The sequence below is a fragment of the Muscardinus avellanarius genome (assembly GCF_963383645.1).
Source record: "Muscardinus avellanarius genome assembly, chromosome: 3".
In the NCBI taxonomy this organism is placed as follows: Eukaryota; Metazoa; Chordata; class Mammalia; order Rodentia; family Gliridae; genus Muscardinus; species Muscardinus avellanarius.
Window position 1 is genome coordinate 39,344,202 of NC_137788.1, and position 234,370 is coordinate 39,578,571.

The 234,370-nt window shown below is 44.4% G+C and overlaps 6 protein-coding genes across 13 annotated transcripts in view; 3 read left to right on the forward strand and 3 right to left on the reverse strand.

Moving 5' to 3' along the window:
• Window positions 1–1,951: 1,951 nt before the first annotated feature.
• Window positions 1,952–132,003, reverse strand: LOC308260444 (phosphatidylinositol 3-kinase regulatory subunit gamma; the record flags this gene model as incomplete). 6 transcript variants are annotated; one of them, XM_080691753.1, is made up of 10 exons in its annotated part: window positions 1,952–2,206; window positions 6,531–6,696; window positions 7,949–8,023; window positions 15,240–15,416; window positions 19,720–19,862; window positions 30,331–30,456; window positions 34,304–34,484; window positions 36,346–36,444; window positions 39,442–39,550; window positions 82,146–82,251. In XM_080691753.1, 10 exons carry the CDS (start codon window positions 82,249–82,251, stop codon window positions 1,952–1,954), a joined length of 1,437 nt encoding a protein of 478 aa, XP_080547879.1. The 6 variants fall into 6 exon arrangements, with proteins under 6 accessions (XP_080547879.1, XP_080547881.1, XP_080547878.1 ...); XM_080691752.1 differs by lacking the exon at window positions 82,146–82,251 and adding an exon at window positions 131,772–132,003 and having other exon boundaries at window positions 2,008–2,206; window positions 6,526–6,696; XM_080691754.1 differs by having other exon boundaries at window positions 2,008–2,206; window positions 6,526–6,696.
• A 6,885-nt stretch (window positions 132,004–138,888) lies between these two features.
• Window positions 138,889–144,300, forward strand: TSPAN1 (tetraspanin 1; the record flags this gene model as incomplete). Its single annotated transcript, XM_080692662.1, has 7 exons — window positions 138,889–138,945; window positions 142,870–143,076; window positions 143,287–143,361; window positions 143,442–143,540; window positions 143,617–143,772; window positions 143,877–143,960; window positions 144,253–144,300. 7 exons carry the CDS (start codon window positions 138,889–138,891, stop codon window positions 144,298–144,300), a joined length of 726 nt encoding a protein of 241 aa, XP_080548788.1.
• A 5,213-nt stretch (window positions 144,301–149,513) lies between these two features.
• On the reverse strand, window positions 149,514–161,030 carry POMGNT1 (protein O-linked mannose N-acetylglucosaminyltransferase 1 (beta 1,2-); the record flags this gene model as incomplete). 3 transcript variants are annotated; one of them, XM_080690425.1, is made up of 22 exons in its annotated part: window positions 149,514–149,601; window positions 149,699–149,808; window positions 150,013–150,148; window positions 151,695–151,739; window positions 151,949–152,013; window positions 152,986–153,111; window positions 153,196–153,324; window positions 153,408–153,480; window positions 154,021–154,079; window positions 154,287–154,328; window positions 154,418–154,501; window positions 154,696–154,771; window positions 155,194–155,264; window positions 155,585–155,712; window positions 155,852–155,950; window positions 156,133–156,250; window positions 157,219–157,332; window positions 157,422–157,487; window positions 159,979–160,097; window positions 160,204–160,318; window positions 160,533–160,586; window positions 160,905–161,030. In XM_080690425.1, the coding sequence occupies 22 exons, from the start codon at window positions 161,022–161,024 to the stop codon at window positions 149,514–149,516; spliced, it is 2,037 nt and encodes a 678-aa protein (XP_080546551.1). The 3 variants fall into 3 exon arrangements, with proteins under 3 accessions (XP_080546551.1, XP_080546549.1, XP_080546550.1); XM_080690423.1 differs by lacking the exon at window positions 160,533–160,586 and having other exon boundaries at window positions 160,905–161,024; XM_080690424.1 differs by lacking the exons at window positions 155,852–155,950; window positions 160,533–160,586 and having other exon boundaries at window positions 160,905–161,024.
• A 7,510-nt stretch (window positions 161,031–168,540) lies between these two features.
• LURAP1 (leucine rich adaptor protein 1) lies at window positions 168,541–176,669 on the forward strand (the record flags this gene model as incomplete). The annotated part of the gene is made up of 2 exons (XM_080690421.1): window positions 168,541–168,738; window positions 176,148–176,669. 2 exons carry the CDS (start codon window positions 168,541–168,543, stop codon window positions 176,667–176,669), a joined length of 720 nt encoding a protein of 239 aa, XP_080546547.1.
• A 12,518-nt stretch (window positions 176,670–189,187) lies between these two features.
• RAD54L (RAD54 like) lies at window positions 189,188–221,185 on the forward strand (the record flags this gene model as incomplete). Its single annotated transcript, XM_080691405.1, has 18 exons — window positions 189,188–189,196; window positions 189,291–189,377; window positions 192,956–193,075; window positions 199,734–199,794; window positions 200,662–200,797; window positions 201,342–201,411; window positions 201,525–201,813; window positions 203,158–203,282; window positions 208,899–209,049; window positions 212,001–212,127; window positions 213,778–213,852; window positions 213,988–214,118; window positions 214,642–214,752; window positions 215,041–215,164; window positions 216,146–216,224; window positions 216,550–216,729; window positions 220,720–220,883; window positions 220,975–221,185. The coding sequence occupies 18 exons, from the start codon at window positions 189,188–189,190 to the stop codon at window positions 221,183–221,185; spliced, it is 2,250 nt and encodes a 749-aa protein (XP_080547531.1).
• Window positions 221,186–221,765: 580 nt separating this feature from the next.
• LRRC41 (leucine rich repeat containing 41) overlaps window positions 221,766–234,370 on the reverse strand; it is a gene marked incomplete at both ends in the record, with an annotated part of 25,805 nt that continues 13,200 nt past the window's right edge. The window contains 7 exons of the mRNA XM_080692557.1: window positions 221,766–221,985; window positions 222,084–222,159; window positions 222,388–222,510; window positions 223,108–223,206; window positions 223,311–223,475; window positions 224,024–224,284; window positions 230,666–231,815. Of these exons, the coding sequence (XP_080548683.1) occupies window positions 221,766–221,985; window positions 222,084–222,159; window positions 222,388–222,510; window positions 223,108–223,206; window positions 223,311–223,475; window positions 224,024–224,284; window positions 230,666–231,815 (2,094 nt within the window). The remainder of the gene's footprint in view (window positions 221,986–222,083; window positions 222,160–222,387; window positions 222,511–223,107; window positions 223,207–223,310; window positions 223,476–224,023; window positions 224,285–230,665; window positions 231,816–234,370) is intronic.

Here is a 234,370-nt window from a genome sequence, read left to right on the forward strand (position 1 = left end):
TACCCAATTTTGGGCATCCAAGTGCTTAAGCAGGTTCAGTACCAGATGCAAAGCCACCTGAGTGTGCCCAGCAGCAATTAGCTTGGCATTACTAGTATAACTTCAGAAGATTTTGATGTGGCAGCTCGGAGGAAGGATGTGCTGCCTGTCAATGGAGGGCTTAAGTCAGAACAGTGACTTGAGGGGGTTCATCTGTCTTACCCAGTCCTGAAACTTTAACATAGACAAGGACAAGCCAAAGATATGGCCTTTCCTTCCTGTTCTCACTGCTAGTAACTCTGGAAGTTTTTTTCCAAAATAACAATCTGTTTATACCATGGTCCATTCTAGACACTATCACCAAGATAGTGCTCAGGAAAAGTAGTATTTTTCTTTCAGCCCCCAAAACTAGAGCTATCAGCCTGGTGAATCAAGACCCAGGTACTGGCTGCTGCTCTAGCTCAGCCAGGATGCCTGACTGCACAGCTTGAGCTCAACCAGCTGACTCACACTGAGCCCATGGTTCCAGGCCTGGCTCAGAGGCAGCTGGACTTTGTCAAATGAGTATTGACTGGTGAGCATGGGGCATAATGGAGGCAGAAGTCGGTTCACCTAGCTTTACTCAGCTGGAAGGCTTAAACCACATGGAGCAGAAGATTTCTGGCCTAAGATCACAGCCACTGGAGCATGACAGCAGACTGCTCATTGCCTTAATGGCAGTATCACAAAAAAGGCAAAGACAAAAAAGCTTCCAGATGGCTTCTACTAACAGTCTCAACTCCAAGGCATCTTCTCCCTGCAAAATTTTGAGAAACCACTGTATGGAAGCATGAGTGTACTGTGGTATGACCGTAGCCCTGGACACCAGGGCTCTTGGGTCTATGATTTACTAAGGCCCCTGACCACAGTCCGCTCCTTAGCCACCTATGACTCCCCAGCCCTACCCCACAAAAAAAAAGGGAGATGAAGAGAAGCCATGTGTATTATTTTTTCAGGGCATTAAACTCGGGGAAGCACGTAAAAGAAGGTTGTTCTATATCAATATTTGGTATATCAAGCCATCTAAAAGCACTGGATTGCACCTTTTCTTTACTCATACAAACAAGTCACAAAAGTTTTAAACAACAGGTCATTCTTTAGGCTAAAGAAACACCACACAAGCACCAACTTCATTTTATGAATCAAAGCTCACTATCCCCACAAAAAGAATGCTATTCCTCATCTCTGAGAAACAAGGATAGGGCAGAGAGAAATACACTGACCAATGTTAGTATTTACTAAAACTCACATTTCTAGTTTTCTTACTTTCAAGTTTTGGTACAGAAATATGCATTCAGCTACTGATGCCACTTTCTCCCTTAGCCCTGGCCTGGCAGCAAACATTGTTTTGTTGATTTCTGAACATAAAGTTTCTTTAGAGGGAAGAGATATTGAGAGGCTGAAACCTATTATATGGGTAAGAAATAAAGTACCTTCAGTTGCAACCTCCTTGGTTTAGATACTTTAAATGAAATCCCAAGCTTCCCTGTTTTCCTTTGGTTGTTTTTTTGTTTTTAACCAAATCCTGTTTACCACAGAAAAATGGTCTTTTTGTTTGGGGGGGGGCAGCCAGAGCAAAACAGTATGCCCAGCAGAGTTATGCCACTGCTATATTCTCAGAGTTGAAGACCAAAGGAGGACATGAACTCTTCAGAGGCTTCCAAATATAATTCCCACCCTATCCCATCCAGCCTACTGTGTTCTGTTGAGGGTGCCTGGCTGAACAAAAACAAAACCCAATGAAACAGACTTTCCAAACAACATTTGCTTTCAGCTCAGTATGTCAGTGTAGCGGCACGGCCAAGTCCCAGAGACCCTGGGGCCCTATTCCCCGTCCTGGCCGGCTCCTGCTCGGCCTCTCCACTTCACATTCACAGAATCACTTCTTGTGCAAAACAAGCAGTCTACGTAGAAAGAATGCCCTCATCATAGTCTAATAAAAACTGTAGGAAAAAATGTGAGAGAGCCCTCTCTCCTCCCACTCCCTCTTTATCTGCAGAGGGAGGGCATCTGTGCGTGGACAGGGTAGGCAAGCCTGACGTTGAGGGAGTCGTTGTGCTGAACCAGGGACGTCTGCTGGTAATGGAGCACCAGCTCCTTGAGGGAGCCGTACAGGTTGTAGGGCTCTGCGAAGCCATAGCCCCGAGCCGTGCTGTAGATGACACAGTGCTTCACTTCCCCGTCGGCACTGCAACGACACGCCACAGGGAAAATCAATAAAAGGACAGTAAGTTGCCAGAAGTCCAAGAACAATTGTTACGTGAAGGAGTTGTCCCAGAAGTGTTCCACTGATGAAAGCTTGTAAAACTGTGTTCCCCTCACATCTGATGGGCTAACAGTTACAAGTACATTGGAACAACCAAAAATATAGAAAGTTTCTCAACTCTCAATCTCATTCACTCTATATCTGTCCTTATGTCAGTACCTTACAGTCTTGATTTCAACAGCTTCCTAGTAAGCTTTGAAATAAAATTTTAAAACCTTGTTTCTATTTTTTCAAAATTATTTGGGCTACTCTGGATCCCTTGCATTTTCACGTCAATTTTAGGGAAATTTTTTCATTTTCTGCAAATATCCAGCTGAGATTTTGACAGGATTGTGATTAATATATAGATCAATTTGGGGAGTATTAAGTATTCTTTTTTGGTACTAGGTCTTGAACCCAAGGATATTCTACCTCTGAGTTACACCTCCAACCCTTTTTATGTTTTGTTTTTGAAATAGGTTTTCACTAATTTGCTGAGGCTGGCCTTGAACCTGTGATCCTCTTGTCTTAGCCTCCCAAATACTGGGATTATAGGTGTGCACTTCCATGTGTGACTTTAAGTATTCTTAGTACACAGGATTTCTTTTCACCTTTTTTGGCACTGAGGATTTAACCCAGGGGCATTCCACCTCCGAGCTATACCCTCAACCCAATTTTATTTTATTTTGAAACAGGGTCTTGCTAAGGTTGATGAGTTTCACTAGTTGCTGAGGATAGCCTCGAACATGCAATCCTCCTGTCTCAGCCTCCCAAGTACTGGGATTATAGGCATATGCCTATAATTATCCATACCACTATGCTTGGTATTCTTTTCACTTATTAAAGTCTCTCTTTTTTATTTTTTATTTTTTTGTGGTACTGGGGATGGAACCCAGGGGCTTTCTACCTCCGGGCTATACTCCCAGACCTATTTTATATTTTATTTGGAAACAGGGTCTCACTAAGTTGCTGAGAGCCTCACTAAGTAGCCGAGGCTGGCTTTGAACCTGCGCGATCCTCCTGTCTCAGCCTCCCAAGCGTGGGGATTACAAGCGTGCGCCACCACACCCGGCTTTTAAAGTCTCTTTTAACTACCTTTATTATGCTTTGTACTTTAACTATACAAACCATAGTTATTTTAATCATCATTTGTGTGTGGTGGCACTGGGGGTTGAACTGAGGGGTACTCCCTGTTTATTTTGAAATAGGGTCTCGCTAGGTTGATGAGGGTCTCACTACTTGCTGAGGTTGTCCTCAAACCTGCACTCCTGTCTCAGACTCCTAAATAAAAGGATTACAGGCACTGGGCCACTGTACCTGGCACTAATCATCATTTTGATGCTACTATAAATGATGTCATCTCTTTTTTTTTTTTTTGGTGGTACTGGGTTCCTTGGAAACCCTGCTACCTCCAGGCTATACTCCCAGACCTATTTTTATATATATATTTTATTTGGAAACAGTGTCTCTTAAGCTAGCATGGCTGGCTTCGAACTGGTGTGATCCTCCTGTCTTCGCCTCCCAAGCATGGGGATTACAAGCATGCGCCACCACACCCGGCTCATCTCATTTTTTAAATTACTCATTGTTAGTATATAGAAATAAACCTTTGTATGTATAACCTACAGCCTACCTGAACTCCTAATAGTTTACTTCTTTTCCAATCTGAAAGTCTTTTTTCTCGCTTAATGGCCTTGACTAGAACCACTTGTACCTCCTGTACATTTTTTTTTTTTGCTCAATCATAGGGAAAGATGTTCAGTCTTTCATCATTAAGTATGATATTAGAAGTGGGTTCTTCATTGATACCCTTTATCAAGTAGTAGAAATTCCCTTCCCTCCTATTCCGAGCTTTTAAAGTTTTTTTTTTAATATAAAAGAATATTGAATTCTACAAATGCTTTTGAGAGTCTATTGAGATTTTTATGACTTTTTTTCCTTATCCTATTAATATAGGTTATTACATTAATTGAGTTTTCTATGTTGAACCATCCTTGCATTCCTGGGATGAATCCTATTTAGTCATGGTACATAATTCTTTTTATATGCTGGTAGAACTGCCTTTCTAGTATTTTTTTTTTGAGGATTTTTTGATGTAGGGCTGTGAAAAGCCATATCCAAGCATTATAGTAGATAAGGCCCCAAGCTTTCTTTTCTTGTGATGTCTGTATCTGCTTTTGGTATTAAAGTAATACTGTCCTCATTGAATTAGTTGGAGAGTATGCTATCCTTGTCTATTTTTTATTAAAGAGTCTGACTGGCATTTTCTTGTGATGTCTGTATCTGCTTTTGGTATTAAGGTAATACTGTCCTCATTGAATTAGTTGGAGAGTATGCTATCCTTGTCTATTTTTTATTAAAGAGTCTGACTGGCATTTTCTTGTGATGTCTGTATCTGCTTTTGGTATTAAGGTAATACTGTCCTCATTGAATTAGTTGGAGAGTATGCTATCCTTGTCTATTTTTTATTAAAGAGTCTGACTGGCATTATTTTCAAATGTGTGGTAGAATTCACCAGTAAAGCCACCTGGACCTGGGCATTCTGCTATAGTTTTTGACTAGTAATTCAGTTTCTTTACTCGTTATAGTTCTATTCAATCCTCCTCCTCCCTCCTCCTACTCCCTTCTCCTCCTCCTCCTCTTCCTACTGAATTCCTCTTCAGTTCAGTAGGATTTGAACCAGAAATGTTCAACTCTACATCTCCAACAATATTTTTAAAATCTGGGCATTCTGTTACAGTTTTTGACTAGTAATTCCATTTTTTTACTTGTTATAGTTCTATTCATTCCTTCTCTTCCCTCCCCCTCCCCCGCTTCTTCAGTAGAACTAGAAATTGAACCAGAAATGTTCAACTCTACATCCTCAACCATATTTTAAAAAATATTTTTATCCAGGTGTGGTGGTACACACTTGTAATCTCAGCATTTGGGATGCTAAGATAGGAGGATCGCAGTTTGTGGAAAGCCTCAGCAACTTAGGCCCTTTGCAACTCAGTGAGACCCTATTTCAAAATAAAGAATAAAAAATAGGGCTGGGGTGTCACTCGGGGGTAGAATGCCCCTAGGTTCCATCCCCAGTACCTCAAAAAAGAAAATTAAATAGGGTATCACTAAATTCCTGAGGGTCTAAGTGACTGACGCTGGAATTGAACCTGCGATCCTCCTGCCTCATACTACTGAGTCACTGGGATTACAGAGGCATGCACCAACCATGCCTGGTTTACATTCACATTATTTTCTGTGGCTACCTCAACAAACTACTATTTAATTAGAAATTAAATTACAGCTGGGCATGTTGGTGCATACTTGTAATCCTAGTATTTAGGAAGCCTAGACAGGAGAATCACGGGTTCTCAAACAGCCTCAGCTACTTAGTAAGACCCTCTGCAACTTAGACCCTGTTTCAAAATAAGGAATAAAAAAAAATAGAGCTGGGACTGTAGCTTAGAGGTAGAACACCTCTGGGTTTCATCCCCAATATTTAAAAAAAAAAAAAAAAATGAGTCGGGCATAGTGGCGCCTGCTTGTAATCCCAGCATTCAGGAAGCAGAGACCAGAGGATCGCAGTTCGCAGACAGCCTCAGCAACTCAGTGAGACCCTGTTTCAGAAAATAAAGAAGCTGAAAAAATAGGGCTGGGGGTGTAGCTAGGATGTAAATTTCCCCTGGGGTCCATCCCCAGTACCACAAAAAAAATTTTTTTTTAATTAAATTAGGCATATAGAAGACTACTGAAGAATTAGGTGATGTTTTTCCCATTCAAGATTTCTCAGACACTTAAAATTCAAAAAAAAACACTGTAAGCCAGGTGTGGTGGCACACACTTGTAATCCCAGCGCTTGGGAGGCTGAGACAGGAGGATCGCGCAGGTTCAAAGCCAGCCTCAGCTACTTAGTGAGGCTCTCAGCAACTTAGTGAGACCCTGTTTCCAAATAAAATATAAAATAGGTCTGGGAGTAGAGCCCGGGGGTTAAAAAAAAAAAAAAAAGAGCCCCTGGGTTCAACTCCCAGTACCACACACACAAAAAAAAAGTACTGTAGGGCCTAATCTGTTCACCATGTAAATAAATTAAAATCTCTAAGATAATTTTAGTCATCATTTTTCTTAAAACCATTTTCTTTATACAAATATTAATGGTCTAAGGAAGCCACAGGTCCTCATTACTGCACTTTAACTAATTTCATCTGAATTTTATGAGGGGTTGATTTTCCATTAATCAATGCAGCAGATTTCAAAAGGTCATATCCCCAGAGAAGACTTACACCACGGAACAGGCATAACATCCTTTCTTGCTACTCTCGCGAATTAAAAATGCACCATCAGGTTTCCCATAAAGCAGGTCCTCTGCTTGTACACGATTGATGTCTTCAACAAACCAGGTTTTCTCATCATAATGTGGCAGGTTTTCATCTTCCTCATTGATAAAATAGGTCCTTAAAATTAAGTATTTAAAATATTATTCTAGCAATCAGTTTATATCTAAAAGCAAATTCATAAATAAAATTCTATCCTAAATTTTTGTGGGGGTTTTGGTAATGGGAATTGAACTCAGGGGCATCCTATCTCCAAGCTATACCACCAGAACTTTTTATTTTTTGTTTTAAAACAGGGTCTTCCTCGGTTGTTGAAGGCCTCACTAAATTGCTGAGGCTGTTCTCAAATCTGAAATCTTGGGCTTACAGGCATGTGCCACCACACCCAGCCTATTAAAAAAAAAAACAACTTTATTTTTTTTGGTACTGGGAATCAAACCCAGGGGCATTCTACCTTTGAGCTATACCTCCAGCCTTTTTTATTTTATTTTGAAACAAGGTCTCACTAATTTGTGCAGGGCCCCTCTAATTTGCTGAGGCTGGCTACCAATCTGTGATCCTCCTGTTTTAGACTCTCAAGTACTGTGATTACCTTGCCTGGCTCTATCCTAAATATTTAAACTTAAAATGATAAAATAGAAATTACTTGGGTGTTCTTTTGTTTTTGCCGACTTGAAGATTTGAACTTGGGTTCTCTACCACTGAGCTATATCCCCAACCCTTTTTTATTTTTGTTTTGAGACAAAGTCTTGCTATATTGCCCTGGCTAGTCCCAAACTAAAACTCCTCCTGACTCAGCCTTCTGAGTCTCTGGGGATACAAGTGTACACCACCACACCCAACTAGTTGAACTGTATGGGGGGAGGGACAGAACCACTGGGGATTGAACCCAGAGGCATTCCACCTCTGAAATACACCACTAGCCCTTATTATTTTGAAACAGGATCACACTAGGTTGCTGAGGGTCTCATTAAGTTGCTAAGGATGGCCTCAAATCTGCAATATTCCTGCCTCAACATTCCAAATACTAGGATTAGCAGTGTACACTACCACATCCAGATGGATTTTTTTTTAACAACTTTATTACTTGCTTATGGTACAGAAAGCATAGAATTCATTTTTCATCCAATAAGCTAAATATGAACATATGAATAGCACTGTTTACTGTTTATGCATCTAGGTTTCATGAGCCTGGGCAGTTTCTGAATTCAATGTGCCATTAAAGTACTCTCCTAAGGCAATAAAAGAGAAACAAAGTTCTTGATTCAAAGTCCTCAAATGACAATGAGAACCAACTTTTAGTATGTATAAAGAGAACCCCTGTCTTAGACTTGGAACAAAGCCCTTGGACAGAAAAGTTTAGAGAACTTACTCATCAGCCTCCTCATTCTTGATTCCCAGCCAGGCATTCAGACGCTTCTGTCTCACTCCTTTGTGATTGAGCCATCTGCAGAGGGAGGACACAAGAGTCAGAATCTATGCAAACTGCCTAGTCAAAGGAGATCTGTCCTAGCTGGGCGTGGTGGCGCACACTTGTAATCCCAGTACTTGAGAGGCTGAGACAGGAGGATCGCGCAGGTTCGAATCCAGCTTCAGGTACTCAGTGAGGCTCTCAGCAACTTAGTGAGACCCTGTTTCTAAATAAAATATAAAATAGGTTGGAGGTGTAGCCTGGAGGCAGAAGGCCCCTGGATTCCATCCCCAGTACCACACACACACAAAAAGGAGATCTGTCCAAAATGTCATGAGGCCAGGAACCTCTTATTCTCCCCAGTGTCATAAAGAGTGGCCAAAAGTTTCCCTAAGTTAGTCTCTCCATTACTTTTCCTCAACTAATATCATGATGAATTGATCTTTGTTGTAAAAAGGCAGAAATACAGAAAACTACTTGAAACTAGGTATATCTCTCTCTTTTTTTGGGTGGTACTGGGGTTCCTGGAAGCCCTTGAACCTCCGGGCTACACTCCCAGACCTATTTTATATTTTTATTTGGAAACAGGGTCTCCTAAGCCAGCGCGCGCAGCTGGCTTCGAACCTGCGCGATCTTCCTGTCTCCGCCTCCCAAGTACTGGGATTATAAGCATGGGCCACTATGCCTGACTTTGTTTCTGAAATTATTAGTGTCAGATTTGCAATCTCCACTAAGCCAGAGAACACACTTCCTGTGTGGCTTACTGAATTGAGTTTAACATTCTAACCAGAAATTTCAAGATCCATTTTTGCCCAATAAGCCACAAAAAATTCAGTGTGGCAATCCAAGTTAACTAACGAGTTCACCTCACCAATAAGCAAATCATGGTATCTTAAAATTCCATCCCCTGTACCCAAAAAAAAAAAAAAAACCTGATATAAACCACCACATTTGGTTCCTTTCAGATGAACAATACAGTCTAAAACTGGAGTGAAGTATAAAAACCCTGCATATGTTACAACCCCCCAGGCTTTTTGTCATTCAGGTCTCACAGTGGAGGATGTCATGGACGTCTACCCTAACTGTCCCAACTAAGGCAGACCCCAGTCATCCTACAACTTCATTATCTCTATACCACTTGGCTAAAATTTATAATTTGATGTTAGTAGTCTCCCTTGTTAAAATGTAAGATGCATCAGCTAAGTGTGGTGGCACACACACACGTAATCTCAGTACTTGGGAGGCTGAGACAAGAGGATCACAGGTTCAAAGTCAGCCTCAGGACGGGCGTGGTGGCGCACGCTTGTAATCCCCGCGCTTGGGAGGCAGAGACAGGAGGATCGCGCAGGTTCGAAGCCAGCCGCGCGCGCTGGCTTAGGAGACCCTGTTTCCAAAAATGAAAATGTAAAAATAGGTCTGGGAGTGTAGCCTGGAGGTAGAAGGGCTTCCAGGAACCCCAGTACCACCAAAAAAAAAAAAAAAAAAAAAACAAAGTCAGCCTCAGCAATTTAGTGAGGCGCTCAGCAACAGTGAAACACTGTTTTCAAATAAAAAATAAAATCGGGCTGGGGGTGTAACTCAAAGGTAGAATGCTTCTGGGTTCAATCCCCAGTAACAACAACAAAAAAAAAGTATGCCCCATCAAAGAAAGATGTCTGTCCTGTTCATAGCTATATTCCCAATGCTTAAAACAGTACAAGGACAAGTACATCAAATTAAAATGGTAACTATTTGCTAATGGGCTCCCCAGGGGCATTGTACATTGTACCTCTGAGCTACACCCCCAGTTCTATTTTTGGTGGTACTGAGGATGGAATCCTTCTACCCCTGGGCTACATTCCCAGACCCATTTTATATTTTTATTTGGTAACAGGGTCTCTTAAGCCAGAGAGGCTGACTTCAAACCTGGGCGATCCTCCTGTATCTGCCTCCCCAGCGCTGGGATTATAAGCATGCACAATGCCCGGCTAGTCTTTTCATTTTTAAACAGGGTCTCAGTGAGTTGTGAAGGGCCTCACTAAGTAGTTGAGGCTATCCATCCATGAACCAGGATCCTCCAAGTCCGTTTTCCTTTTTTTTTTTTTGGGGGGGGTGCGGTATTGGGAATTGAACCCAGAGGCATTCTGCCTTCAAGCTACACCACCATTCTTATTTCTTGTTTGTTCTATTTATTTATTTATTTATTTATTTATTTATTTATTTATTTATTTATTTATTTATTTTTGCAGTGCTGGAGATGTCCTCAAACCGCAATCCTCCTATCTCAGATTACAATCCTCCTGTCTCCTGTCTGGGATTACAAGCCTGCGCCACCACACCTGGCTTTGTTCTTTATTTTGATACGGTCTCACTAAATTGTGGGGGGCCTCATTAAGTAGCTGCTGGTCATGAACCTGTGATACTCCTGTTTCAGCCTTCCATTTACTGGTATTACAAGAATGTGCTCTCCTCTAGTAGCTTCAAAGTCTCTAATTTCCTGGTCTTTGATCCATCTCTAGTTGACTCCTCTTGCAACTTAACAAGACTCTGTTTCCAAATAAGAAATAAAATAGGTCTCAGGGTGTAGCCCGGAGGTAGAAGGCCACTGAGTTCCAGCTCCAGTACGACAAAAAAAAAAAAAAAAAAAAAATTGATTTTTTTTATCCAACTACTCTTTGCTGAATTTGTTAAATATCTCTAGTAGTTTTTGGTTGAGTTTTTTGGGTCTTCTGAATATAAGATCATATCATCTGCAAATAGATAATTTTAATTCTTCTTTTCCTATTTGAATTCCTTTGATATCATTCTCTTGTCTTATTGTTCTGGCAAGAGTCGGGAAGACTACACTGAAAAGGAGTGGTGACAGTTGGCATCCTCTTGTTCCTGATTTTTTTTTTTTTTTTTTTTTTTTTTTTTTGTGGTACTGGGGTTCCTGGAAACCCTTCTACCTCCAGGCTACACTCCCAGACTTATTTTTATACTTTTTTTTTTTTTTTGGGTGGTACTGGAGATGGAACCCAGGGGCCTTCTACCTCCAGGCTACACTCCCAGACCTATTTTATATTTTATTTTGAAACAGGGTCTCTTAAGCCAGCAGAGGCTGGCTTCGAACCTGCGTGATCCTCCTGTCTCAGCCTCCCAAGCGCAGGGATTACAAGCGTGCACCACCACGCCCGGCTTCTATTTTTATACTTTATTTGGAAACAGGGTCTCTTAAGCCAGTGTGGCTGGCTTGGAACCTGCGGGATCCTCCTGTCTCCGCCTCCCATGCATGGGGATTACAAGCGTGCGCCACCACGCCCGGCTTGTTCCTGATTTTAAAGTGGACTTTTTTTTATTTGGTGCATTGTATTCATACATCATATTGGAGTAAAAAACTTGTGTGGACATATATGTACACATCGCCCATTTAGCCCCCTACCCAAATCCCATTCCATTCCCTCCCCAACCCTCATTCCCATGCTTGGCTTAGTGGTTGACTTCAATAAGGGAATTCTTTTTTTAAACAAGGTCTCACTAAAATATTGGTTTTCCTGGGACTTCCGGGAAAATGGCGACCGAGAAAAGCAGGGCTTAAGAGCCCCGCTAACAACAAATCTCCATTACCACAAAATCAGCGCCTTTCAAAGCCAGAAAACGACATCACCAGAGAAACAAAAAAAATCACCAGGCTCCAGAGAGAAAGTGGACTGAGAACAGAGCCACAGAGGAGATCCTCACGCCCGAGGACGCGGCTTCAGGCCCGAGGACGCGGCAGCAGCGCCATACTGCCGGCGGCACTGGCGAATTCACGGGACGGCCACAGCAAGCCGAGGGGAGCCGCTGCGGAACAGCCAGGCGGGATTTCTCGGCGCAGAGGGCATCTAAAGCTTCCAGTGGCTGAGCTCAGCACACACTGCAGGGATTCAGAGTGGAAATCAAAACCAAGAAAAAAAAACGCCAGCCCCATAGCCGAGGGCGTAGCAGCGGCGCCATATTGCCACTGGCAGCAACAGCACCGAATTCACCGAATTCAGTAGAGCTACATCTGCGTACTCAAGAACAGTGAGTCAAATTGTGGGCCACAGTGGAGAAATCCCAGTACTGTACTCACTGGGACTTGACCCAGTGGGGGAGGGGCGGTGGCAGTGATATCACACCATAGGAGAACGTGCAACCTGGCACCCCCCACAGTCTAAAGCAGCTTCTATCGACTCTCTGGGTCGGAGACTCTGTGATACAACCCAGTAAAGGAGTAGTGGGGTCTGAGATACTACTGACTCGAGATCCAGAGCACCTTAAGTGAAGTCATAGTGACCCAAGGGAAGAACCCAGAGAAGGCACAAACTTCCGAAATCATGGGAAAGAGGAATAATACTGGAGCAATGAATGCTCACAACCCCACAACATCAGAACCCGATAAAACAGAAAATCAGAGATTTCTAGAAGATCAAATCAGGAAAATAACTGTAGAAATAATAGAGGTGCTTCGAAAAGAACTCAGAGAGAGCCAAAAACAGATAAAAGATGCAATTAATGAAGTAAAGGCCTCAATTCAAAGCACAAACAACCATTTAGAACACATGGAGAACAGAATCTCGCTCTTAGAAGATGATCATTCCAAAAATGAACGCATAGTTTCTAATCTAGAAAAAAATATCCGACAGCAGGAATCTGATATTGAAGAAATATGGGCCCATTTTAAGAGAGCTAACCTAAGAATAATTGGAATAGAGGAGGGAAAAGAAAGTGAAACCAAAGGGATCAACAATCTCTTCAAGGAAGTAATAGCAGAAAATTTTCCAGACATAGAGCAAGAGGTCGATACGCAGGTCCAGGAAACGTATAGAACTCCCTTTAGACAGGATCAGAGAAGAGGATCCCCACGCCACATAATTGTCAAAATGACCAATGTGGAAGCCAAGCAGAGAATCTTAAAGGCAACAAAAACAAAGGGCCAAGTGACATTCAGAGGCAAGCCAATTAGAATCACTCCAGACTTCCCAAACCAAGTCATGAGAGCCAGAAGGGCTTGGAGTAACATATTCCAAACTCTGAAAGAAAACAACTTCCAGCCAAAAATTTCCTACCCAGCAAAACTTTCTATCAAATTAGATGGAGAAATAAGAAGCTTCCCTGACAAAGAGAAACTGAAGGAATTTATGTCTTCAAAACCAGCACTAGAGAAAATACTCAAAGAGATTAACTACAAAGAAGAAATAGGTAACACACATCAGAACTAGAGAAATAAGATTTTCCATCCAACAGACAACTAAGATTGGTTATCTGTGGAGATTCATTATTTATGTTAGTCTTTTGCCTATCTCTAAAGGGTATTGTTTGCCTTTATTGTTGTTAATTTTTAGGATTTCTAGTTGGAATATTAATATACCTTCAGATATAGCATTTGGAAATATTTTATCCCATTCTATTAGTAACTGTTAACTCTGTTTACATTGTTTTTGGATATACAATATGTTTTTTATTTTTTAGGGAGTTTGTATACTCTTCTGTTGCCTGTGCCATTGAAATCATAACCAAGAAATCACTGCCAATTTCAATGTTGTGAGGTTTAATGACCCAGATTTTCTCCTAAAAGTTTATAGTCTTAAGATTTATATTTAGGTCTTTTATCTATTTTGAGTTAATATTTGTATATGGGATTAGGTAAGGGTCCAATTTTATTCTTTTCCATGTAATTATTATTTTTCAATAATATTTAGTTAAAAGATTATTATTCCCACCACCAAATGTTCGTGGAAACCTTGTCAAAAATAACTTGACAATATAGGGAAGAATTTATCTCTAGGCTTTTATTTAACTCCAATGGTTTATATATCTGCCTTTAGAATAGTACTACACTGTTCCAATTATTGTAGCTTTATATGGTTTGAAATCAGAAAATATACATCTTCTAGCTTTGTTCTTTTTCAAGATCGTTGTGGGTACCTAGAGTCCATATTCCATATTAGGATAGATTTTTTTTTCTGAAAAATAAATATATAAATATATGATAGTTTCACCTAAAAAATAGAAAAAATAGATTCTCTGGTAAGAAAGAAAGCAAAAAGAAATATTGAAATGTTATCTTTAAGTCATCAAAAGCTTGGTATCAGACAAATGAAACTGTTATGTGAGATTATCATTTTTAATTTTTGATAAATTGCTATAATACTAGATGTCAATCACTAAGCCAAGCACTGGAGGGAGGGATAGGGAGAGAATGGGGTGGGGATCGGATGGGGGCTCACTGGGCAATGTGTGCATGTATGTCTACAAAAGTATGTATCCCACTATGATGTATGAATACAGTGCACCAATTAAAAATTAAAAAAAAATAAAAAAATAAAATAAAATATTGAGGCTGGTCAACAAAACTGTAATCCTCCTGTTTCAGACTCCCAAACTACAGAAATTACAGGAATGTGCCACCAAATCTGACCACAGTCATTTATCCTTCTAGAAATCTAATCACATAGAGTATTGAGATAATATGTCTTTTAGTTTATATTTGGCTAATATCCCTGTTATGTCTATACTTGACTAAATCATATGTTTTTCCCTAATATTAAAGAGTTGGGTTTTACTATTCAAATTATCTCAAGACACATTTTTGTAATTTCAATACAGGAGCCTGGCATGTGGTGCAATACCTGTAATCCCAGTACTTGGGAAGCTAAGACAAGAACATTGCAGGTTCAAGGCCAGCCTCAGCAATTAGCAAGACCTTGCTTTTAAATAAAAAATAAAATAGGGTTGAGGTGTAGCCTGGAGGCAGAAGGCCCCTGGGTTCCGATCCTACTAGTACTGCAAAACAAAAAACAAAAAAAATAGTTTTTGTGTTTTAATCTAGATCACGTTGCTCCTGTCATAGCCACCCTCTGAGGTGTGTGTGTGTGTGTGTGTGTGTGTGTGTGTGTGTGTGTGTGTGTTACTCAGGGTGGAACCCAGGGCCTACTATATTCAGGCTACACCCTCAGGCCTATTTTATTTTCTATACAGGCTGAGAGCCTCAACAAGTTGCCAGGATGGCTTTGAACCTCCAATCCTCCTGTCCATCCTCCCAAGTACTGGGATTATAAACATGTGCCACCATGCCCAGCCTTTCCCTCTGAGATTTTTAAGGCATTTGTACCCCATATGGTACCCCCTACTACTAATAGGACTGTTTCTAGATTCTTACAATTTTACTAGCCAGCTCTCAATTATAAATCTCTTCTTCCACCTATAATATCTCTAGTTACAGTAGTAATCTGATGCTGTTTTCCTCCCCATACAGCCCCCAGATACTTACACAAGATGCTGATCTCGGATCTTGCGCAGCTGTATCAGGTCAGGTTTGATACTGTTCATTTTTTTATCTATTTCCCGGTTGTCCAAAGCTTGTTTCTTCAAATCCTGCTCTAGACGCATTTTGCTATCATGAATCTCACCAAGACGTGATTTCAATTTATCATAATTCATCATAATTCTGTGAAAATATGTGACATAAAAAAGCTAAATAACCAAGCAGAAGAATCCAATGTATGAACATGGTCCTAATATCTTTTTTTTTTTAGAAAAAGCACTACATTGCCTAAACTGGCCTTGAACTCAAAGTGATTCTCCTGACTCAGCTTTCTGAGTAGCTGAAACTTCAGGTGCACACCACCATGCCTAAGTACTATCCTAATACCCTAAATGTGGTAGACATTTGTTGTTCTTGCCTGGTTCATTCTTAGTCTTCTGACACATCACCCTGCTATTCCCAGTTAGTAAGGGTTCTCTGCCACCATCTAGACCCAGGGGTAGATATACACACAGCCCACACTAGCCAATAAGAGCATTCTATTTCATCACATCCCTACCCTCAGGCCACAGTAACTGGTTCAGTAATGAGAATATAACTCCAATTGTCCCAGTGAGAATCAATTCCAGGATTTTTTCTAGAATTATTGTAAAAAGATATTCTGTCTTTCCATTGGGGTTGCTGAATTATGAATATATGACTATAGGATTCCCAGAAGCTAAGTTATCATCTCGTAAAGAAAACCTGCTTAAAGATGAAGTCAAGCCAGGTGTGGTGGCGCATGCTTGTAATCCCAGAATTCAGAAGGCTGAGACTGTAGGATCGCAGTTCACGGACAGCCTCAGCTACTAATTAGTGAAGCCCTCTACAACTTAGTGAGACCCTGTTTCAAAATAAAGAATTAAAAAAAGGCAGGGGGGTGTAGCTTGGAGGTTGAATGCCCCTGGGTTCCATCCCCAGACCAACAACAACAACAACAAAATGAAGTCAACCCAGGAAAAATTAAGCCAAAACATAATGTAAAAAAGAATCTCAGAGTCAGGCATGGTGGTGCACGCTTGTAATCCCTGCTCTTGGGAGTCTGAGACAGGAGGATTGCACAGGTTCAAAGCCAGCCTCAGCTACTTAGTGAGGCTCTCAGCAACTCAGTGAGACCCTGTTTCCAAATAAAATATAAAATAGGTCTGGGAGTATAGCCCAGAGGTAGAAAGCCCCTGGGTTCCAACCTCAGTACCACCACAAAAAAAAAAAAAAAAAGAATCTCAGTGACCTTGTTTTGGGTCTTGGATCCAGCCATGACTGACCTAGTAAAGCCACGTGTAAGATATATAAGGAAGTACCACAGCAAAGCAGTTCAGAACAAAGGCTTTGCAATTAGTCTCCCTAAGTTTAATCTCTGCCTTACTACTTCCTCTGAGGTTGTGGGCAAGTTATTTAACTTCTCTGTGCCATCACTTCCTTGTCTCTTTAAAAATGGGTTCCAGCCAGACATGGTGGCATACACTTACAATCTCAGTACTTAGGAAGCTGAAACAGGAGGATCACAATTGGAGGACAGCCTCAGCAAGTAGTAAGACTCTCATCAACCTAATGAGACCCTGTTTCAAAATAAAAATAAAATAGAGCTGGGGGTGTAGCTTGGAGGTAGGACATCCCTGGGGTCAATCTCCAGTACCACAACAAATGAAACAAATAAAACAAAATTAAGAATGGGTTCCTGGTCAGGCATGGTGGTGCACGCTTGTAATCCCAGCATTGGGAGGCTGAAACAGGAAGACTGCATAGGTTTTAAGCCAGCCTCAGCTACCTAGAGTGAGGTTCTCAGCAACTTAGTGAGACCCTGTTTCTAAATAAAGTATAAAATAGGTCTCGGAGTATAGCCCAGAGGTAGAAAGCCCTGGGTTCCATCCCGAGTACCTCAAAAAAATAAAATAAAATAAAAAAGAGTTCCTACAATAGTACCTACCTTCATTAAATTATTGTGTTAATTAAATATGATAGTACAGCCAGGTGTGATGGCACACACTTGTAATCCCAGTATTTGGGAGGCTGAGACAGGAGGATCATGATTTGAGGACAACCTCAACTACTTAGTGAGGCTCTTTGCAACTCAGTGAGACCCTGTTTCAAAATAAAAAATGAAAAATAGGGCTGGTGGGTATAGCTTGGAGGTAGAATGCCCCTAGGTTCCATTCCCAGTACCACACATACACACACAAAATATGATAATACATGTAACAGAATGGAGCACTGCCTAGCACATCTTGGTAAATACTCAATATATAATGGCTATAAATTTTTCCAGCATACAAAGTTTTGCTATTTTTTGAGCCATTATGGTAACAATTATTAACATTATTCGTTTGTCACTAATAATGTGTGGCTTAATTCTCATGCATTCTAAGCCATTATCCACAGTTTAGGAAGGAGGAAACAGTCTCAGAGAGGGTAAGTAATTTACCCAAGTTACAAACTGGTAAAATAGCCAATACTGAACGCAAGTCTCTGATTTTAACCAGTAAGCTAAGATTGCCTCCCAGCACGTAGCTCTATACTTCTGCACAAAGAAGGTTCACCAACAATGTAGTGCTAATATGAAAATAGTTTTGCTTTGCCACTGCAAATTATTTATTTGTATTTATTCCTGCTTCTCCACACCTTTTCATGCCTTGAGCTATTATTTAGTCTTCCAATATTCCTCTAAATTTGTTTTAATAAAGGCTTCTAACATCCTTTTAATTGCCAAATCCAACAATTTCCATGCTGTTCCCTCTGTCTATGTAATCTATCATCATTTATACACTTGTGCCTCCAAATCCTTCTTGTACCGAGTTCCAAATCCAAATAACTGGCTGCCTGCCTCTCAGAATCATATGGCTCTCACAGGAACCACACTCATTAGCTCTAACCCTAAACTTTCTTCATATTTTGGTGAGCAACATCATCTCCCAGGTGCTCATATAAAAAATCTAGAAATCTCTGACTTTTCCCACATCTACCATATCAAATCAGGTTTATCAAATCCTGCCTATAGTCTTATTATACTCCAATTTATTCTTTTTCTTTTTTTTTTTTTTTTTTTTTTTTTTTTTGCAGTACTGGGGATGGAACCCAGGGGCATTCTACTTCGGAGCTACACCACCAGTCCTATTTGTTATTCTTTATCTTGAAACAGGGTCTCACTAAGTAGCTGAAGCTGGCCGTGAACCTGCAATCCTCCTGTCTCAGCCTCCCTAGTACTGGGATTACAAGCACCACACTGGCCAAAGTTGATTTTCAATTTAAAAAAAATATTCAGTGAGTACCCATTATGTACTCCCAGGTACCACACAGGTGCTGGGGCTGTAACAGGGAAACCAACTACCATGCCTGCTTTCAGTGAGTCTGCAATTGCATGAGCATGGCATTCAATAAAGGTAATAGGCTGGAAGAAATGCAGTCACCTAGTAAATGTCACACTAGGGATCAGGACCAGACACAGTAGGAACACCAACAAAAAGACCCTGAAATGGTTTGGTGAATCAGGGAAGATTTTCTATAAGTCACATCTAAACCTGAGTCCTAAAGGATAAGTAGAAGTTAAGAATTTTGGAAAGCCGAGGGTGGTGGCACACGCTTGTAATCCCAGCATTCAGGAGTCTGAGACAGGAGAATCGTGGTTCGGAGACAACCTCAGCTACTTAGTGAGGCCCTCTGCAACTCAATGAGATCCTGTTTCAAAAAAAAAAAAAATGAACCAGGCATGGTGGTGCACACTTGTAATCCCAACATTTGGGAGGCTGTGACTGGAAGATCACTGTTCGCGGACAACCTCAGCTACTTACCAAGGCCCTTCACAGTGAGACCCTGTTTCAAAAAAGTAAGAAGACAAAATAAAAAAAAGTAAGAAGACTATAATCCCCATGCTTGCAAGGCTGAGACAGGAGGATTGCACAGGTTCGAAGCCAGCCTCAGCTACTTAGTGAGGCTCTCAGCAACTTAGTGAGACCGTTTCCAAATAAAATATAAAATAGGTCTGGGAGTATAGCCCAGAGGTAGAAAGCCCCTGGGTTCTACCCACAGTACCACCAAAAAAAGAAAAAAAGAAGACAAAAACTAGGGCTGGGGGTATAAGCTTGGAGGTAGAATGCCCCTGGGTTCCATCCCCAAAACTGCAAAATAAATAAATAAATATAAAAATAAAATTTAAAACTCATATTAAAAAAAATAGGGCTGGGGTGTAGCTCTGAGGTAGAATGCCCCTGGGGCCAGCCCCAGTACTGGGGGGGGGAAAAAAAGAATTTTGGAGGACGGAGAAAAAATATAGAAGAAAGCAGGTTCTATATGGTATCCTTCATATGAATAGCAAGTAGTTCCATATAATCAGGACTGTACAGTTCACGGTGATAAAAACAGCTAAGATATCAATTATTATGGAAGAAGAGAAATCTTGTCTTACGATGTACTTGTAGGTATCATGTACTTGATGGACTTAGAAGCGACCTACCGTTCAATTTCCTTTTCATTCCCCTCTCTGCGAAACCGCTCGATATATTCTTTGCTGTGCTGTTCCTGTGTGTGACACTGCTCTTCAAATATTTTAATTGTTTCATTAAAGGCTTCAATGGCAGTCCTCTTCATCTGTATTTCCTACAGGAAAGAAAAAGAAATGACATAAATTTAATGATCTTTATTTTTTATTGTAACCTTGGTCTTAAATCTTGTAATAATTGTAGTCTAGATATAATCCCATATATGACCCAATTAAAAACAGCTAAAACAACACTCTTTATTCAACCCCAACCCTATTATTTATGTACAAAATATAACATTCAAACTAAATTTAAAAAATCATTTCCTGAAATTTGGCAAAGAACCACAGAAAGACCTCTGCCCTGTTGAGAAAACCTGATCTGTACACCTTGACAAACCGCCTGGGCACCTACTATTGTAACACTGGTTCCCCAAAGGTACTGAAGTGAGTGGAGAGTGCTAGAGAATTCATGTGTCAAAATGCAAAGCTTTACTCACTAAAAAACCTTATACAGTCTATTTTTTCTTGCTTTCATTTCTAAAGTACATACTTAGTTTTCCAAACAGGTTAATTAGATTAATATGAGTAGCAGCAAAAAGAAAATAGAAAAGGGGAGAGAATAGGTGCTAAAGTCAGATGTAGTAAGAAGAATAAGAATAAAAACTAAAAACTACACAAAACAGACTTAACTCCAAAAGTACTACAGGTTAAGTCATTCAGCATCAGGGTAAATAAGTCCTAATCATTTCAGTGAGCTCTGAAAACACTAACTTTTTTTTTTTTTTTTTCCAGTTACCAGGGATGGAACCCAGGGACATTCTACCTCCGAGCTATATCCCCAGACCTATTTTTTATTCTTTATTCTGAAACAGGGTCTCACTGAGTTGGAAAGGGCTTCATGAGTAGCTGAGGCTGTCCATGAACCGCGATCCTTGGTCTCAGCCTCCCAAATGATGAGATTACAAGCGTGCACCACCACGCCCAGCTTTGAGAACACTAACGTTAGCAACTGAATCTTTTTTTTTTTTTTCTGGTGTGTGTGTGGAGAGGGTGGGTACTGGGGATTGAACCCATGAGCATTCTATCTCCAAGCTACACCCTCAGCTGTTTTATTTTTTATCCGGAAACAGGGTCTCATTAAGTTGCTGACAGCCTTACTAAATTGCTAAGGCTGGCTCGAAAGTTACAATCCTCCTAGTTTAGCCTCCCAAGTACTAGGATTACTGGCATATGCCACACCACAACCAGCTAGCTAGTTAGCATATGAATCTTGATTCATTTAAAATCTTCAAAAAGGGCTAAATGTGCCAGGAATGGTGGTGCACACTTGTAATCCCAACATTTGGGAGGCTGAAACAGGAGGATCGAGGTTCGCAGACAGTCTCAGCTATTTAGTGAGGTTCTTTACAAGTCAGTGAGACCCTGTTTAAAAATAAAGAATAAAAAATACGACTGGCGTGTAGCTCAGAGGTAAAATGGCCCTGGCTTCCAAACCCAGTGCTGCCAAAAAAAAAAAAAAAAAAAAAAGGAGGGGGGGAGGTTGGGGGGGCTAAATTTTGTTTGGTTTACTTTTTAGAAAGGCAATAAATCTTCATAAATGTCTAGGCAGATTGAGCAAAGTCAAAGAATTTAAAAAACTAAAAAAGAAAATCCTGTACTGCCATATAGAAGGCATGATGTGAAATATATATAAATGGCAGGGCATGTACCAGGATCAATAATTTTGCTAACTAGAACTAAACTATAAGAGAATTGGCTAATGAAGGAAGTTAGATATGGTTAAGGTTATATCATACCTCAAGTATCATATCTCTGATAAGACTGAACACTGACTATAATGCCCATATATCCAAACATCTAGCTATAAATTCTACAACTCTCTAAATTATAGTTAACACTCTTGTGTTATGTGTATATGTGTACTGGGTGTATATGTGGTACTGGGGATTAAATCCAGGTGAGTCTTAACACTGAGCTACACCCTCCAACCTTTTTTGTTTGTTTTTGTGGTGCAAGGGGATCGAACTCAGGGGCATTCTGCCACTAAGCTACATCCTCAGCCCATTTTATTTTATTTATTTTTGTGGTTCTGGGAATAGAACCCAGGGGCTTTCTACCTCTGAGCTACACCCCCAGCCCTATTTTTTATTCTTTGTTTTGAAACAGGGTCTCATTGAGTTGCAAAGGGCTTCACTAAGTAGTAGCTTAGAGGTTGTCCACGAGCAATCCTCCTGTCTCAGCCTCCAGAATGCTGGGATTACAAGCGTGTACCACCACGCCCAGAGCCCATTTTATTTTTTCATTTGGAAATAGTGTTTGACCAAATTGCTGAGAGCCTCACGAAGATGCTGGGGCTAGCCACAAACCTGTGATCCTCCTATCTCAACCTTCCAAGTACTGGGGTAATATGCATGTACCAACACTCTTGGGTTTTTTATTTTGAAACAAGGTCAACTAAGTTACCACATACTGGCCTTGAACCTGTGACCCTCCTGTCTTAGCCTCCAAATTACTGAGATAACAAAGGCAAACACCACTATGCCTGGCTTAAATCGTAGTTAACTCTTTTGGTCTTGGCTCCCTTGCAAGATTAGAAGTTACTATCAAAATCTGGCCCTGGATCAAAGAAAATACCAAAACTTTTAGCTCTACTAATACTGGTATATGTATTATAGGTAGGGAGGCAAAAAGAAAAGTATTTGATATCACTACCAAATCAGCAATTCACCTATAAACAATGTCACTACATCTTTCAACAAAACCGTAAGCCTGAGACTTCCGGGAAGATGGCGACGGAGAAAAGCGGGGCTTACGAGCCCTGCTAACAACCAATCTCTATTACCACAAAATCAGCGCCTTTCATAGCCAGAAAACACCATCAGCAGAGAAACAAAAAATGTAATTTCAAGGGACAGAGAAAAAGAGGGCTGGAAAAACGAGACACCAGAAACCAGACCGCAGTGCTGCAGCCGGAGCCACGGCGCGAAGCGGTGGGCGCCATTTTCCCTTGCAGCACCAGGCTCCAAAGAAGAGGGGAACTCATAATGGAGCTCAGAACCAGAGAGGAGATAAGCCAGCCTCACACCTGAGGATGGCAGCAGTGCTTTACTGCCGGTGGCAGCGGCGATTTCACCGGATGGCACCAGACCAATGCATTCAACAGCCCACCAGGCTCCAGAGAGGAGTGGCGGACAGCGAGTCGAGGTGAGTCGCTGCGGATCAGCTGGGAGGAATTTGGCAGATTTCTCGACGCAGGGAGCATCTAAAGCTCCCAGAGGCTGGGCTCAGCACACCCTGCAGGGACTCAGAGGAGAGCTCAAAAACAGAAAAGAAATACGCCAGCCTCACGGCCGAGGGCATGACAGCAGCGCCATATTGCCACCGGCGACAGCAGCAGCGAATTCACCAAGTCCACGACAGCTCCATCTGCACACTCAACAACAGTGAGTCAAATTGCAGCCCCTAGAGGAGAAATCCCAGTACTGCACGCACAGGGACTTGACCCAGTGGGGGAGTGGCGGTGGCAGAAATATCACACCATAGGAGAACGCCCAACCTGGCACCCTCCATGGTCTAAAGCAGCCTCGATTGACTGCCAGGGTCTGAGACTCTGCGATACAACCCAGTAAAGTAGTGGTGACTGAGATACCACAGACTCGAGATCCAGAGCACCTTAAGTGAAGTCGTAATGACCCAGGGAAGAACCCAGAGAAGGCAAAACTTCCAAAATCATGGGAAAGAGGAATAACAATGAAGCAATGAATGCCCACAACCCCACAACATCAGAACCTGATAAAACAGAAATTCAGAGATTTCTAGAAGATCAAATCAGGAAAATAACTGTAGAAATAATAGAGGTATTTTGAAAAGAATTCACAGAGAGTCAAAGAGAGATAAAGGATGCAATTAATGAAGTAAAGGCCTCGATTCAAAGTACAAACAACCAATTAGACCACATGGAGAATAGAATCTCGCTCCTAGAAGATGATTATTCAAAAAATGAACGCATAGTTTCTAATCTAGAAAAAAAAATCTGACAGCAGGAAACTGACATTGAAGAAATATGGGCCCATTTTAAGAGAGCTAACCTAAGAATAATTGGAATAGAGGAGGGAAAAGAAGGTGAAACCAAAGGGATCAACAATCTTTTCAAGGAAGTAATAGCAGAAAATTTTCCAAACGTAGAGCAAGAGGTCAATACACAGGTCCAGGAAACTTATAGAACTCCCTTTAGACAGGATCAGAGAAGAGGATCCCCACGCCACATAATTGTCAAAATGACCAATGTGGAAGCCAAGCAGAGAATCTTAAAGGCAACAAAAACAAAGGGCCAAGTGACATTCAGAGGCAAACCAATTAGAATCACTCCAGACTTCCCAAACCAAGTCATGAGAGCCAGAAGGGCTTGGAGTAACATATTCCAAACTCTGAAAGAAAACAACTTCCAGCCAAAAATTTCCTACCCAGCAAAACTTTCTATCAAATTAGATGGGAAATAAGAAGCTTCCACGACAAACAGAAACTGAAGGAATTTATGTCTTCAAAACCAGCGCTACAGAAAATACTCAGAGATTAACTATAAAGAAGAAATAGGTAACACACACCAGAACCAGAGAAACAAGATTTTCCATCCAACAGACAACTAAGATTGGTTATCTGTGGAGATTCATTATTTATGTTAGCCTTTTACCTATCTCTAAATTGTATTGTTTGCTTTTATTGTTGCTAATTTTTAGGATTTCTATTTGGAATATTAATATACCTTCAGATATAGCATTTGGAAATATTTTATCCCATTCTATCAGTAACTTTTAACTCTGTTAGGGAGTTTGTATACTCTTCTGTTGCCTGTGCCATTGAAATCATATCCAAGAACTCACTGCCAATTTCAATGTTGTGAGGTTTTATGACCCAGATTTTCTTCTAAAAGTTTATAGTCTTAAGATTTATATTTAGGTCTTTTATCTATTTTGAGTTAATATTTGTATATGTGTTAGGTAAGGGTCCAATATTATTCATTTTCATGTAATTATTATTTTTCAACAATATTTAGTTAAAAGATAATTATTTCCTCCACCAAATGTTCGTGGAAACCTTGTCAAAAATAACTTGACAATATAGGGAAGAATTTATCTCTAGGCTTTTATTTAACTCCAATGGTTTATATATCTGCCTTTAGAACAGTACTACACTGTTTCAATTATTGTAGCTTTATATGGTTTGAAATCAGAAAATATACATCTTCTAGCTTTGTTCTTCTTCGAGAAAAAAAAAAACTGTAAGCCCAACATGTCTCTGCCCCCTTTATCTGTCTTCACCTCCTTTACCCACAGGGGCTCTGGGTCTCACTTCTTCCTTTCTCAGGCACTAACCTGCCCTTCCTATTCCATCATCTCTTCCAGTCTAATGGTTCCTTCTCATCACATACAGTCAAGTTCTAATAACACCCCTTTGGGAGAAAAAAATTTTCATACTAAGTTCTCCTGGAGTCACAGTTAAGCTCCGCTCCTTTCCTTTTCTCTCTCTTCCTTTCTTTCTTTCTTTCTTTCTTTCTTTCTTTCTTTCTTTTCTTTCTTTCTTTCTTTCTTTCTTTCTTTCTTTCTTTTTTGTGATACTGGAGATGGAACCCAGAGAGGCATTCAACCGAGCTACACCTCCTGCCCAATTTTTTATTCTTTATTTTGACACAGAGTCTCACTGAGTTGCAGAGGGCCTCACTAAGTAGCTGAGGCTGTCCCCAAACCAGGATACTCCGGTCTCACCTCCCGAATGCTGGGATTACAAGCGTGCGCCACTACGCCCGACTAACAGTTAAGCTTCTTAAAGCAGTTGTTTGTATGAGCTCTTTCCTCACTTTCCATTCACACTAACTCATTTCACTTAGATTTTACACTTAACCATTACAACAAACCAAATTCCCCTCTGTTATCCCAATCTAGCATTATTCTTCCTAGTTATGAGTAATCTAGATGACAAATATCCCCACATGTAGTCTATTCCCACTCTGTGCCAACTCTGACTCAGAGCACACCTTTTCTTCCTGTTCTCTGGGAAGAATTCACAATCTAGATTACTTCACAGGAGAAACAGAGGAAGCCTACAACATATATCTCAACATCAACTCTTTAACCTCCCTTTAACCTTAATATATCACATCTCCTGTACTGCTAATCACTAGAACACTATTTCTCTTCCCCTCACCTCCACTGTCCACGAACCGTGATGCTCCTGTCTCAGGTTCACAAATGCTGGGATTACAAGGGTGCACCACCATGTACTTTTTTTTTTTATTAGTGCATTATAGCCTCACATCATAAAAATGTTTGACCCAAAAAAAGACAATGAAGAACTACAGAGGAACAAAAATTCAGATGGAGCAAATAAAACGTAAATGACAAAATACTAAGTATAAGCCAGCCATATCAATAATTATAAAAAAATAAAAATAGATCATATATTCAACTAAAAGGCAAAGACTGGTCTGATTTTTTTTTCTTTAGGTACTGGGGATTGAACACAGGTATGCTTTATCAATGAGCTATATCTCAGCCCTTTTTATTTTTTATTTTGATACAGGGTCTCACTAAGTTGCCAAGTTGAGTCTCAAACTTGCAATTTTCTTGCCTCAGCCTTTCAGGTTACTGGGCTTATGCCACTGTGCCTGGCCAGGTTGGAATTTTCAAAAAGCTAACCCCAACTATAAACTGTATACAAGAGATGCATCCTAAAGATAAAGATACAATAGACTTAAAAAGAAAAGCTAGGTAGGGCAGCACACAATTGTAATCCTAATATTTGGGAGGATGAGACAAGAGAATCACAGGTTCAAGGCCAGCCTTAGCAACTTAGGGAGGCCAACAGCAACTTATGAGAACCTTTGTCAAAACAAAAAAATAAAATGGGGCTGGAGGTATAGCTTAGTGGCAGAACACTCTTGAATTCAATCCCTAGTGCCAAAAATAAAAATAAAAGACACATCATGAAAATAATCAGCATAAAAAAGCTGGTAAATATTTAACAATAGAGCTGACCCCAAGAAGGCAGGATTATCAGAGAGTGATATTTTATATTAATAAGTGAATAAGCTTATTATAAATATGCAGGCATCTACTTTTTTTATTTTTTGCAGTAATGGGTTCCAAACCCAGGGACATTCTACCTCCAAGCTACACCCCCAGCCCTATTTTGTGTGTGTGTGTGTGTGTGTGTGTGTGTGTGTGTGTGTGTGTGTGTGCAGAACTGAGGATGGAACCCAGGGGCATTCTACTTCCAGGCGACACCCCCAGACCTATTTTTTAGTCTTTATTTTGAAACAGGGTCTCACTGAGTTGCAAAGGGCCTCACTAAGTAGCTGAGGCTGTCTTCAAACTGCGATCCTCCTGTCTCAGTCTCCCAAATGCTGGGAATACAAGGATGCGCCACTACACCTGGCTACAAGCATCTAATATTGACAGTTTCAGTATATATAAACCAAAAGCTGACAGAACTAAATAGAGTAAAAGACAAATCTACAACCATAATTAGAAATTTTAAGACTGCTTCTCAATAACAGATAAATCATTAGCAAAAAATATCTGTCATCTTAAAAAGATCTGAATGATACTATCAACCACCCTGACCTAACTGATATCTGTAGCATTAGTATACCAACAACTACAGAAAACTTAGTCTGTGTCAGAACACAAAGTTTACCAAGATATGCATATGCTAGGTTATACATCAATAACTTTAAAAAGACTATAACTTTAATAAATAAGTATGTTCACAGCAGAAAATTAAATTGGAAATAAATAATAATTTTTAAAAGTCCCAGCTGGGCATGGTGGTGCATACTTGTAATCCCAGCATTTGGGAGGCTGAGACAAGAGGATTTCATAGGTTCAAAGTCAGCCTTAGCTACTTAATGAGGCCCTTTGCAACTCAGTGAGACCCTGTTTCAAAATAAAGAATTAAAAAATAGGCCTGGGGGTGTATCTCAGAGGTAGAATGCCCCTTGGTTCCATCCCTAGTACTGCAAAAAAAAAAAAAAAAAAAGTCCCTAATATATTTTTTGTGTATGGTACTGGGATTGGAACTCAGGAGCCTTCTACCTCTGAGCTACACCCCCAGACCTATTTTATTTCTTATTTGGACACACGGTCTTATTAAATTGCTGAGAGCCTCACTAAGTTACTGAGGTTGGCTTTGAATCTGCGAGCCTCTTGTCTCAGCCTCCCAAGTACTAGGATTACAAGTGTGTGCCACAACGCCGAGCCCAAATATTTAGAAGTTAAATAACACATGAGCCACTGGACATGGTGGTACACGCCTGTAATCCCAATACTTGGGAGTCTGAGACAGAAAGATCACAGGTACAAGGATAGTCTCAGCAACATAGTGAGAGTCTCACAGCAACCTAGGGAGACTCTATTACAAAACAAAAAATAAAATAGGGCTGAGGGTGTAGGTCACAGGGAGAATACCTCTGGGTTCAATCCTCAGTACCTCATGTGCACACATATGCATGCACACACACAAACATGCACACACACACACAAACACACACACACACACACACCTGAATTAAAAACACTGTAGCAAAACTGCTAAGATACTCCTACAACACAGCTCAAAGAACACTAATAGTTTTAAATGCTCATTTTAGAAAATAAGAAAGCTTTAGGATCCGGGTATGGTGGCGTACACTTGTAATCCCAGCATTCGGGAGGCTGAGACCTGAGGATCATGGTTTGCAGACAGCCTCAGCTACTTAGTGAGGCCCTCTGTAACTTAGTGAGACCCTGTTTCAAATTAAAGAATAAAAACAAGGGTAGGGGGTGTAGTTCAAAGGTCAAATGCCCCCAGGTTCTTTCCCCAGACCCACAAAAAAATAAATAAATAAATAAGAAAGCTTTAAAACCCATGAACAAAATTCCCATCTTAACAAACTAAAAGAAAGGTCAGGCATGGTAGCACATGCTTGTAATCCCTGCACTTGGGAGGTTGAGACAGGAGGATCGTGCAGGTTTGAAGCCAGCCTCAGCTACTTAGTGAGGCTCTTAGGAACTTAGTGAGACCCTGTTTCCAAATAAAATATAAAACAGACACCGAGCGTGGTGGCACACGCTTGTAATCCCCGTGCTTGGGAGGCGGAGACAGGAGGATTGCACAGGTTCGAAGCCAGCCTCGCTAATTTAAGAGACCCTGTTTCCAAATAAAAAATATAAAATAGGTCTGGGAGTGTAGTCTGGAGGTAGAAGGGTTCCATCCCCAGTACCACCAAAAAATAAATAAATAGATAAATTAAATATAAAACAGGTCCCAGGTGTATAGCCCAGAGGTAGAAAAGCCCCTAGGTTCTACCCTCAGTACCACAAAAAAAAAAAAAAAAAAAAAAAAAGCCAGTCAGGCATAGTAACGCATGTCTATAATCCCAGTACTTGCAAAACTGAGAGAGGAAGATGACAGGTTCAAGACCACTTTGTGGTAACTTAAGACCCTATTTGAAAATAAAAATAAATAAAAATAAAAAGGGCTGGGAGTACAACTTAGTGATAGAATGCCAATGGGTTCAAGCCCTATGGGGAAAAAAGGAAGGGAGGGAGGAAGTAAATCAAGGAGACAAGGAAGAAAGAACTTCTTTCTCCTTTTTCTTCCTTTCTTTTTACTAGAATATGGTTGTGATGGCTAATGACTGTGGAATTGCCATTAACACCCCTCCACTGCCTACATATACATGAAAAAACAATAAATTACTACTTTAAGTCTTTATTATTCCATTATATTTTGTTACAACCAGTTGTTACTAAGTATTTTCCCAACTACTCTGGAGGCTCAAGCAGGAGGATCACAAGTGCAAAGCCAGCCTTGTTAATTTAGCAACATAATCCTGTCTCAAAAAAATTTAAAAGGGCTGAGTGGGCAGAGGCCTTCTGTGTTCAATCCACAGTGCTGTAAAAAAAAAGAGGGGGGGAGATGGACGTGGTGGTGCACACTTATAATCCCAGTGCCTGGGAGGCTGAAACAGGAGTATCCCACAGGTTCAAAGCTACTTAGTGAGGCTCTCAGCAACTTAGTGAGACCCTGTTTCCAAATAAAGTATAAAAAAGGTCTGGAAGTATAGCCCGGAGGTAGAAAAGCCCCTGGGTTCTACCCTCAGTACCACAAAGGGCGGGGGGCTCTAAGTAGTTAATATTGATAGAAAATTATATGCTTAACCAATAAAAAACTGATTTTATAAAAATCTCAAAAAGGCTATTTAATATATTAAGACAGCTGGAGGTTATCAAGTGAATTATAGAAAATCTGATGTAGATGCCGGGCGTGGTGGCGCACACTTGTAATCCCCACGCTTGGGAGGCGGAGGCAGGAGGATCACACAAGTTCGAAGCCAGCCGCTCTGCTTAAGAGACCCTGTTTACAAATAAAAATATAAAATAGGTCTGGGAGTGTAGCCCAGGGGTAGAAGGGCTCCATCCCCAGTACCACCAAAAAAAAAAAAAAAGAAAAAAAAAAGAAAGAAAATCTGATGTATTTGTAATATTATAAACCTTTTAACTAAAAAAAAAATTAAAAATTAACCTATTAACTCAAAGATATACTGACCTGGGATGTTCTGGTATATTCTTCATAGAGCCTATCATACTCTTTGCTCTTTTCCTGATACTGAGAGTGATACTCTTGAAGGTTTTTACCTACTGCATCAATGTTATCTTCTTTCACCAATTGATCCTACACAGGCAAAGAAAAGGAATAAAGAATGTTAAGAATTCAAACATGTTTTTCCATGTCTATTTATTATTAAATTATATTTCAGCTTTAGAATATCAACACACTGTATTAATATCAAGCATGCAAAAGCATTAAATCCTTTCATTAACACTAAGATCAGCTTTTTTTCACAAGTAGGACTTTTTATTTGTCACTATTAAAAATCTGGACTTTTAAACAGATTCTTGAACTGGTGGTTCATATCCATCAGTCGCTCGACTTTAGAGCCTGTCTCATCCCCAGTAGCTTTTCCAGAACTGCTACCTTTCCCATGAAGCTCCATGAGTTTTCCCAATTCAAACTTGGGCTTCTTCAGCATTTTTACTTTTTCTAATGAAGACATCATAGAGAATAAATAGAGTGGCAAGCTTTTTCTATGTCCTTCCCAATGCCATATAGAATCCTTAGAGTATGTATAAACCTCAATCAGATCGACAGCAAGAGCAGATCATCAGAGCGACACAGCTAGCTACTGGCAAAGTTAGTATCAGCTTTCTGGTAAGATCAGCTTTTATTATTTATTTATTTATTTATTTATTTATTTATTTATTTATTTTGGTGGTGCTGGGGCTCCTGGAAACCCTTCTATCTCCGGGCTACACTCCCAGACAGGGTCTCTTAAGCCAGCACGGCTGGCTTCGAACCAGCGCGATCCTCCTGTCTCCACCTCCCAAGCGTGGGGATTGCAAGTGTGCGCCACCACGCCCGGATAAGAAAAGCTTTTTTTTTTTTTTAATTTTTTTCCCATTCATAATTTTTTTTTATTTTTTTGTAATCATACATCACTTTGGAATACAAGACTTGAGAGGATATACAAGCACATATCATCCAATAAGCCCTCATCCAATCCCCATCCCATTCCCTCCTCCTCCCTCGATCCCATGCTTAATTGGTGATTATCTTTGATATAATTGTTTATGCACCTAATGAGTTTTAAAGAGATTCCATCCTCCCCCATCCCCTCCCCTCTGATTGGTCACCTTAATTGCTTCTCAATAGGGCCCTTTCTACTACTCGACCTCCTCCTGTACCCCCTTTCCTCCTAGTTCTGGCTAATTAGGGGAAGCATCTGCATTTTATTTTCTGTGCTATTTCTCTGTGCATGCCGCTTTGCAAGTTCCAATCCCACTCTTGGCGGCCCCAGTAGTGGCCTGGCCACCTGGAGGACTCTGATCCCGACCTCACTGGCTCCAGCACCGGCCTTGCCTCATGAGAGGCCCCAATCCTGGCCTTGCTGGCCCCCGTACCGAACTAACCCCTCGGCTGGCTCCGCTCCCAGCCTCAGAGGCCCCAGCACCAACCTAGCCACTTGACAGGCTCCGATCCCAGCCTCGCTGACCCTGGCACCGGCCTAACCCCTTGGCAGGCTCCTATCCTGGTCTTCCAAGTCCCAGCTCTGTCCTTGCCTCACAGCAGTTTCCGATCCCGGCCTCGCTGGCCCCGGCACCAGCCTTACCCCTCGGCGGAGTCCGATCCCGGCCTCATAGGTCCCAGCACCGGTCTTGCCACACGGCAGGCTCCGATCCCGACCTTGCTGGCCCTGGCACCGGCCTAACCCCTCGGCTGGAGCCAATTCCTGCCTCGGAGGCCTCAGTAGCAGCCTTGCCTCACGGCAGGCTCCAATCCCAGCCTCGTTGGCCCCGGCACTGACCTCACCCCTCGGCAGGCTCCAATCCTGTCCTCGGAGGCCCCAGTACCGGCCATACCTCAAGGCAGGCTCCGATCCTGGCTTCACTGGCCCTGGCACCGGCCTAACCCCTTGGCAGGCTCCTATCCAGGCTTTGGAGGCCCCAGTACCGGCCTTGCCTCACAGCAGGCTCTGATCCCGGACTCGATGGCCTCGGCACTGGCCTAACCCCTCGGCAGGCTCTGATCCTGGCCTCAAGAGACCTCAGCACCGGCCTTGCCTCACAGCAGGCTCTGATCCCAGCCTCGCTGGCTCCGGCACTGGCCTAACGCATCAGCTGGCTCCGATCCCGGCCTCGGAGGCCCCAGCACCGGCCTTGCCTCATGGCTGGCTCCGTTCCCGGTCTTGCTGACCCCGGCACCGGCCTAACCCCTCGGCAGGCTCCAATTCTGGCCTTGGAGGCCCCAGCGCCGGCCTTGCCTCACGGCAGGCTCCGATCCCAACCGTGTTGGCCCCGGCACTGGCCTAACCCCTTGGCAGGCTCCAATCCCGGCCTCGGAGGCCCCAGCACTGGCCTTGCCTCATGGCAGGCTCCAATCCCGGCCTCACTGACCCCAAGACCGGCCTAACCCCTTGGCAGGCTCCAATCCGAGCACCCTCTTCACCCAGCAGGTTGTCCCACGTTCCCAAGGGTGCGTGGTGGTAGTATTCTGCCTCTGAGGTAATTTCTTCAAAAGTTCCAGGTGTATTACATCAGATCTCTGCCTCCCCTGAGTACTTATCGCTGCAAATGTGACAGCCTCCACCATTTCAAATCTTTCCCAAGCTCTTTTCCCATACCGCATAATGTCCAGTGTTCCTAAGCATATGCGACAGTAGCATTCGAACTTTGGTGTAATTTCTTCAGAGGATCAGGGTGGGTTGGATCAGATGTCTGCCTCTCCCAAATACAAGTCTCCACCGACATCTCGGCCACTGCTGCCGCCACCGCCTTCCTCCTAGGTCTCCCTTAGACTCTCTCCTTACAGGTGATGTACAGGATTCTTAACGATGTAGAGAAGCAGCAGTCCTCCTTCACGGGGAATTTTTCCAAAAGTTCCAGTTCAGATGGATATGTTTTGTCTGCATCTCCAATATTCTAGCTGCTGCCGCGGCCATCTTAACCCCTCTCAGATATTTTTTTTTTCTTTTCCCTTTTTTTTTTTAATAGGGGAAGAGAGTATTGTGGTTTCGGGAGGATGTGGGATCAGGCACTGGTAGTGCTGAAAAAAAATTTTTTTTCTTTCTGGGTGGGAGGGGGTCGCCTAATGGTGCCCTGCCCGCGCCTGCCCACCTGCCAAGAGTCGGGGCCATGTGGCCCGGACCTCTAAGCCCTTCCGGGTGGGGGGGGGTCACCTAAGGGTGCCCCGTCCATGTCCGCCCACCCGCCCAGGGTCGGGGCCATGCGGCCCAGACCTCCAGGCCCTTCCGGGTGAGGGGGGGTTGTCTAAGGGTGCCCCACCCACCCCCGCCCACTCGCCCCCAAAGATCAGCTTTTAAATCACAAAAATAAGCCAAGCGTGGTAGCACATGCCTATAATCCCAGTACTTGGGAGACTAAAACAGAAGGATGGTAAGTTTGAGGACAAGCCTCAGCAAGTAGTGAGAGTCTCATTAACCTAGAGAGACCCTGTTTCCAAACAAAAAATAAAACAGGGCTGGGGTGTAGTCCAGAGGTAGAATGTCTCTGGGTTCCATCACCTCTACCAAAAAAAAAAAAGGTAATATTTTAAAAATTAAGAAATTAGGTATAAGTGGGAAGCACAAACAGAAATATTTTATATAGAAATAAATACATGCTCAAACCAGGCATGGTGGTACATGCCTATAATCCCAGTACTTGGGAAGCTGAGACAGGAGGATCTTGGGTTCAAGAACAGCCTCAGTAAGTAGTGAGACTCTCATCAACCTAGCGAGACCCTGTTTCAAAATAAAAATAAAATAGGGCTGGGAGTGTAGCTCAGAGGTAGAATGCCCCTGAGTTCAATCCCCAGTACCAATATATAAATATATATATAAATACATTTAAAAATAAATACATGCTCAGATATAGAATGCCCATTGGTTCAATCTCTAGTAACACACACACACACACACACACACACACACACACACACACACAAAGAACTTCTAAAATCATACCTGTTGGTATCTGGACACTGGATACATAAGTTTCACGTCAAGCTTGGGATTGTACTGAGCAAGAGATTCATGATGATAGTGGTTAATGAGCTCCACCACAGAATTAAATGTCAGAGGATCAGAAAAGCCATATTTACCATCCCGATGATAGATCTTTATTAACTTATTATTGCCTCCCTTCCTGTGAACAAGACAACAACATAAGTTTTTTCCCCAAAAAATTATATTGAAGTACTACTTTCATACATATGAAAGTTTGGTTTACATAATAAACAACTCTTACTGTCTTATAAGGCTGGAGGCAGTGAAAAGGCATATAGAATGATGCTGGTGAAAGACTTTATATAAGCAGGGCATGGTGGTACACACCTGTAATACTAATACTTTGGAAGCTGAGATAGGATGATCACAGGATCAAAGCCTGTCTCAGCAATTTAGCAAGGCTCCCAGCAACTTAGAGACTGTTTCCAAATAAAAAATAAAATAAAATAGGGCTAGTGGCGTAACTCAGAGGTAAAATGTACCTGTGTTCAATACACACACACACACACACACACACACACACACACACACACACACGCACAGTATATATACCATCATATTTTCACACCTATTTCTTTTGCCCATAAAATACCTTGGTCATTAAAGATCAACATATCTACACAGCATTCAGCATCAACAGATTTAGCCCACAAAGTCATTTAAGAAAAATAAGTAAATTTTATCTTTTATTTTCTGACTAAATTTTCTTTTCTTTTTTTTTTTTTTTTTTTTTGGCGGTACTAGGGATGGAAACCAGGGGCATTCTATATCCAAGCTACCCCCACATCTGTATTTTTTAATCTTTATTTTGAAACAAGTTTTCACTGAGTTGCAAAGAGCCTCATTAAGTAGCAGAGGCTGTAGGTGAACCCCAATCCTCCTGTCTCAGCCTCCCAAATGCTGGGATTACAAGCATGTGCCACCATGCCTGGCTGAATGAATTTTCTAATTTAAATTCTGTCAGAGACCTCACACACACACACACACACACACACACACACACACAGAATAAATATGTGACAAATACCTATAATCCCAATACTTGAGAGACTGAGACAGAAGGATCACAGGTTCAAGGCCAGCCTTGGCAACTTAGTGAGACACTCAGCAAATTAGCAAGACCCTGTTTCAATACTTATTTATTTGAACTGAGGATTTAACCCAGAGGCACACTTGTATTGAACTCCAAACCATACTCCCAGTCTCACTTTATTTCTTATTTAGAAACAGGGTCTCACTAGGTTGCTCAAAGCCTTACTAAATTGCTGAGGTTGGCTTGGAACTTGTAATCCTCCTGTCTCAGCCTCCCAAGTACTGGGATTTTAAGTGTGTACCATCACTCTCAACTCCTATTTCAACATTTAAAAAATATAAAGAGCTAAGGGTGCAACTTGAAGGTAAAATGTCCCTGGGTTCAATCCCCAGGTACCACATACACATACAAAATCTGATGAACAAAAATGATATATATATTTTTTTGCAGTATTGGGGATGAAACCCAGGGACATTCGACCTCCAAGCTACACCCCCTGTCCTATATTTTATTCTTTATTTTGAAACAGAGTCTCACTAAGTTGTGGAGGGCCCAAATAAGTAGCTGAGGCTGTCCACAAACCGCGATCCTCTGGTCTCAGCCTCCCAAATGCTGGGATTACAAGCGTGCACCACCACTCCTAATTAGAAATGGTATTTTCAAAAAAGAAAAAAGCCAAACAATTAAAAATTATGTATCTAAATTAAGTAAAAAGCCAGATGTGGTGGCACACGCCAGTAATCCTAGTACTTGGGAGGCTGGGACAGGAGGATATCAAATTTGAGAACAGCCTCAGCAAGTAGGGAAATTCTTAGCAACCTAATGAGGTCCTGTTCCAAAACAAAAAATAAACAGGGCTGGGGGTATAGCTTGGAGGTAGAATATCCCTGGATTCAATTCCCAGTAAATAAAAATATAAAAAAATAACACTGGGAGGGCAGTAACCAAAAGGCTAAAAAATACTTACCTCAAAGTCAAAGTATAATCTCCCTGCATTTTTGTTGAGGCATCTCGGACCAAGAAGGTACCATCTGGCATATCCCGTAATTTGTCATTTACCTCCTCCCTAAAAAACAGAATTATAAGAAAAATGAAGGAAAAAAAACCCACTGTTGCCTTCACATGTTATTACTAAAACTAGCTGGAAGGTGTATATGTCTAAGGTTACAGAACCACGGAGGCCTTCTGAAAACATTCAGTTTCTCTCCCTAGATATGACCTGGCTGTTTCGTTATGTAATCTAAGAAATCCATATATCAGTTATCCAGAGAGGTTAATGCTTCCATTAAGCCTTTAGGGCTTTCATAGGCAGGTCTGAACTTGTAGAGTTTCAAGGAAAACCAGCAGCTGTTTAAAAAGAAGGTCATATTTAAGCAAGAGTGGCAGCTGTTGCTGAACAGAGAAGGGCACATTCACTTAAGTTCACAGTCTTTCAATATGACATTCTCTAATTTGAATGTATACTGAAAACAAATTCCTTCTGTAGAGTTAGTTTATGACTTTAAGGAACAACATCATTACACTCAAAGGCAAGACATAAAAGACTTGAATTACAGTCGAGCCATGTGATCTTAAAAACATATATATAAATGGCATTCATATTTAATAGATACCTTTTTTGTCCAATACAAAAATTAAAATGTGCCAGGTGTGGTGGCGCACGCTTGTAATCCCCGCGCTTGGGAGGTGGAGACAGGAGGATCGCGCAGGTTTGAAGCCAGCCGCGCTGACTTAAAAGACCCTGTTTCCAAATAAAAAAGTATAAAAAATAGGTCTGGGAGTGTAGCCTGGAGGTAGAAGGGTTTCCAGGAACCCCAGTACCACCAAAAAAAATAAATAAATAAAATGTTTTGGTCAATTTTAATGTAAAATACACTAAATCCCCTTCAAAAAATTAAACGACCCATCAAGTCTACTTATACCCAAAATAACTGAAAAGACTCAGATATTTATATATCAATGTTTGTAGCAGCATTATTCACAATAGCCAAAAGCTAAAAACAATCCAAATGTTCATCAAAACCACATGTCCAGATGAATGGAAAAACAAAGATGTGATATATAGATATAATAGGATATTAGTCCACCTTTGAAAGGAATCAAATACTGTCAATAACATGAGTAAATGTTTAAAATGTAATATAAGTAAAATAACCCAGCCATAAGTGGACAAATATTATTGGATTCCACTTATATGCAGTACATAAAGTAGTTGAATTCATAGAAACAGAAAACAGACTAGTGGTTGCTAAGGACTGAGGGAGGGGAGAAACCGGAGTTAACATTCAAAATGTACAGAATTCCTTTTGGAAAAAATGACAAAGATATGTAGATAGATGGTAGTGATAGTTGCACAATTATATATATGTACTTGATGCCAATAAAATGAACTTACAAATAGATAAACTGGTAAGGGTTTAAAAAAAATGAACTAAATACCACGTCATTATCCCACAGTAAGTGGGAGAGAATAGAGAGAGGAAAGGCCAAGGAATACAGCATTAACCTGGAACCTGATTTGGCAGAAATGAACAGGAATTTATTTATTTATTTATTTACTTATTTATTTATTCATTAATTCATTCCTTCTTTCCTTTCTTTCTTCCCTCTCTTCTTCCTTCTTTCATTTCTCCCTTCCCTTCCCTTTCTTTCTTCTTTTATGTGGTACTAGATATTGAAATAAGGTCATTGTACCTCTGAGCTACATCCCCAACCCTATTTATTATTTTTTATTTATAAACAGGATCTCAGCTGGGCGTGGTGGCACACGCTTGTAATCCCCGTGCTTGGGAGGCTGAGACAGGAGGATCGCGCAGGTTCGAAGCTAGCCTCAGCTGGTTTAAGAGACCCTGTTTCGAAATAAAATATAAAATAGGTCTGGGAGTGGGAGTGTAGCCCGGAGGTAGAAGGCCCCTGGGTTCCATTCCCAGTACCACCAAAAATAAATAAATAAATAAATAAATAAATAAATAAATAAATAAAATAATAAAAAAATAAACAGGGTCTCACTAAATTGCAGAGGACTTCACTAAATTGCTGAGGCTGGCTGCAAACCTGTGATCCTCCTCTCTCATCTCCCATGTACTGGAAATTACAAAGGAATTTCTAAAAATAAATAAATAAATAAAACAAGCCGGGCGTGGTGGCACACGCTTGTAATCTCCGCGCTTGGGAGGCTGTGACAGGAGGATCGCACAGGTTCGAAGCCAACCTCAGCTACTTAGTGAGGCTCTCAGCAACTTAGTGAGACTCTGTTTCCAAATAAAGTATAAAATAGGTCTGAGAGTATAGCCCGGAGGTAGAAAAGCCCCTGGGTTCTGCCCTCAGTACCACCAGAAAAGAAAGAAAGGAAGGAAGGAAGGGAGGGAGGGAGGAAGGGAGGGAGAGAAAGAAAAAGAAAAAGAGAAAGAAAGAAAGAAAGCCAGCCTCTGGGCTCAATCCTTAGTACTAAAAAAATAATAATAATACATAGAAATCATTAAAGTTTATGAGAGAAAAATAAAATTAAATAAAATGTAATATTCAAATTAAGAAATATATGTGTGAGTATATATACAAACACATGTATATTCCCCTTGATTCAAATTATCCAAAATCATATTTTAACCCAAAAAATAAATCTGACCTAGAGTCCTGTTTCTCAAAGTGAAGTATGTGAAATATCTACATCAAAAGCTCCTAAGGAAGCCAGGTGTGGTGGCTCACACTTGTAATCCCAGCATTCAGGAGGCTGAGACAGGAGGACTGAGGTTCGTGGCTAGCCTCAATTACTCAGTGAGACTCCATTTCAAAATAAAGAATAAGGCCAGGCATGGTGGCACACGCTTGTAATCCCCGCACTTGGGAGGCTGAGACAGGAGGATCGCACAGATTCGAAGCGAGCATCACCTACTTGGTGAGGCTCTCAGCAACTTAGTGCAACCCTGTTTCCAAATAAAGTATAAAATAGGTCTGGGAGTATAGCCCAGAAGTAGAAAGCCCCTGGGTTCCACCCCCAGTACCAAAATAAATACATAAAATTAAATTAAATTAAAAACTGCAATTGTAGTCATACTCTAGTTACCTGGAAATATCTCCCCAGTACCATTCTGCATCCTGAAGAGAAATGGAACTGTCCTTCATTCCATTCGTAACTGCTGAAGTCATTGGTTTGGGTGGCTTTGGTGGAAGAGCTAAAAAAAAAAAAAAAAAAAAAAAAATGAATGTTATTTTTCATATGTAAATTGTTGTTTCCTAATTTCCTCAGTTAGGAGCAGCTCATTATCCAAGGTACATTAAAATTCAAATAAAAGAGCCAGGAATATGGCGCACGCTTGTAATCCCAGCATTTGGGAGGCTGAAACTGGAGGATTGCTGTTCGCAGACAGCCTCAGCTACTTAGTGAGGCCCTCTGCAAATCAGTGAGACCCAGTTTCAAAATAAAAAATAAAAAATAGGACAGGGGGTATAGCTCAGAGGTCAAATGCCCCTGGGTTCCATCCCCAGACCCGCATAAAAAAAAAAAAAAAAAAAAGATTCAAACAAAAATCAATCAAATGAAGTATTTTAATGTTTAATGTTGGCCAAAGGAGTCCTTTTGGAACTCTACCAATAATTCTATAAAATGTAAGCTTTTAGACAATTTAGGGTTTTTCCTTCTTATAAAATACTTTTTTTTTTTTTTTTTGGTATTGGTGATTGAGTACAGGAGCATTCTACCTCTGAGCTACAACTCCAGCCCTATTTTATTTATTTATTTATTTATTTATTTATTTATTTATTTAGGTACTGGGGGTGGAACCCAGAGGCTTTTCTACCTCTGAGCTTTACTCCGAGACCTTTCTCATACTTTATTTGGAAACAGAGTCTCACTAAGTTGCTGTGAGCTTCACTAAGTAGCGGAGGATGGCTTTGAAACTGCATAATCCTCCTGTCTCAGCCTCCCAAGCACTGGGATTGCAAGTGTGCACCACCACAACTGGCTTTTATTTTTATTTTGAAACCTAGTTAGTCTCACTAAGTTGCTGAGGGCTTCACCAATCTGCCAAAACTAACCTCAAACTTGAGATTACAGGTGAGTGCCACCATACCTGGCAAATACTGACTCCTACTTCAACAAAAATTCACTGCCTTACAAAATAAAATGTGAAGTCCCTTCCTACACAAGTCATTCCAAAAGCTATTAAGTAATATATGACAGGAGAATTATATTAATATTATTGTATTGTATATTGGTAATTTGCTAAGAAACTATTTTTAAAATACCATACAAAAAAAGAAAAGTAACTGTATGAGATGGAGATGTAAATTTGCTTGTCTGTAGCAATTACTTAATTATATATCTGTGAATCAAAACCTCCTTTTGTACATCTTACATATGTACAAAAAGGAAGGCAGAGAGGGAAGAAAAGAACTCATTAAACAGGACTGAGAACACAGGATGGGATCACCAAGGGCTGGGCATCAGAGTATGAGTACATGAGGGTTCCACGCTTGTGAACAGTACAGCACAAGATGTCAGAACTTGAGCAGAAAAGAAAGGGGCCTCGCCAGGACAGCCTGGTGTGGTACTGAAGCAAGTAAAGGCAGGCGGGCTGTGGCCCAGGGCAGAGGCTTGACGCAGCATGTTGGAGGCCAAGGGGACAAACATACAATACTCAGGGCTAAAAGTAAAGGTCAGCGGTAGAGTTCACACTTAGCATGTCCAAGGCCTTGGGTTCAAACCCAAGCACATACACACCATGTGCACGTGCACACACACGCACACACACAAACAACAGTCACAATACTCAAGAGGTAGGCAATCTGATGCTGAGTGGGATAGGAATGAAGAGTTTCTACTTGGGTAGGGGGTAGGGAGTAGCAGAGGGAAGGAAGCAAGAGCCTGGCAAATACAACCTTTACCAAGCAATCAAAGTTAATATCCCAAGCAATGGTGAAATTGTGGCCCCTAATAGGATGCACTGCTAGGGATACAACAATACAGTGACTAATAATGAGGAAATACCAAACTGCAGTTGACATTCTACAACATAATTCATCTACAATCTTTATAAAATGTGAAGGTCATTAAAGTCAAGGAAAGACCAGGGAAACATTTCAGATTAAAGAAGACTAAAGAACCATAATAACTAATTGCAATGTGTAATTCTGGGATGAATCTTTTTGCTATAAAACTTGAATGAGATGAACAAAACTTGAATGAGATGTGAGGATGACAGATAATATTGATGATGTGGTAATCAGTGTTAATTTTCTGATTTTGCTGGCTATATTGTGGTTGTGTAAGAAAATATTTTTGTTTGTGGGAAATATGCACAAAAATGGTCATCATGTGGCCAGGTGTGGTGGCGCACGCTTGTAATCCCCGTGCTTGGGAGGCGGAGACAGGAGGATCACGCAGGTTTGAAGCCAGCCACGCTGGCTTAAGAGACCCTGTTTCCAAAAAATAAAAAAGGTATAAAATAGGTCTGGGAGTGTAGCCCAGAGGTAGAAGGGCTTCCAGGAACCCCAGTACCACCAAAAAAAAAAAAAAAAAAAAGTTATCATGTTGGCAACTTACTCTTAAATGGTACAAGAAAACAATTACTTAAACAGTACTTATAACTGTGATTGTTTCTGTTTGGGAGTATTGGAGACTGAACCAGGGATGTTCTACCTCTGAGCTACACCCCCAGCCCTATTTTATTTTTTTTATTTTGAAACAGGGTCTTACTAAGTTGCTAAGGTCCTAGCTAAATTATTGAGGCTGGCCTCAAACCTGCAATACTCCAATCTCCACCTCCCAAGTAAAGTACTAAAACTATATAGCTCTGAGAAGAAAACATAGTCTTAAATATTTGTGAATTTAAATTAGGTAGCGAGCCAGGCGTGGTGGCGCACACTTAAAATCCCAGCATTTGGGAGGCTGAGACCGGAGGATCGTGGTTGGCGGACAGCCTCAGCTACTTAGTGAGGCCCTGTTTCAAAATAAAGAATAAATATTGGGCAGAGGGTGTAGCTTGGAGGTCAAATGCCTCTGGGTTCCATCCCCAGATCCGCCAAAAATATAAATAAATAAATAAATTAGGTAGCGATTTTTAAAATATGACACTGGAAGTACAAACAGCAAATGAAAAGAATGGTGAAAAAGGCCAAATTGCCTCAAAATTTAAAACTTGCACCAAGAGCAGTGGCTGACACCTGTAATGGCAGGACTTGGCAGGAGGATCACAAGTTTGAGGCCAGCCTCAGTAATTTAGTGAGAATCTCAGCAATTTATGGAGATCCTATTTCAAAATAAAACATAAAAAGTGCAAGGGTTAGAAAACAGGAGGATGGCAGTTTCAAGGACAGCATCAGCAAAGTAATAAGACTCTCAGCAACCTAGCAAGACCCTTTTCAAAACAAAAAATTTAAAGAAGGTTGTGTGCATAGTTTGGAGGTAAAATGACTCTGGGTTCAATCCCAGTTATACATACAAAAAAAACAAACAAAAATGAAAAAAAAAAGCCAGGCATGGTAGCACATGCGTGTAATTCTAGTACTTGAGAGGCTGAGACAGAAGAAGGGCAGGTTAAAGGCCAGCCTCAGCAATTTAGGGAGGGCTTGTTTCTTCCTTCCTTCTTTCTTCTTTTTTTCTTTCTCTCTCTTTCCCTCCCACCCCCCCCCCCCACACTCTTTGTACTACGGATAAACCCAGAGACATTCTACCTCTATATTATATCCCCCAGCACGATATTTTTTTGTTTTTTGCCAGTCTGGGGATGGAACCCAGGGGCATTCAACCTCCGAGCTACACCCCCTGCCCCGTTTTTTATTCTTTATTTTGAAACAGGGCCTCACTAAGTTGCGGAGAGCCTCACTAAGTAGCTGAGGTTGTCCGCGAACTGCGATCCTCCGGTCTCAGCCTTCTGAATGCTGGGATTATAAGCATGAGCCACCACGCCTGGCTCCCCAACCCGATTTTTATTTTTTAGGATCTCACTAAATTGTGAAGGGCCTCACTTCAAACCTACGATCCTCCTATCTCAGCCTCCCAAGTTCTGGGATTTCAATCATGCACCACAATAACCAGCTTGGGAGGCCATTTCAAAATAAAAAATAAAAGAGAGCTGGGGTTGTAGCTTGAAGATAGAATATCTCTGGGTTCAACTTTCAGTACCAAAGAAGAAAGAAAAAAAAAAGACACAATCAAGCCACGCATTGGTGGCCAGTGCCTATAATCTCAGTACTTAGGAGGCTGAAACAGGAAAATTGCAGGTTTGAGGCCAGCCTCAGCAACTTTGTTTCAAATGAAAAATAAAATAAGTTTGGAGATATAGTTCAGAGGTAGAATCCCCGTGGTTTCAATCCCTAGTACCCCCACTCTGCCACACACACACAAAAGCAAACACCATCAAGAAAGTGATAAGAGCTGTGCATGGTAGTGCACACTGTAATTCCAGTGTTGGAAGGCTGAGACAGGAGGATCGCAGGTTTGTGGCCAGCTTCAGCTACTTAGTGAGGCTCTCCAAAACTTAGTGTGACCCTGTTTCAAAATAAAGAATAAAAAATAGGGCTAGGGGTGTAGCTCAGATGTAGAGTGCCCCTAGGTTCAATCCTCAGTACCACCAAAAAAAAAAAAAAAAGTGAAAACAACCCCACAGAATGGGAGTTTTTTTTGTTGTTTTTTTTTGTTTTTTTTTGGGGGGGTGGTACTGGGGTTTCTGGAAACCCTTCTACCTCTGGGCTACACTCCCAGACCTACTTTATATTTTTTTATTTGGAAATGGTCTCTTAAGCCAGAGAGACTGGCTTTGAACCAGTGCAATCCTCCTGTCTCTGCCTCCCAAGCACGGGGATTACGAGCATGTGCCACCATGCCCGACTGGGAGGAAAATTTTGAAACTAGATCTGATATGATAGTTTTATAAATTTTTCTAACTATATATACAAATATATTTTATATTAATATAGATAAGAAAAATATTTAGAGATATCCCAGAGTTTTCTGCAGTGCTGGCCCTTCTGCCACATCAGCTATGGAATAGTAGTAGCCAGGGCTCTGACTACACCATAACCAGGGACCTCAGTTAGGGCCACCAACAAACAAGAGCACGAGCAAGCCAAGGCACAATGGGCACCTCGCCATGCAAACTAAGTTTATACAGGACATGACCTAAGAGGTGGGTGGCATTGCATGATAGTGCTTGGTGCCATGGAGCTGCTCAAGGTCACCAAGGTCAAATGAACCTTCACATTCATCAAGAAAAGGGTGGGAGCCAGGCATGGTGGCACATACCTGTCATCCCAGTACTTAGGAGGCCAAGACAGGAGGATAGCAGGTACAAGGCCAGCCTCTGCAATTTAGTGAGAGCTTGTTTCTCACGTGTGTGTGTGTTTGTATATGTGTGTGTGTGTTTATGTGTGTGTGTTATTAGGGATTGAATCCAGGGACATTCTACTTCCAAACTATACCTCCAGAATTGGTTATTTCTTTCTTTTCTTTTTTCTTTTTCTTTTTCCGTGTGTGTGTGTGCGTGTGTGTGTGTGTGTGTGTGTGTGTGTGTGTGTGTGTGTGTGTGTTTGCTGTACTGGGAATTGAACCTTGGGACATTCTACCTCCAAGCTACACCCCCATCCTGGCCCTATTTTATTTTTTCATTTTGAAATAGGGTTTCTCTAGGTTGATGAGAGTCTCACTACTTGTTGAGGCTGTCTTTGAATCTGCAATCCTGTCTCAGCCTCTCAAGTTACTGGGATTACAGGCATGTTCTGCCATGCCTGGCAACTGGATGTGTTTCTTATTTGGAAACACGGTCTTTCTAGGTTGCTAAGAGCCTCACTAAATTACTGAGTCTGGCTTCGAACCTTCAATCCTTCTGCCTCAGCCTCCCAAGTACTGGGATAGCAGGCATGCACCACCACACTCTGCTGATTGTTTCAAAGTAAAAAAATATAAAGGACTGGGGGTGAAACTCAGAGGTAGAATGCCCCTGGGTTCAACCCCCAGTATAAATGAACGGACGGACGGACGGACAGACAAACAGAAGGCAGGCAGGCAGGCAGGCAGGCAGGCTAGCTGGGTAGGTCAGTGGTAGAATGCCCCTGGGGTTCATTCCCTAGTACCACCAAAAAAGAAAAATAAGTTGGGGCTAGGCCAGGTGTGGGAGTACACACTTAAAATCCCAGTACTTTAAAGGCTGAGACAAGAAGATTGCAGGTTTAAAGCCAGCCCAACAACTCAGCGAGGCCCTCCACAACTTAGCGAGATCCTGTTTCCAAATAAGAAATAAAATCAAGATGGGCATTGGTGGCACACACTTGTCATCCCAGCATTCAAAAAGCTGAGACAGTAGGACCACGGTTCACAGACAGCCTCGGATACTTAGTGAGGTCCTTTGCAACTCAGTGAGACCCTGTTCAAAATAAAGAATAAAAAATAGGACAGGGGGGTAACTCAAAGGTTGAATGCCCCTGGGTTCCATCCTCATACCCTCAAAAAAAAAAAAAAAAAGAGAAAGAAAGAAAGAAAGAAAGAAAGAAAGAAGGAAGGAAAGAAAAGGAAGAAAGAAAATCAGGCTAGGGGTTTAACTCAGAGGTAGAATGCCTCTGGGTTCAATTCTCAATGCCACCAAAAAAAAAAAAGAAGTTGGGGCTTTAACTCAATAAATAAAGCATTTGCCTAGCGTGTGTCAGAGTTTCAGTGTTTCACAAATAAAAATAAATAATTTTTAAAATAAATAGATTATTTAGCCAGGCATGATGGTACATGCTTGTAATCCCAGCATTTGGAAGGCTGAGACAGGAGGATTGTGGTGGTTTGTGGACAGCCTGAACTACTTGGTGAGGCCCTTTGCAACCAGTGATACCCTGTTTCAAAATCAAGAATAATAAATAGGGCTGGGAGCTGGGCATGGTGGTGAATGCTTGTAATCCCAGAGGGCCTCTAAATTGCTGAGGCCCGGGAACCTGCAATCCTACTGTCTCAGCCTCCCAAATACTGAAATTAGAAATGTGTCACTAGTCCTGGCTAACCTTTATCATTAATCTAAATGTTTTACCTTCTCTAGTAGTTCTTCTTCACCCATTATGTGGACTGTAGAACAAACTGGACAAAATGTAATAAAAACGTATCTTTTAGAAAAGCACAGTAGTGCTTATCTATAATTTCAGCAACTCGGGGAGGCTGAGGCAAAAGAGATCCTATCTCAAAATTAAAAAAAAAAAAGGTATGGAATGTAATTCATTGGTAGAGCACCCCTGGCTTCAATCTCTAGTGCTGCAGAAAGAGTAACAGTGAAACAAAATAAAAAGGGCTAAGGTAGAGTTATGTGATAAAGAACCCCTAGGTTCAAAACCTAGTACCAGGCATGGTGGCACATACTTGCGATCTCAGTACTTAGGAGGCCAAGGCAGGAGGATTATAGGTTTGAGACCAGGCTCAGCAACTTAGTAAGACCCTAAGCAATTTAGCAAGACCCTGCTTCAGAATAAGAAGTAAAATAGTACTGGGAGTGTACCTCAAAGGTAGAATGCCTTTCAAACCCTAGTAGCAAAAAAAAAAAAAAAAAAAAAAAAAAAAAATATATATATATATATATATATATATATATAGCATAAAGTCATATGACCCAGCAATTTCATTCCTAATAACTTCCTAATCACAAAGAAAGAAGCAGATTAGTATCTACACATCTCACAAGATTATATTATAAATACATGTAAAGAAATTACAAATTACATTTACAATTACTTTTTTTGGTACTAGGGATGGAATCCAGGGGCTTTCTACCTCTGGGTTATACTCCCAGACTTATTTTATATTTTATTTGGAAATAAACTGCTGAGAGCCGCACTAAGTAGCTGAGGCTGGCTACGAACCTGCATGATCCTCCTGTCTCAGCCTCCCAAGTACTGGGATTACAAGCATGCGCCACCATACCACATTTTAAGAGAACTATCTTGAGAAAAAAGCTGGTTACAAGACTAAGATATCTCTTGAACCCTTGTCAAAATAGTTCTTACATTGTGTGCACACTGTAAGCTGAGTGATGAGTTAAATGAATGAGTATATATAAAGCCCACAGCACTTTGTTTCTATTTAGGAGACAATGGAAAATATTTTCAGAAATTACATTACAAATCTTTAACTATTAACAATACAAAAATATTTTAAATTCCATTTAATTCATATGGAGACACAAGAACAGGCGCACATGCACACACACACATATGCATAATTTGCGTTTTTACATACATATTTAAACATAAAAACATGAAAGAATAAAGAAAACAATTGGGATAAAGAGAAAAGCAGAGGAAAACACTATTATACACATACATATGTTTTCTTAAATTTTTTTTTTTTTTTGCAGAACTGGGGATGGAGCCCCGAGTCATTCTATCTCCGAGTTACATCCCCAGCCCCATTTTTTATTCTTTCTTTTGAAACAGGGTCTCACTGAGTCGCAGAGGGCCTCTCTAAGTTTTGCCCTTCTAATACAATACTAAGATTAGAAACATGCACCACCATGCCTGGCTTACTTTGATATGTTTTTATTCAAAAAAGGATTCACGGCTGATAGTGTAGCTTAGTGGTAGAGCACTTGCCTAGTGTGCACCAGGCCCTGGCACAATAAAAATAAATAAAACACACAATAAGATGGGGAAAAAAACTACTCATAACCACTAATTTTTGTTTTTGTTAAAACATATTAAGAAAGCTAGGCATGGTGGTGCAGGCTTATAATCCCAGCATTCGGGAGGCTGAGACCAGAGAATTGCTGTTCGCGGACAACCTCAACTACTTAGTGAGGCCCTCTGCAACTCAGTGAGACCCTGTTTCAAACTAAAGAATAAAAAATAGGGCCGGAGGGTGTAGCTCAGAGGTAGAATGCCCCTGGGTTCTATCCCAATACCACACCAAAAAATAAATAAATCAAAATAAATTATTTGAAAGTTTTTTAAGAAAGAAAATAATAATGATAATGTTGGGAATTATATATATATATATATATATATATATATATATATATATATAATCAGTGGTAGAGTGCTTGCCTAGCATGCATGAGGCCCTGGGTTTGAACTCCAGCACAGAGAAAAAGAGAAGTATTCAGAGGCTGCATCACTATAAAATGAGTTTTTCTTTGATCATAACCTATTACTAATCTATAAATGGTAGAATAAAGCGTTATATCAATGTTATAAATGTACTTACATTGATAACTGTAGTGTAATGTGATTATATAAGGTAATACTCCTGTTAGAAAATAGAAATTGAGGTATTGCAGGATTAAGGGGCCAAGATGAATATAACTTATTCTGAAGTAGTTGAACAAAAAGCAATATTGGCGCGGGGGGGGCACTCTTGTAATCCCAGCTCTTGGGAGAACTGCGACAGGAAGATCTCACATATTACCAAAATAATAATAATAATAATAATAATAATAATAATAATAATAAAGACTAGGGTAGTTCAGAGGTAGAATGCCCCTGGATTTAATCCCTAGTACAAAGAAGAAGAAGAAAGGAAAAAAAAAAACCCAGTGTGTCAGGCATGGTGGCACATACCTGTACACACCTATAATCCCTGTAATTTGGGGAACTGAGACATAAGGTTCACAGGTTAGGGGCAAGTCTCAGCAATTTAGCAAAAATCTCAGCAACTTGGCAAGACCCTGTTTCAAAATAAAATATAAAATAAGGCTGAGGAGTATAACTTAGAGGTATAACACACGTGAGTTCAATTCCTAGTACCATGAAAAAAAATCAATATTGTTTTATATAAAGATAAAGAATACAAATGATAAAGCCAAAGGGGTAAAATGTTAATGAGTGAACCTAGTTAAAGGACAGATGTGTGTTTTTGTATTTTTTGTAACTTTTCTACCAATCCCAGCCCTATTTTTTATTCTTTTTTAAATTTTTTTTTTTTTTTTTTGTGGGTCTGGGGATGGAACCCAGGGGCATTTGACCTCTGACCTACACCCCTGCCCTATTTTTTATTCTTTATTTTGAAACCGGGTCTCACTGAGTTGCAGAGGGCCTCACTAAGTAGCTGAGGCTGTCCGCGAACCGCGATCCTCCAGGTCTCAGCCTCCCGAATGCTGGGATTACAAGCGTGCGCCACCACACCCGGCTCTATTTATTTATTTATTTATTTATTCATTCATTCATTTTTATTTTTGCGGGTCTGGGGATGGAATCCAGGGACATTCTGCCTTTGAGCTACATCCCCAGCCGTATCATTTATTCTTTATTTTGAAACAGGGTCTCATTGAGTTGCAAAGGACCTAGGTAGCTAAGGCTGTCTGCAAACCACAATCCTCCTGTCTCAGCCCGAAGGTAGAAAGCCTCTGGGTTTCATCCCCAGCACCACACACACAAAAATGTATAGTCCAAGAGGCATTTTGAGTAAGTAAAATACACAGTAAGTAATACCAGTAAGAGAGAACGTGTATTTAAAGTATGTTTAAGCCAGGCGTGGTGGCACATACTTGTAATCCCAGCATTTGGGAGGCTGAGACAGGAGGATCATGGTTCATGGCCAGCCTCAGCTATTTAGGCCCTTTGCAACTCAGTGAGACCCTGTTTCAAAATAAAGAATAAATGCTTGGAAGGCTGAGACAGGAGGATTGCACAGGTTCGAAGCCAGCCTTAGCTACTTAGTGAGGCTCTTAAAAACTTAGTGAGCCCCTGTTTCCAAATAAAATATAAAATAGGTCTGGGAGTATAGCCTGGCGGTAGAAAGCCTCTGGGTTCCACCCCCAGTACCACCAAAAAAAAAAAAAAGAAGGAATAAAAAACAGAGCTACGGGGTATTGTTAAAAGGTAAATGCCCATGGGTTTCATCCCCAAAACACAAATAATAAATAAATAAATAAATAAATAAATAAATAAATAAGCAAATAAGTAAATGTTTAAAAGGTAAATAGGTAAAACTGGCATAGTGGTGCATGCCTGCAATCCCAGGACTTAGAAGGCTGAGAATCTAGAATCACAGGTTCATGGACAGCCTCAGCAAATAGTGACACTCTCATCAACATAGGGAGACCCTGGTTTCAAATAAAAATAAAATAGAGTTGGGAGTATAACTCACAGGTAAAAGCCCCCTGGGTTTAATCCTCAGTAACAAATACACACAAAGTGAACAGTATTTGACATATCTTTCTTAAAAATAGAGAAAAGAAGTGGGCATGGAGGCGCATGTTTGTAATCCCAGTACTTGGGAGGCTGAGACAGGAGGATTGTGCAGGTTCAAAGCCATCCTCAGCTACTTAGTGAGGCTCTCAGCAACTTAGCAAGACCCTGTTTCCAAATAAAATAGAAAATAGGTCTCGGGAGTGTAGCCTGAAGGTAGAAAGCCTCTGGGTTCCATCCCCAGAACCACAAAAAAAGAGAGAGAGAGAAAAGGCTAGGTGTGGTAGAGCATTCCTGTAATCCCAGTACTTAGGAGACTGAGACAGAAGTTATCACAAGTTCAAAGCCAGCTTCAGCAACTTAGTGAGGCTATCAGTAGTTTAGTGAGACCTTGTTTTCAAATAAATAAAATAGAACCCGGCATGGTGATATACACTTGTAATCCCAGTACTTGGGAGGCTGAGATGAGGATTGGAGGTTCATGGCCAGCTTCAGCTACTTAGTGAGGCCCTCCACAACACAGTGAGATACTGTCTCAAAAATAAATAATAAAAAATTGAGCTGGGGATATAGCTCAGATGTAGACTCCAAATAAATAAATAAACAAACAAACAAACAGAACTGGGAGTATAGCCCAGAAGTAGAAGGCCTGTGTTCCATTTCCAGTACTACAAAAAAAGAGAAGGAGAGAAAGGGTAAGGTGTCATGAAGTACAAAATAAGGGCACTGCATCTAGAGTCAAGGAAGACAAGATACAGTATTCCAGACTAAAGAACACACACACACACACACACACACACACACACACACACAACTTCAAAATGGCACATGGGAAGCAGAAGGCAAAGAAGAGGGGATGTTCCTCCAGCTACCTGCATTTCCTGTTATTCCAATACTGCTCTAAGTTGCCTCTCCAACAACCCATCTTCTCACTCCTCTACATTCTAATTAAATAAACTACTTTATAGCTTCAATCTCTTCCTAGAAAATGTTTTTTCTGCTTAGCGCTCCTGTGACTGGCTCTCCCTGAAGCAGCCCCACTTCACAGGCCTCTCTTTGTATCTCATTTCCCACAGCTCACATGCTCTGGCCTCTGTCCCTCCTGAGCTCTCAGTCTTCCTAGATGGCCCTCTCTTCCTTCATCCACCCCTTAAAAGTGGTATTTCCTTGGCTCTCTCTTTATTCTATACTCTCATCCACTCCCATAGCTTAAATAGTAACTATATCTTGATCCCGAAGCAATATTTCTAATTACTCAATCTTTTCTAAATTACTGATTGTTAAAAAGAAAAGATCCATTCAGCATTTACCCAATAAAATATATTTGGGGCACTTAATCTGTATCAAGCACCATGCTACAATGGATCAGACCAGTGCTTCTCATACTTTAATATGCATTTAAATCACATGGTGGGAGTCTGTAAAATGGAGAATATGATTTGCTAGCTAGTATGGGTTAGGGACTGGGAACATGCATTTCTTTTACTCCCCCACCCACACTTTTTTTGGGGGGAGGGTAATACTGGGGATTGAATCCAGGAGCATTCCACCTCTGAGCTATACTGTAGCCTTTTTTTTATTTATATTTATTTTGTGATGCTGGGAGTTGAACCCAGAGGTACCTCCAGGCCTACTCTTTTATTTGGAAACAGGTTCTAAGTTGCTGAAAATCTCACTAATTGCGAAGACTGGTTTTGTTTTTTGTTTTTGTTTTTGCAGAACAAGGCATTTGTGAACAAGGGCATTTTGAGCTACACCCTCTGTTGCAGCTGTAAATGATGTTGTGGGCTCTTTTTCCTTTATTCAACTAAAGTTTGTTGAATAGGAAAATTAAAACTAATACGCAGCTTGGTGCAGCTTTAACAAATCTTCATTACAAAATCAGTAGGGAAAAGAAAGAAGAGAAGAAAAAGCAGCGTGCTGACATGCACACTGGAGAGCCTGAAAATGAAATTCTCCCCCTTCTGGGACCTCAGGTCTTACTTTTTTTTTTTTTTTTGTACTAGGGATTGAACCCAGGGGCATTTAACCTCCAAGCCACACCCCCAGCACTGCTTTTTATTCTTTATTTTGAAACAGGGTCTCACTGAGTTGCAAAGGGCCTCACTAAGTAGTAGCTGAGGCTGTCTGCAAACTATGATCCTCTTGTCTCGGCCTCCCAAGTGCTGGGATTACAAGTGTGCGCCACCACACCCGGCTGTATTTACTTATCAGTGTTACCAAGGCAATGGGCTAGAAACTTATTTCTTAGCAAGGTGGTACCTCTTCATCTCCGGACAGTGCCCTTACTACGTGCAGGGGTCAATAATCTACCTGGCCTTTGCCTCTATTGTATTGGGCAGTATTGGTTGCTCATCAACTATGGGTACTTCAAAGCAGCACACGGAGTTTACCTTTCCTATACCCAGGGCGGGTGACAAAGGAGAGGAGGTAAACAGAGGCACTGATTGCCTCTATTTCTAGGGCTATAGGTTTTGTCTCTAAGGCTTTTACTATAGGTTAATCATTAGAAAGAAGGGCAAAGAGAGAGGAATTCTGCATTGTAACCACTGCTGCCCCTCCCTGCCTGAGTGCCTGTGCAGCACCCAAGCTCTGACTGCTTTTTACATCTTGGAAATTAATACCAAAGCAATTTTCCAATACTGGCACAGCTCAGCCCTGTTTTTCTTTTCTTTTTGGCATTGGGGATGGAACCCAGGGACGTTCTACCTTTGAGCTATACCACCAGCCCTATTTTTTATTCTTTATTTTGAACAAGTCTCACTGACTTGCAAATGGCATCACTAAGTTGCTGAGGCTGTCCCTGAACCACAATCCTCCTGTTTCAGCCTCCCAAATGCTGAAATTACCAAAAAACCACGCCCAGCTCTATTTTTTATTTTTGAAACAGGGTCTCACTAAGTTACAGACGGCCTCACTTAAGTAGCTGAGGCTGGGCAGGAACCCACAATCCTCCTGTCTCAGCCTCCCAAGTACTGGGATTACAAGCATGCATCATACCTGGCTCTGTTTTTGTTTTGTGGCTTTTCTGTTTGTGTGTGTGTGTGTTGTTGTTGTTGTTTGTAATATTGAGGATTGAACCCAGGGGTATTCTACCTCTGAGCTACACTCCCAGCCCTATTTTGAAGCAGAGGGCCTCACTTAACTGCTATGGGTGGCCACAAACCTATAACCCTCCTGTCTCGGTCTCCCAGGGAGTCTACATTTCTAACAACCTCCCAGATCTGCCACTGTTGCTGGTCCAAACATTACAGAAATCTCTTTTATTTTTATTTATTTATTTATTTTTGATGGTACTGGGGATGGAACCCAGAGGCTTTCTATCTCCGGTCTAAACTCTCAGACCCTTTTTATATTTTATTTGGAAACAGGGTCTCACTAAGTTGCTGAGAGCCTCACTAAGTAGCTGAGGCTGGCTTCGAACCCGTGTGATCCTCCTGTCTCAGCCTCCCAAGCACGGGGATTACAAGCGTGCACCACCACACCTGGCCAGAAATCTCTTTTAGAAAAAAGATTCTATGAGGGAGGGGGAAGGCAGGTGGAGTACAGTAACTACAATACAGTAGATTAAATACATGTAGTTCTTCACGCTCTCTAGAAATAATTCCCAAAAGCAATAAATACATGTTTTTTTTGTACTGGAGGTTGAACCCAGAGGCATTTTACCTCCAAGTTACACTCTTAGCCCTATTTTATTTTTTAATTTATTTACTTATTTATTTTTTGGTATTGAGGATTGGACCTAGAGGCATTCTACCTCCAAGCTACATCCCCAACCTGATTTTATTTCTTTAATTGGAAACAGGGTCTCACTAGGTTTCTGAGTCTTGCTACAATTCTGCTTCAAACCCACGATCTTCCTGTCTCAGCCTCCTAAGTATTGGGATTACAGGCATGTACCACCAAGCCCAACTTATTTTTTATTTTCATCACAGATTTTGAAACAAGGTCTTGCTAAGCTGCTGAGGGTCTTGTTAAGTTGTGGAAGATGGCCTTAAATACATGATCCTACTGTCTCAGCCTTCCTAGTTCTGGGATATTTTTGTGGGGGGGGGTACTGAGAATTGAACTCAGGGGCATTCCACCTCCCTATATATCCCCAGCCCCATTTTTTTATTCTTTATTATGAAATAAGGTCTCACTAAGTTACAGAGGGCCTCACTAAATAACTGAAACTGGCTGTGAACTTACAATCCTCCTATATCAGCCTTCTAAGTACTATGATTATAGGCATGTACCACCACACCAGATCATTCTGGGATATTTTTAAAGGTATAAACACAGCCAGATGTGGTGGTGCATGACTAATCCCAGTATGCCTGTTTCAAAATTAAAAAAACAGGGCTGGAATGGGGTGTTGCTCAGAAGTAGAACACCCCTGGGTTCAATCCCCAGTGCCACAAAAAATAAAATAAATTTCCTAAAACTCACAAATCTGCTTCATTTTAGAAAAATAAAAAAAATACAAGCCAGGAGTGGTGGCGCATGCTTGTAATCCCAGCATTCGGGAGACTGAGACTGGAGGATTACGGTTCGGGAACAGCCTCAGCTACTTAGTGAGGCCCTCTGCAACTCAGTGAGACTGGGTTTAAAAATAAAGAATAATAGCCAGGCGTGGTGGCACACGCCTGTAATCCCCGTGCTTGGGAGGCAGAGACAGGAGGATCACGCAGGTTCGAAGCCAGCAGCGCAGGCTGGTTTAGGAGACCCTGTTTCCAAATAAAATATAAAATAGGTCTCGGAGTATAGCCTGGAGGTAGAAGGGCTCCCAGGAACCCCAGTACCACCAAAAATAAAAAATAAAAAAGAATAAAAAATAGGGCAGGGGGTGTAGCTTGGAGGTCAAATGGCCTGGATTCCATCCCCAGACCAGCAAAAAAAAAAAAAAAAAAAAAAAAAAATAGCAGGTTTGAGGCCACCCTCAGCAATTTAAAAAGCATGTTTTTAAAAAAGGGTTAGGGGAAGCCAGGCATGGTGGTGCACATTTGTAATCCCAGTACTTGGAAAACTGAGACAGGAGGATGGCAAGTACGCAGCCAGCCTCAGCTATTTAGTGAGGCCCTCTGCAACTTAGTGAGACCCTATTTCAAAGTAAACAATAAAAAATGGGACTGGAGTATAGGTGGGAGGTAGAATACCCCTGGGTTCACTCCCCAGTACCTCAAAAAACAAACAAACAAAAAAACAAAAAGGGTTAGAGAAGCCAGGTATAATGATTCAGGAGTATAATCTCAGTACTGCAGGCTATAACAGGAAGATAACAAGTTCAAGGCCAGCCTCTGTCACTTAGCAAGACCCTGTTTAAAAAAAAAAGGAGGGGGAGGGCTGGGGGTGTAGCTCAGTGGTAGAATGCCCTTGGGTTTAATTTCTACCAGTTACTGGGGAAAAAATTATCAAAGATATTATGATATAATTGTAGATAATAAGAAAATACTTAGAAAAAATGGCTGGTAGATCAAGCTGTCCATGATGAAAGAAACAATCTTCAAAGGAAAATAATACATATTATTTTAATTAAATCCTCAACTTCTTCAAACCCTAAAAAGAAATTATGGAAATTAAAAAAATTTCATCATTCTAAAAAGCAAAAACTTAACAGATTTAACCAACTTCTTTTAAAAAGACAATGATTAAACAAAATTTCTTCTCAGCATCAGTGAGCTGCCACATTGAAATCCAAATTCACTGACTATTTGGCACACAACCCTGAAGAGCAGAACAATTTTGCTCATGCATGGACAAACGCGATTTTTCCCCACTGGAATGATTTCTCTGTAGCATGCTCATTAGGAACACTAACCCTTTCCTATGCCCTAACAACCAATCTGCTTTGTGAGCTAAATCCCAATCCCAAATCAAATGTTGGCAAAATTAATCTCCAAATGAAAACAGTACAACAGCCAATCACTACACAGAATCTAGATCGTATGTTACTTACGTTGAGACAGAAAACTGTGCAGTTTCCAGCAGGTCATTTTAATTGAGCTTCCTTGTTTCAGCAAAATTGAAAGTATAATTTTATCTTTGGAGACAAATATATTTTCTTTAAATTATACTGCTAACTTTTTCCCTTTGAAAATAATGATCTTCTAAAAGACTATTTCACAATTCAAATGAATAAATGAACAATTTCAACAACTAGAAAGAAAACCTTTAAATTAAACGAAAGCTAAAACAGGCTGAGTATATAACTCAGCGATGGAGCGTTGGCCTAGTATGCATGAAGTCCTGCATTTGATCCCTGACACTACCAAAAAAAAAAAAAAAAAGGAGAAGTTAAAATATTTAGGTAGGTAGATAGATAGATATAGTTTTTGTTGTTGTTGTTGTTGGTTTTTGTTTTGTTTTGTTTTGCTGTTTGCCGTCCGGGTATGGAACCCAGGAGCATTCTACCTCTGAGCTATACTCCCAGCCCTATTTTTTATTCTTTATTATGAAACAGGGTCTCACTGCGTTGCAAATGGACTCACTAAGTATCTGAGGCTGTCTGTGAACCTGATCCTCCTGTCTCAGCCTCCAAAATGCTGGGATTACAACTGTGCACCACCACACCTGGCCATTAGGTTGATATATTAATGTGATTTTTCTCTCCCTTTGTAACTCTTCCCAAGCTAGTTTCTTCAGATTTCAATTCATTTTGGCACTGCTTTTTTGTTCCATTCATATGATGATTATAATCCGGGTAAAATTTCTTCAGTGAAAGTTAATTGCCTGGGAAACTCCAAAAATATCACTACGAATAATTTCCTCCTAATAGCAATGAATTATGTATTAATTAATTTTAATTATATGTTAAAGGACTTTTCCAGTTGGGGTACAGAATACATTTTAGACCTACTCCATCTAAATAAACAGAATATTGTTTTTTAGCATTGTTCACAGACATGAATGGAATTAAAACTATTTATTTACTTATTTGGTCCTGGGGCTTGAACTCAGGTGCATTACCTCCAAGCTATGCTATATCCCAAGCCATTTCTATTTTTATGGGGTTTTTTGGTTGTTGTTTTGTGGTACTGAGGATTGAGCCTAGGAGTGTCCTAAACCACCTCAGAAAAGTCTTACTAGGTTGCTAAAAACCTCCCTACTTTGCTGAGGCTATCCTTCAACCTGGGACCCTCCTGTCTCAGCCTCTCAAGTACTGAGAATACAGGCATGTGCCACAATGCTTATTTTTGTTGTTTTTTGTTTTGTTTGTTTGTTTGTTTGGTGGTACTGGGGATGTAACCCAGGGGCCTTCTACCTCTGGGCTACACTCCCAGACCTATTTTATATTTTATTTGGAAACAGTCTCTTAGGCCAGCAGAGGCTGGCTTCGAACCTGCGTGATCCTCCTGTCTCAGCCTCCCAAGTGCGGGGATTACAAGCATGGGCTGCCATACCTCACTTAAAACTTTTTATTAATGTATCCTTTTCACAAATTACTTATCATTGGCAAATGAAAACTACTGATCTAAAAGTAGAATCTCCAGGCTCAGCCATGACTTAGCAATATAACTTTAAACAATTCTCCTAGATTCTCTTGTCTATTTATCTACCTAACCTTTGATTGTATCTCCAGTCTCCCCCATCTATAGTTTTTATTTGAATTTCGCCATCCTAGATAGTAACCTAGACAGATTTCACTGGAAAACCAGAAATTTCATTAATACTTTGTTGGGATACCAAGAGTCATTCTCTAAGAGAAATGAAAACATGGTTACACAAAAACTTACACATAAAGCCAGGCGTGGTGGTACACACTCATCATCTCAGAACTTGGGAGGCAGAGACAAGAGGATAACAAATCTAGAGCCAAACTCGGCAACTTAGCAAGACCCTATTTCAAAATAAAATAGGGCTGGGGTATAGCTCAGAGATAGAATGCTCGTGGGTTCAACCTCCAGGACACCCCCTAAAAAAATCTGTATACAAGTGTTCAGAGAAGCATTATTCAAAATAGCTGCTAATGAATGGAGGTATAGTTCAGTACAGTCCTGGGTTTGATACCTAGCATCCCCCCAAAAAGGAAAGAAAGTCTGATATATGCTATGACTACTGATTTTGATTTTTTTGGGGGGAGGAGCAGTCCTAGAGATAAAACTCAGGACGTTGCACATGCTGAGCAAGCATTCAATCACTAAGCTACACCACCAGGCCCTGGCTGAATGCAACCTGAAAAACTTATGCTAAGTCAAAGAAGGGAAACACAAAGGGCCATATCCATGTGACTCCATTTATATAAAATGTCTAAGAACAGACAAACCCATAAAAACAAAAAGTACATTAATTATTGTTATGGCCTGGGGGAGAAAGAGGAATTATGCTACAGGACTTCTTTTGGGATTAAAAATATCTTCTGGAGTTAGTGCCTGAAACCCACAATTCTCTTGTCTCAGCCTCCAAGTACTGAGATTACTCTCCTGTTTCAGCCTCCTAAGAACTGAGATTATTAGACATGGACTGTATCTTTTTTTTTCTTCTTTTTTTTTTTTTTTTTTTTTGGTATTGAAGGTTGAACCCAGAGGCATTCTAACTCAAAGCTATACCCCAGCCCTACTTTATTTTTTATTTTGAAACAGGGTATTGCTGAGTTGCTGAGGCTGGTCTTTAATCTGTGATCCTCCTTTCTCAGCCTTCCAAGTATTGAGATTACAAGCATGTGTCACCACATCTAGCTTCAGAACTTGTTTTCAACCCAGTATAACAATTTTATTTATTGCAGAAAAACTATTAGTTACTGGCTCTACTTTTTTAGGCTCCCTGGAATGCAAGGCTGGGTTTTCCTCAGGCTTTTCTTCTGCCAAGGCTTTTCAACCATCCTCCATTTTCCCCAAGGGTTCCATCTCCTAATAAATGTCTTGCTTTTATGATCTCTATTATTGAAGGAATCATCCCATAGTATTTCACTCTGCATTATGCTTTTAAGATTCACTTATATTGGTATGCTTTTTTCTTTTTTTCTCTTTTTTCAGTACTAGGGTTTGAACGCAGGGGCATTCTGCCTCCGACATACACACCCAGCCCAATTTTATTCTTTATTTTGCAAGAGTCTCACTAGGTTGAAAAAGGCTCACTAAGTAACTAAGGCTGGATGAGAACCTTCAATCCTCCTGTCTCAGCCTCCTAAGTACTGGGATTACAAATGTGGGCCACCAGGCCTGGGTAATATGCTTTCTCACTGCTCTCTATATTATGTGAATATTCTACAATTTCTTCGTTTTGCTGTTGCTGGCAATTTGAGTTGCTTCTGGGTTTTTGCTTCTATAATGTTACCATGACTTTAACTGTACTTATACCAGGTACAAACTCAGGACCATCTTTAAGAGTTTTCCTAGCCAGGTACAGTGGCACTCGCTTGTAATTCCAGCATCTGGGAGCCTGAGACAGGAGGATTGCAGTTTGAGGACAGCCCCAGCTACTTAGTGAGGCCCTTTGCAACGCAGTGAGATCCTATTTCAAAATAAAGAAAAAAAAATAGGGCTGGGTATATAGCTCCGAGGTAGAATGCCCCTGGGTTCCATCCCAGTACTGCAAAGAAAAGAAGAAGAAAAATAGAATAGTACTGGGTTCCATCCCAGTACTGCAAAGAAAAATAGAAGAGAAGAAGAAAAAGGAAGGAAGGAAGGAAGGAAGGAAGGAAGGAAGGAAGGAAGGAAGGAAAGAAAGAAAGAAAGAAAGAAAGAAAGAAAGAAAGAAAGAAAGAAAGAAAGTTAGTTAGTTTGTTTCCTGGACCAAGTGTGGTGACACATGCTTGTAATCCCAGCATTCAGGAGGCTGAGACCGAAGGATCATAGTTCATGGCCAGCTACTTAGTGAGGCCCTTTGCAACTCAGCGAGACCCTGTTTCAAAATAATAAAAAATAGGGCTGGGGAGCTGGGCATGGTGGCACATGCTTGTAATCCCAGAATTCAGGAGGCTTAGACCAGAGGATAGCAGTTCACAGACAGCCTCAGCTAATAGTGAGGCCCTTGGAAACTCAGTGAGACCCTGTTTCAAAAAATAAAAAGACTAAAAAATAGTACTGGAGGAAGCTGGGCGTGAAGGTGCACGCTTGTAATCCCAACATTTGGGAGGCTGAGAGAGGAGGATCGCGGTTTGCAGACAGCCTCAGCTACTTACTTAGTGAGGCCCTTTGCAACTCAGCAAGACCCTGTTTCAAAATAAAGACTAAAAATAGGGCTAGGGGTGTAGCTCGGAGGTAGAATACCCCTGGGTTTCATCCCCAGTACCACAAAAAAAAAAAAAAAGGACTGAGGGTTTAACTTGAGATTAGAATGCCCCCCCCGGGGGGGGGGGTTCCATCCCCATACCACACACACAAAAGTTTTCCTGGGCCAGGTGTGTGGTAATGCATGCTTGTAATTCCAGAATTCAGGAGGCTGAGACCAGAGGACAGTTCATGGACAGCCTCAGCTAATACTTAGTGAGGCCCTTTGCAACTCAGTGAGACCCTATTCCAAAATAAAGAATAAAAAAATAGGGCTGGGGTGTAGTTTGGAGGTAGAATGCCCCTGGGTTCCATCCCCAGTACTGTAAAAGAAGACAGACAGACAGACAGACAAAGGGAAGTACTACATGCATTTGTTTATACTTGGATCTTCATTTATTATAGTCTGAGCTCCCTAAAAACAGAAACAGTTGTTGGGCGTGGTGGCGCATGCTTGTAATCCCCGTGCTTGGGAGGCAGAGACAGGAAGGATCTCTGAGGTTCGAAGCCAGTGTGCTGGCTTAAGAGACCCTGTTTCCAAATAAAAAGTATAAAATAGGTCTGGGAGTGTAGCCCGGAGGTAGAAGGGTTTCCAGGAACCCCAGTACCACCAAAAAAAAAAAAAAAAAAAACCAGGAACTGTCATCTTCATATCACTAGCCAGAGTCAGTGGCCAGGCGTGGTGGTGCACACTTGTAATCCCCGCGCTTGGGAGGCGGAGACAGGAGGATCGCACAGGTTTGAAGCCAGCCTCGCTGGCTTAAGAGACCCTGTTTCCAAATAAAAAAGTATAAAAAATAGGTCTGGGAGTGTAGCCCAGAGGTAGAAGGGTTTCCAGGAACCCCAGTACCACCAAAAAAAAAAAAAGAGTCAGTTGTCTAGTGAGAGAAAGCTACTCAGATTTTAAGACAGTAATCCCTTGGAACAAAGACATGGTCTAATTAGTGTCAAACGCAGGACTTCTGAAATCATCATCTTTTTCTCAGGAATAAGGAATCATGGAATCCCTGGAGTCAAAGGTAGCCATCTTGTACTACCAGGAAAGCCAGCCTAAGAAAAAAGCTGATCTAGGGTAAATCTCAGAGAATTACAGAAGAACAAGGCCAAAGCCTAACAGCCTTGATGAAACCATGCCAGAGGCCCTCACTCTTCAGTCTTTTCAATTACATAATCCTATAGATTCTCTTTGTTTTAACCAATTTGAGTTGGATTTTCTGTTATTGAAAACATAAGTAGCCTAGAGTTGGGCGTAGTGGCACTTGCCTATAATTTCACTACTTGAAAGATTGAGATAGGAGGATTACATTTTCAAGACCACCCTCAACAACTTAGCAAGAATTTAAGCAAGCTAGTGAGACCCTGTTTCAAAACATATCTCAGATATAGACTCCCTGGGTTCAATTCCCAGTATCACACACACACACACACACACACACACACACACACACACACACACACTATCCTGATCTCTATTACAAGTTACACATATATTCCTAAATATCATAGAATTTACTACAAAATACTGTCTAACTAAAAGCATCTCCATAAGCCAGGGGTGGTAACACACACTTGTAATCCCAGTACTTGGGAGGCTTAGACAGGAGGATCAGAGGTTCAAGGTTATCCTCAACTGCTTAGTGAGGCCCTCTGCAACTTAGTGAGACCCTGTTTCAAAATAAAAAATGAAAAATAGGGCTGGGAGCCGGGCGTGGTGGCACACGCTTGTAATCCCAGCATTCGGGATGCTGAAACTGGAGGATCGCGGACAACCTCAGCTACTTAGTGAGGCCCTCTGCAACTCAGTGAGACCCAGTTTCAAAATAAAGAATAAAAAATAGGGCAGGGGATGTAGCTCGGAGGTCGAATTCCCCTGGGTTTCATCCCCAGACCCACAAAAAAAAAAAAAAATAGGGCTGGGGATGTAGCTCAGAGGTAGACTATCCCTGGGTTCGATCCCCAGTACCATGCACACACAAAAAAAGCCTCTCCCTCAATTAGGGTTGACAGATTGCCAAATACAAATATAGAACACACCATTAAACTTGAATTTCAAATAAATGTTAAATTTTTTGTGTGGTAACTATGTCTCAAATATTGTATAAGACATACTGTATGTATTTTATTTGGCAACTCTATTCCATGGCTGAGCTCTAGAAATCAGAGTCCCAGATCAGTCCCAGACAGATGTGATAACTGCTCTTATATTTAATGATTATTTGGAGAAAGACTAAATCCCCAAGTTCTGAACTAATATCCTATAAGTCTAAACCACATGATTGTCCTCTTAAAATTAAGTCTATTTCTTTCTTAAGTGTGCTTGAGAAGGAGAAAGGATACTTGGGATAGAACCCAGGGCATTCTACCTCTGAGCTACACCCCGAGCCCTATTTTTTTTTTTTTTTTTTTTTTTTGGACTGTTGATGGAACTCAGGGACATTCTTCCTCCACAACTTAGTGAGACCCTGTTTCAAAATAAAGAATTAAGCTGGGTGTAGTGTGGCACACTTGTAATCCCAGTACTTGGGAGGCTGAGATAGGAGGACTGCAGGTTTGTAGCCAGGCTCAGCTACTTACTGAGGCCCTCTGCATCTTAGTGAGACCCTGTTTCAAAATAAAGAGTAAAAAATAGGGCTAAGAGTGTAGCTTGGAGGTAGAATGCCTCTGGGTTCCATCCCCAATACCCCCCCCCAAAAAAAAAGCAAAAGGAAGAAAGGAAGAAAGAAAGAAAGAAAAATAGGGCTGGGGAGAGCCAGGTGTGGTGGCACAGGCATGCAATCCCAGCATTTGGGAAACTGAAACAGGAGGATCGCAGTTTGCAAGCAGCCTCAGCTACTTAGCAAGGCCCTGTTTCAAAATAAAGAATAAAAAATAGAGCCGGGCATGGTGATGCACGCTTGTAATCCCAACATTTGGGAGACTGAGACTGGAGGATCATGGTTCACGGAGTCTCAGCTATCTAATAAGGCTCTCTGCAACTTAGTGAGACCCTGTTTCAAAATAAAGAATAAAAAAAAATAGGGCAGGGGGTGTAGCTCGGAGGTAGAATGCCCCTGGGTTCCATCCCCAGACCCATAAAAACTTTTTAAAAATTAAAAAAAATTAAAAATAGGGCTGAGATGTAGCTTTGAGGTAGGAACCCCTGGGCTCCTTCCCCAATATCTAAATAAATAAATAAAATAACAGGGCTGGAAGTGCAGCTAGAATGCCCCTGCGTTCAATCCCCAGTGCCTCAAAAAAAAAAAAAAAAGTTATTGTGTATAGATATGTCTGGAATTGCTGCAGCCATTTTGCTACTAGCTTAAGAATGAAGCCAATTCCATAGATGGCAGATTAAGCAATATATGACTGAACAAAATATAGAGATTTTACTGACATTCTGAGAGTTGAACTGTTGAAATCAACCAACCCTGAAGCTTATTTTATGAGAAAATTTCTCTAAAGCCATTTTGAATTAGGTTCTGCCACTTGCAGTTAAAAGCATACTAAATAATTTATCCTAACACATGTCCCAGAACTAATACCAGAATAACGTCTGTAGTTAATTCTATAAATACTTATTAAAACATCAACAGTTGTTATACTATACTGAGTGGCCCTGTTAGAGTTGAAAGTCAAAGACTAATATACATATAAGAACACTCTAAGCAGCCGGGCGTGGTGGCGCATGTTTATAATCCCTGCACTTAGGAGGCAGAGACAGGAGGATGTGCTGGCTTAGGAGACCCTGTTTCCAAATAAAAATGTAAAAATAGGTCTGGGAGTGTACCCTGGAGATAGAAGGGCTTCCAGGAACCCCAGTACCACAAAAAAAAAAAAAAACCACTCTAAGCAATATATTTCTAGCACCAACAATTCCTTTCAGTAAAACCTTTTTCAAAATAACGTGCTCAGCTGGGTATGGTGCCCCATGCTTGTAATCCTAGCATCTGGGAGGCTGAGACAGGAGTATTGTGGTTCACAGACAGCCTCAGCTACTTAGTGAGGCCCTTTGCAACTCAGTAAGCCCTTGTTCCAAAATTAATAATAATTAAAAAATAGGGCTGGGGGTGTAAATTGGAGGTAGATTGCCCCTGGGTTTTATCCCCAGTACCTCAAAATAAAATAACATGTTCAGATTTCAAATTTTGATTCATGATTGTATTTATTTATTCATTTGATGGTGGCTCTGGTGATTGAACCCAGAGGCATTCTACCTTCCAGCTACACTCCCAGCCCCAATTTTTTTTTTTTTTAATTCGGAAACAGGGTGCTGCTAAGTTGCTGAAATTGGATTCAAACCTGCTATCCTGTCTCAGCCTCCCAAGTACTAATATTACAAAGGCCTGTGTCACCATGCCCTGCTGTATTTATCTTTTCTCAAGTTTAAAAATAGAAACTACAATAAGTATTTAAGATTACATAGCTACATGCTCTGGATTTGGTGCCCTGTTTATCTCACAAACAGACAAGATATTAGACAAGATACCCAAGGCTGTATGTAATGGTGCATGGTATCAACTTTGGCTTTATGTTGGCTCATCCATATCATCAGGTCACAGGGTAGTTTTCATACTGACATGGAACATTAGAAATTATATGACTTAGCAGGTAGGACCTAGACGACTACTTCTTTAAGAAAAATAAGCCCCGGGCCGAACTGCGCATAGCACGCCAGACCCCTGGAGAAACCGGGCCCAGTAAGACGCTGGGTTCTGGGCGGGGGTCGCGCGTGGGGCACGCCAGATGGGGCCCGGGTCGCGGGACTCTGGGCCCCAGGCAGAACTGAGAGTAGCACGCCAGACCCCTGGAGAAACCGGGCCCAGTAAGACGCTGGGTTCTGGGCGGGGGTCGCGCGCGGGGCACGCCAGCTGGGGCCCGGGTCGCGGGACTCTGGGCCCCTGCCGAACTGCGAGTAGCACGCCAGACCCCTGGAGAAACCGGGCCCAGAACAGAAAGATAAAGAAAAATATCAGAGAGGAGGTAAGAAAGCCGTTATGGATGCCAGGACACTGGAGATGCAGACAAAACTTATCTAAATGCACTGGAACTTATGAAAAAATTCGCCGTGAAAGAGGACTGCTATTTCTCTATATTGTTAAGAATCTCAGACATCACCTGTAAGGAGAGAGTTTAGCGGAGACCAAGGAGAAATGCGGTGTTGAAAGAGTTCTCCGCGATGGTGGTGGAGACTTGTATTCAGGAGAAGCAGAAACCGGATCTTATCAACTTTATTTTTTTGGAGAAATTACACCAAATGTCGAATGCTACCATCATGCATGCTTAGGAACACTGGACAACATTCAGAGTGGAAAAAGAGCCTGGGAAGGATTTGAAATGGTGGAGGCAGTGGCAATGCCAGTGGCCAATACTCAGGGGAGGCAGAGATCTGATACATTACACCTGGAACCTTTGAAATAATAACCACAAAGACAGTGATCGGAACCTGCTGAGGGGTTAGGCAGGCGCCGGAGCCAGTGGCCGACATCGAAGCTTGCTGTGAGGCAAGGCCACTACTGAGGCCTCCGTGGCCGGGATTGGAACCTGCCGAGGGGTTAGACCGATGCTGGGGCCAGTGAGGCCGGCATTGGAGCCTGCCATGAGGCAAGGCTTGTGCTGGGGCCTCCGAGGTTGGGTCCGGAACCTGCTGAGGGGTTAGGCCGGTGCTGGGGCCAGCAAGGCCGGCATCGGAGCCTGCCGTGAGGCAAGGCCGGTACTGGGGCCTCCGAGGCCAGGATAATAGCCTGCCGAGGGGTTAGGCTAGTGCTGGGGTCAGTGAGGCCAGCATCAGAGCCTGCCGTGAGGCAAGGCCAGTGCTGGGGCCTCCGAGGACGGGACCGGAGCCTGCTGAGGGGTTAGGCCAGTGCTGGGGCCAGCGAGGCCGGCATCAGAGCCTGCCATGAGGCAAGGCGGGTACTGGAGCCTCCAAGGTCAGGATAAGAGCCTGCCGAGGGGTTAGGCCGGTGCTGGGGCCAGTGAGGCCGGCATCAGAGCCTGCCATGAGACAAGACCGGTACTGGGGCCTCTGAGGCCGGGATAAGAGCCTGCCGAGGGTTAGGCCGGTGCTGGGGACAGCGAGGCCGGCATCGGAGCCTGCCGTGAGGCAAGGCCAGTGCTGAGGCCTCCGAGGCCGGGATAAGAGCCTGCCGGGGGGTTAGGCCAATGCTGGGGCCAGCGAGGCTGGCATCGGAGCCTGCAGTGAGGCAAGGCCGGTACTGGGGCCTCCTAGGCCGGGATCGGAGCCTGCCTTGAGGCAAGGCCGGTACTGGGGCCTCCGAGGCCAGGATAAGAGCCTGCCAAAGGGTTAGGCCGGTGCTGGGGCCAGAGAGGCCGGCATCGGAGCCTGCCGTAAGGCAAGGCTGGTGCTGGGGCCTCCGAGCCCGGGATTGGAGCCTGCCTTGAGGAAAGGCCGGTACTGGGGCCTCCGAGGCCAGGATAAGAGCCTGCCGAGGGGTTAGGCTGGTGCTGGGGCCAGCGAGGCCGGCATCGGAGCCTGCCATGAGGCATGACCAGTGCTGGGGCCTCCAAGGCCGGGATCGGAGCCTGCCAAGGGGTTAGGCCGGTGTTGGGGCCAGCGAGGCCGGCATCAGAGCCTGCCGTGAGGCATGGCCAGTGCTGGGGCCTCCGAGGCCAGGATAAGAGCCTGCCGTGAGGCAAGGCCGATACTGGGGCCTCCGAGGCCAGGATAAGAGCCTGCTGAGGGGTTAGGTCAGTGCTGGAGCCAGTGAGGTCAGCATCGCAGCCTGCCGTGAGGCATGGCCGGTGCTGGGACCTCCGAGGCCAGTATCGGAGCCGGCCGAGGGGTTCGGCCAGTGCTGGGGCCAGCAAGGCCGGCACCGGAGTCTGCCATGAGGCAAGGCCGGTACTGGGGCCTCCAAGGCCGGGATTGGAGCCTGCCTTGAGGCAAGGCCGGTACTGGGGCCACCGAGGCCAGGATAAGAGCCTGCCGAGGGGTTAGGCCGGTGCTGGGGTCAGTGAGGCCGGCATCGGAGCCTGCCGTGAGGCAAGGCCGGTACTGGGACCTCCGAGGCCGGGATAAGAGCCTGTCGAGGGGTTAGGCTGGTGCTGGGGCCAGCGAGGCCGGCATCGGAGCCTGCCGTGAGGCAAGGCCGGTACTGGGGCCTCCGAGGCCAGGATAACAACCTGCCGAAGGGCTAGACCGGTGCTGGGGCCAGCAAGGCCAGCATCGGAGCCTGCCGTGAGGCGAGGCCAGCATCGGAATCTGCCGTGAGACATGGCCAGTGCTGGGGCCTCCTAACCCGGGAACGGAACCTGCCGAGGGGTTAGGCCGGTGCTGGGGCCAATGAGGCCGGCATTGGAGCCTGCCGTGAGGCTAGGCCAGTGCCGGGGCCTCCGAGGCCGGGATTGGAATCCTGCCAAGGGGTTAGGCCGGTGCAGGGGCCAATGGCCAGCATCGGAGCATGGCGTGAGGCAAGTTCACTCCTGCGGCCTCCAAGGCCGGGACCAAAGCCAGTTTAGGGGTTAGACCGGTGCAGGGGCCAGCGAGACCAGAACTGGGTCCTCCCATGAGGCAAGGCCGCTGCTTGAGCCAGCGAGGTCTGGATCAGTCCACTGAGTAGCCAGGCCACTACTGGGACCATCAAGAGTGGGATCGGTACTTGCAACGCAGCATGCACAGAGAAATATCGCAGAAAATATAAATCAGACGCTTCTCTTAATCAGCAATAACTAGGAGGAAAAGGGCAACAGGAAGAGGTTGAGCTATAGAAAGGGCCCTATAGTGAAGCAACTAATGTGACCAATCAGAGGGTATGTAATACTGGAGGACGGAGCCTCTTTAAAACGCAGGAGGTACAAAAATAAATGTATCAAAGTAAATCACCAAAGAAGCATGGGATGGAGGGAGGGGGAGGGAATGGGATGGGGGCTGGAAGAGGGCTAATTGGATGATGTGTGCTTGTATATCCTCTCAAGTCTTGTACTCCAATGTGATTGATATATGACTACAATGCACCAATTTAAAAAATAAATTAATAAAATAAAAAATAAAATAAAATAAAATAAAAATAAGATAACCTTGTTTCTTTATACATACTTATATTTATGAACAAACAATTTTATTTTGTTGTTATGGTACTGAGGATGGAACCCAGGGGCCTTCTACCTCCGGGCTACACTCCCAGACCTATTTTATGTTTTTTATTTGGAAACAGGGTCTCTTAAAAGCCAGCAGAGGCTGGCTTTGAACCTGCTTGATCCTCCTGTCTCAGCCTCCCAAGCGCAGGGATTACAAGCCTGCGCCACCACGCCAGCTATTTATTTATTTATTTATTTATTTATTTATATTTATTTTTAGGTCTGGGGATGGAACCCAGAGGCATTTGACCTCCAAGCCACACCCCCTGTCCAATTTTTATTATTTTGAAACAGGGTCTCACTGAGTTGTGGAGGGCCTCACTAAGTAGCTGAGGCTGTCCGCGAACCGCGATCCTCCAGTCTCAGCCTCCCAAATGCTGGGATAACAAGCGTGCGCCACCACGCCCAGCTCAGCTCTTTATTTTTTTTAAATAGGGTCTCACTGAGTTACAAAGAGCCTCACTAAGTAGCTGACGCTGTCCATGAACTGTGATCCCCCGCTCTCAGCCTCCCAAATGCTGGAATTACAAGCGTGCACCACCATGCTTGGCATGAACAAACAATTGAAAAACGTTTTTTTTTTCTTGTACTGGGGATTGAACCCATGGGTATTCTGCCTCTGAGTTATATTTTTTAAACAGTCTTACTAAGGTGCTGAGAGTCTTGCCAAATTGCTGAGTCTGGCCTTGAACTTGTGACCCTCCTATTTCAGCCTCCCAAGTACTGGGATTACAGGTGTGCACCACCATGCCTGGCTTGGAAACTGATCTTTAATAAGGCTTGATGGCTAACCTTACTTTGTAATCACACATCAAGCCCTATCCTCTAAAGCTAGCTGGTATAGTAACATACTGGATAACAAATCTTCATTTGGCTCTGTGCTGTATAAAACTAACCGAACAACTTTGAAAAACTTCTACTCGTGTGTGTGTGTGTGTGTGTGTGTGTGTGTGTGTGTGTGTGTGTTATGAGGGATCAAACTCAGGGGTATTCTACCTCCAAGCTACACCCAGCCCTATTTTATTTTTATTTTGAAACAAGGTCTTGCTAGGTTGCTGAGAGTCTCACTACTTGCTGAGGCTGTCCTCAAACCTGTGATTCTTCTATCTCATCCTGCCAAGTACTAGGATCACCACACCTGTGATCTTACTAGTCATTTCTAATTTTTCAAAGTTTCAATATGACTTTTACTCCAAACTATAAATTTTTTTTCTTTTTTGATGGTACTAGCGGTGGAACCCAGAGGCTTTCTACCTCCGGGCTATACTCCCAGACCTATTTTATATTTTATTTGGAAACAGGGTCTCACTAAGTAGCCAAGACTGGCTTCGAACCTGTGCGATCCTTCTGTCTCAGCCTCCCAAGCGCAGGGATTATAAGCGTGCGCCACCATGCCCAGCTCTAAACTATAAAATTTTGCTAATAACAATATTAAGTACTGCTTGTGTAACTAGGCATAGTATCACACATCTGTAATCCAGGTACTTGGGAGGCTGAAATAGAAGGATCACAGGTTTGAGGCCAGCCTCAGCAATTTAGTGACATTCTCAGCAAGTTAGCAAGACCATTTCAAAATTTTTAAAATCCAGATGTGGTGGCACACACCTGTAACACCAGTGCTTAGAAAGCTGAGACAGGTGAACTGAAGGTTTGAGGACATCATCATCAACATAGCAAGACTTTCAACAACCTAACAAGACCCTGTTTCAAAATTAAAAGGGTTGGGAGAAAGATAGAAGGTAGAAAGTAGAATGCCTCTGAATTCAATTCCCAGTACCAAAAAAATATTTTTTTTGCATTTGTTTCATTATCTCCTTTATTAAAATAAAGTCTCAAGCCAGGCATGCTAGTGCACACTTGTAATCCTAGTGCATGGGAGGCTGAGACAAGAGGATCACAGGTTCACAGCCAGCCTCTGCAACTTAATGAGCCCCTGTTTCAAAATAAAGAATAAAAAAATAAAAAATTGGGGGTGTAGCTCGGAGGTAGAATGTCCTTAGGTTCAATCTCCAGTACCAAAAAATAAAATAAATTTTTTAAAATTCTCAGAAGCAGGGCATGGTGGTACATACCTGTAATCCCAGTACTTGGGAAGGTGAGACTGGAGGATTTGCAGGTTTGCGGCCAGCCTCAGCTACTTAGTGAGGCCTTCCACAACTTAGTGAGACCCTGTTTCAAAATAAAGAGTTAAAAAAAGGGCTAGGAGTGTAGCTTGGAGGTAAAATATCCTGGGTTCAATTCCCAGTACCAAAAACAAAACAAAACAAAGCAAAAAAAAAAAAATTATCAGCAGGACGTGGTAACACATGCTTGAACTTGAGAAACATAAGACTGCAGATTTGAAGCCAGTCTCAGCAACTTAATGAGGCTCTCAGCAACTTAGGAGACCCTGTTTCTTATAAGAAATAAAATAGGCCTAGGGAAGCTGGGTGTAGTGGCACACGCTTATAATCCCAATACTTGGTAAGCTAATATACAAGATCGCAGGTTCATGGCCAGCCTCAGCTACTTAGTGAGGGCCTCCACACTTAGTGAGACCCTGTTTCAAAATAAAGAAAAAATAGGGCTGGTGGTATAGCTCAGTGGTAGAATGCCTCTGGGCTCAATCCCTAGTACCACAAAAAAAAAACCCAAAAAATATTCCTAGGGGTATAGCCAGAAGGTAGAATGTCCCTGGGTTCCATCCCCAGTACCAAAAAAAAAAAAAAAAAGTAAATTCTCTTTGTAAGTTTAATGGTCACATTCTGAATTTAAGTTACAAAATGGAACCGAGTCCACAGACCTAAGATTTGACAAAATACTTTAGCACTAGATATTTAGAGAAAATAAGATGCAAAAGAAATATGGTAGCCAGCTGGACATGGTGGCGCACGCTTGTAATCCCCGTGCTTGGGAGATGAAGACAGGAGGATCGCGCAGGTTCGAAGCCAGCCTCGCTGGCTTAAGAGACCCTGTTTCCAAATAAAAATATAAAATAGGTGTCTGAGAGTGTAGACCGGAGGGAGAAGGGTTTCCAGGAACCCCAATACCACCAAATATGTGTGTGTGTGTGTGTGTGTTAGCCAGACCTCAAGAAGAATATCTTGTTGGAGAGGTAAATTATACTCTTACAATAAGTAGCAAAACATATTGTAACACATGATTCCATGTCAAAATAATAGACCATAGCCCTAGATATAAAGGAGCAAACGATAACAATTTATGGAGTAAGTTTTAAGAAGCAAGGGGGATTAAGACAGGATCCTAATTTGAAGATAAGGTAGGATAGAGGGGTATATTCTGCATAGGAAAGAGCATAAGCAAAAGGAATAAGCAAGGTATATTCAAGTTACAGGGCTTGAAGGAATGGGCTAGAAGAAAAAGTGAATGGAGAATTAGTAATAAAGTTATAAATATAGTCAGGCATGGCAGCATACACTTGTAATCCCAGTACTTGGGAGACAGGACTGCAGGTGTGAGGACAGCCTCAGCATATAGTGAACCTCTCATTAACCTAGCGAGACCCTGTCTCAAAATAAAAAATAAAATAGGAATAGTGGTGTGACTCAGAGGTAGAATGTTCCTGGGTTCAATCCCCAGTGCCACAAAACAAATATAATAAAAATAAAGTTATAAATGTAAGTTGGTGCCATACTACTGAAGCTCATATATGTCAGGTTTAAGAGTATGTCCTCTGCTTAAAAAAAAATAGAAGTCAGGTGTGGTGGTGCACACTTGTAATTCCAGTACTTGGGAGGTGAGACTGAAGGATGGCAGGTTTGCAACCAGCCTCAGCTACTTAGTGAGGCCCTCCACAACTTAGAGAGACCCTGTTTCAAAATAAAGAACAAAAATAGGGCTGGGGGTGTAGCTCAGAGGTCGAATAACCCAGGGCTCAATCTCCAGTACAAAATTAAAAAAAAAAAAAAGAAGAGGAAAAGGAAAAGGAAATAAAGAGGACTGGGAATGTAGTTAAGTGGCAGACCACTTACCACCTAGGTGGCCCTGGGTTTGATCCTCAGTACCACAAAACAAAAGAAAAAAGAAAAGAAGCACTGTTGAATTTTTTTTTTTTTAAGTAGGATAGAAACACCATAGAAATAGCATTTTTAGTAAGATCAGTCTGGCTAATGAATTTGGAATAAACTTAGGGAGGTGAAGAAGAAATCAGAAACAGAAGAACCAGTGAGGAGATACTAGTTAAGAGCCTAGGATTTAGAGTTAAAACAGACAGACCTATGTTGCCACTTAATAGCTGGGAGCCATTAATAATTTACCCAACCTATCTAAGTCTTAGTTTCCTGTCTGAATAGTGAGAAAATCATCATGTCTATTTGTTAAGGATGTTGTGGGCTAAAAGAAATAAAACATATGAAAGTATAACATAGTGTTTGGTTTATAATAATTTCTCAACAAAACAGTAGTAACCATTACATAACTTCACTACAAATCATTTAAATTGAGAGGCAATAAGGACTAGACAAGGGCAAAAGAAACTAAAAAGAAAAGAGGACTTGAACAACTAAATAAAAAACACCCTTGACAATATAAAATGGATAAAACATGGCCTCAGATGTTGAGTGTAAAGAAAAGAATGGGGCAAAATAGCTCAAAAGTTTTCTGTTTGTTCACTTGTTTTTGTGGTACTGAGGATTGAACCCAGGGGCCTTCTACCTCTAAGCTATACCCATCCTATTTAATTTTCCTTATTTTTGAAAGAGGGTCTCACTAAGCTACAGAAGGCCTCATTATTTGTTGAACTGATGGCGAACCTGCCATCAGGTTCCTCCTGTCTCAGCCTCCTAAGTACTGAGATTACAAGCATGCATTACCATGCCCAACCACTCAAAGATTTTGATTGCAAAAGTCCCCAAAGGTTAGACTTGGATTTTATTTTTTTGTTTATATGTACTAGGGACTAAACTCAGCAGTGCTTTACTACTGAACTTCACTCCCCAGCTCTTTTTTTTTTATTTTGAGACAGGATCTTAGTAAATTGCCCAGGCTGGCCTCCAACTTTCAATTCTCCTGCCTCAGCCTACCAAGAAGCTAGAATTACATCTGTGCACCACCACATCTGGTATACTTTGGATAATTACATATTATCAATAAGCTTTAAAATATAAAGCTACAGTTTACTAGATATATATCACATGCCTAACACTATGTTAGATATTGACATAGTACATCTAATCTATAACTCTGCAAGATAGGTATTAATTTTTCATAAGAAAAAAACAAATGCTCAGAGAAGTTTAGTACTAGTGTTGGAGACAGGCATGGTGGCACATGCTTATAATCCCACCATTTGGGAGGCTGAGACAGAAGTGCAGTTCCAGGACAGCCTTGGCTACTTAGTGAAGCCCTTTGCAACTCAGTGAGACCATTTTTCAAAAACTAAAGAATAAAATAATAGAGCTGAAGGTGTAGCTTGGAGGTAGAATGCCCCTGGATTCCATCCCTGGTAAGAAAAAAAAAAAAAAGTACTAGCCTTGGCCAAGTAAGAAGCAAAACTAGTTATGGAGCAATAAGAGTAAGTTTAAAAGTATTATCAAGCTGGGCATGGTGGCACACGCTTGTAATCCCAGTGCTTGTGAGGCTGAGACAGTAGGATCACACAGGTTCGAAGCCAGCCTCAGCTACTTAGGCTTTCAGCAATTTAATGAGACCCTGTTTCCAAATAAAATATAAAATAGGTCTGGGAGTATAGCCCAGAGGTAGAAAGCCTCTGGGTTCCACTCCCAGTACCACCAAAAAAGAAAAAAAAAAGTATTATCAAGCAGGGCATGGTGGTACATGCTTGTAATCCCAGTACTTGGGAGGCTGAGACAAGATCACAGGTTCACAGCCAGCCACAGCTACTTAATGAGACCCCTGTTTCCAAAAAAAAAAAAAGTTAAAAATAGGGCTGAGGTGTAGGGCTGAGGATGTAGCTCAGAGGTAGGTAGAATTGCCTCTGGGTTTAATCCCCAGTTGAGAAAGAAAAAAAATTTTTGAGTTTTATCAAATGAGAGAATCATAGTTGGGTGATAAACTGTAATATATTAAATAAAAGCAGAGCCGGGCGTGGTGGCGCACGCTTGTAATCCCAGCATTCGGGAGGCTGAGACCTGGAGGATCGCGGTTTGCGGATAGCCTCAGCTACTTAGTGAGGCCCTTTGCAACTCAGTGAGACCCGGTTTCAAAATAAAGAATAAAAAATAGGGCAGGGGGTGTAGCTCGGAGGTCAAATGCCCCTGGGTTCCATCCCCAGACCCTCAAAAAATAAAAAATAAAAAAATAAAAGCAATGACTTAATCTTTTTAAATAAGATATAACAAGGGTATCATTTTTACATCATTTGCTATTAACATTCTAGCCACAAAAATATCATTAAAAAATGACAACCAGGACTGAGGGGTGGTGATGCACACTTGTAATCCCCACGCTTGGGAGGCAGAGACAGGAGGATCACGCAGGTTCAAAGCCAGCTTTGCTGGCTTAAGGGGCCCTGTTTCCAAATAAAATATAAAAAAAATAGATCTGGGAGTGTAGCCCGGAGGTAGAAGGGTTCCATCTCCAGTACCACCAAAAAAAAAATAAAATAAAATGACAACTAGATCATAAAAGAAGTGCCTAGCTGGGCATAGTGGCACAAGCTTGTTATCCAAGCATTTTGGAGGCTGAGACCAGAGGATCGTGGTTCGCAGACAGCCTCAGCTACTTAGTGAGGCCCTCTGCAACTTAGTGAGAACCTATTTCAAAATAAAGAATATAAAATAGGGCAGGGGGTGTAGCTTAGAGGTTGAATGCCCCTGGGTTCCATCCCCAGACCCACAAAAAAATAAAAATAAAAAAATAGAAAATAAAAGAAGTGCCTTACAAAACATAGGAGAAACATTTATATAAAATGAGTATCATACGTTCCAGTTAAGAAGAAAAATTCAACCATAGAAACAGATGCCCAACTTGCTAACAGTAAGTACCACAGAGCAGCAAATAATCTATTTCTTCAATATGGGTCTTAACATATATTTTCCCTAACCAAAATAGCCAGTGTACCAGTTCTCCACCAAAATGTTACTTAATCTAAATTTTACCATGTTGAAATTATCAAGCATGCCAGAGTAAAAAAATATATATATATATATGTGTATATATATGTATATATATGTATATATATATATATATATATATATATTTCTATGCCGAGCGTGGTGGCACACGCTTGTAATCCCTGCACTTGGGAGGCAGAGACAGGAGGATTGAGCAGGTTCGAAGCCAGCCTCACTGGCTTAAGAGACCCTGTTTCCAAATAAAAATATAAAAAAATAGGTCTGGGAGTGTAGCCCGGAGGTAGAAGGGCTTCCAGGAACCCCAGTACCACCAATAAACAAACAAACAAACAAACAAACATTTCTTTGAAATAACCTTTTCATCTGGCTTCAAAATCAAAGATATTTTACCAGGTTGGTCACAACACTATGTAGTCAAATAACTTCTGAACTAGCACTTCTCAAAGTGTGGTCCAGAGTTCACAAGTTTAAGAGAGTCCAGAAGCTCAAAATATTTTCATAGTACTGCGTTACTAAAATATTACTTGCCTTTTTTATTGTCATTCTTTTACAACTGCCCAGGAGAGTTTTGTTGTTGTTGTTGTTTGTTTTGTTTTGTTTTTTGCAGCACTAGGGGCATTCTACCCCCAACCCTATATTTTATTCTTTAATTTTTTTTTTTTATGGTACAGGGGATGAAACCCAGGGGCTTTCTACCTCTAGGCTACCCTCTCAGACCTATTTTATATTTAACTGAAACAGAGTCTTACTAAGTTGCTGAGAGCCTCACTAAGTAGCTGAGGCTGGCTTTGAACCTATGTGATCCTCCTGTCTCAGTCTCCCAAAAACAGGGATTACAAGTGTGTGCTGCCACTGCGCCACCACCACCACCACCACCCCCTGCTATTCTTTATTTTGAAACAAGTCTCACTGAGTTGTAGCAAACTGATCCTCCTGTCTCAGCCTCCTAAATACTGGGATTACAAATGTGTGTCACTATGCCTGGTTCAGTAGTTTTCCATTGGCAGTTACATGGTATCTCAATAGACTGAATACAGGAGCAGACATGAGAATTTAAATGTCTTCTATGAAGCCAGATATTAAAAAAATTTTTCAAAAACAAAACCAGCCAGGCATGGTGGTGCACACTTGTAATCCCAGCACTTGGGAGGCTGAGACAGGAGGATCGCAGGTTTGAAGCCAGCCTCAGAAGCTTAGTGAGGCTCTCAGCAACCTAGTGAGACCCTGTTTCCAAATAAAATATAAAATAGGTCTGAAGGTATAGCATAGAGGTAGAAGGCCCCTGGATTCCATCCCCAGTACCATACATACACACACACACACACACACACACACACACACACACACGCCAATCTTCATGAAATTTTTTTGAAAACGTGTGTGTGTGTGTGTGTGTGTGTGTGTGTGTGTGTGTGTGTTTCTAGGGATGGAACCCAGGGGCTATACTCTCAGACCTATTTTATTTTTTGTTGGAAACAGGGTCTAAGTTTCTGAGAGCCTCACCAAGGCTGCTGAGACTGGCTTCGAACCTGAGCAATCCTCCTGTCTCAGCCTCCCAAGTACTGGGATTACAAGTGTGCGCCACCACACCCTGCTAAAACACAAATAATTTTTATTTTTAAAAGTTATGTTAAGCCAGGCATGGTAGTGAACACTTGTAATCCCAGCATTCGAGAGGCAGAGACAGGAGGATCATGGTTCACAGACAGCCTCAGCTACTTAGTGTGGCTTTCTGCAACTTAGTGAGACCCTGATTCAAAATAAAGAGTTAAAAATGGGGCTGAGGGTATAGCTCAGAGGTAGAATGTCCCCGGGTTCAGTCCCCAGGACTGCAAAAAAAAAAAAAAAAAGAGTTGTGTCCACTGATTGTGTGTGTGTGTGTGTGTGTAGTACTGGGGATGGAACCCAGAGATATTCTACCTCTTGACTATATCCAGCTCTGTTGTTTTGTTACTTTTTGGAAACCGGATCTCAATAAATTGATGAGTGTCTCACTACTTGCTGAGGCTGTCCTTGAACCACAATCCTCCAGTCTCAGACTCCCAAATGCTGTGATTACAAGCATGTGCCACATGCCCAGCTTAATCTTAACATTTTTAAAATAAAGTTTTGTTTCATCTTAACAGTTCAGTAATTTCTACAGCTGCCAGAAAATACAGAAGACTTTAATCACTCTCCCCATTTGAGCCCAATTCTTATATTATCAGTAAATAAGAGTAAACCTAGAAATCTATGCAGTTATTAGAAACCTTCAGGATGCATGATAATGATAGTTGTTGAAAAGATAGGCTGGAGGGAAACACTTTTAAAAAATAGTTTCTAAGGCAACTAGAGGCAATAATAGACAAGAATTTTACCTTTATTATTGTCCATTCTAAAATTCTAAAATTAAGATAAAAACATACAAAAAATATTGGCACTATTAACAATTAAGGGCCCTAACTAAACAAATGTCTAACTGAGAAGTTATTTAACCCTAGGCTATTGCAATAGCCAAGGAATGAGATGACCAAGAGCCTTAGAAAAACACCTGAAAACTAAAAAGAAACAGTGCTCTTTAGTTATTTATTAATTCAACATGTATTGATTAAAATGTCTGCTACTTGCAAGACCCCAAGCAAGCTAAGAAGCTTCTAACCAGGTGGGAGGATAATTCTGTAGGGAAAAGTACACATAAATAAATGCAGCAGCTACTCAACAAAACATAAGAAATTCTATCTGAGAAGTGCTAGAAGAAGGGAGGAAAAAGGACTTACTTCTAAACAGAAGAGATTAGAGAACATATACCCTAGCAAAGAAGCCCTGGATTCTGAATATGTGTATGTGTGTGTGTGTGTGTGTGTGTGTGTGTGTGTGTGTGTGTGTATATATATATATATATAGTCTTCAACAAGTGACCACAGGGAGTGAAAGACATCCCACGAAGATACATTCATGGAACAGCAAATAAAAATAGCTTCTACCAAAGTTATGATGAACTCTAGGAGGACAAAAGACTGAAAAATAAGGTTGAAAGCAAAAGTAGAGGGACCTCTATGACAACTATCTGGCATTTCATTGTAATGAGGCCACTGGATTTTTTTTCTTTTTTTTTTTTTTTTTCAGTAGTGGGAATTGAACCCAGGGGCATTCTAACTTCAAGCTACACCCCCAGCCCTTTTTTGTTTTTTATTTTGAAACAGGGTCTCACTAAGTTGCTGAGGGCCTTGCTAAATTGCTACGGTTGGCCTCGAATCTGCGATCCTCCTATCTCAGCCTCCCAAATACTGGGATTACAGGTATGTGTCACCATACCTGGCTCACTGGAAGGTTTCTAAATCAATTAGAAAATTTATCATTGGAAGGTAAACCATCAGATGATAGTTTAACATTACCGTAGACTGAACAGAGTAGAAATGGTTTAGTGTGTTATCATGCCAGTCTAGGCAGGAAATAATAAGAGCTTGAGCTGAAGTAGGAGCAAGGAAAAAGGAAGATATATTGTGGAGGTGTGGTGGCCCAAGCTTGTAATCCCCGCACTTGGGAGGCAGAGACAGGAGGATCGCGCAGGTTCAAAGCCAGCCATGCTGGCTTAAGAGAACCTGTTTCCAAAAAATAAAAAGGTATAAAATAGGTATGGGAGTGTAGCCCAGAGATAGAAGGGCTTCCAGGAACCCCAGTACCACAAAAAAAAAGAAAAGAAAAGAAAAGAAAAGAAAAGAAAAGAAAAGAAAGGGCAGATATAAAACATACTGTACCCACTTCACTGGTGGGCAGATATAAAACATACTGTACCCACTTCACTGGTGATTTATTTATAATTTTAAATGTCCCAAGGCTTAATTTATCACACAAAACAAGGCTGGCATTCACATTATTTCCACTAAAAGCATTTATTTCAGCCAGGTGTGGTGACACACACTTGTAATACCAGCATTTGGGAGGCTGAGACAAGAGGATCACGGTTCATGGACAGCCTCAGCTACTTAGTGAGGCCTTCCACAACTTAGTGAGACCCTATTTCAAAATAAAGACTAAAAAATAGGGCAGGAGGTGTAGCTCGGAGGTGGAATGCTCCTGGGTTCCATCCCCAGACCCACACATACAAAAAAAAAAAAAAAAAGAATAAAAGCATTCATTTTATAAGCAATGTTTCAGCATACTAAAATGTGGTTCCTTTTAAAAAATCTATTAGGAATAACTAACCATATTCTACATTAAGGACACAAAAAGATTAATAAAAAGTAGCAGGTACATATTTTCAACATTCTGAATAGAATCTCAGTATGCACAATTTTATTCAAGAATGAAATTTTAGCCGGGCGTGGTGGCGCACACTTGTATTCCCCGCGCTTGGGAAGCAGAGACAGGAGGATCACACAGGTTCGAGGCTTAAGAGACCCTGTTCCCAAATTTTTAAAAAAAAGTATAAAAATAGGCCTGGGAGTGTAGCTGGAGGTAAAAGGGTTTCCAGGAACCCCAGTACCACCAAAAAAAAAAAAAAAAAAGAAATTTTACTCAAAACTTTATTTATATGGAAAATAAAGTTTGGATCACAATTTTCTACACAACCTTATAAGACTAACATCTTTACATTAATTTATAATAGTGAAATTTTCTTAAAATTATTTCTAAATAATTCACCTCTACTTGGACATTATTTCTCTACTAGGCCACTATTTTTCAACCATTAGTGTCTTCATTTTCTCCTATCCTCCCTATTCACCTCCCCACCCAACAAATTCCCTTTGTATGTCTTCAAGGCAAGATACTATATGACACAGTTTGATTCTAAAGCAGTTTGAATATATAATTTTTACAATAAGGAAAATCTAAAATTATTAGCCTTTTTACAAGAAAGGTTTCAGTAATGAATGAAATTTTTGAGCACATGAATGACAAATATATCTAAGAGAAGTGATGCTTTACCATTAGGGGGAAACAAAGGGGAAAATACACACAATAGATGGGTGGCAAACCTTACAAACTTTACAAAACACTGAGAAGCTGCATCTGGATGGCAGCCACAACTATAAAAGCAAATAAAGAATGCTCAAAAATTAAAGAAAAAAATTCTCAGTAATCAAGAGTGAAAAAGATTTAATAATAGTTTTCGGTATAGCATCATTAACACTATTACTAACTGAAAAAAAAAGGATAATTCACTATTCACAAGGACACAAGAAATAATTTCTACATGCCTTCTATAAGACATTTTTACTTCATTATACTTGCATAGGCTAAGATCCTTTCCAAAAATATATAGTCTTATAATAAGACAGGTTCCCCAATAACACAATTTATTCTGTAGGCTTAGCTATAATACATTTTAAAGACATAAATTCATCCTCAACAAAAAAAGGAATTACAAAGGGCCTCTACTTATTCAAAATCATTACATAAAGCACTATCTGTAATTGCAAACAGGATTTAAAAATCTGACAGCTAATAAGCATAAAATGAGGTAGACTTCAAAGAAAAAAAAACAAATTTTTCATTTTCTCTTCCTTTTCCTTACCTAAAGATACACAAAATGTCTGTAATGGCCTCAGACAAAGCTTTAAAATAAAAATACAGTATGCGTATACTTTTCATGTGTATAGGAACCTATCATATATAGAGAGATATCACATTCACAAGAAAGAGTAAAGTTATTTTTTAACTCTAAGAGTTGATATTATATTAAATTCTATCCTACAAATTAAGTTAAATCACCATAAACTAAAAAGTAATAAAATTTGCACGTAGACCTCGCCGAATGGCTCTATTCTGAGAAGGAAAACCTTAGACTAAGGCCATGAATGAATAAGAACGAACGCCCAATCCCTAAAAATCTCTAACTGGCACTGGTTTCTGTAAGAGGAAAAGAGAGTCTTAAAATGAATAATCACATAGGCAACTCAGTTTCCAAAGTTAACCAAGATAAAATACAACGAACCAAATGAGACTAATATATGAAATAATGTTTAAAGAATTCCCCTAAAGGGAAAGAATGACTTCAAGAGTGGGATGTAAAACATCTCTAGCAGGTAAAAGAGTCTTTAATTGAAAAAGAAAAAAGAAAGTGGAGGGCCTCCAAAAAAAAAAAAAAACTGAACGATAAGCTAAGGCAAAAACAAAACCGGGTTTCTTCCCACCCCCACTCCAAGCCCCCACCCCCACCCTTACAGGACAATAGGATCAGGGTCCTAACTGCAAACTTTAAACGTGTAAAGCAGAAGCAGTTTTACTGCAGCTCTGACTGTAAATCTGCACTTCATCCCGAATCAAGCGCACTCAGCCCTGAGAACCTCACCAAGGTCTTGTAAAACACAAATCAAACCCGTCACAAGTCAGTCTCTCTCTCTCTCTCTCTCTCTCTCTCTCTCTCTCTCTCTCTCTCTCTCTCTCTCTCTTCTCCCATGTACCTGGAGGATCCATTTCAATATAAAATATCAGTTCTGTCGAATAGGGCATCATCACCTCCCTCCAGTCTGCGTCATCGCGGTCCATACTCCACACGGTATTGTACATCGCGCTGTCAGGGGCAGGCCGTCAGGAAATGTATAGAAAGCATATATATATATATATATATATATATATATATATATATATATATATATATATATATATATATATTTCTTTTTTGGTCTGATACTTAAAAATCTAAAAATAGACTTATCTATAAAAGTTCAGCACGGAAATGTATTTGGGGGTTTCCAACGGTTGGTAAAAGTCCAGCCAACTACCAGGACGAGGACAGGGTCCTCCTGCCTCTCTCCTCTCCTCCAGCACCTAAAAAAATGCCTCCCGAACTTTCAAGCTGCGAGTTTTCCTCTCAGAGGGTTACGGAGAGGCTTGGGGAGCGGAGGGCAGAGGTGTTAAAAAGCGGCTTCCAAAAAATCCCTTTTACACAACCGCTCTCCAAATAGAAAAGCTCTCAGCGCTTCAAATCTTTCCGCGGAAGCCACTTTTGTGTCCTTCGGGAAGGGAAGATGGAAAGGGGGGAGGAACGAAAGGGGAAAAAAGGGGGAAAAACGCGTTTCGATAAAGCTGGGGAAGTGACAAAGGAAAGCATAAAAGCGGGGTTGGGGACTGCGTTCAAGTTTCGGGGTCCCACTGGTCCGCAGAGCGCGATCCCCTCAGGGGCCGGGACTCGGGCTCCGTTCCGGCGGGGCTCGGATCCGAAGCGGCCGCGGCCTCGGGCCGGGAGCCGGCCGGTGCGTGCAGTCAGCCGGGCTCGGCGGGCGCTGTCGCCGGGGTGCGCGCGAGCCCGCCGGCGCCGGCTCCCCTCGCGCTCTGCCCTCACTCCAGCCACTAGAGTTTCATTTTAACAGCGCGGAGGGGACAGCTCCCCCGCCCCCACGCCCCCCTGCTGAGGCGCCACCCAACCGCGCAGGACGGGGGGGACCGGCAGCCACACCGCCGCCCTGCCACTCCAGCCTGCCTCAGCGTACGGAGACCGTCAGGTGCCGGGGAAAATACGTAGGCATCTTTTCTTCACCTTGGCTCTCAACTCTCCCCGCCGCTGTCTAGGGCTCGGCTCCTCAATCAGTTACCCTCTCCCCCCCCCAGCCTCACTCAGAATGGCACGGTCCGGGCGCTGGCCGCTCGCCAGGAGCCGGTGCCGGGAGCACGCGAGCCAGAGGCGGAGGGAGAGGGACCGGGCGGGGGTGGGGGCTAGGAAAGAAGGGCGCTGATTGGCTGATCCCGGTTGCCGGAGCCTGGAGCTTGCGTCTTTTGTCTGCCTCGCTCCGGCGGAGGAGCGGGAGACGGCTGCGCGCCCCAAGCGGACCAATCAGCAGGCAGCCGGCGCCGGCCGGTGAGGCAGCGATTGGTCAGACCCCAGTTACTAAGCGGGACAAAGGCAGAAGGGGGGGGGGAGAAGAGACGGAAGAAAAAAAAAAAAGAAAGAAAGAAAGCGCAAACGGCGGTTACTGACAGGCTGGGCGAGCGCTCGGGGGCTCGAGCTGCCCGGAGACAGGCGGCTCCCGCTGAGGCTCGATCGGCCAGGACCAGTGAGGAGGGGGAGGACCGACGGCGCGAGTCACCTCTGCCTGGAGACCCGCCGCCGGGTAGCGGAGGTAGAGGGGATCGCGCTGTCACTTGGCGGGGCGCACGCGCGCTTCTGGTCCTTTAGGAGGTCTCCAGGCGGAGTCCTTCCCCACAGACCCCTTCTTCGTGCTGAGATTGCCCTTTCCACCCCTCTGGGGAAAGTTGTCAAGTAAAGCAAAGGTCGCCAAACCGACTTGCAGAACCGTTCCCGCGCAGTAAAAGGCTGTGCCCACGACCCCTCCCCCGGGCGCCACTTGAGGCCGATCTCTGCTTCTCTCCTTAAGCAGTTGGGTATTTTTTAGGGTGTCACTTCGCAGCCCATTTGCGCTTCCCACCTAACTCCCCACACCTGAAATAAATAGTGGGGCCCGCCCGCGCCGGTGCTCAAGCCAGGAGAGAAAAAAATGTCTTGGAATTACAGTGAGTATGTGATTTCTGAGATAAATCACAGGTGTTGGAATCTCTTGCCAAAAGGACTCTATTCTGTTTCCCTTGGCAGCCCCCCTTCTTCACACACTCAATCCCTCCCCCAAAGTTTAATGCTGTGAGATCGGCTGCAATATGAAAATACTGAATATTTCCATGCATTTCAGAAACAGTTAATTAACTTGCTGGGGAACACTGAATAGCTAAAAGTAGATTTGTGCCTGGAATTGCCATCCTACCCTACAATACAGTCTGATGAGGCCAAAAACTGCTCCATTTCCTCTTTGTACTGGAGTAACAAAGCCCATTGTGTTTGAATTGACAACCTGATTTAAGTCCTAGCAAAACCTACCCCAAGCGGCTCTGCTATATTGATTCGCCTGTGAAAAAGTTGCCACGTTTCACCCTCTACCTCTAAGGTGGTTCTGTCTTAAAGGTGCCCTGAGTTGAGACAGCTCTTGGAATCACACAGTCAAAAGGTTTAGTAAGAGACCGGGTTTAGAATAAAGGGATTTAAAAAAAGGGTAAGTATGGATGGATGAACAGGATTAAGTTAAAAAAAAAAAAAACCACCAGGATTCTTCCTTATATTTCTGAAATCCAAAGGCTATTCAGAAAGCCAAATCAACTTTGGGGTAGGGCTCATTAATTTTAATCTCCTGAACCATTCCTTCTGGTAGAAGATGCTAGAAGAGCAACTGTAATATGTAACTGGTTTCAGGGCAGTCTCTACACTTCACCATATCTGGGAGCCAGAAGTACATTTGTGGGACTTAATGGTGCATTCCTGTAATCTATTCAATTCAGGAATCTAACCTAGGAGGATTGCAAGTTAGAGGGCAGCCTGGGAAACTAAGTGAGATGCTGTTTTTTGTTTGTTTGTTTTTGTTTTTTGGTTTGGTTTGTTTTGATTTGTACTAGAAATTGAACCCAGGGGCATTCTACCTCTCAGCTACACCCCCCCCAGCCCTTTTTATTTTCTGATTTGCTTGTGTGTGTGTGTGTGTGTGTGTGTGTGTGTGTGTGTGGTTGTTGTTCATTTCTGGGAATCAAACTCAGGGTCTTGAACCCAGGACAGTGTATGCTAGGCAAGTGCTCTACCAATGAGCTAGCCTGTCAGACCCCCTTTTTATTTTCGATTTTGAAACAGGGTCTCACTAAGTTCTTGAGGTTGTGCATGAACCTATGACCCTCCTGTCTCAGCCTCCCAAGTACTGGGATTACAGGTGTGTGCCATCACACCCAGCTTTAAAAAAAAATTTAAAGGACTAAGGATCTAGCACCCTGGGTTCAATTCCCAATACTAGAGGGGTGAGAAGAGAAGTATTCACATTTGATAACTCAAAAGGCAGAACAATCAGTCCAGGGCAGGTTTTTATTTTTGTTCACAGGTGTTCCTGTGCATTCCCAAACAAAAGGAGGTTGACAAGATGAAGTGTGGAAAAGATAATGGCTTTCAGATTTCCACAGCAGCTTTTGCCTAGACCACTTTTCATCAGTTAGGGGTGAGGTCTCAACTTCTAATGCAAAGAGCAATCTCCCAGGATTTTTCCACCCATAAGGCTTTGGGAGATAGAGTTAAGGAGTAGCCTACTATATACTCAGATGTTCAAGATTGACATATGGAATAAAGCTATGATCCCACCTTGCCACCAAAAGCCGTATGACCCAATTTTCCAAACTTAAATAGATCTTTGAATAGAAGCCATCCAAGAAGCCAGGAGGAATCAAGGGATAGCACACTCCAGATAACCTTGAATCAGCGCTCTGCCATGGTGGAAATCACCTGTCAGCTGATGCTGGCCTTTCTTTCAGTTGAGAAGCAGAAGTGAGATTTTGATTGCTTGTCAACAAACTGCCTCAGGCTCTTTGGCAAAAGTAGAAAATACTAGCTATGGTGTCCTGGACCGCTTCCATAATGGAGAATTATATTTGGCCAGGGTGTGGATTAAATTCAGCTCTATGAGCTCAAACTCCTAGGTTATAACCTGCTACTTTGAAAGTTGCTTCCCCCCTACCTCTTTGCCTCCCTCCTTTTTTTTATTTTAGTTTTAGGAAAACCACAAGATCTATCTGCCTTCATTTATGTAGCTGTGAAATAGGAGATTGCCTTTGAATTTATGCAAGCTATTTTTTGAACATTCTAAAAATGAAAAAATAATTATTTAGAATAGTACCTTTTTGTAACTCCAACTGGATAAGATGTTCTTCATTTTTCACCCTGGTATGATTTTGTTATGAAACTGTTGAAATGTGCTCCATTTCCCCTTTATTTCAGAGATGGGTGAAATATTTCTTCTGTGTTCCGATTATAGGGTATGATCTCAGAGTTCTCTGTGCCAGCAGAATCAGCCTGGAACTCAGCCAAAAGTTCTTCATGATTAAAGGTGCCATCTGAGCACACAATATTTTTTTTAAATACTTGCAAAATGGAAACGTACATTTTTCTCACATAAGGTCACTAGCTTTAACACCAGGCAGCCCTTTTACCTTTAGGAAGGAATTCTGTTGACCTCAATCCCCTTTTGCTTTTTCCCCCCTCCTCATCTTTCCTTGACCACTTGTCTTGTGATAAAGCTCAATCTATGTAGTTAAATAAACTCGATAAATAGGACTCCCAGAAAGTACTACAATTTGTCATTTGCAGATTTAAGGACCTCCCCAATCACATACCCTGTAAATCATGAATATATCAAGCTTTGATGGAAAATTTTGTTTGTATAGTATAAAAAGAGCAATGTTAGTTAATCTAGAAAATCGTTTCACTTGGGGGTTAATGGTCATCTCTTGAGATAGCAGTAGCAATGTCTAAATTCATGACTTTCAGCCAGGCATGGTGGTATACACTTGTAATCCTAGTACATGGAAGGCTGAGACAGGAGGATCACAGGTTCACGGCCAACCTCAGCTACTTAGTGAGTCCCTCCACAACTTATTAAGACCGTGCTTCAAAATAAAAAATAGGGCTGGGGTGTAGCTCAGAGGTAGAATGCTCCTGGGTTCAATCCCCAGTACTGCAAAAAATTTAAAAAATAAAATAATGACTATTTTTTCTGAATAGCATTCTTTCTATTTGGCATTTGCAATTTTTTTTAACCTCTCCTCTCCCTCCCCCTCCTCCCAGGGCTAGGGGTCAAATTCAGAGCCTTGGGATGCCACACACACTCTCTACCTCAGAGGTACATCCTGGCTCTACTTTTTCTTCCTTCCTTTTTCTTTATTTTATTTATTTATTTATTTATTTATTTATTTATTTATTTATTTTGGTGTGTGTGTGGTACTAGGGATTGAACCCAGGGGCATTCCACCTCTGAGCTATAGACCTATTTTTAATTTTGAAACAAGGTCTCATAAGTTACAGAGAGCCTCACTGGTTTGCTGAGGTTGGCTGCAAATCTGCAGTCCTCCTGTCTCAGCCTCCAAAGTGCTGGGATTACAAGTGTGTGCCACCATGCCTGCTTCCTAATCTTTCTTAACACTTGGATATTCATAATCAAATAGTTCACAATCATATCAGCCCAAAGCACTGAGAAATAATGACATTAAATCAATGAGTGGGCTTCATAGAAGTGATATTCCTCCAGATGCTGCTAAATTTCTGGGTTTAGGGGGTGATATCTAAGGGCTTCCATAGGCCTCTCAACACATGGTGTAGAGTTGTTCTGCATCACTCACCCCACTTTGGGTCCTCCTTCAGTTTGGTTGACAAAAGCATGTCCTCTCTAGCCTGATATGCCCCCCCTCTTTTGATATCTGCCCTTCCAGCAACATAGGGGCCACCTGGATGATGCGTATGTTACTGCTGCAAACTTGACCTCTAACAACACAACAGATTTCAGCTTGGCTCTCATCAGGAGAGAGAGCAAATGAGATCCAAATGACAGGAACAATAGTCCAGGCTGTTTAGCGAGGGCAAGGCACAAACAGGGCAGGCAGCTGGTGAGCTCTGTTACCTCGTTTAATCTCCATAACCTGAGGAGGCGGGTGTATTTTTATTCTCATTTTACAGATGAGGAAATTGAGACCCAGAGCAGTGAAGAGACTTGTTCAAAGTCATGCAACCACTTAGTAACAGAGCCAAGACTAGAGCCCCATGTCCCCACTGCAGGTTCACTGCCTTTTCTACACCAGTTTCCCTCTCCTTTTCATTCACTTGACAAATGTTTGCTAATGCTTTCACACACTGAGGATACAAAAAAATGAGTAAGACAGACTCTCTGACATTGACCCTGGGAACACAAAAGTGCCTAAGACAAAATCGAGGAGAGGCCAACAAAGAAATAAATAATTATAGACATGTAACAGGAAAGTTGGCAAAGTGTTCTAGACACCCCAAGGATGGTGATGATATAGGCCTACATGCAGGTAAGTTGAGGCTTCCTAGAGGAGGTGCATTTGGGCTTCCCCAAACTTGTAAACACCTACTTTAAGCCCAGTGTGGTTATTCACACTTGTAATCCCATTGGTTGGGAGGCTGAGACAGAAAGATTATAGATTCAAAGCCAGCCTTAGCTATTTATTTATTTATTTATTTATTTATTTATTTCTATTTTTTTGCGGGTCTGGGGATGGAACCCAGGGGCATTCGACCTCTGAGTTACACCCCCTGCCCTATTTTTTATTCTTTATTTTGAAACCGGGTCTCACTGAGTTGCAGAGAGCCTCACTAAGTAGCTGAGGCTGTTTGTGAACCATGATCCTCTGGTCTCAGTCTCCCAAATGCTGGAATTACAAGCGTGTGTCACCACGCCCGGCTCAGCCTTAGCAATTTAGAGAGGCTCTCAACAACTTAAACGAGAGCCTGTGTCCAAATAAAAAGTAAAACAGGGCTGGATGTGTAGCTCAGAAGTAGAATGCTCATAGGTTCAATCTCCAGCACCACACACATTAAAAAAACACCTGCTTTAAGCATGTGGGGTCTTTTTGTTGTTTGTTTTTTGGTACTGGGGAACTTCCAATTACACCCCCAAACCTATTTTATATTATTTTTATTTTGAAACAGGGTCTCGCTAGGTTGAGAGTCTCACTAGCTGAGGCTGTCCTTGAACCCATGATCCTCCTGTCTCACCTTCCCAAATACTGGGATTCACAGTCACATACCACCAAGCCTGGACAGCATGTGGCCTCTTTATTTCTCTTTCCCCAATCCTCATTATTAACTCCAAGCCTGAGAAAGTTTCACTGAAAGATAGCCCAAAGATCAGATCATAGAAGACTCTCATCTTCTTAAATCAGGCTGCAACAGCCTCCTCCTCCTAATCTTGCTCTGCCTTTTCCAGTTCATACCCCCACACAGCTACACTGATGGCTCTAAAAAAAATCTTATGTCACATCCTTGCTTAAATCCTGAAATAATAATTCTTGCCTTCAGGATAAGGTTTAAGTCTCTTAACCAGCATTCAGGGCTTTAATAATCTAGTCCCTGCCTACCTACCTCTCTAATCTTATCTCACACAGTTCTTCCTGTCACTGCTGAAAACTACCTCTAATGAAGTACTTGGAGTTCTCAGAACAGTAGAAAATTTCTTCACACAACAGGCTATAGCATAAAGTGGCAAACTTCCGTGTGTGTGTGTGTGTGTGTGTGTGTGTGTGTGTGTGTGTGTGTGTCTGGGCTATACTCCCAGACCTATTTTATACTTTATTTGGAAACAGGGTCTCACTAAGTTGCTGAGAGCCTCACTCAGTAGCTGAGGCTGGCTTCGGACCTGTACGATCCTCCTGTCTCAGCCTCCCAAGCACGGGGATTACAAACTTGTGCCACCACGTCCAGCTAAAGTGGCAAACTTTTACTTCTCTGTATCTGATCTCAAAGACACAGGGCCCCGTGTGCCACCCCCTATACAGCCCTTGACACACTATGTGTCAAAGTATCTGTTCCAGGTCTTCCTCCCACCACTCAGAGTTCCTTATGGGTGGAAAGCATGTCCTCGAATCATCAGTGCCCAGCATAGCACCTGGCACAGAGTGGGTGACCAGAGAACATCCTGTGAATAAGCAAAAGTTGCAAGTAAATACTCCAAGAAGGCTCTTGAGCAGCCTAAGTTCAGGATACCCTAGAAATCTTTTCTATAGGTCCTTAGCTGACTTCTTATTTATTTAAAAGGACAAAATGAAAACCCCAAAATTGTTCAGTTCTTTGATTACAGGAACCAGGAGGGGCAGACAATGACATCCTCCTCCTGCTGGCTGCCTCTCGGGTCTTCACCACAGACACTCAGTTCCGCTGCCCTTTTATTTTATCAGCTGTGAATTGTTTGCAAAATTCCAAGCATTTTGTAGGAAATTCAGGAAAACTCAGCAGCTAGAAGAAAAACTGGTTTCGTTTTCCAGCCTAGCTCATTTCTGAAATGTAACACCATGTAGGGCTTTAAAGTATGCTCACTTCCTGTGGTCATTATTTCAATAGTTCTGAGCAATTTGTAGTCTGTGTCTCCTTTTCAGAATGTACAATAATTGCCCTGTAATTCCATGGGTCTTAGATCTAAAATCCATTTTATAAATCAGTCTAGTTCCCTTACTGGGCAATTTTTATTTCAAAATGAAAAGAAAAAAGTAATACCATCTTTCTTTGCAATGAACAATAAAATCTCAAGCATTAGCCAGGTGTCAGGGCATATGCTTGTAATCCTAGTACTTAGGAGGCTGAGACAGGAGGATCAAAAAAGGTTCAAGGCCAGCCTCAGCAACTTAACGAAAGCCTGTTTCAAACTAAGAAGTAAAATAGGGCTGGGGATAGAACACTCCTGGGTTCAACCCCCAGTACCACCAAAATAAAATCTTAAGCATCCTTTAGAAATGGTCTATATACACCAGCCTTGGTGGCGCACACTTGTAATCCTCAAGCTTGGGAGGTGGAGACAGGAGGATCACGCAGGTTCGAAGCCAGCCGCGCTGGTTTAAGAGACCCTGTTTCCAAGTAAAAAAATATAAAATAGGTCTGGGAGTATAGCCCGAAGATAGAAGGGTTTCCAGGAACCTCAGTACCACCAAAAAAGAAAGAAGGAAGGAAAGAAATGGTGTGTATAATCCATATATTAAAACAAAGGCCACCCAACAATTCTGCAGGGGCATCATCCTTGAAATCCAGGGACATCACCAACTTCTAGGCCTAGACTTAAAGATCACCATTCAAGTAAAAAAAATACAAGCGTGCAATTTTTATTTTGCAGTACTGGGGATGGAACCCAGGGGCGTTCTACCTCCAAGCTACACCCCCAGCCCTATTTTTTTTCTTTATTTTGAAACAGGGTCTCACTGAGTTGCAAAGGGCCTCACTAAGTAGTTGAGGCTGTCCTTGAACTGCGATCCTCTTGTCAGCCTCCCAGTGCTGGGATTACAAGTTTGTGCCACCATGCCCAGCTCACTCATTTATGATTTTAGTGCTGAGTATTTACTTAAAAAATTATATGCCCAGGCCGGGCGTGGTGGCGCACTCTTGTAATCCCAGCATTCGGGAGGCTGAGACCTGGAGGATCGCGGTTCGCGGACAGCCTCAGCTACTTAGTGAGGCCCTCTGCAACTCAGTGAGACCCGATTTCAAAATAAAGAATAAAAAATAGGGCAGGGGGTGTAGCTCGGAGGTAGAATGCCCCTGGGTTCCATCCCCAGACCTGCAAAATAAAAAAAGTATATGCCCACTGTGAATTTCTTTTAATTTAAGGCTAAGATACTTCTGGCAAAAGAAGCACTTAGTAAAGATCACCATTATTTCTCAAACTTTGTTCATGATCCTATTTCTTCTAGTGTTATGTGTGGAATTCTAAATTATGTCTTTTGTGTGTGTGTATGTCTGGCGATAGAACCCAGGGGTATTCAACCTTCGAGCTACACCCTCTGCCCTATTTTTTATTCTTTATTTTGAAACAGGGCCTCACTAAGTATCTGAGGCTGTCCACGAACAGCGATCCTCTGGTCTCAGCCTCTCAAATGCTGGGATTACAAACACGCGCCACCACGCCCAGTTTATGTCATATTTAGAGGGAAGGTACCAGTAGCATATGTTCAAAAGTAATATATTTTCATATTGTAAACAAAAAATGCATTTGATCATCACATATATCAAATATGTATAATGATACTTGCATTTACAGTAGATTTATTAAATGTTAATGGTATCAAAATGCAAAAGAAATTAAGGCTGGAAGCTGGATGTGGGTGTGATGGTGCATGCCTGTAATCCCAATACTTTTTTTTTTTTTTTTTTGGTGGTACTGGGGGTGGAACCCAGAGGCTTTCTGCCTCCAGGCTATACTCCCAGACCTATTTTATATTTTATTTGGAAACAGGGTCTCACTAAGTTGCTGAGAGCCTCACTAAGTAGCTGAGGCTGGCTTGGAAACTGCGCGATCCTCCTGTCTCAGCCTCCCAATCTCGGTGATTACAAGCATGGGACACCATGCCCGACTTGAAACAGTGTCTCACTAAGTTGCGAAGGCCTCACTGTGTAGTTGAGGCTGTCCAGGAATCTGGATCCTTCTGTCTCAGCCTCCTGGATGCTGGGGATTACAAGCATGCTGGCTCAGAATCCCAGTACTTGGAAGGTTGAGACAGGAAGATTGCAAACTTGAGGCCAGCCTCACCAATTTAGTAAGACTCCCAACAACCTAGTAAAACCCTGTTTCAAAACAAAAAGGGCTGGGAATGTAGTTCAGAGGCAGAATGCCCCTGGGTTCAATTCCCAGTATCACACACACACACACACACACACACACACACACACACACACACACACTATTTCTGCCCTGGTTAAGAACCACCATCTTGTAAGAAAGACTTAAGAGAAAGTTTCATTGGCCCTGTGCTTTCAGACTCACTAGCTCACTAGCTCTGCCTGAGGCACCATTTGTTTACCCTCTCCATCTTTCCTCTCCAACAGCCTGTCTGGAAGCCTCTTCATGACCTCCTGGACTGCTGAGTCCTCACACTCCTCATGGATTCATTCTTGCAGCCTTGATTTCTGGCTGAGTTCCCTAACCACAAATGAAGCCTGTCCCTTGGGTCATGTTTCTTTTTCCAAGACAATGGAGGAATCCAGTCCATATTCTACTCTGATATAGGGCTTTGTGCTTAATGTTTCTTCTGGGTTCTCTCAGAACCCTGCAAATAAGAACCAGACATGGCCATGAGCTGCTGAAATCTTAACTATCATAGACCACTCTCCCAGATTTTTCCTTCTTTTCTTTTTCTTTTTTTTTCTCTCTTTTGGCCAAGCATAGACATGCTTGAGGAAAAAGGATTGCCATCTAAGACCACCTAGTACCACTTAAGTGGGTTGAGTAGTGGTTCTCCCTCAAAATATGTCCAAACCATAAGCCCTGAATCTGCAAGTGACCTTATTTGGAAAAAAGTGTTTCTGATATAAGTAATTAAAGATCTTGAGTTGAGATCGTTCTAGTTTTAAGGTGTGCTTGAGATCAAGTAACAGGTGTCCTTATAAGAAAAACAGAGGGAGGTTTGAGACAGATAGAAGGCGATTTGAAGACAGTGGCAGAGATTGGAGCCTTGCATCTACAATCCAGGAAAGAGCACAAATTACATGCAACTGGCAGAAGCTAGAAGGAGGATAGAACAGACTCTTCCTCAGAGCCCCTAAAAGCCAACATCTTTGGGGGTTTTTGTTTTATTTTTTGTTTTGTGGAGCGTTTTTGTTACTGGGGCTTAAACCCAAGGGGTGTTTTATCTCTGAGATACACTTCCAGCCCTTTCGTGTGTGTGTGTGTGTGTGTGTGTGTGTGTGTGTGTGTGTGTGTGTGTGTGTAACTAGGGATTAAGACCAGGGATATAATATCTCTGAGCTGCGGCTCCAGCCCTATTTTTATTTTGAAACAGGGTCTCACTAGGTTGATGAGAGTCTCACTACTTGCTGTGGTTGTCCTCAAACCTGTCCTTCTGTCTCAGCTCCCAAGTACTAAAATTACAGGCATAAGCCACCATGCTGGCTCTATTTTCTGTTTTTACTTATTTATTTACTTTGCAGTACTGGGGATAGAACCCAGGGGCATTCTACCTCTGAGCGACACCTCCAGCCCTATATTTGACTCTTTATTTTGAAACAGGGTATCACTGAGTTGTAAAGGGCCTCACTAAGTAGCTGAGGCTGGCTTTGAATCTGCACAATCCTCCTGTCTCAGCCTCCCAAATGCTGGGATTACAAGCATGCACCACCATGCCCAGCTTAAGACCCTGTTTCATAATAAGAAAAATAGGAGCCCTCTAGTCTAGGAACCACAGGTCTAACTCCAAGGTAGATTTTTTATTTTACATTTATTTATTTATTTATTTATTTATTTATTTATTTTGGTGCTGGGGCTTGAACCCAGGGGCATTCTACCTCTGAGCTACACCCCAGTCTGAATTTTTATTCTTTATTTTGAAACAGGGTCTCACTAAGTTGTAGAGGCCTCACTAAATAGCTGAGGCTGGCCTCAAACCTGCCTTCCTCCTGTCTCAGCCTCTCAAGTACTGGGATTACAAGCATGTGCCACCACGCATGGCAAGGTAGATCTTTTTAGTCATTTTCTCCCAATACCTGCAACTGTTTCCCTCTCTCATCTCCTTCTAAAAAAACGTCACCCTGACAAAGCCAAATCCCAGACCAAAACAACACTCTCCTTTTTTTCCCCCTGACACTGGGGATGGGACCCAGAGGTACTCTACCACTGAGCTATATCTTAGTCTTTTTAATTTTTTTGTTTTGAGACAGGGTCTTGCTAAGTTGTTCAGGCTGGCTTTCAACTTGTGATCCTCCTATCTCAGCCTCTGGAGCTGCTGGGATTACAGGTGTGCACCACCACAATGGGCTCTTTCTGCTCTTATAGCCAGGCAGCTGGGTTTATTTAAAGAAAAACCAGTTTACTATCTTAGCTCTACACTGGTCTCTTGTCATGACTGAAATTACTTAGGTTCATCCTAGACCTGCTTCCCCTGGCACTCCATACCTTCACTGCTCATGTCAAGTGACTGTTTCCCACCTTCTGATCAGTACATGCAATCTCACCTTTTACTTCACAGAGCCCAATAGACGTAATGTCCTTGTCCTCCCCTCCAGAGCCTGTAAACCTGTACCCATCCTTGCTTCCTTGCCTCTCTCTCAGAGGAAGCAGGTCTTTCTCCCAGGCAAAAGCTAATCATAGCCAGGCGTGGTGGCGCACACCTGTAATTTTAGTACTTGAGAGACTGAGACAGGAGAGTCATAGGTTCACAGCCAGCCTCAGCTTCTTAGTGAGGCCCTCTACAACTTAATGAGAGCCTGTTTCAAAATAAAGAATAAAAATTACAGCTGGAGCCGGGTGTGGTGGTGCACGCTTGTAATCCCCGTGCTTGGGAGGCTGAGACAGGAGGATTGCACAGGTTCAAAGCCAGCCTCAGCTACCTAGTGAGGCTCTCAGCAACTTAGTGAGACCCTGTTTCCAAATAAAATATAAAAATGGGTCTGGGAGTATAGCCCAGAGGTAGAAAGCCTCTGGGTTCCACCCCCAGTACCACCAAAAAAAAAAAAAAATTACTGGGGTGTAGCTCAAAGGTAGAATAGCCCTGGGTTCCATCTCCAAGCTAATCATCAGCTCTGACCTTGGATAGCACCCACTTCAGCCTCCTTAAACACCAGTCCTAGCTCATCTCCTATCCATCTATATGCCTACTGGATGCCCCATAAAATACTTCAAATTCACCATAGGTAAGTGAGGAAGGTCCTTTTCTAGGTAGGTAACAGGCCAGATGAAAATAATAGGTCAGACAGAGAGAAAGCGTACGCAAAGGTCCAGGGGAGAACTTGGGCCTCTTGTGGGGCATAATGCAGGCTGGCCTAATGTCGAAGGAGGCAAAAGGTAGTGAGGAATGAAGCTGCAGAGTAAGCATGAAGTGCTTTGTAAACCAAGAGGAAGATTGTGTACTTTATGCTCAAGCAAGGGTGGGAGTCAGGAGAGAGCTTAAAAGAGGTGTGGAGGGATCAGGTTTGCATTTGAGAATCCTCACAAATTGCAGAGTAGATTAAAAGGGAATGCTTTGAAGACTTGAAAAACATTTTTTGCAACAATATAGATGGAAATTTTTGCAACAAAAAGATATAGAGTCCTACATAGATTTGAGAGATGTTTAAGAGGTAGAAAATGTTACACTTGGTGAATGATTGGGTAACCAATACACCTTCACCCTAGACAATAGGTCACTCGAACATGAGATGATAACCTTTCTAGTGGAGAATGCTTCCCTTTATTTTCCTGCTTTGTGTCTCCAGGTGATTCATTCATTTCCAGGACTTCACGGGCTAGATCAGCTAGCCCCAAGATCACTACTTACGTGTTAGGCCCTGAGGGTGTGAATAGATGACCCAGGCTGGTGAGTCAATTGCCCCATTGTAGTTGGTCCTTTATAATACCTCTGACCAGTTCAACATGAACTTTCCCTTCTCAATTTGTACATGATATTGCCCTTGGACACAGCCAGTGGGATCCAGGCCAAGTCAATTAGAGTCTTTTCCACAAATATTTGGAAATAGTACCCAAAACAAGAATTGGTCTCTTCCAAGGTTTGGACTTGCATAGAAAATCTCCGGAGTTGGCTGTGGCTACTGTCTACTCTGAAGGAAGCCAGTCTTTAGAAAGCCAAAGAATGAAGGAAATGCTCTGAATGAAGAGGGGTAAAGAACAGAAAGAATACAAGCAGTAATCAATTTCCTAAATTTACTATAGTTTGAATATAGTTATTCCCCAAAGATTCATGTGCTGGAAAGTTAACCCCCAATTTAATGGTATTGACAGGTAGTAGAACCCTTAAGAAGTAGGACCTAGTGGGAGGTAATTAGGTCATGGGGGCACCACCCTCAGAAGACATTAATGCCCATCATGAGGGAGTGGGCAAGGTCTCAGGGACTGGGCTGAGTTGTTATATAGTGAGTTTTAGCTCTCTCAGTTTGGCTTTTCAACCTCCAAAACTGTGCACCAAAATAAGCCTCTTTTCCTTATGAAACACTCAGACTTGGGTACTTTAGCAATACAAACCATACTAATATAAGAGTCCAGAGCCTCCTAAATTGTGGCTTCATCCTTTGTTCTAAGATCAGACTCACACCTAACATTTACAGTGCATATAGCAAGAGTATATGTAGAAGCCCATGTACCATGAATGAAAATACTTAAAAGTCATAATTCAAATTAACAAACCAAGCCGGGCATGGTGGTGCACCCAGAATTCGGGAGGCCAAAACAGGAAGATCACAGTTCGCAGCCAGCCTCAGCTACTACCTGAGGCCCTTTGCACCTCCGTGAGACCCTGTTTCAAAAAATAAAGAATAGAACTGGTCACAGTGGCGCACGCTTGTAATCCGAGCATTTGGGAGGCCAAGACAGGAGGATCCAGGTTTGCAGCCAGCCTCAGTTATTTAGTGAGGCCCTCTGCAACTTAGTGAGACCCTGTTTCAAAATAAAGAATAAAATATAGAGCTGGAGGGTGGAACTCGAGGGCAGAATGCCTCTGGGTCCCATCCCCAGTACCGCAAAAAAAAAAAAAAAAAAAAAAAAAAAGAATAAAAAATGGGGCTGGAGGTATAGCTTGGAGGTAGAATGTCCCTGGGTTCAATCCATAGTACTGAAAAAAAATCTAACTAACTATTAAAAAAAACTCAATCCCCCTATCTTACCAAATATATCATCATTCAAATCTAGAAGACCACATTTAAATTTAGAATTCAAGGGTCCTTAGAGTTCTAACAGAATATGCAGAACACGGATGGGAGTGCATGGAGCTAACCTTCTCTTCTCATCCTTGGCTTCATCCTGCACTGTGAGAGGGGTCTTAGTGCGTATATCCATGGTGATGTTGACAGTGCTGTCATTAGGAGAACAAATCCAAAGAAAGGGTCCATGCAGTTCTGAAAACAGGTTCAAGGCCATTTGGACAGGGAATTCTAGGATACTGAGCATGGTCTAGAAGGTAGAAGCAAGGACTCTAGGTGAGTTAGTCTAATGGCCCTCTCATCCTAAGTGAAGTATAATGTATAGACTTCAAATGAGAGAAGAAATTAATAGTGATTGACCAAAATAATTTACCAGTGATTGCCATACTCTTGAAAAGAGATGTCTCCTTGCTTCTGACCCACTTGGTAGTCATTAGGGTTAGTGAGAAAGTCTTCTCCCAGGCACTCCAGGCCCTTTAGGGAACATAGAAAACTGGATAGTGGTTCAGAGGGCAAAAGCAGGTGTGTTAGGATTCTTGGATTGCAAGTATCATTGAGTTCAGAGAAGGTAGGCAAGGGGCCCAGACTAGGATCCATATATATATATATATATATATATATATATATATTTTTTTTTTTTTTTTTTTTCAGTACTGGGGATTGAACCTAGGGGGCAGTCTACCTCTAAGCCACACCCCCATTGTTTTATTCTTTATTTTGAAACAGGGTCTCACTAAGTTGTTGAGGGCCTCACTAAGTAGCTGAGGCTGTCCAAGAACCTGAGATCCTCCTGTCTCAGCCTCACAAGTACTAGGATTACAAGCCTGCATCACCATGCCTGCCAAGACCCCTTCTTAAAAAACCTAATGGAGGGCAGGGCATGGTGACACATACTTGTAATCTCAGCATTTGGGAGGCAGAGACAGGAAGATCACGGTTTGCAGACAGCCTCAGCTCCTTAGGGAGGTTCTTTGCAACTCAGTGAGACCCTGTTTCAAAAAAAAAAAAAAGGCTAAAATACAGGGCTGGGAGTATAGTTCAGAGGTAGAATGCCCCTTGGTTCCATTCCTAGTACTGAAAAAAAAAAGTTTAACGGGGCTGATTATATAAATTATTTATTTAAGTGGGCTCTAACCAGACAATGTTACTTGCAATGTAAGAATCCCAACACACCTGCTTTTACCCTCTGAACTACGATCCAGTTTTCTCTATATATTCCCTAAAGGCCCTGGAGTGCCTAGGAGAGGATTTTCTCACTAACCCTAATGCCTACCAAGTGGATCAGAAGCAGAGAGACATCTCTTTTCAAGAGTATGGCAATCACTTGCAAATTATTTTGGTCAATCACTGTTAATTTCTTCTCCCATTTTATTTTATTTTGTGGTGCTGGGGATTAAAACCAGGGGAATTCTACCTCTGAGCTATACCCTCAGCCCGATTTTTTCTTCTTTATTTTTCAGATAGGGTCTCACTAGTTGCAGAGGGCCTCACTAAGTAACTGAGGCTGATCGCAAACCCGGATCCTCCTGTCTTAGCCCCCCAAGTACTAGGATTACAAGCATGTGCCACCATGCCCAGCTTCTTCTCCCATTTTAAGTATATACATTATACCTCCAGTGTGTTAGTTAGCTTTTAGTCACTAAGACCAATACCATTACCAAGAATAACCTAGAACTGGGTGGTGGTGCACACCCACCTGTAGTCCTAGTACTCGGGAGGCTAAGACAGGAGAATCACAGGTTTGAGGATGGCCTAAGCAAGAATGAAATTCTCATCAACCTACAGAGACCCTGTTTCAAAATAAAAATAAAGCTGGGCATGGTGGTACATGCCTGTAACCCCTGTACTTGGGAGGTTGAGACATGGGAAACACTGCTTCCAAGCCAGTCTCAGCAACTCAGTAAGGATCGCATCAGTTTAGTGAGACCCTGTTTCCAAATAAAAAATAAAATAGGGCTGGGGGTGTAGGTCAGAGGTAGAATGCCTCTGGGCTCAACCCCCTGCATAAATAAATAAATAAATAAATAAATAAATAAATAAATAAATAAAGCTCAAAGGTATAATGTCCCTGGTTTCAATCTCCAGCACTATAAGAAGAAGAAGAGGAAGAGGAGGAGGAGGAGGACGACGACAACCATGACTCTATGACTCAGTAGGTTGCTAAGGATATCCTTGAAACCTGTGATCCTCCTGTCTCAGTCTCCCAAGTATTAGAATTATAAGCATGTGCCACCACACCCAGCTTATTTTTATTTCGAAAAATGACCTCACTAAGTTGCTGAGTGCCTCACTAAATTTCTGAAGCTGGCCTTGAACCTGAGATCCTCCTGTCTGATTCTCCCAGTATTGGGATTACAGGTGTGTACCACCACACCTGGCTTCATTAGCAACTTTCCCCCTTACTGGGGATTGAACCTAGGGGCATTCTACCTCTGAGCTACACCACCAACCCTATTTTTATTCTTTATTTTGAAACAGAGTCTCACTAAATTGCAAAGGGCCTCACTAATTGCTGAGACTGGCCATGAACCTGGGATCCTCCTATTTCAGCCTCCCTGGTACTGATATTACAAATGTGCGCCATCACACCTGGCTTTCCAGTTAGCAATTTTGAGCTTAATAAACAACACCAGATCCTAAAATGTCACTCTATTTCATTCTTTTATTTTCTGGCACCATACTCAACATCATATCAGCATTTATGAATTTTGCTTCCCATCTGATTTGGGAGTCCTCCAAAATGGGAAGGGTGTTCAGATGCTAGGCAGCCAGAAATGCCAAATGTTCTCTATAACCCCCATTAATCAGTCTTGAAACTATCTCCCTTTGAGGAAGTTCTGATTCTCTCCCTTGGGAAGCCTTAAGTATTTCCTTTGGGGAACACACACATACATGCACTTGTTTCAGGTCTGACCCATCATGTTTCTCTCCAAGTGCACACACCCAGTTAGGGTAATAATGATCTGCCTTGTACCATACAGTCAGATGCCTCCCTGAGCATGGTACACAAGATCAGCAAAAGCTTCCTATCTGACCTAACTCACAGCCTGACTCTAGTGGCCTCTGAGTATACCTAATGATGACAGGAAGGCCAACCTGGACAAAATAGGGAGACTCCATTTCTTAAAAAAAAAAAAAAAAAAAAACAGTACCAGAAGCAACTAACCTAGCACTTGGAAACACAAGGGCAAGTAAAAAGTAATCTGTATGCTTTCTCAGAATTTACCTGTGATTTCCCACTTTTGAAGAAGGAACTCTGGTTTCTTAATAGTGTCACACCTTAACATCAGACAGACTTGAGCTAACAAAAACAATAGTTTTTTTATCTTATTTTTCTAACATAGTATGTGCTATAGTTTGGATCTTAAATGTCCTCTAAAGATCCATGTTATTTATTTATTTATTTATTTACTTATTTATTTGGTGGTACTGAGGGTGGAACCCAGAGGCTTTCTACCTCTGGGCTATACTCCCAGACCTATTTTATATGGAAACAGGGTCTCACTAAGTTGCTGAGAACCTCACTAAGTAGCTGAGGCTGGCTTCGAACCTGTGTGATCCTCCTATCTCAGCCTTCCAAGCGCAGGGATTACAAGCATGCGCCACCATGGCTGGCAAGATCCATGTTTTAAATTCTTGATCCCCAGGCAGGCATGGTGGCCCACACTTGTAATCCCCGGCCTTGGAAGGCGGAGACAGGAGGATCACGCAGGTTTGAAGCCAGCTGCGCTGGCTTAAGAGACCCTGTTTCCAAACATAAAAAAGTATAAAATAAGTCTGGGAGTGTAGCCCGGAAGTAGAAGGGCTTCCAGGAACCCCGGTACCACACACACAAAAAAATCTTGATCCCCAGATTGACAATATTGGGTGGTGGTGAAAACATTTAGAAGTAGGGCCTAGCCGGGCGTTGTGGCGCCCGCTTGTAATCCCCGCGCTTGGGAGGCGGAGACAGGAGGATCACGCAGGTTCGAAGCCAGCCGTGCTGGCATAAGAGACCCTGTTTCAAAAATATAAAAAAATAGGTCTGGGAGTGTAGCCCGGAGGAAGAAGGGCTTCCAGGAACCCCAGTACCACCAAAGAAAAAAAAAAAAAAAAAAAAGAAGTAGGGCCTAGCCAGTCATGGTGATGCACACTTGTAATCCCAGCATTTGGGAGGCTGAGATAGAAGGGTCACGGTTCACAGACAGCCTCGGCTACTTAGTGAGGCCCTGTGCAACTCAGTGAGATCTTGTTTCAAAATAAAGAATGTTAAAAAATAGGGCTAGGAGTATAATTCGGAGGTAGAATGCCCCTGGGTTCCATCCCCAGTACTGAAGAATAAAAAAAAGTAAGGCCTAGTGGGAAGTCTTCAGTTTACTGGGAAATATGTCCTTGAAGGAGATAATGGGACCCCAGCCTTTCTTCTCTCCATCCCTCTCTTTGTCTGTCTCTTTCTCTCTCCCTTTCTCTCTCTCTCTCTCTCTTTCTCCCTCTCTCATCCTGGCTCCAAGGTGAATGGTGAATGATTCTGCTCTGTTATGTACTACTGCCATGATTTGCTGCCTTGCCATAGGCCTTAAGCAATGGGGCCAATTGAACATGGACTGGACCTTCTAAAACTTTAAGCCAAAAGAAATATTTCTCTTTAGAAATTAACTTATCTCAGTTATTTGTTTTAGTGATAGAAAAAATTTTTTTTAATTTTTTTTATTTTTTATTGGTGTACTGTATTCATACATCATAATGAGATAAAAAAAAAACTTTTGTAGACATACATGCACACATCGCCCAGTTAGCCCATACCCCATTCCCTCCCCATTCCTCCTTCCCATGCTTGGCTTAGTGGTTGACATCTAGTATTATAGCAATTTATCCAAAATTAAAAATGATAATCTCACATAACAGTTTCATTTGTCTGACACCAAGCTTTTGATGACTTAAAGATAATATTTCAATATTTCTTTTTGCTTTCTTTCTTACCAGAGGATATTTTTTCCTTTTTTTAAGGTGAAACTATCATATGTTTATTTATTTATTTCTCAGAAAAAAATCTATCTTAATATGAAATATGGACTCTAAATACCCAAAACGATCTAGAAAAAGAACAAAGCTAGAAGGTGTATATTTTCTGATTTCAAACCTTATAAAGCTACAATAATTGAAACAGTGTAGTACTGTTATAAGGCAGATATATAAACCATTGGAGTTAAATAAAAGCCTAGAGCTAAATTCTTCCATATATTGTCAAGTTATTTTTGACAAGGTTTCCACGAACATTTGGTGAAGGAAATAATAATCTTTTAACTAAATATTGTTGAAAAATAATAATTACATGAAAAAGAATAAAATTGGACCCTTACCTAACACCATATACAAATATTAACTCAAAATAGATAAAAGACATGAATATAAATCTTAAGAATATAAAACTTTTAGAAGAAAATCTGGGTCATAAAACCTCACAACACTGAAATTGGCAGTGATTTCTTTGATATGATTTCAATGGCACAGGCAACAGAAGGTAAACAAACTCCCTAAAATATATATATATATATTGTATACCCAAAGACAATGTAAACAGAGTTAAAAGTTACTGATAGAATGGGATAAAATATTTCCAAATGCTATATCTGAAGGTATATTAATATTCCAAATAGAAATCCTAAAAATTAGCAACAATAAAAGCAAACAATACGATTTAGAAATAGGTAAAAGACTAACATAAATAATGAATCTCCAAAGATAACCAATCTTAGTTGTCTGTTGGATGGAAAATCCTGTTTCTCACCGGGTGTGGTGGCGCACGCTTGTAATCCCCGCGCTAGGGAGGCAGGGACAGGAGGATTGCGCAGGTTCAAAGCCAGCTGCGCGTGCTGGTTTAGGAGACCCCGTTTCCAAATAAAAATGCAAAAATAGGTCTGGGAGTGTAGCCTGGAGGTAGAAGGGCTTCCAGGAACCCCAGTACCACCAAAAAAAAAAAAAAAAAATCTTGTTTCTCTGGTTCTGGTGTGTGTTACCTATTTCTTCTTTGTACTTAATCTCTTTGAGTATTTTCTCTAGCGCTGGTTTTGAAGACATAAATTCCTTCAGTTTCTGTTTGTCATGGAAGCTTCTTATTTCCCCATCTAATTTGATAGAAAGTTTTGCTGGGTAGGAAATTTTTGGCTGGAAATTGTTTTCTCTCAGAGTTTGGAATATGTTACTCCAAGCCCTTCTGGCTCTCATGACTTGGTTTGGGATGTCTGGAGTAATTCTAATTGGTTTGTCTCTGAATGTCACTTGGCCCTTTGTTTTTGTTGCCTTTAAGATTCTCTGTTTGGCTTCCAATTGGTCTTTTTGACAATTATGTGGTGTGGGGATCCTCTTCTCTCATCCTGTCTAAAGGGAGTTCTATAGGTTTCCTGGACCTGTGTATTGACCTCTTGCTCTATGTTTGGAAAATTTTCTGCTAATAGCCGGGCGTGGTGGTGCACGCTTGTAATCCCCGCACTTGGGAGGCTGAGACAGGAGGATCGCATGGGTTTGAAGCCAGCCTCAGCCACTCAGTGAGGCTTCCAGCAACTTAGTGAGACCCTGTTTCCAAATAAAATATAAAAACGGTCTGGGAGTATAGCCCAGAGGTAGAAAGCCTCTGGGTTCTACCCCCAGTACCACCAAAAAAAAAAAAAAAAAAATTTTTTTTTTTCTATTACTTCCTTGAAGAGATTGTTGATCCCTTTGGTTTCACCTTCCTTTTCCTCCTCTATTCCAATTATTCTTAGGTTAGCTCTCTTAAAATGGGCCCATATTTCTTCACTGTCAGATTCCTGCTGTTGGATTTTTTTTTCTAGATTAGAAACTATGCATTCATTTTTGGATTGCTCATCTTCTAGGAGTGTGATTCTATTCTCCATGTGTTCTAATCGGTTGTTTATACATTGAATTGAGGCCTTTACTTCATTAATTACATCCTTTATCTCTTTTTGGCTCTCTATGAATTCTTTTCGAAACTCCTCTATTATTTCTACAGTTATTTTCCTGATTTGATCTTCTAGAAATCTCTGAATTTCTGTTTTATCGGATTCTGATGTTGTGGGGTTGTGGGCATTCATTGCTCCATTGTTATTCCTCTTTCCCATGATTTCAGAAGTTGTGCCTTCTCTGGGTTCTTCCCTGGGTCACTACAACTTCATTTAAGGTGCTCTGGATCTTGAGTCTGTGGTATCTCAGTCACCACTACTCCTTTACTGGGTTGTATCGCAAAGTCTTAGACCCAGGGAGTCAATCAAGGCTGCTTTAGACCATGGGGGCTGCCAGGTTGGGCGTTCTCCTGCGAGGAGTTGTGACTATGGTGTAATATCTCTGCCACCGCCACTCCCCCACTGGGTCAAGTCCCTGGGAGTGCAGTACTGGGATTTCTCCTCTAGAGGCCGCAATTTGACTCACTGTTGTTGAGTGCGCTGATGGAGCTGTAGTGGACTCAGTGAATTCGCTGCCGCCGCCGCTGGCAATATGACTCCATTGTCACACCCTCAGCCATGAGGCTGGCATATTTCTTCTCTGGTTTTGAGCTCCGCTCTGCGTCCCTGCAGGGTGTGCTGAGCCTGGCCTCTGGGAGCTTTAGACGCTCCCTGCGCCGAAAAATCTGCCAAATTCCACCCAGCTGTTCTACAGCTGCTCACCTTGGCTCACTGTCCACCGCTCCTCTCTGGAGCCTGGTGGGCTGTTGAGTGCGTTGGTCTGGAGCTTTCCGGTGAACTCGCTACTGCCGGCAGTATGGCGCTGCTGCTGCATCCTCGGCCGTGATGCTGGCGTATCTCCTCTCTGGTTCTGAGCTCCGTTCTGAGTCCCCCTCCTCTCTGGAGCCTGGTGCTGTGAGGGAAGATGGCGCCCAAGCGGCTCTGGGCTACGGCTCTGGCCGCAGCACTGCGGTCTGGTTTCTTTCTGGTGTCTGATTGTTCTTGCCCTCTTTTTCTCTGTTCCTTGTATTTACATTTTTTGTTTCTTTGCTGATGGTGTTTTCTGGCTATGAAAGGCGCTGATTTTGTGGTAATAGAGATTGGTTGTTAGCGGGACTCGTAAGCGCCACTTTTCTCCGTCATGATAGAAAATTGACTAACAAAGTTTCTCACTCTCAAATTTGACATTAGTGTTGGCAGCAATTGCTGAGACAAACCTGAACCAAGTAGCTCACCAAGACTACCACAGTTTTGAACCTCCAAAAGGGATCAGACAAGTGAAAGAGTTGCCTGCCTTCTGGATTTTTTTATTTTGTGGCACTGGGAATTGGACCCGAGGCATTCTACTGAGCTACTGAGGCATACTATACCACAGTTCTTTTTATTTATTTATTTATTTATTTATTTATTTATTTATTTATTTACCTTGCAGTATTAGGGATTGAATACAGGGGCATTCTACCTCTGAGCTACACCCCCAGCCCTATTTCTATTTTTTATTCTTCATTTTGGTTTTTGTTGTTGTTGTTGTTGTTGTTGTTGTTGTTGTTGTTTTTGGTGTTACTGGGGTTCCTGGAAACCCTTCAACCTCTGGGCTACACTCCCAGACCTATTTTATATGTTTTTTTAATTTGGAAACACGGTCTCTTAAGCCAACATGGCTGGCTTCGAACCTGCGCAATCCTCCTGTCTCCACCTCCCAAGCACGGGGATTACAAGCGTGCGCCACCATGCCCAGCTTTTATTCTTTATTGTGAAACAGGGTCTCACTAAGATGCAGAAGGCCTCAGTAAGTAGCTGAGGCTGGCCTCAAACCTGCAATCCTCCTGTTTCAGCCTTCCGAGTACTGGGATTACAAGTGTGTGCCACCACACCTGGCTTATTTTTTGTTTTGAAACTAGGTTGCTGATAGTGTCACTAAATTGCTGAGGTTGGTTTCTAAACTGTGATCCTCCTGTCTTAGATTCCTAAATACTGGGATTAAGGCATGTTGCTACCATGCCTGTCTTCCTTCTAGATTTTTTTTTTTTTTTGTATTGGGGTTTGAACCTAGAGGTATTCTGCCTCCAAGATACATCCTCAGCCTGATTTTTTTTTTTTAATTTGGAAACAGAGTCTCACTGGGTTGCTGAGAGCCTCACTAAATTGGTGAGACTGGTGTTGAACCTGCAATCCTCCTATCTTAGCCTCTCAAGTAGTAGGATTATAAACATGAGCCACCATGCTCAGCCGTATTCAATTCTTAAATGAAGTTGTAGTGACCCAGGGAAGAACCCAGAGAAGGCACAACTTCTGAAATCATGGGAAAGAGGAATAACAATGGAGCAATGAATGCCCACAACCCCACAACATCAGAATCCGATAAAACAGAAATTCAGAGATTTCTAGAAGATCAAATCAGGAAAATAACTGTAGAAATAATAGAGGAGTTTCGAAAAGAATTCATAGAGAGCCAAAAAGAGATAAAGGATGCAATTAATGAAGTAAAGGCCTCAATTCAAAGTACAAACAACCGATTAGACCACATGGAGAATAGAATCTCGCTCATAGAAGATGAGCAATCCAAAAATGAACGCATAGTTTCTAATCCAGAAAAAAAATCCAACAGCAGGAATCTGACAGTGAAGAAATATGGGCCCATTTTAAGAGAGCTAACCTAAGAATAATTGGAATAGAGGAGGGAAAAGAAGGTGAAACCAAAGGGATCAACAATATCTTCAAGGAAGTAATAGCAGAAAAATTTTCCAAACATAAAGCAAGAGGTCGATACACAGGTCCAGAAAACTTATAGAACTCCCTTTAGACAGGATCGGAGAAGAGGATCCCCACGCCACATAATTGTCAAAATGACCAATGTGGAAGCCAAGCAGAGAATCTTAAAGGCAACAAAAACAAAGGTCCAAGTGACACTCAGAGGCAAACCAATTAGAATCACTCCAGACTTCCCAAACCAAGTCATGAGAGCCAGAAGGGTTTGGAGTAACATATTCCAAACTCTGAAAGAAAACAACTTCCAGCCAAAAATTTTCTACCCAGCAAAACTTTCTATCAAATTAGATGGGGAAATAAGAAGCTTCCAGGACAAACAGAAACTGAAGGAATTTATGTCTTCAAAACCAGCACTAGAGAAAATACTCAAAGAGATTAAGTACAAAGAAGAAATAGGTAACACACACCAGAACCAGAGAAACAAGATTTTCCATCCAACAGACAACTAAGATTGGTTATCTGTGGAGATTCATTATTTATGTTAGTCTTTTACCTATCTCTAAATTGTATTGTTTGCTTTTATTTTTGCTAATTTTTAGGATTTCTAGTTGGAATATTAATATACCTTCAGATATAGCATTTGAAATATTTTATCCCATTCTATCAGTAACTTTTAACTCTGTTAGGGAGTTTATTTTCCCTTTTGTTGCCTGTGCTATTGAAATCATATCCAAGAAATCACTGCCAATTTCAATGTTGTGAGGTTTTATGACCCAGATTTTCTTCTAAAAGTTTATAGTATTAAGAATTATATTTAGGTCTTTTATCTATTTTGAGTTAATATTTGTATATGGGATTAGGTAAGGGTCCAATTTTATTCATTTTCATGTAATTATTATTTTTCAACAATATTTATTTAAAAGATAATTATTTCCTCCACCAAATGTTCGTGGAAACCTTGTCAAAAATAACTTGACAATATATGGAAGAATGTATCTCTAGGCTTTTATTTAACTCCAATGGTTTATATATCTGCCTTTATAACAGTACTACACTGTTTCAATTATTGTAGCTGTATATGGTTTGAAATCAGAAAATATATATCTTCTAGCTTTGTTCTTTTTCGAGATCATTTTGGGTATCTAGAGTCCATATTCCATATTAGGATAGATTTTTTCTGAAAAATAAATATATAAATATATGATAGTTTCACCTAAAAAAAAAAGAAAAAAAATATCCTCTGGTAAGAAAGAAAGCAAAAAGAAATATTGAAATGTTATCTTTAAGTTATCAAAAAATTGGTATCAGACAAATGAAACTGTTATGTGAGATTATCATTTTTAATTTTGGATAAATTGCTATAATACTAGATATCAACCACTAAGCCAAGCATGGGAAGGAGGGATGGGGAGGGAATGGGGTGGGGATTGGATGGGGGCTGACTCGGCGATGTGTGCGTGTATGTCTACAAAAGTTTTTTGTATCCCACTATGGTGTATGAATATAGTGCACCAAAAAAAAAATAAGATGACTTCTGAACTGGTTTCCTGGTTCTGTCCTGATAATGCCAAGTTGGAACACTAAAGTATTCTATAGTCCTGGAAGAGTTTTTCATAAACATTGTGATTGTTTCTAATTTTCCATAATTGATGATATGGGATCAGTATTTGGAGATCATCTTGATCTAAGGATATAACTCAGTGGTAGAATGTATGCTTAGTAAGACCAAGGCCTTGGGTTCAATCTCAGAACCAAAATGATGATGAGGAGGATAATGATACCAGATGTGCTGGCACTCACCTGTAATCCCAGTTACTTGGAGACTGAGGCAGAAGGATTATAAATCCAAGACCAGCCTTAGCCTAGAAACCCTATCTCAAAATTAAAATTAAAAAGAGCTGAGAATATACCTCAGTGGTAGAGCACCCTTGAGTTCAGTCCCCAGTACTGTAAATAATAGTAATAATTGAGATCTTCTCATAGCCTGTGCTTATCTCCTTTGTGATATTACATGTTGCCACCTTTTACTGAAATCAAACAAAATTACTGAAGTTGTAAAGGTACAGCTTCATGCTCAGATCTCTCATGTGATCCAGTACAACTGTTGTTGTAATAAGGATGACTTTTCAGTTGACTGTGACTAAACATCAGTTTAATCCAAATAAAGGGGTGGTCTCTCTTCAGGAATGGTGAGTAGAGGTGCTCAAACAATGTTAACAAGAACCAGACTCATTCTCAGTTCTCCTTCCCTCTAATGTTTCCACAGGGGTGACAAGAATATATCCAGCAGCTCCATGCTTACATTCTACCCAGTTAGCAGTTCCACCTAGCAGAGCACAAATATCTCCATATAGAGAGAAACTTTGGAAGTTGAATCTCATTGGCTTAGTTTGAGTCACATGCCCACCTCAATAAGCCAGAGCTCAGTTGGATAGAGGACATGTTCTCATCAGCCAGGCATAGGTTATGTGGCCAGCCCTGGAAGCAGACTGAAAATTAAGGAGGGACAATAACTCAAAATGTGGGTAGACAAGGCCTGATGTGGTGGCGCAGGCTTGTAATCCCAGCATCTGGGAGGCTGAAACAGAAGGATCGCGGTTAGTGGCCAGCCTCAGCTACTTAATGAGGCCTTTTCAACTCAGTGAGACTCTGTTTCAAAATAAAGAATAAAAAAAAATAGGGCTGGGGGTGTAGCTTGAAAGTAGAATGCCCCTGGGTTTCATCCCCAGTACAGAAATAAATAAATAAATAAATAAATATAGGGCTGGAGGTGTAGATTAGAGGTAGAATGTTCCAGGGTTCTCCAGTACCAAAAAAACTATATATAATCATTTGTATAATCATGAATATACAAATGATGAAGTAAAAATTTCCAGAATGGCCAACCATTTTCTCCAGCAATCTCTGGACAGTATCATGGGTTCCTGAAACTTCTTCCTTTTGTGTCAATAGAACTATACAAGCAGATAAAAATCTACCCTTGTTTATGCCCTCTGCATTTGAAAGGATTTTTATAATACCTACTCTGACATTCAGTTCTAGAAACAACTGACTCCATAGGAAGTGGGTAAGTTATCCTGTATGTGGAACACAATGTGCTAGACTATTTTGGAATGTCGTCTATTGAGAGCCAGGAAATGCATACAAACCCAGATTTTACCTGATTTTTTTTTTTCAATATTGAAAAGGGGAATCCAGACAGGCGTTGGTGGTGCACGCTTGTAATCCCAGTACTTGGGAGGCTGAGACAGGCGGACTGCACTGATTCGAAGCCAACCTCAGCTACTTAGTGAGGCTCTCAGCAACTTAGTGAGACCCTGTTTCCAAATAAAATATAAAAATAGGTTGGGGGTGTAGCCCGGAGGTAGAGGCCCCTGGTTCCATCTCCAGGACCACAAAAAAAAAAAAAAAAGAAAAGAAAAGAAAAAGAGGAATCCGTGGGATATAGAAGCCAGGGATGATGCAGTTAAATCATTAGGTCTCCAAAGTGATTTCAAAAAATATCTTTCTCAGACAATACAGAATTCCTGCATTGTTTTCTAAAGTCTGGGTTTCCAAATTCTAGTGAATGCTTCTCTAGTGATGCTGCTTACCCTAAGGCTCCTTGGCTCCTTATGCTCAGTCACCTTTCAGTGTGTGTGTGTGTGTGTGTGTGTGTGTGTGTGTGTGTGTGTGTGTGTGTGTGATGAGTGACTGAACCAGGCTTTCTTTCTCTGAGCTATCCCAAGTCCTTTTTTGTTTGATTGTTTGTTTATTTTTTGTTTTAAAACAGGGTCTCTCTGAGTTGTTGAGAGTTTTGCTACCTTGCTGAGGCTGGCCTCAAACCTGCGATTTCTCCTGCCTCTGTCTCATAAGTACTAGGATTACAGGTATGTGCTACCTGCCTGACTACTTTCCATTTCCTTTTTTTTTTTTTTTTTTCTGGGACTGGAGATTGAATCTAGAAACATTTTACTACTGAGCCACACCCCCAGCCCTATTTTTATTTTGAGACAGGGCCTCACTAAGTTGCTGAGGCTGGCTTCAAACCTATGATCCTTTTCTCTCAGCTTCCTAAGTACTAGGGTTACAGGTATGTGCCACTATGCTGGCTCCTGGGCTTTTGTTACTCTATGATTTGAGCTGCCTTCCCTTCTTCTTTTCTCATGTTAGTTTCAACAATTGAGGAATCTAAACCACTATCCTGGCAGCTGGAATTTTCCCCAAAGCCTTAACCTGGAACAGCCATAGTCTTCTCCTGTTACATAGGTGACCTATTTCCTGATGTTTGAATCTCTAACGCCCAGTTCCTCTGTCTTGTATCAAAGGGTCTCCAGGCCCAATTCAGAATTAAACATTCCATAAGAGATCAAAGAAGCCAGGCATAATAGCACATACTTGTAATACCAGTACTTGGAAGTCTGAAACAGGAGAATCACAGGTTCATGACCAGCAGCTACTTAATGAGGCCCTACGCAACTTAGTGAGACCCTGTTTCAAAATAAAGAACAAAGCCAGGTGTGGTGGCACATGCTTATAATCCCAGCATTTGGAAGGCTGAGACAGGAAGATCGTGGTTCAAGGACAGCCTCAGCTAGTTAGTGAGGCCCTTTGCAACTCAGTGAGACCCTGTTTCAAAATAAAAAATAAAAATTAGGGCTGAGGATGTAGCTCAAAGTTAGAATGCCCCTGGGTTCCTGGGTTCCATCCCCAATACTGACTGAAAAAAATAAAAGAAGAAGAGAGAGAGAGAGAAAAGAAAAAATTTGAAGAGTCCTGTAGTGATACACACCACTGCCCTCTGCTAGCTTTTTCAGAGCATTCAACACTCAGCCAGCTAACGCCGAAGCTTCAAGACACCCCTTGCCACTCTAAGAGGTTCTGCCCTCACTTTTCTACAGCTGGCATCTACCACTCCCACTGCATCAAGAGAGAGCCCAGCTGAGGGCACTCTTCCCATGCTAGGAGCGACCTTCCCACAGAGTATCTTCAAAGAGCTTAAGTCTCTACATTAACTGAATAGTCTTTCCTTACACCTGTAAAATGTTTAAAACCCCAAACTCAGGTTGGGTGGAAAGCTGGAGGGGAGCACAGTTGATGACTACAGAGATTCAGAGGGTGCTGGGCAGGCGCAGTGGACATGTCTGTAATCCCAGTACCTGGGAGGCTGAAACAGGAAGATCAGCCAAGGAGGACAGGAGGGCAAGACAGAGGGTCAGCTCAAGGCCAGCCTGGGCAGTTTATCAAGACTCTGTTTCAAATTTTAAAAAGAAGCTAGGTGTGATGATGCATGCCTATAATCCTAAACTGAGTCAAGAAGACTGTGGGTTTGAGGCCAGCTTCGACAGTTTAGCAAGATCCTGTTTCAGAATAAAAAGGGCTGGGGTTGGGGGTATAGACTGGAGATAGAATGTCCCTGGATTCAATTCCCAGTACAGAAAATAAAAAAAAAACAGACATGGTGGTGCACACCTGTAATCCCAGTACTTGGGAGGCCGAGACAGGCGAATTGCCGGTTTGAGGGTAGCCTCAGCAATTTAGTTAGACTCTGTTTCAAAATGAAAAATAAAAAGGACTAGGGGTAGAGTGTCCCTGGGGCCAATCCCCAATAACACAAAAAAAATTAAATATATATATATATATATATATATATATATATATATATATATATATATATTACATCTCTCATGTCTTCAGCCTCATTTGTGTGCAACAACTACTATAAGGATATTTTTTACTCAACTTATTTCAGCATGAACACCCACTTTCCAACTTGTAGAAATTAACTTTACCAAAAGTATGTTTCAGCTATTTCTAAGAGCATCTCCAAGTCATCCCTGGTGGTGCACTCCTGTAATCCCAGTGCTTAAAAGGCTGAGACAGGAGGGTTGCAGGTTCTAGACCAGTTTCAAACTTAGGGAGACCCTGTTTTTAAATTAAAAATTAAGCATGCCTTTAATCTCAGTGTTTGGGAAGCAGACACAGGAGAATTGCAGGTTCAAGCCTAGCCTCAGTAACTTAGTAACACCCTCAGCAATTTAGGAAGACCCTATTTTAAAAAAATAAACAGCCTAGTATGGTGGTACACACAATATTTGGGAGGCTGAAACAGAAGAATCACAGGTTCAAGGACAGCCTCAGCAACTTAGTGAGGTCCTAGGCAATTTAGTGAACTCTTGTTACAAAATAAAAACTAAAATAGAGCTGGAAGTATATCTTGGAGGTAGAATGCCCCTGGGTTCAATCCCCAAGTACAAATAAATAAATTCTGGGCATGGTGGTAAACACTTGTAATCCTGGTACTTAGGAGACTGAAACAGGAGGATTGCAGGTTCTTGGCCAACCTCAGGTAGTGAGGCCTTCTGCAACTTAGTGAGACCCCATTTCAAAAATAAAGAATAAACCAGGCGTGGTGGTACATGCTTGTAATCCCAGCATTTGGGAGGCTGAGACCAGAGGATCATGGTTTGTGGACAGCCTCAGTTACTTAGTGAGGCCCTCCGCAACTTAGTGAGACCCTGTTTAAAAAAAAAATAGGGCAGGGGGTGTAGCTCAGAGGTAGTATGCCCCTGGGTTCCATCCTCAGACCCCCACACACAAAATAATAATAATAAATAAAATAAGATAAAAATAAAAGAAAAAAGAATAAAAAATAGGGCTGGGGGTATAGCTCAGAGGTAGACTGCCTGTGGGTTCAATCCCCACTACCACAAATAAAATAATAAAACTGAGTACTTGGGAGGCTGAGACAGGAGGATCACAGGTTTGAAGCCAGCCTAAGCAGCTTAATGAGACCCTTAGCAACTTAGTGAGAACCTATTTCCAAATAAAATATAAAATACATTTGGAGGTGTGTCCCGGAGGTAGAAGGTCTTTCTGGAAAATACCTTTTCATATTTTGGCATGGAATTTTAGTAACTATGATATTTTCAAATAAAGACATCTAACTGGGAAGAACCACTTGGATTTGACTCTGGTGTGTGTTTTTTGTTTGTTTGTTTTGTTTTGTTTTGTTTTTGCAGTACTGGGGATGGAACCCAAGGATATTCTACCTCCTAGCTACGTTCCCAGCTCCATTTTTTATTTTTTATTTTGAAACAGGGTCTCACTGAGTTGCAAAGGGCCTTACTAAGTATAAGTAGCTGAAGCTGTCAGCGAACCGTGATTCTCCTGTCTCAGCCTTCCAAATGCTGGGATTACAAGCATGCACCACCATGCCCAGTTTGGAGTGTCCTTTTGACATGATTTTTTTTTCTGGACAAGTTTGTCTTAAGTCCTGGATCTTATTAGTTCATATGAAATGTTACGGTCACTTTGTATATTATATATAAATTAGAAAATGAAAAATGTGTGAATAACATTGTATGAAATAAACCTGGTCTTGTGTATTTCTCTAGAAGAAAGAAAGAAAGAAAGAAAGAAAGAAAGAAAGAAAGAAAGAAAGAAAGAAAGAAATTAGGCTGGGGGTATAACTCAAGGGTAGAATACCACTGGGTTCAATCCCTAGTAACACATATATGCATACACACAATTTCTTTCTTTCTTTCTTTCTTTCTTTCTTTCTTTCTTTCTTTCTTTCTTTTTTTTTTTTTTTGCAGTACTGGGAATGGAACCCAGAGGCATCCTACCTCCAAGCTATACCCCCAGCCCTATTTTTTATTCTTTATTTTGAAATAGAATCTAAGTTGTGGATGGCCTCACTAAGTAGCTGAGGCTACCTGCGAACCACAATTCTCCTGTCTCAGCCTCCCAAATGCTAGGATTACAAGCATGTACCACCATGCCTGGCTCACACAATTATTAAAATAAAAATTTAGTCAGGTGTGGCGGCACATGCCTGTAATCCCAATACTTGGGAGGCTGAGACAGGAGGATCCAGGTTCGAGGACAGCCTCAGCATGTAGTGAGACTCTCATCAACCTATCAAGACCTTGTTTCAAAATAAAAATAAAAAATAGGGCTGGAAGCCAGGCATGGTGGTGCACACTTGTAATCCCCGTGCTTGGGAGGAGAGACAGGAGGATTGCGCAAGTTCGAAGCTTAAGAGACCCTGTTTCCAAATTTTTTAAAGTATAAAAATAGGTCTGGGAGTGTAGCCCGGAGGTAGAAGGGTTTCCAGGAACCTCAGTACCACCAAAAAGAAAAAAATGGGGCTGGAGGGTAGCTTGGATGTAGAATGCTCCTGGGTTCAATCCTTAGTACCATAAAAAAATAAAAATAAAAGCTTATAAGGTCTGGGGGAGACAGGCATGGTGGTGCACACTTGTAATCCCAGCATTTGGGAGGCTGAGACTGGAGGATCATAGTTTGCAGACAGCTTCAGCTACTTAGTGAGGCTCTCCGCAACTTAGTGAGACCCTGTTTCAAAATAAAGAATAAAAAATTGGGCAGAGGGTGTAGCTCGGAGGTTGAATGCCGCTGGGTTCCATCACCAGTACTGCAAAAAAAAAAAAAAAAAAGTCTGGGGGAAGCTGGGCATAGTGGTGCATGCTTCTAATTCTAGTATTTGAGAGGCTGAGACAGGAAGATTGCAGGCTAGCCTTAGCTACTTAGGCCCTCCACAACCTAATGAGGCCCTGTTTCAAAATAAAGAATAAAATAGGACTGGGTTGTAGCTCAGTGGTAGAATGCCCCTGGGTTCAATCCCCAGTGCAAGAAAAATGAAGAAGAGGAGGAAGAAGGGGGCTGGAGGAGGAGGAGGAGGAAGAGGAGGAGGAGGAGGAGGAGGAGGAGGAGGAGGAGGAGGAGGAGGAGATGATGATGATGATGATCTCCAGAGCCTCCTGAGTTGAGAGTAAATTCTTCAATGATTGGTCATCTTGCAAACCACTCTACTTTTTGGCTTCTGTGGCAGATGATTCATTTGCCAGATCTCCAGGAACACTACTTTGGCTTCTAGAAGAGACAATGATTTTTGTCTTGGTTCCCACCTCTGCTGGTGGGGCTGGAATCTGCCCCTTTGAGGTTGGTGTAATTTATAACCACAGTCCCGACACTGCCTGGTTTCCCACTGTGTTAGTTTCCCAAGATCTAGGCTATACAAACTTATTAATATCTTGACATTTTGTTAAAACTGGATGTAGGAGATGAGAAGAAAGGATGAATGAGGGATGTCTGTACTCCCCTCCAACTCATTTCTCACAGAGAATATACTATACTACTTCACAATTATTTCATCACATGCCTGTCTTCCTTTGTAGATTACAAACTCCTTATTTACCACAGTGCATGACTTATATTAAGCTCCTATTGAATGCTCATTGAGCGAGTAGAATATTATGAGAACTGTATACACAAAGTACTATGAAGAGACCAAAGGGTAATCTGTCAGCATCAGACAACATTCCATAGAGAGGATGGGAAAGGCAGTTCTTAGAACTTGGTGTTAAAAGATAAAAAGAAGAGTTCACTAGGCAGCTTGCTATTTTTCTTTTTAATACTTGGCTGTTCTGTTTTTCAATATTCTTTCAGCACCCTCAGACTCCCTTGAGTCATTAACTATGCCATCCTGTATCTATTCCCCAGTAAATATATTTAAAAAGTAGCTGGGCATGGTGGCACATGAGTGTAAACCCAGTACTTGACAGGCTTAGACATGAGGATTGCAGGTTCATGGCCAGCCTAAACTACTTAGTGAGGCCTTTTGCAATTTAGTGAGATCCTGTTTCAAAAATAAAGAATAAAAAATAGGGCTGGCAAGCAGGTGTGGTGATGCACACTTGTATTCCCAGTACTGGGGAGGCTGAGACAGGAGGATCTAGGTTTGAGGACAGCCTCAGCTACTTAGTGAGGCCCTCTGAAACTTAGTGAGACCCTGTTTCCAAATAAGAAATAAAAAATAGGGCTGGGGGTTTAGCTCGGAGGTAGAATGCCTCTGGGTTCCATCGCCAGTTCCAATAAATAAATAAATAAATAAATAAATAAATAAATAATAGGTTTGGGGTGTAGCTCAGAAGTAGAATGCTCCTAGAATCAATCCCCATACTGTACACAAAAAAATTCCACTCCTAGATGGAAATTCAAGAAATATTCAGGTGAAAAACTTTAAAGAAGCTTCATTCATAATCACACAAACACACATACATAAAAAACTAAAAATAACACAAATTTTCCTTGATGAATGGATAAACTGTGGTATAACCATACAACTATTACTGAGCAATAAAAAGGAATTAATTACCAATATACTCAACAACATGGTTGAGTCCCAAATGCATTACATTATGTTAAGGAAAATAAGCTAAATGCAAAAAACTACATACTGTTTGATTCTATTTATAAATTATTATAGAAACAAAAAACTATAGGAATGAAGAATGGTGACCGTCAGGGATTGAGATAGAGGTAGGAATTGACTACAATGACATAATACAAAGGACTTTTTTGGATAACAGAACTGTCTTGTATCTTGGTTATGGTAGTTGGTTAAGACTGCATGCATTTGTATAAACCAGTGGTTCTCAATTGAGGCTAATGCCACTACATAAAGGACATTTGGCCCTGTCTGGAAATGTTTTTGGTTGTACAACTTGAAGGGAGAGGAGATGCTATTGCATTTATCAAGTAGAGGCCAGGGATGCTAAATATCCTATAATACAAGACAACCACCCCATATAGAATTATCCAGCCCAAAACGTCAATAGTACCAATGTTGAGAAACCTTGGTCTAAACCAGAGTTCAGACAACTATAGCCCAAGGGCAAGGTTTGGCTCACCACCTGTCTTTGTACAACTCAAAAGCTAAAAGTGATTTTTATTTTTTATTTTTGGTAGTGCTAGAGACTGAACCCAGGGTTTCATACATGCTAAACAAGTGCTGTACCACTGAGCTACACCTCCAGGCTGTCCTCAAACCTTCAATGTTCTTGTCTCAGCCTCCCAAGTATTGGGGTTACAGGCATATGCCACCATGCCTGGCTTTGATTTCTACTTTTTATGTTTAATGATACTGGAGATTGAACCTGGAGGCATTCTACTCCATGTTATACCCTCAGCCCTACTTAATTTTTTATTTTGAAATAGAGTCTTACTGAGTTGTGAAGGGTCTTAATAGGTTGCCAAAGCTGGCTTTGAATTTGCAATCCTCCTGTCTCAGCATCCCAAACACAGGGATTACAAGCATATGCCACTACACTTAGTTTGATTTACTTTTTTTTTTTTTTTGGTGGTACTGGGGATGGAACCCTTCAACCTCCCAGACCTATTTTTTTATATTTTATTTTGAAACAGGGTCTCTTAAACCAGCAAGGCTAGCTTCGAACCTGCTCAATTCTCCTGTCTCCGCCTTCCAAGCGTGGGGATTACAAGTGTGAGCCACCATGCCCTGCTGATTTCTACTTTTTCAAATGATTGAAAAATAAATAAATAAATCAAAAGAAGAATATCAAACTAGGCATGGTAGTGTATACTCTATGACAGGTATAACAGGTGTTATACCTGTTATTCAAATTTTAATGTTCATCCGGGTGTGGTGGCGCACACTTGTAATCCCTGTGCTTGGGAGGCTGAGACAGGAGGATCGCACAGGTTCGAAGCCAGCCTCAGCTGGCTTAAGAGACCCTGTTTCCAAATAAAATATAAAAAATAGGTCTGGGAGTGTATCCCGGAAGTAGAAGGCCCCTGGGTTCCATCCCCAGTACCACCAAAAAAAAATTTTTTTTAATGTTCATAAAGTCATACAGCTTCATTTATGTGTGTCAATGAATTTTCTGGCACTCTAAAAGCAGTTGAGTTTTTATTTTTGTGCTACTGAGTATTGAACCCAGGGGCGTTCTACCTCTGAGCTATACCCCCTAGACATTTTTTTCATATGTACTAGAAATTAAGCCCACATACCCCCAGCCCTATTTTTATTTTTTATTTTGAAACAGGGTCTCACTGTGTTGCTGAGGCTGTCTTCAAACCTGTAATCCTCCTGTCTTAGCCTCCCAAGTACTGAGATTACAGATCTGCACCAAATAACCCATCCTTTTTCTTTTTTTGTGGTACTGGGGATGGAACCCAGGACCATTCTACCTCTGAGCTACACCCCAAGCCCTATTTTTTATTCTTTATTTTGAAACGGGTCTCACTGAGTTTCAGAGGGCCCCACTAAGTAGTAGCTAAGGCTGTCTGTGAACTGTGATCCTCCTGTCTCAGCCTCCCAAATGCTGGGATTACAAGCGTGCACCAGCATGCCCGACTTATTGTTTATTTTATTTTATTTTATTTATTTATTTATTTAATTAAATTTTTTTGCGGGTCTGGGGATGGAACTCAGGGTCATTTGACCTCCAAGCTACACCCCCTGCCCTATTTTTTATTCTTTATTTTGAAACAGGGTCTCACTAAGTTGCAGAGGGCCTCACTAGGTAGCTGAGGCTGTCCACGAACTGCGATCCTCTGGTCTCAGCCTCCCGAACGCTGGAATTATAAGCGTGCGCCACCATGTCCGGCTATTATCGTTTATTTTAAAACAGAGTTTCACTAAGTTGCTGCACACTGGCCTGCAAACTGTAACCTTCCTGACTCAGTCTTCAAGTACTGGAATTACAGGCATAGGTCACTGCCCCAGGCTGCAGTTGAGCGTTTACTACACAGACTGTGCACAGAGCCTGAAGTATTTACTATCTGGCTCTTTACAGCAAAGGTTTGTTGACCCCTGGTCTAAACCCATAGTAATGTACAAAGAAAAGTAAACTTCACTTATGTAAATTGTAAAATGTGAATTTTAACATGCAAAACTTTAGATGCCTACATTCGGTCACTGAGCTGTGCTGACCAAATGTAGGCATCTAAATGAATGTGCACATTTCTACGAATGTGCACATTCTTTCTGTTTTTTCTTATAGAAGATAGATAGTGAAGAATAAGAACTCATTGCTAGATTTCAATGTGAAATTTTTCTGTATATAAAAAATCATATGTGATATTTTTGACCATGAAGAATCATATTCTGTCTCAGCTCTCCAGAGAAGACATCTGTGGTGAAGCAGTTCATACCCTGTACAGTTGTCATCAGATCAGTAACGGGGCTGACTGGGTCTCTCTGAGCCGTGACTGCCCCTGGACTGAATGGAGCATTTATCACACTGCAGCGGACAAACCAGCTGACCATCCTGCACAGGGCCCAAGAGCCTGTCAATTAGCTCCTGTCCATTAGCCCTTGTCCAAACACACAAATGCTCTGGCCCTGGTACTGCAGTCACGTTATCAGTCCCCTCCAGACCCTGGAAGCGTGATCAGGCATGAGCTAGCTCCCTGTCTCCTACCATCCCTCATCTCCACTTGGACAAACTGTCAATTAATTAGCTAATGTGGGTAAAATGCTTCAAGCTGAAAAAATAGTCAGCTGTGCTATTATAATAATAAGCTGCTGGCCCCCTCCCTACAACTCCCGCTGCCTAAAGTCTACCCACAAGACTTTTTTTTTTGTGTGTGTGTGTGGGTCTGAAGATGTAACCCAGGGGCATTCGACCTCCGAGCTACACCCCCTGCCCTATTTTTTTTTCTTCTTTATTTTGAAACAGGGTCTCACTAAGTTGCGGAGGGCCTCACTAAGTAGCTGAGGCTGTCCATGAACCACAATCCTCTAGTCTCAGCCTCCCGAATGCTAGGATTACAAGCGTGTGCTACCATGACTGGCTTTACACACAAGACTTTTGTCTGCTCATCAGAAAGCTATATAGAGAGGGACAGAGAGGCCGCCCACGATAAGTCCACAGTCCCCCAACCTCCTGATGTAGGTGCTATGGATTCTGCCAACTCGACTCATAAGTCCTGAAGCCTGAGAGGTCTGGATTGGCTTTCTTCTCTGAAAGGAGTGTGTAGCATGTTGGATCCAGGGTTCCCCCAAATTATCAAATTTTGGGTTATCTTTGATTTCTTTCTTTAGGTTGAGAGATCATTTAGAAAGTCAAAACAGCCTTTTGAAATTATAAGGAATCATAGCCTTATCCACTGCAAGTTTACAGAGCTTTAAATCTGACATTCTCAGAGCCAATTCTCAATCCTCCATCTCTCAATTCAAGCTCCTCTGGAAGCCATGAGAAATCCCTGTGCAGAAAGCTGATCCCTGAAGGGCAGAGTGGCGGCTCAAGTGCCTAATGCTGCTGCAGTCTATCAAAAGCCAAAATAGGAAGGTGCCCTGGGCAGACACTCGGCCCTCCTGTCCACCTGTCCTCTCTGGAAGGTATACACTTGGAGTAGGACTGGAAAGAGCTGACCTCAACCCCTCAGAGCCTGATTCAGAAGAGTTAACGACAAGATTTCTTCATAGCCATATTTGGACAATTGTTCCATGTTCCCTTCCAGTCCTTAGGGAATAGTTGGAGCATCCTCTGTTTCTTTCTGCATTTCTGTTATCTTTCCTCCCCTTTTCCATTTCTAAGTCCTCGTTGATACTCACTTGGACAGCTGTTACAACCTCCGGGGTCACCCTACCTCTCCCCTGTCCCATTCCCACTGACTTAAATTTTCTGCCACTGCAGCCTGAGCAATCATTTGAAAACAGTTTTTACTATATCACTCTCTGCCTTAAAGCATTTGATGGCCACTACTCACAGACTGCGTCTAACTCCTTAACTTCACAATTGAGTCACTTCAGAATCTGATTCCCACTTCCTACACACACACGCGCGCACACACACACACACACACACACACACACACACACACACACCTCTATTATAGTAGAAGATGAAGATGGTATTGTCATTAAACTTTTTTTAGGGTCCATACTAGAGACTGAACCCAGGGACATTCTACCTCTGAGCTATACTCCTAGTCTTATTTTATTTTGAAATAGGTTCTTGCTCAGTTGTTGGGAGTCTCACTAAGTTGCTGAGGCTAGCCTTGAACCTGCAATCTTCCTGTATTTTCAAACAGGCTCTTACTAGGTTACAGAGGGCCTCACAAGTTGCTGAGGCTGGCCGTGAACCTGCGATCCTCCTGTCTTAGCTTCCCAAGTACTGTAACTTAATTTCTAATTCAGTAAAGTTATAAAAGTTGTCCCATATCCTGTCACAAGTAGCTGGTACTACAGGTGTACACCATGGCAAACAGCTCTAGAATTCTAGATTTTTTTTTTTTTTTTTTTTTTTTGCCCGTCTGGGGATGGTACCCAGGGGCATTTGACCTCCGAGCTACACCCCCTGTCATATTTTTTATTCTTTATTTTGAAACAGGGTCTCATGCCAGGCGTGGTGGCACACGCTTGTAATCCCCGCGCTTGGGAGGCAGAGACAGGAGGATCGCGCAGGTTCGAAGCCAGCCGCGCGCGCTGGCTTAGGAGACCCTGTTTCCAAATAAAAATGCAAAAATAGGTCTGGGAGTGTAGCCCGGAGGTAGAAGGGCTTCCAGGAACCCCAGTACCACCAAAAAAAAAAAAAAAAAGAAAAGAAAAGAAACAGGGTCTCACTAAGTTACAGAGTGTCTCACTAAGTAGCTGAGGTTCTCCGCAAACTGCGATCCTCCAGCTTCAGCCTCCCAGATGCTGGGATTACAAGCATGCACCGTCACACCGGGCCAGCTCTAGAATTTTTAAAAAAGTTTTAATGAAGCTGGGCGTGGTGACACACTTGTAATCCCAGCATTCAAGAGACTGAGACCAAAGGATCGTGGTTTGTGGACAGCCTCAACTACTTAGGCCCCCCGCAACTCAGTGACACCCTGTTTAAAAATAAAGACTAAAAAATAGGGCAGGGGGTGTAGCTTGGGGACAGAATGCCTCTGGGTTCCATCCCCAGTACCACACACACAAACAGTACTCCTGAAATCCTCCTACCGCCTTTGGATCAATTTAGAGAAGCAGTTGTAGCCAGGTGTGGTGACTCATACCTGTAATCCCAGTGCTGAGGCAGGAGGATTTGGGGTTCAAAGCCAACCTCAACAATTTAGTGAGGTCTTTCCTCAGCAACTCTGTTTGAAAAATAAAAAATAAAGCCAGGCATGGTAGCGCACACTCATAATCCCAGTACTTGAGAGGCTGAGAGAGGAAAGTTGCCAGTCTCAACAACTTAGTGAGGCCTTGTGTCACAGTAAAAAATAAAATAGGCCTGGGGTGTATCTCAGAGGTAGAATGCCCTAGAGTTCCATCTCCAGACCACAAAAGAAAGAAGGAAGGAAGGTAGGTAGGTAAGTAGGAAAGAAAAAAAAAAGGACTGGGGGTATAACTCAGAGGTAGAATACTTCTGGGTCCAACCCCCAGTATTACAAAGAATAAAGAAAGAGAGAAGGAAGAGGAGGAGGAGGAGGAGAAGGAGGAGGAAGAGGAAGAAGAGGAAGAAGAGGAGGAGGAGAGGGAGAAGAGAGAAGCAGTTGTGCAAGGTTGCTAGGAACCTCAAGGAAGTGGATCCAGTATAAACACACTGTAATGTTGTCCCAGGGGGAAGTTCCCACTGCCCACGCTCCTGAGACCTCTTAACCAGCTCCAGCTAGGGGAGGGGAAACTAGCCTCTCATTTGCGGTCTCTCTCCGATCCATACACACTGTCTCCAGGAGCAGTGGCAGCAACCTCTTAACTCCCTGAAGATCAGCTAAGAACCTCTTGGTTCTCCATTTCCAACCTTCTCACCTCTACCCCTAATCTGTGCTGAGAGACCACATTCCCAAAAGAAGGAGTCTCAGTCAGATATTTTCACAGCACAAGAAACTGTCAGACCCTATCACACACTACCCTGAATGGAACTCACCGACTCTCGGGGATGACCAGATAGCTTGCTTCTCTTTGAAAGGCCCATCCATAGGGCTCCCATTTTACTAAAGCCACATAGAATGATGCCAACCTAAAACCACAGCCCTCGTATTCAGATAAGCCTCGTTGGAATTCCAGTTATTTTACTCCCTACCTGGATTATCTTAAATGTTTACCTTCCCTGATCTCCAGTTTATTCATCTATGGGAGCAGTAAGGGCTGGGGATGTAGCTAAGTAGAAGAGTACATACATATCATGCATACATAGTATACATAGCATTGTTTGTTTTGTGGTGCTAGGGGTTGAACCCAGGGGCATTCTGCCCCTGAGCCACACCCCAGCCCTATTTTATTTTACATTTGGAAACAGCATCTTGCTAAGTTTCTGACATCCTCACTGAGTTGCTGAGGCTGGCCTTGAACTTATGATCCTCCAGTCTCAGATTCGTAAGTATCTGAGACTGGTGGATTACAAGCAAGCACCACCACACCCAGCTCTATAAATATTATTTCTATTTCCTGTTTCTCCCCTAAAGCTGCCTAACACTTCCTCTAGAAACTAGGTATGGAGATATCTGAAGTTAAAACTGCTCTGGACAAAACCAGGACTACATAATACTAAAAGCTGCCCTTAGGACCCAATTATAGACTTTGAAAGAGAGCAAAGAAAGTTTGAGGTCCAGAGAGGAAACAGGGTTTGCCAAAGATCACACCGGGGGTAAAAGTAGGTAGAATAGCAGGCAAGCAAGGAGAGGAGGCAAATGGTATGAATAGAGGTCAGGGTGGAGGTACTGAGCTGAAGCCACAGACAGCTGAGCAAGAGGACCTCCAGCTGACATTGCCCCATTCCCTAGGCCCAGAAGAGCCTGGCATTTGCCTCTCTTTGGAACTGCTCCTTCTGGGTTTGCAGTATTTTCTCAGAAATACTAGGTAAATATCTCTGCTGTTTTCTGAGTAACCGCCACATAGATCAGACAAGGGTCCCCATACAAATTTTACCTCAGATTGGTGTGTGTGTGTGTGTGTGTGTGTGTGTGTGTGTGTGTGTGTTACTGGAGATTGGAACCAAGGGAGTTCTACTTCTACCTCTGATCTAAACCCCCATTCTCTATTTTGTTTATTTGAAAACAGGGTCTCACTAATTTACTGAGGGCCTTGCTAAGTTGCTGAGGCTATTCTTGAACCTGTAATCCTCCTGTCTCAGCCTCCTAAGACTGGCTCCTTCTTTATAGATGCCTAGCTCCTCCAGGAACCACCCTAGACAGTTGCCTTCAGCAAGATCTCCTATCAGGGCCTTACCAGGGGCTCCAAGACCCACTGCCTGGGATGCTTTGGTGCCACCATGTAGCTCAAGGATCAGCATCTTTTTTTGAAAAGACTATTCCTCCTAGCCACTCCAAGAAAACTATGGCATGTGTTTGATACCTATTCTCCCCAAAAAAGATTGTTGTCCTCCTACACGATAAGAAGTCTGACTAACATTTGGAAATGCCCTTGGCTGATGTTAACCCAAATTGTATGGAAGCTGGTATTGGGCTGGTATACTAAGCTACTTGATGATTGTTTATTTTTGCTGTACGACAGGTTGAACCCAAGGCCTCATACATGCTAGGAAAGGGCTGTGCCTCTGGGCTTCATCCCCAGGTTTCCCACCCCCTATTTCTTCTGATTCCAGAGATTGAACCCAGAGGTATTCTCCCTCTGAGCTCTACCCTAGCCATATTTTTTAAATTTTGAAACAGAGTCTCATTAAATTGCTGAGGCTGACCTCAGACCTGCAATCTTCCTGTCTCAGCCTCCCAAGTGCTGGGATTATAAACTTTGCTACTGCACCTGCCCAGTTCCCAGCCCGGGGATAGAACCCAAGGATATTCTACCTCCGAGCTACACCCCCAGCCCTATTTTTTTTTTATTCTTTATTTTGAAACTGAGTTTCACTGAGTTGCAAAGGGCCTCACTAAGTAGCTGAGGCTGTCTGTGAACCTCAATCCTCCTGCCTCAGCCTCCCAAATGCTGGGATTACAAACATGGGCCACCACGCCTGGTTCTGCTTGTTTTAATTTTGAGACAGGGTCTCACTAATTGACCTTGAACTTGTGATTCTCCTGCCTCGGCCTTCTGAGTATCTAGGATTACAGATATATGCCACCTGACACCTCATCTGTTTTTGTTTTTGTTTTGTTTTGTGAAACAGAATCTCACTTTGTTGCCCAGGCTGGCTCATGATCTCAAGTGATCCTCCCTCCTCAACCTTCTGAGAGCTAAGACTACAGTGTACCACCACCTAGCTATAATTCTTTTCTTGGTTATATTTTCTTTATGTTTATAGTTCCACTCTATCCTACCTGCCTCCCTCTCTCCTCAGCCTCAGGACCCAGGAATGTACTCCCATAGACAAGGTCTATGTCCTGCCTGGTTTATTGCAGGTTTATTACCTAACCTTAAGCTCTTTACCTCCCTCTCTGACCTCATATATATGTCTTCTGGTGTAGACATCCATCTTGCAGGTATGGAGGTCATTAATCAACTTCTCAAGACTTCTGGGTATGGTGGTGCAAGTCTGTAATCCCAGTACTTGATACAGGGGGATAGCAGGTTTAAGGCCAGTCTCAGCAATTTAGAGCAAGAGTCTAATTAAAAAAAAAAAAAGCCAAGCATGGTGGCATGTACTTATAATCCCCGCACTTGGGAGGCTGAGACAGGAGGATCACAGGTTCACAGCCAGCCTCAGCTACTTAGTGAAGTCCTCTGCAACTTAGTGAGACCCTGTTTCAAAATAAAGAATAAAAAATATGGCTAGGGGTATAGCTCTGAGGTAGAATGTCCCTGAGTTCAATTTCCAATACCACACATGCACACATATAAAAAGACTTCCAATCCTGAGCCAGGCGTGGTGGTGCACGCTTGTAATCCCAGCATTTGGGAGGCTGAGACAGGAGGATCACGGTTTGTAGACAGCCTCAGCTACTGAATGAGGCTCTCAGCAACTTAGTGAGACCCTGTTTCCAAATAAAGTATAAAATAGATCTGGGAGTATAACCCAGAGGTAGAAAGCCTCTGGGTTCCACCCCTAGTATCACACACACACACACAAAAAAGACTTCCAAAGATCCTCTAACTCTGTAGTCTGGAATTCAGTGATGCTACCATTCTGGATTCCTAAGCTTCTGAAACTCAGATTTCACCATGTTAGGACTCTGTGATACCAAGATTCCATGATTGTGAACTCTGAATCTAGAATTTCATGATCTTTTATTGTGGTTAATGAATTTTAGCTGACATACTGGCTTGGGCCTTGTGTTTGTTTTCCAGAAGTTACACCTCCACTCTGGACTCTCTTCTCTGGGCTCACAGAGACAGAGGAGGAAGATGGCTGGGTAGGAAAGGGATTCCCACCACCCTCTGGGGCCTAGGGCGGTTCAGTCCTTGGCCCTACATTTAGTCCATCCCCACCTCCCTTATGCCTTTTTTTTTTTTTTTTTCAGTACTGAAGATGAAACCCAGGGACATTCTACCTCCAAGCTACACCCCCAGCCCTATTTTTTATTCTTTATTTTAAAACAGGGTCTCACTGAGTTGCGGAGGGCCTCACTAAGTAGCTGAGGCTGTCCTTGAACCTGGATCCTCCTGTCTCAGCCTCCCAAATGCTGGGATTACAAGCGTGCGCCAACACGCCCAGCTTAAGCCCCTCATTTAAGCTCTAGTATCTGAGGGCAATAGGAAAAGCAGGCTCCTGTACAGTCCTCCCTCCCTGGCCTGCCCCAAGGTCCAGGGGGAGAAAATTCAGTGGGAGACTGGCCTGGCCAAGCGGGCAGCAAGGGAAGCAGGGTAAGCACAGGGCATGGAGCCAGTGAAGGAGTCATGGAGATTCCCTGGGAGTCCTGCAGCCTTTCCCAAAGGTAAGGCAGGAAGAGAGGCCGGAAATGGGGGTGTAGGTGAGGACACTGGTAAGAGTAGGGTAACCTGTATTATGTTGTGGGGTTGGAGCTCAGCTTCCAGCCGTTGACCCATTAGTGACAACTGATCTCCAGCCTGGCGCCCCAGGGGCTGTCTGGTCTGGTACCTACCTTTTGACCATTCAGTGCCTGAGTCAGAATCCCGGAAAAACCCAGAGGGTAAGAGCTGGGAGATGAAAAAAACTAATCTTCCAGAGCCCTTTCCTAGAAGGCCCACTGAGGCCGAGAAAGGATCATCACAGGACTCGCCAAGAATCACATTCAGGGCTTAGGTTAGAACTGCAACTCCAGGCTCCTGCCTCCAGCCTAGAACTGTTCTTCTACACACCAAAGGGCCTCAGACTTACAAAATGCTCCCCAAAACTCAAGGCTAGAGGATGGACCCGCCCAGGGCCGCCTCCTGGGAGCAGTCTGGACCCCTCCTCCATCCAGCCCTGCTGCAGAAGGCTAAAGCTGCCAAACCCGATTTTCTGGTGGCTGCCCCAGGCTGGCTGGAGCAGGAAGTCTTCCTTCTCCTGTGGACCTCTCAGGCCACTGTCCTCCTCCCCCTTACACCTTGACTCACAGGATTGATCTGAGCATCCCACACCTGTGCCAGCTGTCCCAGTGTGCCTCTACTCCCCCCTCCACCTGCCTGCCATCTCCCTGGCACCATGAGGTGTGGTCAGCACTGCCCCTCTCTGGGCCTCAGTTTTCTCATCTATAGTTGCAGGACAGTTGCCTGCCTCTTGGGGATCCTCCATGAGGAGGGAGGGCTCCAAAGAATAGGGAGATGTGAACAGCGGGGGGAGGGGGGCACCACTTGCATGGTGCAGCACTGGGAGCACAGCCTGGGAGTGAGGAGGAAGCACTGCTGCAGAAATCTGAGCTTCAGTTGCTGGGGTAGATGGTGGGGTTCTTTATGTTACCCCACCTATGGGAGATGGAAAAGCAGAGAGATACCCCAAACTAAGCCCCTGTTGCCGGTGTGCAGAGCTTTCATCACAATCTAACAAAGTGTGGTGCAGTGTGTTTAACTCTGTCTCCCACTGAGCTGTGGCCCCGTGGGGAAGAGCTCCCATTGTCTTGCTCACTGTCTATCTCATCTCCAGAACTTAGTACCTCCCTAGCACATAGCAGGCTCAATGGACTGAGCCAGAGCTGCAGACTGAAAAGCAGAAGCAGAGGCACCCTAGGGGCTGGAGACCCTCTTCCAGGATGCCCCATGCCTCAAGCCGCCTCCTCTGACTTGGGACCTAGTGTTCTCAGCCTCCAGGGAGCTCTGGGGATGGGAAGGGGGTTAGGGAAAAGGTGAGCCGCACCTAGTTGTCCAGGGGACCAATAAACAAAGGTGGTGGGTGCTCCCTGGCTGCTGCTGTCTCTGCTAGCCTGGAGGGGGGAGGAGAAGAGGGAACCTGGAGGGGGAGGGGCAGTAGAGTGGCGTCATTGCAGATGGAGCTAAAAATAGCCAGAAAAGATGATGTCATTGGGTTCCCACAGCTTTGCAACCTCTTCATACACACACATACACTCTCAAAGACAGATAATGCACCCACAAGCATGGGCATTTGTTCATGCACACACACACTAGGGGAGGGAGGTTTCTGGGTCCCAGAGCCAAAGGGGCAGGGAAGTCTGGTGAGTGTGTCTGCATGTGTGTGCGCCTAGGGCTTGCATAAGTGTAACTGCATGTGCCTGTGTCTACATGCTTGTATGTTGGTGTCTGGGTGCATCCTTGTCCGTGTCTGTGTGTGTGTGTATATTTGTAGGCCTGTGTGTATACTGTTACATGTATCACGTGGGGGGTGGATGTGCATTTGTGTCTGTGTATATCTGCATGCATGTGTATGTGTGTTTTGTTCTGTGTCTGTAAGTCCACCTATATTCCATGTCTGCATATGTTTGTGGACTGCGTCCTGTGTATTTACGTGTATAGGTCCCTTTGTGGGCCTTGGGCACTGGCCCAGCCACCTTCTAGCTGTGACTGGTGTTCAGCAGCCCCCTTCCCATAGCCTCAGGGACCCTGAACTGTTTGGGCTCAGGGTGTCAGTGAATTCTCTGACTCACCCTCTCCTCAGGGTCCTAGTCTCTGGCAAGCCTTGGACTAGATAGACTTAGACACATTCCTTCTCCCCTCACAGGCAGCAAAGGACATTAGCCAGGCTTCCTGAACCCCAGGGGGCCAGGCCACCAGAGGTCTCAGTGTTCATTCCCACCCCCAAGCCTCAGGGACATTGGAACACACAAGTAACCCACACACAGAGCAGCATGTTAGAGATGGAGACCCTTACGATGTTCCCAACTACTGCGACACAACCCCACGGAGACACACCCACAGAAACCCAGTTACGCCCGATGACACATGGGCACACACTCAGAAGTCCAAGTGGAAAATCCCCAGGCCCGACAGCTTAGCACCCTACTCCATTTCTGGGCTCAGACTCAGTCTCGCCCCACCCCCAAGTGCCCCAGCTCAGCTGCCAGTCCTGCAAACACTGACCTCCTCAGAGGACAGAGGACGGCTGGGGGCTGAAGGTGACAGGCCCCCTCAGACGCTGACCCCCCTGCGCCCTCTTCTCCTCAGGCTCCCCATCCCCCTCCTGACCTTGATTCTTCTCTGCGGAGCTCAGAGCTGGTTCCCTCACAAACACTCCTTGACACTCAGAGCCCGCCCGCCACAACACACATTTGGTCACAAAGGCACATTCAGTCACGTGTGCCTTATACTCCCATTCTCCTGTCACACACACACTCAGACACACTCACCAGCGAGCTACACCTACACACTGACTGTCTGGGCTAACAGAGGCTCCCTCACACTGTGCGGGCCGCCTTTCATCTCTGCTCTGTGCCTTCTCTGCCTTCCAAGATGTCTGTGGAGGAGACCTCCTCACGTAGGTGGGAGTGTGGCAGGAGATCAAGAGCTGAGGCCAGAGGCGAGTGTGTGCTGCTGACCTTGTCCTGTCCTTCCACAGCCTGTGATCCCTGCTGCCGTCACCAAAGCCCATCCCTTGGAGTATTCAGCCCCACGCCTGCCCTCACACCCTGCAGGGCTGGTAGGAAACACCTCAGTCTCAAGTAAGGCAGTTAAGCAGAACAATTTTATTTGTTGTTCACTACCCACGGCCCCTTGGAGATGCAGGTCCAAGCTTCTGAGCATTTCTAGAGGATCAGAAAGCTCCCAGATTGGCAGAAGTGTCTGAAAACTGGGGAGAGGAAAGAGAGGGAAGGATGTGAGCACACTGGCATTTCCAGGAGCTCACCTCCCCAAGCCCTCTGCTCCCAGCCACTCCATCCTCTGTGAAAGCTCTCGACATTTGGTGATGTCTGCCTTCAAGACCCCGGCCATCCCTGCCTTTTGAGGGTATTTCACAGCTCATCCCTTCAAGTGCCTAAGCAGGACCAGGTGGTAAAAACCAATGGCCCCTCTACGTCAAATCCCCATCCTGCCGGGTGTGGTGGCGCACGCTTGTAATCCCCGCGCTTGCAGGAGGATCGCGCAGGTTCGAAGCCAGCCGCGCTGGCGTAAGAGACCCTGTTTCAAAAATATAAAATAGGTCTGGGAGTGTAGCCCGGAGGAAGGAGGGCTTCCAGGAACCCCAGTACCACCAAAAAAAAAAAAAAAAAAAAAAATCCCCATCCTGAATCACAAGTCCCCTCACCCCACCACCTGCTTCTCCACTAACCTCGAGGTGAGAGGATCCACATACTGGTGGTGGCAGTGTGGGTATCACTGATGTCTGCAGTTATGCTGGCAAGATTAGTGGCATCTGGGCCATTAGGTTTCTGCCGGTACCTCCTGCGGCTACACTTGAACATCTTGGGATGCCGAGGCCGGGGCCAACCTATACCTGGTCTTCGGTTGGAGGAGCTCAGGCCCCGGGGCCTAGGGGCACGGACAAGCTGAGAGGGCCCCATGGGCAAGGGGAGCTTCTGCTGTGGGCCTGAGGGATGTTGCTGGTCAGGCAACTGAGACTTCTATGACATAAGCATAGGGTGTGCTCTTTATTACAGGTCTGGGGCCCTAGCCCCTTCCCATGGGTCAGGCTCCCTCATAGTCCTTTCCATTGGGTCCAGCCCAAGAGCCAGACAACCTCAACTTGACCCTTGCAGAAAGGAACTCTGGATAGAAGAGAAAATCAGACCTTTATTTTTTCCCCTATACACATGGACAGTATTTGTTGAGCTCTTACTATGTTTCAGACACTGTGCTGAGCACTTTAAAACCACAATCTTGAGAGCTGGGCGTGGTGGCGCACGTTTGTAATCCCAGCATTCAGGAGGCTGAGACCAGAGGATCACGGTTCGCAGACAGCCTCAGCTACTTAGTGAGGCCTTCCATATCTTAGTGAGACCCTGTTTCAAAATAAAGAATAAAAATAGGACAGGGGGTGTAGCTTGGAGGTCAATGACCCTGTGTTCAATCCCCAGACCTGTAATAAATAAATAAGTAAATAAATAAATAAAACCACTATCTCATTTAATCTCATGACAACCATACAAGGAGAGTCTATCATTATCGTTATTAATATATAATCCATTCTTATTATTTCCAGTTGTTATGTTCTACAAAGTCACCACAAACATTAAATTAACAAATACTGAACCATTACCCCTTGGGAAATACACAGGCTCCTGCAACTCATCACTACATCTTGGCCAACTGATCAATACATAGCCTGGTTTTGTGTGTGGAGACATATTATTATTATTATTATTATCATCATCATTATTATTATTATTTTGCAGTACTAGGAATTGAACCCAGAGACACTCTACCTCTGAGCTACCAGCCCTATTTTTTATTTATTTTTATTTTTATTTATTTATTTTTTTGGTGGTACTGGGGTTCCTGGAAACCCTTCTACCTCTGGGCTACACTCCCAGACCCATTTTATATTTTTATTTGGAATCAGGGTCTCTTAAGCCAGCGAGGCTGACTTCGAACCTGCGTGATCCTCCTGTCTCCGCCTCCCAAGCATGGGGATTACAAGCGTGCACCATCATGTCCGGCTTTATTATTTATTTATGTATTTATTTATTTATTATTTGGTGGTACTGGGGGTGGAACCCAGAGGCTTTCTACTTCCGGGCTATACTCCCGGACCCATTTTATATTTTATTTGGAAACAGGGTCTCACTAAGTTGCTGAGAGCCTCACTAAGTAGCTGAGGCTGACTTCGAACCCGTGTGATCCTCCTGTCTCAGCCTCCCAAGCGCGGGGATTACAAGCATGTGCCACCACGCCCAGCTTTTATTTTTTATTTTGAAACAGGGTCTCACTAAGTTGTGGAGGGCCTCACTAAGTAGCTGGCCATGAACCTATGATCCTCCTGTCGCCTCCTCCCAAGTACTGGGATTACAAGCATGGGCCATCATGTCTGGCAACACCTTATTAAATATATAATGTTGAATCAGTGACATTGAACTCATGGCAATCAGCATTCTTAACTGGTGCCTGGATCAAGCTTATCTTACATGCATTTCCTTTACAGCACATCATAGCTTTCTTGTGCTTAGGAATACCAGACCCAGCAAAATCACCAAAATCCCCACAAAAATGTGAAACATGACATGAACTAGACTGCCAAAAGAACATTTGTTTATAAGAGCTGAAACAAGGCAGAGAACCCTTGTTTTACAGATGTCAACTGGAAATGTGTGTATTGGGTTAACTAAAATTTTTACCTTCCCAGGCATGGTGGTGCATGCCTGTAATCCAAGCTAATGGGAGGCTATTGCAGGAAGATTGGAAATTCAAGGCCAGTCTGGATAATATAGAAACCCTTTCTCAAGCCGGGCATGGTGGTGCACGCTTGTAATCCCAGCATTCGGGAGGCTGAGACTGGAGTATCGTGGTTCACAGACCGTCTCAGCCACTTAATGAGGCCCACTGCAACTCAGTGAGACCCTGTTTCAAAAATAAAGAATAAAAAAATAGGGCAGGGTGTTTAGCTCAGAGGTCAAATGCCCCTGGGTTCCATCCTCAGACCTGCAAAAAAAAACCCTTTCTCAAAATAAAAAGGGCTGGGGATGTAGTTCAGTGGTAGAGTGCTTGCCTAGAGTGTATAAGGCCCGGGGTTAAATCTTTAGCATTTAAGAAGAAAACCAGTTGCCTCTCTATGAATTACCTCTCCATGAATGGCTGAAAATGTGCCACAAGTATTATTTTGGGGGTTCCAGATTTTAGCGAGTAGGTAGATTCATAGATATGGAATCTGTGAATAATGAGGATTGACTGCATAAGGAAACTGCAGCTCAGTGAGGCGATGTCGTACAGTTAAGGCAGGTGGAATTCAAATCCACGATGGCCAAGGTCCAAAGCCCAGAGCAAACCTGTAAGGGCACACACCTGTCATCCTGCTCACTCAGGAGGCTGAAGGAAGAGGACTGAAAGTTCAAGGCCAGCCTATGCAACTTAGGAAGACCCTTCCCCCAAATAAAACTATAAAAAGGGATTTGGATTCAGTTCAGTAGTAGCGTGCCCCTGGGTTCAATCCCCAATACCACAATAAATAAATAAATAAATAAATAATAAAAAACAAACTCTAGAGCATTATCTCTTGCTATTCTGTGCTGTTCATTCATTCATTCAGGAAATGTTTACTAAGAGCTTCTGTGTTGGGTACCAGGGACATACTCTAGTCCCAATTCTTCCTGACATGAAAAAGAAAGCTTTGTGGCCAAGCAGTACAGGTGGGGATGTAAGAGATGCTAACCCTGATCACACCCCTTTCTTGTAGGAGATAGGAGAGTTAGTGGCTCTGCCCTGTATTGCCCTGAGTTGAACCACTTTGGACTTGCCCTTTATCCCTCCATATCTCAGCCTCCCATTCCTTTCGCTCCCACTTGCCTCCCCAGCCTCTACCTTTTGTCCTGCAGAGTCTGCTGGGAGATGCTGGGGCTCTCAGCACTACTACCGTCCCCAGCTCCAGCCTCTACTCTTGCCATCCTCAATCTTAGAATATGACCTCTCTCCTATCAAGCTTTAGCCACTATACCTATAAGCTGCCCTGGCCCTTCTCTTTTGCCCTCCTCTTTCTGGAAGCCAGCCACCTGCCTCTTTAGACTCTATGAGTTGACATGGTGGTTAAGACAGAAACATTGATGCCAGCCAGGTGTGGTGGAGCACACTTGTAATCCCAGTACTTGGGAGGCTGAGACAGGAGGATCATAGGTTCATGGCCAGCCTCAACTACTTCGTGAGGTCCTCTGCGACTTAGTGAGACCCTGTTTCAAAATAAAGAATAATAAAAACAGGGCTAGGAACCAGGCATGGTGGCACATGCCTGTAATCCCAGCATTCAGGAGGCTGAGGCCGGAGGATCGCAGTTCATGGACAGCCTTAGCAACTTAGGGAGACCTTGTTTCAAAATAAAGAATAAAAAATAGGGCAGGGGGTGTAGCTTGGAGGTCAAATGCCTCTGGGTTCCATCCTCAGACCCGCAAATAAATAAATAAATAAATAAATAAATAAATAAATAAATAAATAAATAACAGGGCTGGGGGTGTAGCTTGGAGGTAGAATGCTCCTGAGTTCCATCCCCAGTGATGCAAAAACAAAAACAAAACAAAATAAAGAATAAAAAATAGGGCTGGGGGTGTAGCTCAGAGGTAGAATGCGCCTGGGTTCCACCCCCAGTACTGCAAGGGGAAAAAAGGCTGGGATGGTGCTTGGAGGTAGAATGCCTCTGGGTTAAATCCCCAATGACCCCCACCCTGACACACATGAAACTCTGATGTCAAACCAATGGTTCAATTCTGGCTCTGCTATGTACAATGTGTGATCATGGCAAGTACTTCACCTGGTGGTGACACATGCCTGTAATCTCAGTATTCAAGAGTCTGAGATAGGAGTATCATAGGTTGAAGGACAGCCTCAGCAAGTAGTAAGACTCTCATCAACCTAGCAAGGCTATTTCAAAAATAAAATAAAATAAAATAGGGCTGGGGCTGCAGCTAGAAGACAGAATGATCTTGGTTTCAATTCCCACTACTACACACAAAAAAATTTATTCTGTTATATAGACCAGGAAACAAAGGCTTACAAACAAGCCTAAGCCCCAGCATCACACAGCTAAGAAATTACAGAACTAGTATTCAGGTACCTGCTCTGAGGGACTGGGAAGCCAGAACTGAGAGCCGTGGAGTGGGACCCGGAAGGGGCAGCCCCTTGGGAAGATGATGAAGATAGGGATTCAAGAGCCTTGGACCTGGGGTGACTCCTTTGTGGGACCATGGTGACACCTGCTGGCAGAAAGGGAAGGGATGTACACAGAACACTAGGAGACTGGAGTGGGAAAGAGAAAAAGTGAGATGTGAAGGAGAGAAGAAAAAAGATGAAGGGAGGGAAAAGGTGGGAGAATATGTGGCTTTGTGGAGGAGAGAGGACTAGGAACCAGTTGCTACACAGAGGAGAGAGTAGAAGTTGCCAACCCTTGGTCATTTTTTTGAAAGTGTGTGAGAATACACACACACACACACACACACACACACACACACACAGTGCCTTCATGTATCGCAGGTATTATTCTGTTGTTTATTAGTTGCTGGTAGTCAGTCCACAAAGAGGCTAAAGTGTGTGGACTCACGCACACATGCACATTCAGTGGCCCCAGTAGGTGTTTATGTATGTGACTTTGTGTTTGATGTGTGAACATATGAATGGCAGTGTCGGGAGATGTGTGCACGGGGCTGTGATCATACAGGGTCTGTGGGAGTGTATTAGTAGATGCAGAGTAAAAAGCATATGTATACAGCCAGGCACAGTGGTGCACACCTGTAATCCCAGGATTTGTTAGGCTGAGACAGGAGGATCGAAGGTTCAAGGCCAGCCAATGGTAATTGTGTGTGTGTGTGTGTGTGTGTGTGTGTGTGTGTGTGTGTGTGTGTTACTGGAGATGGAACCTAGAAGTATTTCACCTCCAAGCTACACCCTCAGCCCTATTTTATTCTTTATTTTGAAACAGGATCTCATTAAGTTGTGGAAGGCCTCACTAAGTAGCTGAGGCTGGCCACAAACCTGCGATCCTCCTTCTCAGCCTTTCAAGTACTGAGATTACAAGTGAGCACAACCATGCCTGGCTAGCCCATGGCAATTTAATGAAACCCTGTTTCTTTTTTTCTCTCTCTTTCTTTCTCTCTCTCTCTCTCTCTCTCTCTCTCTCTCTCTCTCTCTCATGTGTGTGTGTGTGTGTGTGTGTGTGTGTGTGTGTGTGGTAATGGGAATTGAACCCAAACCTGGCATGGTGGCACACACTTATAATCCCAGCATTCAGGAGGCTGAGACAGGAGGATCATAGTTCTCGGACAGCCTCAGCTACTTAGTGAGGCCCTCTGCAACTTAGTGAGATCCTGTTTCAAAATAAAGAATAAAAGCCGGGTGTGGTAGTGTACATTTGTAATCCCAGCACTTGGGAGGCTGAGACAGGAAGATCGCACAGGTTCAAAGCCAGCCTTAGCTACTTAGTGAGGCTCTCAGCAACTTAGTGAGACTCTGTTTCCAAATAAAGTATAAAATAGGTCTGGGAGTATAGCCTGGAGGTAGAAAAGCTCCTGGATTCCACCCCCAGTACCACAAAAAAAATAAAGAATAAAAAAAAATAGGGCAGGGCATGTAGCTCAGAGGTCGAATGCCCCTGGGTTCCATCCCCAGGCCTGAAAAAAATTGAACCCAGAGGCATTCTACCTCTGAGCTATACTTCCAGCCCTATTTTATTTTTATTTTGAAACAGTGTCTCATTAGGTTGATAAGCATCTCACTACTTGCTGAGGCTGGCTTTGAACCTGCGATCCACCTGTCTCAGCCTCCCAAGTACTAGGATTACAAGCATGCACTACTACACCCCACTTTTTGAGACTCTATTTCAAAATAAAAAAATAAAATAGGCTGAGGTGCAGCTCAGAGGTAAAAATACCCATGGGTTCAACCCCCAGTGTAACACACACACACACACACACACACACACACACACACACACCACCACACACCAGAAGCATATGTGCATTATATGTGGAAGGAACTCAGAATTTTGGGGGGTCACTCACCCCACTCCTACCCCTCTCCTGTCTTGAGGTCAGGAAAGGCATTGTCCCTGAGACATCTCCAGGGGAGGCCAGTGGCTGCTGGGGTGGTGGGGATGCATCTCCAGGCAGCAGGGGGCAGCAGGAGCAAGAGGAGGCTGCCCGCCATGGGTGGGGCCAGCAGGCAGGCAGAAGGAGGCTTTTAAAGCGCCTGCCCCGCCTGCAGGTGAGCAGTGGCGCGTGAGAGCCAGTCTGCCCCTGCGCCTGTCCACTGAGTGGCAGTCCCCGGAGCTGTTCTATCCCTTCTGGAGCCTCAGCAGATACCTTTCAGAACCTGCTGCCAAGAGCCCTGAACAGGTGATGGCATAGGATAGAGAAACCCTTTGAAGCAGCAGCAATCTGGAATCAGTTTTGGGAGCTGGAAGGGCATGAAGAGGGAAAGGCCTGGAGTTGGTCCGGGTAGGCACCCGGAACATGCAGGTGTTTGAAAGGGCAGAGTGAGCGGCAGTGTGGGAGGAGGCTTGGCTGCCTGTGTGGGAGCCTGGGTGTTAGAATCTCAGGTCATCAGGTGCTGGCAGAGGGTCTGGGTAGTATAGGTGAGAATGGGTGTTGGAATGGGAACTGGGGAAAGTTCTGATGTATCACAGTCCTGGCGCAGAAGCCTGGTGAGTTATGGGGTTAGCATGCTGGAGTCTAGCTGTCATCGCAGACCAGGGCCAGCCCCGGTGTAGGGGGGTTATGAGGCCCTAACTAGCACATGTCTGCCTCCTAGGAGCCACCATGAAGTGCTTCAGCTTCATTAAGACCATGATGTTCCTGTTCAATATGATCATTTTTGTAAGTATGGAGGTTGTGACCCTGTGGGTTTTCCTAGGAGCCAGTCACACGCTGAGCAGAGCCCAAGCTGGGGGCTGGGAGAGTGCTGCGCTCAGACCCTGCACTGCAAGTTTCCCCTTATGAAAGAGGTCTTCCTAGACGCTGATTCTTGGCCCTAGTGACAGCCAGGCTGCCACACGGAAAGGGGTGAAGAAGGGGGACAGCTTCAGGGCATCTCCTCTCTTTCAAGACACTTTGGCCCAGACTTAGAGCAGGGCAGGATAGACTAGCAGGAGTGATTCTCCCCTTTTTATTGTCAATGGAGATTCAAGGAAGACTTTGCCTAAGTTCACCTAGAAGGCGATTCACTGGCCTCTGTATGAGGAAGAGTCAAGACAGAGCCCAAGTCTCATATGAGCAAAGAGTCTGTCTCAGGCAGCCCTTATTCATTAGACAGTCATGGATGGGGTTGGGAGTATAACTCTTAAACAAGAGCTCTTGTTTAAGTTGTGAGAGACCCTGGGTTCAATCCCCAGTGCCACAAAACAAAAAGAAAAAAACATTCATTGACTACGACTCTGTGCTAGGTGGGAGGCAGCAGGTAAGCAAGGCCATTCTCATCCTCAAGGATCTCCCATCCTATAAGCCAATGGGCAGATAATTGCAACCTGGTATATCTGGATTTAGCACAGGGACTGAGCCCACAAGAGAAGCTTGAACTCAGCCTGGTAGGTGAATACTTCCTGGAGGAAGTAGCTGAAGCTGGGAATTGATACTGGGTAGGGGAGCTATAAAGCATGCATAAAGGCTCAGAGGTAATGAAACTTGATATTGTTTAGAAAACCAGGAACAGATTGCATAGGGCATGTCTGAGAAGCTGAGTAATGAGGCATGAGCCCTAGAGATTGTGGTGGAGACAAGGAGAAGGGGGAGAGTAGGCCAAGGACAAAAAGCTGGGATGGTGGCACAGGAATGGAAGATGGGACAAGGGAGAGAGAGAGGCCTAGAGAGGATCCTCATATCCCTGGCATGAGAACCCAGGGAATGGGATGGGGATATCCCACAGACAGCTGTCTACCCTGGGAAGGTACAGCCCAGATTGGAGCTGGCTGGGGATATTTGAAAGTCATTTGCCCACAGGTAGCCAATGAAGCCACGGGAGTGTGGGAGAGCACTCAGGGAAAGGGAACTCTGGAAACTCAGATTATTACAGATAAGCCAGTCATGGTGGCACACACCTGTGGTTTCAGTACTTGGTAGGCTGAGATAGAAGGATCACAAGTTCAAGGGCAACCTCAACAACATAAATGAGACTCTCAGCAACCTAGCTTTCCAAACACTTTATTTATTTATTTATTTATTTATTTATTTATTTATTTATGATACTGGGGATTAAACCCAAGGGCATTCTACCTGTGAACTACACTCCCAGCCCTTTTTTTTTTTTTTTTTTTTTTTGCAGGTCTGGGGGTGGAACCCAGGGGCATTTGACCTCCGAGCTACACCCCCTATTTTTTTAATTCTTTATTTTGAAACCGGATCTCGCTGAGTTGCAAAGGGCCTCACTAAATAGCTGAGGCTGTCCGCGAATCCCAGCCTTATTTATCTATTTTGCGGGTTTGGGGATGAACCCAGAGGCATTTGACCTCCGAGCTACACCCCCTGCCCAATTTTTTTTATCCTCTATCTTGAAACAGGGTCTCACTGAGTTGCAGAGGGCCTCACTAAGTAGCTGAGGCTGTCCGCGAACCGCAATCCTCCGGTCTCAGCCTCCCAAATGCTAGGATTACAAGCATGCGCCACCACACCCGGCTCCAGCCCTATTTTTTATTCTTTCTTTTGAAACAGGTTTTCACTAAGTTGTGGAGGACCTCACTAAGTAGCTGAGGCTGGCCGTGAACCTGTGATCCTCCTATCTCAGCTTTCCAAGTTCTAGGATTACAAGCGTGTGCCACCACACCGGCTTCAAACACAAAATATATAAAAGGTCTGAAAAATATACAAAATATATAAAAGAGGGTGTGGCTCAGAGGTAGAATGTCCCTGGGTTCGATCCCCAATACCACAAAAAGAGGGAGGAGGAAGAGGAGTGAAAGAGAGAGCTAGAGTGAAAGAGAGTGGTGGGAGACGAGGGAGAAAAACAGAAAAATACTAGGAAGGTCAAATATTAGAAAGGTCAGGTGTGATTTCGAATGCCCATAATCCCAGCTACTCAGGAGGTTGAGACAGAAGGACTGCATGTTCAAGGCCAATCTTGGGAGACCTTATCTCAAAGTAAAAAAAAAAAAGAGGTGAGAATGTAGCTCAGTAGTAAGTATCCCTGAGTTCAATTTCTAGGAAGAGAGAGAGAGAGAGAGAGAGAGAGAGAGAGAGAGAGAGACAGAGAGAGAGAGAGAGAGAGAGAGAGAGGGAGAGGGAGAAAAGAGAGGAGAGGAGAGGAGAGGAGAGGAGAGGAGAGGAGAGGAGAGGAGAGGAGAGAGAGGAGAGGAGAGAGAGAGGAGACAGAGAGAGGGAGAGAGAGAGAGAGAGAGAGAGAGAGAGAGAGAGAGAAGAGAGGAGAGAGGAGAGAGGAGAGAGGAGAGAGGAGAGAGAAGAGGAGAGGAGAGGAAGAGAGGATAGGATAGGAGAGGAGAGGAGAGGAGAGGAGAGGAGAGAAAGAAGGAGGTAGGTTGGTGAAAGAGATAAGGCCCATGAAGTAATCACTGGGTTTACACAGGAGGTTGCCAGGGAATTCAGAGCCACATTAGAGAGGGTTAGAATAAGTAAAAGGTGAGGGTGTGGAGACATAAAGTATATTAGGCTGGTCTGGAGACCTGGTGTATATACTTTCTGACTCCGGTGTGTTTTGTACCTTGGACTTCCTTTGACTGTAGGAAACCAGCTTTTATTCGTTTACAGAGAGGGAGCAATAGGATTTCAGGGACTTGGAAAGCAGGGCCTCTGGCAGAGGGGGTTAAAGGAAAATCCGGTTTGGTTTCTGGCCCCTGCTGCCCAGGCCTCCCCAGGCGGGATAGGGTAAGGGCAGGCTGTAGACTCCTTGAAATTTGACTCTATGGGCTAAAAGCCCAGCTTTCTGTCCTTAGGCAAACATTCCAGGGATCTGGCCACAATCTGCCACCTTATCGAATCTGCCAACTGATTTTAGCCTCAGTTTCTATAGCTGAAAGGTGGGAACTGAGCACCAAGTTGGTGTCAGGCTGATTCATCCACAAAAACCCTGGATCAGGGAGGTTTTGCTCTAGGAGCTGTATAACTAGGCAGGATCTACCCCCCTCCAGTCAGAGCCTCAGAATTCTCTCTGAAAACTGGGGTTGAGCCTGACAGTCTGGCTGACTCCCCCTCTGGTTGCCTCATTTTCCACTTGTGAGGCAAAGAGATCTAGGTGGAGGAGGAGCAGGCCTAATGTCTGATCCCAGAGGGGAGCTAAATGAGACTTCAGGGTGGGTGAACCTTCTCAACCTCCGTCCTCTGCAAGGTTGGGAGCAGGTGTAAACCTCAGCCCCGCCTCTGTTACTATGGTAACGGTGTGCCTGATCAAAGCTACCACCCCTGTTTCCACCTATCAGAGGACAGAGGTGTTCCAAGCACACATAGCCCAGGAAGAAAGGAGAGACTGGCCCCTCACCTGCCTATTTTCACTCCTCCCTATGAGGCAGAACCTCAACAACAGTAAAGTCTTATCTCTTACTCCACCCTGTGCTTATTTCTAAAACTCCTGATCTCATTTGGACCTGCTCAGGTGTGTGCAGCCTGGTGCCGGCGATGAGTGTCCAAGCTCCCATCTTTCTGGCACTACAAGATATTTCCTCCCTGTGTGATAGGTTGTTAGATTCCCTGGCCAACAAAGGGGGAGGTTTCTCTGCTCCCATCCTCCTGACTCCATTTGTGAGAGGGTGTTAACTTGCTAGCCTTGTTTCGAAGCCTACCTGACTTCTCTGTCCCCAGCTGTGTGGTGTGGCCCTGTTGGCCGTGGGCATCTGGGTGTCAGTCGATGGATCCTCCTTCCTGAAGATCTTCGGGCCGCTGTCGTCCAATGCCGTGCAGTTTGTCAACGTGGGCTACTTCCTCATCGCGGCTGGCGTTGTGCTCTTTGTTCTTGGTTTCCTGGGCTGCTACGGTGCTCATTCTGAGAACAAGTGTGCGCTCATGATGGTGTGTCAGACCCAGCTCCACAGGCCCATGACCGAGGGTCCCCTCGCCCTAGACACTAAGCCCTTGGGGTCCCCAAACCCTCCTTTTGGACTCCAGGGACCTCAGCCTTAGGCCCAGCCTCATTTTTACTGGCAGGGAGGCGTGGGTTAGGACAAGAGGGGCGTGAGGGACTGTCTTTCCCTAAAACCCAGACTCCTGTTCCCCACTCAGTTCTTCTGCATCCTCCTCCTCATCTTCATTGCTGAGATTGCAGCTGCTGTGGTTGCCTTGGTGTACAACACAATGGTGAGGCCCTGGGATGGTGCAGGGGAGGGAGCCTGGGCCACCTTCCCTTCCAGCCCCTAACACTGTCCTGCTCCACCCAGGCTGAGCAGTTCCTGAAGTTGATCATAGTACCCGCCATCAAGCAAGACTATGGTTCCCAGAATGACTTCACCCAAGTGTGGAACTCTACCATGGAGGGGGTAAGGTGGGCTGGGAGGACTTGGGAGTAGAGACAAAGATGTAAGCTCCTCCGCAAACACTTACCCACCTCTTCAGCTCAAGTGCTGTGGCTTCAACAACTATACGGACTTTGAGGATTCACCCTACTACCAAGAGAATAAAGCGTTTCCTCCATTCTGTTGCATCAACCCTGACAATGGCACAGTTGAAGGACCTTGCGACCTACAGAAGGCCAAAGAAGATAATGTACAGGTGTGAGCTGGCATGGAAGGGTGGGGATCGCTTTAATGGCCTCAGAGTGGTAAAGGGAGGTGAGGAAGAAGGGCAACTATAAATGTGTGTTTACTTCCCCGAAGGGCTGCTTCCAACAGCTTCTGGATAGCATCCGGACCAATGCAATCACCGTGGGTGGTGTGGCGGCTGGAATTGCCGCCCTGGAGGTGAGCTGACAGGAGGTTGGGGTACCGATCGCCCTCAGACCTGGACTGCTTAACCCATCTCTGAGGCCTCCCTGGAGGAGACAGACAGATTTTTTTTTTTTCTTCTTTGATGCTGGGGATTGAACTCAGGACCCTGAGCATGCTACTAAGCACATGCTCTACCACTGAGCTATACTCCCAGCCCAGGAAACAGACTTCTAAAAGAGCTTTGTGTGGGTTGCTTGGGGGGTAGGGGGCCAATGCCTGAGGATCGCAATCATGTCCCCTCATCTCTCTATTTTTTCCCCACCAGCTGGCTGCCATGACCGTATCCATGTATCTGTACTGCCAACTGAAATAAGTCTGCTTCTGCTTCTGCCATTGCTGCTGCCACATGGGAACTGGCAAGAGACACCCGGGCATTGCCATGCGACAGCAATCAAGGTGGAGATGCAATGTAACAGTATCACTAGAGCTGGAGTGGGTCTGGCCTTGCTGGTCCAGACTTGGGGCCAAATAGGGACCACCCCTCTTAGGAAAAAGTGCCAAACTTTTCTCCTATTGGTGGACTTGGGGCCCTCCTGTTCCAGAGTCTAAGGTAGCCAGTTCTTCTTCCCATTCCCTCGGTTTCTTCAAAACTTGGCACCCCCTTAGGCCAAGGGGACTTTTGATGATCCCAGTTCTCCACTGGAGGATGAGAGAAAGGCACCCGATAGCCTGGGTGTACTTAAAATCAACAGAGCCACATGGCAGATATGTAGAAGAGGATTCTGAATCCATAAACCAATTAAAATGTTACTATTTGGACTCTGTGTATCTTTGGGGAGAGGGGTCCAACTTGCCTAAACTGCCCTTATATTTCTGTGGGGCTGGGAACTCAAGCTCTGGGAAGGCAGCATAAGAGAAGTGGGGTGGGGGTTTGGGTTCCAGGCCTGGAAAGAAGCCCAAGAGGGATGGCTGTGAGGCCCTGAGGAAGTGGGAGCCGGGCCAGTCTGCTTTCTTAGAATGAAGGCACACTGTGCTGGCCGTGGTAGCACATGCCTGTAATCCCAGTGCTTGGGAGCCTGAGACAGGAGGATTGCAAGTTTGAGAACAGCCTCAGCAACTTAGTGAGGCTCTTAGCAACCTATAGAAATTGTTTTCAAATAAAAAATATATAATAGGGCTGGGAGTGTATCTTGAAAGAAGAATGCCTCTGGGTTCAACCTCCAGTTTGAAAAAAAAAATGGAGGCAGACTTTGGCCTGAAATATCTTCCCCCCTTCCAGGTGGGAGCACTGGACTGGAAAGCTATGAAAATAACAAGCTTGTGCCAGGTTGGGAGGGGAGACCAGAATTACTAGCAGGGCAACAGGAAAGTCACATCAGAGAATCCAGGCTCCCTACCTTTCCCACTCTGACAAGGCCCAGATCTGTACCTGCTTTGGGATCTCAGGAGAAAAAAAAAAAAAAAAAGCTGGGTGTGATGGCACATGCCTGTAATCCCTGTACTTGGGAGGCCAAGACAGGAGGATCACAGGTTTGAGCACAGCCTCAGCAAGTAGTAAGACTCACACCAACCCAGCAAGCTCCTGTTTCCAAATAAGAAATGAAATTAGAGTGGGAGTGTAGCTCGAAGGTAGAATGTTTCTGGGTTCAGTCCCCAGAACCATATAAAAAAACCACTATTTCTTCTTTTTTTGGTAAGACTGGGGATTGAGCCCAGAGGTACTCCATCACTGAGCTATACCCCCAGATCCTCCTTTCTTGTTATTTGTACTAGGGATTAAACCCAGGGTATTCTACCTTTGAGCTACATCCCCAGCTTTTATTTTTATTTTAAAACAGTGTCTCACTAAGTTGCTGAGACTGGCTTTGAACCTCCTTTCTCAGCCTCCCAAGTACTGGGATTATAGGCATGTGCCACCACATCTGACTCCTAGCTTGCTTGCTTGCTTATTTATTTATTTATTTATTTATTTATTTATTTATTTATTTATTGGTACTGGGGATTGGACCCAGGGCCATTCTACTTCTGATCTACACCCCCAGCCCTATTTTTATTCTTTTTTTTTTTTTTTTTAAACAGGGTCTCACTTGCCGAGGTCCTCACTAAGAAGCTGAGGCTGTCCATGAACCTGTGATCTCCTATCTCAGTCTTCCTGGGATTACAAGGGTGTGCCACCATGCCTGGCTTATTTTTTTATTTTTAGACAGAGTCTTGCTAAGTTGCCCAGGCTGACCTTGAATTTGTGATCCTCCTGCCTTAGCCTCTTGAGTAGCTGGGATTATAGGTATGTGCTACCATGCCCAGTTCATTTATTTGGTGTTGGTTTTTCAAATGATAAAATGACCAGATCTCTTTAGTCTTACTCATTCCCACACTCCAGGTAAGGAGACCAGGGTGTAGGTCAAGTGACTCACCCAAGTCCCACAGCTTCAGCAAAGTGCTAAGTCTAGATACAGACTCAGACTGACTCTAGAGCCTGGTGTCTTCCTGGTTAACAGAGAATCTGACCAGAATGTCCCTGACACACACTTGAGCGCTGGTGAACCAGGAGTGAAGGCATTAGGGAGGAAGACTATGACAGGACAGCGTCTACTATCAAGCAAAGCCCAACCTAAACAGACCCCCTCCTAGTTTCACCTGACCCCTGTATGTTTTCCTGGGTCCTTCTGGGGTGACCTGGAACTACTTCTCCCTTGTTGAGCCCCAAAGGAACAGCAAGCCAGCTAGAGCCACACGGCCCTAGAGGCAGCCTGTAAGAGCAGACCAGGAGCCTGTGAGGGTGCTGCACAGGGAAACCAAGTAGCCCACCTCGGCCTTTACCTCAGACAGTGCCTCAAGCACGCTCCCCTTCCCCTAGGTGTGCTTGAGGAAGCTGCAGAGGACACATTTGCCCAGGGTGGGGCTCTTCCTCATTATGTGCTAATTGCTTCTCAGCTTCTCAATCTATTTGTCACCTTTAACACTATCTCAAGCTCCTGCAAACACTGAGGTGGCAACGAGACAAGGTCCAGGCTCCAGACCACCAGTGCCACCGCCTCCCGGGGCTCCAAGGCACTGACAGGAGACACAGGGTAGAGAACAATGAAAAGTGCAGGAGTTCCAGTAAGTCCCTGCCTCCCTGGCTGAGGCGGGATACCAGGGGCCTTCTCTCAAGAGGTGTTCTACCCTCCGCTTGACCCCTTCAAGAAAGGGGCTTTCACAGAGCCTTTAAATGCTCTCCCCCAGCCTTGAGCTATCTCGCCCAAACCCCACCCATCTTTTTTTTTTTTTTTTTTTTTTTTTTTAAGTACTGGGGATAGAACCCAGGGGAATTCTACCTCTGAGCTATACCTCCAGCTCTACTTTTTTGTTCCTTATTTTTTATTTTATTTTGCGGTTTGAGGATGGAACCCAGGGGCATTCTACCTCAGAGTGACACCCCCAGCCCTATTTTTTAAATTTTGAAACAGGGTCTCACAGAGTTTCACAGGGCCTAAGTAGCTGAGGTGTCCGTGAACCTCCTGTCTCACCCTCCCAAATGTGGGGATTACAAGCATGTACCACCATGCCTAGCACCCCACCCATTTTCTGGAGACTAACCCAAGTCTACTTATGCTCTCTGAGTCATTGGTTGTTTAAGAAGTTTATGAAAACCATGGCCCTTTTCTCCAGAAAAATGCTAAGATATGGCGTGTGTGTGTGATACTGGGGACTTAACCCAGGGCCATTCTCCCTCTAAGATACACCCTCAGCCCTATTTTATTTTTATTTTGAAACAGGGTCTCACTAGGTTGATGAGTCTGACTACTTGCTAAGGCTGGCTGCAAACCTGTGACACTCCTGTCTCAGCCTCCCAAGTACTAGGATTATAGGTGTGCGCCACCATGTCTGGTTCAAATATGGCATTCTGTACACAATGTACCTTAAAAGCCAGCCTTTCTGTTTCTATCTGCAGCCCAGCCCTGGCCTGCTGATAGATTTCTGCCTACTTTCTTCCTGTGGAATTATATCTACTGGCCCCCTTAGAAATAATGGCTTCCATGTACTCTGTGTGTGTGTGTGTGTGTGTGTGTGTGTGTGTGTGTGTGTGTGTGTGTGCAGGTCTGGGGATGGAACCCAGGGGCATTCGACCTCTGAGCTGACCTGTTTTATTTGTTGTTTTTTTTTTAAACAGGGTCTCACTAAATAGCTGAGGTTGTCCACGAACTGTGATCCTCTGGTCTCAGCCTCCTTAATGCTGAGATTACAAGCATGCGCCACCACGCACGCCCAGCTTCCATGTACTGTTTCTGTCTCAGAAACTTTTGTGTGTGTGTTGTGGTAATGAGGATTGAACCCAGGGGCATTCTACCCCTGAGCTATAGTCCAGTCTTATTTGAAACAGGGTCTTCTAGGTTAATGAGATCTCACTGCTTGCTGAGGCTGTCCTCCAACTGGAGATCCCCGTATCAGCCTCCCAAGTACTGGGATTACGGTTTATGTCTCATCAACTTTTTTCCCACCCTGTGTTCACCTGCTTTCCCATCCCATCCTCTACTCCCCACCCCCCAGTATCCCTTTTTGTTCTATTTCGTTCCATCTCTGGGGACAGGTGTCTGGCACACACACACCAGGCAGGAAGTTGCCTGGTATTTAAACAGCAGGGAATGGGTGTGGGATGACCAGCCTGGGCTCAGCCCCAACTAGGGCGGAGCAAAAGTCAGGCTGACTGAGGGCGGAGCCTGGAGAAAAGCCATAGAGCTGAAGACTTGGGCATCCCCTGGTGGCCGCAGGGCACCAAATGGAAGATAAGTTCTGTGGGAGACAGTAGGAAAACTCATGGGCCAGCCACATGATTCTCTCCATTCTCTTTCTCTCATACACACACACACACACACACACACACACACACACACACACACACACACATGAGAGGGAGGGGGAGGGAGGTAGGGAGGGGGAGAGAGAGAGAAAGAGAAAGAGAGAGAGAGAGAGAGAGAGAGAGAGAGAGAGAGAGAGAGAGAGAGACAAAGACACACATTCTGAAAGGTTTTCTCCTTTTTTAATCAATGACCACCTTATCCAGCTTTGGAAATCTGAACAAAGTGGAGGCTGAGAGGACGCCTGGCCCCGTGTCGCAGGGTCTCAGAGTGAGTCTGCAAGCGTGTGGGCCCCAGCTGGGCCTGCCCATGGGTTGGGCACAGCAGTTTCCTGAGTAAGAGCCAGTCCCACCCTCAGGCAGCATCCCAGCCCAGAACGAAATCAAGGCCCTACGGGTTTGGCCTATTTCCAAGGCCCTCAGGACAGTCAATAAATAGGTTAGTTTCTGAGCCAGGCCTGGAAGGAGGGGATATACAAAGGACAGGAAGAGCTGCCCAGGGATCCGAAAGATTCCTAGGTACTCTTCTGCCTTTCTTCAACAAGGAAGTAAATAAATAGACCTTAAACTCAGGAACAGGGGTATTGGAGCAGGGGAAACCTCCCCTCAGAGTTAGTAATTAAGTCTCATGTTAAAAACAAACCAGCCCCAGCCCCTATCAGAATCTACAAAATCCTACAGGATGGGGTGAAGGGCTAGCCTGCCTGGGGGTACACAGTACCCAACCCTGCAAGGTCCTGGAAGAGGTCTCAGGTCTGTTCAGCGGCTCCCGGAGCTCCCTCCTCCTTTGGGGGTGGCTCCAGAAAAATTGGGGTGACTGATGGTGGCTTCTTCACTCTGGAAGATAATGAGAATTATGCATAAAGAAGGTCATTAGCTAGATCCCTCAATCCCACTAGGCCCTCATTTTCTCGGAGGGAAAAAGGCCACTCACGAGTAAGGGGAGGCTGGGACCCCCACTACAAGGAAGTGGTTCTTCTTCCGAAATAGTCTCCACAGGCCCCGGTGGTTGCCACGTACATCCAGGTCCCAGATATGGAGGCACTGGGAAGGGTGGGGCAGGGGAGAAAGAGATGAGTCAGGGAGCTGTAGGAGAGGCCACCCCGATCTGTAAGAGGTGGCATCTTCTTTGGACAAGGGAGTTGGAAGAAGGGTTCTGAAAGCATTTTGAAGACCGCAGAACAAAGGCACCTGCATCTAGGGCCATGTGCTGGGGGTACTCTTGGGGTGTGTGTAGTGGTGGGGTACCTGGGCAAGCAGAGTCCAGGTGGTAAAGTCATCCTCTTTCTCCATTCGGATAAAGGCCACATAGGTGTGGCCCTCTGTGTCTGGCAAGAAGGAGTCTTCACAAGGGTTCTTGCTGTGGTCCAGAACTTCAGCCTCACTGCAGTGGGGTGGAGGAGTAAGTTCAAGGCAGGTGCTTCTGGGCTCTGGGCTTGGGTTTTTTTTTATTTTTTTTTTCCTTTGCCAGTCTGGGGATGGAATCCAGGAGGGGCATTTGACCTCTGAGCTACACCCTCTGCCTTTTTTTTTTTTTTTCTTGCGGGTTTGGGGATGGAACCCAGGGGAATTCAGCCTCTGAGCTATACCCCTGCCCTATTTTTTTATTCTTTATTTTGAAACAGGGTCTCACTAAGTTGCAAAGGGTCTCACTAAGTAGCTGAAGCTGTCCACGAACTGTGATCCTCCAGTCTCAGCCTCTCAAATGCTGGGATTAGAAGCATGCGCCACCACACCCAGCTCTGGGCTTGAGTTTTTTGTTTTTCTTTTTTTTTTGGTAGTGGGGATTGAACTCAGAGGCATTCTATCTCCAAGGTATATCCCCCAGCTCTATTTTTTATTTTCAAAGAGTGTATCATTAGGTTTATGGGTCTCACTACTTGCTGGGACTGTCCTTGAACCTGCGATCTTCCTGTGTCAGTCTCCCAAGTACTGGGATTACAGGTGTGCACCACCATACCTGGCCCTTGGCTTGGTTTAATGTTTGCTGTTGCCATCTTGAATTATTATTATTTTTTTTGCATTGGAGATTGAACCTAGGGGCGTTCTACCTCTATACCAGACCCCCAATGCTCGCTTTGGTAGCACATATATTAAAATTGGAACGATACAGAGAAGATTAGCATGGCCCCTGTGCATGGATGACATGCAAATTCGTTGAGCATTCCATATTTTAAAAAATAAAATAAACTAGAGCCCCAGCCCTATTTCTTTTTCTTTTTTTGGTGGTACTGGGGATGGAACTCAGAGTCATTCTATCTCTGAGCTACACTCCCAGCTCTATTTTTTTATCCTTTATTTTGAAACAGGGTCTCACTGAGTTACAAAGGGCCTCACTAAGTAGTAGCTGAGGCTGTCCAGGAACTTGGATCCTCCTGTCTCAGGCTCCCAAATGCTGGGATTACAAGTGTGCACCACCACGCCTGGTCCTATTTTAGTTTTTATTTGGAAACAATGTCTTACAGATCTATAAGACCCACTAAATTGCTGAGGGTCTTAATAAATTGCTAAAACTGGCCTTGAACCTGCAATCCACCTATTTCAGCCTCCCAAGTACTGAGATTATAGGTACATACTACTACCCTCCACTCGTTTTGAAAATTGTGTGTGTGTGTGTGTGTGTGTGTGTGTGTGTGTGTGGTACCGAGGATGGAACCCAGGGGGATTCTACCTTTGAGCTACACCTATTTATTTTTTATTTTGAAACAGGGTAACACTAAGTTGTGGAGGGCCTCACTAAATTGCTGAAGTTGGTCCTAAACCTGTGATCCTCCTGTCTCAGCTTCCTAGTACTAGGATTACAAGCCTGGCTTTGAAATTCTTAATAATGTTTGAACTAGAGGCTTTGACTTTTATTTTACACAGAGTCACACAAATTATATAGTCTAAAACCCAAGTATTTAACTCCTCACTCCCTCTCTAGGCCATACCTGAGTAGCCTGTGAATTTCCACTTCATAAGCTTCTTTCTTCAGACTGAAGAGGAGGGAAAAATGAGTCAGGAGAGAACAGGGGGCAGGACCTCAGACCCCACGGGCAGCAATGGGCAGGGTAGTAAAGAGTCACGTGGGGAAAAGCAGCAGCAGGGTTGGGGTGCACGAAGGTCCCAGGATTGGAAGGGACCACTGAGGGCTGTTCATCAAGTCTGCTTGACATCCTGCCCTGGCTCTGCTGCCAGCCCCCACCTGTCCACATTCCGGAGCTGGACATCTGGAACCGTGTTGAACTTGTGCTTCTTGAAGTAAGCCTCCTGGAATGGGTATGAGGGTGAAAATCAGGACCTCACTTCATCTGGCCTGCACATGGTGACTGACCCACCACAGATCTACAAAACCCACAAGTGAAGTCCTGGGCCTAGAAAGGGTCCTCTGATTTCCTCCTGACTCCTCATCCTCTTTGTACACCCTTGGGAAGCTCTTACTAGTTGAATAGGAGCTCCATTACTGCCAGGGAGCTAACGCTCACATGGTAGCTCATGTTATTGACTGTGAGCTAGTTCCCAGTTCCCAGTGGTATCTCCCTAGGCCTGTTCTAGAGCCACAAAAACCAGGAACAAGTCCTGCAGGGGGTGGTGATCAAAAGGACACACTGGGCTGGGAGAAAGAAACTACCATGACACTACTGAGTGACCTAAGGAAAGTGCCTGCCCCTTTCTGGGAGATGAGTGGGGCTCCTGTATTAGCTGGACTCTGGGGCCCTTCCTGGCTTCTAGGATGTTATAAACGGGATCTGCTCCTTTGGATTGGGCTATCTAAAGGACTCCTTCACTATAACCAGAGGAATGGCCCTTGACACAACCAGGTGGGGTATAGGATCTAGGACTTCCAGCTCACCTCAGGCTGAGGCATAAGCCCCACCACTTGCAAAGACAGGAGAGAACACAGCTTACAGTGCTGGACCAGTGCTTAGAGGTAGAAATAACCCCCCGTACACCCACAGTCGAGTGATAAGAGTAATAATAAAATAATAACAGCTGACCCTTATCTAATGCTTACAGTTCAAAGCATTTTATGATACTAACTCATTTAAACCTCATAACCCTATGAAGTAGGCAGTATATTTATCCTCACCTTACAGATAAAGAGACTGAAAGAAAAACATAACAGTGATTTCCCCAAGGTGACATATAACTAGTAAGTGGCAGAGCTTGATACTCTAGAGCCATGACCTTGACCACTGCGCCACACACACTGCGCCCCACTCCACTCCCTGTGGGACTCACATGGAAGTAGCCGTTCATGTTGAGGCCGACGATGCCGAAGTGGTAAGACCGGGAGACGTCAGGGATGATGCACTCGCGGCCCCGGCGCTGCTCGGGCATCCGCATCCACATGTCCCAGTCCCAGAGCTGGGGGGGCACGGGAGATTACAAGGGCAGAAAGTGTGGGGCCAGCGGGCAACTCCCACCCACTTGCTCTACCCTGCCAGGTACCTTTTCTGGTGTGGGCCACTTGGGCTCAAGCTCCTCCTTGTATAAGGATTTCCTGAGCACCCAGCCCAGCCCAGGCATGGTCTCCACGCGGTACAGTAGTGCCGGGTCCTCAGCTGTGTGTTCATATCCCTGGGAACAGGGGACCATCACGGGAGGAATTAGCTGCAGGCCTCTATAGACTCCCTGGCTAAACCCTGGCCACGCCAGCCTACCTGGTCATTCCAGGCAGAGATGCAGTACAGGCTGTCATCTTCCTCCAGCAGGTGGATGGACTGGCTCAGGAAACTGAGACAGCCAGGTGCAAGAGTTCAGAGAGGGATCAAGACAAACCCAGTCACAAGCTGGAGATGGGACTCAGGAGCCAGGCCTCCTCTCTCCAAACCCCACTGTCTCCTACATTCATCCTACATTCTACTCTCTACACCAGCCCAACACCTGCCCCCTCCTACCTTTGCTCAGGCTTTCCCCCTACATTTTTTTTTTTTTTTGGTAGTACTGGGGGTAGAACCCAGGGGCCTTTTCTACCTCCAGGCTATACCCCCAGACCTATTTTATATTTTATTTGGAAACAGGGTTTCACTAAGTTGCTGAGAGCCTCACTAAGTAGCTGAGGCTGGCTTTGAACCCTGCGATTCTCCTGTCTCAGCCTCCCAAGCATGGGGATTACAAGCGTGCACCAACATGCCCGGCCTTCCCCCTACTTTTGAGGTTATTTCCACCAGAAACCTCTCCAAGACACCTCAACGCCTTCTTCCCTGGAGACCCAGTCAAGCAAACAGGCTCCACGTGGCTTAAAGTGCTACAATGGTGGGCCATCCCCCTCACCTGAAAAAATCCACAGCAATGTCCAGGTCCTCTTCCAGAACCACAGCAAATTTGGCCTCCTGCAGAGGTAGAGGACATCTTCATCCCAAGGAAGCCTCTCTCATCCTATGATATCCTCCCTCCACCCCATTTCTTAGGCACCACTACGCGCTTTTCAGATCAGGATGAGGCCCAGTGAGGGAAAGAGCTTGCTACATAACAGACCCAGAGCCATTATGCCCCTGCTTCCCCTGCCCAGGCCCAAGAGGCATATCCTTAGTACTCACCGGAAACAGGTTGAAAGTGGCAGTGAGACTGGCCTTGTAGTGCTGGATGGGAAGTGGGAATAGGTCATATGAGCTTTGGGGTGGAGGGCAGGGCCAGGCATCCACCCCTTCCATCCTTGCCTAGGCAGTACCTGAGACACGCGGGCATTCTTGATGCTGATGGGAGTGTGCTGGATGCCCCTCAGACCAAACAGCGCCACCACATCCATCGGTTCCTGGGGGGCATGGCCACTGGTCACCACGCGAGGCTGCTTTTCCATGCCCATCTCTGCAGGCTCCAACACACTAGGCCCCTTCCATTTCACATCCCCTACCTGGGCGTCGCCTATGGCAGTCCCCAGCAATCACTGCAGCTCGGGGCCTGCAGCCTGTGCTCTGATCTGCCCAAGGCCCCCCAAACTTCACTCACCTCATAGTAGCCATCGATGAAAACTGTTATCATCTGTGGAGATACCCCCTGGGCTGAAAGCAGAGAGCGCAGCATCCTGGGGAGTCCAGGAATGAGTTAGGGTTTGTCCTCCCAACTCAGGGTTCCCCTGTTTATTTTTGTGGTACTGTGGATTGAACCCAGGAGCATTCTACCTCTGAGCTATACCCCTAGCCCTATTTTTTATTTTGAAACTGGGTCTCACTAAGTTGAGAAGGGCCTCACTAAATTGCTGAAGCTGGCCGCGAACCTGCGATCCTCCTGTCTCAGCCTCCCAAATACTGGGATTATAAGTGTGTGTCACCACACCTGGAAACGGGGCCAAATTCCCTATGCTCACTCACACAGGTGAATGGGCCTACAATCTGCTGCCTTTACACCCACCTCAAGGGTTACTCCTCAGGAAGATGAGCTAAGCACCCTCCCACTTGCTAAGCACCCTCCTGTTTAGTGGTGGGGACAGCCCGCTCCCAGGCTCACCTGTACAGGTAATTGGGTCGGTTCCCTGCAATAACAGCCACAGGCACATTGAGGACATTATTGTCTGGGAGCTGTGTGAGAAACGGCTTTCAGCTCTCGCCTTATTCCCCTTTCAGACTGGGATCCCAACTAGAGAAGGGCTCTTAGTGAAGTGGAAGACTCCAGAGCAGACAAGGAAGGGGCAGAAGGTCCGCACCCTTCTGTCTCTCCACACACTCAGCCCAACTCCAACCCCGAGCCCTGCTCACAGGGCCTGCCCACCCCCCATCTCTCAGAGCTCAGTGTACATCCTCAGCTCCTAGCTCTCTCGCAGGCTGGGGTGGAGAAAGCCCAACATGGTCCCTTGGAGCTGGGAAGGAGTCCCAACATCACAGCCTCAGGCCCTACTCACCGGGTCAGGGCTGAACTCGATGGGTGTGGGGTCCTTGCAGCTGCACACACTCCCATAGCCCTCCACTTTGTTGCAGAAGTGCCGGCGGCGGCGGTTCAACTCCGTGTCCGCCCAGTGGCACTCTGCCTCTGAGGGGGAGATGGGGTTGACAGGATGGAGACATGAGGCCAGCTTGGAGATCCTCCAGCACATGGTCAAAGGATAAAACCCCATAAAGAGGATCCAGATGCCCACCCCCTGCCCAGAGCCCAGCCCCACTAACCCCACCTTCAGCCGAGCTCAGTGGCACATCTGTCTTCAGCAGGATTGGGTCTCCCCAGGAGGAGAGGGCAGGTGACTTAGAATGTTTCTCCCCAAGGACAGGACCTGGCAAGGAGCAGGCATGAGGGGTGCTAGAGCCTGGACTCTAGTTTGGGGGCTTCTTCCCATCTCCCTCCCCTCCAAACTGCTGCCACTGCCTGCTGTGTGTCCCGCCCAGCCCTCCCCAACTCCTGGGGATCTGCTTCTCCCTGTACACTATGGGGCAGAGAGTTTCTGGTTGCCGGCACCTCCTTTTCGTCCCACGAAGGCCCAGGTGTCCCTCCAGCCCAAGGCAGGGCCAGCCTGGCTGCCCAGGCTCCTCAGTAGAGCCTTGGCCGTGTCTTTGAGGTGGAAGGAGCCTTCATCCTGGGGGATGAAAGAATGCGGTCAGCCTAACTGGTATGGATCCAGGAGACCTGGCCTCATGGAAAACCAACCATGTGTCAAGCACTGAGTAAAACCTGTTACTTAAATTACATCAAGTGTTCACAACAACGCTCTTTAGTCACTATCTCTCATAAATAAGAAAACTGAAGCCAGGCAGGTGGTGCACACCTGTAGTCCCAGTTACTTGGGAGGCTGAGGCAGGATGAATCAACCTGAGCTGAGGAGTTCAAGTCCAGCTTAGGCAAACTGATAAGACTCCATTTCAAAAAAAGGAAAAAGAACAAAGAACACTGAGACTTAGAATCTGAGAATCACCCAAGGTCACTCAGACAATAAGGCACGATCCTGCACAGTTAGCCCGCTGCCACCTCTCCACCCTCTTTCTCCACCACTCTCCCGTCTCCCCTCATTCTGCCCTGACTTCGCTGGCATCTCTGCTATCCCTCAAGCTCGCCAGGCAGCTCCCCGCTCTGGTGCCTCTGCCCTTGCCATGGTCTCTACCTACAATGTTCTTCCTCCAGCTCGTCACCCGGTTCACTCCTTCTCCAGCCCTCTGTTCACGCAGCATCTGACAGAGGCCTTCCCCTTCTAAAATGCAACCCCACCATTCTACTTCTTCCTTCATCTAAACTGTGAACTCCTGACAATAGAGGCTTTTCATTTGTCTATTTCTCGTCGATCCTGCCTTGTTGGAATGGAAGCTCCATGGGGCAGGGATTCTGTCTTGTTTCCCACTGTATCTCCAGCACCCACAGCAGTATCTGGCACACAGTAGGTACTTAAGTCATGGTTTCTGGAACTAACAAAAATGCTAAAGTGAGGACTGGAACATGAGCCACCTTTCTCCAGAGGTTCTACCACTCTGCTCTACCAGAGGCAGAGCCCCCAGGGCCCCGCACGGTGGGAGCTGGGGGAAAAGGGAGCGGGACCCAGGCAGAACCACTGACCTTGACGGTGCAGATGAGCACTCGGCCGGGCGCCACCATGTTGAGGAACAGCACCATGGCCTCATCCTCGTGAGGTGAGTACGTGTCGAACACACGCTTTGCCATCACGTGGCCCTGGCAGGGGACACGTCTCTCGTGAGTTAGTGTCCCCAGCAAAGGGAGCCCAGCTGCAGCCCTCTGGGACCCCACCCGCAGAGCCTCACCGTGGCCTGGTTGAGGACGATGACGTGGATGCCTCGGCCCTGATCCCTGGCCTCGTCCTCTAGCACCTACACAACGGCAGAGACAAAGTTCAACTCTTCACCCTGGCATTCGAAGTGTCTTATGGGTACTTGGGACACCAGCTGCTCGAAGGCTCTCCTCCTGCCCATGCTGCTTTTCACAGTTCTGACTTAGCCCAAAGGATGCCTCTTCCAGGAAGCCTCCTGAGCACCCCATTAGAAGACGTCACATCTGAGCTGGGCATGGTGGCCACACTTGTAATCCCAGCATTCAGGAGGCTGAGACAGGAGGATCATGGTGCGCGGACAGCCTCAGCTACTTAGTGAGGCCCTCTGCAACTTAGACCCTGTTTCAAAATAAAGAATAAAAAATAGGACAGGGGGTGTATCTCGGAGGTAGAATGTCCCTGGGTTCCATCCCTAGACTTGCATTAAAAAAAATAAATAAATAAAATAAAAAATAAAAAGATAGAGCTGGGCATGTAGCTCAGAGGTAGAATGCCCCTGGGTTAAATCCCCAGTCCCAAATCAATCAATCAATCAAGCTGGGAGGGGTGGCATGTGTCTGCAATCTCAGTACTTGGGGAGGCTGAGACAGGAGGATTACAGGTTCAAGACCAGCCTCAGCAGTTTAGCAAGACTGTGTTTCAAAATAAAAATAAAATAGGGCTGGGGGTATAACTCAGAGGTAGAATGCCCCTGCATTTAATCCTTAGTACCACAAGAACAAAACAAAACGAAACTTAGATCCTCAGAACTTCAGCAACTTAAGTTAGACCCTGCTTCAAAATAAAAAATAAAGGTGGGCATGGTGGCGCACACTTGTAATCCCAGCATTTGGGAGGTTGAGAAAGTAGGATTGCAGTTCGCAGACAGCCTCAGCTGCTTAGTGAGGCCCTTAGCAACTCAGTGAGACCCTGTTTCAAAATAAAGAATAAAAAAATAGGGCTGGTACCCCCCCCCCCACACACACACACATTCTCCAGTACCGCAAAAAAAATTCAAAAATAAAAATTAAAACCAGCTGAGAGTGTACCCTGGAGGTAGAATGCCTCTGGGTTCAATTCTTAGTACCAAAATAAAGTATAATTAAAGAAAAGGTACTGGAGATTGAGCCCAGGGGCATTCTACCTCCAAGCTTCATCCCTAGCCCTATTTTATTTTTATGTTGAAACAGGATCTTGCTAAGATGATGAGAAGCTTGCTCCTTGCTGAGGCTGCCCTCGAACCTACAATCTTTCTGTCTCAGCCTTCCAAGTACTGAGATTACAAGCATGTGCCACCATGCCCAGCATAACAAAATTTCATTTTTATTTATTACTTTTATGTTTTTGTGGCACTGAGGATTAAACCCAGAGTCATTCTACCTCTGAGCTACACCCCAGCCCTGATTTTTATTCTTTATTTTGAAACATATTAGGGTCTCACTAAGTTGTGGAGGACCTCACTAAGTACCTGAGGCTGGCCATGAACCTGTGATCCCACTGCCTGTGCAACCACAAGCCTGTGCCACACCTAGCTCATTTTACTTATTGATTGATTTGTTTGTGTGTGTGGCACTGGGGATTGAACCCAGGGGCATTCTACCTCCAAGTCACACTCCCAGCCCAATTTTATTTCTTATTTGGAAACAGGGTCTCACTAAGTTGCAGAGAGCTTCAATAAATTGCCAAGGCTAGCTTCAAACCTGTGATCGTCTTGTCTCAGCATCCCAAGTACTGGGATTACAAGCATGCACCACCATGCCTAGCTATAATAAAAATTTAAACATCAGTGAACTGCCTACTTAAGACCATCACTTTTAGCCGGGCGTGGTGTCGCACGCTTGTAATCCCAGCATTCAGGAGGCAAAGACAGGAGGATCGCGGTTCATGGACAGCCACATGTCCATGAACTCCTCCACAACTCAGTGAGACCCTGTTTCAAAAACTAATAAAAAAGAGTAAAAAATAGGGCAGGGGGTGTAGCTCAGAGGTAGAATGCCCTTGGGTTTCATCCCCAGACCTGGGGGGGGGGGGAGAATAAAAAAATAGGGCTGAGGATGTAGCTTGAAGGTAGAATGCCCCTGGATTCCATCCCCAGTACCACACACACACAAAAAAAGACTATCACTTTTTTTTTTTTTTTTGGTGGTACTGGGGGTGGAACCCAAGGGGTTTCTACCTCCAGGCTACACCCCTAGGCCTATTTTATAATTTATTTGGAAACAGGGTCTCACTAAGTTGCTGAAAGCCTCACTAAGTAGTTGAGGCTGGCTTCAAACCTCCTCCTGTCTCAGCTTCCCAAGCACTGGGATTACAAGCGTGCGCCACCACACCCTGCAAAAACTATCACTTTTGAGATATCACTACATAGAAAACATTTCACATTACTTTTCATTTAATCCTGACAAATAGAAATAATTAGTCCCAGCCTATAGATAAAAAATTGAGCGCTCCAAAAATCACACCACTAGAAACTGGCAGAGCTGCAACTGCCCGCAGCCGGTGGACCAGGCCGAGCAGGATGGAGTGACTACACCAGACCCTTAGCCACTCACGGTGGTGCCATCCACTGCCACGTATACTTTGCTGCGGCTCGAGTACACCTCCACATCCAGGACCCGCCGGGTGCCACTGCCTCTGCGCCGTGGGGGCTCCAGGCGGCCCAGGGTCTCATCTGTCGGGATTCAACAGGTCACAGGCATAGTCTCCCTAGAACAGTGATCTGCCTGCCCCTCTTGCCATGAGATCCCAGTGACCCCCCATCCTCAGCCTGGCCCCACCATAGTCTTGCTCTGGCTCTGGGTCTTCATTGGCTTCGCTGATTGCTCGCCGAGTGTCCAGGATCAACTTGATGTTGATAATGACAGTCACCAGCAGGAAAAGCACGGCTCCTGTCTGAGGGAGAGGTAGGTAGGTGACTGAGGCGTAGTAGCCCCTCTGATCACAGAGGATCTTCCTGAAAGGGGGGCCTGGGCTGTAGTGAGGACACACGTAGAACCCGAGACCCAACTCTGCTCTGCCTCCTCTTCTCCCTCACCCAGGCCCGACCTTCAGCCACCTCCTCTGATCCCCTGACCCTCCTCTCCCCCTCCATCAGGGCCCTCCCTACCCAGTGCTCTTGGACTCTTCCATTTGAGGCCTTGGTCCCCTCCATGGTTAGCTCCTAAAGACAGAGCCAGGCCCAGAGAGCCACGTGGGGATCAGAAGACCCCGCTCCCAGCCCTAACTGCCTGACAAGTGTGTGTCCCTAGGCAAAGCCCTCCAGATCAGCCTTCAGGCTTCTGACAGAAGCCTAGGCGGTTGGACTTGGGTTCCGATTCCAGAACTCTAGGTCTAAACCACTAGCTGGTAGAGACATGATGCGTTGACAGTTCCCCTCTAGGAACCCACTGCACCCTTTTGGCCTGGGGTGGCCGAGGTGGGTCCCAGGACCCACAGTCTAGGGTAAAGCTGGGAGGGGTTTCCTGGGACATTTCCATACCTGACAGAATCTCCGCAAGGCCCGCTGGTTTGTCAGTTTATACTTCCAGGTAAGATACCAACTCCGTTTCTTTCTAGCCCCAAAGGGCTTATTGAGGGGGTTGGGCTTCCAGTCGTCCATGCCGGATTGGGGTCACCACTGTCCTGGCCAGTCCATGCCTTCAGGAATCTGAGGGGACCAGAGGGTCACATGGATCTGACGCTCCTCCCTAAAGTCTAATACCATATGGAGAGATGAAGGAGGACCTCCCAGCAACTCTTCCCTACAAACATCCATGCTGCTGCCCAGAGGAAAGTGGTTCAACTTCTCTGGGCTGGGCAGGAAAACCTTCAGAGGGCTTGGATCACCTGGATTCCCTCCCGGGGCTGGGGTAAACGATCTGAGTCGGGGATGCTCAGGGTACCGGGGTAGAGACCAAAGTATGAGCTCTCAGGGCTCATCAGCCCCTGAAAGGACCGAGCCCCAGTCCTTCCCAGACCTGGGGCGGGCAAGGCACGGCCCCCTCCCCCAGCCCCAATCCTCCACCCTCGCCCTGTCCTATCCGGCCCGGTCCTCCTCCTCCCAGGTCTCGGGCCGCCCGAAGGCTCGGGAGATGCGCGGTGGCCGCGCGAACCCGCTCGGACCCCGCGCCCAGGCACTCACGGCTCAGGGGCCCGGGGCCCGCTCGGCCGGCGCCGCGGCCTCCGCCTCCTCGCCACCGCCGGCCCCGCCCCGGCCGCCCGCCCCGCCGCTTCCGCCGCCGCCGCCGCCGCCGCGGGGTGAGAGGGCGGCGGGCGGCGCTTAGGGCTGCGGGCCCCCGCCTCCCGCCGGCCCCGCGGGGGGCGCGCGGCCGGGAGGGCGGCCACCTGCCCGGCCCGGGCTGCACCGCCTCGGGAGCGGGAGGTAGCGCCGGTGCTCCTACTGTGCTCAGCACTTGGGAGCGGGGAGGTAGCACCGGTGCTCCTACTGTGCTCAGCACTTGGGAGCGGGGGAGGTAGCGCCGGTGCTCCTACTGTGCTCAGCACTTGGGAGCGGGGAGGTAGCGCCGGTGCTCCTACTGTGCTCAGCACTTGGGAGCGGGGAGGTAGCGCCGGTGCTCCTACTGTGCTCAGCACTTGGGAGCGGGGAGGTAGCGCCGGTGCTCCTACTGTGCTCAGCACTTGGGAGCGGGGAGGTAGCGCCGGTGCTCCTACTGTGCTCAGCACTTGGGAGCGGGGAGGTAGCAGCGGTGCTCCTACTGTGCTCAGCACTTGAGAGCGGGGAGGTAGCAGCGGTGCTCCTACTGTGCTCAGCACTTGGGAGCGGGGAGGTAGCACCGGTGCTCCTACTGTGCTCAGCACTTGAGAGCGGGGAGGTAGCACCGGTGCTCCTACTGTGCTCAGCACTTGGGAGCGGGGAGGTAGCACCGGTGCTCCTACTGTGCTCAGCACTTTACTTATTTTAACCCGCCAGGTAGGCGCCGTTACCATCCCGATCTTTGATAAAGAAAACCAGGCCCAGTGTCACAAAATTGGGAAAGTCTGGCTCCAGAGTCTGTTCTTAACCACTGCACTAGACTGGCGATAGTAACACATCGTTGTGAAGTTTGAAATAAGACATATCGATAAAGCACTCAGCTTAATAGAACGGTTCTCAAACTTTAGGTTGTATCGCAATCACCGGAGGGCATATTGAAAGAGAATGTTAGGCCCCCTGTCCCTACAGTTTTAGATTCAGCCTCTAGGGCAAGGTAGTATTTTAGCTTTTATTTTATTTTATTTTATTTTTATTTTTAATAGAACTCATGGCCTTGCTGCATGCTAAGCACATTCTACCACTGAGCTTCACTCCCTGCCCTGAAGTTTTGCTCCTCCTCCTCCTCCTCCTCCTCCTCCTCCTCCTCCTCCTCCTCCTCCTCCTCCTCCTTCTTCTTCTTCTTCTTCTTCTTCTTCTTTTCAGTACTGGGGATGGAACCCAGGGGCATTCTACCTCCGAACTACACCCCCAGCCCTATTTTTTTATTCTTTATTTTGAAACAGGGTCTCACTTGCAAAGGGCCTCACTAAGTAGCTGAGGCTGTCTGTGAACCACGTCCTGTCTCAGCCTCCCAAATGCTGGGATTACAAGCATGCGCCACCACTCCCCGGCTGGATTTTTGCATTTCTAATAAATTGATATTTGTTTAAAATGATTGGATACATGAAACTATCTGAGGCAGGAGAGTGATATAATCTGACTTATATTGTAAGAGAGCCTGTACTGTTTTGTGCAGACTGAATTGAAAGAAGACAGAGCCAGAACCAGAAGACCAGTTCGATTTATTTTTTTAAACCGGGAATTGAAACAGGAGCATTCTACCTCTGAGCTATATCCCAGCCCTATTTTTATTTATTTATTTATTTATTTATTTATTTATTTATTTATTTATTGTGGGTCTGGAGATGGAACCCAGAGGCATTTGACCTTCGAGCTACACCCCCTGTCCTATTTTTTATTCTTTATTTTGAAACCGGGTCTCACTGAGTTGCAGAGGCCTCACTAAGTAGCTGAGGCTGTCTGCGAACTGCGATCCTCCGGGTCTCAGCCTCCCGAATGCTGGGATTACAAGCGTGTGCCACCACGCCCAGCTTTTATTCTTTATTTTGAAACAGGGTTGCACTGAGTTACAGAGGTCCTAAGTAGCAGAGGCTGGCCATGAACTTGCAATCCTCCTGTCTCAGCCTCCCAAATGCTGGGATTACAAGCTGGCATCACCACACCTGGCCCCAGTTAGATTTTTCTGAACTCTCCCAATTACACTGCCTCCTGCACAGTGGGATGGTACCTCAACATGCTAACAGTGCTTGTCTTCGGAGTTGAGGCAATCAGTGGCATTTTTCCCAATCTAGGGATATGGCTCAGTGGCAGAGAACTTACTTAGCATGTGTAAGGCCCTGGGTGCAATCCCTACTATCACATATGTACACACACACACACGAACTTATAAGTGTATAAGAACAGAAGAAAATCTGACATGGTTTACTAGTTTTTTCTGGGGGGGGGGTTATTGAGGATTGAACCCAGGGGTATTCTACCTCTAAATTACAATCCCAGCCCTTTTTAATTTTTATTTATTTATTTATTTATTTATTTATTTATTTATTTATTTATTTATTTATTTTTTGGTGGTACTGGGGTTCCTGGAAGCCCGTCTATCTCCGGGCTACACTCCCAGACCTATTTTATTTTTGGAAACAGGGTCTCCTAAACCAGCGCGGCTGGCTTCGAACCTGCGCGATCCTCCTGTCTCTGCCTCCCAAGCGCGGGGATTACAAGCGTGCACCACCACGCCCGGCTCAATTTTTAAATAATTAGTTTTTTGTTCTGGGGATTGAACCCAGGAGCTTTCTACCTCTGAGCTGCACCCTCACCCCGATTTTAGGTCATAGAGAGTCTATCTACGTTGCTAAGTCTGTCTTCGAACCTGCTAGCCTCCTGTCTCATCCTCCAAGTAGTAGGATTACAGGCCTATGTCACTATGCCCAGCTTGTTTTTTTTTTTCTTTTCTTTCTTTTATTTTTTGCAGGTCTGGGGATGGAACCCAGGGGCATTTGACCTTGGAGCTACACCCACTGCCCTATTTTTTATTCTTTTTTTTTTTTTTAAGATTTAAAGGAGTTTATTAAAAAGATAGAATCCCCGCGCTTGGGAGGCTGAGACAGGAGGATCGCACAGGTTCGAAGCCAGCCTTAGCTACTTAGTGAGGCTCTCAGCAACTTAGTGAGACCCTGTTTCCAAATAAAATATAAAAAGGTCTGGGAGTATAGCCCGGAGGTAGAAAGCCTCTGGGTTCCACCCCCAGTACCACCAAAAAAAAAAAAAAAAAGAAAAAAAGATAGAAATACAGAAGACAGTTACAGCCCATGCCATTCAGGAGTGGCATGGGGGGGTGTTTCAAATGAATTCACCCCCTATTTTTTATTCTTTATTTTGAAATAGGGTCTCACTAAGTTGCAGAGGGTCTCACTAAATAGCTGAGGCTGTCCTCGAACCACGATCCTCCTGTTTCAACCTCCCAAATGCTGGGATTACAAGTGTGCACCACCATGCCTGACTCCCCAGCTCGTTTTAATAATATTTTTAAATGGTGGTACAGCCGGGTGTGGTGGCGCACACTTGTAATCCCAGCATTCGGGAGGCTGAGACTGGAGGATTGTGGTTCACGGACAGCCTCAGCTACTTAGCGAGGCTCTCTGCAACTTAGTGAGACCCTGTTTCAAAATTAAGAATAAAAAACAGGGCAGTGGGTGTACTTCGGTGGTTGAATGCCCCTGGGTTCCATCCCCAGACCCACACATACAAAAAAAATTGTGGTACAGGCATGGTGGTAATGCCTGTAATCCCCATACTTGGAAGGCTGAGGAGGACCAAGGATCACTTAAATTCTTTTCTGTCACACAAACAAAGGACCCCACAGATCCTTATGTGAAGAATTAACTCCTCACTGACAATATCACAGGCACTGGTCCCAGCTGCGGCTCTGTGGATGGCAGCCAGCTCTCCTTCTTTCTTAGCTTGTGTCCAGAAAGGGACAGGTGTCTCCCAAACACTTAGGGTCAATCTATTCTAGCCACCTGATTCACCTCTGTTCATTTGTCCAACAAATACAGACAAGCTCCCTATGAGGGCACGAGGACTCAGCAGACACCAGTCTCTGCCCCACCATTTGCCTTCCAGAACAAACAAGCAGAGTGGCTATACAAGAAGAGGAGGGGGCTGGGTGTGGTGGTGCAGGTTTGTAATACCAGCATTCAAGAGGCTGAGACAGGAGGCTTGCCGTTTGCGGACAGCCTCAGCTACTTAGCAAGGCCCTTTGCAACTCAGTGAGACCCTGTTTCAAAATAAAGAAATAAAAATTAGGGATGGGGGTGTAGCTCAGAGGTAGAATGCCCCTGGGTTCTATCCCTAGGACAAAAAAAAAAAAAAAAAAAACAAAAAAAAAAACAGAGGTAGAATGTACCTAAGTTCCATCCCTAATACCATACACATAGACACACACACACACACATGCATACAGGCAGAATTAAGAAGTAGTGATATGTCTTTTATTTTAAAAGGTACTTGTAATGGGGTGTGGTGGTGCATGCCTATAATCCCAGTTCTTGGAGGATGAGGCAGGAGGAGTGAAGGTTCAAAGCCAGCCTTGGCAATTTAGTGAGGCTCTAAGCAACCCAGGGAGACCCTGTTTTCAAATGAGAAATAAAAATCGGGCTGGAGAGCCGGGCGTGGTGGCGCACACTTGTTATCCCTGAGCTTGGGAGGTTGAGACAGGAGGATCACACAGGTTTGAAGCCAGCCTCAGCTACTTAGTGAGACCCTGTTTCCAAATAAAATATAAAATAGGTCTGGGAGTGTAGCCCAGAGGTAGAAAGCCTCTGGGTTCCACCCCTAGTACCACAAATTAAAAAAAAAAAAAATCTGGCTGGAGGTGTAGCTTGGAGGTAGAATGCTTCTGGGTTCAATCTTCAGTACCACAAAAACAAAACAAAACAAAAAACGATAGTTGTAGCTGGGCATAATTGTGCAGCCTATAATCCCAGTACTTGGGAGGCTGAGACAGGAGAATCACAGGCTTAAGAACCTCAGCAAGCAGTAAGACTCTCATCACCTAGCAAGACCCTGTTTAAAAATAAAAATAAAGTGGGCTAGTGTGTAGCTCAAAAGTAGAATGTCCCTAGGTTTAATCCATAATGCCACAAAAAACACCCCCAAAATGATATTTGTAAACCGACCATAATGGGTGCATGCCTATAATCCTAGTAGTTGGGAGGCTGAGGTGGAAGATCACAGGTTTGAGGCCATTGTAGGGTATCTTAGCAAGACCCTATTTCAAAATAAGAAGTAGTTCAGTAGTAGAATGCCCATGTTCAATCCCCAATACTCCCTCCCCCCAAAAGTATGGGTGTAAATACTAGAAAAAAAAAATACTAAAAGTGGTTGCCTCTGGGAAGTGAGTCTAGGAGCCTAGAGGTGGGAATGGGTAGGGCAGTGGTCACTATCTTCATTGTAACTCTATAACCATTGTCTGGAATTACTTGGGTTAAAAACTGAAACAAAGTGGTTTTTTTTTGTTGTTGTTTTGTGTGTGTGTGTGTGTGTGTGTGTGTGTGTGTGTGTGTGTGTGGTTTTGGGGGATGGAACTCAGGGGCCTTCTACCTCTGAGCTACACTCCCAGACCTATTTTATATTTTATTTGGAAACAGAGCAGCCTCACTAAGTAGCCTCAGTGGGCTTCCAATCTGTAGGATCCTCCTGCCTCAGCCTCCCAAGTACTGGGATTGCAAGCATGGGCCACCATGCCTGGCTGAAACAAAGTTTTTCATAGCTCCTCATTACTTGTAGAATAAAATCCAAATACCTTAGAACCATATTCTATAACCCTTTTCTCAGAGTGTGGCCCCCAGACTAGCAGGACAGCCATCACCTGGGAGCTTGTTAGATATTCAGAATCTCAGACCCCAACCCAGATTTATAGTATCAAAACTCCTCCTTCTTTTTCTTTTTTTTCTTCTTTCTTTCTTTTTTCTTTTTTTGGTGGTACGAGGGTTTCTGGAAGCCCTTCTACATTCAGGTTACTCCCAGACCTATTTTTAAACTTTTTTTTTTTTTTAATTTGGAATAGGTCTCTTAAGCCAGCACTGGTGCTTCGAACCTGCGCGATCCTCCTGTCTCGCCTTCCAAGCGCAGGGATTACAAGCGAGCGGTACCACGCCAGTCGTCATCATCTTCTTCTTCTTCTTCTTCTTCTTCTTCTTCTTCTTCTTCTTCTTCTTCTTCTTCTTCTTCTTCTTCTCTTTCTCCTTCTCCCTCCTCCTCCTCCTCCTCCTCCTCCTCCTCCTCCTCCTCCTCCTCCTCCTCCTTCATGGGGTGAGTCTCTCTAGGTTGCTCAGGCTAGTAGCCTTGAACTCTTGGGCTCAAGTGATTCTCCTGCCTCAGTCTTTGTTAGTTGGGGCTACAGGCAGGTGCCGCGGAGCCCTGCAAAACCTGCAACTTCACAAGGCACAGATGGTTCCTACCCAGTCAGGGTTAGGAAGCATCTTATTGTAAGCCCACGCAAGGCCCAGCCCATGCAGACCCCTTCCACTTCCACAGCGAGTGCTTGCTCCTCACTGGTCACGGAGTACTTTACTTTTTTACTCCTTCAGTCTGAATTCTAGCCACTGGGAGGTGTGCGTGAGTGACTAGTTAAATCTAGCTCGGTTTTGATTCAGTGTATCTGCCCCTGGTAGCCTTCCAAACCTGCAGCTCTCCTTGTCACCCTTCTTTAAACTACCTGAGTTTGAGGCTGCTTAGTCTTCATTCAGCAAACACTTATTGGGCAACTGCTGTGTGCCTAGCTGGACTCTGAGTAAGGAGAAGGCGTTGGGCTCTCGGAGCGCTCTTTGAGACCCAAATCCAGGATCACAGCCTCACGCCATCCAGAGCCCGAGACTGTGTGCGCAGCATTCGAATATATATATATATCTCCACATCGGGTGCTGCGCGGCTTTTCTAAGTGATACGGCGCCCTCCTCCCGCCCCCGCGCCTCGCGGGAGGGGACCGGCGGGTTCCTCTGGGCTTTAGCGGGCCGAGATAGGAGGACCCCCGGGAGCAGGACCTCCGCGACCCATCGCCCAGACTCTTCAGGCTTGGGCCCGCATGGAGGGGGCCGTGGAGTCCCAGACCCCTGACCTGCGAGACGTGGAGTGCAAGGTGGGCAGGAAGACCCCTGAAGGGCTGCTTCGCGGACTGCGGGGCGAGTGGGAGCCGGGAAGCTCCGAAGCCCTGCCGCTCCCGGGGGCGCCTAGTACGAGCCACGGCCTGGGGGACAAGATCATGGCGCTGAGGATGGAGCTGGTGAGTGTGGGCGCCACGGCCAGGGGACCGAGTCTCCAGCGCAGGGACAGAGGGACAGACTCGCGCCCCCAGAGTTGGGCTGGAAAGATGGGAGTTAAAACACTCAACCTAACTCCTCAGGAACCCTCCGGGATCAGTCCTTGAATCCCCGGGTGGAGGTGGAGTGACGTCCATTAGTTGTTCCCCTAGGGTGAGTTGATAGGTTCTGGGGACCAGGGTGAGGAAGCACAAGCTCTTGGATTTTTTTTTCCTGCCAAATAATCGGGAGGTGGGAGGTGAGGGCTGGAAAGTACTGAGAACCTAGTGTAGCGTGAATTTCCCCCTCCCCATGGGGGGGCATCTATTTCCCGGAGCTCCCATTGTAAAGACCAGTTTTTTGTTTTTTTCCTGCAATCTGGGAAAGGTTATAGTTCCTTTGACCTCCACGGGTTCATGACAAGATTAACCAAAGAGATTTGGGTGAGAGCATATGTACTTAAAAGTGCCTGGACTAGGGCCACTGAAAATATTTCCTTTCCTTTTTTTTTTTTTCCTTCTTTTTTTTTTTCCTTCTTTTTTTTTTTTTTTTTGGTGGTACTGGGGTTCCTGGAAGCCCTTCTACCTCCGGGCTACACTCCCAGACCTATTTTTACATTTTTATTTGGAAACAGGGTCTCTTAAACCAGCGCATGTGGCTTGGAACCTGCGCGGTCCTCCTGTCTCTGCCTCCCAAGCGCGGGGATTACAAGCCTGCGCCACCACGCCCGGCCAGAAATATTTCCTTTTCTTTAACATCTCCCAAGCTCCGCTGAAAATACCTGAAAGTTCTAGCCTAATAGCAGATGCAGAGTAGCAGCGCCAGCAGTGTTGATCCTTCGCCTGGATTTAGTCTCCTCCCCATGATCTTCCCAGATATTTGGGTCTCATCTATGCCTTCTTGGGGAGAAGAGGAAACAGCAACCCTCCCTCCCCCTTCCATGGAGTTGCTGGTCGAGATTTAGAGCCAAAAGGGCACCTGGGGCCCCAGCAGGCTCCCCAGGGCCCCAGTTCCGATGAAAGGGGGTGATTTACACCTGCCACCACTTTGCATCCAGTTCTGAGGAACTGAGGAATTGCCAGCTGCTCACTGGCCCAGAACCAGAAGCCCAGAGCGAGTATGTCAGCTAATGAGTCTTCCTGGAGTCCCACTGTGTGCCAGCTCTGCCAAGCCGATCTTGGGAACAGAGGAAGGAGATCTTTTGGGGGGCTCCCAGATCAGGCTGGACTCTTGCTCCCAAGGAGGAGAGGCCCAGATAGCCTGGGGCCGGGCTGTGAGGGGTTTCCTGGGGGCAAGATTTAAATGCCTAGTGTGCATTTGGCCTTGAAGGTTGGAGCCCCGTGCCAAATTCTGAGCAGGGCTGTGACTGCGGACCTCAGGGAGTGTGTAACTTTTCCTTGTACAAACTTTAGCTCGAGGCTCAGAAAGAGCCTGCCTAGTCGGCTCTGCTTTGAAAACTTTTTTTTTTTTTTTTTTTTTTTGCGGGTCTGGGGATGGAACCCAGGGGCATTTGATCTCGGAGCTACGTCCCCTGCCCTATTTTTTATTCTTTATTTTGAAACCAGGTTTCACTGAGTTGCAGAGGGCCTCACTAAATAGCTGAGGCTGTCCACAAACCGTGATCCTTCAGGTCTCAGCCTCCCCAATGCTGGGATTACAAGCGTGCGCCACCACACCCGGCTTGCTTTGAAAATTTTTACCAAGCACACATATATCCTTACTTCTCTCTCTCTCTCCCCCCGCCCTCCCTTACTGGGGATTGAACTCAGGCCTTCAACATGCTGGGCCTGCACTCTACCTCTGAACTACAGATCCAGCTCTTTTTTAAATTATTATTTTATTTTGAGATAGTGGCTTCCTACTTTGCCCAGGCTGATCTTGAACTATCCATCCTTCTGCCTCAGCCTCCCAGGTACTGGGATTATAGGCATGGTGCATCCCCTCTCCTATCTGGATAAGTCATGCAAAAAATAAAGAGCAAGCCTGACATGGAGGCGCATGCTTGTAATCCCAGTTCTTGGGACGCTAAGGCAGGAGGGTCATAGGTTCGCAGCCAGGCTGAGCAATTTAAGCCCTCTATAACTCGATGAGACCCTGTTTCAAAATAAAAAATAAAATAGGGATGGGGGTATAGTTCAGAGGTAGAATGCCCCTGGGTTCAATTCTAGTACAATTAAAAAAAAAAAAAAAAAAAGAGCAGTCAGGATTTTAACCCAGATCATCTGACCACACTTTACATACATCTTTACCAATGAGACCTACTTTGTACCAGACTTTTTTTTGGTGCGGAGTGGAAATTGAACCCAAAGGCATTCTATCTGTGAGCTTCCAAATACTAGGATTACAGGTGCGTTCTGCCACACCCCATCTGGCTTCCAGCCCTTTATTTTGTCTATCTTTTTTTTTCTTTTCTTTTTTGCAGTACTGGAGATGGAACCCAGGGGCATTCTACCTCAGAGCTACACCCCCAGACCTATTTTTTATTCTTTATTTTGAAACAGGGTCTCACTTAGTTGCAAAGGGCCTAAGTAGCTAAGGCTGGCCACCAACCATGATCCTCCTGTCTCAGCCTCCCAAGTGCTGAGATTATAAATGTGTGCCACCACACCTGGCTTGTCTGTCTATTTATGGTACTGGATATAGAATCCAGGGGCCTTCTACCTCTAAGCTATACCCCTATCCCTATTTTATCTTTTTTTTTTTTTTTTTTTTTTCCAGTTTGGTACTGCGAATTGAACCCAGGGGCATTCTACCTCTGAGCTATACCCCAGCCCTATTTTGAACCTATTTTGGTGGTACTGGGGGTGGAACCCCAGAGGCTTTCTACCTCCCTCCGGGCTATACTCCCAGACTTTTTTTTTTTTTTTTTTTTGAAACAGGGTCTCACTAAGTTGCTGAAAGCCTCGCTAAGTAGCTGAGGCTGGCTTCGAACCTGTGCGATCCTCCTGTCTCAGCCTCCCAAGCGCAGGGATTACAAGCATGCGCCACCACGCCTGGCATATTTTGAACCTATTTTGAAACAGGGTTAGTCTCACTAAGTTGTGGAGAGCCTCACTAAATAGCTGAAGCTGGCCTTGAACATGTGATCTTCCTATTTCAGCCTCCCAAGTGTTGGGATTATAAGAATGTGACACCACGCCTGGCTCTATAATCATCTTATTTTGAAATGAGGTCTCACTAAATTGTGGAGGGCCTCACTAAGTACTGGAATTACAAGCCTGCTCAAGCAAGCTTGACCCCTTTTTATTTATTTTGAAACAAGTTCTCACTAAATTGCTGAGGTTGTTCTCAAACCTGAGATCTTGAGGGGCATGGTGGCGCATGCTTGTAATCTCAGCATTTGGGAGGCTGAAACAGGAGAATCACGGTTTGCGGACAGCCTCAGCTACTTAGTGAGGTCCTTTGCAACTCAGTGAGACCCTGTTTCAAAATAAAGAATAAAGTCAGTTGTGGTGCTGCATGCTTATAATCCCAGCGCTTGGGAGGCTGAGACAGGAGGATCGCGCAGGTTTGAAGCCAGACTCAGCTTCTTAGTGAGGCTCTCAGCAACTTAGTGAGACCCTGTTTCCAAATAAAATATAAAATAGGTCTGAGAGAGTAGTCCGGAGGTAGAAGGCCCTGGATTTCATCCCCAGCACCATTAAAAACAAAACAACAACAACAAAAAAGAATAAAAAATGGGTTGGGTGTGTAGTTTGGAGGTAGAATGCCCCTGGGTTCCATCGATTACCACAAAAACAACAACAAAAGCTCCTGAGCTCTCCCTGCCTCAGCCTCCCATGTATTAGCATTATAGGCATGCACCAGCCTGCTTGGCCATCTCTCTGTATTCTTAACCCATCTGGCCTGGGGCCTCAGGCTGCCCATGATGAACAGAGAAGGGAGTCTTGGAGGGGTCACAACAGGGAGCAGATCCCTACCCCATTCCACTCTGCCGTGCTCACTGTTGTACCCAGGAAGGACAAGAGCCAGGACTGGTTTAAGCCATCTAAGGATTGTCCCTCTTCCTGCCTGTTCTGGTAGGAAGCAGGCAGGCCTGCCCTTGAGGATAAGGTCAGCCCTGCCTTTAGGCCTCCTCCCTCCTAGATGCCTCCCTCAGTCAGAGGGTGAGTGAGGCGAGACTCTGGAATATGTGGGAAGGGGAAACAGTGGCAACCCACCAAAAGGACTGTTGCTATGACAACCCACCTCCACAGAGCAGTTTGCAGAAAAGCTTTAGGCTAGGAGGAGGAAAGCATGGGTTCAAGTCTTGGCTTTACTTCTGAAATCATTTTGTGAACTTGAGCAGAGTCCTGTCTCTCTCTCCTGGCCTCAGTTTTTCTTCCTTCCTTTCTTTCTTTCCTTCCTTCCTTCCTTTTTTTTTTTTTTTTTTTTGTGGTACTGGAGATTGAACCTAGAGCATTCTACCTCTGAGCTGTATCACACCCCCAGCCCTATTTTTCATTCTTTATTTTGAAACAAGATCTCACTAAGTTGTGAAGGGCCTCACTAAGTAGCTGAGGCTGGCCGTGAACTTGTGATCCTACTATCTCAGCCTCCCAAGTATTGGAAGTATTGGGATTACAAGTGTGTGCCACCATACCCGGCTTTTTTTTTTTTTTTTTTTTTTTTTTATGGTACTGGGGACTGACCCTAGGGTTTGTTCTAACTCTGAAGCTACACTCTCAGCCCTTTCTTTTGAAATAGGGTCTTGCCAAATTGCTGAGATTGGCCTCAAACCTGCAATCCTCCTGTTTAGCCTCCAAATTACTGGGATTATGGGTATAAACCACCATGCCCAGCTCTAAGAGCCTTTCTAGTAGCAGTAGTCTGAGAATCTCCATCCACCACCAGGAAGTTAAGACTAGGATCCCCAGGCTTTTACCCTGGGACCTGATTTGGACTGAGCAATGGGACAGCCATACCCAGGGCCCCAGGTCTGGGTAGAGTCTGATATGCATATGTGGAGGAGTAAGGAGATTGACTCACTAGGGAAGAGAATTGGGTTAGAGTAGCCTCTGAGGCAGCATCTCTTCTGAGCTGTTTATTCTCTGATCTGTTTCCAAAGAGGTGGTATGAAATGAGTGTTTCTTTTTCTGGCAAGAAAGTGTAGCCTTCTATTCTGGGGAATGATGCTGTCACAGTCAGGGAATCCCACTGTCACAGATTATAGAATCTGGTCCTTAGATTCGTTTTCCAGTAAGACAGTCCAACCCTGAACCCTGAGGACCACCAGAGAGGCCAAACAGTAAAGGCAAGAGAATCACAGAACTGAGCACGACCTACTCAAAGCTAGGCAGTGTAGCAAAAATGAATTGGGCAGGGCCTGCTCTCAGGGAGTTCACAAATTGCTTAGGGAAGGAGGGAGACAAACTGGACATGATGACACAGGTTTATAATCCCAGTATCTGGGAGGCTGAGACAGGAGACTCACAAGTTCACTGTTAGCCTCAGCAACCTAGCAGGTCCTTCCACAATTTAGTGAGATTCTGTTTCAAAATAAAAAATAATGCCAGGCGTGGTGGCGCATGCTTGTAATCCCAGCATTCTCGAGGCTGAGACTGGAGGATCGTAGGTTCGTAGATAGCCTCGGCTACTTAGTGAGGCCCTCTAAAACTTAGTGAGATCCTGTTTCAAAATAAAGAATAAAAAATAGGGCAGGGGGTGTAGCTCAGAGGTCAAAAATTCCCCTGGGTTCCATCCTCAGACCCCCCCCCCCACACACACACAAAAAAAAAAAAAAAAAAAAAAAATTATATATATATATATATATATATATATATATATATATATATATATATATCCGGGCATGGTGGCACATGCTTGTAATCCCAGCATTCTGGAGGCTGAGACTGGAGGATTGTGGTTCACAGATAGCCTCGGCTACTTAGTGAGGCCCTCTGCAACTTATTAAGACCCTGTTTCAAAATAAAGAATAAAAAATAGGGCAGGAGGTGTAGCTCAGAGGTCAAATGCCCCTGGGTTCCATCCTCAGACCCGCAAAAAAAAAAAAAAAAAAAAAAAAAAAAAAAAAATATATATATATATATATATATATATATATATATATATATAGAGAGAGAGAGAGAGAGAGAGAGAGAGAGAGACGGGCATGGTGGCACACGCTTGTAATCCCAGCATTTGGGAAGCTGAGCCAGGAGGAACATGGTTCGCCGCCAGCCTTAGCTACTACTAAGTGAGACCCTTTGCAACTCAGTGAGACCTTATTTCAAAATAAAGAATAAAAAATAGGGCTGGGGCCGGGTGTGGTGGCGCACGCCTGTAATCCCTGCGCTTGGGAGGCGGAGACAGGAGGATCACGCTGGTTCGGAGCCAGCCTTGCTGGCTTAAGAGACCCTGTTTCCAAATAAAAATATAAAAAATAGGTCTGGGAGTGTAGCCCGGAGGTAGAAGGGCTTCCAGGAACCCCAGTACCACCAAAAAAAAAAAAAAAATAGGGCTGGGGGTGTAGCTCAGAGGTAGAACGCCCCTGGGTTCCATCCCCAATACTGCAAAATAAATAAATAAATAAATAAATAAATAAGTAAATGGTGTTACTAAGTTACTGCCTCCATCCTCCTGTCTCAGCCTCCAGAGTGCCAGGATTATAAGGCATGTGTCATTATGCCAGACTCAGCCAGTGGAATTCTGACCTTCTGACCCTTCTTAACTCTGAGCAACCCTTACTCCCTTAGTCCTCAATCTGGCTACCAATTCCCTGAATACTCTGAAGGGAATAGGGAGCCAGCTCAACTCCCTCTTTTTTTTTTGAAACATGATCTTACTAAGTTGCTGAGGGCCTTAAGTTGCTAAAGCTGTACTTCAACCTGTGATCCTCCTCTATCAGCCTCCCAAGTACTAGAATTGCAGGCATGTGCTACCACTCTGGGCTTGGATTTGAGATGGGTGTGTGTGTGTGTGTGTGTGTGTGTGTGTGTGTGTGTGTGCGCTAGGGATTGAATCCAAGGGCATTCTACCTCTGTGCCATATCCCCAGCTTTATTTTGTTTTTTATTTTGAAGAAGGGTCTGGCTAAGTTGCTGATAGCTTCACTAAGATGCTGAGGCTGATCTTAAACCTTTGATCCTCCTCTCTCAATCTCCCAAGTACTGGAGTTATAGGTGTACACTACCATGCCTGACTGGGATCTCAGGTTCCCATCCAGCCTCATCATCTTAGCATGGGCCTCTGCAACTTAGTGAGACCCTGTTTCAAAATGAAAAATAAAATAGGGCTAGAAGTGTAACTCAGAGATAGAATGCCCCTGGGCTCAATCCCCAGTGCTACTAAAAAAGAAGAAGAAAAAAGGAAAAAAGAAAGTGAAGTGCACGGGACTGGACAAGGTAGGTGCCCCTGGAAGCACCGGGAAGTCCAGAGCCAGGAACCTCTGACTGATCCCTTCTTCCACTCCCCAGGCATACCTGCGAGCCATTGATGTGAAGATCCTGCAGCAGCTGATTACCTTGAACGAGGGCATCGAGGCAGTGCGCTGGCTGTTGGAAGAGCGGGGGACGTTGACCAGCCATTGCAGTAGTCTCACCAGCAGCCAATATAGTCTGACTGGCGGGAGCCCAGGCCGCTCACGGAGGGGCAGCTGGGACAGCCTGCCAGATACCAGCACCACCGACCAGCTGGACAGTGTCTCTATTGGCAGCTTCTTGGACACCGTGGCCCCCAGAGAACTGGATGAACAGGGGCCTCCTGGGGCTCCCTGCCCTGAGATTGAGTGGGCAAAGGTTATACCTGGTGAGGAGAGGGCCAGGACTGAGGTGGATCTGACAGCCACCGGGCTAGGGAGCTTGAGAGCCGGGCGCAAGCCCCCAGGGGAGGGGCTCCAAGGTGGGCCACTTGAGCTTCCAGAGGATGAGAGTGCCAGGCTGGGCTTTGAGGCTCACTGGTACTGGGAACAGTGTCAGGATGATGTAACCTTCTTGTAACAACTTTTCAACTCCTGTGGCTCTTATGTCCCCTGGCCTTGGTCTCTTTCAAAATTTATTCTCCCCCAGTCTGGGACTAGGAATGGGCTATACTGAAATCAGCTATCATGGAAACCTGGCTGGCCATTCCTTTAGTCCCCAGGAAGTCTCACTTTATCTCTCAAATGTCAGGTCCCTAGAGCTATTATAAAGAGATTGGCTCTGGAGGCTTGGTCCATGGCTCCTAGTGTGAAGGTATTTCTCCACACCAACTAGGTAAGGATCTAGGACCCTTAGGATATCACTGATGAAGAGACGAGGGTGTAATGACCTCAACCAAAGTCTAGAAGGCTTGCCCCTTCCTGGCCAAGATAGAGGACTGAGAAGGGACATGGATATTCAGGGCCAATCTGCCATGAATTAGTCCTCCCAGAAGCCTTTGAGGTTAGTAGACCCACCCCTTCCTATCCGTTAAGTGATGTAATTTCCTGGCAGGCTCTTCTGGACCAGTCCTTGGATGGTGTGTGCTAATCAGCATAGGAGTATCTGAACTCCTGCTGCTTAGTGTTTTGTTTTTTTTGTTTTTTCTTTTTTTGCAGTAATGGAGATAGAACCCAGGAGCATTCTACCTTTGAGTTATACCCCCAGGCCTATTTTTTATTATTTCTTTTGAAACAAGGTCTCACTGAGTTGCAAAGGGCCACACTAAGCTGAGGCTGTTCGCAAACCATGTTCTTTCTGTATTAGCCTTCCAAATGCCGGGGTTACAAACGTGTGCCACCATGCCCGGTTTCATTCCATTGCTTGTGAGTGGGAGCACATCTTCCCTCCGCTCTCTGGGCAGAAACTTCTGCCCAGAAGCAGACTTCTTCCCTGGCAGACCTTTGTGCTGCTTTTCAGAAAGTTCTTACTTTGCAAACAAGGAGTACTTATTTTGCCCTGGGGGGTCTTACTTTCTCAGTGGCAGCATCCCTGTCTGGTGCCAACATTTTTATCCCTGTGCTTTTAGGGAAAGAAGCCATCTGAGGCTACCACCTCAGGCTGTCAAGGCCCTTGCCTCACTCTGCCTGAGACTCCCATCTTACCCTTCCCCTGGGCTGCCCCATTCCTGTATTCTGGCTCCAAATCTGCCTGCCAGGAGGTTCAGTTTCTGTGTCTCCACACCTTCTCAGTTTCCTCTTTAGGCCTCAGGCCTTTTATATGCAGATGAGTCCTGGCCTTCTCACCCCACTCTTGTGGGGAAGGAGAACCTTGTGATCTCTGGGCTCTGGGTTTATACCAGAATCTTGGATGGTGGGGGATATTATCTTCTCTAACTGCCCTTCCCCCCATCTAGCCTTCCACCATTTGGTCACAAGGATCCCTGTGCGAGGTTGGGATACAAGAAATCCCCTTGTTTGGGCTACAATGTGGGGGTGTGGCTGGAAAAGACAGAGGTTCTTTGGTTCTGGGCCCCATCCTGGAAGTGAATGGAAGAGGCAGGGGAGGGAGAGGAGAGAGAGAAAAAGGGAAAGTCCTTTTTTCCTCCCTCAGAGCAAGCCCTTGACTCCTGGGAATGACGGAGGCAGCAGGAGGACTGGCTCTGGGCCTGGATTCCAGGACCCTAGCTAATTACCCCAAAGAAGGAATTCAGAGACATTTACCTGGGCCTCTGGGAGGGAACCAGCTCTGAGAGAAGGGGAACTCATGCTGTGACTGATGTCAGAATGAGTTCTTGGAGATTAACCCTTTGAGTCCCAGGTAACTGTCCCATATGTTGACCCCATCTTTCCTGGGCCCCAGAAATTAGATTACTAGAGGGGAATAAAAGGAGAGAATAAGGATGATCGTTAGCTTTAGTGTGTCTTCCTGAATTGGAAGAGCCTTCCCCAAATCCTGGAACAACCTCTGTTTTTTATTCATCTATGTGAGGGAAGAGAAGGAAGCCAAGTCCCTACTTCCCTAAGATTCCTCAAGTTTGTTCTGCAGCTCCCATCCCAGGCCTTCTGGAGCAATATGTCCAGGCCAGAGTTCTCTCCTAAAGACCTGCCCCCCCCCCCCATACACCTCTCTCCTTCCACTCAAAGTGAATGAAATCTGTACTGCCTACCAGACCTCTCCTTACTACTCCTCATGGTCCTGGGGCTCCCAATCTCCCCCAGACTAGGAATTCAAATATCTCATTCCAGTCTCCACTCTGTAGGCATTTTATTTTATTTTTTGTGGTACTGGGGATGGAACCCAGGGGCATTCTACCTCTGAGCGACACCCCCAGCCCTATTTTTTATTCTTTATTTGGAAACAGGGTCTCGATGAGCTGCAGATGGCCTCACTAAGTAGCTGAGGCTGTCCAGGAGCGGTGATCCTCCTGTCTCAGCCTCCCAAACACTGTAATTACAAGCATGCGCCACGCCCTGCTCTCTGTAGGCATTTTGAAGCCTTTGTATTCCTTTCTGAGGCTCACTTGGTCTTGTCTTTCTCAGCTGAAGAGATTGCCTGCCCTCTTGTGGCCATTATACACCATTGCTGGGATGGTTGGGGAGAACTTCCAAGCTCAAAATACAGGCAAAATACTTCCAGAAGAGGGGCTCCCTCAGCGCACACGCTGTTTAGAGAGTCAGGCCTAGAGAAGACATAGATTTGCCCAGTGTCACCCTTTGTAAAACTCTGGCAGTGCTCAGGTTAGAGAACCCAGATTATCTGCCTGCTGGCATGCCCACAACTCATCACAAGCAATTTTCCTCATTTTAATGTTTGGCCCTATAATGGCTTATCCTAAAGATGCATCTCAGTCTTTGGTGAAATTGCTGCAGGCTATGAGGAAGGAGAACCTTGAAGGGTCCACTGGTCTAGACACCAAATAGGAGGAAAATCAATCCAGAGCCTGGCATGGTGGTGCACGCTTGTAATCTCAGCATTTGGGAGGCTGAGACTGGAGGATGGCGGTTTGCAGACAGCCTCAGCTACTTAGCGAGGCCCTCTGCAACTCAGTGAGACCCTGTTTCAAAATAAAGAATAAAAAACTGGGCAGGGGGTATAGATCGGAGGTCAAATGCCTCTGGGTTCTATCCCCAGACCCGCAAAAAAAAAGAAAAAAAAAAAAAGAATCTAGGACCAACCAACCCATTTTTTTGGGAAGAGAAGGAGAATAAGTCCAGATATTGTGGGGGCTGGAGTGGGAGCTAAGAAATCAGGAAAATCAGATGGCTCTTGCAGAGGTGAGGGTGCACGACAGGTCAGTTGGGTAGATGGGAGAGTTGGGGTGAACGAGGCTCTCTCAGGATACTCCTGGTAGGCCTGGGCATCCTCTCTCTTTTTTTTTTGCAGGTCTGGGGATCGAACCCAGGGGCGTTCTACCTCCAAGCTATACCCCCTGCCCTACTTTTTATTCTTTATTTTGAAACCAGTTCTCACTGAGTTGCAGAGGGCCTCACTAAGTAGCTGAGGCTGTCTGTGAACCGCGATCCTCCAGTCTCAGGCTCTTGAATGCTGAGATTACAAGAGTGGGCCACCACACCTGCCTGGGCATCCTCTCTTAATACCTTAGCCTCTAGTTCACTATCAGAGAAGCCCAGGAACCCCAGTAAACACACAGCACTGATCCTTTCTACCTGCCTTTAGACTGGCTGGAGGCTTGGTTGTCCTGTTAGCTTAGACTTGTGGGCTACAGGGAGGAGCTCTATGGAAGCTCAGAGAAAGAGAATGGGAGAAAAGGTGAGAAATGAGAGAATGAGTTGTTTAAAGCATAAGCAGAGGAACGGAGGGTACAGCTTAGAGGTGCAGCACTTCCTGGCATGTGCGAGGCCCTGGGTTCAGTCCCCAGCACAGAAAAAAAAAAAAAAAAAGTTTAAGCTTTAACTTTTTATTTGCTGCAAGATTAAGCAATTTCATAATTACAAAGATAGAAAGATGAAACAGATATTAAGTTAAAGCCCTATACCAAAGGGGAGGGTGTAGGGGAGTAACTTGAAAATAAGTTATTCAAAGTTTAAGCTTTAAACCAGGTATGGTAGCAACATGCCTGTAATCCAAGTACTTGGGAGGCTGAGTCAGGAGGATGGCGGGTTCAAGGCTGGCCTCAGCCATGTCGTGACTCTCATCAACCTAGTGAGACCCTGTTTAAAAGTAGAATAGGCCTGGGGGTGTAGCTCAGAGGTAGAATGCCCTCGAGTTCAATCCCCAGTACCACACACACATACACACAAAATCAGCAGAGACGAGGGAGCGCACTGCTCTCCACGTACAAAAGTAGAGACAAGCCTGCTCGCGGCAGCTGCAGAAACAGCATCTGAATGGAAAGGGGGTAGTACTGGCTGGGAAAAGGCCTGCGCTTAGGAGGGGGTGGTGAGGTTGAGCGTTGGTCCCCTGGAAGCTCAGCAGCAGCTGCGGTGAGAAATGGTTGGAGGCACAGGCCATGGTGTGGATGGTGCCGGGCACACCATGCATTCAGTGTCACCTGTTCCACCAATGGAGGGATGAATGTGTGTCTGCATGAGCCCACAAGGAAATGTCACTTATTTTTTAAAAACCGAGTTGTTTATACATTAGGTAACATTAATTCCTAGCAACTCTAAAAATAGTACAATGTCAACAGTGTGTTGTTGCTTAGAAAGTTGCTGAAGGTCAGATAGGTAACAAATGGCCATGACATAAACCTGGGCCAGCATGACTCTGGGGCTTCCAGGAAGCCTCTGACTTCCTACCCCACCCGGTATACTCACACAGACTTCTCTTAGGAGAATGGGCTAGGGCTACCCAGTAACAGAGTTAGTGTATACGTATTCTATTGCTGATGTAATGAACTGCCACAAACTTAATGGCTTAAAAACACATCTAAGAGCTGGGCATGGTGGCGCACGCTTGTAATCTCCGCACTTGGGAGGCTGAGGCAGGAAGATCACACAGGTTTAAAGCCAGCCTCAGCTATTTAGTGAGGCTGTCAGCAACTTAGTGAGACCCTGTTTCCAAATAAAATATAAAATAGGTCTGGGAGTATAACCTGGAGGTAGAAAGCCTCTGGGTTCTACCCCCAGTACCACCAAAAAATAAAATGAGTAGAGAAATTTAAAAAATAAAAACACATCTAAACCAGGCATGGTGGAGCACATCTGTAATTCCAGTACTTGGGAGATGGAGACAGGAGGACTGTAGGCTTGAGACCAGTTTCAACACCTTACTTAACAAGACTCTCAGCAACTTGGTTAGACTCTTTTTGAAACAAAAGGTTGGTGGTGTAGTTTGGAGGTAGAATGCTTCTGGGTTTAGTCCCCAGTAACACACACACACACACACACACACACACACACACACACACACCCTATTATAGAGGTTAGAAGTCTAAAATCAGCAGCCCTGGGCTAAAACTAAAGTGTTGATAGGCCTGTTCTTTGGAGACTCTAGGGAAATGCTTACTTGCCTTTCCTAGCTTGTAGGGGTCTCCTGCATTTCCTGACTCATGGCTCCTTTCTTGTCTTCAAGCTGGCTGAATAGCATAGAACCTTCTCTCACTTCTGCTCCCACCATTTTTCTCTTCCTCTCCTTCATTCTGTCTCCCTCTTTTTTTTTCCCCAATACTGGGGATTGAGCCTAGGGACATTCTACCTCTGAGCTATACCCCCAGCCCTATTTTATTTTTATTTTGAAACAGGGTCTTACTAGGTTACTGAGAGTCTCACTACTGTTGAGTCTGTCCTTGAACCTGCAATCCTCCTATCTCATCCTCCCAAGTACTGGGATTACAGGCGTGCACCACCACACTCAGCTCTGTCTCCAGGTTTCACATCTGGAGAAGGGCAGGTGCTTCCTGCATCATCAACATGAGACTGTAGGAATCCTGGATTTAGAGCCCTCTGCAGGCCGGTGATCCTCCTGGTGGCCAAGGAGGATGATTCCAGCAGGCTGTATCCTCAACACTGTACCCTCCAATGCTGTTCCTACAGCAGGATAAAATTACACTCCCAGTAAGTTAACCTGGGTTCTCTCTGGAAAGGGTATATTAGTAGTCTATTTTTAAGTTATTTTTTTATTCTTTTTTTTTTTCATACTAGGGATTGAACCCAGGGGAATCTTACCTCCAAGTTACACACCAGCACGTTTCTTTCTTTTCTTTTCTTTTCTTTTCTTTTCTTTTCTTTTCTTTCTTTCTTTCTTTCTTTTTTTGTGGTACTAGGGGTGGAACCCAGGGGCTTTCTACCTCCAGGCTATATTTCCAGCCCTATTTTATATATTTTATCTGGAAACAGGGTCTCACTAAGTTGCTGAGAGCCTCACTAAGTAGCTGAGGCTGGCTTCGAACCTGTGCGATCCTCCTGTCTCAGCCTCCCAAGCGTGGGGATTACAAGTGTGTGCCGCCATGCCCGGCTACTAGCCCTGTTTTTTTTATTCTTTTTTTTGTGTGTGTGTGTGGGGGTCTGGAATGGGACCTAGGGGCATTCGATCTTTGAGCTACACCCCTTGCCCTATTTTTATTTATTTATGTTTTTTTTCCCAGGTCTGGGGATGGAACCCAGGGGCATTTGACCTCTGAGCTATACCCCCTGCCCTATTTTTTATTCTTTATTTTGAAACAGGGTCTTACTGAGTTGCAGAGGGCCTCACTAAGTAGCTGAGGCTGTCTGTGAACTGCGATCCTGTGGTCTCAGAATGTTGGGATTACAAGCATGCACCACCACGCCCGGCTTATTCTTTATTTTTGAAAGGGTTTCACTAAGTTGCGGAGAGCCTCACTAAGGTTGGTGGTGAATCTGTGATCCTCTTGACTCAGCCTCCCAAGTACTGGTATTACAAGTGTGTGTTACCATGCCTAGCTCGCCCAGCCCTTTTTATTTTGAAGTGGGACTTCGCTAAGTTGTGATGCTGGCCTCAAACCTATCCTGTCTCAGCCTCCCAAGTACTGAGGTTAGAGGTGTGTGCCACTATAGCAGTCATTTTTCATTCTTTAATAGTTTTTTGTTTGTTTTGCAGTGCTGGGGACAGAACCCAAGACTTCATAATGCTAGGCAAGTGCTATATCACTGAGCTACACCCCTTGCCCTTATTCCTCAGTGATTAAATTATGCTCCTGAGAGCATGGTGAGTTCTCATCAGTTGAGGCTAGGCCCCTCTCTTCCTTTCTTTCTTCCGTTCTTTTTTGGTGGGACTGGGGATTGAACCCCAGATAGACAAGTGCTCTGCTACTGAGGTATAACCCCAGCCCTTTTTATTTCTTATTTTGAGACAGGGTCTCGCTAAATTGCTTAGGCCGGCCTCAAATTTATGATCCTCCTAATGTATTAACCTCCCTAGTAGCAGAATCAGAGGTATGTGCCCAAACATCCTGGCTCCCTTTCTTGTTTTCTTCTCTCTATCCCTGGTCCCTGTTCTCATTTCTCTCCTTGACATAGGCATATACTTAAATGTGTCAGTATATGTTGGATGTGTATGTGTCTTTAAAAATATATAATTATGTGCTTACATGTTTTAAAAAAATATGTATATATAAATGATATACTTTGACAGTAACCTCTATAATGAATTCTCATATTTTAGGGATCTAACACAGTAAAAATATACTTTCACTTGTTGCACACAGCACAGGTATTCCTAGTTGGACCTCGCCCCTCCACCCTCCATGTCAGGACCCAGGTGCCTTCTGTCTCAGTTGGCCATGGTCTGATCATGAAGGATCCTGCCTGCTTTTTACCCAGGCGTTTTGCCATCCACTGATGACTTTATGAATCGGTTATTTCACTAGGAATTACAAACTGTGATTTCTTAATACTGTTATTTCATCTTCATTTATTAGCTCTAATTCTGTACAGAAAAAACTTTTCACATTCTCTATGATAATTTCATTACCCTGAAATAAAGTTTATACCAGAACAGCAAGATGTATACTTAAATCTCTTCCCTTATTATCATTTTTTAGAAGTAACAAATTGAAAGCCGGGCGTGGTGGCGCACGCTTGTAATCCCTGCGCTTGGGAGGCTGAGACAGGAGGATCGCACAGGTTCGAAGCCAGCCTCAGCTACTTAGGCTCTCAGCAACTTAGTGAGACCCTGTTTCCAAATAAAATATGAAATAGGTCTGGGAGTATAACCTGGAGGTAGAAAGACTCTGGGTTCCACCCCCAGTACCACAAACAAAAAGAAGTAACAAATTTTTATCCTAGCAACTGCTAATGGTGTCCGATTTTGTTTTGCTTCTCTTATTTCTGTGTGTGTGTGTGTGTGCGCGCGCATGTGCATGTGTGTGTATGTGAGATTAGGGATTGAACCCAGGGGCATTGTACCTCTGAACTATACCCCCAGCCCTATTTTTATTTATTTACTTATTTTGGGCACAGGGGATGGACCCAGAAACATTCTTACCTCTAAGCTACACCCCAGTCCAATTTTATTTCTTATGCTGAAACAGTCTTACTCTGTTGCTGAGAGCCTTGCTAAATTGCCAAGGCTGGCTTTGAACCTATGATCCTTCTGTCTCAGCCTCCCAGATACTGGGATTACAAGCATGAACCACCATGCCTTGCTTGAAACTAGTCCCCCCACCCCCAGCACTGGGAATGGAATCCAGGGGCATTCTACCTCCGAGCTACACCCCCTGCCCTGTTTTGTATTCTTTATTTTGAAACAGGGTCTCACTAAGTTGCAGAGGGCCTAAGTAGCTGAGGTTGTCTGCGAACCGCTATCCTCCAGTCTCAAAGTCCTGAATGCTGGGATTATAAGCATGCACCACCACACCCGGCCTATTCTTTATTTTTAAACAGGGTCTTACTGAGTTGCAAAGGGCCTCACTAAGTAGCTGAGGCTGGCCATGAACCAGATTCTTCTGTCTCAGCCTCCCAAATGCTGGGATTACAAACTTGCATGCCTGGCTGGTTTATTTTTTAATTTGAAAGTGTCTCACTGAGAGTTGCAAAGGGCCTCACTAAGTAGTAGTTGAGGCTGGCCAGGAAACCTGCAAATTCTGTTTCAGCCTCCAGAGTACTGAGACTATAGGTACATGCCACCCAGCTGAATATACAACACCCAGCTGAAGATATTGTCTTTTTTTTTTTTGCAGTACTGAAGATGGAACCCAGCAGCATTCTACCTCTGAGCCACACCCCCAGCCCTATTTTTATTCTTTACTTTTTGAAACAGAGTCTCACTGAATTCAGCAAAGGGCCTCACTAAGCTGAGGCTGTCTTCAAACTGATCCTCCTGTTACAGCTTCACAAATGCTGGGATTACAAGGTTGCACCACCATGCCAGACTTGAATATATTGTATCTTGACTGTGTTTTTTCCCAATATCCTGCTAATGATTATTGTAGTTTTTATAAGATGTTACCATTTCGGAAAATTGGGCAGAAAGTACACAGAATAACTGTTTTCTTCTTTTCTTCTCCTCCCTCCCTTCCTTCTCTCTTTTTTGGTACTGGAAATTGAACCCAGGGGGATTCTACCTCTGAGCTACACTCCTATCCCTTTTGATTTTAAGACAGAGTTTCACTCTACTTCAAAATAAAGAATAAGCCGGGTGTGTTGGCGCACGCTTGTAATCCCAGCATTTGGGAGGTGGAGACTGGAGGATCACAGATCATGGACAGCCTCAGCTACTTAGTGAGGCTCTCTGCAACTCAGTGAGACAAGGTTTCAAAATAAAGAATAAAAATAGGGCAGGATGTGTAGCTCAGAGGTCGAATGCCCCTGGGTTCCACCCCCAGACCTGAAAAAAAAAAAAAAAAGAATAAAAAATAGGGCTGGGGGTGTAGCTCCGAGGTTGTACATCACAGGGTTCAATTCCCAGTACCCAAAACAAAATAATACAAAACAGGACCCACTAAATTGATGAGGGTTTTCTTAAGTTGCCGAGGCTGGCCTTAAACCTGCACTCTTTTTGTTTCAGGCTTTCAAATACTAGGATTACAGGTGTATGCCATCACACCCTTCTCCTCCTCCTCCTCCTCATTATTATTATCATTAATTTTGGTGCTGAGGATTGAATTCAGGGGCAGTCTACCTCAAAGCTATACTCCTGCCCTTTTTGTTTTGGAACAGGGTCTCCTAAATTGCTGACAGCCTCACTAGTTTGCTGAAACTGGCTTTGAACTTGCAGTTCTCCTGTTTCCGCCTCCCAAGTACTGGGATTACAGATGTGCACCACCACACACAGGGTTGCACTAAATTGGTAAGGCCTTGCACTTGTGATCTTCCCATTCAGCCCGGGACTCACTGGGATTACAGGAGTGAGCTACTAATGGCAGAAACTGACATTCTGAGACTGGGTGATTAAAGCTCTACCTCCAAAAACCAAGCTTCTATCCTAGAAAAAGAAGGGGACTTCTTTAAGACACTCTAGGAGGGCCAGCACAGTGTCACACATCTCTAATCCCAGTACTTTGGGAAATTGTGACCAGGAGGATTTGTAGGCTCAGGGCCAACCTAGGCAATTTAGCCAGACTCTCAGCAATTTAGAAAGACACTGATATAAGATATAAAAACAACAACAACAAAAATATAAGAGCCAGGCATTGTGGCGCACGCTTGTAATGCCTGTGCTTGGGAGGCTGAGACAGGAGGATCACACAGGTTCAAAGCCAGACTCAGCTACTTAGTGAGGCTCTCGGCAACTTAGTGAGACCCTGTTTCCAAATAAAATAAAAAATTGATCTGGGAGTATAGCCTGGAGGTAGCAAGCCCCTGGGTTCCACCCTCAGTACCACCAAAATAAATAAATAAATAGATACAAAATAATTGTGGGAATGTAGTTTATAGGTAGAATGCCCCTGGGTTCAATCTTCGGAATTAAAACCAAAGCCAAGCAAAACAAAAAAATATGCAGGCTTGGTGGCCCACATTTTTAATATCAGTACTTGGGAGGATGAGACAGGAGAATTGCAGCCAGTCTCAGCTACTTAGTGAGGTCCTCAGCAATTTAGTGAAACCATGTTTCAAAATAAAGATTAAAAAATAGGGTTGGAGCCCGGCGTGGTGGCGCATGGTTGTAATCCCAGCATTTGGGTGGCTGAGACCTGGAGGATCGCGGTTCGCGGATAGCCTCAGCTACTTAGTGAGGCCTCTGCAACTCAATGAGACCCGGTTTCAGAATAAAGAAAAAAAATAGGGAAGGGGGGTGTAGCTCGGAGGTCAATGCCCCTGGGTTCCATCCCCAGACCCGGGCAAAAAAAAAAAAAAAAAAAAAAAAAAGGGTTGGAGGTGTAGCACGGGGGTAGAATGCCCCTAGATTCCATCCTCAGTACCACACACAGCCGGGCTTGGTGGCACATGCTTGTAATGTGAGAGGCTGGTACAGGAGGATCACAGGTTTGAGGGCAGCCTCAGCAAGTAGTGAGACTCTCAACCTAGTAAGCCCCAGTTTAAAATGAAAAAAATAAAACAGGCCTGCGGATGTGGCTTGGAGATAGACTGTCCCTGAGTTCAATCCCTAGTGCCATACAAAGAAAAAAGCCTAGTGTAGCGGCGCAAACCTGTAATCCTAGTATTTGGGAGGCTGAGACAGGAGCATCGCGGTTTCGAAGACAGCCTGAGCAATTTAGCCAGGCTCTCAGCAATTTAGCGAGACTCTGTATCGAAATAAAAAATGAAAGTGTTGGCCAGCTTACTTCGTCAGACTCTAGGTGGGCTTGCGGGTTTCCAACCTGGGACCTCCTCTCTAGATAGGACACACCGAAGGTGTGATCTGCTCTAGGGCTCAACTCAAATTCACAGCAATGCGCTTTTTTTCCTAAACAGGTGTATACCCCGGTGCAACCGGCCTTTGGGATAGGGCAGCTCACCCAGCTGGGACACTCCGGGAGAGAGCTGGAGGCCAGCCCGCAGGCCTTAGCCCGCCTTCCCTCCTCCTGCGGGCCCGCCCTTCCCAGCGGCCCCGGAGCGCGTAGCTGCAGCGCGCCGCTCGGCGCCCCAGCCCCAGGCCCGCCTCTTCCTCCGGGCGCGAGAGCCGAACTCATCGAACGCAGCCAATGGGTGAAGCGGCGGCAGCTTGGCGGGAGGTTTCGATTGACCCAGTCTGGCGGCTGTTAACGCGCGCTTTGGGCAGAGGAAGTTAGGGGGATCTGCGTGGCCCTAAATCGTCTCTGCCTCTCTTTTCAGCCGCTCCTGGGATTTCCTTCCCACCCTGGGACTTTTATTGGTCCTTCCTAGACCCCTTCTCGACCTTTCTCAGTCCAGGCCTGGCATCCGCTCTCGGGCTCGGGAAATCCCACGGCTCTGGACTCAGGCGCCTTGCCCTCCCGAGGCCTCGGACTTTAATCCCAACTTCTCCTGACCTTTGATTACTTTGCCCATTGTGGCACTCGACCTGTCTCTCCCCCCATTCCAGTGGGTCCTCTGCTTGGAGCCTTTCTCTTAGGCCTAGTCTCTCCTCCCAGCTAACTGGCGATCAACATTCTCACAATTTGGAACCAAGCCCTAGCCTCTGGGTCTCCTCCTTACATGCTCCCTCTTTAATTAGCCCATTTTCTCAATAATATAGCAGTTCCCTCTATATCAGGCCCTGGTCCTGCATTCTCTGCTGCGGAGTATCCTTAACCTTTGGCTGATGGGTACTTGACGTTCTGTGCATCTAGGTCCAGGATGGTAAGTGTGGGCCTAGGGGAGATGGAGTAGCCGTGTGTCTAGGTTTAAGGGCCCAGGCTGCAGTCTTTGCAGGTACTCAGTCTCCATTCTGCCCCCACAGAGGAGGAGCTTAGCTCCCAGCCAGCTGGCCAGGAGGAAACTGGAAGGCAAATCCTCTGATGATGAAGACTGGCAGCCGGAGGCCGTGGTGAGTGCTCCAGGGGATAGGGATGGTGAGAATGAAGGCTGTTTGGGCAGAAACCTGGACTGCACTTCTGGGGTTACACACTCATCTCCAGAGGTCTCTTTTATATGTTCAGTAAGCTTGTAATGAATGCTTGTTATGTGACGGGCAGTGAACAAATTTAATCTTAGTTGGGCATGGTGGCACACACCTGTAATTTTAATACTTGGGAGGCGGAGACTGGAGGATTGCAGGCTTGGGGACAGGCTATGAAGTGAGATCATCAGCAATTTAGTGTGGTCCTGTTTCAAAATAAAAATGAATAGGGCTGGGGGTGTAGTTCAGAGGCAGAATGCTCCTGTGTCCCACCCGCAGTACTAAAATAAAATCTTTGACTTCAGCAAGTTAAATTGGGTCTGTTTATTTTGTGTTTGTGCATGGAGAGGGTACTGGGGATTGAACCCAGGGGCATTCTACCTCTGAGCTATACTCCTAGCCCCATCTTAGTTTATTTATTTATTTACTTATTGTGGTACTAGGGATGGAACCCCTGGGCATTCTACCTCCAGCCCTACTTTTTATTCTTTATTTTGAAATAGTGTCTCACTAAGTTGCAGAGGGTCTCACTAAATAGGCTGGAACTTGCAATCCTCCTGTCTCATCCTCCCAAGTACTGTGATTACCAGCATGTGCCACACCGGGCTTATTCTTTGTTATGAAACAGGGCCTCACCACATAGCTGAATCAGGCTGAGAACCTGCACTCCTGATTCAGCTTCCACACCCAGTTCCCTTTGACTCTTTTTATCCCCCCAATTTTGCAGTATTGGGGGTGAAACCCAGGGGCATGCTTCCTGCGAGCTACACCTCCAGCCCTCTTTTTTATTCTTTATTTTGAAATAGGGACTCACTGAGTTGCAAAAGGTCTCACTAAGTAGCTGAGGCTGTCCGCAAACTGAGATCCTCCTGTCTCAGCCTCCCGAATGCTGAATTACAAGTGTGCGGCACCACTCCCAGCTTTCTTTGACTCTTTTTTTTGGGAAAAAAAGAATCTGCAACACTATCTTCTTTTTACTCTTTGTTCCCTGCTCAATGTCACCGAATAGTAGAATGTTAACTGGGCGTGGTGGTGTACCCTTGTAATCCCAGCACTTGGGAGATTAAGACTGAAGGATTGCAGGTTCAAGGAGAGCCTCAACAAGTAGTGAGACTCTCATCAACCTAAGAGACCCTGTTTCAAAATAAACATAAAGCTTGTAATTCCAGTATTTGGGTGGCTGAGAAAGAAGGATCTCAGGTTCGAGGCCAGCCTCAGCTACTTAGTGAGGCCCTCCACAACTTAGTGAGACTCGGTTTCAAAATAAAGAAAAAAAATAAGGTTGAGTGTGTAGCTTTTAGGTAGAATGCTACTGGGTTTAATCCCCAGTACTGCCAAAAAGAAAGAATAGAATGTTCTGGTCCTAGTCCTGAACTCACTTGGGTCTACATTGGAAGGGTGGTGTCCTTTCAGTTCCTACTCAGTCTCACCTACAGTATGTTCTCCTTTGGATGGGGCTCTTCTTGGCTCCCTGTCTTGGAGGCTGCTGGGGCTGGCTGTGAGCAGGATCAATATAAAACAAAGTAAACAGGACAATGCAGCGTCTGTCTGTTTCAAAGAGAAAGAGGGGTAGGGGAAGAGCGCGAGTGCAAGAAGCAGGGGCTTGGCCACTGAAACATTAGATAAAAGGATCAGTCAAGGAAAGAGAATACTTTTGGTAGGGGCGGTGTGTGGATAAAGACATGTAAGGGGGGCTGTTTATTTCAGGTGTGTCTGATAGGATCATTGGAACTTAAAGAACTTTACAAGTTGGTACAAATGGATTCTTACCTGATCACTTGATGGGGCTTGGAGCTCTCTCTTTAGTTGCATTGCTAGTGTGCAGGGGGCTTTCATGTGTGAGGGAGTTACACTGGCTGCCTCTTGCCACTTACATGAATCTCAGACTCAAACTTGGGGCAGGATGCTCGGCAGGTGGGTCATGTGTTGCTTGGTGATTGCCCCTGAAAATGCTTTTGGTGCTTAAGTCCTCATTGCTATGGTGTGGACTATGTGGGAAGGTGGCTTGGGGGTTAGGAACAACTGTACTCTTGTTTTTTTCTTTTTCTTTTTTTGTGGTTCTGGGGATTGAACCCAGGGACATTGTACCTCTGAGCTACACCCCCAGCACTTTTCATTTTTTTATTTTGAAACAGGGTCTTGCTAAGTTGCTGAGAGTTTCACTATGTTTATGAGGCTGGTCTTGAACCTGTGATCTTCCTGTCTCAGTCTCCCAAGTACTGGGATTATGGGTGTGTGCCACCATGCTTGGCTTCTCTTTGGGGGGGGGTGGTACTGGGGATTGAACATAAGGGCATTCTACTTCTGAGCTATACCTCTAGTCCCTTAAAAAAAAGTATTTATTTATTTGTTTGTTTGTTTTTGGTGGTACTAGGGTTACTGGAAGCCTTTCTACCTCTGGGCTACACTCCCAGACCTATTTTATATTTTTATTTGGAAACAGGGTCTCTGAAGCTAGAACAGCTGGCTTCGAACTTGCACGATCCTTCTGTCTCCGCCTCCCAAGCGCGGGGATTACAAGCGTGCACCACCACACCCAGCTAATTTGAACAGAATCTAAGTTGCTGAGGCTGGCCTTAAACTTGTAATCCTTCTGTCTTAGTCTCCCAGGTACTGGGATTCCAGGTGTGCCCCACCAAGCCTGGTTAAAGGTCAACAATACTCTTTACTTTCCTTTGGGAAGCTCAGGGAGAGAAGCATTTGGTTGGGTCAGCCATGAGTCCATGCTGCTGTGGACTTACTCTTCACAGGCCCACTCCATTGATCTCTTGCATTGTTTTGTTCCTAGTATAGGAAGTTATTTTAACCTTATTATGCTCCAGTTTTTTCACTTATTAAATAAAGATAATATAAGATTGCAGTGAAAAGACATACAATACTACATGTGAAGAGTTTAGTACAGTGTCTGCCACTTCAGCAATTTTTCTTTTCCTTTTTTTTTTTTTTTTTGAGATGGGGTCATTTTCTGTTACCTAGGCTGCTTTTGAACTCATGAGCCTCTGGCCTCAGCCTCTCAAGTAGCTGAGATGACTACAGGTGCGTGCTACCACACCTGGCTCTAATAAGCACTTGTGTGTGTGGGGAGGGTGGGCAGGGTTACTGGGTTTAGAACCCAGGGGCATGCTACCTCTGAGCTACACCCCCAGCTGTATTTTATTTTTTTAATTTTGAAACAGGTCTCGCTAAGTTGCTGAGGCTTGCTGAGAGTTTGCAATCCTCCTGTCTCAGCTTCCCAAGTGTTGGGATCAGAGGCATGTGCTACCACACCTAGCTCTAATAAGCACTTTTTTTTTTTTTTTTCAACAAGACCTCACTAAGTTATAGAGTGCCTCACTAAGAAGTTGAGGCTGGCTGTGAACCTGTGATCCTCCTGTCTCAGCCTCCCAAGTACTGGGATTACAAGCATCACCACTGTGCCTGGCTTAATAAGCACTTCAAATGCTAGTTGCTATTAGAGTGATATCTGTGGTCTTCCAGACTTAAGCTCCCCTATTTCTCTCTCCTAGGCGTCTAAGAAACAGAAATCTAAAAGGGAGACCCAGATCCAGGAGTGTTTCCTGTCCCCCTTTCGGAAACCTTTGACTCAGCAAAGCAATCGACCACCCTGTCTGGATAGCAGTCAGCATGTAAGTCAGAGCTGCAACCTGTATGTGTATGTGCAGTCCTGTGTGTGTGTGTGTGTGTGTGTGTGGTACTGGGGATGGAACCCAGGGGCTTTCTACTTTGGGGCTACATTCCCAGACATACTTTATATATATTTTTGGAAACAGGGTCTCACTAAGTTGTAGAGAGCCTCACTAAGCTGCTGAGGCTGGATTTGAACCTGTGTGATCCTCCTGTCTCAGCCTCCCAAGTACTGGGATTACGAATGTGCGCCACCATGCCTGGCTTATGTGCAGTCCTTTTGCCTTAGTAGAGTCCTGCAACATAGACTCCCTCCATTTTCTACAGAGTGCTCATCCTGTCCACAGCTATTGAGAGATTCGTGCCTGACTTGGAATCTTCCCTAGTTTATAGCTATGTGAGTCGCAGGTGGCTCAGATTCCTAAATAAATGAGGACAGAGGAGAGGGAAGGATATGGCAGTGTTGGAACTAGGAACCTTATGGCAGCTCAGTTTCTGACTCTTGAATATGGCTTTATGGACTATCAATCCCATAACTTGTGTTTTTTCTAGTGAAGTCGAATTAATCATTATCATGGCAGGTTCTGTACTTTTTTTTTTTTTTTTTTTTTTTTTTTTTTTTTGCTCCAAAGCTCTTTCTTTCTTTCTTTCTTTCTTTTTTTTGTGGGTCTGGGGATGGAACCCAGGGGCATTCGACCTTAGAGCTGCACCCCCTGCCCTGCCCTATTTTTTTATTCTTTATTCTGAAACAGGGTCTTTTAAGTTGCGGAGGGCCTCACTAAGTAGCTGAGGCTGTCCGCAAACCGCAATCCTCCTGTCTCAGGCTCCTGAATGCTTGGATTACAAGTGTGCGCTACCACGCCGGGCTTCCAAAGCTTTTTTTTATCAAGCTTTCTGAGGAATGTGTTGAAGAAAAAAATGAGAATGTGTTGATAGGAGTATGTAACTAAGGTTAGTCATTTGTGCGTTTGGCAAGCATTTAAAAATAATTTTTATAGGAGCCGGACGTGATGGCGCACACTTGTAATCCCAGCATTCGGGAGGCTGAGACCTGGAGGATCGCGGTTTGCGGACAGCCTCAGCTACTTAGTAAGGCCCTCTGCAACTCAGTGAGACCCGATTTCAAAATAAAGAAAAAATGGGCAGGGGGTGTAGCTCGGAGCTCAAATGCCCCTGGGTCCATCCCCAGACCCGCAAAAAAAAAAAAAAAAAAAAAAAAAAAATTATAGCCATGCATGGTGGTGCACACTTGTACTCTCTACTTAGGAGGCTGAAACAGGAGGATTGCCAAGTTTAGGGACAACCTTAGCAAGTAGTAAGACTCTTATCAACCTAACAAGAATCTCTTTCAAAACAAAAATGAAATAGGCCTGGGCGTTTCACTCAGAAGTATAATGCCCCTGGGTTCAACCCTCAATACCACAAAGTAAAACAAACCAGAAAAACCAGAAAAATGTTTTGGCTGGGCATGGTGGTACACACCTGTAATCTCTTTTTCTGTTTCTGGCTTTTTTTTTTTTTTTTTTTTTTTTGTACTGGGAACTGAACCCAGGGACATTCTACCCCAGGAAGGTGGAATAATGGGAGAATGCTGTCATGAAAGTCAAGGATAGAGCATATTTGAGAAGAAGGAATGGCTACCTTTGTCAGATAAGGACAGAAGAAACATTTCTGTTGGAGTTAGGGTTTTGTAGGCCATTGGTGACCTTGGGCAGAGTCATTTCAGTGGAGTGGAAGGGGAGGAAGACAGGAGGAGTAGAAGGTAAGATAAGGTAATAGACAACTCTTTCTAGAAGCTTGCTTATGGAAGAGAGGAGATAAGAGATCAAAGCAATTTTTGTGTGTGTTTTTTTTTCCTGCTGGGGATTGAACCCAGGGCATTGCCTGTGATAAGCATGTACACTTTACCACGGAGCTATACTTCCTGCCCTGGAGTTTTTGTTATGATAGGAGAGAGTTAAGCCTGCTGGTGAGGGAGAGGTTTAGGTACCAGCAAGATAATTGGGCACAACTAATAAAGTGATTTTGGCTGTGGTGAGGAGGAGGAATGCTCTCCCTCTTCTATCAGAAGGGAAAGATGGTATGAGTTATCAACAACTGAATGGGTAAAGAATCAAAGCATGCTCTTCCTTTGCCAGGAGTCTGGTGCCATCAGACCAGATCCCCAAAGACTGTCCATTCCAGGTCTTTTAGGCGGTGCCCTCAGGCATTTTTGGCTAAGAGGTCCTCAGGTTCTCCCTTGTCAACTATACAAGCCTGTGCAGTCCTCTCCCTGCAGAAACTGTGGCTCCTGGGTTCTATTGAGTCTTTTTTTTTTTTTTTTTTTTTAAGTTTGGAGCATAAATTCTTGGCTACTCAGCCTCAAATCTAGCTTCATATACTGATAAACATGAAAATATTTCAGTTTTATAATTAATACCAAATTAGATAGGAAGTTAGTCTAGTTCCCTTTTTCTCTTGTTTAAGGGTGGCGTTTTCTTAGCGTCTTGTGTGGTGATTATCATTGCTATTCATTGTTATAATCATGCTAATTAAAAATAATCAAAAGCCAGGCATGATGGCACACACTTGTAATCCCAGTGGTTGGGAGGCTGAGACAGGAGGATCGCACAGGTTCGAAGCCAGTCTTAGCTACTTAGTGAGGCTCTCAGTAGCTTAGTGAGACCCTGTTTCCAAATAAAATATAAAATAGGTCTGGGAGTGTAGCCTGGAGGTAGAAAGCCCCTAGGTTCCAACCCCATTTGCTGACAAACACACACACACACACACACACACACACACACACACACACACACACATAAAGATTTTATTCAGCCAGGCATGGTGGCACACGCTTGTAATCCCAGCATTCAGGAGGCTGAGACCAGAGGATCGCGGTTCACGGACAGCCTCAGCTACTTAGTGAGGCCCTCCGCAACTTAGTGAGACCCTGTTTCAAAATAAAGAATAAAAAATAAGACAGGAGGTGTAGCTTAGAGGTAGAAAGCCCCTGGGTTCCCTCCCCAGACCCACAAACATAAAAATTGGTGTAACTCGAAGGTCAAATGCCCCTGGGTTCTATCTGCATACCCGCAAAAAAAAAAAAAAAAAAAAAAAAAAGATTTTATTCAGATGCAAAGAAATGTGCCAGTAAACAGGATTTGAACCTTTTTTCTAGTTTTGCTCCTGTCACATTATTTAGTGTAAGAATGATGTTCATGTCTCCAGATTCCCACTCTATATTCCAATAGATCACAAAAAGCTGGGTGTGGTGGTGCATACCTTAGTACCTGGGAGGCTGAGACAGGAGAATTGCTCAGCAATTTAGCTAGACCCTTAGCAACTTAGTAAAACTTTCAAAAAAGGGCTTGAGTGTAGCTTGGAGGTAGAATGCTCCTGGGTTCAATCCCCAGTATTAGACTAACCAAACAAAAAACCCCAATAGATCACAAAAAAAATTTATTACATTTTTGCTATTTAAAGTACATTGAAACTTTGGGTATACACCTGTACTCCTAAGGAGGATCACAAAAGTTTAACCAGGGCAACATTAGGAAGACCCTGTCTCAATAACAAAGATACATTGAGTTTCTAGAAATTTATGGTGATCTGTATGTGTTAGATGGGTTAGAACACAAAGGTAAGAATTGCATGGCAAGAGTAGCTTCTTTTTTTCCTATTAAATTACCTTTTTGCTAAAAGGGAGTTTTTTCATTACTGCGTTTTTCTCTAATATATTCCCATTACAGCTACCTTTTTATCTCTTGGGTTCCAGCTTTGGTTCTGTTGAGGTTCTTAGGCTGTTATAATTTCCCAAAACACTCAGGTGTATATGGTCCAAATTTTCATGGGAGTTGTCAGCTCAATCAGTGTTAACTCCCTTGCCTTCTCTCTGCCTCCATTCTGGCTCCTCAGCCCATGAAGTAGTGCTGATTCCAGGCTCCTGCATGGTATGGTGCCTGAGGCTCCTTCTCTAGGACTACCTATGTCTGCTTCCTGTCACCCTTGTCCTACTTGTGTTTTTTCAGTAATGGGCTTGCCTTCTTTCTCATGTTCCTCTCAAATGTTGTATTTCTCTTGTGCTTTCCACAGCAGGAAGTGGCTCTGGACTCATCAACATGGCTATGTGCAACAGGTTGGGTAGGAGGCCACATTGCCCACTGGTCATACCTGTCATGGCTCTGTGACTTAAAGTGAGTTAGTCACTCTGAGCCTCATTTTGTTGACCTCTAAATGGAAAACTAGTAATATATAGTCCTGGCTCACAGGACTATTTGGAAGGATTAAATGGTAACATGAACACATGACTGTAAGAGCACACATTGTTAGTCATCATTGTCATTTTTGCTATTGTTGCTGCTATTATTATTATTATTATTATTATTATTATTAAGGTACTGGGGATGGAACCCAGGGGCATTCTACCTTTGAGCTATGTCCCAGCCCTATATTAATTAATTAATTAATTTATTTATTTATTTTGGGTGGTACTGGGGTTCCTGGAAGCCCTTCTACCTCTGGGCTACACTCCCAGACCTATTTTATATTTTTGAAACAGGGTCTCTTAAGCCAGCGTGGCTGGCTTCGAACCTGCGCGATCCTCCTGTTTCCACCTCCCAAGCGTGGGGATTACAAGCATGTGCCACTACGCCCGACTTTTATTCTTTATTTTGAAACAGGGTCTCACTGAGTTGCATAGGGTCTCACTAAGTAGTAGCTGAGGCTGTCCATGAACTATGATCCTCTTGTCTCAGCCTCCCAAATGCTGAGATTATAAGCATGTGCCACTACACCCGGCATATTATTATTTTTACTAATAGTATTTTATTTATTTATTTGCGGGTCTGGGGATGTAACCCAGAGGCATTTGACCTCCAAGCTATACCCCCTGCCCTATTTTTTATTCTATTTTGAAACAGGGTCTCACTGAATTGCAGAGGGCCTCACTAAGTAGCTGAGGCTGTCCGCAAACCACGATCCTCAGGTCTCAGCCTCCCAAATGCTGGGATTACAAGCATGTGCCACCACACCCAGCTACTAATAGTATTTTTTACTATTACTCCTACTACCACTACTCTTTTTTTGTGTGTGTGTATGTGGTACTGGGGATTGAACTCAGGGGCATTCTATCTCCTAGATATACCTCCAGCCCTATTTTATTTTTATTTTGAAACATGGTCTTGCTAGGTTGAAAAGAGTCTCACTACTTGCTGAGGCTATCCTGGAACTTGTGATCTTCCTCTTTCAGCTTCCCAAGTACTGGGATTACAGGCATGTACTATCATGCCTGGCTTTCTTTTTTTGTATTGGAAATTGAACGTAGGGCCTTGCACATGCTAGGCAAGTTATGTCCCCAGCCTTTTAAAAAATTTTTATTTTGAGCCAGGCATGGTGCTGTATGCTTGTAATCCCCGCGCTTGGGAGGCTGAGACAGGAGGATCACACGGGTTCAAAGCCAGCCTCAGCTACTTAGTGAGGCTCTTAGCAACTTAGTGAGACCCTGTTTCCAAATAAAGTATAAAATAGGTCTGGGAGTATAGCCCGGAGGTAGAAAGCCTCTGGGTTCCACCCCAGTACCACCAAAAAAAGAAAAAAGAAAAAATTTTATTTTGAGAGAGGGTCTTGCTAAATTTTTCAGGCTGACCATGAACATGTATTCCTCTTGTCTTAGCTTCCCAAGTATCTAGGATTACAGGTGTGCTGCACCACCACATCACCATGTCTGGCTGCCATTACTCTTAGGAATTGAACCCAGGGGAATTCTACCTCTGAGCTATACCTCAAGACCTTTTTGTTATTATTTTTATTTTGAAACAGGGTCTCACTAAGTTACTGAAAGTCTTGCTAATGTGCTAAGGCTTTAACTTGTGATCCTCCTATCTGGGCCTCCTAGATACTGGCATTACAGGTGTGTACCACCACACCTGGCTTACTACTGTCCCCCCTCTCTCTCTTTTTTTAAGGCATTGGGGATTGAACTAAGGGGCATTCTACATCTAATGTATTCCCAGCCCTTTTTATTTTTTGTTTTTGAAACGGTCTCACTAGGTTACTGAAAATTTCACTATACTGAGGCTCTCCTTGAACCTGTGCTGTTTCAGCCTCCCAAGTATTTGGATTTCAGGCATGTGTCACCTTGCCTGGCTTACCATTATTTGATGAACTAATTCTCGGCAAGGCTGTTGTGGAAATTGATGTGACATTTAGATGCAGGAGAGGGAACTGATGTGGCAAAAGAAAGAATTGTGGGTTAGGAGTATAGCTACGTGGTAGAGCTTGTGCTTAGCATATAGAAAAGGCCCTGGGTTCAATCCCCAGCACCAAAAAAAGTCAAAAGAATTATGAGCTATGCTTGGGAAGATGTAGCCCTCTAGAAAAGTAAAAAGTATTTAAACTCAAAGATGGAATTCTCCCTGAGTACTGGATGGGTAAGTTTCAGGTGTTTGCTTCTTTAGGTACTGTATCCTAGGGAAGAGCCAGGTGTCCTCACTATCATGGTCTTTCATGAGCAAATGAATTCTGAACTTCGTGATTGGTTGAGGCATAGCACTTCTATTGTCCTTGGATATTGTAGAACCTTACATGAAATCTTAAAGATGGACAAAACCTGCACATCATTAACAATATTGTCCCACAATATCTTCACTCAGTTCTGAATTCCTATTTCTCCTTTCTTTTCAGGAAGCATTTATTCGAAGCATTTTGTCAAAGCCTTTCAGAGTTCCCATTCCAAATTATCAAGGTAAAATAGAGACTTTTTAGTTTTTAATTAGTTATCTGTAAATGTGCCTGAATAGATTTAAAAAAAAATTCTGCTAATACAAGCTTAGCTGAGAATTCAAAATGCCACTTCGGCATTGGCTTTATTTGGGATGACCTTGTGTGGAAGTATTAGTCTCAGCAAGGGCTGCCAAGGCTGGCGGCTCCTCTTATTCTTGGTTGTGGTATGCCGGTACTAAGAAGGCTCCTAGTGGAGCCGGGCTTGGTGGCACATGCTTGTGATCCAGCATTCAGGAGGCTGAGACTGGAGGATTGCAGTTCGCGGGCAACTTAGTAAGACCCTGTTTCAAAATAAAGAATAAAAAATAGGGCAGGGGTTGTAGCTCGGAAGTCGAATGCCGCTGGGTTCCTTGGCTCCTTGGTTCCTGGGCCCCTTGGCTCCTGTTGGGCCAAGGTGGCTGGTGGACCTTGACTTCATTCAGTCCAAGTGGGTTCAGTAGCATCTGTTTTATGAAATTGGTTATGTGGAAGTTCTAATTTCTATGAAGTTTCCCCTCTCCTGTGTAGGGCACTGCATGGTGCTAAAACTGGGCTGGGAAAGGAAGAGCCAGCTCTCAGACTTTTAAGGTTTTATACCTTTTTAAGATTGATTGAGATGAACAAGTCCAAGCCCTCCAGAAGTTTGTCATTGAATGGGAGAAATAAAATGGGAAAGCTCTATCTGAGGCTGAAGGATAATCATCAGGTATAGATGTCCAAACCAGGACTGGAGGAGTTCTGGGAGAAAATGGGTCATATAAAAGCCCAGGAATGCTGTGAAGGATGGGCAGTTAAGCTGGCCTGCTAGAGCTACTGAACAAGGCCCAGGTGACTCTTTTATGGTTTCTAGGTCCTCTGGGCTCCCGGGCATTGGGTCTGAAAAGGGCTGGAATCCGCCGGGCTCTCCATGATCCCCTGGAAGAAGGTGCATTGGTTCTGTATGAGCCTCCTCCACTGAGTGCCCACGATCAGCTGAAGCTTGACAAGTATGTGTGCTGGTATTTCTTAAGGAGTTCTAGAGTTCTATAAGTGCGCATACCTGGGAAGGTGGAGGGTTATCATAGCGCTGTCATGATTGCTTCACCATCCAGAGATAGGTGATTGGGGATTCTACTTAATGAGGCTCTTTAAAACTCAGTGAGATTCTGTTTCAAAATAAAGAATAAAATATAGGGCTGGGGGTGCAGCTCGGAGGTGGAATGCCCTTAGGCTCCATCCCAAGTACCATAAAAAAAAAAAGAAAGAAAGAAAATAGTTGAAATCGTTCTTTCCACATGACATCTTTGAGTTTAAACTCCATCTTTGAGTTTAAATACTTTTTACTTTTCTAGAGGTCATTTCCAGTTAGTGGGAGTTCCTTACCACCTATAACAAATAGAGCAGGAACTTTCTATGGTTCTGTGACCAGGCCAAGAAGATGTTGTCTTAACTGGCTCTCTGGCTCTTGATCAGCAGGACACAAGTTTGTGAAAGCGTGCCCATGCCTGAGTACCATGACCTTTTTTTTTTTTTTTGCTGATTTTTTTTCAGGGAAAAATTACCTGTCCACGTGGTTGTTGATCCTATTCTCAGTAAAGTTTTGCGTCCTCATCAGAGAGAGGTAAATGGGGGCAAGGGGAATGAGGTCTGTGAAGGGTTGAACCTGGGAGACTGCCACCTCTGGGACAGTGGCATTGTAGGTGCCAAAGTGGACCGAATGCTGTTATTCTTCAGGGAGTGAAGTTCCTGTGGGAATGTGTCACCAGCAGGCGTATCCCTGGAAGCCACGGCTGCATCATGGCTGATGAGATGGGCCTAGGAAAGACTTTGCAGTGCATTACATTGATGTGGACGCTTTTGCGCCAGAGTCCAGAGTGCAAGCCAGAAATTGACAAAGCGGTGGTGGTGTCACCTTCTAGCCTGGTGAAGAACTGGTACAATGAGGTTGGAAAATGGCTCGGAGGGAGGATCCAGCCTTTGGCTATTGATGGAGGATCTAAGGACGAGATAGACCAAAAGCTGGGTATGGAACCTGAGTAAAGATGGCTATATTCTCCTACCCAGCCTACTGCTGACTTTCTTATGTGTATGCTCACTTGTGGCCAGGGCTGAGGGTGATGATGGGTCAAAGAGAATTCTCATTGGAAATAATTAAAGCTGGGTGTGGTGACATACATCTGTAATCTCAGTGTTTGGGAGGCTGAAACTGGAGGATCACAGGTTCGAGGTTAGCCTCAGCTAACAGTGAGACCCTGTTTCAAAATAAAACACAGGAGCCGGGCATGGTGGTGCACGCTTGTAATCCCATCATTTGGGAGGCTGAGACCGGAGGATCGTGGTTCGCGGACACCCTCAGCTACTTAGTGAGGCACTCCACAACTCAGTGAGACCCTGTTTCAAAATAAAGAATAAAGAATTGGGCAGGAGGTGTAGTTTGGAGGTCAAATGCCTCTGGGTTCCATCCCCAGACCTGCAAAAAAAAAACCACCACCACCACCAACAACAACAACAAAATAAACAAAATAAAAAACAGGGCTGGGGACATAGTGTGGAGGTAGAATGCACATCAGTTCACTCCCTAGTGCCAAAAAAGAAAAAGAAAAGCCAGGGGTGGTGGTGCATGCTTGTAATCCTAGCATTTGGGAGGCTGAGACAGGAGGATAGAGGTTCAAGGACAGCCTCAGCTACTACTTAATGAGGCTCTTTAAAACTCAGTGAGATTCTGTTTCAAAATAGAGAATAAAAAATAGGGCTGGGGGTGTAGCTCGGAGGTGGAATGCCCCTAGGCTCCATCCCAAGTACCGCAAAAAAAAAAAGAAAGAAAATAGTTGAAATCGTTCTTTCCACATGACATTGATGAACTGTCACTGGACATGGGGACATGTGTCTGTATTCCCAGTTATTTGGGAAGCTGAAGTAGGATTGCAAGTTTGAGGCCAGCTTAGGCAATTTAGCAAGACCCAGTCTCAAAGTAAAATTTTAAAACAGACCTGGGAACGTAGCTCAGTGGTATTGCACTTGCCTAACATGTGGGAGGCTCTGGTTTCAATCCCCTCGAAAGCCAAAAGAAAAAGCAGGTCAAATTTGTTTTTTTGTTTTTGTTTTTGTCTTTTTTTTTTTTTTTTGGTGGGTCTGGGGATGGAACCCAGGGGTATTCTACCTCCACACTACACCCCCAGCCCTATTTTTTTATTCTTTATTTTGAAACTGGGTCTCGCTAAGTTGCAGAGGGCCTCACTAAGTAGCTGAGAACCTCCAGTCTCAGCCTCCCAAATGCTGGGATTACAAGCATGCGCCACCACGCCCGGCCACATTTGTTTTCTTTCAGATGTTCTGATTTGTTTCTTTGGTGCCTTTTCTGTTGTAGAAGTGTTCATGAACCAGCGTGGAGCCAGAGTGCCTTCTCCCATCCTCATTATTTCCTATGAGACCTTTCGTCTTCATGTGGGAGTTCTTCAGAAGGGAAGTGTTGGACTGGTCATATGTGATGAGGTACTTGATGCTTAGCTGTCTGTGATGGGAGATCTGTGGAAGTCCCCCTCTCTGAGCACTGCCATCCCAGGGCTACGCTAGCCGCTGCTGAGGACAGAGCACACTGCCTTGGAGGAGACAAGAGCCCACAACACCAGTCCACCAAAAGAGGGACTAAACAGTGCTTGGAACTTCAAGGAAAGTGAGGTGCTATGGGCCAGTTGGTTTTGTTCTCTCCAGATAATAAGTAGTCTTAGACTAAAAAAAGGAGCCTGAAGGGATGGGAAGGATTTGAAAGGTTAGAGAGACATGGCATAGTGTTTAGGGGAACGGGCTCTAGAATCAGAGACCTTTATTCAGATCCTTGCTCTGCCACTTAACCAATCAATCAGTGTGACCTTGGATTTAAGTTACTCAGCCACGTTAGCTTCTGTTTCTGCATCAGGAAAAAGGGGCAATAGTACCTGTTCCATAGGATTATTGTGGGGATTCAATGATTCAATTTAGTGATTAGGAGAAAGCTCTTCCTAGTTCCTGGTATATCATAAGCCTTAGTAAATGTTACTGTTGGTTTTTTTTTTTGTTGTTGTTGTTGTTTTTTTAATGATACTGAGGATTGAGCCCAGGCGCACTACCTCTGAGTTACACGCCCAGTCCTGTTTTATTTTGAAACAGGATCTTACTAAGTTGCTGAGGCTGGCTTCAAACCTTCAGTCCTCCTCTCTCAGCCTTCTAAGTACTGGGGTTCTAGGTGTTCACCACCATACCTAGCTCACTTACCTTTGACAGCTTTTTTCTATTGTCAGACTATCCTAAGTCTTGAAAGATAGTCATCCTACTCCAAGACACAGTTTGTCCTCCCCGGGCCCTGGAAAGGGACATGGCACCCCAGGCTTTCGTATTTTTAGCATCTACAACAACTTCCTCCCAGCTGATGGTTTTCTCTGGTACACACTGTTCTTCATAATTCTATACAAAATCCTTGATCCTCATTAGAAGCCATGGCTGTGAGACTCAGTTTAGTTATCAGTAACTCAGGGGCATTCTACCTCCAAGCTACATCCCCAGCCCTATTTTTTATCCTTTATTTTGATACAGGGTCTCACTGAGTTGCAAAGGGCCTAAGTTGCTAAGGCTGTCCACAAACCACAATCCTCCTTTCTCAGCCTCCCAAATGCTGCTGGGATTACAAGTATGTGCCACCACGCCTGGCAGCAGCAGTTTATAAATGAGAGCTATGGCAGCCTTTCATCTGGCCAAACATTTAATTTTCTGAGATGCCAGAGTTTGTGTTTCTTTTTTAAAAATTTATTTTATTATTATTATTATTATTATTATTATTATTATTATTTTATTTTTAGCTCTGCTGGGGATTGAACCTGGGGCCTCATGCATGCCAGGCAAGCTGGGTCTAGAGCTGGCAGCTGCTCTGATAGGTGACTGGAGTTGCTTTTCCTGAACACAGGGTAGTATGGCAGCCCAGTTCATTCTCTGGGTTACTTAGTGCCTGTTATGCATGAGGCCCTGAGGATCCCATGATGCCTTCCCTCAGGAAGCTTTAATTTCTAGGAACCCATTTGTTTTACTTTTTTTTGTCTGTGTGAGTCTGGGGATGGAACCCAGGGACATTCGACCTCCGAGCTACACCCCCAGCCCTACTTTTTTTCTTTATTTATTTGGTGTTACTGGGGTTCCTGGAAACCCTTTTTCCTCCGGGCTACACTCCCAGACCTATTTTATACTCCCAGATCTATTTTATATTTTATTTGGAAACAGGGTCTATTAAGCTAGCGCGGCTGGCTTCGAATCTGCATGATCCTCCTGTCTCCGCCTTCCAAGTGCTGGGATTACAAGCGTGCGCCACCATGCCCGGCTTATTCTTTATTTTGAAACCCTTATTTCACTGAGTTGCAGAGGGCCTCACTTAGTAGCTGAGGCTGTCCACGAACCGTGATCCTCCAGTCTCAGCCTCATGAATGCTGGGATTACAAACGTGCGCCACCACGCCCGGCTCTAGGAACCCAATTGTTGATATCCCTTTCTCAGGATCTTTTGAGTGTTTTTTTTTTTTTTTTTTTGTACTGGGGGTGGAACCCAGAGGCATTCTATCTCTGAGCTAAACCTCCAGCCTTATTTTTTATTCTTTATTTTGAAACAGGGTCTCACTGAGTTTGGGTAATTTTTTTTACAAGTTTCAAGTCTTATTTTCCTCTTCAACTCAGAAGTCTCATCCCTCTATTTTAGTATTAGAGCCTTAAGTAATTTTCTTTTTTTTTTTTTTTTTTTTTTGGTGGTGATTGAATCCAGAGGCACTGATTCTCTGAGCTATACCATCACCCCTTTTTTATTTTTTGTTTTGAAAATGGCCTTACTAGGTTGCTGAGGCTGGTCTTGTACCTCTGATCCTGCTGTCTCAACCTTCAATAATTCCTTTAAAAATTAAAATACTAGCCAGGCATGATGGTGCACGCTTGTAATTCCTGTGCTACGGAGGCTGAGACAGGAGGATCGCACAGGCTCAAAGCCAGCCTCAGCTACTTAGTGAGGCTCTCAGCAACTTAGTGAGACCCTGTTTCCAAATAAAGTATAAAAAAGGTCTGGGAGTACAGCTCGGAGGTAGAAAAGTCCCTGGGTTTCCACCCTCAGTACCGCAAAAATAAGTAAATAAATAAATAAGGAATAAAAAATTGGGCTGAGGGTGTAGTTCGGAAGTAGAATGCCCCTGGGTTCCATCCCCAGCACCACAAAAATAGATAAGTAAATAAATAAATAAGTAAATAAATAAAATGGATAGTGTTACCATCATCATCATCATTTTTTATGTATACAAGCTGGGCAAATGCACCCCCACTGAGCTATATCCCCAGCTCCAAAATTAGGTATTCTAATTTCTCCTCATTGTGCAGATTATTGAAGAGAATATAAGTAAAGTGCTTAATATAGTGCCTGGCACATTAAAATGGTTCACTAGTATCAGGCATTATGTACACAGGAGCACAAAGGTGAGAGGTCAGCAGCTTGGATTAGTGAAGGAGGATTTCAGAGGTGGCATTTGAGGGATTTGCTGTGTGTGGGGAGGGGTTGGAGTGTGGGGGTTGGCAGAAGGGTTGCATGAGCAATGACCTAAGGAAATCTAACTTGTCTAGTATGGAGCTGAGTAACGGCGGATGAAGAGGAGGCACAGGGCTGGTCTTGCCCATGTGTTTCCTGGAGAAATGTAGAAGTGCCCTTTATCATTTTCATGAAAATGGCTTAAAAGAAAGAGGTTATACAAGCCAGGTGTGGTGGCGTATCCTTGTAATCCTAGTACTTCTGAGGTGGAGACAGGAGGATTGTGGGTTCAAGGACAGCTTCAGCTACTGAGTGAGTGAGGCCCTCTGCAACTTAGTGAGACCCTGTTTCAAATTAATAAGAAATAGGGCTGGAGCTGGGCGTGGTGGCGCACATTTTAAATCCCAGCATTTGGGAGGCTGAAACAGGAGGATCACGGTATGCGGACAGCCTCAGCTATTTTGTGAGGCCCTTTGCAACTCAGTGAGACCCTGTCTCAAAATAAAGAATAGCTGGGCGTGGTGGTGCGCGCTTGTAAACCCCGCGCTTGGGAGGCTGAGACAGGAGGATCGCATGGGTTCGAAGCCAGCCTCAGCTACTTAGTGAGGCTTTCAGCAACTTAGCGAGACCCTGTTTCAAAATAAAATATAAAAAAGTCTGGGAATATAGCTCAGAGGTAGAAAGCTTCTGGGTTCTACCCCCAGTACCACCAAAAAAAATAAAAATAAATAAATAAATAAAAATAAAGAATAAAAAAATAGGGCTGGGTGTGTGGCTTGGAGTTAGAATGCTCCTGGGTTCCATCCTGAGTACTGCAAAAAAAGAAAAAACAACAAAAAAAAAGAGGTTATGCAGGTATGTGCGTGTGATGGGATATAGGGAGTATAGATACTGGGGAAAACAGATGAAAAGAGGACTCTATTTTTCTCAGGCTGGGGATAGAACTCAGGCATTCTACCTCTGAGCTTTACCCCCAAACCTGTTCTCTTCCTTTTTTTGTGTGTATGGTATTGGGGGCCTTCTACTTATGAGCTATACCCCTAACCCTTTTTTTTCTTTTTTTTTTTTTTGTGTGTGTGTGTGATACTGGGGATGGAACCCAGGGCATTCTATCCCTGAGCTCTACCCCAGCCCTGTTTTTGTTTTTTATTTTGAAATAAGGCTTCACTGGCCGGGTGTGGTGGCGCACGTTTGTAATCTCAGCATTCGGGAGGCTGAGACCTGGAGGATCGCTGTTCGTGGAAAGCCTCAGCTACTTAGTGAGGCCCTCTGTAACTCAGTGAGACCCAGTTTCAAAATAAAGAATAAAAAATAGGGCAGGGGCTGTAGCTTGGAGGTCAAAAAAAAAAAAAAAAAGAAGGCTTCACTAAGTTAAGAGGGTCTTACAAGGTAGCTGAGGCTGTCTGCAAACCCGTGATCTCAGCCTCTCAAGTACTGGGATTACAAGTGTATACCACCACACCTGGTTCCTATTTTTATTTATTTTGAAACAAGACTTCACTAAGTAGCTGTGGCTAGGCTGGCTGTGAACCTGGGATCCTTCTATCAGCTTTCCAAGTACCAGGATTACAAGTACACTACTATTCCTGAATTTTTATTCTTTATTTTGAAACAAGGTTTCATTAAGTTGTAGAGGGCTTCACTAAGTAGCTGAAGCTGAGATTCTCTTCTCAGCCTCCCAAGTACTGGGATTACAAGCATGTGCCACCACACCCCATGGTAGGACTTTTTAGATATACCGCTATATGGACTTTGGGGGAAGGAACACTTTAGCTCTGATGCCATAGATACGGCCTAGAGGCTAATACAGAAGGCACCTGGCTCAGAAGGTTATGGGCTGGTTGGGTTGGGGGGGGGTGGGGATTTCCTGAAAGTAAGGGGCTCTAACATGGGCATATCTTTAAAGAGGTAAGAGCTGGGCGTGGTGATGCATGCTTGTAATCCCAGTACTTGGGAGGGGAGGATCAAGGTTTGTGGCCAGCCTCAGCTACTTAGGCCCTCCACAACTTAGCGAGACCTTTCAAAATAAAGAAGAAAAAAATGAGGCTGGAGGTGTAGCTTGGAGGTAGAATGCCCCTGGATTCAATCCCTAGTCCTGCAAAAAAAAAAAAAGGTAAGCTACTGACGCTCTGGAGGTTAGAGCAGGGAAAGGGGGAGCAATTCCTTGATATAAGATTGTAGCACTGAGCCGGGCGTGGTGGTGCATGCTTGTAATCTCAGCACTTGGGAGGCTGAGACCAGAGGATCGTACAGGTTCGAAACCAGCCTCAGCTACTTAGACCCTATTTCCAAATAAAGTATTTTTTAAAAAGGTCTGGAAGTATAGCCCAGAGGTAGAAAAGCCCCTGGGTTCCACACCTTGCACCACCAAAAAGAAAAAGAAAAAAGATTGTAGCACTGGTCTGGAAACTGAATGTCTATCTTGTGAGCCTAATATTTCTCCCTAAGCAGGTAGGTCAGTGAACTCTCATGCCTCCTGCCTAGTGCTGAAGGCTCAGTACCTGGAATGTACTTTTCCTATCTACACAAGACTTTGCTACCATTTGGGGATGCCACAGCATGCCCTGAGTGAGAATTCTCTTGCAGGGACACAGGCTTAAGAACTCTGAGAATCAGACTTACCAGGCCTTGGACAGCTTGAACACCAGTCGGCGGGTGCTCATCTCTGGGACTCCCATCCAAAATGATCTGCTTGAATATTTCAGCCTGGTACATTTTGTTAATTCAGGCATCCTGGGTAAGAACCCGCCATGTCTGCCACATTAGAGCAGAGCTTTTCCTTGTCCTAGAAGTGTAGCTACAGCTGAGGACACCAAGGAGAGAATGCTGGTTAGATGTGGACACTGGGTACTCTTGTAGGAAGGTTTGTCTTGCCAGAAACCAGCAAAGCCATTGGGAGGCCTTGGCTTTGCTGAACAACTCAGCTTGGCCCATTTTGGCCATTTTTTCTCTGTAGAGGCAGTAGTGATTATATATGGGACATGATGTCCCTGCAAGCTGGGGGTGGAAATATTACCCCTACACATTTTGTTCCTAATGTCTTCACTTTATTAAGACCTTTGGCCTCAGAGCAGACTCTGTCTTGGGCCTTTTTTTTGGTAGTGGGGATTTGGTACTTGGGTATTCTTCCTCTTAGCTATACCTTCAGCCCTATTTTTTCTTTTGAAGAAAAAAAAAAAAGGTCTTGCTAAGTTGCTGAGGGTCTTGCTAATTTCATGAAGCTGGCCTTGAACTTGTGATCCTCCTGTTTCAGTCTCCCACGTACTGGGAATACAGGTATGTGCCGCCATGCCCAGGTTCAGTTTCTTTTTCTTTTTAATCATTTAACCAATTCAAAATGTATAGTTCAAGCCGGGCATGGTGGCACACTCTTGTAATCCCATTGCTTGGGAAGCAGAGACAGGAGGATTGAACAGGTTTGAAGCCAGCCTCAGCTACTTAGTGAGGCTCTCAGCAACTTAGACCCTGTTTCCAAATTAAGTATAAAATAGGTCTGGGAGTATAGCCCAGAAAAGCCCCTGGATTTTCACCCCCAGGACCACACACACACAAAAAAGTGTGGTTCGATGGGAGGCTGAGGAAGGAGGGTTGCAGTCAAGGAGAACCTTGACAGTGTAGTGAGACTCTCATTATCTCATTAACCTAGTGAAACCCTGTTTCAAAATAAAAAAATAAGCCAGGCGTGGTGGCGCACGCTTGTAATCCCCGCGCTTGGGAGGCAGAGACAGGAGGATCGCGCAGGTTCGAAGCCAGCCGCGCGCGCTGGCTTAGGAGACCCTGTTTCCAAATAAAAAAATGTAAAAATAGGTCTGGGAGTGTAACCCGGAGGTAGAAGGGCTTCTGGGAACCCCAGTACCTTAATGTTTTATTTATGAAATTTATCCATGTCATATATATATAACAGTTTATTTCCTTTGTTGTATGCTATTTTACTTTATGACCGTATCAGAATTTACTCTGTGTGTGTGTGTGTGTGTGTGTGTGTGTGTGTGTGTGTGTGTGTGGTATTAGAGATTGAACCCAGGGGCGTTCTTCCTCGGAACTACACCCCCAGCCCTATTTTAATTTTTTATTTTGAAGCAAGGTCTCGAGGTTGGTGAGTCTCACTGCTTGCTGAGGTTCTCCTTGGACCTGTGACCCTCCTGTCTCTGCCTCCAAGTACTGGGATTATAAGCATGTGTTACCACGCCCAGCTTGGAATTTACTTATTATCTATTCTGTTGATAGGCAAAATTGAGTTTTCTAGTTTTTTGTTTCAAATAATGATGCTGTAGACATTCTTGTATATGTAGATATGAGCACAGTCTGCATTTCTATTGGGTAAGTATCTTTGTCCGAAAATGGAATTGCTAGTTCATATGTTCTGTTCTTGTGGATATTCTAGTTTTTCTAAATGATTGTTATCATTTGTAGAATTCCAGTGTTTCTATATCTGATGTCAACAGACTCACTCTTTTTCTTTCTCTCTTTCCCCTTCCTTCCTTTTTTGTCCTGGGGGTGGAACCCAGGGGCCTTTTATCTCTGAGCTATACCCTCAGACCTGTTTATTTTTTATTTGGAAAATAAGGTCTTACAAAATTGCTGAGAACCTCACTAAGTTGCTGAGGCTGGCTGCAAACCTGTGATCCTCCCTCCCAAGTACTGGGATTACAAGTGTGCACCACAATGCCTGCCTAACAAACTTTTTCTTAAAAGGGCTAATTGTATTTTATGCTGATAGTTCATTACTCTCTCTGTCAGAATTACTCAACTCTGCTCTTGTAGTATAGAAGCAGCCATAAATAATAAGATAGCCACGCATGGTGGCACATGCCTGTAATCCCAGTATTTGGAAGGATGGGACAAGAGAATTGGAGGTTGAGAATAGTCTCAGCAACTTAGCCAGACCCTGCTTCAAAAAATAAAATAGGCCTGGGATGAAGTTCAGAAGGAAAATGCCCCTGATTTCAATCCTGAATACCACAAAAAATATCAAATCATACATCTTAATGAATATAAGATGGTAGAGGCATACTGGCCCTATTTTTTTTTTTTTTTTTTTTCAGGTCTGGGGATGGAACCCAGGGGCATTCTACCTCTGAGCTACACCCCTGCCCTATTTTTTATTCTTTATTTTGAAACAGGCTCTCACTGAGTTGTAGAGGGCCTCACTTAAGTAGTTGAGGCTGTCCGCAAACCTGTGATTCTCCTGTCTCAGCCTTCCGAATGCTGCTAGGGTTACAGGTATGTGCCACCATGCCCAGCCAGCTTCTGACCATTTGTGTGTGTTTGTGTGTGGCACTGGGGATTGAACAGAGGCATTCTATCTCTGAGCTACATCCCCAGCCCTGTTTTATTTTTGTAGTTTGAAACAGGGTCTCACTAAATTGCTGAAGGCCTAAGTTGCTAAAACTGGTCTTCAATCTGTGATTTCCTGTCTCAGCCTCCTAAGTGCTGGAATTATAGATTTATAGATGTGTCCCACCATGCTTGGCTTCTGACAATCTTTTAATTGGACTATATAGTCCATTTATTTATGTTGTATTATGTATGTGTGTTTATTTGTGTTGTATTATATATGTATGTTTATATATATTCCTGTTCTCAGCAAGGAGGTGGGTCTGGGGCACAGTATTCTGTCTTTACTGATGGTGGGAAAATCATCCCTTTTCAACATGCTTTAATTTTTCTCTTCTCTCCTGTGTTCAGGGACTGCCCATGAATTCAAGAAGCATTTTGAGTTGCCAATTTTGAAAAGTCGAGATGCTGCTGCCAGTGAAGCAGACAGGAAGCAAGGGGAGGAGCGATTGCAGGAGCTTATCAGCATTGTGAATAGGTATGAGTGCTGTCCAAGCCATCTGAGACCAGACCTTTGCAGGCTTGATCAGAGATTTCTTCTGTGAGATTCTCCAGAAGCTGTGGGATATATACCCTATATATGGCTGCTGAATACAAAAAGGAGTCTGGTCCAAGTACCTGTTTTCTTTCTAACCCAGGCCTTATAGTCTGGTTTTGGTCTGATTACCAACCTGCTGAGGAAACTCTTCTCTGATGTAGCGGAATTTCCTGAGCAGAATGTCCCCTGACACATTGTCAGCATGTCAGAAGCTTCCTGAGAGTTGGTATCAAACCTAAAGCACCAATCTTCCTTTTCCAGGCTTTATAGTTTTGTTATAGGTAGAAGGAGACCTGAGGGCAGGTGCAGCTCCAAGGCTAAGGAGCCTTTTTTTCTTTTTTTTTTATAAGGGTGGCATTTACCACCTAGGTACCTCCCTAACCTTGTCTGCCCAGGAGGTAAGGGCTTAATGTCATTGAGCCTTGACTTGATGGTTTGTAGCTTGCTTTCCTTGAAAAAGATCCAGGCTTAATAGGAGACTTCAGCCTGCTCTTGAAGATCAGTTATCCCATTGAAGAGATTGTCTGCTGGGTGTGGTGGTGCACACTTGTAATCTCAGTAGCATTTGGGAGGCTGAGATAGGAGGATCACAATTTGTGGACAGCCTCAGCTACTTAGGCCTTTTGCAACTCAGTGAGACCTTGTTTCAAAATAAAGAATAAAAAATAGGGTTGAGGATATGGCTTGGAGGTAGAATGTCCCTGGGTTCCATCCCTAGAACTGGGAGTTGTCACCCTAAGTTAGGCTTCCTGGAAGGTCTCCATTCCCATGACTGAGACCCTGATTAGATACCTTTGTCATAAAGCTGATGGTCTGTGACATTGTATACTATAAAAGAGAATTGTATACTATTGAAGAGAGTCAGTCTTGGTTCTCTGGGCATTAGTTTTTTTTTTTTTTTTTTTGGTGGTACTGAGGATGGAACCTACTGCCTCTGGGTTACGCTCCTATCCCTTTTTTTTTTTTTTGGTGGTACTGGGGTTCCTGGATACCCTTCTTCCTCTGGGCTACACTCCCAGACCTTTTTTTTTTTTTTTTTTTTTTTTCTTTTTTGGTGGGTCTGGGGATGGAACCCAGGGTCATTTGGCCTCCGAGCTACACCCCCTGCCCTATTTTTTATCCTTTATTTTGAAACCGGGTCTCACTGAGTTGCAGAGGGCCTCGCTAAGGAGCTGAGGTTCTCTGCAAACCGTGATCCTCCCGTCTCAGCCTCCCGAATGCTGGGATTACAAGTGTACGCCACCATGCCTGGCTTCTCCCAGACTTATTTTATATTTTATTTGGAAACAGGGTCTCATAAGCCAGCGAGGCTGGCTTTGAACCTTCTGTCTCCACCTCCCAAGTGTGGAGATTACAAGCGTGCGCCACTATGCTCGGCTCCATCCCTATTTTTTTATTAGGAAACAGAGTCTTACTAAGTTGCTGAGGCTGGCTTTTAACCTGCAATCCTCCTTTCTCAGCCTTTCAAGTACGGGGATTACAAGTGTGTGCCACCACAACTTGGGCAGTAACTTGGGCAGTAGCTTTTATTCCATTGGGTAGCAAAACACTTTTTTCCAGCTTTTGCCTTTTTAATCTTGTTTTTTATAGGTGCTTGATACGAAGGACTTCAGATATCCTTTCTAAATATCTGCCTGTGAAGATTGAGCAGGTGGTTTGTTGCAGGTACTGAAATCAACTGAAGGATATGCAGTGAGTGGGTAAAAGCTTAGCCCCTGAAGCAAATCTGGGTCTCAAGACATCCTTAAAGGGCAGAAGTGTGTCCCAGTTTTTCCATTAACCCAGTTGTCTCTTTTCCAGGCTGACACCCCTTCAGGCTGAGTTATACAAGAGGTTTCTGCGACAGGCCAAGCCAGCAGAAGAATTACGTGAGGGCAAGATGAGTGTGTCTTCCCTTTCTTCCATCACCTCACTGAAGAAGCTTTGTAATCGTGAGTTGGGCCCATCCCTTGTGTCTCTGAGAGTGAATAGGGTATGCTAGGTTCCCATGGTGGTCCAGTGGCCCTCCTGGAAACTTCTCTAGACACCCAATAGAGGCTACATGTGACTTCAACCCTCCCCAAGGCATAAACCCTGCATTGTTGACTCTAAACTAGACTTTTTGCTTTGGAAAATCTAGATTATCCTCTTTCCAGCCCGTGCTCACATGCACAGTACTCCGTGTGTGAGAGCTCACACACACACATGCTTATGTAAAATGTTAGGAGGGAAATGACAAGCCTTGCTTCTGATAGCTCCCTTCTTTTTGGGAGAACACACTACTGAGTGAGGTTGTCCAGCTGTGGTCCCACTAACACTGACTACCCTACTGGAAATTGGGAAAGTGGAGACCAAGTGAGGCTGGTGCTGAGGAAAGACTTCTGGGCTAGGAATTTGGAGGGCTTTTTGGTGAGCATTGAGCATTTTTAGAAAGTCAAGTAGTTGGCATTGTGTGGTTTTTGTTTGTTTTTTCAGATCCAGCTCTAATCTATGACAAGTGTATAGAAGAGGAGGATGGCTTTGAGGGTGCCTTGGAAATCTTCCCCTCTGGTTACAGCTCTAAGGCTCTAGAGCCACAGCTGTCAGGTGAGCCTTCTCCACCAGTATATGGGTTCTTCCAGGAGGCATGGTGGAAGAAGGTAAGAAGTTATCTCTGCTAGATCTGTTAGATCTTGATATAGCAATATATCAAGATTAAAAACCAGGCTGGGGTATAGTTCATTGTGGTAGAACACTTGGCTAGCATGCATAAGGGTTCGGTGCCCTGCATCAAAACACACCACACACACACACACACATGCACGCATGCACGCACCAAGAATCCTGGGCCATTGGGATGGCTAGTTGGAGACTGACGGTTGCTGCTCTTTCCAGGTAAGATGCTGGTTCTTGATTACATCCTGGCAGTGACACGAAGCCGTAGCAATGACAAAGTAGTGCTGGTATCCAATTATACCCAGACATTGGATCTCTTTGAGAAGCTCTGCCGGGCCCGAAGGTAGGGAAGAGCCTAACCAGGCCAGCAAAGGGATATGCCTCACCCACTGATCTTTTGTGAAGATTAGGTGTTTTTTTTTTTTTTTTGGTACTGGGGATTGAACCCAAGGGTATTCTACCTCCAAGCTATACCCCTAACCCTTTTTTATTTTGAAACGGTCTCACCAAGTTGCTGAGTCTGGTCTTGAACTTGAGATCTTCCTGTCTCAGCCTCCAAAGTACTGAAGATTAGGTTTTCTAAGTGTTGGATGTGGACCAAGATGTGGGTACATAAAGATCTTCCCTGAAGATGTTACTTATTGCAGTCATGGCCCTACCTCCATCTTCAAATGGAATGTCCCTGGTCCATACTCCTACAAGACTTGAGGGTTTTTTTTCTTTCTTTTTTTTTTTCTTTTTTTTCTCTCAATACTGGCATTCATTGAAGTCAGCTGAGCTATACCCTCAGCCCTATTTTTTATTCTTTATTGTTATTATTTTTGCGGTACTGAAGATTGAACCCAGGGACAAGGAGCATATTTTATCTGAGCTACATCCCCAGCCTGATTTTATTCTTTATTTTGAAATAGAGTCTCACTAAGTTGCTGAAGGCCTCACTAAGTAGTTGAGGCTGGCCATAAACCTGTGATCCTTCTATCTCAACCTCCCAAGTACTGGAGTTATAAGCATGCACCACCATGCCTGGCTTTATTCTTTATTTTGAAACAGGGTCTCATTAAGTTGCAGAGGGCCCTCACTAAGTTGCTGAGGCTGGCCATGAACCTGTGATCCTTGTGTCTCAGCCTCCCAAGTATTGGGATTATAAGCGTGTGCCAACAGGCCTGGCCAGGACTGTGTGTTAACCCCTAGCTTCCTGCCCTTCCCTTTGGAAGTACCAAAAGCTATACCATGAGCAGCCTCAGCACAGTTCATCTAGTCCCTTTAGTAGCTACTGCTAAGGAGCTCTGTGTTCTTGGGTTGTGATTTGTGGATCCCCCTTCAGGTACTTATATGTTCGCCTGGATGGCACGATGTCCATTAAGAAGCGAGCCAAGGTTGTGGAGCGCTTCAATAGTCTATCGGTAAATGTACAGCCTATGTTTCCACATAAATAAAGTAGTAACATCAGAATTAAGGGTTGACAGAGAAGCTGTAAGGGAGCTCTATGTCAGGTTTTTTCTTGTGGGTGGTGGTGGTAGTGGTGGTGGTGGTGGTAGTCAGGCTGGTTGGTGATGGCAGGCCTGGAAACTGATTTCATAGGTTGCAAAACTGGCTGGTAGGCACATTGGAGGTCATCACAACTAAATATGAGTATAGAAGGGTGAGTGAGGAATTGGTTAGGCTGAGAAGGATCCTAGTTTAGGGTATAAAAGATTCTTTTTTTCCCTCTGCTTCCTTTCTTTCTAGAGCCCTGATTTTGTCTTCATGTTGAGCAGCAAAGCTGGGGGCTGTGGCCTCAACCTCATTGGGGCTAACCGGCTGATCATGTTTGACCCTGACTGGAATCCAGCCAATGATGAACAAGCCATGGCCCGGGTCTGGCGTGATGGTCAAAAGAAGACCTGCTATATCTACCGCCTGCTGTCTGTAAGGATGCTGATAGTGGTCAGAGTAGGGGTGGACCATGGAACAAGATCCTCAGAATCATCTTGTGTCTGTGTGTGGTACTGGGAATTGAACCCAGGGGCATTCTCCAAGCCATACCCCTAGCACTGTTTTGTTTTATTTTGAAACAGGGTCTTACTAAATTGTTGAGGGCCTCAGTAAGTTTCTAAGGCTGGCTTTGAACCTGCAATCTTCCTGTCTCAGCATTCCAGGTGCTGGGATTACTGGTGTGCTGCTACCACACCAGCTAGCTTCATACTCAGTTTCTGTGTATGTGTGTGTTACTAGGGATTGAACTCAGGAGCATTCTACCTCTGAGCTATACCCCCAGTCCTATTTTAATTTTATTTTGAAACAGGGTCTCACTACATTAATGAGAGGTCTCAGGACTTGCTGAGGCTGTCTTTGAATCTGTGATCTTCCTGTCTCAGCTTACCAAGTACTGAAATTACAGGTGTTCACCACTACGCCTGGCTCTTTGATACCCAATTTGTTTCCCTTGCCTTATTAGTCTTTTCACACCCCCACGGTCCATGGAATTAAGATGTGGCTAAGTTACCACCTTCAGACCATCCACCCATAGTTCCTCTTTTGCTGTTCATGTCTGGCTTGATAAAAGGGTCACCCTTTCTTCCTTGCTTATAGTAATCTGATCTCTATTGTGTTTCACATTTGTTGGTGGTTTCTGGATAGTAGCTATCTTCATTTCTCAAGTCCAACAATCATCCTGGCTGAATTTAAGGACTGAATTTAAGCACACTGGCCTTTGTGTTTCTTTCATTTCTAATGACCTCAAGTCTTCCCATATAATTAAAGGTACACTATGGAACTTGTTGGTATACAAACCTTAATAACTCTTACCATATTCTCATACATCCTGGCCTTCCAGCTTTCTCTTCCCACTATATCTACTTTAACTTAATGTCTCTAGAACCTCTCCCATGCACCCGTCTTCCCTAATCTGACTTGACTTCCTTTTTTAAAATCCAGCTTGATCCCCACTCTGCATCCTTTCAGCCACTCTTTTCCCAATATCTATCCTATGTGGATCATTTCAGCTGTTTTCAGTTTCTATACCAACTAAAATTTGCGTTTACAGATTGGTACTACCACAAATTCATGTTCTCCTTTTGGGGCTGGGTTATATCTCATTTCCTTTAACCACCATTTCAAGACTTCACCACTTCCCTTTAGTTCTCTGCCTAACCCGATTGCATTCTTTCTAGAAGGACTTTTTGTTCACAGGGGAAACTGACTACCAGGCCTGAGTTCTTTTAGTTCTCTTTGTTCTTCAAATCTCTACATCTTATTTCCCTTTCTCATCCCAGAGGTACAGGACTCCCTTCCTCTCAGTTTGAGGCTCATCCTTCTAGATCTTCTGTAAACCCCTTCCCATCTTTTCCTTAGGTGATCCATTTCTCATTTATTCAGCCACAGTCTATAAACATACTCATGTAGCTCCCACCATGAAAACAATTTTTTACCCCTCTGTCCTGTTTTTTGGTGGTACTTGGGATTAAAGGTGTTTTTTCGTTTTGTTTTTTGTCTTTTTAGAACTGGTGATCAAACCCAGAGCGCCACACCTGCAAAGCAGGCACTTTGCCACTGAACTACATCCTGGCCTTTGGTACTGGGGATTGAACCCAGGGGTATTCTACCTCCAAGCTGTACCCCCAGCCCTATTTTTTATTCTTTATTTTGAAACAGGGTCTCATTAAGTTGTGGAGGGCCTAAGTAGCTAAGACTGGCCACGAACCTGCAATTTTTCTCCCAGCCTCCCCAGTTACAGGGATTACATGCATGTGCCACCATGCTGGGCTCTCTGTCGTGTGTGTGTGTGTGTGTGTGTGTGTGTGTGTGTGTGTGTGTGTGTTATTGGGAATTGAACTCAGGAGCATTCTATCTCTGAGCTTCAGCCCCAGTACATTTTATTTTTTGTTTTGGAACAGGTTTCACTAAATTGCTGAGGCTATCCTAGAACCTTTGATCTTTCTGTCTCAACCTCCCAAGTACTTGAATTATAGGCATGTGCCACCATGCCCAGCTTCCTCAGTAATCCTTTTCTAACCACTACCATGGATCACTTTCCATTTATTTACTTTGAAATTTTCCAAAGCCTTTAGATTAACTTCACCATTTTGTTTATTTGTTTCTGTGGTACTAGAGACTGAACCCAGCAGCATTCTAGCTCTAATCTACACCCCTAGCCCTATTTTATATTTTATTTTGAAACAGGGTCTTGTGTTACTGGGAGCCTTGTTACCTTGCTGAGGCTGTCCTCAAACCTGCAGTCTTCCTGTCTCAGCCTCCCAAATAATGAAATTACAGGCATGTGTTATACCTGATACTTCATCTTTTTTTTGGGGGGGGGTACTGGGGATGGAACCTAGGGGAATTCTACCTCCGAGCTACACCCCCAGCTCTACTTTTTATTCTTTATTTTGAAGCAGGGACTCACTGGGTTGCAGAGGGCCAGTCCGTGAACTGTGATTCTCCTGCCTCGGCCTCCCAAATGCTGGGATTACAAGTGTGCACCACCATGCCTGGCTAACTTCATCTCTTATCATCTACTTGGTCATTAGACCACTTAGGCCACTGAACCTGCTTTCAGATGTATTACTGCCAAAATAGGAAACTCTTTTTTTCTTCTGTGTCTGACATTGTTTACTACTAAGCTTTTTTTGGGAGGGGCACTGGGGATTGAACCCAGGGCATTTTGCCTCTCAGTCACACTCAACCCTATTTTATTTTGGTATTGGTTTTATCTATTTTTGGTATTGGAGGTTAAACCTTTATTTTGAAACAGAGTCTCCTGGCACTGCTAACCTTAACATTTTCTTTTCTTAGCTGGGCATGGTAGCACTCACTTTGCAGTCCCAGTACTTGAGAGGCTGAGATAGGAGGATCGCAGGTTCAAAGACAACTCGCCAGCTTAGTAAGGCCCTCAGCAGTCTAGTGAGACCCTGTTTCAAAATAAAAGGTGTAAAAGTATAGCTCAGAGGTAAAATGTCCCTGGATTCAATCCCCAGTAACAATTAAAAAGTTTCTTCCCAGATCTTTTCCCTGAGCTCTAGACCTGTATTTCTATTACTTAATCTACATTTGTACTTGGTTTCTTATTTTTGTCTATCTCGTGGTGATGGAATTGATAGGGCCTTCTATGTGCTAGTCAAGTACTCTACCACTGAGCTACATCCTCAGCCTTCCTCTTGGATTTTCAGGAATACTTTATGACTGAACTTATTCCTCTTCTAAATTCTGAAGGAATTATAAATTTGCTTTTCATCACTTGCAAGACCAGGCCAATCCCTTCAGCTTGGCATCCAAGGTTCTCTACCATGGCCTTGCTGACTTTCTCAGCGCCCGCTTTCATGACACTGTAATACTATTCTAACCACTACCATGGGTCACTTTCCATTCATTGACTTCAAAAATTTCTAAAGCCTGTAGATTAACTTCTTCACCTTGGTTTTTGTTTGTTTTGTGGTACTGGGGACTGAACCAGCAGCATTCTAGCTTGAAGCTATATCCCTAGGCTCCCCCTTTTCTTTTTTGTTGTACTGGGGATTGAACCCCGGGACATTCTACCTCCATGTTATACCCCCAGCTCTGTATTTATTCTTTATTTTGAAATGGTCTCGCTAAAGTTATGGAGGGCCCCCCCTTAAAGTAATTGAGGCTGGCTGCAAACCTGTGATCTTTCTGTCTCAGCCTCCCATGTACTGGGATTCCAAGCACGCGCCAACACTCCTGGCTCTTTTTTTTTTTTTTTTTAAATTTTGAAATAAGGTCTGGCCAAATTGCTGGTGCTGGCCTCCAACCAGTGATCCTCCTGTCTCAGCCTCCCAAGTTTTGGGCTTAGAGGCATGTAGTCCCCTTTTCTTGAGTGGCTTTAATTTCAAATCTTGATTTCTTGTTCTCTGTACGATGATGAGTGAGCCCTGCATTCCCTTCTACCACCCGTTTCCCCAGGCAGGCACAATTGAGGAGAAGATCTTTCAGCGGCAGAGCCACAAGAAGGCACTGAGCAGCTGTGTGGTGGATGAGGAGCAGGATGTGGAGCGGCACTTCTCTCTGGGCGAGCTGAAGGAGTTATTTACCCTGGATGAGTCTAGCCTCAGTGATACACATGACAGGTGGGTAGAGTGCCCTGGCCATAATCTCTGAGCTACCTGCACAGCACAGAGTGAGATCTGTAGTGACCACAGCTTTGTCTTCTGACCCCAGGCTGCACTGCCGCCGTTGTGTCAACAACCGCCAAGTCCGGCCACCCCCTGAGGGCGCTGACTGCACTTCAGACCTGGCTCAGTGGAACCATAGCACTGATAAGCGGGGGCTCCACGATGAGGTACTCCAGGCTGCCTGGGATGCTGCCTCCACTGCCATCACTTTTGTCTTCCACCAACGTTCCCATGAGGAGCAGCGGGGGCTTCACTGATAACCAGCTGGTCTGGGTGTAGCTGTTAGAGGAAGGATACAGGAAAAGGGTTTTCTGCCCCACAGGGCCCTGCTGAATCTTGTTCTCTAAGAGAAAATCAAGAAGGGCTGCATGATGTTTGCCCAAAATTTATTTTATAAGAAAAACTTTTTTGGTTAAAAAAAAGAAAGGAATAAAGGTATGAAAGGGACTGAGGCCTGAGAGCAGTATGGTAAGCCCAGGAAGGAAGAGGCCTGGTAGTGGGCACTCCTATATTTCTCTAAAACCTGGGTACCTGCTTGAGGAGGGAAGGCAGGAACCCCAGGAAGGGGGACTGTCCTCAGTGATGGTGATGACCACCATAACCTCCTGGCCCAGGGTACCGAGTAAGTGGCCCAAAAGCTCTAAACCCAGCTGTGAGGATGTCTTTGCTGGGCCCCATCAAGGCCTCCAAGACCTCAGTGCAAGGGAAGACGGAAAAAGGTGGGAAAGGTGGCAGAAAGAGAAAGACAGAATTGGTGTTTGGGGATTCTGGGCAGCCCATGCCTCAGCCCCTGCAAGCTGATGGTACTGAGCATGGACCTGTGAGGTATGGGCCCCATCACATGGTGCTGACATAATCTGCGAAGGCCTGGGATGAGTCCCACGAGTCGCTAACCACATGGCAAGTGGCCCGGAGCCGCCGGATGGCTTCCCTGGCTGTGACCGCATCCTGGTCCAGCCAGTTCTGGAAGAGGCGCAGGTGACCAAAGGCTCCACGGCCCCAGCGCTCCAGCCGCTTGGCAAATTCCAGAAGCCCATCTGGTTTGATGCAGTTGGAACTGTAGGGGTGAGATGGATTAGATATCCAGGAAGCCACTAATCCCTAGTCTAAATCCCTGTGATCCCATCTATCGCATCCCCTCCCCCTACCATGTACCTGATGTCCAGCTGACAGAGAGAAGAGGAAGAATCCTCTGAGAAAACATCTGCCAGGGCCAACAGACCAGCGTTCCCTGTAGATAAGGGGAGAAGTGCTCATTATCTCTACCCAAAAATAAGGAAGAAAGGTATTTCAACCCAACTCTGGTTAAGAAGCCTAGTCCTAGTTCCTAAAGCCCCAGCCCACAAATAGCTACATTCCAACCCCCATATTTTGCTGGCGAGGTCTGCCTCTGCCTAGTGAGTTCCTGGTCAAAGGCCCGCATGCTTCCCCCTCTCCCTCCCCAGGGTCTGGCCCTCACCCAGGCGGTTTCCTGGTAGCCGAAGGCCTTTCAGTGTGGAGTTGCCTTTCATAGCAGCAACCATCTCAGGCAGAAATTGGGCTGGGCGCTTCTCAAACAGACGGCAGAAGGAGAAGGTAATCTCTGTCAAGAGAAATGAGAAATTCTGATTGCTGTATTAGGACTGGTGCTGTCCCTCCTGTCCCAAGTGACCCTAGCAAGGTGTGTGTACATTTTACAGAAGCCCAGAAAGAGGAAGGAATCTGTTTAAGACTGCAAGCAAGGCTGGAGCTAACTCAGGATTCAAACAGGAGATCGAGCCTATATGTTGCTATTTGGACAATTCTCCATTTCTTTTCTCTTCTCCGTTGCTGCATTCACCATCTACCCTCTATGTAGAAATGGGGATTAGAGGAAAGTCCAAGGGGAGCTTGGCCCTATACTTTTCTCTCCCTACCACCACTGTTTTCACCAGCCCCTAAAAGGTAAAAAAATTTAGGTGAGGTATTCTACAAGTGAATAATCCCCTTCCCTCCCAAATAGGTAATTTCCCAGTTTGTACAGAGGGAGTTGAATTTGGGATTGTTTTCAGGAAAGTTCACTTAGGTTCTTGTTCTTTTTATAGTTGAAGATAGAAGGCCAAAAAAGGAACAGTGGCTTGCTCACATTAAAACATTAAGACGGTGACAGAGCCAGGATGAGGACCTAAGCTTATGTCCTGGTTTTGGATTAGAAGCTTACCTTGAAGAGTCAGATTCTGTAGCAAAAAGAGCACTTCGCTCTGACAGTCAGCGAGATTCATGTCATGGAAGCTTAGCCTCTTGAGTGCTAGGTTGTACTCTGGATAAAAGGCAGAAGCCATGGGCCTTAGCTTTCCCAGAGAACAATAGAAGGTCCCCACCTTCCCTTCTTGCGGTCCCTTCACCATTCTAGGTGGATCCTACCTTTGAGTGTCTGCAACACAAGCCCGAAATCCTGGGGAGAGGCAAAGGTGGCGCTATCCAGGGACAGTTGCTGCAGAGAACCTGAGGCCTTCAGAACAGAGCAGAGCAGTGGTGCTGGCTGGGCTCCTCGTGGAAATCCCATCTCCAACTGCTCCAGGCAGTTTTCTGGATGTGATAGAGGGAAAAGATTCCTGCTGGCCACCCCGGCCTCACTCCCATAGGAGGTCCCATCTAGTACTTCAAGGGATCTAAGAAGAATCATCTCTTCATCCACTTATCCTTGAGTGCCTACAGGTTTTGTGCTAGGTTCTAGAAATAGTGCACTAAATATGACATTTGGTCCTTGCCCTAGTAGAGCTTTTAGTCTAGGAAGACTAGACCACTCATACGTGCAAAAATAATAAGGCGTATGGCATTGGGGGATTAGGAAACAAAAATAGGAAACAAGGGAAGATACAGCAGAGGGCCTATCTGGTCTAAAGGTCAATTAGACTCCTTTTCTGGTGACTAAACTGCCATGGTCACTTCTGAGTTTAGAGTAGTCCAGGCCCTGTCAGACACAAGGTTTTTTAGAATGGCAGTCTCTAAAGAAAGATTCCAGATAAGCTATGAGTAAGTGGAAGCTGACCTGGCGTGGAGGCCCCTCCCCCTTTTCCCACACAAACACAACTTTGTGTGGAGATACACATGTACGTATACATGCAGTGCTTCACCTGGAATCTCCTCATCCCCAACTATGTGGCTAGGGGGCCCAGCATTCCCTGGGACTGCAGGGTTGTCCCGTTGGCTTGGGTGGTCAACACGAATAGAGAGGACCCGTAGCAATGGCAGGGCTCGCACAATGGCACGTGTCAGCTCCAGGATGGGCAGTGGTGAAAACAGGTCACTGAGATGCAGGGCACGGAGGCGACATCCAGCCTGGCCTGATAGGGCCCGCAGGCTGTCCAGCAGGCGGAAGATGTTAGAACCCAAGCCTGTGGCAGGAAAGATTTAAGTCAGAGTCATTAGAGAAAGTGTCAGCAGGTTAACATTCAGAGACAACTTCAAATATTTCCATTGATAACTATCAAATCTTTTGAGCTTTGGATCAGTTTTTTTTTTTTTTTTTTTTTTTTGTGGTACTGAGGGTGGAACCCAGGGGCTTTCTACTTCTGGGCTCCACTCCCAGACCGATTTTACAGTTTTTTATTTGGGAACGGGGTCTCACTAAGTTGCTGAGAGCCTCACTAAGTAGCTGAGGCTGGCTTTGAACCTGTGCAATCCTGTCTCAGCCTCCCAAGTGCAGGGATTATAAGTATGTGCCACCACGCCTGGCTCGGATCAGATATTTAAAGACAATTTGTTTCTCAATTACTCATCCATGTCTTGCTTTTTCCTCAGGTAACCAGCAAACTGATGCCTACTGAGCTGGGCTATGACCTTAGGTGCAGGCACAAAATAGATAGTATGTGGCAGGTTGGCTTGTGACCTTTAATGGCAAGGCCAGGTTTGCATGTTTGAAAGAATGCTGTGTTGTAGTGCAGCAGGGAGCAGCAGAGGTCTCTAGACTGCTGAGTTCTGAGTAGTATCCTGAAGAAGTTGGGCCTTGATAGAAGGAAATTTTGGACAGAGGAAGAAGACAAAGCCAAGGGTCACGGCAAGGAAAGAGCAAGGCATGAGTTGATAGGATTGTCTAGCTAGAGAGAGTCTCAGGAAGCAGCTCAAGAGGTGGGGCAGTGGAGCCCACATTGTGGGAAGTCCTGGAAGCAAGGCCAAAGAAATAGTTCAATCTGTAGGCCATGGGGAACAAAGATAATTATACAATAGGAAATACTTTAGAAGATCCACTGGGTGATATTGGGCAGAAAAAAGATAAACACCTAGTATGGATATGTAGCTCAGGGATAGAGTGCTTGCCTGGGAGGTTCAAAGACTCAAGTTCCATCTCCATTATAACAAGAAAGGGGGGGGCCACAGAATTGAATAGGGCTCAGAAAGACTAAAAGTTGCTTAAGCCAGATATGGTGGCCATGCCTGTAATCCCAGTACTTGGGAGGCTGAGATATGACAATTGCAGATTTGAAGCCAGCTTCAAACTAAGACAAAACAGGGTTGGGGGCATAGCTCGGAGGTAAAATGCTCCTGGGTTCAATCCCCGGTATCACACACACAAAATAAAGTTGTTTAATACCACAGGGAACTTAATTTGTTGGAACCCAATCCTTCCCTCATCTTTCCTTGGACTGTGCAGTCTCTTGATTCACTTAATCAACTAAACACTACCCACCCACTAAATACCATGTTCTGGCCATATAGCTTGATAAAAACATGATGGGAATTGGGGAGCCAAGAGTGTAAAGGACGAGTACCCAATGCCTGATCTATGAGGGCTTTCCAGCCGAGTTCTAAAGAATATAAAGAAGACAGGCTTTAGCCGGGCGTAGTGGCACACACTTATAATCCCAGCATTTGGGAGGCTGAAACTGGAGGATTGCACTTCGTGGGCAGCCTCTACTTAGACCCTCTGCAACTCAGTGAGGCCCTGTTTCAAAGAATAAAAAATTGGGCAGGGGGTGTAGCTTGGAGGTCAAATGCCTCTTGGTTCCATCCCCAGACCTGCTTGAAATAAAAAAAAAAGGCTTTAAAAAGGGGTTGGAATGCCAGGGGTGGTGGTATACACTTGTAATCCCAGTACTTGGGAAGCTGAGATGGGAGGATTGCAGGTTTGAGGCCAGCCTCAACTATTTAGGCCCTCCACAACTTAGTGAGACCTTGTTTCAAAATAAAGGATGAAAAAAGGCTTGAGGTGTAGCTTGGAGGTAGAATGCCCCTGGGTTCAATCCCTAGTACTGCAATAAAAGTGGGGGTGGGGGTAGAGGAGAGTACTTGGGAGGCTGATCACAGCCAGCCTCAGCAAACAGACTATCAACCTAGTGAGACTTGCAAAATTAACATCAGGCTGGGGGTATAACTCCAAGGTAGAATGCCCCTGGATTCAATCTCCAGTGCAAAAATGTAGGGGGAGGAGAGAATGGTTAAGGCTAAGGAAACAAAAATAGTCCTGAGGGGGAGAGGCAGGTTCTAAGACCTTAAAATATTTCATTATAGTCAGTGTGTAAAGTACCACTACAGAAGTAAGCAGGAGTGAGAGGAATGTCCCATCAGTAAAACTAAATATGAGGAAGAAACCCATGGTCTCTTCTGTTTTTGCAGTAATGGGGATTGAACCAGTGGCATTCTACCCCCAGCCCTATTTTTTCTGTATGTTTTGAGAGGGTGCTAGGAATCGAACCTGAGGCATTCTACCTACTTTTTTATTCTTTGAAAACAATCTAAGTTGTAGAGGACCTAAGTACCTGAGGCTGGACATGAACCCAGATCCTCCTGTCTAATCAGCCTTCCAAGTACTGGGATTATAAGTGTGCACCACCATGCCCTGCCTTTATTTTGAGACAGCACTAGATTGCTGAGGGCCTCACTAAATACCTGAAGCTGGCTGTGAACCTTCTTCCTGTCCCAGGCTCTGCTTGCCATGATCATCTTTATTTTGCAGTACTGGGGGTAGAACCCAGGGTCATTCTACCTTTGAGTTATACTGCCAGCCCTATTTTTTTTTTAATTTCGAAACAGGGTCTCACTGAGTTGCAAAAGGCCTAAGTAGCTGAGGCAGGCTATGAACCCAGATCTTCCTGTCTCAGCCTCCCAAATGCTGGGATTACAAGTGTAATGCCTGGCTCACACCATGACCTTTAAATGACAAAGTCAGACCTGCAATTTTGAAGACCTGCATGTTTAAAGGAATGCATGCGCTGCACTAGAGACAATGGATTCTGTAGTCTAAACTGATGATGAGTCCAGGTGAGGATGGCAACCTGAATTAAGGATGTGGAAATAGAGAAATAAATGTATTTGGGAGATATATAAGATGTGACCAAACATGCAGAGTAGAGAGAAACCTGGTTTGACTGGGCAATGGAATTAACTAATATCACCGAGAGCAGAAAAGGATCAATATACAGTGAAGGTACATGCAAGTCCACAGAGTTTATGGGTTATGAGTGGGTAATACAAACTAGGCAGTGGTGGTGAAGGATTGTGATCTCAGTACTTGAGAAGCTGGGACAAGGAGACTGCATGTTCGTAGCCAGCCTCAGCAAGTAGTGAGGCCCTCTGTAAGAGACCCTATTTTTTTTTTTTGTGTGTGTATGGTACTGTACTGGAGATGGAACCCAGGGGGATTATACCTCCGAGCTACACCCACCAGCCCTATTTTTTATTATTTTGAAACAGGGCCTAAGTAGCTGGGGCTGGCTGCAAACTGCAATCCTGTCTTAGCTGCTCAGATGCTGGGATTGCAAGCATGTGCCACCACAGCCAGTTTTTTTTTTTTTTTTTCTGGTACTAGGGATGGAACCCAGGGGCATTCTCCTTCCGAGGTACACCCCTAGCCCTATTTTTTATTTTGAAAGAGAATCTCACTGAATTGCTGAGGCTGTCCATGAACTGCAATCCTTCTCTTAGCCTCCCAAATGCTGGAATTACAGGTGTGTGCCACCTCACCTGGCCAGAGATTCCATTTCAGAGTAACAAAATAGGGTTGGGGGGGTGGAGCTTAGAGGCAGAATGCCACTGGGTTCAATCCCCAGTAATACACACAAACACAGTGATAAAGCCAGCAGGATAATCATCTAAGTTGAGATCTGGTGTCATAGATTGGGAGGTTAGCATAAAGTTGGCCCCTGAAGCCACAGGAATGGATACAGTTGTCCAGAAGGGGTACATAAAGTGGGAAAGCCTAGAGGAATGGAGAGCATTATAGATAAAAGTAGGTCTAGATGGAGAAGAGTCAAGATTGCTGAGGTAGTGGAAATGAGTATTTCACAAAGATAGTGGTTAACAGCAAATGCTGCCAGGAGTTTATGTAAGATGAGGATTGAAAAACATGGGTTGGCTCTATTAACAAGGACCTTGGTGACCTAGGTTCTTCTCAGTGTAGTGATGGGGTACATGTGAGGCTAGAGTGGGCCAAGAGGATAAACAAATTACTAGATCCATGAAGAGCAAGAGAGAATAAGGATAGTTAACACAGAATAAAGGAAGATGGTAGTTTCCTGTGGAGATCTGTAGTGAAAGACAATGGAAAGGAAGAAAACAGCATATGCAGTTTTTGTGGGACCAGGATTTGAACCCAGAACCATTCTGCCTATAAGCTATACTCCTGGCCATTTTGTTTTAAAACAGGATCTTACTAGGTTCCTGAGAACCTTGTTAAACTGCTGAGGCTGTCTTCAAATCTTCCAGTTTGCCGGGCATGGTGGCACACAATTGTAATCCCAGCATTTGGGAGGCTGAGATCAGAGGATCGTGGTTCGCGGACAGCCTCAGCTACTTAGTGAGACCCTGTTAAAAAAAAAAAACAACTTCCTGCTTCAGCCTCCAAAGCACTGGGGTTACAGCCATATGCCACCATGCCAGACTATGCAGTGGTTTAAAAGCATGGATTCTGGAGTCAAGTTTGAATCTTGGCTCTACAGTTCACTAGGTTATCCTGGATAAGTTGACCTCATAGGGTAGTTATAAGTATTAAATTAGTTAAAATGTCAAAAAATACTTAAAATGTCAGGCAGATATTGAGCAGTATGTAATAATACTACTAAGGCATTTGAGGAGCATAATTTTCTAAGAACATGAGGGGTATGGAACTCGAGCACAGGTGGATTGGCCTCAGATAAGGTGACCCATTGGTGAAGAAAAGGATGAATGTACAATTATGAGAGTTCACATTAGCTAACACTAAGTTGGAGTTCATGTGTGATGGTTTCTATTTTCAGAAATAGGAGGTAAGGTCGTTGCTAAGAAAGAAGGGCTTGGAAGTGGCAGAGTAGGATCGTAGAGCTAATGTTGCAGAGTTCTTATGAGGTTGATGACTGTGAAGAAGTAAGTACCATGTGCACTGCTGTTTTTCTCTAGCAGTGCTTAGCAACCTAGCACTTGATTTAGCCAGAGTTAAATTTTTGCTAACTGGACACAGCTGGTAGAAAAGGACTGAACACTGCATTGAAAGTTGCTGATATGACAAAAACTTTGTGTCCCTGACCTTGTCTGAGTGGCTGCTTCGATGTTGTCTAGTGGGATCCAACCCTACTCCTGACTGGGTCTGAATATAATATACTGCTCCACTTGCCCTTGGATTGCCTCTGCTATCTACCTGGCTTTCTGCCCTTTAGGAACGCCTGCTTCCACTAAGTAAGGCCTAGAGACCTTGTGTTTCTTTCCTGAGTCTGTTACTGTGTTGATGTGGATTTTGTGTGTGGTGGTAGTAATGAGGATTAAACCCAGGGGGGCACTCTATCACTAAGTTACAACTTCAATTTTTTGTTGTTTGCTTGCTTTTGTTTTGTGGTGGTTCTATCTCTGAGTCATACACCTCCAGTCCTATTTTATTTTTGCTTTGAAACAGGGTCTCAGTAGGTTGCTGAGAGTCTGAGGCTGGTCTTAAATGTGTAATCCTGTCTCAGCTACCCAAGTACTGGGATTATAGGTGTATGCCACATGCCCAACCCCAGTCCTTATTAGAAATTTTTTGGGGGTGTGATACCGGGGATTGAACTTGGGGACACTACTGAGCCTGTTAGACCCTGAACCTACAATCCTCCTGTCTCAGCCTCTCAAGTACTGGGATTACAAGTATGTGCCACTATGCCTGGCTAAAATTTTGATACAGGTCTCACTAAGTTGTCCAGGCTAGCCTTGAACTTGGTATCCTCCTGCCTCAGCCTTCAGAGTCAATGAAATTACAGACATGCTACCACATCCATACTGCCAATGTTTTTGTGGTTCTGGGGATTGAACTCAATTATACCACTGAGCTACATCTCCATCATCTCCATCCCTTTTTTTTTTTTTTTTTTAAGACAAGGTCTTGCTAAATTGCCCAGGCTGGCCTTGAACATCCAGTCCTCCTGCCTCAGTTTCCCAAGTTGCTGGGATTACAGGCGTGTACTATCGCACCTAGCTCTGCCCCCCCTTTCAATACTGGGGATTGAACTCAGGAGAATTCTGCCCCCACCCCTATTTTTTATTCTTTATTTTTAAACAGGGTCTCCCTAAGTTGTGGAGGTCCTCACTTAGTAGCTGAGGCTGGCCACGAACCTGCGATCCTACTGTCTCAGCCTCCCAAGTACTGGAATTACAAGTATGCACCACTATATCCAACTGGCTCTGCCATTTTTTGCATGTACTTTCTGTTCCTGTGAGGCACAGAGGATCCCATCTCCAGCTTCCTGACCATACCCCCAATTATCACCTCAGGATTAGGCATACAGCTAGGGTTATTAGGAGATCTGAGCCCAAGCCTGCCCTTACAGGGTGCTCACCATTGTAGGAGAGTGTGAGGCTCTCCAGAGACACCCAAGAGCTCAGCAGGTGGCATAGTGTCAGGGCTGCCTCCGTGGAGAGAGGAACTGTGAATAGCTCCAGGGTGGAAATGCTGCGGAATCTTTGGGAGGCCTCCAGTGCTGGAAGCCCCAGGCAACTAGGATCTGATCCATCCAAAGCTCCACAAGCCACTTCCCCGATCTCCATCTCTTCACCATCCTCCTTCTCGCCGGCCACAATAAAAACAAAGTCATACAGGTCTTCAGATTCTGCGCCAGACCCCTGACGGGTGCGAGCACCCTTCTTCCCTGCAGCTCGTTTGAAACGCTTTAAGGGCTTGGGCTGTGGGGCTGAGCTAGCTGGAGCCCTTTTGGATGAGGATGTGGAAGAGGAGGCAGAGGCAGAGGCAGAGGAGGTGGCGGCTGGAGCAGAGGGTGGCCGCTTGGTAACAGGAGCCTCGTAGGAAGTGGCTGGAGGGTGCAGCTCCCTCTTAGGATCTGTCCCTCCTGCCATGAGGCTCTCCTGTGTGCTCCGGCGTGTTACCCTAGTGGTAGGTGCAGCTCTTGGCATCTGCTTGGCTTCACTCTTCCTCCTGGTGGCCATGAGAGCTGCAGCACATCGCTCAGCAGCATCCCGGCGAGGCCGGCGTGAGCCCAGTAACAGGGACCCTTCATCTCGGGATGGAGCCCGGCCTCGGGAAGCCTCGCCGCAGAGGCGGCAGGGTGGGCCACCAGGCCCTGGCTGCCAGAAGCCAGCACTCATGGTGAGGATAAGGATGAAAAGGGCTGACTCGGGCACAGGCCAGGAGTACAGCGACACTTGGCTGACAGCCCCATGGTGAATGAGCTGATGTAACAGCTGCCGAAGTGACTGCTGTGCAGCCACATCAGAGAACAGCAGGTGGCGGAACTTGAGGGTGTGCAGGGAACTGGCCAGGGTTTCCAGAACCCTGCGGTTGGGCTCAGCCACCAGCTCGGTTGCACCCTGCAGCATGTTACAGATGGTGAGCTGCCGCACATGGCGGGAGCTGTGTAGAAGAGGTGAGAAGCGCTGGTCACAAAGACGCTTGTCAGAAGACACATCAATGGTTCCACGTAGGACATGGGAAAAAAAGGCCTCCATAAACTTGGCTCGCCAACAGGTAACACTCTGAAAGCAGAAAACAGACCAGACAACCATGATACTAAGAGTGTTACCCATGAAACTCATCCCAGTTTTGTTCCTTTTAATAGTAAACTACTGAGTCCTCACAGGTAACATTCTACATATCTATACAAATTCAATCCTCCTCACATCTTTGAGGTATATAGTATTACCATTAGTAGCCCCATTTCACATGTAAGGAAGCACATACTTGCTGAAATGACAGGTAAATTTTATATCATTTTAGCTTTCTGTAAGGCAACAGTACATCGTGATTGTCTGAGAAATGTGGTTTTTTTTTTGGGGGGGGGTGGTACTGGGAATTGAGAAGTATTCTACCTCTGTGCTACAACCCCAGCCCTATTTTTAATTTTTATTTTGAAACGCTCTTGCTAAGTTGGTGAGTCTCACTACTTGCTAAGGCTGTCCTCGAACCTGTGATCTTCCTGTCTACGCTTCCCAACTACTAGGATTATGGATGTGTGCCACTATGTCTGGCTTAATTTGTTTTGTATTGTATGTTACTAAGTGTGAAACTATTTGTATTGGGGACAGAGCTCAGGGGCACTCCATCACCAAGTGACATCTCCAATTCTTTTTAAATTTTGAGACTAAGTTGCTGAGGCTGGCCTTGAACTTTTTATCCTTTTGTGTTAGTCTCTGGAGTCACTGAGATTATAGGTGTGTGCTACTGCACCTGACTAAAATTTTATTTTTGAAGCATGAGACAAGATTTTTCTTCTTCTTCTAATGCTGGCAATTGAACCTTAATTAAATAAAGCCAGTCATGGTGGAGCATACCTATAATCCCAGTACTTGGGAGGTTGACACAGTAGGATCACAGGTTTGAGGCCAGCTTCAGCAACTCAGTGACTCTCAGCAACCTAGCAAGACCCTGTTTCAAAATTAAAAAAAAAAATAAAATGCAGCTGTGTGTAGCTCAGTAGAATGCCCTTGCATTCAATCCCCAGTACCAAAAAAAAAAAAAAAATTTTTTTTTTAATTTGAAATTACAAAAGGGAGGCAGAAAGGTTTTCATTGAAGTCGTCACACAGGAAGTCATAGTCAATATATGAATCCAGTGAGTCTGGTTCTGGAGACTTCTTTTGCTATGGTGTCTTACAATTAAGTTATTCCTTAAATTCTCCAATATTTGTTTCTGATTTCAACTTTCCATAATTGCTAACATCAACTTTTTCTCCTGTGACCTCAAACTTGACCACTTCATTGATGGCTTTCCATTTCCCTTTTCTCCTTCCCAAACTCTGTACAAGCCTACTAGAGTCTTCTTTGTAAGACATTACTTTGATTACGTCTTTCTGTTTTAACACACTCAATAACTCCTTGTGGTCTTTCAAAGTACTGGGGATTGAACTCAGGGACATTCTACCTAAAAGCCATGACCCAAGCCATATTTTATTTATTTTTGAAACAATCTCACTAAGTTGCAAGAGCCTCACTAGCTTGCTAAGGCTGGCTGTCAACCTGCATTCCACTTGTCTCAGCCTCCTAAGTACTGGGATTACAAGTGTGTGCCACCATACTCTAAACTTAATTTGAATATGAGGTGTGGTGGTGCACCTGTCATTCCAGTGCTTGGGAGATAGGAGGATCACAGGGTCGCAGCCAGTCTCGACTACTTAGTGAGGCCCTTTGCAATTTACTGCGACCCTGTTTCAAAATAAAGAATAAAAATAGGGCTTGGGGTGTACCTTGGAGATAGAATACCCCTGGGCTCAATTCCCAGTTCTGCAAAATAAAGTTAATTTGAAGTTCATCAGCTTGATAGCACAGTTCCTCCACAATATGGCCTATGCCTTATCTGAGTTGTGTGTGTGTGTGTAACTGGGGATTGAAGCCAGGGGCATTCCTACCTCTTAGTGATTCTGTATTTGACAGTTGAGGCAAAATCCAGGACCTGTGTGTGTGGTACTGGGGACTGAGCCCAAAGGTTCTACCACTAACCACCCCCAACCTTTTTTTTGAGACAGAGGTTTACTAAATTGCTGAGGCTAATCTCAAACCTGTGGATCATCCTGTCTCAGCCTTCCAAGTTTGGGGTTACAGGCTGAAAAAGACACAAAGACAGGTATCAGTACCCAAAGTTTCTAATGTAGAACCAACTCTTTTGAGGTGGAGTAGGAAGTTTGGTGACTTTACTATAGGGCCTGGCTCTGTTACTATTCTCTGGACTTCTCTGCTCATGAACAATGTGGATACTATCACCTGCTTCACAGGCTTGTTGTGAGAAGAAAATGAGAGCCCAAATTAAAACACTGTAAACGAAAACAAGAAAGTACTGTTACTGCTGCAGCTAATACTAAACCTGGATGGACATGTGAAATGTATGGAGCCAGAGCCTGTTAAGCAGGGTGTTTATTCAGCCTGAAGCAAAGGTAATAGGGCACAAGACAAAAAAATTAAACACCTCTCTTTGGTTCTTATCCTGCCTTCATGTGTTTTTCTCCCTATCAGTAATCCTAATTCATACCTGAGGCTCTTAGCAAGAGTGAGCCACTAATATCCTCAGGCCAAAGTGTCATTCCTTTTGCTCCAGGTGT